At 53.2% G+C, this 259,537-nt stretch overlaps 8 protein-coding genes across 22 annotated transcripts; 1 reads left to right on the plus strand and 7 right to left on the minus strand.

Moving 5' to 3' along the window:
* Nucleotides 1-1,580: 1,580 nt before the first annotated feature.
* COL7A1 (collagen type VII alpha 1 chain) lies at nucleotides 1,581-32,243 on the minus strand. Its single transcript, XM_064455660.1, has 120 exons — nucleotides 32,168-32,243; nucleotides 31,114-31,204; nucleotides 30,825-31,005; nucleotides 30,587-30,746; nucleotides 30,396-30,489; nucleotides 30,152-30,310; nucleotides 29,786-29,949; nucleotides 29,558-29,687; nucleotides 29,343-29,465; nucleotides 28,574-28,723; nucleotides 27,739-27,858; nucleotides 27,470-27,616; nucleotides 27,157-27,273; nucleotides 26,932-27,081; nucleotides 26,598-26,726; nucleotides 26,364-26,510; nucleotides 26,077-26,202; nucleotides 25,862-26,005; nucleotides 25,654-25,779; nucleotides 25,434-25,580; nucleotides 25,227-25,355; nucleotides 25,000-25,146; nucleotides 24,701-24,823; nucleotides 24,464-24,610; nucleotides 24,246-24,382; nucleotides 24,039-24,165; nucleotides 23,816-23,959; nucleotides 23,575-23,735; nucleotides 23,428-23,469; nucleotides 23,268-23,294; nucleotides 23,111-23,155; nucleotides 22,831-22,923; nucleotides 22,485-22,556; nucleotides 22,149-22,184; nucleotides 22,020-22,073; nucleotides 21,727-21,795; nucleotides 21,522-21,635; nucleotides 21,230-21,256; nucleotides 21,030-21,083; nucleotides 20,880-20,942; nucleotides 20,691-20,750; nucleotides 20,505-20,540; nucleotides 20,333-20,377; nucleotides 20,084-20,119; nucleotides 19,918-19,962; nucleotides 19,761-19,796; nucleotides 19,654-19,680; nucleotides 19,352-19,552; nucleotides 19,252-19,317; nucleotides 19,084-19,143; nucleotides 18,882-18,917; nucleotides 18,608-18,688; nucleotides 18,428-18,463; nucleotides 18,312-18,356; nucleotides 18,142-18,213; nucleotides 17,922-17,966; nucleotides 17,772-17,798; nucleotides 17,647-17,688; nucleotides 16,928-17,008; nucleotides 16,722-16,757; nucleotides 16,586-16,621; nucleotides 16,420-16,500; nucleotides 16,180-16,215; nucleotides 15,880-15,951; nucleotides 15,631-15,675; nucleotides 15,381-15,416; nucleotides 15,211-15,246; nucleotides 14,996-15,100; nucleotides 14,833-14,868; nucleotides 14,667-14,702; nucleotides 14,455-14,502; nucleotides 14,299-14,334; nucleotides 13,994-14,125; nucleotides 13,612-13,821; nucleotides 13,491-13,526; nucleotides 13,296-13,340; nucleotides 13,054-13,125; nucleotides 12,859-12,903; nucleotides 12,633-12,695; nucleotides 12,499-12,543; nucleotides 12,179-12,214; nucleotides 11,858-11,893; nucleotides 11,630-11,674; nucleotides 11,358-11,390; nucleotides 11,156-11,218; nucleotides 11,022-11,057; nucleotides 10,834-10,914; nucleotides 10,667-10,735; nucleotides 10,512-10,547; nucleotides 10,334-10,375; nucleotides 10,145-10,189; nucleotides 9,951-9,995; nucleotides 9,802-9,837; nucleotides 9,634-9,693; nucleotides 9,369-9,494; nucleotides 9,162-9,233; nucleotides 8,886-8,921; nucleotides 8,574-8,633; nucleotides 8,341-8,385; nucleotides 8,219-8,254; nucleotides 8,057-8,092; nucleotides 7,912-7,968; nucleotides 7,438-7,509; nucleotides 7,109-7,180; nucleotides 6,986-7,021; nucleotides 6,823-6,903; nucleotides 6,680-6,733; nucleotides 6,422-6,475; nucleotides 6,283-6,345; nucleotides 6,132-6,194; nucleotides 5,729-5,845; nucleotides 5,451-5,528; nucleotides 5,317-5,370; nucleotides 5,059-5,107; nucleotides 4,931-4,978; nucleotides 4,406-4,495; nucleotides 3,963-4,046; nucleotides 3,525-3,644; nucleotides 2,683-2,862; nucleotides 1,581-2,540 (listed from the first exon to the last, which is right to left on the minus strand). Exons 2-120 carry the CDS (start codon nucleotides 31,193-31,195, stop codon nucleotides 2,491-2,493), a joined length of 9,267 nt encoding a protein of 3,088 aa, XP_064311730.1. The 5' UTR covers nucleotides 31,196-31,204; nucleotides 32,168-32,243; the 3' UTR covers nucleotides 1,581-2,490.
* A 13,842-nt stretch (nucleotides 32,244-46,085) lies between these two features.
* Nucleotides 46,086-55,289, minus strand: LOC104047500 (cytochrome b-c1 complex subunit 1, mitochondrial). The gene is made up of 13 exons (XM_064453785.1): nucleotides 55,116-55,289; nucleotides 54,570-54,710; nucleotides 54,001-54,087; nucleotides 52,875-53,004; nucleotides 51,870-52,068; nucleotides 51,194-51,273; nucleotides 50,934-51,049; nucleotides 50,379-50,522; nucleotides 49,479-49,639; nucleotides 48,367-48,452; nucleotides 47,773-47,861; nucleotides 47,158-47,233; nucleotides 46,086-46,325 (listed from the first exon to the last, which is right to left on the minus strand). Exons 1-13 carry the CDS (start codon nucleotides 55,263-55,265, stop codon nucleotides 46,261-46,263), a joined length of 1,524 nt encoding a protein of 507 aa, XP_064309855.1. The 5' UTR covers nucleotides 55,266-55,289; the 3' UTR covers nucleotides 46,086-46,260.
* Nucleotides 55,290-55,345: 56 nt separating this feature from the next.
* On the minus strand, nucleotides 55,346-62,057 carry SLC26A6 (solute carrier family 26 member 6). The gene is made up of 21 exons (XM_064455661.1): nucleotides 62,042-62,057; nucleotides 61,665-61,747; nucleotides 61,116-61,273; nucleotides 60,672-60,811; nucleotides 60,464-60,574; nucleotides 60,009-60,184; nucleotides 59,747-59,911; nucleotides 59,471-59,623; nucleotides 59,206-59,288; nucleotides 58,963-59,110; nucleotides 58,742-58,855; nucleotides 58,561-58,638; nucleotides 58,319-58,414; nucleotides 58,086-58,192; nucleotides 57,931-58,000; nucleotides 57,670-57,762; nucleotides 57,463-57,567; nucleotides 56,713-56,898; nucleotides 56,532-56,586; nucleotides 56,120-56,241; nucleotides 55,346-56,038 (listed from the first exon to the last, which is right to left on the minus strand). The coding sequence occupies exons 1-21, from the start codon at nucleotides 62,055-62,057 to the stop codon at nucleotides 56,015-56,017; spliced, it is 2,283 nt and encodes a 760-aa protein (XP_064311731.1). The 3' UTR covers nucleotides 55,346-56,014.
* A 2,251-nt stretch (nucleotides 62,058-64,308) lies between these two features.
* On the minus strand, nucleotides 64,309-99,314 carry CELSR3 (cadherin EGF LAG seven-pass G-type receptor 3). 7 transcript variants are annotated; one of them, XM_064453788.1, is made up of 36 exons: nucleotides 96,055-99,312; nucleotides 87,393-88,025; nucleotides 85,573-85,795; nucleotides 85,009-85,124; nucleotides 84,085-84,173; nucleotides 83,509-83,666; nucleotides 83,131-83,294; nucleotides 82,548-82,673; nucleotides 82,209-82,378; nucleotides 81,786-81,971; nucleotides 81,506-81,616; nucleotides 81,078-81,246; nucleotides 80,677-80,818; nucleotides 80,366-80,486; nucleotides 79,872-80,055; nucleotides 79,677-79,778; nucleotides 79,030-79,044; nucleotides 77,304-77,398; nucleotides 76,308-76,517; nucleotides 75,633-75,816; nucleotides 74,979-75,128; nucleotides 74,607-74,784; nucleotides 74,144-74,311; nucleotides 73,692-73,818; nucleotides 73,309-73,515; nucleotides 73,028-73,130; nucleotides 72,373-72,485; nucleotides 71,989-72,068; nucleotides 71,215-71,341; nucleotides 70,446-70,559; nucleotides 70,140-70,276; nucleotides 69,939-70,045; nucleotides 68,933-69,106; nucleotides 68,585-68,785; nucleotides 67,324-68,404; nucleotides 64,309-66,661 (listed from the first exon to the last, which is right to left on the minus strand). In XM_064453788.1, the coding sequence occupies exons 1-36, from the start codon at nucleotides 99,170-99,172 to the stop codon at nucleotides 66,634-66,636; spliced, it is 9,411 nt and encodes a 3,136-aa protein (XP_064309858.1). In that variant the 5' UTR covers nucleotides 99,173-99,312; the 3' UTR covers nucleotides 64,309-66,633. The 7 variants fall into 7 exon arrangements, 6 of the variants coding, with proteins under 6 accessions (XP_064309858.1, XP_064309856.1, XP_064309860.1 ...); XM_064453786.1 differs by having other exon boundaries at nucleotides 73,028-73,202; nucleotides 96,055-99,311; XM_064453790.1 differs by lacking the exon at nucleotides 73,309-73,515.
* A 4,917-nt stretch (nucleotides 99,315-104,231) lies between these two features.
* NCKIPSD (NCK interacting protein with SH3 domain) lies at nucleotides 104,232-158,473 on the minus strand. 2 transcript variants are annotated; one of them, XM_064453793.1, is made up of 14 exons: nucleotides 158,224-158,357; nucleotides 156,858-156,915; nucleotides 136,132-136,244; nucleotides 135,163-135,364; nucleotides 130,712-130,799; nucleotides 127,949-128,577; nucleotides 120,066-120,236; nucleotides 118,791-118,877; nucleotides 116,982-117,120; nucleotides 111,534-111,614; nucleotides 110,137-110,265; nucleotides 108,166-108,258; nucleotides 106,505-106,677; nucleotides 104,232-105,934 (listed from the first exon to the last, which is right to left on the minus strand). In XM_064453793.1, the coding sequence occupies exons 3-14, from the start codon at nucleotides 136,176-136,178 to the stop codon at nucleotides 105,731-105,733; spliced, it is 2,043 nt and encodes a 680-aa protein (XP_064309863.1). In that variant the 5' UTR covers nucleotides 136,179-136,244; nucleotides 156,858-156,915; nucleotides 158,224-158,357; the 3' UTR covers nucleotides 104,232-105,730. The 2 variants fall into 2 exon arrangements, with proteins under 2 accessions (XP_064309863.1, XP_064309862.1); XM_064453792.1 differs by lacking the exon at nucleotides 156,858-156,915 and having other exon boundaries at nucleotides 158,224-158,473.
* Nucleotides 158,474-168,289: 9,816 nt separating this feature from the next.
* On the minus strand, nucleotides 168,290-192,522 carry IP6K2 (inositol hexakisphosphate kinase 2). Of its 6 annotated transcripts, none has more exons than XM_064453794.1 (6): nucleotides 192,433-192,522; nucleotides 175,711-176,009; nucleotides 173,366-173,588; nucleotides 172,416-172,591; nucleotides 170,909-171,084; nucleotides 168,290-169,073 (listed from the first exon to the last, which is right to left on the minus strand). In XM_064453794.1, exons 2-6 carry the CDS (start codon nucleotides 175,910-175,912, stop codon nucleotides 168,576-168,578), a joined length of 1,275 nt encoding a protein of 424 aa, XP_064309864.1. In that variant the 5' UTR covers nucleotides 175,913-176,009; nucleotides 192,433-192,522; the 3' UTR covers nucleotides 168,290-168,575. The 6 variants fall into 6 exon arrangements, with proteins under 6 accessions (XP_064309864.1, XP_064309867.1, XP_064309865.1 ...); XM_064453797.1 differs by lacking the exon at nucleotides 192,433-192,522 and adding an exon at nucleotides 192,284-192,419; XM_064453795.1 differs by lacking the exon at nucleotides 192,433-192,522 and adding an exon at nucleotides 192,279-192,419.
* A 28,603-nt stretch (nucleotides 192,523-221,125) lies between these two features.
* On the minus strand, nucleotides 221,126-236,875 carry ABHD6 (abhydrolase domain containing 6, acylglycerol lipase). Of its 3 annotated transcripts, none has more exons than XM_064453803.1 (10): nucleotides 236,663-236,875; nucleotides 232,909-232,979; nucleotides 231,190-231,336; nucleotides 227,569-227,725; nucleotides 227,042-227,155; nucleotides 226,685-226,817; nucleotides 225,263-225,420; nucleotides 224,380-224,434; nucleotides 223,804-223,904; nucleotides 221,126-223,036 (listed from the first exon to the last, which is right to left on the minus strand). In XM_064453803.1, the coding sequence occupies exons 3-10, from the start codon at nucleotides 231,306-231,308 to the stop codon at nucleotides 222,860-222,862; spliced, it is 1,014 nt and encodes a 337-aa protein (XP_064309873.1). In that variant the 5' UTR covers nucleotides 231,309-231,336; nucleotides 232,909-232,979; nucleotides 236,663-236,875; the 3' UTR covers nucleotides 221,126-222,859. The 3 variants fall into 3 exon arrangements, with proteins under 3 accessions (XP_064309873.1, XP_064309871.1, XP_064309872.1); XM_064453801.1 differs by having other exon boundaries at nucleotides 231,190-231,333; nucleotides 232,910-232,979; nucleotides 236,663-236,874; XM_064453802.1 differs by lacking the exon at nucleotides 236,663-236,875 and having other exon boundaries at nucleotides 231,190-231,333; nucleotides 232,910-233,120.
* A 7,264-nt stretch (nucleotides 236,876-244,139) lies between these two features.
* Nucleotides 244,140-250,042, plus strand: DNASE1L3 (deoxyribonuclease 1L3). The gene is made up of 8 exons (XM_009502766.2): nucleotides 244,140-244,364; nucleotides 246,082-246,170; nucleotides 246,769-246,861; nucleotides 247,163-247,275; nucleotides 247,794-247,906; nucleotides 248,269-248,426; nucleotides 249,340-249,436; nucleotides 249,701-250,042. Exons 1-8 carry the CDS (start codon nucleotides 244,233-244,235, stop codon nucleotides 249,827-249,829), a joined length of 924 nt encoding a protein of 307 aa, XP_009501061.2. The 5' UTR covers nucleotides 244,140-244,232; the 3' UTR covers nucleotides 249,830-250,042.
* The last annotated feature ends 9,495 nt before the right edge of the window (nucleotides 250,043-259,537 follow it).

Here is a 259,537-nt window from a genome sequence, read left to right on the forward strand (position 1 = left end):
GAAACCTTTTGGAAAGCACCAGACCGGGCAGCCAGAGGTAGTTTAACAAGCTGGGAAGAGAGTAATGAAAAGCATCCAACCCCCTGCAACCCATTTCCCAGCTAACTCCCCCTAAGAAAGCATCACCGAAGAGCGCAGCCTCACCATTTCCAGCAGGTCCTTGTTCCCCTGATGTTCAGGCAATGCTCCTGGAGTGCAGGGATTGCAAGCTGGGGGTTTGTCCTGCGCCCCACTGAGCCCTGGCTCTTATCCTGCCCCCAGCTCCACCTCCACTCCATGGAGGGGGTGACAGTGACACACGGTGGGGGGACACACACAATGTTATTAATACATTTTGCCTAATAGCAGATGAAATCATCCCAGGCTGTGGGCGGGTGTTTGCCCCCTCAGCTCCATCCGCTGTGTGGAGGGGATTCCGGGAACCCAGGGCAGCTCAGGCATAATTATTTCATATCTGACTCTCAAGATGGTTTTTATCCATCTAATTGAGCCTTCCTGCTCCTGTCAGCCTTGGTTAATCACTTCAGGAAGGGAAAAACGCACATGCATATCACTGCTGGCCGGCATCCGTGGCACTGACAGTGAGTGCCAGCCTCCCTGGCATTGTGCCGCACAAGGCTCCCGATCATCTCCTGGTGCCAGTTTGGCACTGCTGTCCTGATGGATTCCCTGGCCCTGGCCAGCTGGGAGACATTGCTGGAGACACGTCACCTCCCTGCTGTGCCAACCCCAGATCACTGCTTGAGCCACTGGTTTGCAGCCAGCTGCACCAGTCCAACTGGGACACCACTGTTTTGCAGCTTACCTTCACCCAGTCCGAATGGGATGGCACTGGTTTCCATCCCACCTGCACCAGTCCAGCCTGGCTCAGCCTCTCCCTCAGCTGCCTGCAGTGGGGAGTAGCCTATAGGCGTTGCTGTGGGGCGAGCCCCATGCAGAAGGGTTTTGCCCCAGAGTTCCCCACTTAGTGGCTGTGGAAGCACCCAGGGGCTCTCAGGCTGGGCAGGCATCTGCATTAGATGAGTTGGTGGGTGCTCAGCCCAGAGGGCTAGCCAGGGCGAGGAGCCAGGGCACTGGGGACTGGGGCTTAGACTGCTGGGGGTCTCACCCACCCCTGCAGTCACAGGGTGACCCCATCCTGTACCAGCTGCCTCACAGCCTCCCTGGCAGGGTCAGGGAGAGAAAATAATGCTGGCTCTGTTCCTCCTCCTGGGGACAGCCAGGAACTTGCCCCCCGGCTTGTCAGAGCAGCCAAAATTAGCTGCTGGTGGTGATTCACCCAGCGCATCATGCAGCACCACAGCCTCACGTGCTGACATGTCATGGCCTGGCCAGGGGGTCACAGCCTGGCTTGCGTCAGCCAGGCACGTGCCAGGCATGTTGATGGGGCACTGGGCTCCCTGGCGGGGTGAAGACCCCCAGCCAGTGCTGCCAGCAAGAAGCAGCTGGGAAGGGCATCCCAGCTGCGGTGGGCAGAGGACACATGTGGCTCAAGAACCGGCCCCAAACCCCACGGGCATCTCCAGTGGCGCACCAAGAAGCATGGCATCTCCCTGTGAGTGCAGCTTTTAATAGCACAGCACACACACCCCCCCCCCCACATTGGTACACATATACATTCGCTGTATACAGATATACCCAGAGAGCAGCGGTACATACGGGCGCTACAAAGCCCGCCCACCAGCCCACAGCCCCCTGCAAACCCCGGGAGCCCACATTGCTTTCATGAAACCTTTGAGAGCAAGCGAGGTGAGCAGGAACCTCCTCTAACATAGCACCATCCTCAGGGTTTCCCCAGCAGGCCGGGGAGTGGAGACAAGCACCCCCTGGATTAAAGACAGACATGCTGTTGGCAGGCGTGTGAGCCTGCAGCCCCCCACAGGTCTTTGCCAAACCATTGCAGCTGCAGAAGTGGAACTGAGTCCTGTTTGAGGCTGAGGTGAAATTTATTGAGATGGAGCTGGTTGCAGGGTGGGTGTTGAGGGATGCCATGCAGGAAGGCACCACCTAGCCCAGGGATGCAGGCAGCCTCCCCTGGCAGAGAGCAGGGAGTTGAGGGGGGATTTGGGAGACTCATGGGAGGGGCAGGGAAGGAGATTAAAGTGTTAGATGAGGGGAGCCCAACCACGCCAAGTCCCAGCTCTGCTCCTGGGGGAGGGGACATGGGGCCAAGCACCATGCCATCAGCAGCAAATAAGTTAAAAATAAAACTGGCAACAGCCCAGAAAACTTGTGGGTGGGAAAGGGGGTTAAGAGCCTTGCAGGGGGGATGGTTTCCCATTTGATACAAATTTCACCTTAACAGGTAGTAGAAGTAATATGAAAGGAAAAACCTGTGAGCAGCAATAAGACACGTTAGAAATAGCACCAAGTTCCTGCTAGAGGCTGGTGGACATGCCGCCCCTGCCACCATGGGCAGCCCAGCCCTGGCTGGGGCGGCAGCTGGGCCCCACCACCAGGCAGCCCTGCCTGCCAAGCCATTGCCCACGCCTATGCCTTCAGATGCTCTCCCACCTTGTCACTGGCAATGCTGCGGGCATCTGCAGAGAGAAGTGAGAAGGTGTCAAAGCCGAGGTGGGGACCAGCATCATTCCCTGGCCCAGCATCAGCCCAGCCCACAGCACCTGGTAGGGATGCTGTTAGACACGCTGGTGCCAGTGGCCAGGCCCATGCCATGCCTACCTGCCCCTGGGTGCTGCCCGCAGTGCAGCTCGCACTCCTCCTTGCTGTTGAAGCGGTTGCGGTTGCCTCGGCAGCCGCTGTAGATGAAGGGCCGGCACTCGGTGACTCTTTGGTTATAGTACCACCGCAGCGTGTAGCGCTGGCAGTCACCCTCATCCAGCAACAGGCTGCAGGGCTTGGCTGCAGGCGGCAAACAGCAATAGTGAGGGCAGGCAGGAGCTGGCAGCCCAACAGCAGTGGAGGCAGCTGGACCCACTTGGCAGAGGAAAAAAAACCCCAGGAGGGGAAGGCAGGGAATGGTTCCTGGATGAGTGCAGCAGGGTTTGGCTAGAGGGGACATCATCATGCCCTGCCCAAGTGCTGGGAGTGAGGGCAGGAGACGCTGCTCTGGGCAAGCCCTCTCCCAGGGGCAGCTCCCAGCAAAGGCTGGAGATAGAGCTGGGAGGAAGGTGGCATAGGGACACGATGGCCAAAGCATCCTTGGAAGTGTACTGGAAGGACCCTCTGCATGCTGCTGCTGCTACCAGGGCTTCCCTGCTCTCCTGGGGACTTTAGGTCCCACCAGCCCAGCAAACTACCTTTCACTGCTGGGTGACAGCTTCGTTGAGAGGGGTGGAGCACAAGGTCTGAACAGTGTGTGCGGCACAGTGCTGCGATGGGAAACGCACACCCTGCCTGGGTGCCAGCAAGAGGGCTGCAAATTCCAAATTCCCCCAGCCAGAGGGCATGGGGATCTGCTGCAAGGCAGGATGTGGAGGCATCACCCCAGCAAAGCCTGGGCAGTCCCATGGTCATCCCCAGTGGCTTCACCCTTGGTGCCAGGCAGGTGCAGGGAAGCTCACCGCTCATCACGGGCTGCTCCAAGCTGTCCATCTCTGGGACCTCGTCGTAGTCCTCCTCCTCCCCATACAGGCTCTCATACTCAAGGTCATCGGTGTCAAGCATGATCTGTGTATCCTGCCCTGGGAGACAGCGCTGGGCATGAGCCTTCACCTCCTGCTTCATCCTGCTCCCCCAGCCATAGCCCTGGCGCTGCACACGCCTGCATGCGCACAGCACACACCTGTGCATGCCTGCACACACATACACGCATGCACACACACTCCTTGCTGCCCTCTATTTTCCCTGCTCTTTAATTAAAGCCCCCTAGGACTGGCAGCATTGCCACTGACAGATTATCCCTCAGTGCCTATGAGCAGAAGGCAGGGACATGACTGGTCACACACATGGAGCAGGGTAAAAAGGGGGATGGGAACTAAAAGCACAGGGATGACACTCACTCTCCTCTTCCTCAGCGTGTGACAACTTGAGCACAGGGACTGGGTGAGTGCTGCCAGCTGGGAATGGCTGGGTGGGGAATCGCCCTGCAAGGGGGAAGGACACCGTGCAGGCATCAGGATGGAGGTGGAGGCATCCAGGGCACTTCCCCCCTGGCTCCCAGGGGGAAACCACCCCTTGCACGTGCAGAGAAGCCCAGCGCTGCCCCAGCACTGCTGCAACATGCCAGGGTACACAGCCCGGAATGGGGTGCCTGAGGACACCTCTTCTCTGCACCGCAGACCAGGGCTGCCAGGAATTTCCGGCAGAAGGACAGGCAGGAGAAGCTGCTGCCCAGTGAGACAGCGCCTGCTGGGAGCCCAGTAGGATTGGGATGACTATGGGCACGGGGAGGCACATATGCCCTTGGGGCCAGATCTTGTAGGTCCTCTGAGCTCTCCATCACCTCTTTGGCCGTGCTCCCTCTCCTGGCGGATGCTTCTTCCTCCTCCCTGGGCAGTGTGGAGGCTGCTCCTGGCCTGAGTCCCCCAGCCTCCTTGGAAAGAAAGCACCCCACCTCATCCCAGCCCACCCCTTGCCCCCCCATTCCTCCAACCCACTCCTGCAACCCACCCTCCTATCCAGCAGTCCTGGCCCCTGCAAGCCCACCTGCCCCAGCTCTAGCACCCAAGCATGGATGGGGCGCAGTCACCATGGTCCCTTCTCAATCGGGCACACCCTGGCAGTGCCCAGACCCCATTGGCACTATCCCGAACTGGCTGCCCCAGGAATCCCTGCTGCACCATCACTTCTGCCCTGCATCATCACTTCTCCCTGTGCACAGTCCTGTACTGATGCTGGGCCCAACTGAGGGGGTCCTGGAGGGTCCCAGCTGCCTCCAGAGCACCCAAAACTGGCAGCACACCTGGGTGCCGGGACCCCTTCGGTGCCACACACATAGGGCAGGGGGCTAGGAAGGGAGAGTCACAACCTGAGTGCTCACGTGAATCCAGGTGCTGTGGAAAGTGGCCACCGCAGGCTATGGGAGAGATGGGGCATGGGGTCAGGGGCAGTGGGGGCCAGACCCCTGACCCCAGGGCAGTGGTGGGGGATGCTCACCACAGTGCTGGTTCATCTCCTGCCTGACGAAGGCACGGATCTCCTCCTCCTGCCGGGCACATGGAGGAGCAAAGGACCCACATCGCAATGGAGGATGGTGCAGTTAGAGAGGAGGAAAAACCCTTTCTCCAGGCCCCAGCAGAGCTCGGTGGTGGGGGAAGCCTCTCCATCAGTGGCAGCAGGACAGATCTGGCACCCCTTCCCACCCCAGTGACCTGAGCACTGCGAGCCTATACCAGTTCCCTTCTGGCTCCTTACCGTCATGCCTGGCTCTCCCTTCTCCCCACGGAGCCCCTGGATGCCGGGACTGCCCTAGGGACAAGCAGAAGCAAGGTGGGAGGCTGGCCCTGGCTGGGGCTCACCCAGGCAGGGCCAGGGACCCGCTCACCCACCTGCTCTCCTCTCTCACCAGGGATACCAGGCACGCCGCGGGCCCCCTGTACTGACTGTCCAGGGGGGCCTCTCTCCCCCTGCAAAGGACAAATGCTCGTGATCTGGCTAGCGGCTCTGGAGCCTCTCTGCTCCCTCCAGCACCATGAATGTGCTGCTTTCCCTGACAGAGCTGGGAGAGGGCTCCTGATGCCACCAATCCCTTGCCCACTCCAGGGACGGGGTCCTCCACTACTCACGCCACCCAGAGTGGGACTGACCACCAGTGGTGGGGACTCACCTTCTGGCCCTGTATGCCCTCGGGACCTCGTGCGCCAACGTTTCCTGGAGGTCCGGGGGGGCCAGGAGCACCGTCACTACCCCGGGGACCGGGGCCACCGATAATGCCCGGGGCACCCTGCGGGACAGCAGAGGGTGAGGCCAGGGGTGTCGGAACCCCCCAGCCCCAGATCAGGTGCCGTGGGCATCTTCCAACCCTGCAGGTGAGCATCCCCAAAGCACTGGCACCAGAGCCTTCTTGTAAAGAATGGGGATTTATTGTCATGTATAGTTTAGTGACATAATTTAGAGCAGCTCCAGATGGCTCTTCTGGGAGCATCAGGCTATGATAAGCTTCTGATCAAGGCCAGCTCCTGGTAAATGCAATGTGGTGCAAGGCATACTGTCCCTTCCAGCCCACTCACCCGGTCTCCTTTCTCCCCCTGGTCTCCTTTGGCTCCCTGCTGCCCATCGAATCCCCGGTCACCCTGTGAAGAGGAAGGAACGGGCAGCGGGGTCAGGCAGACAGGGAGTTGAAGTGCCAGCACAGCTTTTCCCAGCACCACCCTGACCTACCTTGGGTCCCATGAGCCCCTCCTTCCCAGGGGTGCCCGGTGGCCCCGACAGACCCAGCTCTCCCTGGGGGACAAAGCAGATGTCTGTCAGCCACCAGCTGCGCATTCCTGTTCCACCTTGGTGTCAGCAGAGTGCTTACCGGCTCGCCTTTCCTCCCTGGCAGCCCTGAGCGCCCTGGGATCCCTGGCTCTCCCTACAGCAGGCAGGAGAGAGGCAGGGCAGTCAGTCCTGTGCCCCTCAGTGCACACCCCAGAGCTGCAGGCAGAGGAGGGAACCCCGTGCCCCTGCTGCAGGGCTGAGGTCTGGCCTCAGCCATCTCCCTGCTCCCCCCAGCTGGCAGAGGTGATCCAAAGGGCAACATCCAGGCCTCTGTGGCACCCCATGGGCACCCACTCACCTTCTCACCCTTGTCCCCATCAATGCCACAGGCACCTTTCATGCCCCGGTCACCCTGCAAGGATGAGGAAGGGAGTCAGAGCCACACTGAGCTGGCACGGGTCCCGGCCAGGAGAACACCAGCAGGCAGAGGGACTAACCCACCTTGGGACCGCGCATGCCATAGGGTCCCATGTCTCCCTTCTCTCCCCGGGCTCCAGGGATCCCATCACGGCCAGGCTGGCCCTGCAAAAGAGCATACAGAATGATGGGGGTCCACTCCTGCCCCGCAGTGGGGTGGCAGCAGCACTAAGATGTGGCTCCTCACCGGCTCGCCAGGCTCTCCCAACGCTCCAACCTCTCCCTGGGGAAGGCAGAAGCATCAGTCAGGGCAGGTGAGGGGGACAGTGCCTCCAGCACCCCCAGCAGTGGAAGATGCTCAGCTCCTTACCTTCTGCCCACCAGGGCCACGTGCCCCAGGGAAGCCTGTGGAGCCCTTCTCGCCTTGCTCGCCCCTCGCCCCCTGCAAGCAGAAACCCAGATTGACACAGGGCAGGAGGGAGAGCTCTGGCCACTACACAGCCACAGCAAAGCCATGGTGACCTCTGAGGCTGGCTCTGGCAGATCCCCTGGCTGGGGTGCCAAGCACCATGCCAGGATGCCCACAAGCACCAGCATATGGGGCACAGGGATGCCATCATGCCTTGGTCCCTCTATCCATTGCCCATGGTGCCCAACCCAGCAGCCCCCAGCCACACACAAGCGCCTCCAGCCCTGTACCTTCTCTCCAGGCATGCCTTGCTCCCCCTTGTCCCCCTTGTCCCCTTCTGTGCCCTTCAGGCCACGCTCTCCCTGCAAAGAAAGAAACACAGGGATCAGGGGATGGGGAGACACTCAGACACATGGCAGGGTGGGGAGGACAGACCCCACCTGGGGCAGGGACACGGGGGTCTGTAGAGCGGCTGAAGGAGAGGGGACAGTGTGCTCTGCAAGGCAGGGTCTCCTGGAAGCAAGAAACCCCCCAGCTCTTCTGGCAGGCAGAGGCGTGGGGGGGCTATCCTGTGCCATTCAGGAGAGGGGGTGAAGGATCAAACCCGTAGGGCTGGAGCTGCCATGTGCCAGGAGGAGGGCAGGTAGGGCCTTTGGAAGAGGGATGCACAGGAGGGCCCCTGCTCATCAGGACAAGAGGGACAAAGCAAAAGGGGACAGCGAGGATGGGGACAGCAAGGATGGGGACATGGGGACAGCTCTTACCGGCTCCCCCTTGCTGCCCCGCACTCCAGCAGGCCCCTCCACCACAACAGTATCACCCTGGACACCCAAACAAGAGAGACAGGGGTGAGTGGGCAGACTAGCACTGCTGCCCTCCCACCCACTGCCCCTCACCTTGGGGACTCACCTTGTCTCCTTTGAGCCCTGGGGCCCCAACGTCTCCCTGTGAGGAAGACAAGATGGTGACATGGTGCAAGGATGCACGGTGGGAAGCGGGCAGCAGCTCCCTGGTGACCACAAACCCTGGGTGTTCGCCCTGCCTGGCTACCCAGCCCCCAGAGTCCCTTACCTTGTCCCCACGCTCTCCCCGGTTCCCAGGCAAGCCCTGCGGGAGAGAGGGGAGAGGGGAGAGGATAGGGATCGTCAGGGAGGGACCTGGACAGGGGTACAGCTGGGGAGTAGGGTATTTACCGCTGGCCCGCGATCCCCTTCTGGCCCTGGTCGCCCATCTTCACCCTGCAAGAAGAAAGGGTTGTGAGAAGGGGGTCTGGGATAAGGGCACCCCTAGCATCACCCTACCCCAGAGACAGACATGGCGCTGGCTCACCATCCCCTCAGGGATGGCACCATGGGATTTCCCATCCCCAGAGGTGGAGACATGGTGGACTGTGGTGGGGACACAGAGGGCCCATGACATTACTTACCCGTGGCCCTGGGTCTCCACGCTCACCTCTGGCTCCTGGCAGCCCAGCCCCTGGAGCACCCTGCCAGGGGGAAGGCAAGAGCTCATTCCTGTCCTTGCTGCCCACCATTCCTCCCAGCCATGTCATGTCCCCCACCATGCCAGAGGACACCCCACAGTCCCTGCCACCTCCCCAGATGCCTGGCAAAAAGCAGGCTCCCATGTGCCACCATCCAGAGTGGGCTCAGTATCCCCTGGAGGGTGGCTGCAGCAGCGACACCCCATGAGAGGAGCAGATCCCCACCTCATGCTTTAGGGCTGCCCCCCATCCTACCTTGTCACCCTTCAGCCCAGATGCCCCTTGTATGCCCTAAAAGAAAGGAGAGCGGTCAGCAAGCTATGGGAGGAAGGCGATCCCAGGTGCGCTGTGAAGCATGCCTGGGTGGGAGCCACAGCGGATCTTGCCCCTGCACTGGAGCCCCCAGCAACCCCCAGCCCCAGGAGCTCGGAAGGTGCAGGATGGGTCCCCATCATCCTGCCCAAGATGGGGGGGAGCCAAGGCAGAGCCTGCACCCCCAGGAATGCTGTAGCACTGGAGCTCCATACTCACGGCTGGCCCTGGGGGCCCCATGGGTCCTGGTGGTCCGGGTGTGCCATCTCTCCCAGGAAAGCCGATCAAACCCTAGTAGAAAAACACCAGTGAGAGGGCAGAGACTGTGGCTGGGAGGCAATGGGGTTTGCAGGTACCCCACTGACGCTGCCCAGGGGTCCACGGTCACTGGGACCAGTGAGGAGAGGTGCTGGCTGTAGCCTTTACCCTCTCTCCTGGGGGGCCTGGTGGGCCAGGCTGCCCATTGTCCCCTCTCAGGCCTGGCTGTCCCGGCGTCCCAGCGATGCCTGCCACACCTGGGGGTCCTGGTAGTCCTGGCAAGCCGATGTCACCCTGGAGCAGGGAAGAAAAGGATAGGGCTCACGAACACAGACCCTCAGGAGCGTGCTTCTCCCTTGGCCAGCCAAGCCAGAACAGCACCCAGGCATTGGGGATGTGGTGAGAGCCAGGGTGACACGGGGACAGGGGTTACCTTCAAGCCCAGAGGCCCATCCTGTCCTGGCGGCCCCTGCACACCGACACCTGGTGATCCCTGCATGGTGGCAGACAGCGCATGGCACAGTGCCCCTTACTGGCAGGCGCAGGCGTGCCAGTGGCACCGCGACACCTGGAGTGGCCCCTGGCAGCAGGGGACACATACCTTCTCCCCTTTGGCTCCGGTGGACCCCTTGGCTCCCTGTAAAGACACCAAGCCACTAGGAAGGTCTGGGCAGTAGGTGACAAGGGCACAGGTTGCCCCCCACCTCTGATGGCATCCATGCCCCAGCCACCCATGTGCCTCCTACTCACGTCTTCCCCAGGATCCCCTGGCTCCCCGAATCTTCCTGGCTCTCCCTGTCAGGGAGAAACAAGTAAAAAGCAGGGGTGTGTGATGATGTACTGGGGAAGCAGCTGCAGCTGGATCCCTGCACTGTGGCCAGGCAGCCAGGGACCCCAAGGCCCCCCACGGCCCCCTCCCTGCCACCCCTCGGGGCGGCACTCACCTTCTCGCCCTTGGGGCCCGGCAAGCCTCGGTCACCCTTGGAGCCCTGCCAGGGGGAGAGCAGTGTTAGGGGAGGGGGAGGCCTCAGAGCTGGCTCACCCCCCAAAAGGCAGGAGTGGTAGTAGGAGGGATAAGGTTAATGGAGAGGATGGTGTTAATAGGAAGGACAAGGTTAATGGGGCCAACTCACAGGTTCTCCCAGCAGCACGCCCTCCAGCAACGCCGGCTCGCCCTGCAGCAACACACGGGTGCTCAGGCATGCCCACAGTGGGTGCCAGCACCCTGCGGACCCTTGCCCACCCCAGCCCTGGTGGCTTCGGCAGCACACAGGGGTGGGAGTCCCTCCACCTCGCACCCTGGCTCCTTACCTTCTCACCTTTGACACCGGGAGGGCCAGTGATGGCCTGAGGCACAGAGGAGAGAGGAGGCAGGTGAGCAGGGCTGCATGGGGATGCTCCCCCTCATCCCAGCCTAGGAACATCAGGGAAGCTCCCGGCCACCGAGGAGGCAGCTCTGCACTCACCTGCCCTGGGGCTCCAGCATTCCCTGGCTCTCCCTTGGGACCAGCAGGGCCTGAAGGTCCCGGCATGCCCTGGCACAAGGGCACAGCCCTCAGCCTCAGATGTGGACACCCCATGCTGAGCCCCATGGGGCTCCTGCTGGGACCGGATGAGGTGAGCAGCAACGTACCATCTTCCCAGGCATCCCCGCCTCGCCGTCCTTCCCCGGCATGCCGTCCCTGCCTGGCACACCTGGCTTCCCGGTCTCCCCCTGTGGGTGGTAAGAGTGGGGCTGGGGCATAAGGGTCCTACAGCCCCCCAAGTAGCCCTGAGTGCCCATACTGATGGCAGCCAGGCAGTGGAGGAAAACACACTCACCACTTGTCCTGGCAGCCCAGAGGCACCTGGTGGGCCCTGCAAGGGAGACATTAGCAGAACTTAAGCTGTAGCCCAGGCTACAGGGAATGGCCAAGGGACAGGTTGAGGGACTGAGGGGTCCTGCAAATACCTACCCCCGGGCCAGGGGGGCCAGGGGGGCCAGGCAGCCCCATGCTTCCTTGGGGACCAGGCAAGCCCTGCAATTGTAACAGCTGCATCAGAGGGGATGGCACACTGCCCTGGCACAGCCGGGACCTTGGCTGCCCCCATGGGAAGGTGCATGGCAGCTTTGGGCGGGGCCAAATGGGTGCTGATGGGGAAGGCACAAGTGCTCACCCGGATGCTGGAGCCAGGTTCCCCCGGATCACCCTGCAAAGAGAGCACCTGCGTCAGTCCCACCGCACTGACCCACCAGCCACCATGGTCACATCCCCATGCCTGCCATGGGGCTGTTCCCCAGGGCCAGCTGGATCTGGAAGGGGGCCAGCCAGAAATGTCCCTCCTTCCAGCCCAAAATGTCCTGAAATGTGGCCCTCCCTCCAACCCCCAAATCTGTCAAGGCACTGCTTTCCTCTGCCAGGTCAGATATGATGATGCTGATGCCTTACCTTGCTTCCAGGTGGGCCCTGTGTCCCTGGTGGGCCAGCACTACCCTGCAGGGGACAAGGGGACATTAAGTTGGGACAGGGCTTGTTGTTGGCACAGGATGGGGAGAGGGCAGTGGAGCAGCATGGTCCCAGCACTGCCACCCCTCCCTGCTCCCTGGGGGGACACCCACTGTCTGGCATCTCCCTAGCATGACAGTCCCCTGCACATGGCACAGGGTGGCTTCTTACCGGGGGTCCTGGGGGTCCTGGGTCTCCCTGGCTGCCCTGAAGGGAGGAAGAGATGGGGTCACTGCAAGGATAAGTTTTCCCAGTGGGTGCATGGGGTGTTCCCTGGGAGAGGAGACCCTGACAGTGCCAGCAGCTCTGGTAAGCACCCACACCAAGTGAGGACAAGACTGGCCAGCTGCTGGCAAGACGCCTGGGGCCAAGCACCCACCCAGCCAGCAGGGTGGCCCCCACAGCTTCAACCAGCCCCCATGGCCAGGATCACCCTGGCTGCATGTTGAGGCAGGGGGGCACAGTGATATGCGGGGGTACACAGACACCTACCGGGCGTCCCAGCACGCCGGGGAAGCCTGGCAAACCCTGAAAAGAACCATGTCAGTGTCAGCAGGCAAGTGGGAGCCCACCACCCCCAAACAGCCCTGCCTGCCCCCCCCAAATGCTCCCTGTTCATGGTGTGTGGTACCCAGCCAGGGACACTTATCGGGGGTGGGGGAAGCCCACTAAAGCCCCACAGGCCCTATGCAGAAATGGGAAGGAGATGAACGAGACATGAATGCTCCCTCTGGAGCCGGTGGTGGCTGGTGTGGGACCACAGGACCTTCCCCCTGTCCCAGCCCACATCCCCCCACCATGTCCCCACTCACCGGCTTCCCCTCAGGGCCAGCCAGCCCTCTTTCACCCGGGAGACCCTGGAGCAAGAGATGAGGACAGGGTCAGTGCCAGGCAGGGGTCAGCGGTCTGGGGACAGCACCAGGCGGGGGGACAGCGCGGTACTCACTGGGGCACCATCCCTGCCTTTCTCACCGGGCTCCCCTCGCTCGCCCCGCAGGCCACTCTCACCCTGCAGCGGTGACAAGCACAGGGTCGTAGGACAGGCAGTGGCCTTCCCATCCCACCCCAGGGCCTGCTGACACCCAAAGTGGGGTGCTTCCAGCAGTGCTCCCACACAAGGCTTTGCTCCATGGGGCTGCCCCACTGGCAGCGGGAGGCTTGCAACCGCAGACCTTATCTCCTTTGGATCCCCGCTCGCCCTCGGCTCCTGGCTCACCCTGCATTGGGAAGAAGACAGATGCCATCAGCCCCTGCTGCCCCCCTGGGGATGCCTGCCCCACCACCATCCTCAGTCCCAGCCCAGCTCATCGTGTTGTCCCTGGCTCAGTCACCTTGCCTGCCCCACACCTTTCTGCCCAGCCACACACCTTTGCTCCCTTGGGTCCGGCAGGGCCACGCTCGCCTGGGAAGCCCGTCAGGCTGCCCTCCACCACGTCTGCCTGCAGGCAGGGCACAGTCAGGGCTGGCACCCAGGGGAGCCCAGGAAGGTCCCCGCAGGGACACAGCCCTCCCCAAGCCCCTATACCAGGGGACTGGATGTGGCCATCCATCCCTGGAAGTGCATGCTGGCATCCCTTGGGGGTGGTCCCCCAGAGCAGTCATCACCTACCTTGGGCCCCGGGGGCCCTGGGGGGCCAGGCATGCCGTCCCTGCCCTGGGATGGGGAGAAAAATAGGTTGAGCATCAAAGGGATGGCAGAGCATGGGGGAGCAGAGCCATCCTGGTATGGCCACTTCTAGTCCCTACAGGGTATCCCGCTTCTGCCTGGAGAGCCCTCCATCCCCCTGAGAGGTGCACAGCTCACCTGATCACCCCGGTCGCCCTTCTCACCCCGGTCGCCCTGGGAAAATAACACAGTGGCCATCATGGGGCTGTCCCCAAGCCCCTTCCCCAAACCCCAGCCCCATGCCTCCACACACACTGACCTTCTCGCCGGCTCGCCCAGCCTCTCCCAGCTCCCCAGCCCGGCCTGGCACCCCAGGGATGCCCGGCTTGCCAGGCTCCCCTGGCTGCCCAGGCGGCCCCTCAGGACCCCGCTCACCCACAGCACGGCCTGTGGGGCCCTGGGGGCCAGGTGCACCTGGGTCCCCCTTGTCACCTTTGGGTCCTCGCTCACCAGGGAAGCCTAAGGAACCCTGCAAAACATAACACTGTGCTGCCAGAACCAGTTCTGTGCAGGGGCTGTCAGGTCCCCTGAACATCCCAGGGCTGAGCTTGCCATGCGGCCCCCATAGCCAGCCTGGGTAAGGGGGAGCGGGGGAGCAGGGAAGCATGTTTGGGCACAGCATCAAGCCCAGCTCCACTCACTTCTCGGCCTGGAGGACCCCTCTCTCCTGGCTCCCCCTGGCTGCCTTTCTGCCCCCGCAGCCGCTCAGACACTGGCAGAAATGAGTCTGAGCTCCCGTCGTAGGCACCCGTGAGCTCCTTCAGGGATGAAACCTGGGAGGGAGGAAAGAGCCACCAGTTGGGGGGTCAGTGCAACCCAGCCACAGCAGCATCTCACAGCCCCGTCAACCTGTCCCAGGTTGCTTGGATCTCCCACCACCTCCTGTGTCCTTTGTGCTGCTGTGCAGCAGGAACAGCCCACAGCCCAACAGGCAGGGACTACGTACCTTGATGCCAAGCGCTTCCAGGCTACGTTCAATGTTCTGCAAAAAAAAGACAATGAAAACAAAGTGGGTGTTGGTTTGCTCCCTCCACAAGGGCTGTGGAGGGTCCTCTGTCCCCCAGGCCTGGTGTCGCAGCGCAGCAGGCTGGGTTGGACTCACCACTGCAGTCCCGGGGTCTCCGCGTGCTCCAGGTTTGCCAGGTTGCCCCTAGATTTGCAGAGGAAATGCAAAGATGAACAGAAGTGTGGTGGGTGAAATGAGTAGTGCTGATGCTGTCCTCAGTAGGTTTCAGAGTTAACACTGCTGTTGCTGCCTGGGCAGAGGCTGCAGTTGCCACCAGCCTAAGGTGCTTGCAGCTTGTCAGTACTCACCGGCTCTCCTCGCAGTCCAGGTTCCCCTGGGTCCCCCTGAAACACAGCAAAGTCATCAGATGGGGCAGAGCCAGGCTGCCCAGCCGCAACTCCTGTGCCAGGGTCCAGCCCTGCCAGTTCCACCAAGGATTCATGCCCTCTGGCACAGGGGCAGGAGCACACCTACCTTTGGTCCAGCCACCCCACGAAGGCCTGGTGAGCCCTAGAAGACAAAGAGGGGACGCAATGGCACCCAGCACCCACAGACATGGGGCAGTGCCCTGAGGGCGCTCATGGCAGCCCAGACTCCAGGGGCTGGAGGTGGCACCATGGGCTCGAGGACTACGCACCTGGCCAGGGGGGCCAACCTGCCCCGTGACACCAGGGAGGCCGGGGGGGCCGAGGGGGCCTGGCACACCTCTGTCCCCCTGCTCACCCTTGACACCATTGCGGCCCTGCCAAGACAGCAGCGTGACCCCCAGGACCTGGGTGCCCAGGTCTGTACCCAGTGGGTGCATGTACACACTACCCCCATTACCACACTCCTCTGCAGGGAGGTACTCACATCTCTGCCAGGGGGTCCCGTGTCTCCTTTGTCTCCCTAACCAGGAGGGAGAGGAGTTAGAGGGATGCTGCCCCAAAATGATGCTCCTGGACCCGAGCAGGGAGAAGCCACTGGGTGCGTGGTGACTGTGCAGAGAATGCACAGAGACCACCCGGGGCTTGGCTCCTTACCTTCCTCCCATCCTCTCCTGGTGTCCCATCTTCTCCCTGGGGACACAGGCTGCCAGTCAGTGCCCAGCTCAACCGCCCCAGCTACCCCTGGCATGGGCACCACACAGGACAGGGACAGGCACCAGGAGCACAGCTTAGAGTGCAGGGCCCCTTTGCTGCGTGCCCTCCTTGCCTTTATGTTGGACTGGGATCACTGGCCCTCAGGACACCCAGGTGAGCCCCAAAGCCAAGCCCCACTCCCCCTACTCACGTTCTTGCCACTGAGGCCAGGTTTGCCGTTGTCGCCGGGTTTGCCCTGGGAGGAAGCAAAGGCAGTAAGAGATCCCACCCAGAGCTTCTCCTGGCACTGGCAGCTGGGGGTCCCTGGGCCCCACCATGACCCCAGTGCACAGAGGGGAGCTGGGCATGGGGTGAGCCCCAGAAGATGGAGCCAGCCGGGATTGACTGCAGAGGGCATGGAGCAGGATGCATCCTAGGGCAGAGGGTGGCCAGTACTTACAGGGACACCAGGTGGTCCCAGAGGGCCCATGGGGCCAGGCGGTCCCTGCTCCCCACGCAGCCCGGGCAGCCCCTGTGGGGAAAGGAGACAGGGGAGCACAGGACAGCAGGGCACCTGCCTCCCCCAGCCACCTCCGGGAGGAGGGAGCATGGCTGGGACAGTGGCACCTTACCAGGGAGAGGGTATGGTCCCACTGTGCTGCCCCACACCAAGGAGCGCAGGACAGGATGTCAGTCCCTTACAAGCACGATGGCCCCAGTGGGAGCACAACCGAAACCCACTCTCCCCGAAGGTACTTACATCCCGGCCGGGGTCCCCCTGCTTCCCTGGGTCTCCCTGCAGACAAGGAAGAGGTGAGGGCAGGGACATCCCCCGCCCTGCCACAGGCCTCCCATGAGCATCCCCAGCCTGGAGCAGAGGGTGTCTGGGGAGGTGGCTCCTCCTGCCCCATAGCCCCACCATCTGGCAGCCCTCACCCATGATGCCCAGGGGCAGCCATGACCCCCACCCTGGACCATGCTCACCCTGGACCATGCTCACCCGCAGCCCGGCAGGGCCCGGGGGCCCGGGTTTGCCTTCCAGCCCATTGCGGCCATCCAGCCCTGGTGCGCCACGGTCCCCCTGTAAGAGAGCAGGGCAGGAGGATTGAAGCTGTGAGGCAGGATAGGGGTGCTGTGGGGCAGCCTGCAGCCCGCAGCCCCCTCACCTTCTCTCCTGGCAGGCCTCTGTCCCCAGGGTCACCCTGTGGGGTGGGAAGAGGAGTGAGCATTGTCACCCCTGAATGGGAGCCAAGCAGGGCATGGACCCCACACTCAGCCCCTTGTGGGGAAGAGGGCACTCACCCGTGCACCAGGGGGGCCACGGGGGCCCTCCGCACCCTGCAATAGAGACACATGTTCAGCAGTGGGGCATGGGGGAAAGGAGGGGGTTCTGGGTGCTCACCCGCTAGCCCCTGCACACCAGGACCCTCAGTTCTCCTACAGAACGTTGCCCATCTTGCTAGGTGCTTCTGTCCTGCTGCCTCCCACACCAGAGACCCAGCACCTACCCTCTCTCCGGGCAGGCCTGGGGAGCCGATGTCGCCCCGGGCACCCTTTGCGCCATCCTCGCCGGGGTCTCCGGGGTCCCCCTGAGAGGGAAGGGCACCACAGTTAGAGGGTACTGCTCTGCTGCCAGCACAAACACCTGTGCTGAGTATGTGCCAGATCCCGTGTTGAGCATCTCTGCTTAAGCTCCGTGGTTTAAGGGTGGTATAATAGCAAAGGTCTGAAAACATGGGCACGGGCTGAAAAAAGCCAGCCAAGCCGGAGGGGGAAGGTACTGGCCATGGCCAAGGACCAAGGCACCCTCCAGCACCCTGCAGAGCACAGCCCACAGGCAAAACTGCCCCAAGACTGAGCTGGCTTGTAAAAGCAGAGCACTTGGAACACAGGGTACTGCTGTGGGATCTGTGTGGGGGTGGAGAGCCACAAGCACACCAGCTCCTTTGAGGATCTCAGCTCTACAGGGGCGTTTTGCCCCATCATCCTCCTCCCAGCACCACGCAGGAGCATAAGCCCACATGCCTCTGGATTGCATGTGCCCCCTGATGCCCTGTGGCCCTGCATCTCATGCATCTCAGCCACAGTGCACATCAGCTCTACATAGAGGGGGCTGTTTTGGGCAGGGAGGGCTTGGTGCACCAGGACCCCAGCACACAGCCAGAGCCAGGTGGGGAAGGAGCTTGGGGCACCCTGCCATCCGCATCCCAGGGGACCCACTCAATACCTTCTCGCCCTTCTCCACCACTCCGCTGAGCCCCACATCAACCTGTGGGGCAGAGAGGGGCCATTAGAGAGCATGGGGCTGGGCTCTGGCCCATGGACAGGGAAAGGGGTGGGGGCAGAGCTTACAGTTCGTCCTGGGGGTCCAGGAAGCCCCTGAAAGAAGAGCATGGGAAGCAGGTTAAAGGGAGCTGGCCTGGCCCCAGGGAGAACAGCACTGGCTCCGGGGTGGGAGCCAGGTGGGTGGCCTCATGTGCCCCCCACACCAGTGTCACTCACCGGCTCCCCACGGTCACCCTTGCTCCCTGGTGCTCCAGGGCTGCCCTGTGGGAGAGAGAGATGGGGCGAGGGGATGAGGGGATGAGGGGATGGGGGACCAGGGGGTGGTTGGTCCCCTAGGGTGGAGGGTACCCATGGGGTAGGGGTGGGTGCAGGACAGTGGGGTTCGTGGGGCAGTGGGTACCCACGGGGTGGTGGGTGCACATGAACTGGTACTCACGTTCCTGCCTTCAGGACCCGGGTCCCCTGAGTCACCCTTCTCCCCGGGGGGGCCGCGGTAGCCGGGAAGGCCCTGGGTGGGGGCAGAGGGAGGATGTGCATTAATGGGAGCCACCCTGAGGCTGCTGGGCATCTTGCCCACCCTGGGGTGCCTGCCAGCCCTGCACTTACCCGGGGGCCCCTGTCTCCGGGTTTGCCAGGCAGACCTGCTTCGCCCTGTGGGGAGAGGCAGGGTGAGTGGGGATTAGTGGGGAGGGGGACAGTGGTCCCATGGGGTCCTCACTTACCGGGGTACCTTCATCACCCTTCTCTCCACGCTCTCCCTGCAGCACAGGCCAGCGGGCACCAGCCAGGGGGAAAAAAGCACAAGTCACTGGTGGCTCTGTGCTCCCTGCTGGCTCCCCACATCCTCGGGGCGCCAGTGCCCCATGGCCCCCAGGCCTGCCGCCCGCCTCACCCCACGCTACCTCCTTGCCACGCAGCCCAGTTTGCCCCGGTGTGCCTGGTCGGCCTGGCTCACCCTTCTCCCCTGGCTCCCCCAGGTCGCCCTAGGCAGGGTGTAAGGGGGAATGGGTCAGGGAAGCATAGGGGGTGCAGGGGGCTGCCAGGGAGAGAAGGGGCTCAGCACAGCACCCTCCACTCCCCAGAGGGGCATTGTGGCGTGGCATACAGGACAGCCCCTCCAGAGCCCGACGGATGAACACATATATGGAGGGGTGATGCCTCCTGCAGTGACAATACCTTTGGGCCACTCCTGCCTGTGAGGCCAACGGTACCCTGATTGTTGGAGAGGGAGAGCGTGTGTCACCAGGTACCAGGGTGGCCCCGTGCTAGGGGAGGGACCAGGGCCACGAGCCCATGCCAGGGGATGGACCAAGGCCATGAGCTGGTACCCCAGCTCGAAGCCCCGCCAGCTCCAGCCCCAGGGCACACCCAGACTCACCCGCTCGCCTTGATCACCTTTGGGGCCAGCTGGCCCCGGGATGCTCAGGCCAGGGGCACCCTATATATGAAGGAATGCAGCTTGGAGCAATAGCACAGGTGCTGTGAGCCTAGGGGGGCTGTGCCATGCCCCCTGTGCTCCCCACCCCCATCTCCAGGAGATACTCACTCGGGCACCTTTATCTCCTGCATCACCCTTGGGGCCAGGAGGTCCTTCTGGTCCTGGGAAGCCTCTGTCACCCTGAAGCAGACAAAATCAGCCACCCCAAACCACCCTCCTTCCCTCCACTGCAGCTGGGGAGAGCCAGGTCTGGGCACCACCATGGGCATCCCCTCAGGTTGACACCCAGCTGTGTTGTCCCCCCCTCCCCTGCCCTTGGCCATGCCCCAGGTGGTGCCAGCATGGGGCTGGAGAGGCATGGCCGGGGCAGGGTTACCTTCTCTCCTGCAACACTGGCCACACTGGGAGCCTGGGGGAGAAGCAGAGGGGACCATGTTGGGCACTGCCCCATGGCTCCTTGTCCCGGGGCTGCAGCAGCCAGAGGCAGACCTGCTGGGCAGCATCACTTACCGGCTTGCCAGGTGGTCCCGGATCACCCTGCAGAGAGATGGGTGTCATTGCTGGCCCTTTCCCCAGCAGGACCCTGCCATCCTGCTGGGTCCCCACTTTGCCCTCACCTTCTCCCCTCGGGGGCCAGCCAGTCCAGGAGCTCCCTGTGGTGAGAGAAGAGACCTCAGGGGGCTAGCAGAGCCTGCGCACATGCTCTGCAGGCATGGTAGCCCCCGACTCCCAGGATGCCAGGTCCACAGCACTGCAGCCGCTGCCCCAGCTCACCTCTCTGCCTGAAGGCCCTGGTCGCCCCGGGGGTCCAACCTCACCCTGGAGGAGGGAAGGAAGAGGAAGGTGTCAAGGGCATCCTCCCACCCCATGCCAGGGTGGCTGCTCCGGGGCAGGGGCAGGCATCGCCCTGACATGGCCACAGCCACCCCAGCCTACCTACCTTCTCGCCCTCAGGGCCTGGCACACCACGGTCTCCCTGCAGAGTGAAGCAGAGGAAAGTTTCAGGGAGCCTTCCCTCCATCCATGCCACACTGCCCCTGCCCCACATGCTGCCCCAGAGCCCTTTGGGGCCTGGCCCTGAATCCCATACGAGAGCACTGGACTGACAGAAAACCCAGGGCACAGCCACCACGGGGCCACAGGGACACCAGCTGCCAAACGGCATGGTCCCACTCCAGCACCACCTCACCTTCTCGCCCGTCTCTCCCAGCTCGCCCGGTGCCCCACGGTCTCCCTGGTGCAGGAGGAAGACGAAGTCAGGACCCATGGGGGATGGCACGGGTCCTGGCACAGCACCCAGACCCCTTTTGTCCCCACCAAAGGAAAGGCAAGAGCATCCCTTCGTTCCCCACACCACTCACCTTCCTGCCCTGTTCCCCTGGCGGTCCCCGAGGGCCCTGCAAAGGAGCATAGAGAAGATGTCACCTCCAGCATGACAGGGCAAATACCCAGGCTGGCCAGAGCAGGAGTCCTCTGGGGTGCCCTCAGGGCTTGGCTCACCAGCGAGGCCAGCTCCTGCCCACCTTACCTTCTCTTGGCAAACTCACCCGGTCTCCTGGGTCCCCAGGGCGGCCAGGTGGCCCTGGGAAACCTTCTTTGCCATCACCCTGGGGATTAGGAAAGGTGACAGCCATGCCCATGAGATGGGGATGCCCATGAGGGGGGGGATGAGCATCCCCACTAGAAAGTGGTACGGGGTCTGACCCCAGCACAGAGCATCCCCACTGCCCTTTTACCTTCTCTCCTTTCAGGCCGGGGGGCCCAGCAGGTCCCCGGGGCCCAGGGTCCCCAGGCAGGCCCTGCAAGAGAGCACAGCTCAGCCCTGGGGACACACAGTTGTCATGGCCCCACTCCCCTCTGTCACCCCTGCTGGCCTGGGGACTTACCGGGGGGCCGGGCTCCCCTCGAGGTGCTGCCCCATCCACAAGTCCAGGGGGGCCCTGCAGAGACAGGGGTCAGCTCCTGCTTGACAGCCCTAGAGGGCCTGGTCCTTCCCAGCACCCTAGGTGGGCTGCAATGCCCTCAGGCACCCACAGGACCTCTGTCAAGGAGGGTAGAGGAGCCAGGGAAACGTGGAGCCACTCACCCTCTCCCCTCGGTCACCCTTCTCCCCCTGCAAGGGCAGAAAAAAGCAGGTAAGGGCAGGTCTGGACTCTTCCCATGCACCCTCGAATGGAGAGGGGGAACATGCTGGACAGAGCCCATCATCAGTGGTACCAGGGCACATGCAACTCATGCATGTGTATGTGCAGGTGGCACAGCCCATGAGTGGGCAGGAGCATTGCACAAAGGAGCAGCTTCAAGCTGCTAGCTGTCCCTCTGTCCATCTGTCCACACATCCACGCAGCTGTCCCCATGTGGCACCAGGGGGCATGTACCTTCACAAACTCTCCCGGAGGTCCCGGTGGCCCCACGGGTCCAAGTGGACCAGGGGGGCCTGGATCACCAAATGGTCCCTGTGGGCCAGGGCTCCCAGGTGGGCCAGAGCTGCCCTGGAGGACAGAGATGCTCCATTAGCTGGGGCTGCAGCACAGGCTGGGGGTGCTGGTATACCCCGCCCAGCATTGCCACCCCCATACCTACCGGCATGCCTGGCTCCCCTTTCTGGCCTGGAAGCCCCTGTCTTCCATCCAGGCTCACCCTGGGCTCTCCCTGAACAAGGGCAGGGAGGAAAAAAAATTCAGTGTCCCCATGTGCCCAGTTGTGTCCCCCAGTGCAGGATGGGGTCCACAGTGTCACCCTGAGGCTAGGGGCCTGGCAGGGAGAGAGGGAGACCCTGGGGTCACCCAGACACTGAGTGCCAGGAGGTGCCAGGGGAAAAATGTCCCTACTGGTCCCCAAGGACCCCACAGGGCAGCCCTATGCCCATCACCTACCGGCTCGCCTTTCTCCCCCTTCGGGCCAGAAAGTCCCATCAGCCCCCGTGGTCCCTGGGAACAAAAGGTAAGAGTGAGGGGTGGGGGTGGGGAGGGAGCAGGGCTTGAGAGGGATGGGGCCATACTCACGGGATCCCCTCGGGGGCCAGGGATGCCCTGGATGCCCTAGAAAACAAGAACTCAGAAGGTGAATGTGCGTCCCTGCCATCCAGAGGAGTGGGGATAGGATGGGATGGCATGGGGCAGGATGGCATGGAATAGGGGCTCCAGCCAAGGCAGGGATGGATAGTCCCTGCCCAGTACACTCAGCCTGGGACACAGACACTGCAGACAGCAGCAACCCTGCCAGCTATGGAGACCCCTTGGCACAGGGAAAGGGTGGGCAGAGTCTGGCTCAGGGAGGAGGCAGGGCAATGGGAAGAGCCCACGATGCACCAGCAAACCCAGGGGGACACCCCCACTCACCGGTTGGCCAGGGGATCCGGGGTTCCCCGGGCGGCCGGGGCTTCCTGGTGTCCCATCAGCTCCAGGGAATCCCTGCAGGAGAGAGGAGCATCACACCAGTGCCCTGTGCAGCGCTGGTCCTGGCACTGGGTCCCCAGGACAGCCCTATGGCAGAGCCAGGCCTCAGGGTGCCTTTCCCCTGCATGCCAAGTTGGGGTGCGAGGCAGCAGCGTAGGGCTGGACCAGGGCTCCCCAAGGAGATGCCCTCTCCTGTCTGGCTGAGGAGGAGGAGGAGGGACAAGGGGCAGAAAGAGACCCCTGCACGGCTGGGTCCCAGCGCCTGGGTGAGGGAACTGGAGGTACTCACCCTGTCGCCCTTCTTGCCTGGCCGCTCAACGCTCTCTCCTGGCAGACCCGGTAGCCCTGCAGGTCCCGGTGGGCCAGGCGGCCCATGGCGGCCCTGGAGGGACAGCGGAGAGGATGGGCTGGGTGGCAGGTGGTGGCCAAGGCATGTTCCCTTCTCTGTCCCTGCAGTCAGGGCTGGACAGGTTCCTGCCCTAGCACCCACCACTGGCAGGACAAGGGGACCATACCGCTGCCCCCTACCAGGGAGCTGCCCCCAACTCCCCACCTCAGCGGGACATTACCGGCTCACCAGGGGGGCCCGGCTGCCCCATGCGTCCTTGTGGTCCCTGCGGAGACAAAGCCAGTGCTAACCATCCCCTGTGGGCTAGCATCAGTGCAATTTGGAGAGGTACATCCCCCACAGAGCCACCAGCAGTGGGGGAACACCAAAACACTCACTGCCTCGCCACGGTCCCCCTTCTCGCCCTACAAAGGGACAGAGGGAACAGGTTAGGGGCTGTATCCCCATGCTCAGCTCTCCCCTGTACTGCTGCCATCAGCAAGCTCAGGCGTCCTTGAGCCCCGGGGACAGGACAGGGCATGGCACAGGGATGCTCACCCTAGGGCACTGCATGGTGCAGGGCTTCGGCTCCATCTCCGGCTGGCAAAACAAGGGAAGCCCGTGTGAACCCAGGGGTAAGAGAAGCCTCCGGCCCCCATGGGGCTGCTCCCACTCCGCACTCCTTAGGACACCCTGGCCCCTTACCCTGGTGGAGATGATTGTGCAGAGGTCATCGGTGAGCTCCCCCTCTAGCTCTGCCAGGTCGCTGCCACTGCTGTAGATGTACCGCGGGTCCTCGCTGGTGACCACGCGCCGGAGCTGCTCCCGGTCCGCCCCCTCCAAGCCCACTGCCAGGACCTGGACCCCTGAGCCAAGAGCACCCTCAGTGACCTGCAGGATGCGGCCCCCACCCCACGCACCCCTCTGGGACCCGATCTATCCTCACCCCCAGCTTTAATGTCCCTGGCTGCAGCGATGGCATCATCCCCGGAGGGGCCGTCAGCCAGGACCACCAGCACCGCTGGCACACTGGGCCGGCGCCCTGCACCGGGGCTCAGCAGATAAGTCCTGGCAAAGGTGATGGCTGCCCCTGGGGAGGAAGAAGGAGGAGGGGGACAGTCAGTGGGGTCCTACTGGCTGCTGCCCGAGCTCCCAGCACAGCCCCTCACCAATGGCATTGCCGCTGGGCTCCTCGTAGCGCATGGTGCGGATCTGCTCCAGCACGACAGGCAGGTCACTGGAGCGGTTGAGGAGCAGCCAGGGCAAGCTGCGGTAGCTGTACGTGGCCAGAGCCACCTGCAAGAGTGCAGGGGAGTAGTGGGCACTGCTGCCTGCCCACACCCCACAGACCCCTCACCAATGCAGCAGCCCTGTACCTGGGTGCCCTCGGGGCCTAGGCGCCCCAGGGCGGACACAGTGTTGGAAAGGAGGGTGCGGACAGCATCAGCGCTGGAAGAGCTGTCACGGGTGCCATGCACAAGGAAGACGATGTCACCACGGGCATTCCTGCAGACTGCAAGTACAGGGAATAGGTGAAGCTGCTAGCAGAGAGGTGACAAGCCCAGCCCAGCCCCTCAGCACAGCCCTGCCATACCGGTGCGCTCGCTGACAGAGGTCTCGGTGCCTGGTGTGCTCCCCAGGAGCGGGCGGAGTGTGAAGGTGTAGCGCTGGCCCAGGCGCAGCCCAGAGACCTGCTGGGAGCTGGCAGTGCCGGGCAGTGTCCGCCCCGGCTGCCCCCCAGCTGCCGCCCAGGGGACAGAGTCAGGAGGGCCAGCCAGCCCCCACAAGGATGCTGCCCCCCACCCCAGGGCCGCCTGCCCGCTTGCCTCACCTGTGGGGGGGGTCCAGGAGAGGACGTAGCTGGAAGCACCAGGGACAGGGGTCCAGGCGAGCATCACGGAGTCTCTCCGCACCTCCGTCACCCGCAGGCTGGTAACGTGGGCCGAGGCAGCTGCTGAGAAGAAGGAAAGGGTGTCCCAGCCCCATGGGGTAGCCCCCACCCCACTCCTGGCCCCCCACCCATCATCCTCCCCCATCCCAAAGCTGGACAGCCCCATCCCTGGACACCCCTCAGGGCTCCATTGCCACACTGGGGGTCCAATGCCCCCTTGGCCCCACACAGCCCCTTACCAGTGACAGCAGTGATGGTGGCTGGCTCACTCTCTTGACCACCAGCCAGGCTGGTGATGCTGATGTGGTAGCGCTGGCCTGGCTCCAGTCCCCCCAGGTCGTAGGAGCTGGTGGTGGCTGGGAGCTGCCGGCTGTGCTGGGGCCCCCCTGCCCAATGGGAGGGAAGGGTGAGGGGATGGGGTACAGGGGCTGGTGGGGATGCAGGGGTGCTGGCCAGCCACACTCACCCTCAGCCAGGCGCCAGACCAGACGGTACCCAGCACTGCTGGCCACTGGCACCCAGGCCAGGAGCAGGCGGTGCTCTGAAGCCTCCGTCACCTGGAAGGTGCTGACAGGGGGCACTGGGGCTGCCTCCGCTGTTGGGTAGAGAGGCAGCCATTAGGGGCAGGGGTGCCCGGTTCTGCCCTGGCACTGCCCCCCTCCCCAGCACTCACGGGTGGTGACGATGACAGAAACGGGGTTGCCCTCCCGGTTACCGATGAGTGCCGTCACCTTCACAGTGTAGGAGACACCACCCTCCAGGTCAGGGATGTCAAAGGAGCTGGTGTGTCCAGGAACCCGCTGGCTGCTCTCTGAGCCTCCTGCCAAGGACCACGGCATCAGTCCCCCACCCCGCCACTCTCACCGCCCATCCCTGTCCCTGTCCCACAGTACCATCCCTGCGGCTCCACACCACGCGGTAGGCAGTGGCTCCCGGCACGCCAACCCAGGTGACACGGGCGACGTTGCTCCTGGATGCCTGCACCTCCAGCTGTGATACCGTCCCCACCTGCTCAGGTGCTGTGACACCAAGACAGCTAATATCACCTGGGCCCAGGGCAAGCGGCACCAGCTGGTGCAGACAGGCAGGGGGACACCTCACCTATCCGCCCCGTGGCGGTGATGGGGCTGCCTTCACGGCCATCCACAACAGCTGAGACACCAACAGTGTAGATGATGCCGGCACGCAGCCCCTCGATGGTGAAGGTGGTGGGGTCAGCAGGGAGGAAGCGGGATTGCTCCAGACCTAGGAGAAACAGTTGGGCTGGGAAGGGCTCTGGCACCACTGCCACAGCACCCTGCGGTCCCCACACTCACCATCAGTGCCTCGCCAGGTCAGCAGGTAGCTCCCAGCGCCTGGCAGCCCTCGCCAGGTGACGCGCAGCTGGCCGGGGCCGGCCTCCGTCACCCGCAGCTCCGAGATGCTGCCCACCGCCGGGTACTCTGCACCGCCCACAGCACCGCAGTGTCACCTCGGGGTGCCCAGAGGGGCCCCGTGGCTGCCCAGGTGCCCTGAAGGCTTGCAGGGGGATAGAGGACCAACACATGCTGGTGGGGGAACACAGCACCGGGATTCCCAGTGCCAAACCCTGGTGCGTACTTACTGAGGCGGACAGTGAGTGTGGTGGTGCTGCCCTCCCGGCTGCCCACCAGCGCCGAGACACGCACCAGGTAGGCAATGCCCTCCTGGAGGTCACCCAGCTCCAGCTCCGTCTGGCTGCCTGAGACACGCCTTGTCCTCTCTGTGCCATCTGCCAGGAGTGAGATAGCCACAGAACCTCAGTGCTGGCTGGCCAGGGTCCCCTGGGTACCACCTGTGCGCCTGCCTGCAGACTCACCCTGGTTATTGCGCACTACCACTTTGTACTCGGTGGCACCGGGGATGCCGGTCCAGGCCAGCCGCACCCGCCTGCCCGCCTCTTCAATGAGCCGCAGGTCTGACACGGCACCCACGGGCGCCTCCACACCTGCAAGGGGACATGGTGGGGAATGGCTGGAGCCATGCAGCCCAGACAGTATGGCCTCCATCCTAACCCTGGGTTGTGACCAGAGAGCTGGGGGTCTCAAGGCCAAGGGGGTCCCCAGTCTGAGCAATGCCATGCAGGATGTCCCTCCATCCCAATGGCTTGGGAAGGTGGGGGACAATCCAGGGGACCCATGGTGGTCACTCACCTGTCTGGAAGGTGGTGACAGGGGTGGCCACCTCCCCGCCGTCATAGAGTGTGTAGAGGGTGATGCGGTACACAGTGCCTGGGTGCAGCCCTGTCAGCTGGTAGGTATTGGTGCTGCTGGGGAGTGACACTGTCCTAGGGGGCTCCGGTCCTGCAGGGAGGGGAGGGTCACTGCTGGCTGCTGGCACAGGAGGTCTGTGGAGGGGACCAGGTGCCCCAAGCCCACCTGTGGCTCTCTTCCACTCCAGACGATAGCCACGGGCATCATGGGCACCAGTCCAAAGCACCTGGATGGATGTGGGGCCCAGGATGTTGGTCCGCAGTGTCTGCTCTGCACCTGCCTCTGCAAAAGGGACCACATGGGCCAGGCTACCCCGTGCCACTCTGCTGCCAGACACCTACCCCAGCGTGTCCCTGGCCCCTTCACACAGCAGGGTAGAGAGCATCACCATGGTGTGGGGCCCCATCACATAGCAATGGCACTGGGGGTAGAGCCAGAGACCAGCGTCAGGATGTCACCACCTGTACCCACCACCTACCCATCCTCTGCCGCACGGTGGCTGTGGGACCCTCCAACTGCCCGAAGAGCGGGGCCACTGTCACCACGTAGTCAGTGTTGGGCTGCAGCCCCCGCAGCGCATGGGATGTCCTCCCAGCATCCAGGTCCACCCTGTGCCTGTCCTGCCCTGCAAGAGCCGGCACAGCAGTCCCTTGGGGAATCCGGGCAGTGGCTGCCACCAGCCCCATCCTGTCCCTCCTCCCTGGGGCCACCAGCAGAAGGGGAACAAGCTCTGGGATGGACATCTACCTGTGAGGGTTGCCCAGGAGAGCCGGTAGCCAGTGGCACCGCCGACGGGCTGCCAGGCCAGCAGCATGCTCTGCGCCGAGACATTGTGGACAGCCAAGTGCTGCACGCCTGCTGGGCGCCCTGTGGGCAAGAGGTGCCCGTCACATCCCCCATGCGAGGGTGGGGCAGGGGGCAGCAGGAAGCACCTTCACCTGCAAACCCTCCTGCTCTGCAGGGGGGGGAAGCCCCCTTGCCCTTGCTCATGGATGCCAAATCCCACTGGGGTCACTGAGTGCAGCCTGCACCCGGGCGGCTCCTTCAAAGCACCCCAGCTCCAGCGAACTGGAGCTCAAACACCTTCCTCTTAATGCCTTAAATACTTTCTGCAGGTTAAGGCTGCCTGGGGCAGCTGAAGGAATCGGTTTGCCAAAATTTGAGGTTTGTAAAGGTGTTGCCCCAGGGCCTCACCCCCACTCTTGCCCAATGATGCTTTCCACCACCCTCACAGAAACCATGCTTTCCTCCCAAACAGAGTGGTGCTTGAATTTATAAAAAAAGCCCTGAATTTTTTCAGTTGAAGTTTTTACGTCACATGGGGAAAGCTCCAGTGGAAACACTCCCGTATGGCTACAAAGGAGCTGGGAGAGCACACAGTTCTGCATCCCCTCCAGGAGCCCCTTTTGGGGCTCAGAGAATCACCTTGCAGTCATGCTTGCCCACATCCCCATCCTGGCCCCCCAGGAAGCAATGGGCCAGGCAGCCACATCCCCATGGGGCATGGTGACTGGAGGGGCATCCCTGTGCTAGGAACTCATCCTTGTCCCTAGCTGAGCCCAGGGCCGGGTGCAGTGCTTACGTGTCCGGGCAGTGAGGGTGATGGGGATGGCAGGCTGCTGCACGTAGTGGGGTCGGAGCATCACCACATACTCAGTGTCAGGGCGTAGGTTGCTCAGCGTGGCTGACTCTGCACTGGCCCCCAGGGTCTTCTCCTCCCCCTGTGCTGCTCCTAGGGGGGAGGTGGAGGAGTAAGGGTGGGCATGGGGCACGCCATGCACCAGGCCCAGCAGGGAAGGGGTGCCCACAAGCCGGCTCCCTGCCCTGGGGATGCCAGGCAGTGCCAGGCGTGGGGAGTACCGGGAGAGGCTGGGACGGTGGCCAGGGCAGGGGCACCCCCCAGAGCACCCGGGGCCAGGGAGGGGCTGCCAGGTGCGCAGCTCCTGCCCAGAGCATGGCTGGGATGGGGGTCTACCACTTGCCCCCATGCACAGCCACCATGGGGGCACACACATGCCTGCCCTCCCAGCCCCAGGCTGGGGCACACACCGGGCCACTGGCCATTGTGCACACCCAAGCACAGACCCCAAGCCCTGCGCACCGAAGCATCTGGCTGTAGGAACACACATGCTGCCTCCACATCTTTGCATGTATATGTGCCCCACAGCCCGCAAACAAGCACTGGCCGCTGCGGTGAAGGCAGGCATGCACACAGCTGTGGTGCTCTAGGCATGCACCCCATGCCTGCACCCTGCCTTGCAACCCCTTGCCATTCCCTGCCTGGCCCAGGGGGCTGCATAAAGGGAGGACATACAGACAGCACCGCTGCCTCAGAGGGACCATCCCCTCACCTTGCACAGTGTAGCTGAGGCTGTAGCCCTGGGGAGGCTCAGGGCCAGGCTGCCAGGCCAGACGTAGAAAGGTTGGTCCAGTCTCCACTACGCGGAAATCCAGCACAGAGCTGGCACGGCTCTCTGGGGGCACACGGGGACACAGATGAGCCCCCAGCTCCATGTGCCACGAGTACCCAGCACCTGACCACGTCCCCATGGGCATGGACACTCACGGGTGCGTGCTCGGCCAGACACCGACTTGCCAATGTTGTTGGCATACTGAGCGATGACAGTGACCAGGTACTCCGTCCCCATGCGCAGCCCCCGCAGCACAGTGCTCATCTCCCGTGGCCCTAGGCTCACCTGGGCAGTGACAGTGTCACCCCCTTGCCTTCCCCAGGCCACGCAGGGGGCCGCCAGGGACCCCCGGGGACTCCAGGTAGGGAGGTGGGAGCACTGACCTCCTGCCTTTCTGCCACAATTGGCTGCCCCAGCCCAGTCAGTGGCACACGCTGCACCCGGTAGCCAGTCACAGGGCCACTGGCTGCTGTCCAGCGGATCCGCAGCTGGTCAAGGCCCTGCTCCAGGATCTCCAGGTTGGAGGGGCCGGTATGGCTGAGCTCATCTGTGGGGGAACACAGGGGCCATTGGCTCCAGTGTGAGTGGGGTGGCAGGGAGAGTTTGCCAGGACAGCACAGCCATGAGCCCAGCAGGATGAGATGACCAGGAGGGCATTTTGGGGAGGATGGGTGCTAAGGGTGAGTGCATCCTGGTACCCAGCACCACTGGCACCCATTGCCCGCAGGGAGGTGGGTGGGGTCCCATACCCAGCGGGCGGAGGGTGCCCCCAACACTCGTGCACACCCTGCGTGTCATCAGTGGCACCAGCGTCCCCAGCAGCTTGAAGTCTCCAACATAGAAGAAGAAGGCATCAGTGGGCATTGAGGCCACACGGATCAGCTCCTTGCGGTCAGCGTTCTTGATCCCTGACAGGAATGGAAATGATGGGTGAGGGCAGGGACCCTGAATCTGGCAGGAGACCCCCTCACCCGGTGCCAAAGCCTCACTCACCCACAGCAAAGACCTTGATGCCCTGGCTCTTCAGTTTTGATGCCGGCCCCTCAGCATCATCCTGGGACTTGCCATCTGTGATGAGGATGCAGATCTGTGGGGCCAGGCAAGAGCTGTGAGACCCAACCCAAGGCCCATGGACCCACTGCATCCCGCCCTGGGTGACCCCAGGGCCACCGCCCTGCTCTTACCTGGGGGACCCCAGGCCGGAGCTGCGTGGGACCAAAGAAGTTGTCAGCAACGTAACGGAAGCCGGCACCAGTCCGTGTGTTGCCACCCTTGTAGCTCATCTGCTGGATGGCCCTCCGGACACTTGTGCCATCGGTGTGCTGGGAGAAGGGGAACTCCACCCTGGGGGGCAGAGAGGGATGTGTTACCTCCCAGCCCTGCTGCCCCATCACCCCACATGCCCCCTTCCCCAGGGCTCACCGCGGCTCATCGCTGTACTGCGCCACGGCGAAGCGCACCGCCTTCTTGCCCACCACCTGCACGAAGGGCCCTACCAGGTCATCCATGAAGGTGCGGACAGCACGGAAATTGTTCCTGCCGATGCTGGAGGAGCCGTCCACCAGGAAGGCGATGTCAGCCTCCAGCACGTCCTCGCACACAGCTGCGGGGCAGTGACAGTGCTCAGGGCATGGACCAGCACCACAGCATGGTGCTGCTGGGCACCTCTTGCTCCCCCCACCACCGCATGCGTCTGGTGCTCAGCTCCCACCTTGGCTCCTCTTCTGCGCCGTGGCAGCCAGGGGGCCCAGAAACACAGGGAGCATGGTGAGGAGCAGGAGCCAACCGCTCATCGTAGGAGCCTGCAGAAGAGGATGCTGCCACCACTGTCCCACGCCTCTGGGGACAGTAGTGACAGAGCAGCAGGGAGGTTCCGGTACCATGCCATGCAAGGACGCGTGGCAGCCTCGGAAGGGCATGGTGCCAGTACGGCCCTGTGGACCACAGCTGGCACCCCACGGCGCAGGGGAGAGCCCCCACTTTGGGCCCGGGCAGTGAGGCAGCAGGGCTGTGCCCGGCCACGTTAGCACAGGTCCCCCGCGCCAGAAGAGTGACCGGCAGCACCCAGCGCCCACACAGCGCACCGGGTCTGCCGGCTCCCCGAGAAGTGCCGGGTGGGCAGCGGCTGGCCTGTGCCCGGCCCAGGTGGGAGCGGTACCGGGCCTGGGAGGCCACGGTCATATGCTCGCCCAACGCCGGGCAGCACCTGGCTCCACTCAGCCTGGCCGGGCCTGGTCCACGGCGCCGCTGGCTGCCCCGGGGAGCCGTGCCCCCGCCGGCGGGAGGCTGCCAGCCCCGGCTGCGGGGTGTGCGCGGGCTCTGCCTCCACAAGCCCTACCCGCTGCCTGCCTGCCTGCCTGCTCCGCGCCTCGGCACCGGCAGCAGCTCACCCCGGCTGCTCCTGCCCACCGCTCCCCCCGCCAGCAGGGGCTCTCCGCCGTCCCGGGAAGGGCTCCTCTGCGGCAGCTGGGAGCCAGGAGGGGCAAGACCTGGCCGCGAGCACCCACACTCCGCCGCTTCCCACGCACATGGCTGCGGGGGTACCCGGCCTGACACCGCTGTGATGGCCACGCCGGGTCTCAGCCCAAGCACCGCCCGGCTCGGCTGAACCCAGGAGGTGCGAGCCCGGCGGCCGCCCGGCGCGGGTGGGCGGACGAGCGCCCAAGGGTACTCGCGTGGGAATCTCAGTCCTGCCCCGCGGCGCCCCCCGCCTGCAGCAGGACCCCCGCCATAGCCCTCCCGGCCGCATTCACTCACTCACTCACCCACCGCCCCCCGCGGGGCCGCTCCGTGCCGTGCCGTGCCGCTCGGTGCCGAGCCGTGCCTAGCCGAGCCGGGCGCGGGCGGTGCCGGCGCGGAGCGGCCCCCAGCGCTCCCGCCCCTTTATTGAGGGCGGCCCGGAGCGCGGTGCTGGGGCGGGCTGGGGGGGTGGGGGTGCGGGAGCGCCGCGGCCCCCGCCCAGCCCGGCCCCCCAAAATGGGCTTTTCCCACCCGCTCCCCAGGGAGGAAAACGACTTTTCAGCTGCTCCCCCAAAAAGTGCCACACCTGTCCCCCCCCGCCGGTTGCACCCCGAGCAGGGGCTGGAGGCCCCGGGATGGGGGTGAAGCAGGAGTGGGTTGGACCACCGGGAAGAGTTTCAGCCAGGCTTGCCATGGAGACCTCGGTGCAGGGCTGAGCAGGCCTGGTGAGGCTCAAGACAGGTTTCCCTCCAGCATCTCTATCCTCTACGTCCCAAGAACGTGGTGAGCGGCTCTGGGACCTGCCAGACAGGAGCTGGCCGCACACCTCCATCCATCCCAGGGGAGTATGTCCCCAGGGACCTCAGGGCACTGCCTAGCCCTGGGCAGATCTGCAAGGAGCTGCCATGAGGACCCAATCCCCCGGCCCCCTCTGGGTTAGAGTCTGGCTCTAAGCACCAGCTCTGCAAAGGACAGTGATGGTGGAGAAGGGTTGCTCCCCATGCCAGTGCAGCTCCCACGAGGCTGCAGGACAGCCAGGCCTGGGCCAGGACCTTTCATGCACCCACAGCTTGTGGGATAGCACCCATGGCTGAAGTATGGCAACTGCCCTGTAGCTAGCTGTGGGCTTCATCCCACCCTGCTCTGGCCACCATCTCTCAGCAGCCACCAGAGCAGACTGGTGGCAGAGACCTAACCCAAAGCTGGAGGAACCTGCTGGAAAGCCACTGGTGGTGTGACTGCAGTTGGTGGGAGGAGGCGAAAGGGAGAGGATGCCCAGCAAGGTGGGCAGGGACCCCGCACTTCCCTGGCCTCACTCCCTGCCTGCCCAGTGACTAGTGGGACTGTGTCCTGGGGCTCCTCCTAAGACCAGGGTTCACCCCTGACCCTCAGGGTGCCCTTTGCCCCAAGGGCACCCTGTGGGACCACACTGTACCCCATCCTCCCTGCTAGTGCCTGTGTTTACCTGTGGCTGACCCTGGCTCATGGCCCCAACACAAGCCCCATGTCACCTCCCCTCTGTCCCCTTGGTCACCCACATCTCCCTGTCCCCAACACTCCATGTACCTGTGCCCTCCTGGCCACCAGCCCAGGGGCTTCCCTTCAGCTCCTGGTGGGGCAGTGGGCAGGTCCAGGGGCATCTTCCTGTGGACTGCAAGGGGAGTGACAGTGGGGACCCTGGGGCCCAGGGCCACCTCACAGCTGGGGGCCTGGGGCAGGGCCACCTGCCACCAAGCAAAGATGCTCCAGGGCAGGCTGCAGGCAACTTTCCCAGGCACACACTGTTCCCAAGCAGAGGAGGAGCGGCGATGCCCCCACTCTTCTTAAAGGCGCAGCAAGCAGTGCATACCCTCCTCTTTGTTAGCCTTCCTCTTGTTAGGCCCCAGCCTCAGCTCCCAAACCTGGCCAGATGGCTCCAGAGTTCACCGTGGCCACTGGTTTCCCCCTGCCTGCCCCAGCGCTGTGGGTCCAGCTGTGGGCCCAGCATCCCCAGGTCAGGACCATCCCAAAACCCTCCACCCACCAGAGCTTGCTTAATGAAGGCAGGGCGGCCTGTCCCAGTTAGACAAGGGGCTTCGTTAAACAGGGAGCAGAGGGGTCTGCCAAGGGCTCTGTGGCTGGCCCCAGGCCCAGAGCTGGCAGAGCAGCCTCACGGCATGGTGCCGGCAGCAGGGCAAGGGCAGCCAGGGGTTGCCCTGGCTAATGGGGGCAGCGCTGAAGCGAGCATCACCCAGTAGGCACTGCAGGCAGAGGCACCAGGGCAGTGGTGCTTTGCAGCCATGCCAGGGGCTCTGCCTGCCACCTTGTCCACCAGGAACATGGCAGGTACTGGTGTGGGGTGGTCCTCAAACCCCACTGCCCTGTGGGCAGCCCAGCAGCATCTTACTGTCTTGCCAGCAGCATCCCCCTTGCATGGCACTGGAGGGGAGTGTGCAGGGGTGCTGGGTCCCCAAAACCAGAATGCCTCCCCCTCCATGGTGTTTCCCAGCTACCCCTGCATACCAGGCCCAGGAAAGGAATCCGCGGCCCCGGGCGCAGGACAGTGCTGCCTCAGCAGAGGGAGAGCACCAGGTGCGAGTGACTCATGCGGCCGCCCTGCGCCGCTGCACGCCAGTCCCTCCGGAAACATCCTGAAAAGCTGTCGGCCCTTTCCCAAGCCTGATGGGCTGGCAGCCAGGCCACCAGTCCTTATTCCCACAGCCCGGGCTTGGGGTTCCCCATCTCCCAGCTGGCTTGGCCCCAAAGCACATTGACTCCTCTCCACTGACACTGATCGAAGCTTACAAGCCTGACCCTAACCCCTGCCCCTCACCCCTGCCTGCCCTGTGCATGCCACCCGGTCCCCAAATGACAGTCACCAGCTGGCCACACACCGCCAGTGGCACAGCCTCTACTACCCCATAAGTCTCAGATCACAAGAAGCCCCAAAACATCTCCCAGGCCCCACTGGCCTTGGTCCCTGCAGGACATTGTCCTGGGCTGCAGGCACAGGGGGAGCACCAGCTCCAAGCCCCACAGGGGTCACACCACCCCCAGGGGTGGGAGCACCCTGGTTTGAGAGTGGGCACATAGGAAGCACTGGGGCTGAGCCTCTCCCTGCCCTGCGCTTGCCAGGCAAGAGCCTCGCTGCTGCTTTAGTGGGAAACAAGAGGAAAATCACAGCCCCAGGTGAGGTTTCAGCTCTGTGTCGGGCAGCAAGAAAGATGAGTCACATAGCATGGTGAGATGCGGCAGGGTGAGATATGAGCTGGGCTGCAGAGCCAGCTGTGGCCACGGTGCCATGGGTACTGCGCCCCATCCTCTGCCCACCCTCTCCATGTCCTGCAACCGCTGCCTTCGGCGCTGGTCCAGCATGGGCTGGGATTCAGCAGAAGCCTTACAGGATTTTAGTTTCCTGGCCCTATGGTGGTCTGGCAGTGCTCCGCGCTCCAGCACGGCGTGGGCATCTCCATCCGGCAGGGGTGCACAGGCCAGCTCCAGGGCTGCTGGAAGGGAGCTGCCCCCTCCCCAGGCCCTTCTAAATTTGCAGGCTTTCAGGCAGAAGGGAAGAGCGGGGACCTGGTGCCAAGGTAGGTGAGGAAAGGAGGCACTGGATGGAGCCGGAGGGGGAACCTCGCCTGCCACAGGGGCTGGTTGGGACATGCTCCAGGAATGTCTCCCAGCACCAGCCACCGCCAGCTCCCTGCCACGGCACCCAGCTGCCCACCCCAGCATCCCGAGAAAGGGGCCTGGGGACCCCCACCTCTGTCACCAGCCAGCCTGGGGAGAGTGCTAGAGGGCCAACATCATTCTCACAGTGTGGTCTCAGGGACCCTTGTGCCACCCCACGGTGCTCAGCAGCAAGCCCAGGGGCTGCAAAATGGAGCAGGGTGGGTAACTGGTCACCCCTTACCTCCTGCTGACCTGCCCCAAGGGGTTTGGGGTGGGAGACAGCCATACCAGCCATCCAAGCTCCACAAGGGAAATGGACAACAGATCCCCAGCTCCTCCGTGCTGGAGGGGACATCTTGCAGCACCCTCTGTCCTGCTGCTGCCCAAAGCCACATTCCTGCCGGAAAAGGAAGCAAAGTATCACATCAGGGTGAAGCTGTGACAGGCGAGCTGCCCTCTCTGTCCAGTGGCTCTAGGGATGCCCAAAGCAAGTGAGATGCTCCTGGCTACAGGGACCACAGTGGGTGCAGGGACAGCAGCAGGGAGGGTCTGGTGGGTGAAGTATGATGGAGGCAAGTGGTCCCACTGCAGCCAGGCTTGGGGTTGGGCTGAGCCCGCTGTGCCCCCCCCAGGGCTTCTCATGGGGCAAGCACATGTCCCAGCTCCCCCACAGCTGCTGCAGAGGGATGGGAAGTTTTTTCTGTCTGTAAACTGTTGTGTCTGGAGACTGCTGCTGGCACGGCCACACACCAGCATCTCACAAAGCTGTGCTGGACTGTGGCCAGGCTCTGCCATCCACATAGACAGGGCTCAGGGAGGGAATGGTGACACTGCACAGATGTGACCCTCCCCATTGGCTGAGTCAGGCAGGAGAAGACAGCCCTGGTCAGCCTGACTGCAGAGGCCGGGCTAGCTCTCAGGGACAACGAGGGAGAGGAAAGCCAGGCACTGCCAAGGCTCTGCTGAGGGCCGGTGGTGCTTTGCAAGGGCACAGGTCCAGCATGCCGGAAAGTGAGGGTGATGGTGGGGATGATGGCAGCTGGATGAGGAGCCAGCAGCACTGCAAGGGACTTGAAAGTCCCTAGTTAACAAGTTATCTTCATCAGCTGCATCCTGCAGCTGGGCTTTCAGTCATGCTGGGGATGCCCAGAGAGGCTGCAGGGTGTCTGGGGCTGGGTGTCTGGGACCTGGGGGAGGCAGGAGGAAGCAGGGTGCAGGCAGGGGCTGAAGCGTCCCTGGAGATGATGTGTCCCATGCTTCACATGACCACCCACACAGCCTGGCTCATCCCACAGGAATCCAGCTTCTCAACTCATTGAGGCTGGAGCTGCTCCCCTCCACTCCTAGACCCACGGCCCCCACCTGTGGCCAGGACCAGGGTCTGTAAAATAAGACTGGATTGCCCCTGCAGATGGGGATACAGGAGAGGGTGGAAATGCAGGGACCAGGTGCAGCAAAGCTCCCCCAGAACCTCTGCGTGAGGCCAGTGCTGCTCTTTGCCATGCTGGCAGCTCCATGGGGTGCACATGCCCTAGCGATGCCCCAGCCAGCCAAGCACACACTTCTACGGAAGGGAAACTCCTCCCTCTTCATAGGGGCAGACAAATTGCCTACCTCAGGGGCATGGCGGATTAAGACACTCAGGGCCCAGCCCTTGCTGGGGGGTATGCAGGCACCCGCAGACAGCACCCAGGTAACAGCCATGCTCGGGCTGCAAGAAGGGGGACCCAGGAACTCATCGTGGTGACAGCAGGGGCTGGCAGAGCAGAGGGAGCAGTTTCCCCTCTGAGAAAATGAATGGAAGCCGGGGGAGAGCCGCCAGCCTGCGGCACCCGCACTCAGGGCACGTGTGGGCTGGGTCTACAGTGCTCAGAGCATGACTCTACATGCCAGGCGGCTGAGCCAGCCCATGCCCGCCTGCACCCGCTGACATGCAGACGCCTGCCTGCCCAACCCTGTGCAGCTGCGGGGGTCCCTGGGGACCAGCACTGCTGGCAGTGCAACACCTTTGGCCTGGTGGCAGGATGCAGAGGTGAAAGGTGGCATTCCTGCAACCATTCCCTGGGAGAGCAGTTCACAGCAAGATCAGGTCACCAGTGCTTCCTTGCAGCACCGGGGGAGGTGAGGAAATTGTCTTACCTGCAAACACCAAGGTGCTACATCTCTGGCTGCCTTTAGCCCTCACCAGCATCCCTCTGGGAAGGTGTTGCAGGCAGATGTGGCAGCTCAGCCCCGACTGGGTGCTGGGGGTGCTGTCACCCAAGCAGGGGCTGCTCCTGGCTTCACATGGTACCTGCCGCTCTGCACCAAAGCTGGCTCTGAGGGGCAGGGCAGGAGGGACACTGCAGCTTCAGGGGGCCAGAGAGGCATGCAGGAGCCCAACACTGCTCCCGGGACCTGTCAGGAATAATCACCAGCATCACAGGCAGGATGGTACCACTGCTCTCTACTTCAAATCAGACTGACCTGGGGAGCAGTTGAGCAGGGGCATCTGCAGGAGCCCAGGACACAGAACCCAGCTCCGCAGAGCCAGGGCGCTTGCCAGGAGCACAGCAGCCCTTGCCACATACGGGGGCAATCTGCTCACCTGCTCCCAAACCCTGCAGCACCTCAACACCCCATCAGAGGGAGACAAGCACCTCAAAGCTGTGGCTGCCCCATCCCTCCACCCTCAGCCCCAGAGCTGGGAGTACCCAGTGCAGGGGCAGATTGGCAAGGCACTGCCACCTTCCCCATACACAGGAGCTGCCCTGCTGCCCAACACCAAAGCTTTTCCCCCTCCCAGGGCTGGGAAACAGCAGCTGCCTGGCTCCCAGCATGGTACCCAGGGCCATGAGACCAGCGGCGGGCTAACCCGGCTATGGACACTGCAGGAGCAGCAGCAGCATGGCAGGGGTCGTCACAGGGAGGACCGCAGTGGCAGGGGCACACAGCAATCACACGCCAGGCAGGGAGGTGGAATGGCAGGCAGGCAGTGTGCAGGCCTGGGAAGCTGCTCCTCGCAGGGGGGGTTCACATGGCTTGATGGGGCTGGGAGTATTTGTTCCTCCCTCCAACGGCAACAGCAGATGCCTCCGTGGCTGCAGCAGGTCAGGGCAGCTATATTCCCAGGGGAGGAGTGTTGCCAAGAAGAATAGCTGTGAGTCGGAGAAGCCGGTCTTCAGGGGCCCCTATCCCAGTCCTGGAGGATGGGAGTTAGGACACACTGGACTGCTGTCCTAGGACTGTGCTGCTGCACAAGGGCTCGCAGTGGATGGTCATTGTCTTCCCAAGAGATGGAAGTAAAGTCACTAATAGCTTGTGCACAAGCCCTCCTGCTGCCAAGCCACGGGCAGAGGCACAGCCAGCACTGGCAAAGCACACAAGCGACTGGCAATAGGGACCCACTCTGGAGCTGCGCAAGAGGGAGTTTGCCCACCTCAGCTTTCCTGCAGCTCCTGTGCCAGGAAAAGGCCCCTCCTTGCTAACTCCCCTTTCAGCCGATCCTGCTCTGACTTCCCCACTTTTGCGTCTGGGATGCAGCTCTGGCAGCTGGGAGGACAGGGTGGTTGCTCAATCCTTCCTTTCTGCCTCTATTTAAGTGTTTCACAATCTGCACCAACACCCCCTAAAAACTACCTGCGGCTTAATATAAATTTCTGGCAGGGCTCATGAAAGAGCACCCATCCCACTCTTCATGGGGCTTGGCCGCTCCTTGTGCAAGGGGTGCCTGACAGAGCCGTGGGGAGCATCGCCCACAGCTCAAGGGCTGGTGGCAGACGTGCGGGGTGGCACTGCAGCCCAGCAGGCAGCCGCTGGCACATGCTCTGCCAGGGAGGGGACTGCACAGCTTGCACCGAGGAGTGGCAGGGGGCCCTGCCCAGGACAAGCAGGGGTGCAGGAAGGGGTACATACCGCTGGAGAGCCGGGGCCATGCTGCATCCTCTGGGGAAGGGCCTTTTGCAAGTCTTGGGTACTGGTAAAGGCATGCAGAAGGCACATGCTCCTTTACTTGAAGGATGTCATCGTGCCTTCCCCTACCAGGGGTATGCCGGCTAACAGCACTGGATTTCCAGCAGCTGTAGGATACTGCCCTGAGTGTTTCATGCAGCAGCCACTGCCTGTGGGAAGGATGATAAAGGTTTGGCCATCAGTCTGCCTGGCTAGTGAGGAAGACCAGGGTAGGAGCCCAGCACCCAGGGGACCAAGGATGCAGGAGGGGCCAGGAGCACCCCTATCTGTGGAGCAGCAGCCAGGGTGCAGGGGGATTTGAGCAGTTCACGAGACCTGACTTGTCTTCACAGCTCTCCCCCACGAGGCTGTGCCATTGCTCCCTTCAGCTCTTTGGCTGTGTGCCTGACTCCAGAAGAAAAGAATAAAAATGATGAAGCACCCACCCTGCCCCATCGGGTGAATTGCTGTCTGTCACCATGGGAACTCCTCCCTCCCCAGACCCCCCCCCCCCCCCCCAAGGATGACTTAATATCTCCATCAAGCAGGAGGGCTACGTCACCAGGATGGCACGGGGTGGGTGGCCACATACATCTCACACCAGGACTTCTGCAGCTGCCGTGGCAGACACAGGGCAGGATGCTGCAGAGCTCCAGGGGGAAGGATGAGCAGCCCAGGTGAGGGTCCTGCAGAGGATGGGGGTATAGTCTGCACCCACACACTGTAGCCCCAGAGGAACAACGATAGCAGAGGACTCTCAGAGCTCCAGCTCCTTGCAGAAAACACGTCTGCAGCATCTCTGTACCCACCATCAATGCCACAGAGGTGGGAGGAGCGCAGGATCCTGGTCTCTGGCCTCCCCCTACCTTCGGGAGTCACCAGCCTTGGACCGTGGGGACCTCATTCCTCTCCATCTTCCTCAGCAGGCACGGTCACCTGTGAGTCACCCCATGTGTGCGAGGCAGAAACAGGAGATATGTTCCCATATTGTAGGGGCTCCAGCCAAGTGCTGCACAGCTGTAACAGCTGTAAACAAAGCAGGGGAAGCCAGAGAGGCACGGCAGGGAGCAGCTGGGGGCAGTGGAGACCTCCAACCTTGCAGCAGACAGGCAGGGAGGGAAGGGCTGGAAATAAATGCAGAACCACCACGTGGAACCCAGACGCCTAGGGCTCAAGCATGTTCACCTGCTGCCTCTTCCTGGAAGCCCCTTGGCACGCCAGGGCATCCTCTGCATCAGGTGAGTGGAGGCTGGAACTTGCCATGGACATACTGCCTGGTGCTCTGGTCCCTAGAGCCGCTGCTCTCCAAGCCTCCTATGAGAGGCCCCAGCCACACTCACCGTGTCCATGGGCAATTATTGCTTCACAGACCCCAATCTGGAAATCACATTCTCCAAGCTTCATCAGTAGCACCAAGTCTGTTTCTCAGCTGCTACAAACACTACTCAAGAATGATGCAGTATCAAAGGAGAGGTCATGGCTTTGGTCTATGTGAATCTGTACAATGCTAAACTGTACCTGGTGAAGCTCAGAATAGTTTGCTGAAGCTGAATACATACCAAATCCTAAATCTCAAAGCAACACAACTTTAATACATAGATTAAACATTAAAATAAGGACGAAAAAAAATCCCCCAGAGTCAGCTCACTCTTCCGTAAATATAACAAATAAGAGATAAGCAGTATGTTCTGATTGCAGCTTTGTCCAAGTTACACACAAAGTAGAAACGAGTGGACAGTACTGCGGCTATTTTACAGAACACTTTGCACACCTGAGTGACCATGTGCCGAGGGCAGTGCATGCAGAGCAGTTTTGTTCTGTATACCGCACTGAGTGTCAGTACCCATATTGACAGCAGGGCAATACAACACCCAGAAAAAGCTAGATGTGCAATGCCCCACTGCAGGCTCTGGGCAAAACTAGGAAGAGCACTCAGATATTCAGGCTCCTGTTTCAATATCTTAAATACATAATTAGCCTCGCTCAAATCAGGTCCTATGGCATTTGATCCAGCCTCATTCGCTGTCCTCATGCTGTCTGTGCTACGCAGTTCTCACACCAAGGCAGTGTACAGAGACTTTAATCCCAGAGTGTGTCTGAGGCTCAGCAGTGGATGGTGGGGCACTGAGTGGGAGCAGTGTCTCCAGAGCACCTGGGTGGTGATCCAGCACAGGTGCTACTTCCATTGACACGTCTTTGTACAAAAAAATCCCTCCTGCTCTCCCAGACCAGAGCTGGGACCTCCCCAGACTGCCACCCCCAGCAGCCTAGTGCTGGGCCAGCAGCTCCATTTTCCATAGCTGGGTGGGTGAAGAACCTGGGCAGATCTTCCTCCAAGCACCATGCTTCTAGTAGCTTTTCTGGGCTTCCCCAGCAATAGGCTCAATGGAAAGCAAGGCCAAACCTTGGCAGCCCCATGCTTAAACTTCAGAGGCCTAACGAAAGAAAATGTGTAAGGAGAAACAACTGGAAAGAAGAGATACGCATGGAGAAGTGAGAACCACTGATCCTCTTTGGATGGTGCATGGGGTAAAGCAGCTTTTAATGAGGGTGTTCAGGGCTCAGATTTGCCCCCTTCCAGACACGCTATTGAAGAAAGAGCTGAAACAAAGATGACAAGCCCTGCTGCCATGCCCTGCTCAGCCTTGTGTCTCAGGGCAGCCCGGATGGCTGTACCTGGCAGTCAGGCCTGGATGGGCCCTTTGTCCATTGCTTTTCCATGCAATGAATACAGTAAAGCTTTAGATGAGCCATTTCCTTTTCCAAATAGGAAATACGAGTTCTGGATAGGCATCCGGATACTGCTGCTCACCATTCCTCTCTCCTGGTGTACAAAGTCCCCATGGTGAGGGGCAAGGTGAAGTGCAGGAGGCCTGGGCAGGGCAAGCGTGAGTCTGCCAGGCATCAGGTATCACCCTCGCCCTAGCAATCCTGCAGCCCTGCTGGGTGACACTTCAAACGGAGAATGCAGCTCTCCTCTGAGCAAACCACACTATGTAGGGGCTGGCCAGGGAAAAGATCCCCAGTTGTGGCCACACTGATGCCTCGGTCAATCCCTGCACCAAGGGGTCTAAGCAGTGCAAGGCTCCAGCAACATTAGACACCAGCAGAGCTGCATTTCTCCTGCCCTGTCTTCTAAACCCTGCTCACCTATTGCTCCCACTGCCTTTTTTCACCAGCCTTGGCAGGAGAGCTGGTAGAGAAGCATGCCCAGAGGGCTGCAGGCTCTCCTCCCAAAAGCTCTCTGGCACTGAAGAACAGCACAGCTCCAAGCCTCTCATTTCTCTGAAAGCCTCTCTGCAGCTCCCCGCTTCCCTGAGGACAAGCTTGGCTCAGCACCTATGATTAGTATCAACTGTACTTTCCAGGGGGGTTAATTAGTTCAGGTGAGGCAACTACTGACAGTTGGCTGCTGTGGCCTCTCTCTTGGCAAGCACCCGAACCCCAAACAAGCAGCTCACATATCAAAGGGGCTGCCAGCTCCACAAGCAGATCCACCCTGCACATCTGTTCTGGCCCCACAGCCCCATGCTGGGGGTACCAACAGCTTTTCCTGCTAGAGAGCAGGGAAACCTGAAGCACAGGTCACTAGCAATCACTCCCTGTTTTCACTGCTAGACTTTTACATATCCGGAACAGCTCTGTATGGTAGAAGAGTCAGTGAAGCGCTGTGCAGGTGGCATTACAGAGCATTGCATAGAGTGCACACAACGATGCACAGTATCCTCTCTTCCAGTCAAGAGACAGAGGGCCAAGGTGTCAGGGAAGGAAAGCGGTTGCCTAGACGTAGGTGGAAGTTGTGAGCTTCAAAGGAACTCTACTGGGAGAGGATAAGACAGCACCGTGTGGGAGGGGAGGGAGCAAAGGCCAATTCATGCAGGCTAAATTTATCAGCACAGTCTAATGGAATCCCAAGTAACCTTCCAAGTGAAGTAGCAAAATAAAACACTTCGGCCATTGAAAACTAGACTGGTCAAAGAGCCCCGCTGAACAATCCTGCATTGTCCAGGGAGCCAGGAAACAGATTTATTAGGTCACCCAGGCCATCTCCAGTTTCAGTGAAATTGCCCTGTTGTAGGGATTGTTCCAACTCCCTCCTCTGGCTCTGTCACTGCCACTGTCCTTCACTGGGCAGCAGAAACTGCAGGAAGGGGAGGGGTCAGGTCCAAAGAAAGACCTCACCTTTTCAAGGTTCAGGAAAAGCACTGAGGTAGGACACTTCCATTGTGCCAGACATTTCCCAGTTTAGATTCCCTTGGTCTGAGGCTGATCCCATGGAGGAATAGAAACATACCCCTACGGCTCAAACAACAAGAGGCCTGCCAACAAGATTAGAGCTTTGGTTTGGATATGGCTGCCAAATGCCTGACAACTCTGCACTAATTCCAGGTTACGCTTCCCAAGCCCCTCACTAAGGCTCAGAGTATGGGTGGGTCTTGCCAAGAAATAATGCTCTCGACTCCTAAATGGGTTTCCCCTCCCCACCTTTTAGATCCCCAGTCTGGCTGCTTGGTGTTTACCAAGGAAAAACGGTACCACAAATCTCTTAATCATTAGAGCTGGTGAGACGCCGTGTTTCTGGAAGCACGGACTGCCACAGCACCCAAACACAGCAGGCACAACAAGGCAGAGTGCCATTGTAACTGCAGCCAGAAGATGCCATCATCTTGGGCACGGCTCAGCCTCGACTCCTAGCTGCTATCAGGCACCTAACAGCACTTTACCCAATGCCACTCACCAGGGCACAGCTCCTACTCCAGACCAGCCCAGATACTCAGATTTCTACATGGATAAAAGCCTCTACAAGATACCTTCTGACACTGTATAAGCCAGCCACCCTTCTAGAGCTGCAGCCTCTTGGTCAGGAAGGAGTGGGCATCAGTCCTCCCTGAAGTGCTGGGCGCATGCTGCTCAGCACAGCCAGCCTGCTGCTTTTGCAGAGAACCAGCAATTTGGAGAGCAGCAGTTGCAAGGTTTGAATCTGTTCCTAATACAAAGTAGTGCAGGAGGGCCTGGGGAATTACTCATGGAAAACAACCGTTTCCAAGCAGAGGCAGACACCTCCAGAGAGGAAAACTTGTACATCCTTGCTCTAGCATTTCCTATATCTCCCTTTCCTTGTACTCCTCACCAACTGCAAAACACCCTGGAAGCTCACCTGGGGAGGGAAAATATATAGCAATGTAAGACAAAAGAGTCTGAGTGCAGTCACAAAACCAAGACAATCATTTACCGGTTTCCCCAGGCTTGAGGCGTAAGTGAGCTTGTTCAGTTTTTCAGCCCTCAGCACACTTGTAACGAGCCAGAGCTTGCAATAAGTTAAACCCAAATTGCATCAAGAACACTTAACAGTTTCAAACTTGCCTAGTATACACAATGAGTTCAGACACACTGACTCTCTCATCAAGAATCCAGATTCAGCACAAATGATTTAGAACACTGGATTAGTCTCAAATGTAATGACTAATTCTTAGAAACTTTTACACTATTTTTAAATCCCACTTGTCAGGGCACCACCTGGAAATTAAATGAGAATCCCAGAGAGATTTATCCCAAAGACAAAAATTAAACATGAGTACCTCACAGCTTCCAAGGGTACCTGTGACAGGCTAGTGCCACCTGGTGGGAACCTTTCCTCCATTCCCCTTGCTCAGTTTCATCCTTTACTGTTCCATGTTCCAGCTTCCCAGAGACAAGACTTGGGAGCAACAACCAGATTAATAGCAGAAAAAGCAGAAAGGGCCGGGTAGGTCTTTTAACTATTCAGACCTAGAGATTATCTTCCAGGTACAGGCCAGGTCACAGCTTCTCAGCTATTGCATAGCTGAGGCTGACTAGATAGACAGAGGCCCATCTGCAAGAGAGATGCGTAGACTAACACCAACATACTCCACAACAATCTCTGCTTGTTACTGAGCTGGTTTACAGATAACCAGGAAGCTTAAGATGAAAGGTAATATATCTGGAAAGATGTTTGTCTAGCAACAGCTCCAGCTCCTCACACCTAACTCTGTTAGAGACAACCGCCTCAATCGTACCAAGGCAGCATCGGGCAAGGCCAGGCCAATCACCGTCACCAGCTTCAGCAGGTGGTGGGAACTCAGCCAAGCAGTTTTATCTATACTTGATTAGAGAGAGGGGTTGCACAGACTGCATCTACCACAGAGGCAGTTACTCCTATGAGAGGGTCACAAACAGCCAGGCCAGAAACACCAACACCACACCCAAGGGACAGGACCAATGAGGACCAATTTCCCATAAATACATTTTGATCTTCTTGATGAGCAGGAGAGCCCAGAGGTCCCCTCAGACAAGGGCCCTTTGTTCTTAGGTCTGCACAAGCAGCAATGCTACAGCCCGAGATTGACCATGCTACTGCCCACACAAAAGGGCACAGTGGAAGTAGCTAGAGCTACCCTGGCAGCCTCATACCAGTGGAAAGTCTTCCTTCCACCAGCCTGAAGACAAGACCTCTGAACCAGGACACTGCCAGCTCAGGACAGAGGCGGCACAGGCTGCAGACATACACACAGACAAGATTCTAGCATGAGCCCTGTCAAATCAAGATTGATAGGTCCAATATCTCACCAATTTGCCAATATTAACGATGTCTACATACATGACCCAGCAAGAGACAGTTGATTCCCAGCAGAACCAACTCCATATAGGACATTTATTTTTACTTTTATACATTGAACACTGAGAAGACAGCCATTTTGATGGGAGTCATTTTGCCCCTGGTGCACAAGACTTTCTGAGCCAGAGGGAACCTGTCACAGTCCAAAGCTTCACTATTTCCAACCTGCAGGGACATGTCCTAGAAACGGATCCAGTACATGGCACTGCGTATACGGTTGTAATCCAGAAGTTGTTCGATGGGACCTGAGTGAACAGAACAAAAGTTAGTCACTGGAGACACAGTTAAAATCCCTGCACAGTTTCCCATGGTCTTAAAGCAGATGGTGGCAGAGCAGACTGCTCACAATCCAGAGCAGTTATGCACAAAACTAGACAACTACAGCTCAAACCTGCAGACACCACATCCTGAGAGAGAAACTTGTTTCCTCAAAATAAGTTTTCTTGCACTGCTCCACAATGCTCAGTACAGCTCTACATACAGATATGAAATACAGGGAGCTACCAAGTCACAGAGATTTTGGCTAGTTCATTCCAACTTCCTGTTCAAAAACTCTTTCCCTTTCCAAGCTTCTCTGCTTTGAAGGGCAGAGGAAACAGCTGCATGGAGGAGGGGAATCCACAACACACAAGAAGGAGGCAGCAGAGCAGATCTGAGCTGCTCAGGCAGGTTTGCCCTTGGCCAGACAGACATGCCAGAGCAGCACAAGAGAATCGGGTCCCTTCACTTCCCTTGCATAAACCACCATGACCCCAGGGCAAGGATACCTGGCAGATGCCGCTGGGCCCGCACCCAGCTATGGGACTCCCAAACTTAGTCACAGCTCCACAGCAAGTAGAGAGGTGGAAGAACAGCCAGCAGCTCGCTGCCACTGCATCTCCATCACCTGCAGGTTTGCTCTCCTGGCAAATGTGCCTTAGCACATCTAATGTGCAGAGGTAGGATACCAGCAAAGAACCAGAGTGGTTAGGAGGCCAGAACAGCCACGCACAAAGTGCCTGCAGCTCACTTCCACTCAGCTCTTGACCCCTTTCTGGTTTTTGAGCTACCAGGTACTTATTGCCACATACTACTTACCAACTGCTGCAATTGCCGGGCATTTGTCATAAATGTATTTACTGCAGACCTCTCTCACCATTCTTGCATCAACAGCCTAATAAATATCAAACAAGCAATTAATGACCCTTCTAGCAGACCTGCATTTCTCAGAGTTGGAAGTCACTGTTGCCATTACATATCAGGATCATTAAAAAGATAGTCAGATCCTTGGGGACCATCTGCACCAACTGTACAGCTCTTGTCTGCAGGGATAGCTAATGTTCTACACGGCGCATTTTTGTGAGGGTACAGAAGACATGACAGTCAAAAATCTGAAGCCCTCCAAGGGGTATGGTGGCTGCAGAATTACACAAACTAGATGCTGGCCACCTCTAGGAAAACTGTTAAAGGAATTTCAAGTTGAGCTGTTAATGCAGGCATATGCCCTCTTTCCGGGATGGACTGAACCCAGCCACAGGGACACACAGCCTGTGCCAGAGATTCTGACACTTATATGAGTGTTGTGTGCTGACCACCTGTACTCCAGACAGCTTGACTAAGGGATTAGTAAGTCTCATGTTACTGCAGCAAACTAAGGCCAGAAAATGCTGACAACCACCACGTTTGGTTACCCCAACCAAAACAGATACCTACAGCGATCCTGGCATCCCATTCCTCCAGAGGGATACGGCGTCCATAGTTTAAGAGATGGCTTCCAATATTCTCACACACTGGTGTAGTACCTAGATGTTGAAGATATCGCATGGTCAGCGCAGCAGAAAGCCTTCCAGAATTGCATAGCCTGATTATCAGTAAAAGCAGACAGAAGCAACTCTAGACATTAAAGCAGCTTCTAATGAAGTACCAGTTGCAGCTACCACCCTAAGCAGCTCTGGCAGGAGTTAAGCAATATAAAAAAAGATTGCTTCATCAGTCTCCAAAGTGTTACAGCTGAAGCAGACCAGTTTGAGGGTCTCAGCTCTAACTTCTCCAAGCAACATGTTATTCACCCTCAGCAACAGAATGACTAGAAGTTTACAGAGTCACAGCTAGCCTGGAGCAGAGCAGGCTGGGGTCAGCTGCTTTGACAACATGGCAGAAGGAATGCAGAGCAGAAGAAAGGAAGTTTTGCCCAGTGCCTGCCAGCAGTACTGCAGTGTCTAACAGAGCTCTCACTCCCTGGAGAGACATAAGCTACGGTAACCCTCTGAAAGCTGCACAGTGGTCAATCCATAAACCAGAACATACCATCCAGTTGCGCCACCATGGCATTTCGGAGATAGTTCTTGGCTCTCTTCACCTCTGACTCTGTGGTACTAGTGCACAGACGCATCCTGGAGAGGAGATGGAAAGACCACTAAAGCTCTTAAAGATGTTTGTCTGCTCAGACAGAAGTGATTTCCGCCCTTTTCCAAGCCTCTGCAGAAATAATCTATTATCAACATTACTTGTCTTGCAGGCTTGAGATTCATTCTTCATCGCTGCATAGTAGCTAAGAACTGGGGAGCACTGAACAGCAGGAGGCAAGAGAAAGAGCTCAAGCTTACAGGCAGGGTATATCAGCCCACAGGTTACACACTGTTACACTCACAAAGGTCTAAGCAGCCCTGGTGCCAGCTCTAGCTTGCCCATCAGGCACAGTAGCAAACAGTCTGTGGTATGCTATCACAAGAGAAGGCAGGCATGTCAGCTATTCCCACACATGGCAAGCTGCTATGGAAACTGATGCTAAAAGAGCAAGACAGTTCTACAGAGTCTGTTTGGACTCCAGCTGCTAAATCCCTTCCTCCCCTGCCAACTGCAACATCTCTAGGGCAAGGACTAACTCCGTCTGCTCCATACACAGCACAGCTTGGCTCTGAATCTCAGATGCAGCCTTGAACCATTACTGGGATATACAGGTATACAGTAAGATGGAAGGACGGAAGGCCTCCAAACACTGGCATGACTCTAGCAGCAGGGCATTTATCAGCGACAACACAACAGGCAGGAACTCTGCCTGCTTTGCTCAAGTTTAACAAGACTTGAGATATGGAGATAAGTCTCTTGGGCACCTGGGAAAGCCTTGTCTCTAAGGAATGATCTCACTTGTATATAAAAAAAACCCAAAGCCTCAGTGCTAATACTTGGAAGCACAAACAAAAGACCCAAAGAACCCTAAGGGATTAAAATAGCTCCTCAAAAACCACATCCGAGGACATTTACAGAAACCACTTACAGAATCTCTTAACCAGAATGCAAGTTACAGAGAATTCACACAGGGACACAGCTCTCTGAAGACCTATTACACTGCCCACCAGCTCAGTGTCCCATGAGAGGCTCAGATCTTAAACAGGAACTTTTGCCAAAGTTGTACTTACCACTCCCGCTGAGCACAATACAGCATATCATCTATAGACAGAGGATCAGAAACAAAATGGAAACCAAACAGGCCGGTATCAGAGTAAGAAGTGTTGAACGTCTGGAAACTGTGGCAGAGATTATACTCGACAGCAAGCGTAGCCAGCCTGCTGGACTGATTCTGTAAATAAGGAGATACCATCAGCCATTTCAGTCTTACAGCTTCCTCACAGCTCAAATTCTTTCCAACTGAGCTGTTTTCACAAAGACCACAGACAAGACAGCACGGAACACTGCTGAATGAGAGCTTAATTTAGGCCCTTCATGTGGTCAACAGATGAGATTCACTGGTGGAAAAGCCACAGACAATGGCCTAAGAGTCCATCCAGAAAAACCATTTCCTTTCCCAGCTGCACATGAGGAGCTGGTATGCATACCACCACACGAGTAGGAGAATATGGGAAGTGCGAGGTCTCCCAGTAGCAGGGGGTTAGCACAGTTATACAGGCCAGATTTCAGACGAGAATGGATGTTTAAAATCCCAATGTTACAAGTTCCACCTGCTTTGCAGTTTTAAGACAAGCTTGCATCAGGAAACTGTAGACTGCTCTGTCCTGCTTCCATCACCACCCCACTTAGTGGTTAGTTCAGGACGGTAGGAATAAACTGCTGAAAATTCATCAGCTAAACCTCTTTCAAAGTTAGCAGAGAAGGCTCAGTTCATCTCCCAGCATCACCTCTGAAGAAGTGTCCTGGAATAGAAGTGTAACCAAGGCTATTCTACTTTCCAGACTCCTGACCACTTTGCAGTTGGAAGCTAAACACAACAGCCTTCCATAAAGCACAATCACCCAAGGTCTCCATAGCATTTCATATTATAAGGCTCCAGACTCTCCCTATCACACTCACAAGCCTCTTACCTTACCACCTCCAAACGTGCGGTCGTAGCGTCCAATGATAGCATTAGCCACATTGAGGACAACGTTATCTGGATCAGCCCATCCTGGCCCCTCCACAGCAAGAGCAATATGGGCAACAGGCAGAGCATCATCTCTGGCACGGATCTAGAAAACCATCAGGGAGCAGGGGAGAACGGCATAAGCGCTGTGGCTTTGTCTGCAGCCTGCTGCAATGCCAGGTTGACAAACTAGAGGACTTTGTATTACCCCAGCAAAATGAAACAGTCTCAGGCACTACTGCACAGAAACCAGACGTTCCGGTATGAGTTTTCCAGCAGATGATGTAAGCAACAGCTTCACTTTCCCAATACATTTAGGTCCTATCTAAAACCCAACATGTTGTGGCAATAAGCCCTGAGAACAGAACATGGGGGCACTACCAAGATGCTGCATCATCAATTTCTCTGAGCTACATGAACAGATTTTTTTCTCTCTCAGAAGCAGCTGTAACTGAGTTCACATTCATTCAACAGTGGCAACAGCTGCTTGTTTTGCCTGGGACCAGAACAACTTTACCTCACTCCCTGTGAAGCGACAGGGCGGGACAACAGGCACAGCATCCTCTTTGTATGTAAAAGGAACTCCACTGAAGTGTTGCCTAGCTACATCTACCAGCTCTTTGTGGGAAAAGCCTGGCAACAGGAAAGAGAGATTTGTAGTCTCAAACACCTTGATTTAACAAAATAATCTGATATTACATTAGAGATGTGTGATGGGTTTGATTGCCAGCCTGAGAACAGCCAGGCTTCCCAGAGTCACGAGGATCTAGAACTTACCTCCAGCAGCTGCCAGGACCATACGAGGTGCCTTGAAGTGAGTATCAACATATGAAATGAGATCTGCTCGAGTCAGATGCCTAGAAAGAACACAGAGACCGAGTACATCAGCATCTCTGATTTGGAGGGATGAGAGGCTTAGGAGAAGCAAGTTCACAGTGCAGAGACAGCAGTGACATTGTTCTCTTAGCTGTAGGGTAACAACAGTTTCTAGAAGCAAAATTGCACTGTCTGCGCTTTCCCTGTGCTCTAAATCCAGAGCACAGAGAACCAAAAACAGTGGCCAAGATGGAGAGTTACAGACTCCAATACAGACTAGAGAGTACTGACCCTGGTCACCAAGCTACACCTGTTAGGGTACTGGTGAATGCTCAAGGCCGCTGCTTTACTGATCACCCCTAGCTCTTATTTCTCTAACAAGTATGGGAGAACTTTCAACTTGGCCCTACCAATCTCACATCTTGTGTGAGGGGGATTCTAGAGAAAAATGTGTGCAGCATTGTTTTCACTAGCACCAATGGGGAAAACAGTCAAAACACAATGAGGCGGCCACGGGCACAGATCATGTGCATATATAGACTGTTTCCTTGTGCAGTCACCACTACTGAGAAGCAGCAGTCGTGCACCCCAAGGACTGAGCCCACGGGCTGTGTACCACATTCAGCCTGTTACTCACTTGATGTTCTCTGTGGTCCCCTCGACAGTGCGGGCCAGTGCAGTCCCCTGGAACGCAGTGGCATGAAGGTAATCAAAGGTAACATCCGTCAAGTTGCTGTCGATTTCCTTCAACTCCTGAAGGATGACGCCACGCTCCTTCTCAATCTGAGACTCCTCTAGGGCACAGTTCTGCACAATGTCAGCCAGAAGCTCTACAACTACAACACATTTCCAATGTTAGCAGTCCTGCTGCCTGACTGCTACCCAGTGTAGCTGAAAAGAGAAAAGACACACAGGCAGCAGAGGCACTGCAAGAGGAGTGAGCAACAAACCATGCTGGGGGGGTGATGCAACATGAGAGATGAGTATGACCCACTCCCACAGCATCAGAGAGGGACAAACAACACTGTTTTTACTCGAAGCCTCCAAGTCAGCTTGCCAAGCATCACTGCCAGCAGAAAGCAGGCAACAACTGCAGGTGCTGAAGCATGTCATAAGCAGAGTACTGTTGCAGAAACATGCTGAAAACTTACAGAGAGCTTGCAACATCTACAGCATAGCTCACATCTACAGTAGGGCCCATAGCTCTGACTCAGGTCACTGCCTCTGGACAAAATGGACCCAAAGAGGAGTCTGCACATGGTAGTACAAAGCACAAGCAACACCTGCAAGAGCTACGCTGAGCACTCCTGACACAGCAGCTGTCACTGACTTCAGTTTCTCAGCTCCAAAGACAACAACAGACTACTGAATCCCCCGTCTCCCTCCTGGCAATATAGTGCAGCCTGACATAACAAGCATTTTGCAAAATTGGTTTTAGGAACATGGGAACTTGCAGCCTTGAAGTACCATATCATGGCACTGTTCTCTTCAACTACCAACTAGAACCTCCAATTTACCACACAGCTATAACTTCATTCCCTGGTCTGTTGTTAGAAATGTCGCTAGCGGGAGAGAAACACAAGCACATGCGCTTGCTTCATCCTTAACCTCCAAATCAGACTTTGCCCACTGGTCATCCTACCTTTGGGCATGTCCTTCGACAAGGCTTTTATGTAATAGGCAGTCTGCTCCCGCGAGGTGTACCCATTCAAGTGAGCGCCCATACTCTCCACTTCCTTCTCAAAGGCAGCGCAAGGACGCTTCTTTGTGCCCTGAAGAAAACAGATAAACACAACTACTAAATGAACACACTTCCCTCTTGGGCAGAGCTAAAGCAAGGAAAACAGCAATAAAGACCTAAACCAATAAAACCTGTGGTGATTCATAAAAGCCAAGAGCAAGTGCAGAAAGCAACAGATTTAAAACTTGGCTTATTTACTCTAGTTAAAGGATGGTTGAGGTGTATTTTGAAAGGTCAATAAAACCTAGCAGAGAAGGAGAAGACCTACACTAAGAGACAACAGTGGCTGCAGATCACATCAGTGGAAGTAAACAAAGAACAAGTCTAAACCAAAAATAAGCAGGCTTCTAGCTATCCAAGCAGCAATATTCAGAAGCAGCCAGAATAGGAGCAGAAAACTACTTCTAATACAGAGCTCATCTCTTAAGGAGCAAGCCAGATGCTGCAGTTGCATGTGATACCATAGGCTGAACTGGAGTCAGCAAGTCCCAAGCTTAGATGCCTCCTGCCCTAGGGCTGTTCAGCAGACACATTATTATTAAAGAGCTTTAGCCTCTAAACTTTGCTAGTCCACTAAGAAAACCGAAGAAAAATAAATGGCTACAGGAAATGCTGCTTTGAGCTCTGCCTGCTAACCTGAAGAAACATGCTTCATAACATGGTCCGATACGTGCGCTATGCAGTGGCCAGGATGGTCAAGAATTGCAACCACAGCATCAGAGACTCAGTCTCACTTGTTACTTACAACTTCTTTTTCCTCTAAGACAGGAAATACCAACTAGTAAATAAGAGTTGCCTTAATTTGTGCATGATTGCAATCTGCCACATATTAAAACAAAGATCACCATATAGGCTAGGCGCCTTTTGAAGTTTATTTTTATACTATGTGCAGTCTCTGGGACTCAGATGACCTGACTTGCACCGTCTTTTAACAGCTACAGCTTCTGAAGCAAAAACACAACATGTAAGTGAACATTTAGAATAGCTCTCCATGCAGTCCTGTGCCAAACTTCGCATACTTCCTTACCTTAAAGGCCAGATGTTCCAGGAAGTAACCAGCACCGTTGTTGTTCTCATTTTCGTGGCGGCTCCCCACCCCAATCCACACACCCACCTAACAGCAAAAGCATCAAGTACACATATTAGAAAAGAAAACAAACTGCATGCTCAAGCCTCATGCCACAAATATAACAGCTGGGACAAGAAGTCTCCTTCACAGACATTGCACTAGTAGCACCAACATAAGAACAAGCACCATCAGCTGTTTCCCATACGCATTTTGGCTTTTTATCCAGCAGCTTTGCAAAAGCCTTTGCTAGTTTTGCCAGAGATATAACTACTACCGGCTACTTACTGCTTACGCAAAAGCTGTAAGGCTGAGAACACTCACAGAGCACAAAAGCTTGACTACAGACTTATACAAAGCCAGGTTAGGCCTTCTACTGCTACATGAATCCCACTGGTTAACAAGGAGAAGCAGTAGGGTCGCTGCCAAAATATTTGGTTCAAATAGGGGTTTGTCACTTCTAGAAGACCAGCTACAGACTAGGCACGGCTGACTGTTTCAAGTATGCTCTTAGGCTATCTTAAACATACCGTACATGTAGGCTGATTGGACTCCTCTGAAGCTACACGGAGACCATTGTCCAGAGTGGTGACTTGGGTCTCAGGGATATTGTGGAGTGTCTGGGCATAGGTGGCAGCACCTCGGTTCCTTGTCAAAGTCAATAAAGCTGCCTAAATAAAAAATAAATAAATCACCCCTAACTAGCAGCTCGCCCCTGCAGGGCAGACCACAGGCTGCTGAAAAACCCCAGCGAGGAGCTCCGCGAACCGGTGCGACCCGGCACCGGGCCGTAGGAGAGCAGACAGCGGTACCCGGCAAGCCCCACGAAGGGACGCAGGCCGCCGCTGGCCCCCGCCGGGCCCCACCCCACCCAACCCCACCCCGCTCTAGTGGCGGGGGCTTCCCACGGCGACCGCCACCCGCCCGCACCGGCCGCGGCGTCCCCGTGACCTTCCCGGCCGGCCGGCGGTGTGGGCCTGGCAGCCCTGCTACAACCGCAGGGCCTCCCGCTCCCCTGGCCGGCTTCCCCCCGGCCCACCTCGGCGCCTCCCCCGCCGCCGGCCGCAGTAACTCACGGAGGGGCGAGGGCCCCGCAGCAGGGCCCGCCCAACTACACTCCCCGCCCGGCACACAGAAGAAGCCGCCATCTTGTCCTGCCGCCGCCGCCGACCGAGCTGCAGCGCACCTGCGCAGGAAGGCGGGGCTTGTGGGCGGTGGAGGCGCATGCGCACGAAGCCTGGCGGCGTCGGCGAGTCGGAGATGCGCATGCGCACAAAGAGGGGGCGAGGGCGGAGGGAGAGCATGCGCAAAGAGATGTGCGCGTAGCGGCGCCCCCTGGTGGCGGGAGGGCGCGGCGGCGACAGGCCCCGCGGACGGGAGGGTCCCGAGGTGGGGGGTGGGGTCGGAACCTCAGCCGTACCGAGCCCTAGGCCGCGGCCCCGAGGGGAAAAGTGGCGGAAAGAGGCCGGAGGGAGCGGGGTGGCGGGCCAGCCTGCCGGCAGGGCGGGCCAGGCCGGGGCAGTGCCTACCGGTGCCAGGGTGCAGCTGGGCGGCCTGGCCTGGGGTTACCTTTATTGAGGAAAGTGCATTAAAACGAAGCCTGAGAAACGCTACACGGTTTTATCCGCGACGCCAACCCGCCGCCGGGAGGTGGCCCCCCTCGGCTGGGTCCGGAGGGTCCTTCCACCACACCGCAACCAGGGCCCAGCCCATTGCTGGGGCTGAGCAGGGGCTCCTGGGCGGCACCTTGGCGTGACGTCCCTGTGCCGGAGCGGGGCGTGGGGCCCTCGGCCGGCGGCGGCTTCAATGCAGTGGGAGGTCACAGGCGGGGCAGGGCCCCAGCTGCCGGAGTCCAGAGGGGCCGGTGAGGGTACAAGGTCTGCGGGCGCCGGGGTGGGTGGGTTGGTGCCGTTGGGGCAGCAAAGCTTCACCTCGGCTGCCCAGCTCTCTGGGGAGACATCGTCCTCTCACAGGGCTACATTCTGGTGCTGAGGTCCACCTAAGGGAGACAGGCAGGGAGGGGTTTGCTTGGCTGCCTCCCCTCCATCACGGTGACAGGGATGGCAAGGCTGGTGCTTACTGAGGCTTGGTGCTGCTCTGCACCAATGTGGACCACGGCATCATGCACCGAGGGGAAGAAGGAGTGCTTGGTGATGGCCGAGCTGAAGAAGTTGCTCCGCTCCAGCTGGGCCAGGACAGGCACTGTGTGGAAGGAGAAACATCTGAAGCTATGGTACCCAGTGGAGCCCAGCACCCCCCACCCAGAGCAGCCTCCCCTGCACTGCAGGGGCACTGGGGCCATCACCAGGGTTCCAGCTGCCTCACTGGGGGCTGTGGGGCTCAGGCTGGATCCCTGGGACAACCTGCAGCACCTGTCCCCTGGGTAAACCCTGGGGATGGGGACACCATGGAGGGAACACCAGGCCAGCAGCTCTGTCCCGAAGGGGTAGGCATGCAGAGCAGGGGATGATGGCTCTGCAGAGCCTCCTCACCTGGGCAGCCAGCAACAAAGACGTCCACTTCTATCTCATGGAAATCCCTGAAGATCTGCAAATGGCAGGAAACATGTTTTGCCAGGGAACACGGACAGGGAGTGGCCATCATGCCACCTCACAGGGCACCTGGGACACCCTTGGTGAGGCAGCCATCCCACCTGCTCCCCCAGCCCCTTACGTTCTTCAGGATCTTGATGGAGACAGTGTCCATGAAGCTGACAGGGCTGAAGTCCAAGACGACAGCATGGAAGCTGGGCTGGGGCAGCCCTAGGGTGCGCAGGGTGGGCTTGGGGGGTGTGCTGCCCTCGGCCCCGCTCAGCTCGATCACTGCCACACCTGGGCCATTAAGCCTGTCCTCTGCATCCTGGGGGAGGGAAGGAGACCAGGCCTCACTGCACAGATGCTGGTGGCACACACACACACCCCCGACCTGGCAGCATACCACCCCCGGGCTTGCCCTGCCCTGTGGTGCAGTGGGGCCTGGTGAGGCTTTTTGGCCTGTGTTAGGGCATGGGCAGTGGGTGGCCTCGGGAGTTGGTGCCTCGCTTGCACCTCCACCCACTTTTGGACTCTGTCTGTGTGTGCCTGGGACCCATCCCTTTCCGCAGGGACCCTCTCCAGAGCTGGGCTCATTAGCTGGCGCCAGGTCAGCCTTTGCTCTTGCTCTTAATTCTGATTAACTTGACAAATGGCTAATGACTCACTGGCTCCACCACCTAATCATTAACGACCTGGCTTTCCCCACCGACCTTGGGTGTGACGCCATGGCCCAGATCTGCCCCAGTACCTCTTTTCACCCAGTGGCCCCAGACTGAGCAGGCGGCCCTACGGGCCACCAAGCCTAGCGAATGCACAGACAGGAAGGCCACAGCCAGGCAGGGAGGCGGTGCACATGGCACCAGAGGGGTGCCCTGTGCCAGGGAATCACCTTTTTCCTCTTTGCATTCTCCTTCTCCGCTTTCTTCTGCTGTTTCTTCAGCTTCTTGAGGGCCTTCTTCTTCTTCTCGATGAGGCGGTCCACGTTGATGCCGCTCTGCAAGGCAATGCAGCCCTGTGTCCCTGCACACCCCACGGCCACTCTGGTGCCAGCAGGTGGGAGGCATGGGGAGCACCAGGGGGCTGGTGGTTCTCCTACCTTCTTCTTCAGGGCCTCAGCATACAGCTCCACGTTGGCAAAATACAGGGTGGAGGAGGAGCGGAAGATCTTCACCCCGGGGACCTCCTGTGCCTGGGGGCAGATGGGGAGGGTGCTACCCCAGGGATGGAGCCCACTGCTCCCCTCCCCTCCTTCTCCCTAAATGCCCCCCACTCCTTTCCCCAGCAAACAGCCCTGGGGCTGCTTTGAACTGCCCCCCACATTGCAGGTGGCTCTTCTCCCACTCCCTGGTGTTGTTACCATCTGGTATTCAGCCACATCCCTGTAGATATCGGTGTCAGAGATGCGCCCCAGGATAGAGTAGTGGGGGCTGTGGGGAGAAGAGCAAGGAGCTGAGGTCACCACGGGCTTCTGCCCTCAGGACATGGCACCGGCCCCAGCCCTGGGGTACTCACAGCTGGGTGCGGAAGATGACAGTGAGCAGCCCGAAGGCCACTGACACCCCCAGGCCAATGTCCAAGTTCAGCAAGAGGGTGGCCACAAATGTCACAATCCAGACCATCTGGAAGGGGGGAGGAATGGTCAGCTGTGGCATAGCCCCCCGCACTGGCACCTGCAAACCTCAGGGAGGGTGGAGAAACCCTCTCCAGGAACAAGAGCAAAGCCCTGGGGCCAGTCAGCACCTTACCAGATCCACCCGGTTAGATTTCCAGAGCGTGCGGATGTCACTGAACTGCTTGAACATGCCCTTGAGGTTGATGATGATGATGGCAGCCAAGATGGCCTAGGAGAGAAGTCCCTGCAACTATGAGTATGCTGAGGGCAGGTTGGGGAGGGAGAGTGGCCTTGGCTGTTCCCCTGCCACACCACCTTGCCATGGGGCAGGCACAGGGGTGGGATGTGACGCAGTGTATGTGGGACCAGATGTACCTTGGGCAGGTCACGGAAGAGCTCTCCAATCTTCACGATGGTCACCAGGATGACCAGGGATGCAATGACACCAGCTACCTGCAGGGAAGAGCAGGCAGTGACAGGTGAGTCCCCCACCACTTGCTGTGCTCCTTGCCCCTGGTCCAGCCCCATGGAGGGAGGCAATGCTGCCCAGACCCACCTGGCTGTTGCCCCCGGTGCTCTCCTGCACCAGGCTCCGTGACATGGAGCAGCTGATGGCAAAACACTGGAAGAAGCCCCCCAGGAAGTTGCAGAAGCCCAGTGCGATCAGCTCCTGCAGGGACAGAGCAGTGTTGGGGGAACACCATGCCTTCCCCCAGCTGCAAGAAGTACAAGCTTGGTTTTCACCCAAGGAAAGGGCCCTGCACATCAGAGCATCACCTGGTTGCTGTCCACTTTGTAGCCGTGCTTAAGGGCAAAGATCTTGCCCAGAGAGATGCAGATGGCGTAGCCCACCACAGCAATGGCGAAGGCATTGCCCACCACCTGTCCAAAGTAGCTGAAGTTAGGGACCACAGGCGGCTTCAACCTACAGCCAAGACAGGGAGATGGGGCTCAAAAGGGGGGTCCTGTGTGCAGCGTGGTGCCCTGGCACAGTCACTCTCACTGCCCAGCCCTGCTCACCCACTGGGGATGTTGCCCACCACAGAGATGCCAAACTTGGTCTTCAGGTTCACGCCATAGGAGATGCCGGTGGAGATGATGATCTGGGGGAGGATGGCTGGAGTGAGGCAGGGTCTTCCTGCACAGGGACCGTGGTGGAGGAGGAAGAGACGCATGCCCTGGAGCTGCACTTGCCAAGGCACCCCATACTACCCCTTCCCACCCTGGAGGGGATAGGGTCACCCATGGCTGCATCTCCACAGGGAACTGGGGCAGGTCTGGGTACCGTGATAAGCTCTATGGGGATGGGCATGGGCAGCTTGGCGGCGAACTTGTGGTTGAGCTCTTTCACGATGAAGATGGCCACCATGGCAATGATGGCTGTCACCAGAGTGCCCACGTTGGTCTCTGGCAGCTTCTGGCAGATCTCAATGAAGGTCTACAGGACAGGAGGAAACAGGCTCAGGAAAGCAGATGACTCTCCAGCAGGTTTATGGGGGCCTCTGTGTGCCCCACAGGTGAGTGCCCGGCGGTCCCAGGGCAGCAGCAAACTCCCACTCACCATGAACATTGAGAGTGGCCCTGAGTGCTCACCCAGGGAGACCCCAAAGACGTTCTTGAGCTGGGAGACGAGGACATGCACAGAGGCAGCAGTCGTGTAGCCACGCACCAGCGGGTCTGAGAGGTAGGTCACCACGAAGCCAAACTGCAGGAGGCCCAGGACCACCTGGAAGGAGAGGTAGCAGGAGGAGTTCCCCGCTGCTCGCAGCCATGGGGCAGCATAGCCCCCTGCTCCCTGCCAGGCTGGGCTGGGGCCCCCTTACCTGGAAGATGCCTGTCAGGACAGTGATGGCGGCCACCAGCTCCACCCTGGCAGCATCGCGCCGTTCCTCATTGACCATCGTGACATTGGTGCCATTGACGGCCTCTAGGAAGTTCTCACTGGGCACCAGGGACTCTGTCACACTCCCAATCATGACAGAGATGACGGCAAAGGGGCCTGGGGACAGGCAGGGTGTGGGCAGGGAGCCCAAGGTCAGCACCAGGACCTTTTTGAAGTCCACAGGAACCTGTCTCCCTGGGCCAGGCTCAAAGTGCACCCACTGTGCTTTCGCTCGCTCTGGTATGGCCAACCACCTTCTTGGTGGGGCAAATTAAAGGCAAGAAAGGTTCCCCCAGCTGTTGATGTGGCAATGCTGTGCCATGGATGAAGGCTTGCCCCCTTCTTCCTCGCTCCCTCCCCACCATACCCTTGGGAGCACATGGTCCCTCAGCTTACCCACGGAGTTGTGCCTGGACGTCCCGAAGAAGAAGTAGAGGAAGACAGGGTAAAAGGAGGAATAGAGACCGGTGACAGGTGGCAGCCCGGCCAGCAGTGCATAGGCGAGGCCTGGACATGGGGAACAGGGAGAAACATCACGGTTGGCCGAGCCCCAGCCCCCTTGCCTGTGGGGAGCAACCGGCTGCCTGGGCATGGCATCGCTTACCCTGGGGCAGGTGCATGATGCCCACACTGAAGCCTGAGGTGATGTCCCCCAGGAGCCACTCCTTGACCGGGTAGCGAGGCAGCCAGCGCAGGAAGGGCAGGAATTGGAAGAGCAGGGACTTGGCAGTGGAGGTTGAGCATCTGGTGGGGAAGGAGCAGGAACTGGGCTGAGCACAAGTGCAGGGGCTTGGGGACATCAGCAGGGATGGACGGGGCCCCATGGGAAGCAGTGGGTCCCGTGGGACTCCCAGCTCCATCCACTGGAGCCAGGTATCCATCCAGGCAGGAGGACAGAGTGGGAACATGGGTGTTTGGGCTTGGGGGAACCAACCGTGTCTACCGCAGGGGCTGGGACAGCCAGAGCCAGGCTGCCCATGGCAGTGGGGCTGAGGCACATGGTGCCTGGCAGGGTCCAGACACACCCCTCCAGCTGTCACGGTCCTACCTGGTCTTGTGGAGATAGCTGCGCAGTGAGGGCTTGGTGGGAAGTTTCCGCTGTGCCACCTCCTCCAGGTCAGCCTCGCTCAGCACCTCGCGGGGTACGCGGTGGCTCAGTGCCATCTCTGCTGCTATGGCCGCCCAGCCCTCCCACGTGCCAGCCCACTGCAGGTAGATAAGGGACAGCTAAGGCGTGTTGCCATGGCTGGGGGTACCCAGCACCCTACCTACCCTGCAGCCCCTCCTGCAGTCCTGCTTGCCCCGTGGAGCCATCCCATCCCAGCCAGGAGTGCAGGATCAGCCCCAAGGCCAAGGGCGAGCCAAGTTTTGAGAATCCTGAAGCAGTGGCAGAGCTCGCAGTGGAGAGCGGCAGGCGGCCAGCGTGTGGGCAGGGAGGGAGCCAAGGCCTCCGCAATTAGCACTGCCTGCTCCTGTCCCACACCAGCCCCATCTGCCCCACCAGGTGCATAGCTGGAGGCTGCCCCTGGGGAGCTCCCCCTCCGCCTGTCCATGCAGAACCCCCCCTTGGTACCAACCACCTTTCTCCTTCACGTACCGCGGTGCAGCCAGGGCAATGGGCTAGCACAGCCACCGAGCAAAGCCCCAGCCACCCCACAGCCCTGTCCGCAGACTTTGTCCCTTTACACATGAGGGGAGCAGGAATGTCAAGCCCTGACGAGCATCACAGGCTTGCCATCTCTCTGCCTGTGCCCTCTCTGGTCCCGTGCGCTGCAGAGTGGGCTGAGCCCACGAGCAGGGAGGAGCAGGGCTGTGATGGGGATCTCTCCCTTTCTAGGGCTGGGACAGTGGGACCAAGGTGTCTCCATATGGATCTGCAGTCTGATCTTGCTCAGGACTCAAGCTGAGAGGTGCCACCATCCCACGAGGCTCACCCAGCTAGTGGACCCAGCTAGTCCTGAGGTGCTCACTCACTTGCGACCAGACCCATGAACCGCTCATGGGGTGCCTGTTTTACCCCCAGCCCTCATACCTGTTGTGCCCAAGTTGGTCGGGTGCTGCCAGCTGGGCGCACGCTCTGCTCCCTCTTAATATCTGCCTGTGATCTTTGAGACACCAGTCCCTGCCTCCTGCCGTCCCGATGAGCTACCTGCTTCCCAGCCCCACTGCTGTGTTGCACCCGCCATGCTCCCCCAGTACCCTGTTGTGCCGGGTGCCCTAGCTATGGCAGGCCCAGGGCTGTCACTGCTGCTTCTTGGGCCATCCCATCCTGGGGACTGTCCTGGCCAGCCTCAGCCACCGGCCCACAGCCGTGCCTGGGGTGCCGCTGTGCCCCAGTGCCCATGCCAGGCATAGGGGAGGGGTCTTCTTACCACTGGGCACATCCTGGTGTCAACCTTCTGCCAAGGGCTGCTAGTGCTCACCTCCCTGGGGCACTGCTTGGCATCCTGCCATCACCCTCCTGTGCCCCCACACCCACAGGTGTCCCCCTGCTTTCCCCCATCCCGGAGAAGGAGCTGTGCCTGGGGCAAGGTGGGTTACCTGCAACCTTCAGCTGTGGCATCCAGGGTATTTTCCATGGGCTCCGACCCCTGCTTACCTGCTAGATATGGGTGTGCTGTGCCGTGTGGACTGCCCTGCTCTAACCCAGCGCACAGACCCAGCCGTTATCTTGTTCCAAAGGTCCCCAGCGGGCACTGGAGCCCTGCTGAACCTATCACACCTTCCTGGGCTCCACCATGGTCTGGTACCACCATTGGGTTTGGAGCATTTCTGAGTCATGTTTGGCCCAAGCCCACACGGACACAGCAGTGGAAATGCAGGCACCCATGGGCTGGGCTGACTTGTGCCAGGGTGCAGGGAAAAGCCAGTGGGCAAGGCAGGGCAGGGCAGGTGCCAGGGAGCCCTAGGTACCCTGTGTGGTGGGATGGGGCTGGTGTGTGACATGAGTGGCGACACCCAGGACCATGCTCTCTGGTGTTGGAGAGACTCATTCCCATCCTGGCTGGCTGGCTGGGGGACAGCCTGTGGCCACCCTGGCTCTCCCCGGGGTTGGGCCAACCTGGGTCCCATAGCAACCACACACGGACTCCTCATCTGCCTTCCAGCTGTGGGGCTGAGCCTGCTCCCCTCAATCTCCACTACATCCCCAGCCCCGCACTGTCCCACCTCCATGCCCATCAGCCCCACCATGGCCAGGTAGCGGCACGCCAATGCCGGCACATGCACCCATACACATGTGACTCCCCATTGTTTATCCACTTACCTGGCACTGAAGCGGAGGCCGTCACAGGGCTCCTGCTTGGTAGCAGCTGATAGCATGGGTGCCATTTACTGCCTCCTTATCACTGCTCCCGGCCCCCACCCTGCACTGCTGCTTCCTGCACTGCTGCTTCCTGCACCCCAGCCTCCAACGCCCCCCACCCACAACCCGGCTCAGCTGCTCTGCCTGTGGGTCCCCCTCAGCCACCCCAGCCTCCCAGCAGCCCTCCCCCTCACCCACAGGCCAGCCTTAGGAAGGTCTGCAGGACAGGACTGCAGCTCCCAGCACCACCAAAGCGGGACTCCCCAGGGGCCACCATGAGCCCAGCCCCGTGGTGCTCAGGGGCCGACCTGGGCTGGGTCAAGCTCAGGCCAGCACTAAGGAGGGAGCCCGTGAGCGACCAAGGCTCCACACTCATCGATGGCGACCCTTGCTCAGGGTGCCCTGGATCAATATTGCCCTTTGCTCACCTGCTCTTTCCCCTCCAACAGCAAGAAAGGGAGGGACGGAGGGCACTAGAATCACACTGGGCCTTTCCTCCTCCTCCTGCTTCCCTCTCCTTCCCTGCAGCCCGGATTGGCCCCACTGAGGCCATGTTGCCTTTGGACAGTGGATGTTCTCCCCTTGGCCTTGCCCAGGCTGCTGGCCAGGGATGCTGGCTGCTGCCAGGCATGGGCTCCACAGCTAACCACAGCCACTGCAGACCTGCCAGCCGGGGCCAGGGCCACTGGGCACCACCACAGCTGACCCCACCTCTGAGTAAACTGGCCTGGACATAGTCAAGTTCACGCAACTGGCAGCACCTGAAGTCTCTGTCACCTGGTCACCTCACCCCAGGCCACAGCAACTCCCCTTCAGGCCAGGAGCTGGCTGTAAGCTCCTGCCCAAGCCCCCTCCCAGCATCACCTGAAGCCCAGGCACCGCACCTGCAGCCCCAGCCATGGATCCCAAGCACAGGGAGAGACGGCAGAGAGACCAGTACCATTTTATAGATTTTTATTTCCAAATCCAGCGCTTCCATGATACACTTTTACACAGCCGGGTGGGGAGGTGTGGGCATCTCCCTGCTCCCTGCTCACAGAATCAGGAGATGGAGAGAGGGGAAAAAAAAACCCAACCAAACCCCGCAAAGAAACAAACCCAAACCCAAATCCAAGGGGGATGCTCCCCAGAGCCCAGGCCACAGCACTACAATCAGGGACCAAACCACAGACTGACTCCTGCTTCTTGACCAGCTCAGCTCTGCGGGGACAGCCACTGGCTCCGCTGCTCTCTTCTTTTTTGGCACTTGTCACTTGCTCTCTGTTTGGCACCGACACAAAGCACCCACTTATGCCCAACCTGGCAGAAAAGTGGGCCCTACGGCATGGCAGGGACATGACATGGATACCCACCAGGGTGCCAAGGGGGTCATATGGCACTGGCTGAAGCACAGCCCAGGGCGCCGGTGCCACACAGCTGAAGAGGAACATGTAAACGAGTTTTTGTTCGCGAAGGCGGGCAGCATGGAGGGGCCCAGCTGTTCCCAACACGTGGGGCCAGCAGGCCTTCCCTCTGTGCACTCGTCCAAAATGGCATGTAAACATTTCAGCAAGCCCTTCCCTCCCCATCCCTGGGAGAAGGGTGGCAGTGAGCCTGCCTCGTCGGGGTTGTGCTGGGGTCAGGCAGCCCTGCCTGAACCATGGCACCCTCATCACCCAACCCCTCTGTCCCCTCCACGTCCTCCCCGCTGACTCAGGGACATAGCCAAGAGGCCTTGGTCTCCCCAGAGGCCTGGAGGACAGCAGCACAAGTCCCCTCCTGTAAACACGTCAGGCTGGGCTGCAGTATGAAGCTACAGCAGTGTGGTAGTAAGGCAGTAAGGAGCATGCTGTCAGGCAGCCCCGAGAGCACCACGGGGGCAGCCAAGCAGAGGCACTGCGCTTGGCAGGTGAAAGGGAACATGCCGGCCCCCCGAGCCGGCTGCCCCTGGCCCAAGGCTGGGATAGGCACAGAGGAATGTCACCTCACAGCAGAGCCACCGGGAGTCCCAGGCCAGGCCCCCGGCCAAGCAGAGAAACCATCAGGGTAGCCTGAATTTCCAGAGAGGGCAAAGTGCTATTTATATATGTCTCCCAAACTCCAGACTACTCTGAGCTGGGGTCCTCTGCCAGCCAGAGAGCACAGGGACATGTGTGTACGTACACAGAGCCTGCAGGGAACCAGCTAGATAGAAATTTTGTGGGCAATACTGGACCATGAGCCTGGAGCCACATCATGTTCCTGCAGATGCTAATACTCCACAGAGCAAGCACTGACTCTGGGAACAGCCTGGCCTGCTGCTGAGCAGGGCTAGGGTCATCCAGCTCCTTGCATGGACCCACAAACCAAAAGAGGTTTGCTCTATAACACACAGGTTAAAGAGCACAACATACAGTGGGTAAAAACATAGTGCTCATTTGCTGAGCAGAGGAAACCAGCACTTATAGGAGTGGGACCATCCTGGTACAGGATGGGACTGAACAGCAAAGCTTGTTTCCTCCCCAGTGGGTTCCTAGTGCCGAATTTGCCACCCTGTTCGCTTGTGCTCTCGCTAGCGCCCAGTCCCGGCTCACGGATGGAGGCAGGAGGATGGCAGAGACACATGTGGAGCTGCACAGTGGGTGGGTGAGAGGGGCAGTGGGGCCAGCTGCCCTGCAATGGGGATGGGACGGAGCAGTGCTGGCAAAGCCATGAGGGCTGCCTGGCACTGTCCCTCCAGCCTACTGGAATCATGGTTCCTGGTACACCCAGGGAAGCTGGCAAAGGGTTGTTGGTGAGACAAATGCTCCAGCTCCTGGGAACAGACCATCCGTAAAAATAACTATAGAAATTTCTCTTCTCTCTGATTACAAAGATACAAAAAGCTAGAAAACCCTCCCCTGCCCTCACATCCTGGGCTCCATTTCCATCCCCCTGCCCCTGCCCCTGCCCACACACACGCACACACACCCTCCCTGCCTACAAACGGGTTGCAGAGGAAGAGCTCGGCCCCAGGAAATTGGAGAAGCCACCCTCGCCCGAGCAGGCTCCTGCCGTACCTGTCACACCAGGCAGGCAATGGGGAGCATGGCGGCAGCCAAGAGCCCGGAGGCTCCCCGCAGTTGGTGGTGCAGGCTGCCGGCCCCTCAGCCCGGAGGGCAGGGGAAGGCAGGGTCAGTTTTGGGCCTCTGACCATCATCAGTTCTGGCCCCTGCCCCCTGGGGACACCAAACCTCAGCTGGCAGCGCCTGGCTAGGCGAAGGGCCCTGCTTCTTCTGTCTCTCTTGTCGACAGCTTTGGCCCCTCAGGAATGGCCCTCATTTCTCATTATTCTTCAGGGAGGAAAGAAAAACAGTGTTAAGCTGTAGTATCTCTCCTGGGCTCCAGCTGCCTCCCCCCAGCTATGCCAGATGGGGACAGGGCAGAAACACGCTCCTGTGTCAAGGAAGGAACAACTGTCTCCAAGTCCCTGAGTTCAGGGAAGAGGGAAGGAGGAATGGGATGGGAGCAGTACCAGCAGGGAGCAGAGCTGGAGGGGAAGAAATGAGAGACCGGGACAGGGTCCCTGGCGAGAAATGTGGCTGGCCCCCCTCCTCTCCAGCCAGCCTGGCCCTCACACATATCCGCTTGCTGGGACTTACAGCTGGCACTGAGCAAGGGGACCAGCCATGAGGTCAGCCTAGCCTGACAAAGCATTTTCCCTGAGCCCCCACAGGCCACAAGTGTGGGCCATCACTTCTGGCAGAGCAAGCAGACTCAGATACACTGATGTTTCTGCTTGTGCTGCACTGCAAGTGCCTGGAGCTGCCACATCTGAGGGTTCTCCCTGCGCAGTCGCTATTCAGGACCAGGAGACACCTGCCACTCACCCCAGGGGCTCACTCTTAGACAGCCCTCTCCCCCCAAACCGAAACACCTTTGGGAAGAAGCCAGGCAGGTGGACAATATGCAAGACCAGCTGAACAAGGCCTAGCTGAGGAAGGGACACACTTACTCTGAGTCTGGTGACAGCTCCGAAATGCTGTGGGAGGTGGCAGAACGAGGTGTCGAGGGGCACATTGCGGAGGGCATCGAGGAGGTCTGCACAGCAGAGGGGGTGGTGGTGGTTTGAGGGCCTGAAGGTGTGCTGGAAGTTTGCACCGAGGACAGGACGGAGGAGTTAAAAGAAGCAAGGATGGAAGAAAGGATATCTAACTGTTCAGTGGAAGGATGTCGGCTGGGAACGGCCTCCAGGTTCTCCCTAGAAGGCTGCCTCCTTGACAACGGCTCTAGGCTTTCCCCAGACAGCTGCCTCCTACTGAGACTCCCCAGGTTGTCCTGTGAGGGATGCCTGCTAGGCACTGTGTCCAGAGGCTCTCTGGAATTAGATCTTCTGGAGAGAAAGTCCAGCTGCTCCCTTGAAGTTTGTCTAGCTGATGCTAGCTGGTCCCTGGAAGGCTGTCTTCTAGAAAGCAAATTCAATTGTTCTCGAGAAGTATCTCGACTTGGCAACGTGTCTATTCGGTCTCTGGACACTTGCCTACTTGACAATGTATTTAGCCACTCTCTAGAGACCTCTCTCACTGGCCCACAGTCTAGCTGCTCTCTTGACCCAAATCTGCAGGGTAAAGTGTCAAGATGGTCTCTGGAGCCCTGCCTCCGGGGTAGCGTGTTCCCATGATCTCTCTGACTGGGCCTAGCAGCCAGTAGATCCAAGTTTTCCCTAGACCCATGTCTGCTTGGGATACTTTCCAGGTGTTCAATAGACCCATGCCTACTGGGGATAGCATCCAGCTCCTCCCTAGACCCATGCTGGCTGGGCACAGCTTCCAAGCACTCTCCTGAGTTGTGTCTGCTCAGCTGCTCCCGGGACATCTGTCTCCTCATCAGCATGTCAAGCTGCTCCCGTGATGAGTACCGGCTGGCTGGCTGTGACAGACTGCCTGCCCCAGAGTAAATCCTGCCATAGGAGGCAGCAGGGACAGCCCTGTGACCCAATGTGGAGGTCTTGTACCACGTCAGCTCGTTGGTCATCCTACCAACGGATGGCAAACCTTGGAGAGTCGGAGGGTACTGAAGGCGGTTCTTCAAAATCCCTGCACCAGACAGAAAGAGAAGTCAAACCTTTGCATAACAGTGAGAAGAGCACGAAAGCTGGGGGCAAAAAGCCGTACATCCCTAAGGACACTACAAGATGGATCTGATGCTGAGCCTTCAGGGCCATGCCAACCTGAGACAGGCCAGGCCACCCTTGCCTGCTTGCTCCAGGCCATTACCTTTTCTTTGCCGTTGGGTCTGGGTGAGGGAGTTCTCGTCCCCGCTGGTCAAGGCCAGGTCTGGCTGATTATTGTTGGCCGCATCCTTGTTGATGTCAAATCCCAGCTTCCGCTCAGAGCCCCACTTCTGCAGGGAGCAGGGGTGAACCTCGCACTCACCCAGAGCCGGCCAGTAGGACATGAGGTCATTGCCATCCACATCTAGTGAAGGACACAGCAAAACAGGCCCCAGGGAAGAGGGAGAAAGTATTTCTGTGAGCAGCAATTGAAGCCATCACAAGGCACAGCCTGGCCCTGAGCTCAGGACCTGAGCTCACCCTTTCCCCTGACAGAGCCCCTGGGACTTGCCTTTGGGAGTGGTGTTGGCGGGGTTAGTGAGGAGACGCTCACTGTGTGCTGCCCGCTTGAACTGGCGCTGGAATCGGCCCCGCAGGCGCACGTTCTCCTCACTCTCTGAGGATGGGATGGAGAGGCTGCGCTCTTCATCCAGAGACAGATCACTGTCTGAGTCCGAGTCCTGGTCTGCAGGGAAGCAGCGTGTGTTGGGGAGACATTTGGAATGAAGGTGGGCGAGGCTTTTCAGCCCAAATGGGGAAGGACAGACTCATGCCTGTGAGCCTCTGCTAGTTAAATGACCAAATCACCACATAACAGAGGCAGGGAGGGACCCAGAAGTCTCTGCTCTGACCCCTGCCCAGGGCAGGGCCAGCCAGGCTCTGACTGTATCTGGGAAGGCAAAACGACCCCAGGGCTGACTGCCCTCATGAGGACAACAGCCTGCCTTACCCCTGATTGCCCTTCCCTTGGCAGCAGCCTGCACCTGCTCCACCTGCCCTTTCATCAGGTGCTCATGAGAGGAGCCTGGCTCCATCTCGCTACACCTCCCTGTAAGGTAGTTGCAAATAGCTGTAAGATCCCCTTTGTCTCCTCTTCCTCCAGGCTGAGCAAACCCACTTCCCTCAGCCTCTGCTCTCCTGTCCCACACCCCAGGCCCGGCCAGGAGGATGGCACCCACCAGTCTCACCCCAGTGGGTCAGTGCCTGTGCTGTACTGGGGAGCCCAGTGTCCCCATAGACCCTGTGACAGCCTATCCCTCCCGCTTTGCCTCCTCTGTTTCTAGCTCCTTGAAGAATGGCTATGCCCTTTGCTCTCTGCCCAGGAGGAGGCTGTGCTACACGACACAGCTGCTGCCTCTCCTTCATATCCACAGCATGTTTGGGAGTCACAGCTGAACACGGGGTGGAGGATGTAGCTGTACAGCCAGAGCCTGCACCATGAAGGATTTCCTTAAGTCAGGAGTTAATTCAGGACATGCTTGGTCAGCCTCAAACCCAGGCACCAGGCTGAGCCTTACCTCCCCCAGCATCACGGTGGAACATGGCCACATCGATGTCCGTGGGGCCGGCGTGAGCCAGCAGGCTGTGATCCAGGGCCGAGCCCTGACGCACAGTCACATTGTCTCTGAAAGACAGGAGGCCCAAATGGTCACGGTGGCAGGAGCCCTTGGCTCTGCCTGGGTGCTCCCAGCATGCCAGAGCCTCACACTGCTACCTACCTGAGGTAAGCCCGCTGGCTGGAGTGGGTGCGGGCAGAGCGCACGCTGCTCACTGATGAGATGGTGGAGGCCCCCAGGGTGATGCGGATGAGCCCACTCTCCTCAAACAATGCTGTGTTGTTATAGGCATTGGGGCCCTGTGAGGTGGGGAGAGAGGCATGTGCCCTGGTAAGGAAGGGCCACGGCAGCCCAGGGGATGGCCTTCCCACCCGCACCTGCCATCCCCCCACCTGATGTCCCCATCAGCTCCTGTCTCAGACAGGCAGCCTGTCCCCAGACCCCTGGGCTGCTCCTGCTCTCGCCCACCTGTGTGCTCCTCGTGGCCTCCTCGCTCTGCCCCTTCTTTCCAAGGCAGGCCAGCTTCCAGGCTTCCCGTACCTCCTCATTCAGCACGCAGAACAAGACCAGCACAGCCAGGCCCTGCAGGGAGAGATGGCATGAGAAACAGCCCCTTGCTGCTGGCCAACCTGCTCGCCCACAGCACTGGATCCTGGCCACTCCCTGGCTCACCAGAGCCCAGCGTGTTGGCCCTGGTTGCCACCAGGACAAGGATTTTCCAGTGACCCCCTTGACACTGATCAGTGTTAACCCTCATGGTGGCCACAGGTGTGGGAGGAAAGGGTGGGGTGTCCCCCTGGCTGGCAGCAACCAACGAGGGGCTGGAAGGGTCCCCAGCAGCAACACCAGCCATTGTGGTGGAAGGAGGTCTGCAGGGTGCTGCTGTGGGTCACATTTGGGGTGTCTGACACCTCTGCTGCAGGCCACTGTCTTGCTCTGCGGAGAGCAGGGGCACCCCTTCCCTCCAAAGATGGTCCTCACTGCCCCTTGGATGTCAACGCTGAACCAAGCACCTTGCAGCTACCTCCTGCTCCATGTCACCACTCACCACGGGCACAGCAGCGAGGACTGGCAGGAGCCACTTGCTGCCGCAGCAGTGACAAGGAAGGGACAAGGCACCCAGCGGGACGCTAGGGACTCAGCGTGGGGTGCCCACTCTCCACAGATGGCTGTGGGGACCGCAGGGACACTCTCCTGGGCTGACCTGTGCCCTCCCTGGCAGAGGCCGGGCAGTTACCTGGAGGCTGCAGAGGACAGTGTAGAGGTAGTGGAAAGCCAGGACACTGTTGTTGACAGCCAAGAGGCCAAAAAGCCAGGTAGTGCTAATAACTAGAAGCAGAACAAAGGAGCTCCGTAACGTCATGCTGGAGAGAGAGAGACAGACAGACAGGCACACAGACACACACCGAGAGGTTAGTGCGTGTTGTTAATCTACAGTCTAGTGCTCACAGACAGAGATCCAGAGGGGAAAGCGCACTCCGGCCCAGCCCTCCCTGCTGTGCCCAGCACTGCAGGCTCATCTCTGTGCAGCAGTTCAGCTCCTCCCAACTCCCGGGCCTTCCCTTCTGGATCACACATGGCAAACACAGGGCCCCAGATGACACAGGTCATTTGGAGCCACAGAGAGCTGAGCCAAGCTCCAGGGCTGGCCCAGGAGGGAGCAGGGAAAGCTCTCAGAACAAGCATGTAGGAGAATAAAAAGCAGGTGCTGAGAGTTGACAAGGGCAGAGTGTTTAATCCAAGCAGACACAAGGGGTGGCTGTGAAGCCAGGTGGTGAAGGAGGACAGGCTGGTGAGACAGTATGGAGATGGGGTTGTAGGAACAAGAGGAAAGGACAAAATTTAGGAAGGGTTAATGTGGCCAGCAGGTGTGGGAGAGGAGAGCGGCTGCAAGGCTGATGCTGATGCACAGAGGGACACTGCAATGGTGGAAGAGAGAGGATGATCACTGAAAATGCTAAAAAACATGAGCCACAGAAGCTCTGCTGGGAGTCTGGCCACTAATACTCACAGAACCGATTTCTTCTTGGTCTCCTTTTGGCCTGGGGTACAGGACATCTTGGCCACAAGCAGGAACATGACCCCATTCATCTGAAAGTGTTGGCACTGATTAGAAATTGTGCCAAGGGCTGGCTCTGACCTGACATCCCCAGCACAGAGCGTGGGCAGACTCCAGGTCTGCCAGGCCCATGTGAACTTCCCCTCCTTTCCCCTTCATGCCTGAGCCATGGCCTCCCCCAGGTTTGGCTGGAGCAAGGAAGGACAGAGAGAGGGCTTCTAGCCGAAGAATACAGAGAAGGGGACAGGCAGTGGACAGCTGAGGAAGGGGCAAGTGCCCATGGTGCGGAGAAGGGAGGCAGGAGAAGGCTGTGGGTGAAACAGGACAGGGTTTTACCACAATGACGACAGTAATGGGGCCTGCAAAGCTCCAGACCAGCTTATCATGAATGGAAATCCAGCAGAAGTCAGGGTTCCCATAGCCGTCGGGATCCAGGCCAACAGCCAGCCCTGCGGGAGGAAGAAAGAGGTCAGGCCCCAAACCCAGCAGCCTGGAACTTGCCCAAGCCATGTTGATCCCATCCCAGCACCAAAGGCCGTGACAGGGCTCTCTTGCTGCTCCTTGCCTTGTGCATAGACTTCCCTGCCACAGGGGGAAGAACCAGGACTGCAAGCCCCAGCATCAGGGCCTTTCCTTTTCTCCAGGCAACCCTGACACAGCCCAGCCCAGCAGTCAATCACTGCCAGCAACAGACCACCCAAGAATACAGGCTTGGGAAACCAGGAGACCTTAACCACAAGCCCTGGGACAGCAGTGCCCATCGAACAAGACGAGGGCTGAGGAATTACTTCTCCCCAGGAGGCAAGATGACAGCCCTTGATACATGGTCCCCAGCTGACCACCACAGCACTGCTTGCTGCCAGCACTGCTGGCCATGGCAAGCCAACCCACTGCTCTCCCCACTGGGTAAGTGAGCTGGGCAGCACCAAGGGATCAGGAGGCTGCTGAGACCTGGTGCTTTTGGCATGGCTGTAGGACAAGCAGCTCTTACCGGTGATGATGGCAGGCACTCCCCAGCCGATGGCATAGTAGAAACGCATGGCCCCGAAGTTGACATTGCGGGCTTCGGTCTGCATGCGGTAGATGTGGAGGCCCTGGATGAAGAGCCAGGCAAAGGTGGAGAGGAAGAAGCAGTGGAGGAGGATGGCAATCACAGTGCAAAGAAACTGGGGAGACAAAAGCCACTCAGAGATGGTCCCACTGTGCCAAAGCTAGCTGCATCATCCACACCTTCCTCCCACCCCCATGGTGTGTTTGTTCAAGCCCACAGACCTGGTTCTCGGTGCGGTTGATGCCCAGCAGAAAGAGAAGCTCAGAGAAGAAGAGGGTGACTGATATGTTAGAGTGGATGCTACGTGTGTTGGACTTGAGTCCTTTGAGGCAGGTCAGGAAGGAGAAGGTCAGCAGCAGAGCCACCAAGGAGAGAGATACCAAGGAATAGGTGACAATTGCCAATGTCTCCAGGTCACCTTCCAGTTGCTGCAGCAGCAGAGAACCAAAGGCAAAGGGTGGTATTAGGGGAGATGTGGGAAGCCTGCTGAGCTCTCCAACTCTACTTGTGTCCCACAGGGAATTTTCTGCATGTGCCTACTTATTCTCCGACCCAGTGGCTAACAGCCCCCACCACTGCCCACAGCCCCACAGGCTGAGGTTACCTCTCGGTGCGAGCTGTCCATCAGAACCCCAAAGGTGCCAAACTGGGAGCACTGGCAGTGGACGTGTGTGGTGTTTCGGTACACAAGCTCACAGTCCCTGGCTGTCCAGAAGCCAGAGGGGTTGGTCCTGCAGTCACCAAAAAGGAGAGTGCACATAGCACAGAACACAGATGAGTGTGGTGTGTGGAGAAGGAACTGCAGAGAGGGGATTGGCAAGGCTTTTCTAGCAGCAGATACAACTGCACTCCTACAGCTGAAGCACTGGAGCTAGAGCCCGGCCGAGACCCTGCCGTGCCCTCCCAGCAGGAGCAAACCCCTTGTGAGTAGGCAGAAACCCCCATGTCCCAGTGCTGCCCAGGCATGCAGCCTGTCATGGCCAGGGAGATTTGGAGAACAAGGAGGTGCCTGGGGAAAGCAGTTCAAAGTGAGTGGCCTAGCTGTGCTTGACTCACGGGTTGGAGTGGTTCCACTGGACGCACAGAGGTTTGCTCCTGTTGGCTGTCTCCAGCAGGTGAAATTCCAGCACGAGAGGGGTGTCCAGGGGCCCCCGCAGGAAGGTGTGATTGCTGAACACAGACACGCTCACGATGGGGGAGTTCATCACAGGATTCTTGGGGAGCCTGCAAGGAGCAACAGAGCTCTACCATCACCATGCCTGGCAGCTGCAGCCCTCTGGGGACTTCCCAGACATCCTGCACTGACATCTCAGAAGGAACAGCTCTGCCATGGGGTCAGGAAACATGGGGCAGAGAAATGCAAAGGTGGGGAACAGGCAGAGCACCGCAGGACCGTCTGTCTGGGAAACAAACCCTAGGCACTGCAGACAGACTCAGTAACTGGTGGAGGGGGTAGAGCAGAGTCCATCCAGTCTCTCTCCACTGGTGCTTCTGGTGGGCAAAGGGGAGGAGGACGTACCTGATGCTGCGGCGATCCACCTGGTAGCGTGCAGGCAGCAGCGCCCCCAGGGTGCGGTACATGATGAGGATGATCACAGTGAGAGCGGGCTCGGGCTCTGGCAGCGCCTGCTTCGGGGAGTTCTCCATAGTGTAGTTCCTTTCGCTCCCAGCCAGTGTGGGCACCACCGTGGGGGCAGCTGAGGCACACAAGAGGATGGTGAGAACACACACGTGCTGTTCTGAAGGCAGTTTGTGAGCCCACCTTTGGCATGTGGTGAAGTCAAAAGCTCTGAGCTCTCAAGGGTCAGTTTTGGTCCTCTGACTCAGCATGGACACATCTTCCCTTCCATGCCCTCCCAGGCTGTCTCCCAAGTGATGCTCACATGCTCACCTTCAGCTTTTGGAGGGCTCAGCACTGACAGTGGGAGCACAATATGGGTGTGGGGGTCCCAGACAGGCTGGCCCCGGAAGAGACTGCTGTGGTAGCGAGGGTAGCGCCGGCGGATATGGGAGTGGTTCTCCATGCGATCAATGCTCAGCACTGCAGAGGAACAAGGGAGTGAAAGTGAGCTCTAGGATGGCCACTGGGAGAGCAACCATGCTCCAGGGCACCTCAGGTTTGAAGTCACTGGCAAAGGGACTGTGCAAGCCACAGGCTGGGTTGTGGATATGTCCCGCGTTTGGGCATGACATGAGATCCCAGCACCCACAGTGCTCCCTCCCAGCTCAGATCCTCGCTCTGCCGTAAGGCAGGCTGCATTTGCCATTGAGGCCAGCAGCTTTTTCACTAGAGACTGGGAGGTAACTGGGAGTGGGCAGCATGCTCCTGGCTCTGCTGGCTCTCGGTGGTGTGCCATCTACTCCAGGCAGGAATGGGATCAGGACGTCTCTCACAAACACCTCCCCGTGTTTGAGAGAGCCACCAAGAGGGTTATCAGCACCCTCGCTGAGGTGAAGTGAGACGAGGCAAAGTGGACAGGGTGTGATGGAGGAGTGGCTCTTCACCACCACAGCCAGGCCCCTCTACCAGCCAGCTCCTACTCACTGATGTTGGGGGTGACGACACCGACAGGATTGAGGTAGGTGAGTTTCATGTTGCTGGCCAGTGTCCCCGAGTAGTCCCGCAGCTGCTCCATGAGGCTGGCGCTGCCGTGCTCATTGTGTGGCAGCATGGCCCAGTGCTCCTGGTTCTCAGGCGCCAGCACAGAGCTGCCTGCATGCAGCAGGTTCTGCATGGGAGAGACATGGGGGCAGGGGATGAAGGAAGCACTGCATTTGAGCCTCATCCTGACCACCACCAGGCTGCAGCACTGTGCTCTCTGCCCAGTTGCTGCACAAGGGCTTGGGGAAGAGAGGTACTTTCCGCTACGAAGGGCCCCCATCCTCAATGCTCATCAGCCAGTGTCCTGCAGAGACATCTTCCCTGCACCCCTGCCATGAGGGACTTGCAAGCAGCAATAAGACCTCCCTTTGCCTTTCCTTTCCCAGGCTGAGCAAACCCAGCTCTCTGCCTCTCCTCATCCACCCTGAGCTCCAGCCCTGACCACACTGGTGGCCTTCACGGTTTCTGCTCCAGTGGGTCAATGTTTGTGGCACTAGGGAGCCTAGTGCTCCTGACTCGTTCTCACAACATCCTTGATCCCCTCAGAGACCCAGACTCAGAGTGGCTGATAAAGAGAAGCAGCATCAGAAGCCACCCTGATCTGGGAGAAGGACTCGCCTCATTGAAGTGGGCATCCTGCGTGGCTGTCAGGCCAAAGCCACGCTGTCGGCTCTCAAAGGCCATGAGCCGGGATAGCAGGCGGAAAGTGATGTGCACATCATTGCCAAAGTAGTGGTCCATGTGGTCTGTCACAGCCCGGAGCCGGTGGGCCAGCTTCTTGGCTTCAATTGTGTTGAGCTCAGTCTCGTTCCTCTCCAAGCCCTCGAGCTGCCAGTGGAGAGAAAGGAGGGGATTAAACAATTAAGCAGTTCCTCCCTGGGTAACTGGGATGCTGCAGGCTCTGCTTGGCCCAGATATCAAGGTTGGACTAGATGATCCCTGAGGTCCCTTCCAACCTGTGATTCTGTGTGATTCTGTGATTATTTTTGAAACCATGGCACAAGCCAGGGACACTCACAGTGGTAGTCACTAGAACAGGGAGCACCTCTGGCAGACAAACAGCCTTCAGCAACAGATCAGGGCTTGCACTACCCAGCTAACCCAGTACCATACATGACAAAGGCTAAGGAGATGAAAGAACGGGGCAAGCATCTAGCAATACTTTCCTGGAAACTCTTCTGGCTTTGGTTACAGCTCAGCCTTGGCAAAATGCAATTGTTTAATAAATTTGCCTGGATACTTCAAAGGGATTTGTCACTGAAGGGTCTGGGGGCTACAGATGTCCCATGGGGCAGACATCCCACCAGCTTCAAATGGTTCATCCTTGCTCAGGGTTATTTGTTTTCCTCTTAAATACCGGGGTAGGACACAGGTCATTTCTGATGGGGACACTCAAGAGATGAGGTGAAATCAAAGCCAACTCCAGCTCAGTCTAATGTGCCCACAGGATGGGTTTGGAGGCAGGAGATGGGAAGGGAAAGGTGCTGAGCACTGTGGCAAGGCCCGCTCCTACTCTAGGTGCCCAGGGACAGCTGAGGTCTTTGAAACCTGGCTGTGAGCCCTTGCTTGTATGGCTTCTGCTCTGTCAGGGCTGCAGAACTGAGAGGGGATTACCAGCATGGAGAGCTCCTTGAAGGCAGGTGAAGTGCAGTTGAAGAGATCTGGCTCCAGCCAGCCCTTCTCCTCATCACAGTGTCTGATGGCTGCACCTAAAACCAGGAGGAAGAGCATGTCTGAAATTCAGCACAGGATACATAGTCCCCCCAGCAGGGACCCTCTGCCCCAGCTATCCGTAAAAAGCAGGACTGGCAAGTGATGGGGAGGGCCTGTAACACCCCAGGGCCGTTGTCCTGCTTTGCACCAGTGCAACCCATTCCATCCTTGGTCTACATCACCTTGGCAAGCTGCTGCCATCCCCTCCCTCCAGGAGCTGGGTTCCTATGTGTGCGTCTGGGCTGCATCACACCAGGTGCCATCACCAGAATTGTAGTGACTCAGCAAAGCTCAGGCTGGAGAAGCCCCTCATTCCTGGTGAGGACATGTCCGTGTCCTCAGGACATATCTGATCTCAAATTACTGAAGCCCATGCAGATCTAGGCATCCCCTAGCTGACAGCCTGCAATGCCTGCTAAGGTCCTGCCTCTCTCTACTGGGCAAAGTCACCCCAGGAGGACAACACCCCTGCTGTGGGGCTGGCAAACCCACCCCAAAGACAAGCCCCTGCAGCCGAGTGGGATGAGGAGTGGGATGGAGAAGGACCCATCCAGCAGTGTGGGTTCAGTATGCAGCACAAGACCCCAGTCCCTGGCTGGGGCCCAAGCACCACTGCACAGCAATGGAGATACCAGCCTGAATGGGATCAGCTATTAACCACCACAAAAAGAGCAGCTAAAGCCGACATGGAGAGCAGTGTCCTGGTCTGAGAGTGTCACTGTGCACACTTCGAGCAAAAGGAACCCAGGCGACCCTGGTGTACCTGGCAGGACTGTGGACCAGGCCCTCCTGGGGAAGGCACCAGGGCACAGGAGCCCACCCAGGCGCCCATGGCTGGGAAAGGGCAGCAGTGTGGCCGGGGCAGGGAGACGGAGCCTGGAGCAGACTCCAGCTGCTGCTCACAAAAGCCCCAGCAACTAGTGTGGCACTCCAGCTCCAGCTCCCTGCTGTCCTCCCCAACCACCTTTCCCCCAGCTGCAGAAGCACAGGGACCAGTGCCATTGCAGCTGGGAGCAGGGAGAACAAGGAAACCCTCCACACTGCTGGCTTTCCACTAGCAGAGAACAGAGATTGGCTCAGCTGCAGACCTGGGCAGGATCTGGCCCCCAGATTCCTCTGCCTCCCCCTGCCAACTGGGCAGAGGGAACAGGACCTTGTGCTGAGCATGCCCATCAGTTTCTACCCCCATGCTACTGTCCCCTGCTCAAACAGCTCCCCCTTCCTCCACCCCACGCCATTCCTCCATGGCCTCCATGGCCTCCCTACCTATTGCTCATCACTAGCTCCTTCCCCTCCCAGCCTAAGCAAGTAGGTACCAGCGTGGGAGAGCCAGCATCCATCCCAGCCAGGGAGCAGAGCACAGACCTGCCCAGAGCCAAAGCTGCAGGCTCAGGACAGCAGATGGCAGGGGCTGCATGCAGCTGCAGCTGATTTTGTGCTGATTAGGGCACTGGGAGCAGGGAAGTGGCATGGTGAGGCCAGGCAAAGCATTGGGAAGACACTCAGCAGCTCCAGAAGCAGCAGGTAAAGCGCAGGGGTGTGCAGGGTGCCAGGCAGGGAGCAGGGAGGGAAAGCCATGTGGCACAGCCTTTACAGCACAAGGGGAAGGAGATGGGAGCAACCTTACCTGCACCCCTCAAGCCTGAGCACGGAGGGCAAGAGAACCAGGGAGAGAAGTGACAACAGTTAGGAGCTGAACCTGCCTCCTCCTGGGGTGAATGGCTGGAGAAGGACAGGGTTTGTATTGTCCCCTGGGGTTCACACTGCCCTACAGTCCCAGACACCCTGCTCACACCTTTGCCATTACTGAGGACAGCCTCCTCCAGCTCGGGACATGACTCCTATCCCAGGCACTCACTTAATGGCATGCTATGCCCTGCTCACCGTGCAGCACACACCAAGGATGGCACCAGCAGAGCCACAGCAAGCTGCTACAGATGCCAAGCTGCTGTGCCAGACCTGACCTCAGCCTCAAGCCTGCTGAAACCAAAAAGCAGCAGGAAGAAGGTGGGGACCAAGGCCAAGGGAAGAGTACAGCCCCAGAGCTGGGTGATGGGCCTAGACCCTACAGCCTGTTCCCAGTCCTGTGGCCAGCCCCCTCTGCTCTCCCCTAGGCTGTGGCATTTCCTCCTCCAACTTCATTCACCCAGCCCTCAAGCCCAGCTAAACAGGACTGGGACAGCATGAGAACAGAGTGATATTGCTGGGGCTGCTACAGCCCCTGGCAGGACAGCCAGGCTGGCCTCTCCCCTCCCCATCGCATCCCCCACTCACCTAAGGAGCCTTTGGGACACAGCACTGCAGCTGACAAGCCAAACTTGGTCTGGGGCCACCACACACCTGCCTTCAGGCTTTTGGGGCAGCCATCATAGAGCACTGTGGAGACATGCACCCCGAGGGGTCGGTCACAGGGAGAGGCCACAGATGCCAAGCCCCATGGCACGAGCTCCCCGCCGTGCCCACACTCACCCTTGCAGCCACTGGGCGTCACCTCAGCAAAAGGGCTGTCACAGCTATTGCACTGGCGCCCAATGACCCCGGGCCGGCAGTGGCACCGGCCTGTCTCCTTGTCGCAAGAGCGTGAGGTGGAGCCCACAGGGTAACAGTCACAAGGCAGGCAGGTGTCGCTGCCTTTGGGGTGGTAGTGGAAGTCCTGCGGGGAGACAGGGACAGCCATCAGACAGCCCATCAGGACAGCAGCTGAGGCTGGCACCCGGGGAACCACTGGAGCCATGGCCGAGAAGGGCCAGGATCTCCTGATTTTCAAGCACCCCCATCATCACCGTGTTGGGGCAGGAGGGCCACACAGAAGAGCTGAGCAGGGGTCCATCCCAGAGGTGGGCACACAAAGCAGGGCCTGGGCAGCTGCCAGGTCTTTGGAGGGGACAAGGAACAGCATCAAGGATGAGCAGGGATCCAGGCAAGCCACGGGCGACGTCCCCATGGGCACAGCTGCCCCTCACCTTGCAGTGGCACTGCCCGTTGGTTTTATTGCAGTCGGGATCAAAGCCCTTGTTCACATCACAGTTACAGGGCCCGCAGGTGGGGTTCCCCCACCAACCCTTCGGACACTGCTGGTCCATCCTAGGGAGAGAAATCCTCCACTGTTACAACAACCAAATCCCCCAGGCCTTCTCCTCCCACCAGCCCAGCTGCTCAGCAGCTCCAAGGAGGCAGGTGGCACCGAGAGGTCCCTGGTCACATAGCTGGAATGAGAGGGCAGCACAGAGCCAGGCACGGAGGCCATGGCCCTGTCCTGTGCTCTGTATCTCACCTGTGCTCACAGTACTGCCCGAAAAAGTTCCCTCCGCACTCACACTCATAGCCCAGGGGTGAGCCTGGCTTGCGGCGACACGCTGACTTGTTCTTGCAAGGATTGAGGCGACATACATCCACGCAGTCCCCTCCATAGTAACCTGAGGCATGGACAGAGAGCACTGTGTAAAGCACCTTCCCCCTGAGAGGAGCCAGAGCATCAAGGAGTGGATTCAGGGGGCTCAGGAGGGATTTTGTTCCTCACAAAAACGAATGAGTCTGGTGGGGATTTCTGGGCCCAGGACTTGCCCAAGGGATGGGCAGGAGAGCAGTCACAGGCCAGGAGAGCAGTCACAGGGGGAAGGGAGAAGACAGAGAGAAATGGAGAGCAAAGGGGTGGCAGGGCGCTGCAGGCCCTACCTGGCTGGCAGATGCAGGAGTAGCTCTGCCACTCGTCCTTGCAGATGCTGTTGGCCGGGCAGGGGCTGGAATCGCAGAGGCTTGGCACACTGCAGCCAGCCTCCACCCGCAGGGCATGGCTGGGCTTGGGCAGTGCAGTCCCAGTGATGCTGTCACCCAGTCGCACACCCTGCAACGCAGGTGACAAATTCACAGTGAAGGCAGGAGACACATGCCAGGCTCCAGCCCTACTGTCCTCCACAAACACCCAGGGGCAGCCATCTCTGCTCATCAATTTATGGCTGCTCCATGGCACCCTGGAGTGCTGAATGCTCAGAGGGAGAGTGTCACCAGCAGGATGGATGCTGGGAGCAGCTGCCTGGCCTGTGTTTCCACCCCTCCATGTAACAGACCCGCTGGAAAGGGAAGGCTCAGAGCAATAGACTCACCTGTATGCAGCCCCTCAGCCCATTCTGCACCTCGCCAGATCCCAGGACTCCCCCCACGTGCAGGTGTTTCACCTTCAGGCCATGCAGTTCATTTCCAACAACCACTGTATCCTGTAGAAGGACAGGGAGTAACACGGGGCAACTGGCATCATTCCTGCCCCAGCCCTGTCCCTCTCCTGCCCTAGCCCTCTCTGAGGGTGCAGAGACCCAGCCCAGCCCATGTATGCCAAGCATCTCCCACAGTTTCTGTCCTGCTGCCGGGGTCTCAAGCAGCACTTACCTGGTAGAGCCCAAAGTCCAGGGTGAGGGTGATGACATAGCGTGAGTCTCGCCCATTGCGGACATCCCGCAGCTCCAGCTGGAGGTCATGCCATCTCCCATCACTGAGCCGCAGCTGGTCCAAGAGGAGGCTGGTGCTGCGGCCAGACCCCCTGCTCACCATGAAGGAGAGCAGGCCCCCAGCCAGCTGCAGAGAGGGAGCCAGCAACAGCAGCAGTGAGCCAAGGCCTTGCCAACCCTGGTTGCCTCCAGCCTACCCTCCTATGAGCATGAGGAGGGAAACCCAGCCCTGCTAAACACCTCTCCCTGCAACCACTCTCTGCCCAGGCTAGGGTCAACATGGAGAGCAGGATCTTCCTGCTCTCCTGGGGCGGATGGCAGTAGAGGCTGGGGCACAGTGCTGAGGCTGAGGCTATAGCCCTACCTGGCAGAGCAGGGTGGTATATTGGCCGGCATGGGCCTGCAGAAGCACCCCATCTGGCTGGCGCGTCCGAAATGCCAGCCCCAGGTACCATGGCACTGAGATCTTCACATCTGTCTTGAAGTCCCAGGTCAGGACACTGTTGCCCTGAAAATAGTGGGCATGGTGCATGGCTGGAAAGGAAAGTGGAGGTGAGAAGGGAAGGGCACTACATAGGGAGCACTAGATGCAGGGACAACAGAGTTCATCTCACACCGACCCCTTACCCTGCTTCGACAGCAAACCCAGCACAGTCTTGCCCATACCCACCCTGCCCACACCCAGCAGCGCCCTCTCACTCACGGTGGCGGCAGTCTTTGCCCCCAAAGCCAACAGGACAGAGGCAGGAGTAGGTCCCCCAGCTGACAGAGCAGGTGCCACCGTTCTTGCAGGGGTTGGAGTCACAGAATGTGTGCTTGGCATGACAGCCTGGAGGTATCAAAGTCACCCACATAAGCCTTGACCTGCTTACCGCCTCCCTCCAGCCCATATAGGGAGACACCGCTGCACCCCAGCCTGGCTGCCGAGGGGCAAGCCTAGATGCTCAGCCTCTCAGCACAGATCCTGCCTGCTCAGGAGTAAGGATCAAGGCTGTCGCTGCTCCTTATGCCACAAGAAAGACACTGTGGAGCTTGACTTACCACCTAGCATCTCCCAGACAGGCCAGCTCTGCAGGCTCTGCACTTGGGATCAGGGGATGTTCCCAGAACATTAGCTGGGATGGGGACTGGGTCATTTAGAGGGATCTGGAGGCCCCCTTCCCCAACGGGAGGCTGTTCAGCTTCAGCTGTGCTGCCACGCCACTGTTACAGCCCGGCAGTGCTACTGTGTGAGCAGGAGGGGCAGTTCCCAGGGCAGGGTCTGGCAAGAGCAGAGGCACCAGTACCTGCAGCAGTTCCATTGTTGGCAATGTAGGAGGCCAGGTCAATGCGTTTGCTGTCAATATACAGGTCTCTCATGCATCCCACAAAGTCCCGGTGTGTGAGGGGGAAGTTTTCTGGCAGGTTGGGTACCCCTCCAAGGAGCAAGGGACCTGTGAGGTCCAGGGACCTGCAAAGACAGAAGCCCATGGCTTTAAGAGCCACAGCAACCTTAGGCCAGACAGCTGGCTCCCCAGCACACGGGCTGGGAAGCAGAAATCCCCAGGGACAGGCACACACAGCCAAGGCCCCTGGAACTACAGCGGTCTCAGATGTGAAGGGCTGACTCTGCAGGGGACCCAGATGCCCTGCTCCTCTCCCCACACAGTCCTTGAGGAACTCACTTCTTTGAGCTGGTCTGCACACCCTCTGCCGCGCAGGAGTAGTTCCCAATTTCACTGCCAAACTGCAGGGCTACTGAGGCATCACATTCGTCCACTGTCAAGATGGCCACCTTATCCTTGGAAGGGCCCTGCACCACCCCCAGGGCGCTGACCTTGGGCTGAAACCAAACGCAGGGCATTAGTAGCACACGTGCCCCCAGAGCCAGGCACCCAACAGCTTGCACGACAGCAAGGAAAGGGCCTGGGCACAGCCCACGCTGTGCTGCTGGAGCATGAGCGAAGCAGGAGGGACATCGCCAGCCAAGCCCAGCAAGCAGCACCAGAGATGGATACAGGTGAGGACACTGCACGGAGCACATTTCTACTGCCTCCAAGTGTGGCCTGAGGGTCGATCTCCCCCTGCACCTGGCTGTCAGCATCACTGCACCCATTCCCAAGAGCTGAAAACCACCTCTACCTTCTCTCCACAGCCTCCCTCATGGGGCAGAGCTGGAGAACAGGAAAGCCGGAGCAGCTTGCTCATGCCTCATGGGGAGGGAGACCCACGTGCATGGGGGAGAGTTGGGGCGCACATACCTTGTTGTAGTAGCGGAGCTGCAGTGTGTGCCACTGGCCATCACTCACGCCCCCCGGCAGGTACGGGCTCACCACTGTGCTGGATTCTCCTGCAGAAATAGGGATGACAGCATGCTGAGGGAAGCCAGACAGCCCTTGGATGCACCTGCAACCAAGCCCTCCGCACTGCTGACAGCCCCACACGGATGGAGAAGGGCTTCAGAGAGACAAGCTTGACACACCAGCTCCTGCGGCAGGAGCAGGGTGGGGGAATCACAGCCCAGGGACCAGCAGCCAGCACCCTGGAAGAGCTCCTCTGTCCAGGCTGACTGCTGGCGTGCTCTGGCACCAAGTGGCCAGCCCCTTTCCAGCCACTCTCTGGCAGGCCTTGCCCTGAGGAGACCAGTGCAGCCAGAGCAGCAGCAGGATGGCCACCAAGCACTGCTTGCAGGGGAGAGGGGAGAACCGCTGGACACATGACATGAGGGAAGGCCCAGTGGTTAACATGAGTGCCCAGTTCCCCTGGCAGCTGATCCTGGCACCCCCCAGGGCAGGCAGGATGGGCACAGCAATGGCACAAGACAGCAGGGATGAGACCGACAGGATAGTGAACATCCTCCCAGGAGGCTCCTCTTCTCCCAACTGGCTCATGGCAAGGCAGTAGATGAAGCTCCTGATGATATAATGGGGCAGAAAGGCAGGGCAGACCTCAAAAGGGTTTCTGCTCACAACCCCTCTGCTGCAGTTGCACTTCTAAGCCTAGGGAGGGTCCTGAAACACACACCCATCCTCTGTGCCATCCACTGACGCTCACCAACACCTCTCTCAACCCTGTCTCCCTTAGCGTGGGCTCCATCCAGGGCAGCACCCTGCTCTCCCTGCTCAGCGCAGGCCTTCTCGCAGCTCCCACGTCACAAATCCCACGACAGACAGGGCCAAGCCTACCTGTAGAGTATTTGAGCTGGACCTGCCCCTGGATGATCTCCACAGCCAGGAAGTCATGCCTCTCATTCAGGCGCCCATTGTAGAGCAGGAGGCCGCTGGGCTCCACGGTGCTGAACCTGGGGCAAGGGAGGAAGTGGGAGGGCAGGGTGTGTGCAAGAAGCACGTGGAGATCCCTGCTCTCTCATGGAACACAACAGCATCCCGGCACAGGGACACGGTGAGACATGGCCCTGACCCTGGTTGCAAGCCCAGGTAGGAATGGATTGGGAGCTTGATCCAGCGGATGCTTTGGGAGCATGGGAGGGCCTGGCATGGAGGCAGAGAACTGGCAACAGGGAAGGGCAGAGGCATTGGAGGAAGGGATGAGCTGATGCCAGGAGAGACATGCCAGTGCAGATGCAGAGCCCTTTGGCTAAAGGCAGCAGGGCAACCCCCTGGTGAGGTAAAGCCAGTAACACAGGGATCTGGAGAGCACCAGTGAGTCCCTGGACAGCTCCAGGGTGCACAAGAGCCACCAGAACGGGGACCGGGTACAGTGTCCATTGGAGGAGGGAGAGGACTCACGAGAGGGCGAGGGTGAGGTGGAAGCGCTGGCGCAGGCCCCGGAACATGACGAAGGATCGCGGTGGGAAGGAGCGCGTGGACACCTCGCAGAAGGGCATCTCGAAGCCACCTGCTGGGCACTGGCAGCGAAAGCCCCCGTCGGCACCATTGGTGCAGGTGCCGCCGTTGCGGCACACGCCAGGCATGCAGCGCCCTGCACGGCTGTCTACTTCACAGTTCTCACCTGGGGAGGAGTGAGACAGGAGGCTTGGGACACATCCTAGTTGGGGGCACGCACACAACAGCCACCCATCCACTCTTCGCCCCAGAGGTGCAGAGCTCAACCCAGATTTGGGGCAAGGTGGCAGCTGGGGGCAGGTGAAGGATGTGACAACCCAGGTGTCACCCAGGTGTTCCCCAGAATAGCCAGCAAGCTAGCTACCACTGCCAGCCCTGCAGCCCGAGCCCCTGGACTGGATGGGATGTCAGCTCCGGCTGAAGGAGCAAGTCTGGACCCGGGATAGCATGGGAATGGGATGGGAGGAGACTGGCCACAGCTGGGCTGCATGGTTCTAAGGATGAAGAGGCAAGGACAAGCCAGGAAAGTCCTGGTGATGCTGAGTCTCCTTGAGCGCTGTCACTGCACAAGCCTGGGACAGGCATCACAGTCCCGGCTCCGGGATGTGGGGACAGCGTAGCACCACTGAGCTCCCCCGCCAATGGCTGTCTCACCCACAGCACCAGAAGCCTCCTAACCCTGCAGGCAGGCTCTGAAGTAGGAGCAAAAGCCAAGTGGAAACCAGGCAGATGAGGGAGACCAAATACCCTTGCACCTTGCTGGCATTGCTAACAGGGATGCCCCAAGCCAGCTCAGCAGTGCAGCGCAGGGGATCTGGCCAGCCACTTTTCCTGTGCTATCCCCACAGCACACAGGGAACTGATCAGCTGCAATTCTACGCTCCGGGCCCTGCTCCCATTACTTGCTCTGTGGCACACAAGGAGGATGAGGAGACAGCATGAAGTGAGAGGGAAAAGAGCTCATTAACCCTTCTGCTAATGGTTGTTCATGCTTCAAATGCTGGGGCTTAATTACAATGGACTCTGCTTATCTCACCAGAAGCCACAGACAGGAGAGTGGCTCCAAGGCAGCCATCTGCTGTCATGCTCCCTCCTGGTGGGGAGGGCAAAGCAGGGTCTCCCTCCCCAGTAGCCACAGGCCACCTTCCCTCACCCCCAAAATGCCCGTGTCTGAGCATAGGACTCCACAGCCTGTTGAGGACTTGGGGCAACCAGACACTGGCCAGCCTAGGGACTCCCCCCATGGGTAGGATCAGATCTGCCTGGATTGGATCCTGCCAGCAGGGCAGCTAGGCCCAGCCTCCCCTTCCATTTTCAGTGGGCAGCAGCTCACCCACCACGTGTGGGCTCTACACCTCTGCTAGACCAGCTGAAGACTGGCACGGGTTGAAACCAGCATCTCCAATGGCCCCACAGCCCATCACCCTACTGGCATGGGGCAGGGCCAAGGAGCCTCCTGTGCCCCAGCCTGGCATGGTCCAATGTGGTCTTCCTGCTCAATGAAAAAGGCTGGGAGGTGACAGCCAGGGCCCCCATAAGCCCTCCATGCCACCTCCCTAGAATACAGATTTCTATGGCAACCTCAGCCCTGTGTATCCAGCACCATGGAAACACGGAGAGCCAGGAACAGAGCTGGACCTCTGGAGGCAAAGAGGGGCTCCGCCACCCACTGCCCTGCCAGGAAAAGAACGCTACCATGGTGACAGCAAGGCCAAGGGACCCACTCATCCATCCCCCTGCAGCCCCCAGCTCTGGGCACTCACCACTGAAGTGCTGGCGGCAAATGCACGTATATCCCCCCTCCTTACGGGTGCAGATCCCACCATTCAGGCAGGGGTTGGAGTAGCAGAGGTTGATCTCCGTTTCACAGTAGTCCCCAGTGAAGCCCTGTGGGCAGCGGCACCGCAAGCCAGTGATGGGGTGGATGGGTCGAAAGAGGGTGGAGGGGGAGGCGATGAAGGGGGCCGAGCTGTCGAACTTGAGGACAGAGATGCACTTCATGTAGTTCTGGCAGGGCTCCCGCAGGCAGACATTGTCATCGAAGGGCAGCACCTCTAGCATGGAGGCACCTGTCAGCGCCATGCGCTTCATGTACAGCTGCTCCTGCAGCTCCTCTGAGCTGAAGTAGCGCCCGCCCCGCGGTGCCAGGGCTGAGAAGCTGACATTGAGCACCATGCCACCCACATCCGTGTCGTTCTGGATGTTGAAGATGAAGATGTCCTCCTTGGGTGTCGCGAGCACTGTGGCCACCCCTTCCAGGAAGGTGGACAGCAGTGGGGAGAGGAAGCGCTCCTGCCACATGTTCTCCAGCCGCACCGTGATGCTGTTAGCCAACATGTCCTCCGTGATGATGATCACCCGCAGGACACACTGGGCTGTCACACTGTGAATCCCATCTGTGGGAGGGAACAGGGACACACTGTAGGTCTTTGCCTGCTGCTTGGAGGGTCTCCTCCCTCCCACCCCAGGGCAGAGTCCTGCTCCTCAGTGCAGACCCCAGAAGGCCAGAGTCCTTGGCTAAAAAATCTTGGAGCCACAGCGCCAGGGGCTAGCAGGGTGCCACTTCAGCTAGAGGGGCAGCAGTTGGCATGGCTGCACTTTCTCCCTCCCTTCAGGCTCTCCACTGAGATAACTCTCAGGTTTCCCCCCTGTTCTGGATCTCTGCAGCAAACTGAGCTCTCAGGAACAAAGATGCTAGTGAGATTTGGGCAGAATTAAGTCCCATCAGGAGACTGACCAAACACAGGAGCCAATGCCAGGGCCTGGGGTGTTTTGCTTCCCCACTGCACCCTGTCTGCCTCCCCCATGCTGCCTTTCCCTGCACTCTCCTCCTGCCGTTTCCTTCCTCTCTCCTCCAGGGTCTCCAAGGCTTTTGTGCTGGTCTCCCTGCTTTCCCCTTCTCACCATCTGCTCCACATCCCTTCCTCCCTCAGCCCATCTCCGGTTTGTTTAATTCTCTTTAATCTTTATTTTTCTTGGAAACAAACTCTCTCCCCTTGGGACCCTGCACCCCACAAGCAATCTCCCAGGCACAAATGCAAGAGCGTGAACGCACACTTGGAGCGTGCCAGTATGCTCACCTGCTCTCTCCCAGGACCTGGTGTTAGCAGCATCTCAACCCCATGTTAGATAAGCTCACGTGCCGCTAGCAGCTCAGGCTGCAGGGATGCAGGCAATGCAGCACCAGCCCAGACAGGCAATGGCATAGCACCATAGCACCCACCCCAGCAGCTATGCAACTTGGGGCCCCCTACCTCACCTCAGCTCCCAGAAACCCAACAAATCCCTCTACCTTGGAAGGTCATACCCTGCTGCAAATTAGGAAATACTGGCCGAGATGGGAGCTGGACAGACAGATGTGACCACATTCCTAAGTCTTCCAGGAAAACCTGCTACAAGCACAGGCAGGCACAAAGCAACCCTCCAAGTGAGATGCAGACTGTAGTTACCCCAGCTGGGGACCTGCCAGACAGAAAGCTCCATACCCTGCTCAGATAAAACTCCCACTGGTCCATTCCAGAGCACAAGCACCCCAGCCCATTCTCCAGCCTCTCCACTTTACACTGCTCAAATGCAACCTGCCTGGCCCTTTGCTGGGCCTGTCACTCTTCCCCCTCTCTGCCCAGGCAGAAGTTTGTGCAGTGGTTCAGTTATTAACTCTCCTTTCCATGTGACCCCAGACAGTGGCTTTGCCAGGAGAAATCCCACAAAGCAGCCTGCCAAGGTCCCCCTCACTCAGGCCATCCCATGCACCTGTGCTAGCAGCTTTGGCTGGGGCACCCAGGAAAGGGAGAAGCCTGCCTGCTGCTCCAGGACACCTCATCTCTCCCCAGACCCCCTTCTCTGGGCCCTCCACCCCATGCAGGCAGAGCCAGCCTTCAGGATCACGAGGCAAGGACGTGCCTACATCTGTGGCCCCAGGAATGCTTGATGAGGCTCATCAAGAGCCTCACTGCTCATGGTGAAATGGGGCAATCCATCCTCCAGGCCATTGCCAGCACCCCATTCCTAATGCCCTATGGGTGTCTGCAGCACATGGCTGTTGCCTACAGTTCCCATTTCCCACCACACATCCACCAGACAGCCTCAAACCCCTCAGTGTTTCCTTGGAAACCCAGCTCTCCGTCATCATCCTGAGACATTTACATCAGTACATCTCAGTGGAGACGACTATCCTTGGGCTGTAACATCCCACACACATGACTGACGAGTGGCAAATGCAAGCTGCCCCCTTCCTCTAGGGATGGTGGGTTCAGCCACCCATGCAACCCCAAAGGCATGGCCACCTGAACGATGAGCGAGGGGTTTTCTGGGACATTCCCCTTTCCCTGTCTGCCACACTGACCCCTGGCAGGTAAACCAGCTCCACAGAGACAGCCTTGTGCATCCTCTCCTGGGCATCTGCCTCCAGTTTAAATGCTGTCATGGGAGAGGGGCTTGTGAAAGGCAGGCAGGAGAGTTGAGCTCATTTCAGGAGGAAGAGCAGCTCAGGCAAAGATCTCCCAGCACCGCTGAGGGCAGGCCCCCCTCTGCCTCGCCCCAGCCCTCATCTGATCCCCAGCACATGCTGGTGTGGTGCCCGGTGCCGGGCTGCTCATGCTCTGCCCCTTCACCTCGCAGCCAGAAAGCTGAAGGACGAGCCCTCAGTGGCTCTGGCTGTTCGCAGCCCCAGGGACAGCCATGCAGGTTACAACCAAGCACACTGGTGTGACCACCCCATTAGCAGGACACTGCACCAAAGGTGCCATGGTTCCATCTTGCCTGTGGTGGCCCTGGAGGGAGCACAGTGCCTTACCAGTGTGAACACAGGAGAGCTGCTTGGTCGCTCACATGCTGCAATCTCTGTCCCTCTCTCAGCCCAGGTGCAACACCACCTTGTGTTGTGCAGAGCAGGGAGGGGACCCGCAATCTTCAGGGTGACCCCATCCTCAGCAGTGCGAAGGCACAGCACAGCCCCATGCCACCACATCTCCTGTGCCCACCCTTCGAAGTGGGACATAACGCTGTGGCAACATCTCCTGTGCACAGATGTAACCCAGGCCCAAATAAGCACCACTACCAGGGCGTGTAGGACAGGTTGACAGACCAGGCTGTCACCCCCATGCAGCCCTGGTCAGACCATGCCGAGACCACACATGAAATGAGCCTGGCAGACTCAGCCAGACCCTGCTCAGCAATGCTCCATCTCCTGCAACTGAATGCAATGTGGCAGGAGTAGCAGCAGGTTTCCTGGCACCCTGGTAGCCAGAGCCCCGCTGAGGGCCAGAGGGTATAAACACCAGCCCCACATCCCCTGCCCATGCCCCAGCTCCAAGCCTCACGTGCAAAGCTACCTTTACTGTCCCTCTCCCCATGGCTGCCGTGCTGCAAAGCCATTTGATTTCCTCAGCCCCCTTTGAAGTTTGCAGTGCAGGAGGATTTAAAGATTGAAATGTCTCCCTTTTTTCCGCTGTCTCTTCAGAAGGTGAAAGCTTTCTGGCGACCCTGCAAATTTCCACGCAAGCACCAGCCTGCGCTGGGGTTGGTGCTCTGGAGATAAGGCTCGCATCAGGCTGGGGGAGCAGCAGTGACAGTACAGTCACCCAGGAGCTAATCTCCTGGAGGAAGGGGGTTGCTCTTTGAAATCAAACTGCTCCTGCCCCATATGGAAGCAAGGTGAGAAACCACTCCAGTGTGACAACCTGCTGGCTCTGACATGGGGGCAGCATGAGCAGTGGTTACCAAACAGCTCTGTCCAGCACCTGGCTGGATGTGCCAGGGGATTTAGACCTGCCTGGGCTCAGCGCAAGGAACTGGCATCATCACCTGTGTCCCCCAAGGCACCTCTCTCTGCAAGAGGCTCACAGGCTGCCGAGAGCACTCAGCCCTGGGGAGGCAGGAGTGAGGGGAAAGCCACAAGCATGGCTCAGCCGTGCTTCACGTAAGATGCTCCCAAAGCCACCAGCAGTCAGGCATCCCTCCCCGAGGGGCTGCCTGGTGAGGCAGCACCCTGGAAAGCCACTGCTTTGACACCAGCTCCCTTCTCAGTGGGAATAAAGCAGGATGGCCCCAGCCCATTGCTGCACTGTGTCCCCGCTCCCTCTCCTCTCCCTTTGTCCCCTCCTTGCAGTTTGCCTCTCTGGCCAAGGCAAGCATGAGCTCAGTTCAAGCCCAGCTGCCCCCACTCCCCTCTCTCTGGCTCATGGTTCACCCAGAAGCAGCCGTGAGGCCTGGGTGACAGCTCTCACTCTCCCCAAGGGCTGTTCAGTGCCCAGCAATAGGCAGGCAGACGTCTGCCTGATTTATGGCTGTTATTAGGCCTTGGTTGATGTGATGCTGAGTCCTGGGGCAGGCCGGAGGCCAGCAATACCTCCCAGGAGCAAGGAAGCTGTAGCCGGGGAAGAATGTGGGCTGCAGGATGCCGGACACCTTTGGCATTGCCCAGCCCACAGCAGGAAAACCCAAGTGCCCCTTTCGTGGCTCCCAGCAGCAATGCGGAGCCAGTCCTGGTCCCACAGCCCTCCTTGGTAAGCTCCCCCATAACACACTGACCCACCCCAACACCACACGCAGGACTGCCTTCCCCCTCAGCTCCGTGCAAGGGGAAGCAGATGGTTAAGAGAATGACCCACTGCAAATGGGGGGAAAAAAACCAGCTACCAAAAGAAAGCCCAAAGCTGGCTGAAAGCACTGACCCCCCTGGGAAGCATTTTAATCACGAATGCTCAGCCTTTCTGATTAAATCCTGTGGCTGAGGGCTGGTGCCTGGTGAATATTCATGCAGCAGAGCAAGGGGCCCTGGAAACATGCCTACAGGGAAAGGAGCAGGAATAAGGGACTCCAGAGGCTCTAACCCCCATGCTGGACAGCACATTCCTACAGGGAAAGGTGCAGGAAGAAGGGACTCCAGGGGCTCTAACCCCCGTGCTGGACAGCAGCGGGTCATCACATTTGCACTTCCAAGAGTGACAATTACCAGCTTCAAAAGCAGCAAAGCTACAAAAAAAGAGCTCCAGCCGGGGGAGTGGGCTGGGCAGCAGACTCCCCTGGGGGCTGCGCTGTCAGCCTGGGAATGACAGGCCTGCGCTGGAAACCTCTTGGTGGGGAGCAGGGCTGCTGACTGCTGCCCAACGGTCTCCTAGGTTTGCCAGGGCAAGAGCCCATCTCTCCTGTCCCCCCATGCTGCCACATGCTCTCCAGAACCCATGGGATCACTCCAGCCCACCATGCGGCACAAGGCATGGGCTTCAGCCAACATCCCCACCTCAAGAGCCTCAGAGTTGCTAGCAGAGGGTTCCTCTTCCCCTACAGCAAACATTTTGGCTTTCAACCTCCCAGGGAGCTCCAGGGATGGGAAAGAAGGCAGCTCAGCTCAGTCTCCCTGACCCAGGAGGGGATGCACCCCTCTTCCTCAGTTGGGAGGACCAGGAACTCAGAAATAGGCTCCGGTGCACCACCACCTGTCCTCTTCTGAGCAGCAGAGCCAGTGTCTGAAAGAGCAAAAGCCACTGCTCTGACTGCAACACCCTGAGCAGCCACCACAGAGGCGGAGAGGTTGGTCTGGGGACAGACAGGAATAGCTTTCACATTTGCAGCTGAGGAGCTGTATAACACCTCCATATGGAGAAGCCAGGAAAGGAGGAGACAGGTATGGGTAAAGTGAACATTCCTCACCACTTCTGAAGGGCGTTGGCAGACCTCTTAAGATTCTGATGATACTGACATGTTAAGAGATCTCAGAAGTAGATCAGACTCCACTCACCCAGCACAGAGTATGTATGTTACTCTCCTAGTAACTCTAAAGACAGGTATTAAAATATAATAACCAAGAAGACTCCAAAACTGCTCCCTAACCAGAAAGAGAAATCCTTAAGTCTCCCACCCTAACTTTGTGGTCAGCACCTCCAGTTGTGATGGATCTAACAGGGGAGGAAGTTCCTGTGCAAGGGCTCCTCAGGAGAGAAGAGGCATGTAAGTTGTGAAAGGCCAGGGCAGCCCTGGGACCCTTACCTGGCTTGGAAAGATGGGTCTGATGTGTTCAGACATAGGAGTCAGGACAAATGTGCTCTAGGGGGGGTCTTCCCTGCCAGGCTGGGATTTTAGGTGAGACACCTTGGACAGATGGGTCCCCTCACCAGGACAAGCTCCCGGGCTGCAGGCCAAGGGGAGCTGTGCATAAAGAGCTCGAGGGGAACAGGGGCAACACAGCAGCCACAACTGAGTTCAGCTGAGCCGCTACTCTTCCCACCAGCCCAGCAGCCTGGGCCCAGTGAAACCAGTCTGGAATGGTTTAAAGCCAACATGACGTCAGTCTCCTACAATGCTCCCATCTCACACTGTGCTGCTGGCCACAGACACAGCCCCACCACCCCACTGTCTTGTACCCGCAGTGGCCAAGAGCCGTTTTTAGCAGCCATAGGTGCCCGCACATCTGCGAAATGCTGGGGTCAGTCTTGAGGCTGTCAGTCCCCCTGGAAAGGCACTGGTTTGCGATGGCCCAAGTCTTCCCCGCCTCCTACAAGGAGCTGAGCTGAGAACACACACAGCTCACAGGCAGGCAGAAGGTTCCCTTGCCCTGTGATTTAGGGGGATCCAGCCTCCCTCAAAGGGACCATAAAGCTCACAGACAGGCAGGGAAGCTGCTCCCTCCTTGGATGCTGACCCTCGGGCTATCCACCTAGGTGCTATTGTTGCCCTTCTGCAGAAGGAAGGTGCTCTGGCGCAGCACTGCACCCAGGCAAACAATGCAGCCGGGTCTGAATGTCCTGGCCGCCAGCCCTGCAAACCCATCCACCCACCCTCCCCCTGAACACAGCGACAGCATGGGGCCGACAGGACTGCCAGCTGGGCGGGGGGCTTCAAACAATAAAGAAGGAAAAACCAAACCAGACCTCCACCTCTGTAGCTAATATCAAAGCCAACAAAAGGCCTGTTTTCCAGTGTCTTGCCTCCCTCCCTGGTACAGCTCTTCCCCTTCCATCTTCTCCCCTCCTTTGCGAGTGCACCTCTCCCAGTCTCCCTTCCCGCTGGAAGATGACGACACTCTAATTGCAAAGGCCCCCTCGCCGCGAGGCGGATTGACAACACAGGACTTTGGGACGTGATTGTCTCCTGCCTTTGTGCAGGGTTAAGTGTGCAAAGAGGCAGGGCTTGCATAAACACACTCGGGCAGAAGCTGGAAAGGTCAAAAACAGTCCCCCATCTCCAGCAATGGGCATGTGTGTGCCTGCATCCGCTCTCAGCCAGCCCTGCAGTTATAAAGAGGCCCGGTTCACCGATGGGCTGGTGCTGGCCATGCAGGATTGCCTTGAATAGGTCTCCTCTAAAAGCTCTCACTCCATCTTTTGAAAGAAATCCTCCCCTCACTGAATAAACCAGATAGAGAGAGGGAGAGGCAGCTGGTAGCCAAGGGTCAGGGAGCATCATGATTTAACATATGGCTCCCCAGGCACTCTTGGTAATTTGGCACTTGGCCCCTCCAAAAAGGGCTCTTGCCCTCCCTCCCCCAGAGCTGCTCCTTGGTTCAGCAATGGACGGATGCCTCCATTTCAGATCACGCATCCACAAGCAAAGAAAGGCTGATGGTGAAGGCAAAGCTCAGGCAGTGGGGAGCTCTAGGTCCAAACCCTGCTTGCTCATAGACAAGCCCCTAGGCCCATCTTTGCCCTACCCTTAGCTTGGCCGGAGGGGAGCCCAACACTCTCCAAAGCCAACCCAGCAGCTACCACTAGCATCTGCATTTGGATACTCCGGCAACACACACGATGAGAGAGTTTTAAGCACCGAGCTCTGAGGTTTGTCACAGCTGTCCCTTGCAACACTAAGTTGGCTGCAGAAAGGTGGTACCAGGTTTTAGAACCTGCACCAGAAAGCACAAGTGTTTGAAGGTGCTACAGACAGAATCCAGACTGAACCGTTTGCTACCAGCAGATGGGTATTTTTAAGAGGGCTCCCTCCATGCTGAGTTGAATCCCTCCCTCCCTCCTGAGCACAGCCGGGCAAGTGCTTGGTCCCAGCAGGGAGAAGAGGCACCCAGGCTTGGGAGCAAAGTGGCATGCCAGCCCCTGCGCTGTCAGCTTGGCCACCCTGGGAACCAGCTGCTTGTCCGGCCAGCACCCTATGCTGCACATCTCAGCCTCGCTGGTGACAGCACCTCCAAAGGTATCTTGCTAGCAGCTACAAGCGATCCTTACAGCTGAGTAACGATGCTTTGTTCTTGCAGACCACCTCTGGCCTCGGCCCCCTTACAGAGCACTTCCCTGCAGCATGCCCCCACTGCCACCTTCCCAGTCCCTCCAGTATTCCCGGATTGGAAGGGACTCCCAATCCAAATCTTGCTGCCAGTCCCCAACCTGCCCCCCCAACACAGAACGCGCTCCCCGAGGGGGACCACGCAGAGTCCCCCAAAGGTACTGCACTAAAGGTTTAACAATTTTCACAACCTACCTGTGACAGTCACCAGCATGGAGGCCACGAGTGGACGGTTGTTGTCAAGTTTACGGCTCAGCCTCAGCTCCCCGCTCGATTGATTTACAATCAACAAGTGCAGTTCATTTCCCCGCTCAAAGGTGTAGAAGAGGCGGTCAGACACATCTGGGTCATAAGCTGGGACCTTCCCTATGACCCCTGAGGGAAAAGTGTTGGACTTATTGGACACGTAGTTATTGAACAGGATCTGGAAGTTCTTGAGAACAGGGCTGTTGTCATTCTGGTCAATGAGTTTGATGTGGACCGTGGCTCTGCTGACCAGAGGGGCAGAGGTGGCCTGCACTACAATCACATACTCGGGTTTCGTCTCATAATCCAGGTCTATCAGGGCTGTAAGCTCCCCAGAAAAGATGTCCATCTGGAATATCTCGGGGATGTTGCCTTCCACAATTTGGTACATGATCTGGGCATTGGGTCCCTCATCTGGGTCGACAGCTGTGATTTGGGCCACGACAGAGCCTACGATGCTGTTCTCCTTTACCAAGACCTCAAACTCTTCAGCGGGAAAGACAGGGGCATTGTCATTCACATCCTGAATGGTAACCTGGATATGAACAGGAGTTCGCTGAGGAGGGATGCCCCTGTCCACAGCGTACGCAGTCAGCTCATAGACAGGAACGTTCTCACGGTCCAGCCTGCGGACAGTGCGAATGATCCCTGAGGTGGGCTCTATAGTGAAGTCTCCATCCCCATCCTCCCCGTTCTGGAAGGTGTACTGCACTCGCCCGTTGGTGTGGGCATCCCGGTCAGTGGCAGAGATCTGGAGCACACTGGTGAAGGGAGGTGCATCCTCAGAGATCGTGCCCTGGTAATGAGGGCTGACAAACTGTGGAGCATTGTCATTAACATCATTCACCATGATTTCAACATAGGTAGTGTCCGCTTTCTGGGGGATCCCATTGTCCTTGGCAGTGATAGCCAACGTGTAGGTGACCTGGTCCTCATAGTCCAGTTCTGCCTGGAGAGTGATGGCCCCAGAGTCTGGATCGATGCGAAACTGAGGGACGTTGTCTTCTAGGTAGTATGTGATCCGGGCGTTTTCCCCCACATCATCATCTGTGGCACTGATCACCACCACAGTGCTGCCCACAGGACGGTCCTCATTGATGCTCACAGAGTAGTGGGCACTCTGGAACACGGGCCGGTGTGTGTTGGCATCAGTGATGTTGATGTGAACGTGGCAGTTGTCACGCAGGGTGCGGTCGGAGGCTGTCACGGTGAGCACATAGCGCCTCTCCTGCTTGTAGTCCAGCGGCAGAGACAGAGTGATGAGCCCCACCCCACCTTGCGAGCTGATGGAAAAGCGGTTCCGTGTGTTGCCTCCTGTGATCTGGTAGGTGATGGCACTGTTCACATCCCGGTCAATTGCCGTGACACTGAGGACACTGGTCCCCACGGCTGCGTCCTCATTCAGGCGGATGAAATACTCTTTCTGGGTGAACTCAGGACGGTTGTCGTTGACATCCATGACAGTAATGGTGACACTGGCAGAAGCAGATAAAGACGGAGAGCCATGGTCCCGAGCCTCTACCCCAAAAAAATAGTGCTCGACTGACTCCCGGTCCAAGGGCCCGCTGACTGTGATCCACCCTGTGGCACTGTTCACCACGAAGGGTGTGTCAGCTGAGACCCCCATCAGTTTGTACTCCAGGCGTGAGTTCTCACCATAGTCTGCGTCTACGGCCTGGATGTGGATGACGGAGTGGCCGAGGGGAGCATTCTCCAGGACAGAGATTTGGAATGGGGTGCTGACAAAGATGGGGGCATGGTCATTGATGTCCACCACCTGGATGCTGGCCATGCCGGTGTTGTTAGAGAGAGGAGGGCGCCCTGCATCCTGAGCCCGGATCCTCAGGGCATACTCCCGCTCCACCTCAAAATCCAGCGGGGCCACCACCTGTATCTCCCCAGTGACACTGTCAATGGAGAACTGGCCCCGGCTGTTCCCACTGATGATATTGTAGTGAACCAGTGCGTTGTTGTCCTTGTCAAGGTCCGTGGCGGTGACACGCAGGATCTCAGTATGAGGCCGTATGTCCTCCCTCACCTGGACGATGTAGCGCTTCTCACTGAACTGAGGAGTGTTGTCGTTCTCGTCAAGGACCGTGATGTAGACCTTGACCGTGGCAGAGCGGGGACCTGGCTCCCTCCCCTGGTCGTTGGCCTCCACCACCAAGGAGTACCTCTCCATCTTCTCCCTGTCTACCGGCCCGCTGGTGGTGATAAGGCCAGAGCGGGGGTCGATCTCAAAGACAGCGTGGGCGGCCCGCTCATTGACGAAGCGGTAGCGGATGTTGGCGTTGGGCGGGGAGTCAACATCGGTGGCCCGCAGCTGTAGGATGGGGTACCCCTCCTCCACGTTCTCCCGGATGGTCTCCCGGTACTCGCCCTGCTCGAAGACAGGGTCATGGTCGTTGCGGTCGGCCACAGCGATGGCCACCATGGTGGTGGCAGAGAGCCGGGGTGCTCCGTGGTCGGTGGCCGTCACGCGGAAGTAGTGCAGCTCCATGCTCTCGCGGTCGAGGGCCTGCGTGGTAGTGATGAGCCCAGCCCGTGGGTCAATGCTGAAGAGCTCCCGCGAGCGGCTGTTCATCAGGGCATCCATGGAGTACACCAGGCGCCCCGCCTCGCCCCCGTCGGGGTCCTGGGCCGCCACCGCCACGACCGCTGTCCCCGCCGGCTGGTTCTCCGCCACCTCCGCCTGGTAGTTGTACTGGGGGAACAGCGGGTGGCGGTTGGGGGCTGCGCGCCGACCCCGCCGCTCGGGGGATGGAGACGGGAAGGGGAGCGGGTGCGGCGGCAGGGCGGCGCGGGGTGGGCAGCGCGACGGGGACCGGCGGCGCGGCACGGCGCGCAGCTCCGGGGGCGTCGCCGCCGCCCAGCACGGCACGGCGGCGGGGCAGCCCCCGCGGGCCGGCGGCCCCCAGCCCGCCGGCGGCGGCGCGGCGGCCCCCAGCCCGGGGGGGAACAAAGGGAGCAGCAGCAGCGGCAGCAGCAGCGGAGGCGGCCCCCGGTGGTGGCAGCAGCGGCGGCGGCAGCGACGGCTCGGGGCGGCCACCGGCTCCTCCGCCGCCATGGTGCCTCGGCGGCCGCCGCCCGGCCCCGGCGCACGGCGGCTGAGCTCGGCGCCGCCCCCCGCCTAGCGGCGGCGATGGCCGCCCCCCGCTCCGCGCCGCGCCGCCGCTGCTGCTGCAGCCGGGAGTGGCGGCGGCGGTGGCTCCTCCCGCAGCCCCAACATGGCTCCCGCCGCCCCGCCCCGCCCCCGCCGCTCGCCCCCGCCCGCCCCGCCGCCGCCATCTTGTGGGAGGGCGGGCACCCTGCGGCCGCCCCGCTCCTCTGCCCCGCTGTGGTGGTGCCGCCTCCCCGGGCTGCGGGGGCCGCCGGCCGGGCCCTGCGCGCAGCCCCGGTGAGAGGGGTGGCGGGCACCATGTGAGGGCCATACCCGTCCACGTGTGAGGAACTTGCCAATCCCCGTGTATTGGGATGTGTCCCCTTGAGAGGGACAGGCCTGTCCCCATGTGAGGGGTATGTCCCCTCGTGTGAGGGACGATCCCGTCCCCGCGTGAGAGTCGGGTCCCCTCTTACGAGGGACCGACGGGTCAGCCGTGCCAGGCACTGTGTGGGGGTTGCCCTGGTGCCAGGCGTGCCCACCCTCACGTGAGATGTGCTGGCCGTTGTGCAGAGTGCATTGTGCCGGCCCTTACGGAAGGCACACCAAGCCATTGCACAAGGCACAGGTGCTGCCAGGCAGGGCGTGCCAGCCCCCATCCAAGGGGCAGCGGGCAAGATGCCTGCTGGCACAAACCCACCTCCTCCAGGCAGCTCATGACCCCCCTCCGTGGCCGCCCTTCCAGGGACACAGAGCCTAGCGGTGCCAGCTCTGGTGATGGCTGCTGGTGGTATAGCCCAGCCTCCCCTTGCCCCGGCGCGCCGTGGCGCAGGTTGGTGCTTGTCCGCTGGGATGTGATGAGGGGCTGCATTCTACCCAGCCCCTAGTCCTGCCTGGTGCTGCAGGGACACGGGTCCATGCCTCAGGCAGAGGTCCCACAGCCTCTGGACACCAGGTCCTCAGCACACACCTCTGCTTATGCCCGCCGACACCCGTACGGTGGCACCACTGGCGTGCCAGGTGGCAAGCAGAATCTTTGTGCCACCGCTAGCAACCCCAGGGCCAGGCTGCTTCTCCAAGGCACCAACAAGAGACTGTGGGGTTAGCCACCCTGCTGCTAGCAGAAAGTGAGAGGCAGGAGAGCACCAGCGTTTTGGCAAGAGGCACTGCTAATGCTTTGCAGCCCTAACGACTCCCTCTGCCTGCTTGTATCCATCTGCAAGCGGCACCAAGTATGACAACTTCAGCAATGGTTATTTTACTGCGTGCATGAGATAGGGCTTCCCATTGTCCCGCAGCACAGGGCGGTTGCTCCCCAGGCAGTGCCCAGGCACCTGCAGCAGCATCACAGCCTCTGCCACTCGTCTGTGCCACCTATGGGCACCCAAGTGCATGACAGGGATTTAGCTGACCTGCTCCTGTGCAGACCTGATGCAGACCTCAGCTGCCCCCACGCACCAGCTGAGGCATCAACACTGGGGAGAAAGTTGCAGGTTTTTCTTCCAGCACCCATGAAAACCCCCCAATTTTCCAAGGAAAATTTAGTTTGGAGACCTTGCATTGGGATGGTTCATTAGTGTATCAGCCTTGCAACTTAGCTGTTGGTTTGATCTCAATCAACTAATATCACAGCCTAATCCACTGAAGCTTGTAATAGGCTTAGGAATAACAGGGGTTTACGTTCTCATTAGTGTTCAGTGCACCACGGCAGGGTAAACATCCTTGCCTGCGTCCTGTTGAAGAAGAGGGGAGTTGGAGGCATGGCACCTGGGCCGTGTGCTAGGGAAGGATGAGCTGTGTTGGGGAGGGGAATAGAGTAAATTTGGGAGATGAGGGAATTTAGGATGAGGTAGGGAAAGGCAGGGACTACACAGGACACACAGTGCCTCCGTGCACATCCCCCACCTCCAAGGGGGCTGTAAGAGCCCCACATGCTGCTGTGCTGGAGGGGCTGCAGTTCAGGGTGGGTGGGCTGGAGAGCAGGGCAACCCCTGTGCCAATGCTGCCAGCACCCTTTGCGCAGCCCCTGCATAGCTCCCCAAAACATGCACGAGTTAACAGTGGGATGGATTCACACCAGAGATGGGGCTCCTCCACTCACTCAGCCCTTGCTCCCAGCACCGCAGGAGCCACATGCACTCTCCAACACTCCTGGGGAGCCAAACATGCTCCCACCCCGTGGGAAACCTAAAGAGGCTGTGCAAGGTCCTGTGGTCCCTTGGCAGAAATTTGAGTGGCTGCTTTGGACAGCATAGGCCATCTGCGCAGCAAGGAGGAGGTCAGAGGAGATGCACTGACCCCTTGGCACAGCAGGTCTGAGGACCTCAAGGGGGTCCATCCAGCACTGCCGTGGTGGTGACCTCTGCACCAGCTGTGGATGGAGCCATGGCATCCCACATGCTGCTGCTACAGCACTGAATCCTAGCATCACCGGCGCTTTGCCTCTGCCCAGTGCCCTGTATTCCTGTGCTCCCCCACCAACCACGACCACCACCATCTCACTCGGCTTCAGTTCCACTGGTGGTGACAGACGATCTCCTATCAATCGTCGTTAGTGTAAATGAAGGGGTAGGGAGAACTGCTGCCTACTGATTTAGGGTTTAACTGCAAGCAAGCTCCCACTCCCATGGAAACTAAGCAAACACGAAGTCCAAGCACAGTGTGTGCAAATGCAGACAACAGTTCCCCAAACCACCTTGCACCATCCTCATGGCCAGCGCTTCCCTTCCACCACCATCACCTGTGCAGGAGCTGAGGCCTGGTCACCACCTGCACAGCGGCAGGGTGCGCAGAGCAGGCAGGGCTCATCCTTGCCTCAGTACCCAGGCTGAGCACACATCTCAGCACCACCATGGGAAATACCAAGCAGGTCCTAAAGTGCAGCTCAGCACATGCTGGAGACAAGTTCCCATGTGCTTACACAATGCTGAGGGCTGACACAAGCCCTGGTGGGTGTGGATTTCTAAGCCTCTGGAGAAACTGGTGTGTTAATTTACAAATTCTGTAGGATTCCTGATCAATAATTTGCTATGATTAACTCCTCAGCCACCACAAAATGTCTCTGGCTCGGCCGGTCCAGCACCAGCACCGATGGGGCTGTGGCCATGCCAGCTGTGCCTGCAGGGATTTATGTTCTCCCTGTCCAGGCCCTTGTGCACCCACCTGAGCCCTCCTGGCACCATTAGCCTAACACCAACTAGCCAAGTGACCCCAGCCCCACGCACAGCTCACCCAAGAAACCATCTAATAACAGGCAGAGCAGCACCTGCATGTGAAAGGAATGCGCTGGCTTTGCACGAGCCCCGGCCGCTGGCTGGATTATATATCGCACCTCCTCAAACTGGGGATTTGCCATCAAGAAGCCCAATCACGAGAGGTGATGCTTTTAAAAAATTACAGAGACTTTCAAGTTTATTTGTTCTAATTATGCATCTGACAGCTCAGAGGAGGAAGAGAAAATCATCAGGGTACTACTGCCACAAAATAGTTGTAATTGAATCATTCCAGACAATAAAGCAGAGGCACAGGTCACAGGCAGCACATCCCTCCCCCTGCACCAGCCCCCCCAACACCCCAACTGCTGCACCGCAATAAAAACACACCAATACAGGGAGATACCACTCTAATAGAGGCCCATTACAGCTAACGGCAATGCAAGCGCGTTATCTGTGCCTGTCACCCGTGTGCAGAGCGGGAACCGCTGAGCGGGCTTGGGGATAATGAGGTTACATGCTGTGATTTGATTCCCTGCGATGTGCGAAGGCTGTTCCTGGGCAGCAAGTGCAGCTCTCCCCTGTGATCCCCCACAGCAGGCCGCCCCCCAGCTCTTCCCGCCGTGCCAGCATGGGGGTGATGCTCACTGTGTAGCTGGTACATGGGGTGAGCAACCCCAGAGACACCAATGGCTTCAGGGTGCTGAAGGGAACCACCAGCTCAGCCTGTTCAGTCTCAGTCCAGGCAGAGCTCTGCCATCCCCCTGTGGCAGGCAGGATACTGTCACAAAAGGCTTTGCCTGGGTTGCGCTCCTGTCTAGCAGAGCCTAGCACAGCTAAGCCTGGGCTGTGCCACTGAGAACAAATGCCAGAGGAAGATCCCACTGCTGCAGTAGAGCACAAGCTGAAAACAAGCCCAAGCAGCACACAGAGGCAAACTGAGATTGGCTCCAGGGATATGTAACCATATGCTGCCCAGAGCAAGGGGCACAGGAGAGCCACTGCAAGGTGGGCACCTGCGAGCACTGGCAGCCCTCATGTATCATGATTTCCCCAAGGTATGCAGCTTGACACACCACAGGGCCATGAGGAGGGGCCCTGGGAGTCAGTGGCCAAAGCAGCAAGAGCATTTCTGCAGACAGCTGTGTTTAATGCAGCCCCCAGGTTGGGCGGGGGGGGGGGTGCAGGGGAGGGGAGCAGAGCCTGCACTTGGCATTTACACCCCTGGTCTGGGCCAGGGCTGTAGCCCACCACCTGGCTGGCTGACCCTCAGCACACAGCCAGGAGCAGAGACTGACTTGCCTGCTGCCAACTCGATTTACCGAGTACCCGCTGCCCTCCCACCACATGCACCCTCCACCATCCAAGGCAACCCCCAAAGCAGCAGGCATGGCGCTGAGGTTTGGGAACAGACATCCGCAGCCAAAGTGTGATTCATTAGCACTCGATACAGACCGTTAAACCCTTGCCATGGGGCTTGCTGCCTCGGCAGCTCTGCTGGGAGCCAGCTGAGGCTGCGCATCTCTTGCAGGAAGCAAACTGCTCTGCCAAACCCTTAATCTGCAGCAGGGATGCTGGGCAGGCCCATGGGGCGATGGCTGTGCCCCTTGCAGGGGCTGCTGGCCTCCACCACTCCTCCTCTGCCAGCAGTGTGGTAGGAAAACACAATGCAATAAGCTGAGTGTGCAAAAACTGCTGCATTGATCCCATTTGGGGGTGAGCTTTGCCTCCATGGGCTGCAGGCACCTGAGCTGCACCCACCCCTTTGGTCCCCCCACAACAGGACAGGGCAGGCAGGGCTATGTTCACAGAAGTCCAGTTTAAGACATTTTTATTCTTCTGCATGTTACACTTAGTGTTTAAGAAAATACAGGATCCCTTTTGACATTCATACATTTTTACAGGGGAAATATAGGTTTCTCTGAGGGTGGTTATCAAGCTTTGGGTGTTCCCAGGCTGACTTCAGGGGGTCCTTGTCCCCCTTGGCTGCCAGGCCAACCCCCTCTGTTCCTAAGCATCACTGCCCCAGTACCCAGAGTCCAGGCCTGCAGAGCGGAGTTTGTGTCATCGCCTCAAGCTACAAAAAACACCCCCAAAACCCCCCCAAACAAAAAAAAAACAACACAAAACCAGTGCTCAGTATTTCCAGTTCCACTTTCCAATAGCTCCTACACTGGATACTGCAAAGGAAGAGCTGAGGACAGGGAGTGACCAGACTGCGCACAAGAATATTTGAGACCCACATTAGTGTGTGTGACTATCTGTAACAGGGAAACAGGTTAATCCCATTTGCTAGAAACCTAGAGGAAAAATAAATAAGGGTTCCCCACACTCGTGCATAGTCACAAAAGCTACTGGACACCAGACTCACACTGCCTCCGAGCACTGCCACGTGGAGAGGGTGGGCAGCGAGACAGAGCTACTATGAAGCTCAAGGTAAGAAATCCACACGCTTCACAAACAGGGCGTGTCTGCCCACACACAGCCCCTCAGGTTCAGGCCCCCCAGGGCAACACTGCAAGAGAGATGGCAAGCAGCAGCTTTCGCTTGGCAGGACCCGTCTTTGCGCTGTGTCCAGGGCCAAAGGCTTCCTAAGGGTAGCATCACCCACATGGTCATTACTTCTAGGCTGCCACAGTGCAAGAAATTCAGATTTAAACATCACTATAGAAAGCAGACTGAAAAAAAGGTCTTATCACAACAGCTGCTTATGACCCCAGGTGAGCTGCTACCGAGAGGCAAAGCTGAGGGCCAGGAGGGAGTGAAAGGCTCACTAGACAAGGCGTTAAGACAGCGAGCGAGCTACCTCCCCTTAGCAGGGCTGGATCACATTGGCACTAGCAGCAGAAAACAAAACAGATGTTACGAAAGCTTCTTCCAAGCACCAGCAGATTCTACTTGGTCACTGCGGGGAGAGATATGCACATGGAAAAGAAGTGATACTCTAAGGCAAAGGCCTTTCGCTTTGGGACCTCGGGACACCAGCACAGCTAAACACCCCCGACACCCGCTAAGTCCCTTGCAAGCTCTCTGCCCTTCCCACTGCCTAAATACCTCCCACCTGAGTCTTGCAGGCAAACCACACACCAGCACCCACCCCACTCTGACCTTTCCCGAGCACCAGGCCCTGGGGGCACCCCCTGCCCTTCCTGCTGCTGGCATCTCTGAAGGGCCAGTGAATGCTGTCCCAACCTTAGGCCTCGCATAGAGGGATATAAGGTATGAGCTGTACTGGAAGGGAATAGGAAGAAAGTGTCAACAAGAGACATCGTAGATCCAAGCGGTTCAAACTCCAGTCCAAGCCAAAGGGTGGTTAGCTAGTACTGGGAGAAATTTCTGGGAACTCCTTATAAATCTCCAGGATGATCAGTTTGTCCATCTGGCACTGCTGGCCCTCCTCCTCCTCCCCCAGGATGCGCTGCAAGATGCCCTGCAGGTCGGAGAGGCGGTGCTGGTGCTGCAGATAGGGTGTGGAGCGGATGATGGCGTGCATCAGAGATAGATACTCCATCCTCAGCTGCCAAGTGGGAGAGGAGACAAAACACAGAGCACAATGAAAGATTTAAAGTGAGATAAACAAGCATGCCAGCCTCCATTACAGCAGGAGCCCAGGAACAGCTGCTGCTGCACCACCAGCCAGAGAGCAACTCCAGAGGCACCTGCTTTTCCTTAAGGCTCATTAGTAGCTATGAAAACTGTACTTTTCCCTCAGCAACCCAGGGCTGCTTTTCACCTGCTCTCAAACATGCACACATCCCCTGCCTCTTGCAAAACCAAATCAGAGATTCCTCCTACTTCTACTACTCACAGAGGGTCCCTGTTCCCAAAGGTCCCTCAACAAAAGAGTGCAGACCACCAGAAGGCTGGCAGATTTTTTTTCAAAATACACCTTTCTACTGCTGTGTGCCAGGCAGGATAAATCCCTCCCCTTCTTCCTCAGCCCCCAGTGTTGACTTGAGCACTCAGAAATGTCACGCTCACCCCAGGACTCTACTCTTGCCTGCACCAGCAAGCCCAACAGAGGGCATGGGGAACCACTGTTGCTTTGGGACTGTGCTCCCCAGTGCCTATGGGTTACTGTGAGCACCTTATCTCCTGGGGAGAGATCAGCAATCTGCCGCACCAGGATGTCTATCAGGACCATCATGTCTGTGTGGTAGAAGATGCTGGCTGTATCCTTGCTGGCAAAGATGTCCTGCAGAAACTTCAGCACTGAGTGCGGCGGTTGAGGCTGATGCTTGAAGATACAAACTGGATCATCTGGGGGAGGCAAAGAGACTGTGCTAAGCCACATGCTCCCTGTTGCTCACCTCCTCCATCTTCAGTGCACATCCCTTCATTAGACCCTACAGGCTTTGGAGAGGAGGCTGCCCATGGCCTTGGCCAGCTGTTCCCTGCTTGTGGCTAGCTTTATGTGTTGGCAGACCTTAGTGCCTTGCACAAAGCTGCGTAATCAGGATGGCAGCTCTGTGGGGTACCAAGCAGAGACCAAACTCATTAGCATTAGCATTAATCATTGTTTATGTTTCACCTTCTACCCCAGGTGAGATCTCATTAGCATCCCCTTTTCACTCAACAGCTACCACTCATTTTCTGCCTCTTTTAGTAAGTCTGGTCCAATGACCCCTCTGAAAAGCCCACTACAGCCTGTACCAGAAATGCACTTTCACCACAGAGACCAGCCAGAGCCATCCCAGAAGCAAGAAAAGAAACACCTTCAAGTTTAAACGAGCCATCACATCCTGTTCTCTTCCAAAATATGTCCCTGCAGTCTCCAAGAGGGGCCCTGGGACACTGCAGCACCCCCAACCAGCAGTTGACAGGAAGGCAGGCAAAAGAGAAGCATCTTCATTAGATGTTTCTTCCCCCAGCCCCTTGCAGTAAGGTGATCCCTGCTGGGAATCTGGCAGAGAAAGGGCTAAACAAAGGCTTTGGGAGGAGGCCAGACAGAAGAGCACTGAGATGCCGGCTGCCCTCAAGCTGATATAGTGTGGAGACAGTGATTTGCAACCCCAAAGAGAACTAAAGCTAGAGTAAGATGAGCTATTTACCAGCAAATCAACAAAGTGAATCTCAGGCAGCAAAGCCCCTGTGCTCCAGAAGGTATTAGAAAGCACAATAGTGGCGTGCAGCACAGGCAGAAATACCTGGCACAGCTCTTCCTGCTGAGATCTCCGGCTTTCTAGCAATCTGCTTTGCAAAAGCTCTACACACACAGTGTATTTCACTCTATGCCTGGCGCAGACACAAAGCTAACCCCCTGCCGGCAATTCTGAAGTGGGAAATTCCACTTTAAGCAGCATTTCAGAAGGCAAAACCTCCCTCCGGATCTTTCCCCTGGGGCAGATGATCACCAGTATGGGGTGAGGTTTGTGTGCCAGTGCTGTTGGAGCCCTGCCTGTCCAAGGACAGAGCGGCCCAAGACCACCTTTCCTCCCAGACAAGAGCTTGCCTACATTGCAGTCGGCCACACCATGAGATGGGGCTGACCTGACCCAGAAGTACGAGGGGACCAGCTTGCACGGAAATTCCAACCCAGAAGCCCCTTGTCTCTTCCTATTCTTTGTGCAGCTCCATCCTCAGCAATGCAGCCTGTCACCCTCACAAACGCACCAGGAAGAGGCACATCCTGCCTGAGCAGACAGCTCCTCAGCTACCTGTATCCCTGACATATCCCACCCCTTAATTCCCAGAGTCACCATTAGCTGCACCCCCTGCCAGGCATGTAGTAGTGGTGCAAACACTCACCTCCCCTGTTCAGCAGCAGCAGCAGCTTTTCTGTGAAAGTCTTGACATTTGAGTGCTTGCTTATTGTAGTCATGATCACACTGTGTTCTGGAACTAAGGAAGAAACCTGTTCAGAATATCCCTTTGTTTCCCAAAGACCACGGTAATGAAAAAAAAAAAAAGAGGGCTCCTATTTTGCAGCAGTGCTCTGGGGGGTTTGGGGGAACTATAGTCTATCTGGGCTATGAAAAGTTGCAGCCCTATAGAGTGGGAAGGCAGAAAGAGGGAAGGTGAAAAATCTGGAAACAACGCATGAAACACTTGAGACATCATGCTTTCTACGTGCATCTGATTCATATGTGGCACCCGGTCCAGCCAGTCAAATGCTGTGAAACACCTTACAAAAGCTTTATGGTGTGAAATATTACCTCTGCTCACAACCCTCTGAAGCCAATGGCTCCACTCTCTAGTATCTTCTTACTTCGTACCAGCAGTGTCCTCCTGGCATTTATTACCTTCTCATAAGTAGGGACAGCCAGGTCCCAGGGGTATGCCAGAAGGGGAAAAAGTTGTTCCTAGCACTCAGCACAGGGCTGTGCAAAGGCAGGTGCTGAAGACTTCTAGGAAGTGTCCCCTTCCTGCTTTGGGGTGATTTCTTGTAATTAAAATATGTTCATCCTAGCAGACTTTATGCACGTGAGTGTGTGCGCTCAGAAGCATCCGGTCAGCACAGTGCGGCTATTTCTATGGCATAGGATTGGCAACCCTATAATATTTCACAGGCTGGGAAGTGCTTTACGATCCTTCACATTGAAATGCATCAATAATATGCTTTTAGGAGTTTTTGAACTAACACTGCATCACTGAACTGTGCAATAGATGAATTTTGCAGAGGAATAAAAATTAAATCCACTAATAAGCAACCTGAACATCATTTAACATGTTCTTAGCACCAGAGAACAAGTCACTGCTCTTGGCTGCACCCCAGGTGGGCAATAATCCCCCAGAAACACACTGCCTGTCATGCATTATTGCCTAATTACTACAGCCGGGAAGTATTTGGGTAACTGTGAGAAGGGGTAATGAATGAAAGCAGCAGAGACCACACTTAATCAGTCTCTGTGCAATCAACTTTCAAATGAAATTAGAAACTTTCACATAAATTTTAATGAAGCGCTACTCAAAGTAACAGGTAAATTACTGGACACCTCCTCACTGCTTTATCCTCCCCTCTCTCCATGAGGTCAAGGATAAAGCCATGAAGCAGAACAGGAGGAAGTATTAACTAAAGACAATTGGAGCAACATGAGATTTTGGGTTAAGGAGTGGCCTCTTAGCAGGACCTGGAACTACTCTCCAATCTTCCAGCAACAGGCTTCAAAACTCACAGGCAGTGAGAGGGCAAATGTCCTTCTCTAGGGACCAGATGCATTATCTCTTCTCATGGAGCTCAGCAGGGGAGAACAGAGAACAAGGGCACTCAGGAGAGAGCACAGCTCAGGCTAACATTGAAGAGCCTGGCCCCAACACACAGGCGTTGAATGAGCTTCAAGTGGTGCAGCTGGGTAAGCAGAAGGTTTGTCAAGGCCTACAGAAGGCAGAGGACTTTTCTTATGGACTGGTACCAGGAAATGCCCACTAAAGCATTTTCTCTCCCAAATAATTTGTGACTATGAGTTAACCCCACTCATGTTCTGCAAGTGCAGCCCAGCAACTGCTTTGATCCAGGCAGTGTGGAAGTAGAAAGAAATTTGCTGGGCTTGACAGAGCTGCTGTGCCCCAGAGGGTCAGTTGGTTGGACATGGGCTCTCAGACTTTTTCCTCTAGGCTTTTGCACAGTAATTAAACACAGTGTATTGCCAGAGGCCAGGGGAGCTGGAGAGGTTATCACAGCACCATGAAGTTCCAGGGAGATTCTGCCTCCCCATTCTTCACATACTCACTGCTCCAGACCACTGAAATCCTGCCAAGGCAGAGCAGCACCAAACCAACCTGGAATGTGGAGATTGAAGGCCAGAAGAACATTGACAAATAAGTCAGGCAACTGGTCAGTTGTGTCAGAGGGCAGTCCATCCTCAATCACATCCAGCAGGAACTGCACAAACTGAGAGTTGAGATGTTCTGCGCAAGGAGAAAGGGGGGCATTTACAGCACAGTGAAAATAAGCCGAGCAACAAGGGACCACACAAGCCACTTCTCCATGCTTTTATGCTTAAAAACCATTAGTGGAGTGCCAGTGTCAGCCTCCAGGGAATTAACAATCCTGCAAGCGGGCTAGACAGACCACTGAAGTGTCTGTGCGAGAGACAAGTGGCTCAGAACTATCCACAGTGTAGGGGAACACTGAAGGTTGGTGTCCCCCTGGCAATTTTTTTTGGAGTAAATAAAACACCAAACCCTGCTCTAGCTGTTGTTCCAGTGTCACTGCTGCCAATGAAGGCTTCAGGTGGGAAGATATTTGTATTCTTGACCGCTGGTTTAATCCATTTATTTAAAAAAGTAACCATCCAGATCATTAGTAATAACCAATTTTTCAATTTGGCTATTAGGAAAGCTCAGGAGCTCATGCAAATAAGTCCACCTGCAGGAAATAATTGCCAGGGTTACACAAGGAGAGAAAAGGAGGTGTGGAGGCTCATTCCACAGCCTCTACTCCACTGGTTTAAATCTTGTGTGTATTTGCCAGGGCGTTAAGGTGAAGCTGCTGAGAAGATGCTTATAATAATCTCTACTGCATTTCTAGGAAAAGTGAGCCCAGAGTTTCCCAAATACAGGAACACAACATGGCCAGGGAAGAAGCAGGCAGGCAATGCTTTCTGGCTGAAGGTTGGAATGAGAGGACAAAGGATAACACAGGCAGGTCTGGCACATTTGCACTTCCCTATTGACTGCAATACCTTCTCCACCTTCCCCAAGAGCTTAAAAACACAGGGCTGCACCATCCCTTTAGAAGTGAGACCAGGAAAAGGCCACATTATGCAGCTGACAGCTTTAGTGGTTGTTCATGCAGTTATCTGGGCTCTCAGCCTTATCAGCAGACAGAACGTCTGAGGCAAGTAAGAGGTGCATGCTTCCACACAGGGCAGAGGTAAAACAAAGTGCTGCTTAGTCACAGTGATGGCCAAATCCACCTCTTCTGCAGCATGGCATCAGTCCTCCACTGCTCTAACTCAGATACATGCTGCTGTCTGGAAACCTGGCATCTCAACTCAGTGTTTCAGCAGCCAGGCTCTGTTGATAAAGAGCAGACTTTACTCTTGCCCTGCTCCTGCTGGGCTTTCCCCTGTCCCCACCTTGGCCACCAGGAAAGGCCCTTTCCTGTGCCTGCCAGGGAAGTCACACCATCATGTCTGCTGTCCTACCAAGCCATAAGCATAAGCTGCTCTTACCATAGTGATGATACGGCAGGGGCTCCCCCATGGAGAATATCATTGCCAGCACCAGTGCAGAGTAGCACATCTTTTGATGATCTGCAAGATAGAAGTCCTGCCATTAGTTCTTCTGAGGATGCAAAACACTATTGCCCAGCTGCAGCTAGGAAGTCACACATTTAATACAGACATTTACCACTGATTAGACTGCTTCTCGTTCCTGTATTTACTGAGCTATAAAGGGTGTTTTTCCCCCTGTTTAAGCATACCACACCGCTTCTGCACCATGCATTTCCAAAGCAATTTAAAAATAATGACAAGAATTCTCAATTTTTTTCCCTTCCACTTAAGAGAATCTGGGCAAACTTGATCTGAATAATTAAAAGCCTCCCCTGCACAGTCCCAGGACACATCCCATAGTTATGTAATTACTGAACCCAGAAAAAGCATCCATCTGGCCACCTTGAAATACTGCCTGTTCCAACCAACACCACCCCCGGACAGTTTTGCTGGTTGTTACTGTCTCTGCACTGCTCTATTTTCACTACCTCAGCTCTGCCTGGAAGTATAAGAGGTCTCTGAGGAGACCAGATCACTGCTCATGACTCAGGCTGTGCATCTGCCCACCTCCCAGGCCACACGTCTCCAGCATTAATACACCCCACAGCCTGCTAGTCCAACAAAATTTTTGCTGGCAGCAGCTATACATGAATACTCCATAGAACCACAGCCAGTGCCTTTCTTGAATTCTAATTAATGGATACACCCCAGTAGATATTTGCAGAAGGAAAAAAGTAATGGAATAGGATCTACAACATAATAAAATGTAGCCTCAGCCCAGTTCAGCAAGTCTGAAGACAACAGGAAAAGGAGTATTATTTTTATAAAGTAGATTACCACACATACTGGCTAAATAAAGTTCAGGTACATCTGCTGGAAAGAGCCTGGGGCACTTGTTACAAGAAAACTGAGGTTACATTTATAGAAAACTGACCAACACTCATTAGAGGAGAAAGTCCCTTTCAACATATGTGGCTACTCCCAACAGCACTGCTTCCCTGGACAATACATGCTGGTTCTAGTTCCCCCTCCAATCCTTTAAGGTGTTTCACTTCTCTATGCACAAATTGATCCATCTCTAAGCACCTGCACCCTGCAGTTTGTTTTCACTGCACAGGCTGATGCCTCTGCTGTCACCACATACTCCTGGACTTGGCCAAAGAACTTGCAACACTTGGCAGCTCTCAGATTTACTGTTAGCATAGGAGGGAAAATGCTAGAGAATCATTGCAGCCTCATGGCCCTGGAAAGTCAGCTCTTTGAGCAAAGCCTCTATATATAAAGAACATGCAGACTTTGTCAGAACTCCAAAAAATTCCTGAGTTTTCAAACAGCAAAAAACTTAGAGTAAAAATAGATCATTTGGGGCTTAACCAGAGATACCAGAGTTTGTAGAAGAACACTTAGACCATGTGGCAGCAAAGGAAAGCTGGAAACTGCTGTTTACTCTTGGTAAACAAAGAGTGAGGATATACAGTGACTTAAATATAATTTACACTTATATAAGAAGCTCTCAGCTATAAGATGTCAGTGATGCCAAAGCTCACTGTAACAGAAAAAGGATCTGACAAACTGTTCACCACACAGTTTCTTCATTCTTTCCTCCACAGCTTCAGGAGTTGGGTGTCAGAGGCAGGGTACTGCAGTAGGTAGACAAAGGGACCTACTGTTCCGATGTTCCCAGTAAGGCGTTTGTGAACAAGACTTTTCTCTCATCACATCAGGAACAATGAAATAATGGTCTGAGAACCAGAAGCCAGTGAGAAACATATGGTTGTAGCAAATATAGAGGAAGAGATTAGAGATGGGAGGGAGGAAGGTAGTTATACACATCCTTGGTGCATCTGCCATAAACTAATGTCCATTCATCTTGGTTGACAGAAGACTCCACCACTAGGAGGCAAATCTGACAAGATTTGCCTAAGGATGCCATATCAAAGGATGCTGAAACCAGTCAAAAAGCTGAACTTGGGGAAAATCCAGATTAACTCAGTGCACTCGCTCAGCACAGACTCTAGAAGTTTTTGGAGTGTGCCGGCTGCAGCCAGACCCATCCAAGACTCACCATACTGAAGAACAGAGTAATTGCCAGTCAAAGCACAGCATTTTTTCCTTCCAGAGCAGCACCAGCGGCTGCAAGAAAGTAAATAGCATTAATACAATTCTCCTGAAGCAGAGAGACTCTGTTGACAACAGGCTGATAAGCATCGCTCAAGTGGCCGTGAAGGGCAGGAGAGAGGTGGCTGTTTGGTCACCAGCCTGCATTTCCAAAGCCTGCTGAGGTACTGGTAAGACAGTTGCTATTATGTATGAAAGGTATTTCACAGAGGCCTTCAAAGACCTTGCTACCAACCTCTAAACACAGCAATGCAAAATCTGGGCACTGGGAGCAGACACAACTGTCTACAACTCAAGTAAAAAGGGCCTCACAGCTGACTTGCATGTACACTGAGCTGCAACAAGGGAGAAAGTCATGATTATGGAGTGGATTATCCCTGTCTGTTTTCTTTGGAATTGTTCTGGCTAATTCTGCCTCACTGTGGCTTATTATAAGCTCTTCTAACACTGATAGATGTGCAAGCCAGCCACAGCAGAGGGAAGTGGCTGACCAGAAGCAATAAGACCCAAGCATCTGGCAGAGGAACTGGCCAGCAGCCAACATGCCTACATCAGCCCCAGGGTAAAGTGCCTTCTCATCAAAGGCACCCAGGATCCACACACAGAGCTTCCGCTTTGGCTGCTCTTCAATATCAAGCCAGGAGGGATCCTACAGAGTTGCTGCAGCCAGTTCAACACTCCCCAGTTGCTTAGTGCTGGCACCAATTGCTCTGGCCCCTGCCATCCACAGAAGGGATTAGCTATTCCATGGTATGTCACGGATCAGCTGCTATTCCCCAGTTTCTAGTACTAAAATAAGCTCAAGTCATTCTAGGATTCAAGGTCGTGTTTTCACTCAAGGTACCACTTGCCAGCAGGACATGGAGCAGTAAGCACCAGAATGGCAGGAAGGAACTACTAATGCCCTAAAACACCTCTGAAGGACAGACATGTTTGGGTCAAGGATGGTTACTTCTCTGCAGCCCCGCTGCAAAGGCCGGAGGGACTGGATGCTGCTCAGACGACATTTGCGCAAGCCCCTGCCATAAGCTTAGCACAAGGCAGGTGGCCTGCGATCAGGACATGGATTTGGAAGGCTCCTGTAACAAAAAGCAATCCATCAGCAACAGAAGAGCAGCTCTTCACCCTTCAACTGCACTGTCTATGTATTACAGCAAGGAGGGGAAAAAAGCCCTTCACCTGGAGACGAAAGGAAGGGAGGGGACATTGCAGAGCTGCAAGTTGGCCATTCAGAGGAGGTAGCAGAGCCAGTTTTCACCCACTTCCACTGCAATGCTTTTCAGGACCCCAAAGCAGAGCTGGCACTTGCTGGCAGATAGGTCTGCTTCAACCAGTAGAGCTACATAGAGATCAGCAAAGGTGTGCTGAAGTCACCTAAGCCAGAGCTCGATGCCCCACCACAAGCAAGAGGCCAAATTAGCTGTGCTATCTGGGACAATGCAGCCCCTGGGAAAATGCCCTGGACAGTAACACTGCAACAGGCAGGGAGTGACAAGGCGCTCCACGAGAGCTCAGGACCAGCTCACCCTGCCTGCACAAAGACAGCTCAGGGAACAGAGCAGGAGACTGAAGCCCGTTTGAGTGGGGTGCAGAAAACACTCACCAGAATACAATCTTTGTGAATTAGTGATGGATGTATGATAAAGTTTATTTTTGGCAGCACAAAATCAGGAGTAATGTTGTCACAGAAGCACAGTCATAGTTCCATAACCAAGTATTATTTGCTTCTTGGGCAGTAAAACCTCAGCCTAGAGAAGAGGCTTCTCATGCATAGCCAGATGAAACACCAACAGCATAAGTTAATTGCATGGAATTGATAAGCAGTGGTAGCACAAAAAGAAAGCATAGCCAACACGGGCGTAACGATCTCATTCCCTCTCCGCACCACCAGTGCTTTGCCCTGTCCTGAGCTCAAGCATTATTTTTCAGGTACTCCTGAAATTTTGAAATGCCCACACTTCAAAGCATCTAAGCAAAGACAAGCACAAAGGCTTTTGTAACAGAGAGAGGTTTGATTTCACCTCTCTCACCCCTTTCCAGACACCACATTAGCCCCATTAGTCCTGTCCACCACACAGGTTGGCATAGTCTGTGGTGGGATGCTGGGGACAGGGACAACTATTATGTACATCCAAGGTTGTTGTCTTGGACATTTACTTGGCTCACATGAAATGGATGTGATGGCCCCTGTTCTGCACAGACTTCTCAATCCCTACTCAATCTCATCACCAAATTAAGCTTCTCCACAGCTCCATGACACTCACAGCAAACCAACAGGCTACAGACTGCAATCAGGGAAGCAAGGCTCTAAATACTGGGATTTGATCCACATGGTCACCCAACAGCTATTTTAATTGTTGGCTAGGGATTAGCACAAAACAATGGATTTTGAATATCACTTTAAGAGAAAGTGTAGCATATGCCACTACCAGTGCTGGCGGCCTACAGGCTGACTTCAAAATGGGAAGCAAAGCTGTGACTGCCCAGGGCAAGGCAGGCATAGGCAGCTGGAAGGTAATGTCAGGGGAGCGTTAATACATATTCACCTTTGTTCTTGGGTTCTTCCTCCTAGCAGCCAGGAGGAGATGCTGAATTAAAGGACACTGGGCTAAGCATGAGCTCCAGGGGACAGCTTTTGAGCATAAGGAGCTCAATGGGCAGGAAGTATATTCCTGTTAATAGCAGGGACAGGTCATCCTAACAAAAGAGGACAGGGGCGTGAGGTAGAAGAAATGTGAGAGCAAAGCCTGGATATGGAAAGCAAAGAGCTGGGGAAAGCAGGGCTGTGGCACTATCCTGCAGAGGACGAGCACTGCAACTTTGTTAACAGCACTGTACCTTGGTACAGTGGTGGAGAGAAGGTCCTTTCCTTTAACCAGCACACATCTCATTTACGAGCAAACACTGCAAAGATCTGGTGTAAAGTACCAAGAAAAACTGCCTATAAGAGGTTGCAGAGATCTTGAGATCTGCAGGTATCTTCTGTCACATCATGAAACAATCTGGAACAGTTCAAAATGTGCTTTAAGACATCTACAAGCAGCAATGCAGATCACTAATGGCATGTTCAAGAGCTAGAGGGCCTTGCATTGTTGGACCGAAACATCCCCTCCCATGCATTCTTCACTTACAGCTGTAATAACCTGAATAATTTTAAAAAGAGCACCCTTCTCCCCAGAGCACTGGGCACATAGAACAGTCAGGCAATAAGGGGCCACCAGTGCTGCTGTAAATCATCTAACGGAGAAACACACCCCTGGGGACCTGGGTCCAGCAGCTCTGGCTCACCTTGTGTGTGAGTCTGCATGTCCCGGGCCAGCTCCATTGGCAGCACAGAGTTTACAAGTGTTGAAATGACTGCAGCATCCAAGTTGCACATGGCTCCAAAGCACTTCAACAGCAGCAGCCGTAATGGCACCCTGTGTTCCTACAAAAACAATTTAATAGATGATGTCCCAGATGAGGGCTTGATCTAAGGCAGAGACATAACTGGCTAGAAGTTCCTGCTGTTGGGAAGCTATAGACCCTCCCAGGATGACAGTGAGCCCAGAAGCTCTAATAGCTTTTAACAACAGCGTAAGAGTCCTTTTACAATAACTTCACAACTGCTAACTACAGTCTGTTAGCACATACAGTCAGATGGCAGGCAGCAGCCAGAGCTCAGGTCTGAAATGCCCTGCTTAATATGACACAAATCAACGACATATACCCATCCCCAGCAAATAAGGATTTAATTTGCTGGGTAGCCAGGATTCTTTGAGCACACTGAGGTTTTGCAAACACTGCTCTGAAGGATGTTTCCTGACAACACAATATTTGCAAACCCTCTTCAGCATGTGATGGTTAACGAACAGGATGGGATCAGCTCCTCCACTGTGAAGCTGTTGGGTTTGTGCTGGGAGCAGAGGGTATAACCAGAAAGTTTTGGGACATGCAGGGATTCCAGCAAAGATGCTCAACCTGCAGCTCCCACGCAGGAGCTCTGGTGCTGGGGTAACCTTCATACTTTAGCCTCAGCCAACAACCCCAGAGTTCAAAGAACAGGAATGAACCAAGCCCTGACACGGGGCATGACCAGCCAGGACAGGAGACCCAACTGCTGTTCCCCTGGATAGGCTTCCTTAAAATGCTGGTCAGAGAAGAGCAGGCAGTGAAAGCCAGCAGGCTACATTAAGCCTGCCTTCCCACTGCTCTCAAATATGCTACAGTACCCTGATGCTGAGCTCTGGGTTCAGACACACAAGTGCCAGATGAAAACTAAATGCCACAAGGCTTGATGTGCTGTAACTGGGGACTTAGGGACAAGATGGGAACAAGTTTCCAACCCCTGCAGAGCCCTATTAACAGGAAGTTCCAAGGAAGGAGAGGGGAAAAGCACCACTGCATAGGCATTGAAGGCAAAACTTCCATTTCACAGAATCACAGAATAGTAGGGGTTGGAAGGGACCTCTGGAGATCATCTCGTCCAACCCCCCTGCTTGAGCAGGTACACCTAGAGCAGGAGCACACGACTGCATCCAGGCAGAATATATCCAGAGAGACACCACAACCACTCTGGGCAGCCTGTTCCACTGCTCTGTCACCCCCACAGTAAAGTAGTTTTTCCTCATATTCATGTGGAACTTCCTGTGTTCCCATTTCTTCCTCTGAATACTGATTTTCTTCCTCAGTCCCAGGGCTTCTACTCACAACCTACTTTCCTAAGCAAAGCTATTTACTAATGCACAGGAGAGCATCAATTAAAAGAGGAGCAGTCACAGCCTGTCAGCTTTCCCAAGGCATCCTCAGAAATCCTTCCTCTAGACATTAGCGATGCCAATTCTGTCCCTCAATGGAGCTAATAAAAGCCGCAAGCTTTACCCTTCACAGCACTAGCTACCGCTTCGAAGACTATAGCATCCTCTGCTCTTCCATACAGCTTGCATGCATAGCACTGACATTAGACAGCATGCAAAAGGGATGTGCTTCAATGCCATCTAGTTCACAGAACTGCCCTATCCAGTGGGAACGTCTTACATATATTCATCATAGCAATCCTGCTCTTTTATGCCTTCATGGAAACCTCAAAGAGAGATTTGATGTATTCCGCCACCTTACCATCTGATAATACGCCACAAGGGACAGGACGGATTCAAACTCATTCTTCTTGCACATTTTCTTGCAAACTTCAGGGTCTGCATCTGTCTGGAAGCAGGAATGAACAGGTCAGCCCAGTGGCACATCAATGCAGGAAGATGCCTGCTGCAGGGACCTCAAGGAAGGCCAGCTACTTTCAGAACTCAGTAGCCCCAGCCCAAACATCTCAAAGAAACTGAAGGCAGAGCACAAAGACAGCTCAAGAACTGCTACCCTTCAGATTCTGCATCAAAGTGAATTCTGGAGAAACATCTCTGCCATACAGCATATCTTGGCTGAAAACATCTAAACAACCCATGACTTGAGCAGCAGCTAGATGAATGCACCATGCAGATGCACACAGCCTCTCCAGCGCCGTTCCCACCCTGAGAAATATTGTACATCTCCTCCTACACCTTAACTACAAGGGAATGGTTGCACAAAATCCCCCCTGCCTTGCCCTGCAGGCCCACAGTGAGGTGGCAGGCCATATGTTGAGTGACAAAGACACTGGCATTTATAAGGCAAAAAAATATCTGTTCCGCTCTTGTAAGAGCTGGAGAGGAATATGAAGCAGGTGCCAGAGCAAACCCCACACCAGCACTCATAACACAGACCATGTCACTGTGCTGAGTGGCAGCTTCCATACCATCACGCTCCCTGTACACGTATAGGATTTATGTGCTAGTGACAGCACTGGGACAGTATTTCCCACTGCTGCTCACTATGTGGATGTACCCCTCCTATATGCACAGATGTGGTGAGATACTTTATACTTGCTCACATAAATAGCTTTGAAGCTCACTTTTAAGAAAACCATACTTTTCTCTGCATTTAATGGCCCTCACCCCACAGGTACTTCCCAGCCACAGAGTATGTTTTAAATGGAAGACATTTTATACAGGCCTAGGAGTGCAACAACATGGCAAACTTCTAGGTTTGCTGCAGGATGACAGTTTTTAGTTTTGGAGGTCAGGGTTTATATTCTCCTGTGATAGGTAAATACTACAGCTACCATGAAGAACATTTCTAGAATTCTTTTCAGAACAGCTTTGTAGGGTGGAGTGGAAGGCAGTTCAAGAGCATTGCAGACCCCACACAGGAAGGCAGGGCTTCACACCAATGGTAAGGGATGCACAAGAAACATATGTCCTCCAAAACAGCAGAACTGATGGCAACACGGGTGAAGGTGGTCAGAAAAAAAAGGAACTTCACTGGTACTGTTTTTTCTGCCTATAAAGAGAGAAGTTTACTCACCAGGATGCGAAGCAGCTCCTCCAGGTAGCAGCAGATGACATTTTCATCCTCGTAGAGTGCCCAGCTGCGCTGCTGAGCATCATCCTTGTGCCTGGCCAGATCTGCGAAGATCACCTCCAGCCGCTGCTCATCGTGGCAGATCTGTCCTGAGGGCAGCCCCGCACTCAGATTCTGCACAACAGCAAACCACTGGTTAGTGGATCCTGACAGCTAGCTGTTGTTTGGGTGCCTGTTTCCTTTGTATGTACTGGCAGTTGATCTCATTCAGTCAAGAGCTGGCAGCAAAAAGACAGCAAGTTTAAGACATATGTATTATTTCAGCTTTCATACTTTTGGGGCCTCTACCCACCTCCTTTCCTTGCACAGCTAATGCAATGAATGAATCAAAAGAGGTGCCAGAACTGGTGCATGGTCAGAAAGTCTTTAAACCCAAGCTGCCACCATCCTGCTGGAGCATCAGCTGTTTTCTGAGGATGTCAAAGAATCCAAGAAACCTCACTCAAACAAAGCTACACCCCTTTTTTGTTACTGCTTTTAGTAACCTAAGAATGATCCAGGCAAACCAACATTCCTGAAGCCATGGGAATTTGTACCCGAGTCTCTCCTAGATCACATAACTGTAACTGCTTAGTGTATATGCACACCACAAACTTCCCCACTTCCCTTCGCAGCAAACCAGAGGGTGTTTGCACAACACCACTGGCTATCTGCCTGCCCTGGGGAGGGCAAACGTTACGGTGAGGCGAATGACCATTTCCTGCAAGTGAGGAACTGAAGGCAAGAAGTCGACTCAGATGACCACAGCCCTCTACGCACGGCAACACACTTAAAGGAGAATCCAAAGTGCTTGGCCAGAGTACTATGCTCAGTGCCAGCTAAAGCCTCATTCACCCTTCCCACAGGGCAGCCAAACATGCACATCTTTCACTGAAGCAGTCCAGTGTGCCAAGAGCATGGGGCAGCCCAACCTCAGTGAGCCCAAAGGTACTCTATTACCTCCCCACAGAACAAGTAAAACACTGGCTTCCTTCTGGGTGGGGGCATCAGGCAGGCATTCAGAAGCCCTTCAGAGGGCACACTGTAGAGACTGAAAATCATCCTGAGAATGATGAAAACCAAATGAGCCCAGCATGGTCCAGGACCACGGACAGGCAGCAGCTGAGCCCAGCTCCAGGCTCACCCCCAGTAACATAAGATGTGACCCCATCCCAAAACCACCACACCACACAACTGCCTCAGAGAAGAAGTTCCCTTCACTGTCCCCTTCTTCCAGTCTGAAATGGACAGTTCTTCCTTTAATCCTTGACTTGGGAGTAAACGCTTGCATGGTACTCTACATACCAATTGCTCAATACTAGGTCTGCCATCTTCTGCAGCAAGGATGGGAAACAATTCAACTTTGGCTGCTTTGGTTCTGCTTTCTTCCAAACAGAGTGCAAACACTGTTCACAGCAGCTCTGAAGCTAGTAGGTATGATGCAGACTAACTTAGCAAGTCTTATTGCACATACTCCTTTCTCAAATTGCCATCATCTGCATCCCACCACTTCCACCTCATACATAACCCTTGTTAAGAAGGCTTCACTCTTCAGTTGTCTTTCCTACACTTTTCCTCGCCTTCAAGAGAGGAGAGTAGTCAGGCAGCAGTTAACCTGCTCCAATAGCTACTGTGGTCTGTGATTTAGGATAACCCTCTAGGACCTAAGTATATCACATGAACTACCTTGTTTCCTGAGATCAAGGCAGGAGGACAGACCAGCACATGGAACCACACTTATTACAGGTGACGAGCCCAGGCACCATTAAGAGCGCTAAGGACCAATTCGCAGAAGAACTTAAGTTTTATACACAAGGGTTTGGCAGCAGTGACAACAAGCAACAGGAGATCAGCAAGGTGGAAGAAGAGAGCTGAGAAATTTAAACAGGGAAAACCCACTCACTGAGACCAAGCCCGTAACAGTTTTTTGGATGTTGCCTTGCAGTGCACAGTTACAAGTCGTGATCATTCAGTGTGAAAAGGCCTTTATCACTACCAGCCACAACATCCTGCTACGGCACAGTGTATTCTCCTCCTGGAATCCTAGGGAAGACTTAGTTCTGTCCTGGACTTCCAGCAGGCCAGCTGTGTGGCCAGGGGCAGTATGCCTGTAAGCAGACCTTTGCATTACAAGCAGAGCAGAATGATTTTGTACGGAGACACAAGCCCAACTTTTGTGTCATTAGCAATGCACCCAGTCAGACACCCACAACACCAGCACATGAAGCTGCCGAGTGCAGGAGCAGCACCCTCCCTGCCCATCCTCTACCCTCCCATCCTCTACCCTCCCCCCCTTTCTTGGAAAACCACTGCAGGTTTACCAGTAACGTCTCACCTGCTTTATTAGAGACAGAACTGTTAGCAATTTGCTTCAGGGTATTTGCGGTGTGAACTAATTAGGATTTCAACTCAGTGCTTCAATTATATAATAAAAAAGGTATCCTTGTTGTCGCTACTCATTACATAATCCAAAGATTGTGTCACACAGGTTACGAAGGAGTGTGCTGGTTTAACTCAAGCCTCTGTATGCTCCTAAAATTTTGGGAAGCTGTCAATGGCCAAGCAGAAAACCAGGTAACCAGCTGTGAGAGAGGATGGCAGCTTTCACGAGCTGAGCACAAATGCAGGAGAATCTCCCGCTGAATGGTGATTTATCACGTTAGTGAAGAGATTCACTTGGTCTCACCATCTCCTCCCCTCTTTAGGAGGGCCTACAACACTACAGCATCACCTGTCTGTCCTCATGTGTCCCAGCTGCTTGGGAGAGGGTTCTCCACTTACGTACCTCACATCCTCCTGACCAGAGCAGTGCAGGGCTGGTCCTACCTCAGTCCACTGCTAGGACATCTTTTTGGATGAGCATTTTAATGTGTACTCGTTTTAATGATCTCTGTATTCAGCCTCTTATCACTAATCTGCTTCCTCCAGTCCTTCATATGCAAGCCTTAGGACTCCACTGAGCATCAAGCTCCTAATGGACTTGGATGAGATCAATCCATTAACAAGCTCTTCAGTCCAACCCATGTAACTACACTGCCCACTGCCTCAATGCACTCTCAGCACCATTCTCAGCCCTCCCACAACCCGGGTCAGGTCTCTGCTTATTAAACACCTTGGGCAGCTACTTCTACCTGCAACCTCACCATATGGTCATTTCCACGAATCTTCTGGAGAGCCCATAAGCAGAAGGATGTTTCAGTATTTCTAGAAATGGCACTTTGCATTATCTTGCTGCTTCAAATAGTTCCTTCCCCCCAGCCCAGCAGAACTGCTGCAGGGATTTTGTTCCTCCTGAGCAGCCCAAAAACATTTTGGGAACCTCTCACACTGATAGTGCTTAGAGGTTGTCCTGTCTGCCATGCAAACCCAGCTGCCGTCCTGCCAAACTCTTCTATTTCTTCCTTGCCCCCTTCCCATGCCTCCCTCCCCACGACTATACCAGCATTGCGGCAGATCACCAGTGCCATGGGTATACACATCTACCAGCAGCCTCCCTCTAGATGAGCCCATATCCTCTTTCAGTAAACCATATAGCAGGTTTTTACACACATTTCAGGGGGAATTCCCCCCTCCTCTGGGGCAGCACACAGTTCCCACTGCAGCACCATCTATAAAAAACAAGTGGCTAATGCTGCTCTCCCACACAGACTTCAAGGCACCTTGGCAGCCGCTAAACCAGATTAAACATGGTGCAAGAGAGATGCCTTACTTCAGCTGAACCAAGCTCCCCAGGGACACAGCCATATCACAGGGCAGGTCAGATCTGCAGGGAGGCAATGCCTGCCGTGCACAGACCTGTGGGGTGTCACAGGGAGAGAAGAGCACTTAGCTTTCAACCACCATGTTAGCTATGCTTCAGTAAGGTCTCTGCAGCCTTCTCCTTCCAGGTGTCCCAGCCATCTGCAGCCCAATGCATGTTTGCTTCACAGATGTACTCAGCAGTGGCTCTCTGGATCAGTGTGGCCCATTTACAGCTGCACTGAGATGGCTGTGCATGAAGACTCTGGCACAGACCTTCATAAAGGTTCCTCAAGCAATTAGCGAGCAAAGGACTTGCCTAAGCAGTAATTGATTCCTCCCTGCCTCTGGATTCACATTTGCAATATTTCACTAAGGAGGAGACCTATGTAGGCATGCTAACAGCCCGGTCAAAGAAGTCAGCCTTGAAAGCACTTACCCTGCTGACCTTCCCATTGTCCCAGGTGAGCAGAGAGACAAAACTCCCACAGGGAAAAGCCAAGCCCCAGAGAAGAATTTGTCTCTTGTCAAAAGCAGAGCTGAATCAATTAATGAATGGGAACTGCATGTGAGAGGCAGCCTGTGTGGATTCAGGGGAAGCAGAGGGAGACTGGCTACGTTAGCCACAAGGTTTGTCAGCGCGCATTGCAGCCTGTCGGTGGCAATGACAGGCAGCCACCAGGCAGTGGTGATGGGCAGCTGGGAGCAGGTCACAGCCCAGCACTACAGGGGGAAACCCCTTCCAGAAATACATTACCTCCCACACCAATTTCCTAACTTGTTCCTTTGTCTCCAATACATCCAAGAACAGTTCGACCCCACCCAGCAGCCTGGGCTGATCTGTAAGACTGAACTGGATTAGACCTCCGTCATCAGCTTTCAAGTTAAATTTAAAGGCAACCAACCAGAGATGTGTCTGAATCACAACTGGAACACAGCAATGCTAATTTAATAAAAAGCAGATAAGATATTTCTAAGCGCTCCCTCTCAAGCTAGCTAGGTAGCTAGCTTGTGTATTAGGCAATTTTTCTTGCCTCAGTTTAATAAATGCTCAAACTGACCTTCCTAGACAAGACATTTTTGGTGCTACCCCCTCCCCTCAGACAGGTGATAATTCAGAGCTGAAGGCAATCACATATCACCAATATGTACTAATATAGACGTCCGAAAACTAGGCAGCATCTATATTATCTTTAGTTATCTCCAAGTTTCAAATGAGTTTCCACGAAAGCCAGCTCTAGTTATACGGTCATTGCAGCAATGCCTTTGAAAAGAGGTTTTGTTTCCCTTTGTGCATCTTGCCCAGTCACCATGCCCCTTACCAGGAACTGGCTCAAGGACAAGAAGAGGGGCCATTTCCAAGGCCAGGCCAAATCCTGACATGGGGAAACCAACTCAGCACCTTTGCTCCTACAGCTCAGGCTTGCCCAAGTACTACAGTACCCCTGAAGCTTCCTTCCTAAAGTGTGAGCACCTCAGCACCCTCCTTGTCTTTGCTATTCCCCCAGCGCAGCCTTAAGTTACCTCTCTAAAAGCAGAAGCATGATGCTGTCCCAGCAGAAGCATCTTCTGTTCTCTTGAAAACATGTGCCTAGGCAGACTCCACACTGGAGCAGCAGCAAGGTAAATAAGAGGGAAGTGACAACGCAAGTCAACCTTCAGAAGGCACTGGGAATAGGAGCGAGGTAATGGATTCTGGAATTGATTTTGTAAACTGGTGATCTGACTTCAAATTAAGACTGTAATAGGAATAGAAAGGATATAACTAAAGAACATGATACAAAAGATTGAAACATATATCTACTATGACCAGACCAAAGCTTTTAAATCAAAGCTGATCTCTCACTCTGTTTTAGGGGGTGGAAGAAATACCTTGAAAAATGTGCATAAGAAAAACTGACCATGTATTTGCATGGATTGGGGTATAGAGGGATTTCAGAAGTTATAAATTAAAGAAGAAAAAGCCCTTGACCTAGAATTGGCAACTCAGCAACAATTCCACACAGAAACCCCTGAGACTGTGCAACAACTTGGTATAATGAGCAACACAAAGTCAACAATAATAATTTGTACCATTAAACTACGCCCGTGAAGCTATGGCAGTACAGCCACCCTACAACTATACGTGACTGCCCTTTTAACTGTTAGAGCCGGTTGTCTACACCAGGTGAACAACCTCATCTGGGACCAGGCACCCACATATTAGCAGAGCTACATAGTCTGTGTGGGACATTCAGGAAAAATGCACACCACAATCACAAAACCTACACCTGAGCACTGTGCAAGTCCAGTCTCTCCTGGAGAACAGTCCAACCCAGCCTCTCCTTCTGAAAGCAGTAACACTCAAGATAGGTAACGATGAGGTATTATGAGACAGGACAGGACCTTTGTGTGTGTCTCCATACTGTACCGGGCATTTTTAAGTGCCATGAATGTCCTAGAGGACAGATACCTTATCCACTACAGGTCGATCCATACTTACCCCTGCACCAGCATCAGAATTTCTTCCCATCTTTTTCACACTGGTCTGCAGCAATGGCCATAAAATTGAGGTTTTCAAATCCCTTCTGCAGAAACCTGGCACTAAATGACTTCTGTGGAATTAAGCTTATTGTTTCCTGAGAACAGGTATTAAAGATAAAAATAATATTCTAATCTCATCCAAGGTCCAAGCAACAGAAAACTGCACTTCTTAGGGTGCAAGTCAGAGACAGAACATTTGCTTGAAACAGCTAAATTTTTCTTGCTGATTCTAGATTGCATGTTGGCACAGTATTGTTACTGAAGGAGGAAGCAATTAACTGTTGAATTATGGCCACAAACTGAGAGTTGATGATTGCTATAGGACCTTCTATTCAGCACAGACAGGTAACCAGATTACGATTTGATCTAAAATTTGAATGCTGTTCGTTTTCCATATTCAAATGCTTCTAAACAGTTCATTATAATCTTGCCATAAGCAATGGAACTCCAATCTTAGATGATTATATGAAAAGTACTCCTCGGGGCTGTATTCAGCAAATGGGAGCTGAAATAGCTGAAATGTTATTATCCCTCTAAAGCAGGGGACTGCCCAGGTGTACTTCACCATTTCAATGACTGCTGCAAGAAGCATCCTTTTACTTCCCTCCTTGTGTATCTGCAGCAGAGGAAGGAAGAATATACAATTGTTTTGGCATAAGTTTGTTTTTTTAAAGCAGGGCTGAGGCATGTGTTATGGAATAATAGAGGTTTGCATCCAAGGAAAGTTAGTTTTCATCACTTTGATGAAAGACCAGGCCAGACATATAGAAGTTTTGGGTGCTCCATCATCAAAAGAGACAAGAATCCATGCATATTTATAGTATGCATAGACATGCTGAACCTACACAAAGGACATGCAGAACTGTAGGAGAAAACAAGTTTACACAATGCATTATTTTATAAAGGGTCTCTATAAAGAAGTACTTACTATGAAGGCTTCATTTTCCTCAGCTTCTATTTGTCATGTTCATAACTGAAAACACCTCTTTAAAAAGTCACTATTAATTTCTTTCTCTGATTCTGTGCTGCCACAATGGTTTTCTGTGAGCCTTCACAATCAGTGGTCAACAATGTCAGAGATTACTCAGCATGCCTCAAGTCCTGCTGCATCCATTCCCACCACTGCTTTGTCGCCAGTGCTGTCCCTGGGACCTGGAAGGCTGTCACCTCCCACTTGATGTGCTCCTGTGGTTCAATTCACTGACATCCATCTCACCATCCTCTCCCCAAACCGCAGTCTTATCTGAGACACTCACCCCTCCACCACAGCCTACCAGTGATTCCCAGCACCAAGGGCCCTCTCAGCTAGTTTTGCCTCTCACCCCCAGCTCCAAACTCAAGGTTATGCCGTATATCTGCAGCTCACTCAGGAAATAATCTCACCTGTTTTCCACTTTCCTGCTATCCAGTTCTTGGACCTGGTTCAAACCCCTGGTTCCCTTGGCTAGACATTTACCCCATCTAGCATCTCTCCCCTGCACTTCTCATCCCAAATGTTAGCAGTTCTCACTGAGCTTGTAACACTGGCTGCCTGATGCTAGGAGGTGGTTTGCACCAGCCCCCCAGCCCAGCCCCACACACATTACCTTACTTTCCACCACGGAGATGAGAATCTGCTCCATGATGCTGCTAGTTGCTGGAATGGATGTCTGGATGTGGCCGATGACAATGCCGATAGCCACACGGGACAGCTCGTAGCTGAGGTGGGTGTTTCTGCGCACCAGCTCGATCAGTTCGGCACCTATTGTCTTGGGCACAGATGCCGCCAGACCACTGGGTTCTGGTGGCACCGGCTCTACTACAGCCGCCTTCTTATCCTCCAGGCAGAGGGAGTTGAAGGCATCTAGGCTTGCAGGGGGTGGCGGGGCAGCTTTCTTCACCTGAGAAGTCTTCTCCCCATCCACAGTGTGGGACCTCTGGGGCCCCCCTTCAGCTGGTGGTGCTGGGGCAGCCCTCTTGGTCTGGGGAGATTTGCTGGCCCCATCCTTTGGGGAAGACCCATAACGGGAGTGCGTCAAAGAGCTGGCATCCAAATTACGTGTTATCGTGGTGTGGACACTCCGGCTCGGGACAGGGGGTGGGGTGTTGGCAGGACTGGAGGTGGCCGTTGGGAGAGCAGCCTCTGACACAGAAGAAGCAGTGTACAAGGTATCCAGGGATGTCGTGCTTATAGAGGAGGTGCTAGAAGCTGACCCAGGGATAATTTCAATAGCATCTGAAAGGGAGCAATTAAAAATGCCTTAGCAACAGCATCAAAGGAAAAAAGAAAAAAAAACCACCAAATTGCTACAGTGCAGTCCATTAAAAGGCTCATTGTGCATGCGACCAGAGCAGTTTAACTCCTCTTCCTGCCTCACTTATCTCAAAGCAAAATTGTACCAGTTCTCTCTGGAGCATTCCCACACAATCACCTCTTTAGAAAGGGGAAAACTACTCTATTGAGATGAATACCCTTCAAAGGGCTTAGTGTTTTATGCAGGGGAAGGAAGGGAGGGAGGGAGAGGACTAAGGGACAGAAGTGTCTTTTCCCCCTGGCTTAGTGAGGGCCTTTGTCTGCATTCAGGTTCTAAACCCTCACTTTTGAATGATGGTATCCACGAATTGCAAGACACTGAAGGTTTCACACACCAGCCCACGCCTCCCTCCTGCACGAACCTCACCAACTGCACACCATGGTTAGCCCCAACGGTGAAGGAAACATTTGGCTGACAACACCTCTAGTCTCTCTCTTTCAGCACCCTCCCACATTTGCTCACGAGTCCCACAGCCCTGATAGTATCCACTGCTTTCAGAAGCCTCCACGTTATCTGCCCTACTGTATTTCTCCCCTGCCTCTAGTTTTGACTAGCTCTAGCAGTGGTAGCTGTCCCACCTTCCAAGGAAAAAATCCACTACAAGCAGAGAGATGTTAAGATTTTTCTCTCCTTTAATTTGGTCTAATATATTTTTGGTAAACCTTATCCATTCATTTCTAGGGGGGAAAAATGTATGCAAGTCCCTCCCTGACTATGAAAACAGTTACTTGGGCAAACACTGGGCTACCTTTGTCTAGAGCTTCATAACAGCAGCTGATGTTGGTGCTAGAAGAGAAGGAGCACACCCCACAGGGAGCCCAACTCTCAGGGAAGGCAGTTTCTCCCACACCAAAGGAAGGACCAGTGGGACAAATATGTGAAATGCCTTTGCTGCACCTCTGCAGGCAACTCCAACCCCTCCTGTCCCAGTGGTTCTGGGAGCCCTATGCTACTCCATTCACCACTCCATCCCAAGACAAGCACAAGCTAGGCAGAAAAACAGGGTCCTTCCCTCCCACAGGTGTTCAGCATTCCTCTTTTTTCGTCCTCCTCAGAGTAGCATTCACAAAATCACAGCTCCCACCATGCTTCATTAAATCAAGATAAGGAATTGAAGGAAACTGACCTTTGTGAATTCCCACTACCACAGTGAAAAACAGCTTAATACCATCAAGTACACTGGTGCCAGCCCCAAGTTTCAATTAACTACCTGCAAATCAACGCTCTGCCCTGCTCCTCACAAGGAGACATGAGTGGGCTTGAGACAGGCTGTGTGTCACTAATAGCATGAACGTCACAGCACAGGAGAGCACTTAGGCAAGCTGACAGCAACTCAGCAGGATAACCACTGCCTCGACCAGCCCAACCACAATGAAGATTGAGAAGCTCCTGCCTTGACCCCATAGTCCTGCTCTATCCTGAAGTGCTCACAACCAGCAGCTCCCTTGCCTGTGGGTGGCATATACACGGCTGTGCCCCTGGTATTATTTCTGCTCCTGACAGACACCAGCTCCAATTTTATGGAAATCTCATCTGTGCACTGTACAACTAACAGGGAGCCAAAAGCAGACTTGGACCTGTCCTAGAAGTGCTACCAGTAACTACTCCTCATGAACTACTGCATTCTGCACTGCCAGAGAAAACTACCTCCTTTTTGCTGGTAGACTGCCACGGTGTCTGTGGGAGTAAATGACCCACAAGGATCTTAAACCAAGGTTGTGTGCTGGCCAGATTAGCCACATAAGCAGGCAGAGACTTTGCTCCTGGGAGCCCACCACACTTCCCAGTGCCACAGGCACCAGAGGACCAGAAGGATGCTGTAGCTGGCATCCATCCACAGGTGCCAGGCTGCCCAGACCCTCCTGGATCAGACAGGACACAACAGAGCACTGGCCACTAGCTCATGATTGTTAGCATTAAAACCTATAGGAATTTAAGATATAAGTATATAGGAGGATGCCCTTCTAAGCACAAACCAAAAGTGCCTGGGCACCATGACTTATATTGCCCCATGTCTGTTTCATGCCTGAGATCTAGAGAGTAGTTTGTCCTTACTTTTAATGGGAGCAGTAATCTGCGTGTTCTTGCGTTTCTCTGGAGGTGGTGGGGTGATAGGAGCAGCACGCCGGGGCTGTGGTGGGATCTATAAGGAAAGATTTCAGAGCAATCAAAGGACATTGACAATAAAGACATTCTCTGTTATGAAACCTTCTTTCTCACGTGCACGTGCATATTTGTCCTTAAATCTTTCTCATCATTCAGGAAAGTTCTCTCAGGAGGACAGATATTAATAGGCAGCTTCCTAGAAGAACAAAGCAGGACTCAAGCTTCATCCCCTCCCTGTAACAGGAAAAGCAGCCCTTGTTTAATTTCTGTGTTCAGCAGCACACAGCACACATGTCATGTAGACCTGTCAAGCATTTACTCTTCCTTTATTCCAGATGTGATCCCACACACTCACCGTGACTCCATATTACTCTCAATAGCTCCACAGAGGCTGCAAACAGAGCGCGTATATAGACACTCTTCTGGAGAGATCCATTACGCCAGCTACAAATACCCTTGCAGAAAGACAAAGCCAAGGACTGGAAACATGTAAATGCCTTTTCCATGCTTTCAGAGCTATTTCTGCTCATGCAGGGAGGGAGAAAATAGTGCCAGACCCTCTGTGCAATCCTACACTACCTATCGCATGACCTGCTGGGAAAAGCTTTTGCCAGGGAGTTGCATCAACTCTCAACATCTGGGATCTCTCCTGCAACTCTCCTCCACTAAGAGCACTGAGCCAGTGGTGTACGAACTACAGACCCAGATTCCAGCACTCATTTTCCTGTCAGATCCAGACACCGCAATCACAGACATCACTTTCACCCAGAATTATGCTAGTGCGGTGTAATGTCAGGGTTAACCTCTGATCAGTAGGATGCTGCTGAACGCCAAGCTAGGTGGGAGCACGTTGCATCAATACTCTCATCCTCACATCCTAGTGGCTCAGGGCCGCTTAGACACTTTTAGGTGTCTCTTAGGTCTTCTGCAGTTCACAGCCTGCTGCCTGAAACGCACCTCTTTTTATGGGATACTGCCATCTCTGCCTATGGCAAAACCGCCCAAGGCAGCACAGGAAGGGAAAGGAGGTGATGGCCTGAGTGTCTCGGGTAGCCCAGGTTGAAGGCAGCTGTAAATCTACCTGCCATAGTGACACCCAGACCATCACACAGTGCTAATTCCCCAGGTTTCTTTAGCCCTGGAAGAGAAGTTTTTTGTCACCTGTCAGTGCTGAACAGCCCTATAATGCCACACAGGGCACAAAGCACTGCCAATCCCCACAGCAGAAAACTGAGACAGGCCCCTGAAAGGTCTCTATTTTAAATAGCTCAGAACAAGGAGAATGAAAAATGTACTTTTTTCCCCTGAATCCAGGAAGGACAGAAACTTCCTCTGGAATGTGAGCAAAGATATTCCTGGAAATAAGACACCTTCAGGACCCACCTCAAATGTTCAAGACTCGATGCCACAAGCTGACAATATGGTGCTCACTGCCCATGTCTGGAGGCCACCAGACAAATGAAGACGCAGCAGTTTGCACAGCTTACAGAGACTTTTAAAAAGGGATCTCTCGGTCCCTTTCTCCCACCCAACACCTAATACCTCCAACCTTTTACTATGTCACACAACATGTTGCTTCTTTACAAGTGCTTTTAGCTGGTGGATTAGTACAAGATACTGCTGCAGACTCACAGGCTGAGCTCTTCTGCTCTTGTCAATCCATCCCACATTGTTCTCTGGCTAAAATGCTATATGATACTTGCATACAGCTTCAAAAATTATCTATGCCGGTCCAAAAAGAGACTGCACAGCTGAGAGGCCGAACAGGAGGGGTCTCTGCATCACATTGCTGGAAAGCCGGTCCCAAATCTAGAAAGCTCATCTGTGCTAAAAACAGTCCTCTCTGCAGTGATGGAGCTAACAGCACGAGTCAGAGCTGCTTGGCACAGCACAGTCATGATTACTAAAGCAGAGGGATTTAGCAGACAGGCAGGCTCAGAGCAGCAGCATGACATTATTTGGAGACAGCTAGGGCTGGGTCATTCTGGAGTATTTCCATAGCTTCATTAGCCCTTCCAAATCTACCGTGCAAGTTTAACACAGCTATTACAGATTAGTGCTTAAATTAATAGGCGTACAGCTAATGTTAGCTCAGAGCCCTGCCAGCCTCATTTAGACATGAAGCATCAGATTAATTTCCCCATGCTGGTGCCTGCCTGAGGGGTGAACTGCCACATGGTCAGTTGTGAGGGGTAACCGATGGCCATCCCCTCCCTCCGCCCCATCTTCCAGCCACTGCGTGGGTCCGAGTAGAGGATGTACGACATCGAAATCCCCAAGGGTAGGGGAGGAAAGGAGAGAAAACATCTGTCCAGCTGCCATGGGGAAGGTGACAGTGCAAGAGCCCTTGTAGTTCAGATTCCTCCTGTCCAGAGAGGAGGAGGGACACTACCGTGGGTCCACAGAGAATCACCTACACATGCTTTGAAAGCCTCCCTTTCCCCAGGCCTCTACAAAGGGGCTGTGAACTTCCTCAAATCCACAGATTTTAGTGGGCTTCCTCTCCGTTTCCATTTTGCTGGGACTGCTAGCAGAGGCTCTGCTCCCTGCACTACTTGAGACAAGACTGAGTCACAACACTCCCATCCCATTCCCAGCCAGGCAAGCAGAGACCACCAGCACTCCTTCACCTCCTGGGAATAATGCTAGTACAGTAGGAATTTTTAAACCAAACAAAAAAAAGCAAAACACCAAAAAAACCAAACCAACAATCCTGCACCCACCACCTCCTCTTGGCAAACTCTGCCAAGCCAGACATACTGGTCTGCAGCAAAGGCTTTTGGAGACAAGCATCACAAACCCACTGAGCATACGCAAATGCAGCAGACCATGACTAAAATTCTCTGACAGACCAACTTCCTCCCTTGGTAGCTGGTATGTAACTGCCCCAGCTTCCCAACTTATGCTAACTATGGAAGAGTTGAAGAGAGGCCTAGCACAGGTGCCATCACCAAGTACTTCAGCCAGTTCAGCCCTGGAAACAAAGCCACTGACAAGAAATTTGCACCTCAAATTTTGCTTAAGTTTTCACATGTAAACATTGAATGCACCCCAAAATCCCAAGCAGTCAAAAGCACATCCCCAAGGCCTCTGCTTCTCCAGAGTTAGTGAGAAAGTTCAGATTTCAGCAGATCTCCTGCTAGGCAGCTGCATAACCAGTGGAAGAAAGTAATGCTGCTTCCTCCATTTCATATTTTCAAAGCACACAGGAAACCCCTCAACTGAGCTGTTAAAAATCTCAGGGAGACCTTTCAGCCCTATCGACTGCATCCTCAGTGCCACCCAGGCAGAAACAGTTCTTTGTCAGCCAAGGAATCTGTCTTGCTTCTTTTTGGCAAGTGACCAAACCACAGACCAGATAAAGATAGGGAATCTGCATGGAGAATGGGCCGTAAGGTGCTCCATTTGCTTGGCCCGTAATGCACAGACTTAAATGGAGCTGCTTTGGCTGCTCAGAAGAGAAAACAAATACAAAGGAGAAAAATGGGGTTTGTAAGAATTGCTGTGTTCTGCACGAACCAGAGCTACCTTTCATCTCTGCAGAGTCATGATTCTTCAAGTGTAAAACAAGCCTCATCTGCTAGGAATGACAGTGTATCAGTACCTTATAAACACTGCCTCGACACTCTTATCCCAGATAGAAGAAGAAAAACTACAGTGCACATGTTCATCTGTAGGAGGAAAAAAAAAATCTGTGCTCATCCTTGCTTGGCACCTTTTAGCCCTAACATCCAGCTATACCTACACAGTGTAATCAGCCACATCATTCATCCCCAACAACTGCTGCATCCGTCCTGGGCTGCTACTTTGAAGCCTTGCTGGCACCGCACAGTAACCCTGGAACTGTACGCCACCAAGATAAAAAAAATCTGCTCTGAATCATATTTCCTGCCATTTACCTTTAATTCATCATGACAAGCAACAATCAGACAAAGCAGGATCTTTGGCTTTTTTTATGTTTTGAGTAGTAAAAATAGGCAGCCACAGCAGATAAAATGCTCAAGGACCCAAGATCTTGTCGTGCAGATTTAACAAGAGGGAGACAAAGCAGTACTGTGTACTCAGAGGGAGCTCTGCTCACATCAAGACTGTTTTTCAAAGTATTCTCTGGGGAGCTTGCAACTCTTAAAAAGAGACAGTCACAAATATACAGCGGATCTCACACATCACCATAAAACCACAGACCCTCAAGGATCCCAAAAAGCATCACAAATATAGATGGCAGAGGGACTGTTCCAGACTTCTTACATAGAGACAGCATCAGTTTACATTGCAGTAATCCCAGGTAAGCAGCACAAACACTTGATTTGTGATTTCAGCTGCAAAAGCATTTTATTGAACAGGACAAGCAACGTCATACCACCAAAGGAGGAACCTAGAAAGTGTCTGGCTGCTGTTACCTGATAGAGACCTTCGTCCTCCTCCTCAAACTCAGTGTTTGGAAGACTGTGATGTCGCTCGTATCCTGTCCGGCACACCCCATTGGGCTGCCGTGCCACATCCAAATGGTGATCACTGGAGGACTGCGTCATAACCATCCCCTGAGGGGTGGGAGAGTGACCTTTGCGGGACACAGTCTCCTTCCGGTGATGGATCAGTTTTCTGAAACAGAATGATGACATCAGGAACAAAGCTAAAGGAAGGGAGTGACTATGCTGCAACATCTAAATGATATTTTAAATGATTTATTGCATTTGGGCTATATATACCAGAATGGGTTACATTACTCTGAACACCAACTCATTTTCATGTTTCATTAACAAATAAGGAAGCACTTTTGGGGGAGGAAGGAAGAGGCTTTGCAAGAGCCCATGATTTATTCATCAGTTTGCTGGAGAAAATGCCTCTTCTTTGGGGGAGAGTCACTTATTGCACTGCAAGCCTCAGAAATTGCCTGCACTTTAGTATCACTGTTCAGCTGAGAATAAACCAGCATGCCTCAGCACAGAGTGTGAGGTGTCAGAGAAAACCAAAAATTCTCTCATAAGCAATTATTTGAGAACATATTAAGGACCTTGTGTCACATGCCAACAACCTCTACAGTTCCTGGATGGTAGAGAGCAGAAAATGCATCCAGAAAGGTTTTGGATTTCTCTTCCAGGTCTACAGTGCAGCTGAGAGCTTTCCCTTTACATGCATGCGGGTAGAGGGGGAAACCAAAGCACCGCTTTGCTGGACAGAGTTGATTGGAGGAGCAGCATCAGCTACCAGCTCGAACGCTGGGAAGCTCTCTGAGTGCATCAGCATTTTGCAGCACAGAGACTCAAATCAACGACAATCAGCTTGAACCCCAATAATAGAAAAGACACAAGCATCACACACTGACAATCCTCCATCCACCATCTCTCCCAGACACCCATCATACTTACTGGAGGACATCTCTCTGCTCCAGGTTGTACTTTCCCCCGTTCTTCATTGCCGCATTGTGCACAGCCTCAATGGCACGGTCAATAGACTGGAGAACCACATCTTGCTCCAGCACCTGAGAAACAACATCCCATACATTACTGCGCTGCTTCAGCTGCGGTTCTTTTGCACCAGAGCTTACGAAAGGAGAGACTGCAGTACCTAAAACCCACAGAGCAGGTGCAGCACAAGCCAAACATGTGAACAGCTCCCAGACCCAGAACCCTACCTGAGCACCATCTCACTTTTCCCTCCTTCCTCCAAATGAAACATTTGAAGCTGTGCTTCAACTCTAGTCTGCCCATTCAAGATTTACAGTTGGAAAAGAAAGTTATAGTTATAAGGAAAGTCCAGCGATTGCTACAAGACCAGGGACAGAGCTTCAGAACCATGCAGCACCCCTGAATATTCAGACCACTGCAGGGAGCTTTCAAGATCCCACTGCAACACCCAGCTTATCCCAAGCTCAATTCTTTCTGTTCTTGCTGTCCCGCTGCCATAGAGCAAACACACAGCTGTGAATGTGACAGACCTAGTCAAAATCTGGTGGCCTTCAGAGCCTATTGGCTCTGGATTTGCCTTTTTGCTCGCTTTTTCCTTGATGGTTTTTATACTTGTTTTGCAACTTGAAGTGTCTTTTCCAAATCTCCACCCAAACTGTCATAGCAACATTTATTCCTCCTGCCAGCCAGTTTAGCACTCATTACTGCAGCTGAAATAAACAGCAGCCTTGAAGCAAGAAATACCAAAGACATTTCCCAGGCTTACACAAGAGGGTGGGAGAGCTGTGGCAAAGGGGCACGGAAAGGTAAAGCAGGTTTCCACACTTGGGACATTCTCCAAGGCTTTTTTTTTTTAATCAATGGTTGACATGCTTTCAGAAGAAAAGACCGTTACAAGACTAAGGCTGAAAGCAAAGGACATGCCACCAAGCCTTTGCCCTGGATCCAGCAGACCCACAGGCCTCCTGTAAGCTGCACCATCCATTCTGTACCACCACTGGCAGCCTCAGCCTGTGCATGCAGGGGAGGAGCAGGAGAGGAGGGAATGTTTGGACTCCAGCTCTCATTGCAGCTGTTTGAACACTAAAGCCCCCTTCATCTTCGCTTGCTTTGCACCCCTCCCTGCATCAGAGCAACCATTTGAGCAACTAAGGAGCGGCTGGAATCTCATCAAGGATGCACCTTAATTGGCCTTAGGGGGCTGAAAAGCAGCAGAAGGCAAGCCCTCCCCACCAGGTCTGATAGTGCCTGCCTCCCTAGGACTGGCATGCAGTTTTCTGATAACATGCTATGTATTATTTATATCCTAATTACTAAACCAAATGTGAATTAACAGCAACTGCAGACTGTGGAGAAAAAAATCCAAACAAACCCAACCTCCAAACAAGGTGGGAATGAGAGGCCCCCTCTGTGAAACTCAGCTTTGAAAAAGAAAGATTTAGGAGGGTTTTTTAAATTGTTTTCCCAAGAGAGATAGGGAGGAAAGCAACTGGGGAAAACTTTGAAAATAAAAACAGGTATGTTACTTTAATGAATTCGGTAGACATATTTTATCAGATCAAGGACAAACCCAATGTTCAGAACCCAACTTTGGGATGCCTCCAAGCAGCCCCATATGGCCTAGGAAGCATTTTACCACCTCTAACTACAGATCTAAGTAAAGAAATGGAGCAAAGCTCATTTGAACACCTTTAAAGGAGCATTGAAAGGAAAGGCAAATTACTTCAGAGAATGCATCTCATTTTCTGAGAAAATAAGAGAAAGTTACATCAAGCTGCACACTTTCTCTGTGAAAGGGGAGCAGCGCAGAAGTCTCCAGTGCTGCCGTCCCCAGGGGAGTGCCCGTGCCACTCCAAGTGCCAGAGACCCCTGCCTTCCACACAGCCTGCCTGCCCTCCTGCCGCTCCCATCCAAAAAATTCCACATAGCTCCTTCTACAGCTTCTAAACACCCTGCCCAGCACACTCCCCTATCCCCCACTTGTTGTTCCTCCACATCCACCACCATCCCCTCCAAAGCCACCCCCTCCATGAGATGCACCCTTTCATGCTGCCTTCTCTCATTCTCCCCAGCCCGTCAGGCTTTCACCCATGTGTGTTTCCACCTTTCTCAGTCTGATCCTCCCAGGGAAGATCACAGTACACAGCACTGAATCCTACTGAATGGCTCAGCATCTCTGCCCTCTCCCAGAGGGCCTGTCGTCGTCATCCATAGTCCACAGGCTGGAGCTGACACTTGCTGTGCAATGCCATTTGTTATGGAGAGGACGCTTCTTTTCTGATATTGCACAGTACTTTCACATTAATGCAGCAGTGCTGTGACAACCTGCTTTTAGCTGCTGTACTCTTTCCTTTGTTTCTGCTCCCCAACCCTCTATTAACAGGGCCCTGTCAAAAGGGCTGGAATAAAAAAGCATTAACTTGCCACTTGCACTTTATGACACTGATGCTGCTGCTCGTAAATCACCTCCTTCTCCCTTGCTCAGCAGAGCTGGGCAGGGGGCAGGAGCTTCAGCACCGGGGCCACCTTGCATTCAGGGTTTGTAGGACACCCAGCATTGGGGATCCCTTGCGCTATAGTCATAAACTTAACACACAAATCAGTATCCTGGATAAACCATGGGATTAGAAGGAATCTGCACACTTCTTGGATTAACCTAAATGGCACTGCTTTGTTTGAAGAGGAGGGACAAAAAAAAAAGCACATTACAGTTAAAAGGAGCATGAGTTGCCCAGGGGCAAAAGTCAGGTTTGCCAGTGCCTCGCCTACAATCTCCTTCTCCCTAGGACTCAAGGGATGGCCTGCTCACAGCAATTCAGGATAATGCACGTGCTTTGCCATTCTCCCTATGCAGTTTAGGGAGACCAGTTACTCCGCAGCGCTGGCAGGGGATTCCTGCCTGCACCCAGCACTCACTCCAAAGGATGATCGCAGCTGGGATGCGGGCAGGGATCCTGAGCAGTACGGCCAGGCAGCACACGCCCACACCTTCTTACAAACTCGCAGACAATCCTCGCCACACAGGGCTCTACAGCCTGCAAAAGAGAGGTCAAAAACCAGCACCAAGGTAACAGAGCAGAGCCTTTGAGCTCAGGCAGGAGATATTGGTGCTCAGAAGTCTGCTCTTGCCCCCTCAGGGCCTTGCACTACAATCTAGCCTCTGCCCCCTCCCACGCTCCAGGATACAGAGATGAAACTCTGCTCATCATGAGCTAAGCTAAAGCTCACCCAGAAGCAGGGGAGCGCATGAAAAGGGCACCACTGTGCAGTGTGCTGTCAGAGGAGACATGCCAAGTAAAGCCCAGGAATTCAGATGGATTTACTGAAGCTGTGCTAGCAACGGCACAGGTGGGGGCTGGCAGAGCTCCAAGCAACCACTGCAGCACGCCAGCTGTTAAATACATCCTTCACCAGGTACCAGCTCACCAGCAGCACAGCCAGGCCAGCAGCTCCCAAAATGCAGAGAAGGTGGCAAGGATAGGGCGATGATGGTGGTGGACGGTACCAGCTGTGCGTGCCCACCCTTATGGGGTGACGGCAGGGATCTCCTTGGTTGGCATGAGGTGGCACAACTACCAGGCTGCGGCCAAGAGGCATTAATAGGACACCACCTTCTGCCCGACATACCGTGATAATAGAGGGGTATTTTGGTGAGGTATTGATGCACATTCACATGTCATCTCACCCCAGAAAGGAGTGGCTGCCACCCCCTCTATCAGATATTTCTGGTTTAATCAAATAAAAGACTGCAGCAGAGAAATGCTGGACTCTATAAACAGTCTGTCATGACCAGCCTGGCTGTACCAAGAGCCAGGGAAGAGCAGAGCAGTGACCCCTGACGATCATGGGCTAGACTGGCTGATGGGGCGCCATATCAGAGAACTGAGGGCACCATCAGCACCCTGCAGGCGAGCTGCCCTGCAGGAACAAGTTACAGCTCAATTAGAGTAATGAATATCAGCCAGCAGAATCTCTTCCTTCATAGCCCAGTGTAGGAGAATCACAGAAGCATCAATAAATCATTACTTCCTCTCTCCTTGCTAACACCACAAGCAAACAAAGGGTTTCCCAGAGCTCACTGCCAATTTCCTCCTGCCCCCATCTGCAGGAGGGGGCTCCCCACAGAGGATGAGGGACAGAGCCAGACCTCAGCACTGCCCTGGGGTGCTCTATATGTCCCCCCTCCCGAGGCAGGCAGGGAAGGAAGCCTTTCCCAGGGCCAAAGGTAGGCTTTTAAGAAGCATCTTTCCAGGATGTCTCATAGGTACCTAAGTGCGGCCAACACAAAGCACAGCTGTGCACAGGCAGGAATGCATTTACCCCCGCAGATCACATTGCTCTCATCTTCACTGCCCTAAGAGCAGTCTCCCCAAAGACGGCACACGTGCCCAGGACACATTGCACACCTCTGCTTCCCCACGGTTGGGCTGATGAGACCCAAACATTTCAGAAAACACTACCAGTGTCCTGGCTGCACAGGCAGCACAGCCTGCTCTCCTGCTCTGCTGGGGCTATCAAAAATGTCACCCCGCTCCCTCTCCATGTCAAGTCCTTCCACACATACCGCTGGTGTTGTTTAAATGCACTCACACAGAAGAACTTGCTCAACAGTCTAGAATAATCATACCTTTCAGAAAAGCATTTTCTAGACAAACAGGCTGACAGCTGAATCAGAACAGACAGGCTGAGCCACCCTGCGTGTTCAAGACTCCCACATTTATGAAAGTGGCCCATTAACGTATGGGAGGCTTTTCTTTACCTCCGCAGGGGGCTGATCCAAGAAAACATGGTATTTTTTTCCTCCTGCCTCCCCAGTTTTTAGTGATCAAGGGCGTTTGCTCTTCTGCATGTGCAGGAATCAGTGCCCTCATTCCAGCAGCTGCTTTTGCAGCCATAGGGGTTTCCAGGCATGGCTGCTGATTTTCACCCTCATGTCATTGCTCCAGCTCTCACAACTTGACAACAAAGGACAGACAAAGTTTTGTCTCCAGTGACAGCTCAGTCTTCACACAGCTGCACTGACACGGACCACTGCTGAAATTACGATATTTATCCCGCTGGTGTACACAGGCACAGGCTGGTTCTTTGTTAACTCAAATCAGAGACAAACGCCACCTCTTAGGTCACATGCCATTTGTCCCCAGTCACTGCCAGACTGTCTGCACACTGTATTCCTTCCAGATATAAATGATTGCTGCAGCAATTTACAAAAATCAACTAGCCTTCGTCCACAGCAGAGTGATGTACCAGATATGGGTACCCCATTCCGAACCACACAGCTCAAACAAATGGGCTGAATTTTAGTTTTTGCATTGCTATGGGAAATTCAGCTCCTTTCTTTTCCCCTTTTTACAGCCCCAATTAGAAATTTTTAGTCCCCAGGCTGTTGGCTAAGAGATATGCATTAATTTATTCTTGTTGGCATGAAGATATTATGCCTTGTGGCACTTAAAAATGCAAGTGAAACAATGGGCAACTGTCCTGGTTACCAAGCAAATAAGATGATAAAAGCTCCAAACAAACCTGCAACATCTGACTCGCTAGCAAGCAAACAAAGACATGGCTGAGCTCTCCTGACAAAGAGGCAGCCCAGAAACAGATCTGGAATTCCTGCTGATACACTATAGTGGGTTTCTAACAGATCGGTCGTCTTCTGCTGTGCACTGACAGCAGCCACTCGAGCGGACAGCCCGCACAAATGAGAAATGGAGAGAAAGAATAGCCAGGGAGAGGGCTTAAGTTGTGCAAATCATGCTGAAGCAAAAGGTAGAGCTCCTGGCAAAAGTCTAGGGACAGTCTAGGGACAGGCACAGGGGGCATTTGGAATAAACAAACCCCTGAAGGTAGCAGAGGGATGCACAGCAACCAAACTTCAACCGATTTCTCTCCTGGGAGCAGGCAGCTTCAGAGCCAGACAGAGGGGGGAGAGACACGCTGTGGAACAATGAAACACATGTAACCCAGCACTGCACACTTGTACTTCCCAAGGTGGGAATGTTTCTTCCTTGGGTCTCTCCAGCCATGCTCAGACCCTGTTTACAGGCCACGATAATCAGAATCGGCCACCAATTCCTTCCCCTTGCAATTCTGCGCCCTCCAGTAACCAGAACACATCTCTTAAGCCAACACACGCTAAGAGGATAAAAGCAGAGACAGAAGTTTTTAAAATAAAGCAGTCAACACATACTTGTATATCTTGCCATTCTCTGCTGCCTTAATTCTTACTGCTCTCAGTGCTTCAGGGGACTTCTCTGTCTCAGCCCACCCCAGGTGAGCAGCCACCAGACATCATAGTCTCTTTAGGGCTACCTGTTTAGCATCCTTTTGGCACAGAATTGTCAAGCCAATTCAATATCAGACACGATCAACATTGCATCTGTGTAGGGGAAACTTATGTTTCTACTTCTATACATGTATATATATGTTATACACACACATATTAGAGCTACAATCTACACTGAAAAACAACTGCAGATAGCCTCTACTTTGATGAAAGCTCAGGATTATAAACCAGGATATATCAAGGTGGAAGGAAAGACGCTGCAGTGAAGTGCTAGCAGTTATTCTAGGACTTTTGACATATTAGCATTAAAAGTTAAAAAAAAAGAGCCCAACAGAAGGGGTCATGCCAGTCTTTGCAGTCTTCATTTTGGTAGCCAAAAAACCCGCTACAGATGCCCTTTGCTCACTGAGATTCACTACAGCTCCTGGATCCCTTGCATGCAATTAGCACAGGTGCATAAGAAAGCGCCTATATTAAATATGATCAAAAATACAACTAATTTCTAACTTCCCAGAGCACTGCGCAGCCTACAAGCTGCTAGTCTCAGCCCATCTTTGTTTTGAACTGGCACAGACATGGATGTAGGCTGAAGATCTGTGCAAGAACAGGTACATACCTGTTAACTGAGAAGGACTTTCCTCCTGCATGCCACAGACTGGCACCTATTTAACAGCACGCAGTTACGTGTTTGAGAAAGGTAATAACTCATGATTCATCTTGCAAGGGAATTTATGATTTATCAGCTTTTTTTTCCAAAATCCTCCCTCTCCTGTGACCAACCTTCTGGCAAGGGACAGAAGGCAGCAAACTAAACTATGATCCTCTTTGGGCATAATTACCCAAAATGACAGACAAATTGTAAAGTGTCTCTTATTGACTTAACAGGAAAGGGGAGACTGGAAAAGAAAAATCAACCCACTGTCTCAGCCCCAGTAAACACGGGAAAGCAGTCCTGGCAGTTGGCGCAGGCATACAACCCAGGAACTCAGGCCAGGCATGAAGGAGAAGGGGCAAGGAGAGTGGGCAGCTCACCATTCAAGGGAGTGCAGAACCTGTGGGTTTGGGCATGAACGATTTGAGTCTGCCACGCAGAGTACAAGTACAACTTTCTGGTATCCACTGTATGAACAGCCATATGTACTTTTATTAAAGTCACTAATGAGGGAAAAGAGCTTACATCCTCACGGACAAACACAGGAAAGTCATCAGCTAGTTTTATTCCTAGACAGATGTAAGTTGCACAAAATTGTAAACCAGACACAAATCCCCAGGATCTTTTTAGCAGCACCAGGATCAGAGCTGCCAGGCCCGACACAGCCGGTGCTCCTTCCTACAAAGCTGTCACTGCAAAGATAAAAACCTGCCTTGCATTACCATGAGCAAACCTGAGTCAGGCCTTGGAAAGTTCTCCCCAAATAAAGATTATTCCAGTGGGAAGGATCAAAGGCAGCTTGCTTGCTGCAGGATCAGTTAACAATCTGGCTAGAAAATAATTTTCCTGTGTCCTGGACTCTTCATGTGGAGTAAACACTGCCTCTTCTGCCATAAAGGGATGAAACTCCCCCTGCACACCCCAAAATAAAAAGAAAGCCAGCAGGGCAGGATCAGAAACCACACTAACTCATACAGAACACCCAGTGCTTTCCTCTGTAATGAGCATTTATCTTTTTCAAGTTACTTGCACATCCTACCTGAAACGCAGCTTACCACAGTGATGTGATCAGATCATACCTGCGACCTACTCTGGAATAAAATGACCCCCAAACCACCATATGGAAAAACCTTGAGTATTTGTTACCAGGAGTAGAATTGCTCCAAGCAATTGCAGAGTAACAGCAACCAGAAAAGCTGGGTTTATGTCATCCCTCTGCTCAAAGAGAGCAGCTCCACATTCCCACAGAGCAAAGCTGCTTCCAAGGTGAGGGGATCACTTAAACAGTCCATTTACCACCATCCCTTCACACAATTCCCAAGTACTTCAGGCAGACTGATATCCTTGAGGACTTCTCCTGCTAATGGTGTTTCAGGCCAGGGACCCAAGAGAGCAAGCACACTTAAAGTTTCTCCAAAGTAGGCACCAAAAAAACCCCCTCATTTCACAGAACAGTAGGGGTTAGAAGGGACCTCTGGAGATCACCTTGTCCAATCCCCCTGCTTGAGCAGGTACTCCTAGAGTGGGGACACAGGAATGTGTCCAGGCGGGTTTTGAATGTTTACAGGGAAGGGACTCCACAACCTCTCTGGGCAGCCTGTTCCACTGCTCTGTCACCCTCACAGTAAAGAAGTTTTTCCTCATATTGAGGTGGAACTTCCTGTGTTCCAACCTGTGCCCGTTGCCCCTTGTCCTGTTGTTGGGCACCACTGAAAAGATTCCAGTCCCATCCTCTTGACACCACCCTTCAGATCTATATAATGTTCCCGTAATACAGATTTCATCAGCAATTTCTCTTCTGTCCACAGCCCCCCAGGTCACAGGCACAGCTATTTGAAATACTAGTACTAGGAAAGCCCAGGATATCCAACCAGCTCCTCCCCAACATTTTCAGGCTGTATAGCTCCAGCTATAACCAGCTCCCACTACTGCAGCGGAAACACAGCTCCCCTGTGCTGAGCAGGTACTTTCCAAAATGGGAATCCCAAACAAGTCTTCTACTTAGGTAGAAGAGCACACCCAGACCCCCCAGCTGCCAGCAGCCTTCATGACTTTAACCTGGGTACAAAATACTCTTCTTTAAGCAGTTTAAACAAGAAGTATGACAGCTGGGCTCCCAGTAAAAGATAACCCTCCAATGGTCATTTGCTTTCAGGTAGGGCACTGTAAAGCTAAGGCAAGAAGGAACACCTCCTTCTGAAAGAGGTAAGGCATCTCCCTCACTCCACTACCATGGATTTTGGTAGCTATATATTTCAACATATTCAGAGCAGCGCTATCAAACCAGGGATGCTATTCATTGTGTGCCGGCTAATTATAGCAAAGTAATTTAAAGACTGTCAAGGGTGCAGGTGCAGGGCAGCAAGGGTATCAGAGGGGCTGAAATACTCCACACAGACTGCGCTGTCAAGAGGTAGATCATGCTAATTGGCCATAGACAAAATACCAAAGTATGCCAATGTGCTTGTTAGCCCAGAGCTGTTCCTGCAAGCACATTTATTCCTGGTAAAGTGGATGTTTCTGCTGAAGCAATCAGCACCCAGACACTCGCCAAATCCAGGGAGCCAATGCAATCAAGCTTTATTGGGACAATGATAACACTAATGCTAACTCATGCCCCAAAATAAACTAAGATACCACTGACATCTATAGCAGTATCATACAACTACAACTGTTACATGCATGATCGTAAAGACAGCACAAGTTAAAAAAAGTGAACTAAAGACCCTGCAGCCTCCTGAGTTGCTTTTTGACTGGCAGAAGGTGGGAGGGGACAGCACATGGAGTTTTTCTGCTGCAAAACTTACACAGACTGCCAGTTTCCATTGACCTAAAAAGTACCTTGAGAACTGCAAGTTTAGCTACGTTTATCAGAGGAATGAGGCTAACTTGCTGTTATCTCCAGATTCAGTTCAAGAACAAATTCTGGGGTTTGTCTACTGGGCTTTTTTACCTTAAAAAAAGATTAAGGGTTGAACTGGATTTGCTGACATTTCACCTATAAGGAAGTAAGAGGTGAGTCATGAAGAAAAGTAATTCATTAGTGTCCCACAATATCTGCAGGGGAAAAATAGCCTATTGCTCTAGCTGCAAGTTATAAACCCATCTCCTTTCACAGCTTCAAGTGGCACAGGCTCCCCAGAAAACAAAGAAATGGGAACAGGAGGGGAATGTCCTCTTAGGACATTGTGCTACAGGCAGCAGAACAGCCATAATCCCATTTTCCTCACTTCCCAAGGCAGCAAACAAAACCTACATTTGTTGGACTGTTCACTTTTCACGTACAAAACTTTCACCCAGCTCTCATGCCTTATTACTGTATTGATTTCTTGCCTCCACTCTTCACATGCCACATTCACCTGTGTCAGCATCCACCTTGCTTAGCAGCATCAGCAAGAGCTAATTTGCTGTATTTCAGGAAATCTTCCTAGCCCAGTGGGACAAATCCCGCAGGAAAGGAGACTACCAGGACTCAAATCACCTCCACTCAACCCAGCAGGTAGTCCCTCCAGTGCACAAGGCCACCACAAGGCAGAGAAGGTGGTGGAAGCTGCCTGACAGCAAGCAAGGGGCTGCAGTAACTCTCAAGCTGTGTGGTTTGCACAACCTGTGTGTGTGCTGTCTCTCCCCTCCGCTTTCACCCCCCTTTAAACTTCTCCAGGTCAAGGCTGATCACCCTTCACCACTCATAACTCCCTACAGCCCAGCTATGAGAGGTTTGGGTGGTCCTCCACATCTGAAGAGTCACACGAGATCAAACATTGCCAATAGTGGTCTTGTTGGGAGAACTTCTTTGCTCAGCCATTAATAGTGTATTAATAGCATTTAAAAGCTTTTAAAGTGACCAGAGCTTGATATCCTTTTGAGATCTTGAGCTTCTGAATGGCAGCTCAAGAATACAGCCAGTTCACATGTATTCATGCACGTAGGAGTCTCAGATGCCGGACCATATCACTGGGCAATGCTTCTATGGGAGCCTGAGACCACAGACAAGATGATGCTTCCCAAAACTGGATGCTGAAGGGGTTTCTTTCCATCAGTGATGTAAAGAATTACAGTGTATAGGCCCCTTGATAATAACCACACAATTATTGCAATGCTGCTGCTATCCCTTGTCATCAAGCTAATGAAAAAACAAATTAAAGGAAACCCATTTTTCAGTTTAAGTCAAAAAAGGTGACTCCAAGGTGGACAAAAACATCATTACTTAGAGGCCAGCACTTCAAGGGACATTGTTTTTTTGTGTCAAATGGAAGAAGTCTTCAGCTACACACGCTTTGATTCAGCCAGGCTCAGGAAAATCCCTAAGCTTCTGCATTAAGTAGGTAACGAATTTTTGTGATCATCATTCTTACTTGAGGTACTGGATTTTCACACAATTATTCTTTTTACATGCTGAAAAACATGGGCTTCCCTGACACTTGAGTTTCTTCCCACATACTCCTCACAGACAGCCAAGCCTGGGAACAGAGGGAAAGGGACCACAGACCTGCCTTCTGGCATGTCATTCAGGTGTGATTTATGACCTGGACACAGCACACTTGATGTTCAAACCATGGTTCCCCCTACATCCCCCTGCAAACACATATCCTTTCCTCAGGAAGAGAGGAAAAAAGGGTATCTTCAAGCAGCCTGGAGAACTACACAATTCACCGGGTTTACCCAAAAAGGAATTGTCACCACATCAGACTGAGAGGCCATGGAGGTTTGGATTTGTCTGCTTGATGGGGAGCTTCAACTTGATTTCTTTAGGCAGCCATCTGGTTTTTACAGGAGCTGCCATGGTTCTCCGTACAACCATTGCAGCACACAGACACTGCACTGAACTCAACTGACAGAGAGCCCTCTACCCTGACAACCTGTCCACCACCATTTCCATATTCCACATGCAAGTGGATGAAAGCCACCTGCACGGTCCATCAAGGCTTTCTTTCCACCTCCAAAGAAGGAGGATGCAACTCAGAGGCTGAGCTGTCGCTGGCCGGACAGGCAGAGGACCTCAAGGGCAGCAGAGCTGGAGGAGGTGGCAAGAACAGTGGGAAATAAACCGACCACATTAGCAGCTGTGGATGTATCACCCCATGCACAAACCCCATGGATGAGAATTCAAGACCTTTTCATCAAGACATCATCCCCACTTCCAGGTGCTCCCCTCCTCCTTGTGGGCAAGTGTCTATTTTTGCAGCTCTTGCCTCACCTTCTCCCTCATCCCTTTGTTTTTATTCAATATACAAGAAGGTTTGGAGCTGGGGCCTGCCCTCAGTTTTCCATACTACAAGGTACTGTCCCCACTTGTACTAGAAAAAAAGGAAATAATTAATAGCTATTACTTAGAAGAGGTCTCATCTGAACCTCGAACCAATGATTTAGCAAGAAGCAATCCACAGCCTGGAATTATCTAGCATGCATAGTCCAACAGGTTGTTTTGTTTTTTTTTTTAATTGAACCTCTTGAGTAGCTGAACAAACTAAAATATCAGCCTCTGCTAGCATGTCAGATCACAGGCACAAAAACACTGTCTTGCAGACCACCTTCACACACAGTCCAGCCTCGGCAGTCTGAGCAGAAAATGGGGACGAAGCAGTGTAGATGGGACCCATCAGGAGGACAGCACATATAGACACCTATTCAAAACCACATCTCGCCAGCATGAAAGGCAGTATAAGCTGGAAGAATGGGCTCACTGTGCTCACAACTGGGTGACACTGCCCCTTCGGCTGTACCAGACGGACGGGAGGAAGGACACCAGCTTCACAACTCTGTCATTAAGTAAGCAGCTTCCAAGGAGGAAGGGAGTGACAACTTCTAACAACTTCAAGAGGCAACAAATAATAAGGAAAAACAAACCCGTGAACTTCCCAAACGACACCACCTAATTCTAAAAAGCCCACACTACCAAAATTTTACTTCTTCTTGCTTAAGCTTTGTTAAAAGAAAACAAGTGTCAGTACTTTGTCCCCTTGCAAGGGAAGCAAACAGCTCTGCCAAGTCAGCTCTGCACCACAGGGCATGAACACAGAAGAGCTGGAATGAAGCTAATGCTCCTCTCCTGCTGCGGTGGGTCGTCTTTGGTACAACTCTATTTCTCTGTTAGTGTCAACTGTGGCACTGGGGATGGGGGTGAAGGGGAGTGGAGAGAAACAGATGCAGTCATGGATCATGTCCTCTGTTCCACTTCTCAAAAAAAGTTTTGAAGCTTTTTTTAAAAATCAAAGGTTTTGGCATGTGATAAAAATCAAGACAAATTAGGCCTGACAAGTAAAGGTCAAAACTTTATTTGGCTGGGAAAGCAAAGTGATGCTCCTCCAGAAGCAGGACCAGGACCCACCACAATTCCCACTGCAACTCAAGACCAGAGGCAACAAGGGTGGTCAGGGTCCACAAAAACAATTTCCAGTGGACCTAAACAGACTATCATTTCAAATTATAACTTTTCCTCTAAATACAACAAGGATTTTGCAGCTCCAGATGCCAGCTCACAGAGAAAGCACCAACTGGGGTCCTCCCATAGGGCCAGCTCTCTGCCAGAGCGCAGGGACCAAACTGGTTCTTGTGCCCCATTAGCAGGAGCACTCAGAAGTGGCCCCAGCAGCAAGGTCAATTATTTCTCCTGGGCCTTGTGACACAGCTTTGTCATGTCCATGCACCAGGCCAGTCCTGGAAATGGTACCTCCTTCCCTGTCAGAGGCTAGTGACCATCAACACAACAGTCTGCACACATAGCCTCAGTAAAGGCAGCCACAGCAAAGCCTGAGTAGCAGCATATCACCAGACCCGTCCGACCAGCATCCCTCCCCAGTGGCACTGCAGCAGTCTCCACCACGTTTACTCATCACCAAACACCGGCTAGTGCAGGCAGTGAGCAGCACAGGCAGCTCTGTCCCATCCTCCTCGGCAAGGCACCAGGCAGCACATCATTAGAAAGAGATCAGATCTGAAAAACCCGGGCAGGTCTGCGAGACCCTGTGAACCAGGGCTGATCTCCCAGGCCAACAGCAGACACTTCCAACCCTCACAGCCCTTGCAAATCCACATACAAATGTGCCTCTTCAGTAAAATAAATTGAACCAACTTCTTGGCCATGGCAGTAACAGAAAGTCTCAATTTAAGGTTTTCTCTCTGGAACAAATGCAATGCACGTGCATTTTAATTTAAACATCTCTGCACACAGAGCTCTATTAATACCGTGGTTTGTAAAATTTTGGTTATAGCATTGACCATCAAGGATGTCAGCATCTGTGAAGTCTAATTTTCTTGCAGACTATCTAGTGCTATAGTTGCACACTAAGACCGCTTGCACTTCCATCCTTATAAACCCCTCTTGGAATTGATCCTTTTGCCAGTGCCCAGACTGACAGCTCATATGCTGAATACATAATCCTGGCTGGGAATGACAAAGTTTAAAGCCTTCATGAAGGAGTGAAGCTGGGATGCTCTTAAAAATTCTGTTTTTATGTACATCTGGGCTATACAATTAAGGGAAGAATAAGAGGAGGCTGCCTCTGTTCCAGAATCAGAACTCTCCTAACAATGACCTCAACAGACAGGTTCAACTGTTTTCCATGTTTCAGCCACTGATGGATGTAAATAACCATTTTACAATATGGGATTTGGCTTTCCCTACAGGCATTAATAAGCCCCAGAACTTGCAAGGGTCTTCTCAGGTCAGCCAGTGACCATAATATAGTCTGGTTTTGCCAAAGCCTTTCCCAGTGTACAGCCTGCTCAAAGCACAGAGGTTACTCTTTTCTTGCAAGCAGAGTCCTTTACGTAATTTTCCCATCATCACTAACACCAGCACATTTTTCTCCAAGGACAAGCAATTCAAATTCCTTCTCTCTGCTCTTCAGTGTATTGCTCCCTCTGTACTTCACACAGAGCAACAATAACAAAAAAAAATTTCTATGAACCTTCTGGTTTATTGGTTTCAATACAAATCTCCCCTGCTGGCTTCCCCCTCCCCCCCCCCCCCCACTAAGAGTTCATCTGATGGAATGCTGGAAATCCTGGAAGGAAACAAAAGAGTGGGATCATGAGATGAGATGCGCAAACACAAGCACAGAGCAGGTGCAACTCAGCAAGCCCAGACACATTCAAACTTCATGCTCAAAGACATCTGCCAATCCCCGTTGGCTCAGAAAGAGCAGCCGAGGCTGAGCTGTTGGTGCCCTGCTCAAGGTGAAGACAGCATAAGACTGATCTTCTGAAGCATCACAAGACAACAGTGGCTGAAGGTGGGACACCTTTCAGCAGACCTGTTGTGTAGTACATACCACTGCTGAGTGGTCATCAACAACTTTCCCATGGGCTGACAGCAGTGTTGATCAGCTTAAGTTTGCATCCACTAAATTTCAACATTAATGAGAAAGTCAGCTGAGCCACAACCCTCTTATGTGGCCTCTTGACCATATCCCCACTTACAGGCAGGGGAGCAAGGTCCAGCGAAGAAAGCCGCTTGCATGGGGTCCCATAGCTGGTGGCAGATTTGAACAGAATTCCCTTACGTCAATTATGGAAGTACGTTGCTCAATAAATATTCACAATTCAGTCACTACTACACTTCTGGCAAATGGGGCAAGAGGAAAGGTGTCTGCCTTTGCTGTCCTCCACGGTCAGCACCTCGCTATCCATATTGAATGAATGCTCCTAGTCCAAAACTGGCAGTTCTTCCCTTTGAAGTGAGAAGTTGATCATCTTCCAGATGTAAGCCAGGTAAGGAAGTCTAGCCACCTTCTCCTGATGAAGAGCATTCAAAACCCATACAGCAGGCAGCCCAAGTGTCACAAATTTGATTGGTAAAATGCAGGACAACAGCACTGTGTAACACAGTGAAATGCTCACAGCCAGACAAGCACCAGGTACAGGGGCGCAAACGACCTTGCAGACACTGCAACCCCACAAGGAAGCTAGAAACCAGACTGTGTCTATCATCTCCAGGCAAGTGCCTCTCCAAAGCCATAGAAGAAAGTAGCACAGTTGTTCTTTCCAGTCTGCTCCCTCACCTTGCCCTTCCTCCAAGGCAAACAGAGCCACAGCCACAGCCACATCACTCAAGAGTGGTCATGGGCTCTCAGACATCTCCCTACTGCTTGCTCACTTCTGACCAAAACAGCCTTTATGTTGTTCAACCCTCAAACTGGCTTAACACTTCCAGCCCAAAGCAAATCCACTGGGACCACCCAAGCACACACCAGTGCCACCCCACCCACGCTCAGCCATTACACAGCTGCAGGAGCAATAGGCACAGACTGCCAACAATGCTCATACATGGGCGACCAGGTCACAAAAGCAAATTTTATCTGATATCAAAAAGCCTAATTATTTTTAATCAGAGTAAAAGTGAGAAGAACATGACTTCATAGCCAAGCAAAAACAGAGGCTAAAGATCATTAGCATATTTCTACTTTAATCATTCTGAACTGTGAAAGACTGCAGAACTTCTGGCTAAAATGTCAAGTCTTTAGCCACAGTAATTAGAAATGGTCATAATTCCCCTGTATGTGTAATTTAGTCTCAAGACTAAAAACTTCATCACAAAGCATTAGCAGCTCTGACATGATAGCATCTCTTATTGCAAGAACGCAATGAAAAATGCTTCATTCTTTCAGTTTCTTGCATGTGTCAAGAAACGCAACCTCAGCTGCAAAGTGCTAACAGCTGCTTATAGACTAAAAAGAAAAGTTTTATTTTTGGACAAAGTGCTTGTTCAGGATCTGTGCGAGTATTGTGATTAAGCTCTTACACCCATTGTAAGCACCGTCAAATCTGCAGATAGCATATAACTATGCAGGCTCTAGCACAGGACATGGTCTGTACGACAGCCTGCACCACTGTCACCTTCTGTTTGGGAGCAACAAGAGGAACTCTGCCAGGGGTCAGGACAACAGAGTTTAAAGCTGGACTTGATGGAGGGAGAAACTCTTACAGCAAAGCATAATCGCCAAAGTTCAGTTTCCAGCAACTGGGGATTTGCTATCAGAACACCTGATCATTTGATTGACACCATACAACCAACTTCATGCTCCACAACCATCATCGTCTCCACACTAGCGTGGAAGGTTTGTCAGTACCTGAGCTACAACAGCTTGCTCGCTGCTTCCCCAGCAGTCCTACACTGGCACCAGCCTCAGCACGTGCTGCTCTGTCACTGAACCAACACATTTGCTATTCTGGCAGAAAAGAAACCAGATTAGAAGCAAAGAGTTTTCCAGCAAGCCAGTGAACTTAATTGAGAGCAGGGCCAAGGAGCAGAGGCAGCATGGGGAAAGGCTAGACAGTGGCGGCGGGTATCGGATGTGGGCTCAGGCTCAAGGAACAGCCACAGCTATTAGACCCATGCTTTGAGCCCTGGCATGCCCCCATCTGCACTCCTACGCTACCCCACTCTGCACAACACACTCCAATCTTGAACCCGTGTCGATGCTACAAAACAAACCAGGACGAAGGGGTTTCAAAATTACTCCTTTGCAGAAACCTCTCTTCTCTTTGTGGCTTGGGAGGTGAAGCAGGAGAATTTGACGTTGTTGCTAGGCTGCACAAAGTAGTCTCTTATTTTTACCACATGCCTGTTTATTCTTGTAGAAAAAGATACAGTAAATAGCAATCTAAGGCATCCTCAAAATGCTTGTTATACTCTCAGCTGGGTCCATTTTCTCACCAGACAGTCCAAAGCTTCTTGGCCATCAGCATAAGCACCTTCACACCCAGACAGTCCCCTTCTTGCTCCTCCAGAGACACATGAAAGTGTGACCAACCAGAAAAGGCCTCAGTTGACCAGAGAATTTAAACCCACATCGCAAACAATTTTTCAGTTATTAAAAAAAAAGTTAATTAATTTTGAAAAGGCTATTAATAGTCATTTCAAAGCTATTTCCTAACAGCTTATTACAGCTGAGCAGCTGATTTGCAGCAGCCAGCATAAGCATCCCCCTGCAACTTAGCACTTATTTTTGCACCCCTGATATTTACCAATCCAGCATTTTATGGCTGCCATTCCCCTCCTTGGTGTGTAATATTAAACTTGATGTGGAATACAGCCTGGGTCAACACAGACAAGAGACAAGCCAAGACCAATCATGGTGCCTGGTGCTCCTGTACAAGGGTCCCACAGCCAGCAGCAGACCACTGGGGCCAGCCACTGCCCTGCTCCCTGCCCCACCGGGAGCAGAGCAAATAAGTCTTCCTCGCAGGCCAAGTGTCACCCGTAGTTTGGCATCCTCAAGCACAGCAGTTCACTTTGCACTCCTTGTGCTGCTGTGGTACAGCATGAAGCCTCCAGCCAAACCTGGAATAACTCCAGACTCCTGTTACAAAATTACACATACCCTCATAACGATAGCAACATACAAGCTATTTAATCCAAAGGAAGGACCCTTATTATTTGCTAGACTCAGCATTTGTCCCTTCCTCACACTGAGCAAGCCTCCTGCTCCTAAGGATGCTTTCTAAATTGAACCTTTTACAGCTCCATATAAAGCTTTGAAAAGCCTGCCTTCTGCAGTGACTGACTCCAGAGGACACCCTAAGCTCCAACTTAACCTCCACATTTTTCTGCCACTCATACATCCCTTAAGCATCAGAGCACACAGCTGGAGACAAAAGACCAACCTTGTGATGACGGGCACCTTCCCATTCAATCAGAAGCCACAGCACTAATGCTGACAGCTTTGCTGCAGCAGTATTTGCTTGGCATTAGATATTAGCAGTTGTCTCTTGCACTGTCAATAGCTGGAGGCAATTATCCTACATACTGTTACCAGCCGGCACAGCACTGGGCACACATTTCCACTTGTCTCAGCAGCAGCAGCACCTGTCAGCCCCCAAGTTCGTTACGGCCTTGCTCACTACCGCCATGCCTGCCAGCATCACCACTCAAGACCTCCACCATGGGCGTGCAGAGCCAGGGTTCAGCTGTGTGCAAGGCTGGCCATTCGGCAAGCAGCTCGCTCTGCTTGCAGTTCACAAGCTGCCCCCAGTTCAGGAGCACGTGGCCCAATCCTTCCCTCTCACTGCTGGCTTCACTATCTATCCCCTGAACGGCACTTGACTTGAAATGACTCTTAATCACCCACAACAGAGCTAAAAGGGAAGTACAGAAGAGTAAAATCAGCAGGAATATCAGCTGAAGTTGGGCATTTCTCACTGGCCCAAATTAACTTCACATCATCTGAACCTTCTGGTGCCCTGGCTTAGCCCTAACTTGCTTCTTAGAGGCATTATGTGTTTCTAAGAAGGATTTGTTGGTTGGGGTTTTTTTTTCCCCTCCCTACAGCTAACCTCTTTTAATAGCAACACTGAGCCACAAGGATTTCAATACAAAATTCTGCCGCATTTGTGATGAAAAGACATCAGCAAAGAATAAGCTTTAAATAATAAATGGGAATTATTTTTTTGACTAGAGAAGCCAAGGCATGAATTTCCTGCATCTATGAAAGGTGAGCAAAAAAAAAGGTTAAAATCAAGAGGAGCTCAGAAGAAAGGTAATGTTCCTAATAGCGGACAGCAGCAGCAACAGCAGCCCGAGCATCTCCTACGAGCATCCTCTCAGCAGCCTGCTGCGGGCAGCTTTTGGGAGATTTCTTGCTGTTGGCTGCAACTGTTGTGCAACCTATTGCTCACCTGGAACCTGACTGCACTGCTAACCAAGCCAAGGCTTACTTTTACAATGGTGACTCCTGTTGGCTACTCTCTCTCCCTGCTAAGCACACTAACACTAATCATTAGATGTGTTTTTCTCCCTGTTGTGATTGGGGCAGCATGAATTGTCTCCTAAATCACTGTCACTAATTAGTCTCAGTGCCCTTATTAAATCGAAACTGGGTGACAAATTGTTTGCACCCTCATCCCAGACATTCAGCAAACAGTCTCAAGCAAGCCTTCAGTGAGCAGATGCCTTCTCCCATGAATAAAAGCAGGTTGTGACTTCAAATCAGCTCTTTGGATCTGGCAGGATGCAACAGCAGAAAGTCAGTCACAGGCACAGAGCACTACTGCAACTGCAGAGCAGCAAATTATATCCTGCTGCCTCATGCATCATCAGGCAAGTTCCGGTGCTGGAAACTTAATGGCAAAAAAAAAAAAGGAGCAGATGCAGGGAAGGCTCTTCTGTTTCCTGCTACCCAGTCTAAGGGTATTTGGGAAAGTTATATCTGAACCAGATGAGAGTGCTCACAAAGTCACCAGCAATACTGCTTTAATATTAGTGCATTTCTAATAGACTGTCAGGAGTCAGCCTGGCAGGCTGCAAGCTTTCTTAAGGCTGTAGCAAAATATAGTCTGAAAAATGAATGTAAAGTCAGCAAAGAAATGCTTTTCCTGGAAGATTTTGAAACTGGTATGAACGAGGTTGAGAGATGCAGGAAGGCTGCTCCAGAAAGCAGCCTGGGAGAAGGCCCCCACACCCACGGCAGTGAGAAGACGTCATGCCACACAAGCAAATGAAGCAGGGGGCTGCAGAGAAAAAAACTCATGAGCAGCAGCCTGGAGCTATACCACCATGGGGTTTTAAAATCTAGTAGTTTAATAAGGTCTTTGCTCTATAACTAGCTTAAGGGCTTATTGTTACACAAAATGTCCCCTCCTGTCTGGCCATTCTGCTGGACTGCAGAAATGCCCCAGCCTCACAGGGAGGCCAGCTCCCAAACCAAGCAGCCGGCAGAGAGACCTGGCGTTGCCCTAACACACATACAGGCTCCCCAGGTAACACTCATCTCACTGAAGTGTTCTGCAAAGCACACACCCACGCTTACTTACATGCTGAGTTACTGCTAATCAGAAATTCAATGGCATCTGAAGGAGTGTCAGCAGCACACTGAAATAAAGGAGTTTGTCACCATTTTCAGCCAGACGTTAAAAGGCCCATTTGTAACATTCACGTGCATTTGTGTGCAGTTACCCATTCACTGATACAAAGAGTTTTCAGCATGTGATTCCCACAGCTATCCCGAGGCCCAGAAGTGTAAAAACCCCATGAATTAACCTTATTTGAAAGGCCTATTTTAATTTCAGAAGCCATATTGTCCCTCAGAAACCTCCGCTCAACAGCCCCCTGCACTGTACAAGCCATAAGCAACCTCTCTCCCATGACACCTGCATGGGCACAGGGCTCCTACCTGAAGCTGTGGTACCCGAAGGGTACCCTTCCTCCTCTGACCCCCGCTAGGGCCACAGCAGCCCACTTGGACTTTCCGTAACTACCAGTATCGCTGACTCAGCTGTAATTACTGTCATCACAGACACAGGCAGCTGCCATGTCTTCTACTGGCCCCCAGGACAGTACAGGTCTGCTACTAGTGTCATGGTGTGTTGGTAGCAGGCAGATGACGATCACCCCCTCACTGCCCTTGTGGTGTCAGGGTGCTGCACAAGTAGACTCCCCTGCAGCTGAGCAGCTAGCACAGAGACAGCCCCATGAGTGCTCCTTACTTACCCCAACTGGGGCTCCTAGTTGGCAGACACCAGGGTTATCAAGTCATCACGTACACTCCTGAGAGGAGGATGCCCCTCACCATCTCTCCAGGGCATCACTTACATGTTTTTCTGTCTTGCTGTCACAATTCTGTGGCAGCACACCCAGCCCTTCAATTCCTAACCTGCAAGTCAGTGCCCAGGGGACCCTTACCTAGACCATCTCCTCCACATGAAACTGCTGAGCTTTCATTTTGCCCCTGACCCACAGGGCTGGCTCTCCCCAGACCTCACTCTCCAGACCCGACATCCACAGAAGATGTCTCCGGCTTCCCTTTGAACTCTCAGTGCTCTCCCCCGGCAGGAATACGGAGCCCCAAAAGGCTCCTGTGTGCCGAAGCCCACGGCGGTGGGCACCCACCTCTGCAAGACACCGCACCCCGCTCCTCCCAGCCTAGGCCAGCAGCTCCCAGGAGCGCCAGAGAGGGGACGGCGAGCAGCCGCGGCAGCTCCGGACTGCCCAGCTGCTGCTCCGCCGCCCACCCCAGCACAAACCCGGGTCGGAGCCGGTCTCCAGCAGGAAAGCCCCGCTGCCTCACCGCTGCCTGCAGCCCCCGCCCCGGCGGCGCACCCGAGGGCCGGCAGAGCCGCCGACCCGGACGGCCCGCTCCCCGACGGCGCTAGGCCCCGCGGCCCGCCCGGCCCGGCCCACCTGCAGCCGCTGAAGGTAGGAGGCCGGCGCGTAGCCCGTCTCGCCGGAGCCAGCGCGGGTGACGAGCCACCAGTGCTGGTTGCTGCGCTCCAGCAGCAGGAACGTCTCCCCGGCGGCGAAGGGCAGCGAGTTGGGCTCGGCCGAGCGGAAGCTGTACAGGGCCCGGTACATGGCGGCGGTACCGGCACCCCCAACCGCCGCGGCCCGGCTCGGCCCGGCCCGGCACCGACCCGCCCCAGGACGTCACGGCCGCGCCACGCCCCCGCAGAGACCCGCCCAGCACAGCACCGCCCCCTAGCGGCGCGGCGGCCCCGCCCCCTGCCCCGCCTCGCTCAGTGCGCCCCGCCCGCCCCGCCGCGCCGCCCGAGAGCGGGAGCGCGAGCGCCGCGCGGCAGGGGGCAGCAGCGGTTCGCGCAGCGGAGGCGCCGCCGGGGCCCGACACAGGCCAGACCCGCCCGCCCCGGCCAGGTCCGTCGGTGTCCCCGTGTCCGTGCTCCGTCACGGCTCTGCCTGGGCCGCTGCCGGGGCGGCTCCCACCTCCCGCCCGCCCGTCCGTTGCACCGGCCCGTCCGACCGCCCCCCTCCAGGCCGAACGTCCTCCCTTGCCACAAGCGCATCGCTCCCCCTCCCCTCCCTCCTCCGTCCCCGCCGCACCCAGCCGGGTGCGCCCCAGAAGGCCCCTCCTCTGGGGATCCCACGCCTCAGCAGTCGGTGCCATTAAATCCCCGAAGTCCCCGCGGGCCGGCGAGCCCCCACCCAAGCTCTGCTCCTGGCACACAGGGGGGCTTCACCCACGGGGAGGTCCCCGGGGGCGGTCCCTTCGCCCTGCGGAGAGCGGCCGTGCCCCCGACCCCCAGCCTGGAAATAGGGCGCAGCCAGAGCAGGGGCCTGGCCCCAAACCGTGCCCCGTGGCGGACACGGTGACCTGGCGCGTGGCCAGGGGGATGCGAGTGCGCTGCCTGTCGGGCCAGGGGCCCTCGGAGGGGACACAGCTGCCCCCGGTCCTGTGCACCTCTATGACTTGTTGCCCCATTCCAGGAGAACAACTCTCTGGACCACCACCCCGAGCAGCCCAAGGACCCTGCTCCCCCCGCAAGACATGAGCAGCTCTCACCAGGCCCCCGCTGCCCTTGCCGGGGGTCCAAGCCCCTCCTGCTACCCTGGGGAGGTGGGTGGCAGCCCTGCAGCCCTCCCTCTTCCCTAGCCAGGGCTTTCTCTGTGCTGCCCTAAGGACAGGAGGAATTTTCCACCTGGCAAAGCCAGCATCGAGAGCCCAGCACAGGGCTGATGGCAGCAAGACAGGAGGGCTCGCGTTATGACATCCCAGCAGGACTGGTGCACATGTTCTTGCAGCCAAGTCCACCACAGAGATGCCCTGCTCTGCCCTTGCCCTCCCCTGCATCCCGCTGAGATGTGGGGATGAAGGGATGCAGAGGTGGAATCAGCCCACAGACACATCCCCCCACACACCCCCACACCCACACCTCCCCCCCCCCATATTCTAGCAACAGGGGAGATGAATTCATCCAGAAAACACCAACAATCAAAACCAGGCAGTGGTTATACAATAAAAGCCAGGCTTGCAGCTCCCACGATCCCCTGCCTGCTCTCAGCACAGCCCCACCACAACCCAGTTTTCCCAGTACTGCTGGCTGAGGTAATTCTGGCTGAGCCTGGTTACAGCCGTGAGGATGGAGGATGGACAAGGAGTGAGTGGCTGCCTAGGCCCCCCTGCTGCCAGCAGCATACTGGGAATTGCTGCGGTGAGCTGAAACTGGGCACATTCAGGTTGAAAAGGTGACAGGGGGCTCTGAATGGGAACTGTGCGATGCAGCCGGGCTGAATCCTTCAGGGAGCCTTACGGGGTCTGGCCTTCATTCCTGGTCATGGTCCTTTCCATATGCTTGGTGGGGGCATGGTCTGATGGTGGACAAGGAGTGGGCAGCTGGGAAGCAACACTTCAGGAGGGCAAACCTTACCACTTGTGGGGTTTTTACTCTTGGTATTACCCAGACCCTGTGGGGCTGGGATCCACCCTGCCTGCCCATCCCCTGCCCGCGGCACCACAGCCCATTCTGGTTTCGGCTGCAGTGTTTGCCCTGTGTCAGGCTCCACTCTCAGGCACATCCCCGCTCCAGGTGAGTGAGCCCTGGCCGCTCCCTGGCACAAGCCCAGCTCCTGTTTGCACTGGGATAACAGCGCTTTATTTCCATGAAGTCACCAGCACAGGCTGTGCTGGGAGGCAAAGGCAGCTGAGGGGGATGAAGGCACCCACCTCTCACACACACGGTGGCAGCACCCTGGCGTCTCCCTCTGCTCAGCACAACATGCCAGCTCTGCCAGCCAGCAGCCAGGAAGGGGCCTGGATTTCCTCTGCAAGGGCTCGTGCAAACCCTCCTGCAGCCGGGTACAGTGCACTGGGGGCAAAGAGCCTCTGAGGGCACTGGGAGGCCAGGACAGATTCCTGCTGCTGAGGAATCGGCTCCAAATTTCAAGTGTGGGGCAATTCATCTTAGACAGGGAGGAGCAATGAGCAAGGATCCCACTGCATCATTTGCAGGTCACTTTTAAAGCCAAACTTGAGACCTCAGATAATAACACTTGCATCCCTTGCCCTCAGAGCCATGGGGACAAGGCTCACCATAAGTACCTGAAGGGCTCAGCACGTGCAGGGCAGCCTCTGCCGAAGCACTAGCAGCCCCCACGCACCCACTTTCCTCGGGGGCCATGGAGGGGAAGTGTTGCACAACAGCACTCATATGATTGAAACACAAACTTGCCAGCTCCACGTACACTTATACAATTCTCACCGCCTGGTCGTCAACACATTGCAAAACAGCAGCGGGATCAATCGTTCTACTTTTAGGTATACAAATATTATTGTACTCTCGCCAGCCCTCTCTGGGCTAAAAGTCATATGGGGTGGGAGATGCTGTGGGCCCATGGGTCCGGGAACAGCAATGCCAGTGTGCCCCACAGGGACTGGGGGTGTTTGTGAGTGGGATGGGGAGGCACTGGGATGTGTCTTGGGCATACCTCTATTTCCTGATGTCCTGGCAGCTCTCCCTCCTGGAAAACTTCATTAAAAGGCTGTAGTATGGGACCCCCACCACCACCCAGATACCTTGAGACACCCCCCCTGCCAGCATTTGGCCCCAGCCACCCTGCCAAGGGAAGCGGGGCCACCTGGGGAGGGGACAGTGCCCTGCCAGTATTACAGGCAGGAGGGGCAGCCCTGCCTAGCTCTTCCAATCTCAGGACAAAACTGGCAGGGTGGGACAGCCCCAGCCCCTCTGCAGGCAGTGCCACGTGCCCTTGCCTGTTCCAGGGATGCTGCCAGCAGCTCCTGCGACTCTGCTGGAAGCTGGTCTGGCCACCTCCTCTCAGGAAGGAGATTTGCAGGTGGGAGAGCTGCCAAAGCTGCCATGGACCAGAGGTAGCCATGCCGGGGAGCAGGAGGGTGAGCTACACGAGGCCTGGGACTGCACTGTGTTCACTTACCCACAGCCAGGCCAACCCGTACTGTGGCACATGTTGCAGCTGGGCACTGCACAGGGTTGGTCGGCTGTTCGATGGCGGCTGGCAGTCAGGATGCATGCATGTCTCTGCCCCCAAGCGAGACAGGGAGCTGGGCACACACACAGGAGGCAGGGACAGGTTTGGGGAGCTCTGCACCCCGCGCCATGTACACGGCCCCGAGCAAGCTGGGGTGGCTGGCGGCTGGGAATGCAGCCCCATATCCAGCCTGCGCAGTGCACAGACTGGCACCGCTTTCAGGGGATCTCACCCCTACAGCTACTTCTGCTCCCTTACGGGAGGAGCCCCAAAAGCAGTGCTGCCTGCCAGCAGTGGGGACGGGTGCTCTGCCGGGCAGGGGCAAACCTCACTGCTGCATCTCACTGGGACATGGCATTCTGTGCTCAGCCCAAAAACACCAGCGAGGGGCTGTTCTGCCAGCAGCTGTTTCTCTGCAGAGCCCAAAGCATGAAGGAGCTGAAGCTGTTCAGGCAGTGGTGGCTGGCTCTGGGACCTGCTCCACTCTGCCTGCTTGAAGGGCTGGGGCTTCTGCAGGGCTTCTTGCGCAACCCATCGCACAAAGCCCATAGCGGGGCTGGCGGGGGCCCAGGCCCCTCCTGGCCGGGAGGAAGGAGCAGCCAGTCACTGCCAACAGCTGCGTTTCCTGGAAACGAAGAAGACAGAAGGTCAGGCGAGTTGAGGGATGGCAGTGGGGGGGCCTGGGGATGCTGTGGGAAGGATTGAGGCTGCAGGTTGCATGACAAACAACACAGCCCAGCCTGCGCTGCAGCTCCAGTTTGGGAAAACAAGCTCCTCAGCTTTGCGCAGTGGTGCCCTGTTCTTCGTTAAGCTCTCCACTCACATCCTGATCTGGCGAGTCCCTTGCCAGCTCGTACGCTCTGCCTGCTGGTATGGCCAGCAGCCACAGGACAGCACCTACCCAGCTCTCCCCTGCTGGGGCAGCTCTGCAGGCTGCAACACCACGTTGTGGGAATTCCCGTTTCAGGGTAATACCGCTTTTTCTGCCATCAGCTCAGCAGCCAAGCACCTTGCCTGTGGTGCAAAACCTGGGTGCAGGCAGAAGGCATTTGCATGGTGAAAGAAGAGAGGGGGAGACCTGGGGTGAAGCGCTTGGCAGCGAGATCATAGGGTGCATCGCAAGGTGCAGCACTGTGACCTGGGCTCCCAGCACTGTCCTTCCTGCTGCAAGGGCAAAGGAGACAAGCTCTTGGATTCATACCTCTAACTAAGCCAATGCTGCATTGCCCAACATCACCCTTCTCACATCCTTTCCCTGTTGCACATGTGTCAGGTGGGGAAGAGCTGCAAAGCAAGGGGCTGCCTGGGATGCAGCATCAGATCCTGGCCCTGCAGGCTGGAGGAGCTCCCATGCTCCCCTTTCAAAGAGAGAGCACAGAATCCCAGGTTGGAAGGGACCTCAGGGATCATCTAGTCCAACCTCTCTAGGAAGAGCACAGACTAGACAAGATGGTCCAGCACCTTGTCTAGCCGAATCTTAAAAGTGTCCAATGTGGCCGAGTCAACCACTTCCCTGGGGAAAATGGAAAGATGGAAAAGACCCTGCAGGGCCAGCACAGCCTGTCACATTCAGCCAGTGGGGACATTGCTATGGTGCAAATCCCAGAAATAAAAGATGACAGACCCCATGGCCCCATCTGGAGCTGGCAGCCCGGCATGGCGAACATCAGCCTGCGTTGTGTGAGGCTGCCTGCCAGCATCGCCCTTTCCTGTCCACACTGTCCATTGGGAAAGGAGGACCAGGGACAGTGTCCCTGCTTGCATCCCTCGCCTGAGGGGGAACCCTGGGCAGGGGGTGGCTGTGGCAGGTGAGGGATGCCAGGATGGGAATCCCCACTGGAGGAGTGAGATGTTCAGCGTGGCGGGGGCTGGCACCAGGCACCCCACTGGGGTTTGCCCTGCTCTCATGCAGGCGGCTGAGTTGCAGGCTGTGAGCGAAGGCCAGGCGGCTGCAGGAGGCCCCTTAGCCAACCCTCATTTCCATACAATTCAGGGAAGGCGGCTTCGCCCCTCCAGCAGCTCCCAGCTGGGGACAAAAGCTGTTCCAAGTCCCCTCTGCCCTGCCCTTTGTGGCTCCAGGCTGGGCCACTGCTGCAGCTGGCCAAGTGGAAGTTGGGACCCTCAGCGCCCTGCGCCAGGGATGGACCCATGCACAGGATGGACGGACACCCACCTCCAGCCCTACTATGGCATCACCATAGAAACAGCTTAAAACCAGTTTTATTAGTGTCCAGTTACACAAACTTGTTAGAAACAGCGAAGGCATGGCTGCTCAGCCACACACAGCACCTGCCATCCCCGAGGCAGTGGGCGCCACAGAGTTGTGAGGGCACAGGGTGCCTCTGCCCCCACGCACTGGCTGTCACCATGTCCCCAGCAAGGCTTGGGACAGTGGGACATGCCCGGTGTCTTGCTGAGGCCAGAAGATTTTGCAGCCTGGGGCCATGGGGAGCACACCACTCTCCCTTGTGCAGGGGTCACAGCGATGTGCCACTACCCTGCGGGGATGCTGCTGCCCAGCCACAAGGAAATATTTTGCTTTCACTCAACAAAAGCCATTTGTGTGTCCCTCTCCACTGGCAGGAACCCAACTCAGGGGAAGAAATCCAGCAGCTACTCAAGAGGCAGCAGCACAGGATGGGGACAAGTGTGCTCTCCTCTGGGAGGACCATGGGCCTTTTCTTGCTCCTGCCCTGCCCAGCCCCAGTGCCAGGACAGCCACCTGCCAAAACACCCTGGCCACTGGGGCAAGCCCCAGCTGGTCCCAGGCTCCTTCCCCACGCCAGCCCCAATGCCATGCACAGGGCCAGTGCTGGCAGAACCTCCTCTCACCTCCCCAGGAGCACAAGCCTGCACCCTGGCCACCTCGCAGGCTCTGCCCTGGGCAGCACGATGGCAGGTCCACAGACCCCCACTCAGCCCTCTGCCCTGGTTCCCAGCACCTTGCCATCAAAACGGAGCTCAATTCACCGGAGAAGCTGGCACCAGACACAGGAATGCATTTCATCTCTGGCCAGCTGACCTGTGGCGATTCCCGGCAGCCGCCCCAGTTTGGGGCTAGAAATGACCTATTTACATAAGGTGATCTCCCTGCGAGGGCAGAGCATCGGCAGGGGAGGCTGCAGAGAAGCAGGGCTGGGGGCTCCTGGGCCCACCAGGCTGGACCACACGCTGCCACTCATCCAGCCTCTGCACAGCCCCCAGTGCAGGGCCAGGCCCAGCACATTGCAGCCACCTTGGGCGGTGGCCTTGCTGGGGCCAGGCTGGCAGGAAAAGGTGGGTCCTCTCTGAGTATCAGGAAGCAGTGGCCAGGGAGGAGACCAGACATGGGGGAGCCATGAGGAAGGGAGACGTGCTCAGCATCATCCTCCAAGGAGCAGAGGCTGCAGCAGCTGCAGAGCGGGGTGCCTCTGCCAGGGCACAGGCTGCCCCAGCTCCCTGTCCCCCCAACCTGGCTGCAGGGATGCCCTTTGGAGGTGCCTCTGCCAGGGCTTAGTGTGTCCCAGGACAGACTGGCAAGAGCCAGCTCAGGTGCGCCTTCCCAGGGCTCCTGGTGGCACAGCCAGTACCAGTGGGGAGCTTACTGCACAGGGAGGAACAGAGACATGGGGAGCCGTGCTCAGGGCATGCACAGCAAGGGCAGGATTCATCCCCAGAGGGGAAAGCACTTTCCCCAGAGGCAGAAGCACCAGCTCCAGCAGCACACACACCCCAGAGCCTGCAGAAGGTTTTGTCCCATCCTCGCTGCTGCTGCTGCCCAGGCTGCTTTGCCACCGCCCTGCTGCCAGCCCCGTCCAGGAGGGACGTCTCCAGAGCATCTGCCTCCAAGGTCAGCCTAGCACTGCCTGCCAGCAGTGGCCCTGTGCTGGCGGAGGAAAACCAGGAACAGAAAAGCCCTCCAGTCTCTTCCCCAGCCCAGCTGCTGCTCTGCCATTATCCAGCCACTCCCTCCTTCACCATGCCCCATGAGGCAGGCAACCCCCTGGCCCCATGGCAGCTACACACCCCCCAAGACCTATAACCTGCTCATCCCAGCCTTGTTTTCCAAGAAGCCTAGGCGCAGGGGTGATGGGCATCTGTTCGCAGGCAGGGGGCCCACGGGAGCCCAGCTCCCACCCCAGTGTGTCCCAGGCTGGCAGTTACACAATTGCCTTTCCAGAAACACAAGGAATTGCTTGGAGGGATTTGTGCAGAACAGCATGGAAAGAAAACAAACCTGCTCTTGAACTTTGCAAGATAGTATGTCATTCAGAGTGACTTGGCATCTGGGTCGCCCCCTCTTTAACCCTTAAGGACAGAGTCTGGGCCAGGATGCCTGCAGTTCACATCAGATAAGGGAAATTTTTTCCTCCTGACACTTTGCTCTTGCACATTTTAAAACAACTAAACAAAAAAAAGGTCACCTCTGTCCTGCTTCCCCTCTCCCACTGCTGCAGGCCCAGGAAGCTCCCAACCACCTTGTTGCTTTGCAGCCCTGGCACAGCCCCCAGTAATCCTCAGACAATATTGGCAAAAAGTATTTCAGCAGCACAGGCCAGGGCCCACAGGGGCAAGGTCACCACTTCCACCTGGGGCTTTATTATTATTACATATGCACCCCTACTTGCTCTGGGTCTGACTGCCGACACCATACTGGTCTAAGATCAGGTCTAGACCCAAGGTTACACCGCTAGCAGTGGACCTTCCTGAGAGGGCAGCTCCCTGCCTGTACCCAGGGCCCAGCAAAACAAAGAGGACTTGTCTGCAGGCAACTTGCATCAGAGCATATGCGATTGTTCTCATCGGATTTTATTAATTCCCTCCAGAGTTCCTATGTAACGCAAGTACATTAGAGGACTTTATCCCTGCTAATTTCAGACTACAAAGTCAAACCATGCATCAGATGAATCTGCAAAGGCAGGCTCATTTATATGCAGCACCAGTGACAGGCAAGCATCATGCCTGCTAAGAGGCTCGTCATTAGCTTGTTAGCAGAGGGCATCATAGCCTAAGCAGGAGAACTGAAAAGGAAACATCACGTTTCAGCCACAACCACTCTCTGTGTTCCGGGCACTCTGACTCACACCTACGGCACATCAGGGACAGCAGGCAGGAGGGTGTCACCGATCACTGCCCAAAGCATTTTGCAATCGAAAGTGCCAAGAATAAACAGCCCCATCCTCTGTCGGAAGGCCTTTTAGAGCCACTGCCAGGAGCAGCTCAGGGACATCTCATGGGGCCCTCATCAACTGCACCCAGCACCGGAGACTCAAGAAGCAGCAACAAATGGCAAGTTAAGGATGGACAAACCTGCTTCGTGGGGAAATCCCCCATGTGCAGGCATAAAATAGTGAGGTGACTGTAAGATGTAAAAACACCTGTTCAACATTGACCTCACTTTGTGCCTGAACACTATGGAACAAACAAAAAAAGCAACCAAACACTAATATAAGAGCAAAGGTAAAAAACCTCTTCAAAAAGTACAAAAGAGCACAGGACAGCCATCAGGGAGACTTTGATCAGGAGAACTTGATAGCAACAGCTGGGGAATATGAAACCAAAGCTGCAGGGCTACATAGCCAGCTGAAGAGGGTGACCTTCCACCAGCAGACCTGCAGCCTTCCTGGTACACCCCACCTCTCCTCCACGTGCCTGCAGGATGATCCCAGCATCACACACCCCCCCACCCGACTCTTCATTTCTACATAAACTTGCTGCTTTATCCTGGGCAACTGTTAGGAGCAACATTCCCACACTTCCCTCAGCACTTCCACGCCCACTGTTCTTCTGCACTGTCACAATGACTTACAAACTTCTCAAGGGGAAAAATAATTTATCTGAAAATGGTTACATAAACAAATGTTCCTCTTAAAACAAGAGCCAGCGGTTTGGAGTTACTCTGCTATTTTTATTTCAGTTACTCACTGTCCTCTCACTTTCTGACACTTCCTTCCCATCTATTTGTCCGAAGATAGATTTTAAGCTGCTTAGGATATCTTTCAGGCTCTGCAGCTCTCCCCTAGTCACTGTCACTGCCATTGCAGCTAATCCTGTAGTTTTACACATGTTTTGACTCAGCTTAGATTTAAAAAAATGTCATAGCTCTCTAGAAATGGGTTACACAGCATGAGATCTATTTACAAGACCCTGAAACAGGATGTAGGTTGTTGGAGATTAAGAGACAAGTTCTCACTTAAAGTCACACCATCATTCTGGTTGGAAGGGACCTCCAGCAGTCTCTCAGCCAACCTTCTGCCATTTGGCCTTTCTGAGCCATCTTTTCCCCAGTCTATGTAGGCCCTGTTGCCTCAGCCTCCCCTCAAAGGGCAGATGCTCCAGCCCCTGGCCAGCCTGGTGGCTCTGTTGGACTTCCTCATCACTCTTGACGGGAGGCCCAAGACAGATGTGCTATGCCACACGCCATTTCCAAACACAGGTAAGCCTTGCTGTTTATATGCTGCTTTTGCACTACACCCCCAGAAAGATCTCCGAGCTTCTCTTGCTCAGTCACGAGCAACCACAGAAGCATAACTTAAAATGAACAAAAAGAATTTTATTGGAACGTATACACACAGGGGTAACAGAGGTATCTGAGTAATCAAATACGGAATGTTTAAGAAAGTTAAAATAAATAAGAATACCAAGTTTGCCAGTGCTAGGTCCAGCACCAATGTAAGTAAATGCCCTCTGAACAAGTGTGACTCTGCCGGGACCATCCCTGCAGAGCCTGTAAAGATTCCTACCACCAGAAAGTGGCCAATAATTTTGGAATACAAAGAGTCACAATAGTGCTTTCTACTGATGTGCATTCACACTGTTTATTCACTACTTTCGTCTCTTATTTCTTTAATAATATCTATTAAATTCTGAAGTCCAAAAACGTAACCCGTGTCTTGGCCCTCATGCACCACGCTATCTTCTCCATAGTACTTGCAGGTCGTGTGGGCAAAGTCTATCATACGGACATCAACAGTACTAGCCGTCAGTTTGTAGGCATATGCTCCTGCTGACTCATCTGAAGACTCCTCTGAAAGGTCCTCTAAGTCCTCTGGGTCTGAGTCAACAGCAACTTCCTGCCTTTCCTTTCCATCATAAATGATCAGCAAGGAACTTGAATAGAAGCGGTAAGACTCCTGTTTCTCTAGGACAGACTTGAGTTCAGCCAGTTTTTTAATAACAGATTCAAAGAGTTCCCTGCGCAGGTATTTGCCATTATGAAAGAACTGGTAAAGTGCTTCTTTAAATCCTTGGACTGAGAGTTTTCTTCCATGGTATTTGTTCATGAACATGAGCTGGCCAGTGCCTGCCTGGTAGACCTGCACATACAAATACACAGAAGACAAGAGAAAAGGCATAGTTAAAATTGCTGGTAATACTGACGCAAAGCCTTGAAGGGGAAAGGGGGAAAAACCCAAAACAAACCCAAAACAACAGGCTGCAGAAAGCTTTTACAAGATGACATACTACTCTTAGAATTGCTCTCACATGGTTACCATAACAGATCTAGCAGTGCCTATGGAACTCGGAGGCAGGGAAGAAATGGAAAATTCCTTCAGTTTAGATTTGAGCTTTTCCACCAGGAATGTAAGAATGCAGAGTTTAAGTGAGATGAGGAAATCTGCGGCCAAGATCTCCAACGTCAAGCTACAGTTTGTACTGCAACCACTCATTCAGCCCGTTACCTGCCTCTGCTCACAAGCATACCAGTCAATTCCCACAATGCTGAGCTCTAAGTGACAGCAAAGGCTCCTATATAATGCCACATAATCCTCTGTATTTAAAGAAGTCAGAGGTTATCCTGCAGGAAGATTGCTTCCTATAGGAGAGTAGTCTACACACCACACAGCTCAATAATGCCTGAACATCTAGGTGAAATAAGGATTGCAGGTGCCTCCAAAGTTCCTTGTTTTTCAGCACAGGTCTATACTAGAAAGTGAACAATAAGCAGGCCCCGCTCAAATCCCAGCACACTGTAGTTCAAAATGTAGCTCCCACACTTCCATTTCTGCCTTGTGTTTTTCAAGGTTAAACAGTGAGATGAACACCAAACATGCCAATAGTCATGCTGTGGAATAAGTCCTAGCAAACAGTGCTAGCATTCCTGGAATAATACTGGATGGCAGGAGAAAGGCTTCAGAAAAGCCTCAAATACAAACAAGTTGTTTCTGTTCTGTCACTCTAGGAATACAGAAACAGGTAAACAAAAACCTCAGGTGAAAGTCCATGCAACTCTATCTCCTTATTTGACCACAAGTCTTACCACATTTACCAAGCCACTTCTTGTCTGTACTTCGCAACAAGTCTACTTTAAGCAGTGGAAGATCTGTGGCTTTTCAAAGTCAACAAGACAGAACTGATTGCTTCTTAATACTCTGGCAATTTTCCACATGCTTTATTCAAAATCAATGTACTGGCAGACCCTCCTTTCAATGGTTTCCTACACTATCCTGAAATGTTAAATCAAATAAGTAATTTTACTACACACTTTTGAATTGCTGCTATTGTGCAGGAGACTTTGTGCTCAGAGACCACTCTCACTGATGTGGAACATGCATGGCAGGTTACTCCTGAAGATGCTGCCACCTCCAACTGGTAAGTGATACTCAAAAACCTCATTCCCCTCAGTGAAGGAAACTAAGCTGGTGAAGGGTCTGAAGCACAAGTCGTATGAGGAACGGCTGAGGGAACTGGGTTTGTTTAGTCTGGAGAAGAGGAGGCTGTGGGGAGACCTTATCACTCTCTACAGCTGCCTGAAAGGAGGTTGTAGCAAGGCAGGTGTCAATCTCTTCTCCCAAGTAACAAGCAATAGGGCAAGAAGAAATGGCCTCAAGTTGCACCAGGAGGTTTACATTGGATATTAGGAAAGTTTCTTCACCAAAAGGGTTGTCAAGTACTGGAACAGGCTGCCCAGGGAAGTGGTTGAGTCACCATCTCTGAAGGTATTTAAAAAACATGTAGATGTGGCACTCAGGGACATGTTTTAGTGGTGGAGTTGCAGCGCTACATTAGTAGTTGGACTTGATCTTAGAGGTCTTTTCCAACCTAAACAACTCTATGACCTCAAGGACAGCATCACGTGGGATGACTATCTAATCCAAAAACCCCACTAACAGAAATGCGTCTGTTGCCCTACTCATAATTTTCTTCTCACCTGCATGCCACAAACACGGACCCCAATAACAGCTGATGTACTCTGCTGACACTTGCGAATCTGATTAGCCTTCTTCTCTTCTGATGCATCATCTCCGTGCTGTCGGGTTCCCATCTTAAGGTCCAACACACATGGTACTTCATATCGAGACGTTAGGTTTTCCAGCAGAATGAATTCTGATTAGTTAAGGAACAACCCTCACAATGAGGAATACAGGTTTTTAAACCATTATCACAGGTTTAATAGCCATAGTCTTAACTTTAAGCATACCCAAAACATGCCTGGTATATAGCAGCCTATCAAAAATTAGTTACGTAAACTTGACATATAGCAGAGGAGGTGTCTAGTTCCAGTTTTACTGGTTTCTAGAGAGCACAGGTGAATTTCCACATGGGGGGGGGGGGGGGGGGGGGAACTGGGGTCCTACAGAAACACACTGTGGCATCTGAGGCACAGACTTGGAATTATGAATTATTTCCTGTCTAGCAAGAGACATTTTCTTATGGGAAATAGAGGTTTTGTGTGCTTCATTTGCCAAAAGTGAAGCATTTTCACACCACTAACAGAGAACTTAAAAAGCATTTCAGAACATCTGTACCATACTACAACAGTAATACTGGAGTAATACTGCTCCAGAGATACCACACACTTAGATAATTTAATAATCCTCTACAGTGAAGTGGTGAGGATACCAGCCATGAAATGCTTGCTATTGTTTTGAACAATTTTATTAGTCAGATATGTTCTAGTAATCCAATCACTAAAAAGACCTCACACATGAGGAATTTGTTTACCCAAGTATATAGATATTAATATTTTTGCAGGATGTATTGGTTGCATCCAAGCCTGCATACAGCAAGGTCTTTTTTTCCACAGAATGCACAGGGTGGAGATGTTTGCCTACAGTTCCAGAGCTCAAAACCAGTGTGCTTCAGCATTCAGAGATTTGGTCGCTGTTTTTGTGTTTCTCACACTCCAATCCTACACGAGTTTACATTCAGCTTTTCTTTATCAAAAAGGCTCACTGAATACAGACTACTAGAAGTCAACAAATCCAGCTATTGGAATCGTCTCTGTATTTAAGGCAACATTAAGAAGTTGCTGAAGAGCAAAAGATGACACTAGTTTAAGATCACTAATACCAGAACAGTAACAAAAAGCAACAGAACTCTTCTCCTTTGAAAGCTTACATTAGCAGATTGTTTTTGTGGAAGATCCCAAACACAGTATGCTGTAAAACCTTTCCACTACCCCACCCCACCCCCCTCCCAGCTTGTAGATTGGAATTAAGTTATCTGAATTTCCTAGCCTAGCTACTTTATTACATGCTGGAAAGCCTGTGCTCTGGAAATTGCTGGCAAGCCCTTCAAAGTCACCAAATAAGTCATGGCTTCAGGAGACTCGATTGCAGTTAAGCCTGCACTGTACTTCTATCTGGCATATTTAAGAAATAAAAAGCAGAACCCTATTCATTCCACTGTTAGGAGTTAATGTCAGGAAAGGATACTATATTGATTCCGGTGTTTTGCATTTTCCTTCATCCGCTGTAACTGCTGCTGGTGACATTTCATGCTCCAAGGATTATGGTGTTTAAACTGTGAACTGACATTTCCTTTTTTCTCTACAGTACAATACAAGACTTCAGATTTCTTCAGCCACTCAAATTCTTCCTCCAGTTTGTGACTAGAAAACAAAAAAGCAATAAATTACAGGTCAAGTAGAAAAATAAGCACTTTAAAGGGGTTGTCAGTGGATTTAACTTTACAAACTATTTTGCTCATCTTCACTAACAGCTAGCATAAGCTTTATTTTGCTTTCTGTACAACTGTACAAGTTGCCCATCAGTAATATTTCAACTTTTATAAAGCCACTTCCACATTAATATAAATTAGCATATAGCCAAATACGTTACAAAATGTGCAGTAATTCTATTTTTATATTCTTTACCTATGTGAATTACTTCCATAGACGTAATGCAAGAAGTAGCAAGGAAGATTTATCCTTTGCTAACATCATTGGTTTTAGCACATCACAGCTCAGTTTACAGCAGGCACAAATAACACAGATGAACAAGGGGAAAAATGTCAATAACAGGCATAAAGCAGGACTCCTACAGAAATATACCATATTTTTGTTTTGTTTTTATACAACTATTGTGCTTTTGCAGGTGGATTTTTTTCTTTTTTTGTGGAAGTGACAAAAATAACATTGGGAACCCTTTTTCAATTGAACACAGCAAAAAAATGCTGAAAAGAATCAAACACACTCACTACTGGGGTGAGGACATATTCATTTCGCTACTGAACCTGCCTGCCCTGAAGAGGGAAACAAAAAAACAAGGAAATGAAAGTTCAGAATTCCAGTGAATTCGCTGGAATTCTGGAGACCAGATCCTGGTCTGACAGCAAAATCTGTTATGTTTCAATGCTCTGATTCCAGTTCCCCTATCAAACTTACCTTTTCATTTTTTCCTCTTTCCTGTGCTGTCGGACCCATTCCTTAGATATCTTTTCGTTTTCTAACAACATTGTCTTTTTGTTAGTCCATCGCAATAGTTTACTTTTGGGTTCACAGTCAGAATTATCTAAGTTTTCTAAGTTATCGTGGTCCCCATTTAATGGATATGCTATTAGACATAAGTTTCCATCTTCATCCTCTTCAAAGCTCACTGACACCACACCTGAAGAGAGAAAGGACACACAGTTATGAATTGCTGAAGTGACAAGCAAGCCTTTTAGAATACATGATTTTACACTAAGAATATAGCAACTTTTGGTTTTTTCTCTTACCCTCGTCCTTAGTTTCTATCTTGCCACAGGCCAAACCTCATCTGCCAACCTAACAAATATCAAAAGATCTAGACAAAAATGACACCTCACAAAAGACAATTTATCATATTGACAAAACAACGATACAAAAATGTTATTTTCTCTGATGCAGTCAAGAAATAATCAAATAATAACAGGAGACAATTTCAATTAATAGAAGTTTTTATTAGTTTAGGAAACCTGACTGGTCTGACCCTAAGCGAGATGTAAAACATTTGTTACCATCTTGCAGTCAAGAATGACCTGCACAAAAAATCCCCCACACCAAAAGCTTTAAGTTTTGCATGACAGCAAAGCAAAAAGCACTTATTGAAACAAGATTTGGTTATTAGATCCCCAGGGAAAAGAAAAGATTTGCAAGTAGAGCAAAACAAGGAAAATGTCACATTACAATAGAACTAGTCCAAAATCTTCCACTTAATCACCATGTTTAATTATACATTTTCTTCTCCTTTTCAGAATATATTTTATTGATACTGGGTATGCAGCAATCTTGTGAAATAAGTAACAAAAATGCAATACAAAACAAATACGTTTGTTGTACAGAAGCATGGTGAACCTTGAAAGCACTTTCTCATCCTCCCCTCAATAGTCTCTAGAGCACTGCATTGCATTTTAAGAGTCTTAGTGGAACGCTTTAACACAGATGCGCTCAGTGCTACATTAGCAAGTTTCAGCAGTTACTGAAGCCGTAACAATTGTCTGAAATGTTTTTTAATCTTATTTTTCAGTCCTCTCTCTTTATGCTCATATCAATCAGTTTGCACAGTTCTTGCAGCTCATCACTAGGCCAGAGGGGAGAGGTCTCGGCGAGAGATTGGCACTTCTGAGCTGGGCAGTTGGCTCCGAGACCTACAGTAGCTGGGGCAGGGAGCACAGAAGCTCTGACTGACAGTCTTGCTGCCACAAAGGAAAGAACAACAGGAAAAAAGGGGGGAGCCAGCTAGCAAATGGCCTTTGGCTTTATCCTGGAAAAAAATAACAGAAGATGGACCAAGTGAGGCCCTTACCCCTATATCCCTCCCCACAAATCCATATACACTAGTACAATTGTTCTATTACATTGAGAAGTATCATTCAAAGATCACATTTTCTTCCAGTCCAACAGAACTTCAGTTAGAAATGTCAAAAAATCTTTGTAAGCATGCAGGGAGCATAACTTTGCAACATCTCCTCTCAAGTCTTCCGCCAGTTTCACAAACAGTATGCAAAACTTCATCACCCTTATGGTTGTTAAAAATCAATGAGCTTTTAAAAAGCAACTCCATCTAAAAAAGTGCTTCAGACATATTTATTAATCACCAGGCACCAGTTGACAGAATAGTCAAGAGAGAAGTGTTTCTGTTAACTAGCACAATGCTTAGGAGAACTGGAATTTCCACTCCTACATAACACCTGACTCAGCCTCATCACAGCTACTTAATCCTTGCCTACCTAAACGCCATGAATTTTTATTTCCTTAATGGCAGAAGCAACACTGCAAATATTCAACAAGACACCTTGCTGACATGTATTTACTGTGATCAAAATGAGAGTCAGGGGAGAAGTCCAAAAACAAGAGACCACAACTAAGCTTACACAAAACACTGTCAACCAATCTCACCAAATCCCTGTAAGCAAACATTAAACAAGTGGCACAAAAAAAAAATCGAAACAAATTCACAGAAAAAGCAGCAGAGAATTACTGAAAACATTCACAAGCTGTTAGCTACTTACCTGTGCCTAAGGGAGATATATGGGCTATCACCAGCAGAGCTGCTCTACTCTAATGCTGTTAGTCAGCCCAAACACCAACTTGGCAAGCATTTCCACCCTGCATCTCCACAGCCTGCCTCAGACAACATCAAAATACATGAAAAGAAAACCATAAAATCTCTTCCACACAGAAGAGATTTCAGAGATAACAGAGAGCACAGCACACTTGTATTTACAGAAAGAAAAAGCCCAACGCCATCCTATGGTTTGGTAACTTACCCTCATATTGCGGAGTGAATTTACGCATTTCAGTTGGAAGAGTCTCATAGAACTGGTGCTCCCTCTGAATAAGGGGTTTACAGATGGTCTTGTCATTAAACCGGAGGACACAGGAGTGTCCTCCAACCTGGTGGACAAAAGGCTCGAGCAGGACTCCCTTGGAATAGTGCTCCACTTCCATAGCTCCAAATGCTGGGCTCATCCTTGTAGCACATTAGACAGAAGGCGGCAGCAGTAGTGAAGGCAGTTCAGAGCCAGAAGCCTCCGACACCTGAAGTTGTTTATGCCGATTCAAAAGTCTGTGGAAACAAAGACAAGAGAGCGCCGGGCCTTCAGTGCAGGGTGAGGGAGGCCGAGAGCTGCCGCCGCTAGCGGAGCCGAGCCGAGGAGAGCCGAGCGCGCCGCAGCAGCCGCCGCTGGCCGTCGGGAGGCGGCCGACTGCGGGCCACCCCGGGGCGCAGCCAGGCAGGCACGCCGCAGCCCCGCCCCATAGCGCGCCTCAACCAATGGGAGCCACAGCAGGGCGGGGCGCTGGCCCCGCCCGGCTCGTCCGCGCATGCGCACTGCGGCGCTGGTCAGAGGGCGAGCGGCGGCTCAAACTCCCGGCTTTTCTTTTCAGTAAAAGCCACCGGCGGTCAGTCCTGGCGAGTCCTATGTCAAGCTACGCCTAACGCCCTCCAGCGTCCGTTCACAGAGCCAGGCGCACCAGTGTTCCCAACGACGCCCGCGCTAGCGGTGAGCAGCGCCGGGCCCGGGCCGGCCGGAGAAATGGGTAATTACAGCAGCTCACAATTCCTCCCCTCTGGACAGTGACAGCAATCGCGGAGACCTGCCCCGGTCCAGGCAGCACGCTTGTTTCACCGGTTTATTCACAACATGTCAGATATTTAAAATGTTACACAGACGCTAACTTTATAGATGAAACACATGCTGCAAATAAGCCATTTTCCAATAACACATTTTTGCATGAAGACAGCAGAAGGCAGGGAATTTTGTGCCCCCTGCGTCCAAAGGACTGCAACCCTGTGAATACACACCGCTCAGTACGGCCAGCCTTCAGTTTTACACAGCTTGCACTTCAATAGGCAATTAAAGGAGCAAAGCTAAAAACCAAAACATGGCTGTCTTGGTCTCTACTTTCCAGTAAATTTTTAAGTCGAGTTGCTCTAATTTTATACCTGAGCTTTAATGATTAACTTTTTGAAGCTAAAAACAACCTCGTACTTATTTTGTCTGAAGATCATTACACGAATAATAATGCACTTAATTCAAAGAGACTACAAAGTGTTCTAGGTCACAGGTCTATTTTTATTTGTCCTCCTTAGACATTTAACAGCTTTACATTAACTGGAAAAGCAGAGACCTCCGGGTTAAAGCTGGGGCACTACAGAACTACAGACACCTACAGCTTGCCCTGTACTTAAGGGCATTAACTGAAACAACTAAACTACTAAACAGATCGATCAATCGAACTCCAGCTCCTGGAATGTTTACCTGTGCCTAAGGATAACAGGTCAATAGTTTTACTCGCTACACACCAGTTAGCTCCTCCCCCTTTCTTGCAAGAGCCATATTTGACAAAAAGTTACCAGCTTTTTTTTTTTAAGCAAGTATTTAATACACAAAACGAAGCTTGGGCCACCTCTGCAAGAGTATGTAAAATTTAATCTGGAATAGTATTTCCCAGAAACAATACTCTCTTCTGATACTCTAGTTATGTTTTAAGATTGGAGCAAAATCAGTAATCTTTCCATCTTTATTTGTACTACTTTTAATTTCCTAGTATTTTTTTAATAATGCAGCTACTGCACCCCCAAAGAAGTTTCTCATCTACCTCAACATCAACAACTTGACAGCTTAGAGACACACAGGTAAAAACCTCTCAGTTCCATCCTGGACACAAGCCATTTCCAAAAACTTATTTAACTACAATCAAGCTGAGCCACACTGCGGTGCCCAGACAGTGCGGAAAGCCTCGAACCCCGGTCTGACCTCACACACCAGGCAGTCCCACCCACCTCGGCAGCTGCCGCAGTCAGAAGGTGGCACTGCCGGTGCTCTGGAGGCACGGGTTTGCTCGATGCCTCTCCGCAGTACCACTCACTCCACGCAGGGCCACAGTGCTCCTCACCTTAGACACGACTACAAGTTGGCTTACCAGCAGACATGTAACGAACTTCAAGCTCTCACCAAACGCATGCTCAGCGAGCCACATCAGTTCCTGAGTACAGCTGTGACAGAGTTGCTTTCATTTTCTATTGGAGAAATTTTAAGCATCAGTTTGCATTTGTATAATGCACCAATGATTTTACAAGTCTCTGGAGTTTTCATCAAAATTTCCTATAGCCAACAATGCTTCCAGTCCTCTGGAATTTCCCAGGGAAAGCCAGAAGAGTGCCAGCTTTCACTGGGAGGCTCGGTTATGCATGTACAAGATCCTGTGGTGACAGAGCTTTACACCATCCAGTCTGTTCTGGTTTAGTGTTTTGCTCTGCATTTCCTTATCTTTATGGTTCTGAACATCTGCTTCTTCTAAGGTCAAATGTCGTAATCATAAATTTGTTTAGGTGCTTCTTGTCTTGAAGCCTGACTCCCCCAAAGCAACAAGTTTTAGTCATAACAGTTCTAACACTATCACACTCTTAATAGCATCACAGTACCTCAGCATTACAAGAGCCACTCCTTCCAAGACAACATTACCATTCTGACAGGGCTGTCTTTCTAATTGCCCCTGATGCAGAGACACTGATTGGCAGCTGCAGCAATTCAAACTGAGAAAGTACCCTGCAACATCCCTTAGCCTCAAACACCTGAGTTAGTCCTAGTCCTACTGCATTAGAGTTGCACCAGGAGTTAAGCCTTGTCAATATTTATGCTATAGAAATTACTCCTTAGCAAAAAGCACCTCCACCACAGACAATGCACAACATCTTGTTTACCCAACACATCTTCAGGGAGCTCATTAAGAGCAGCTCAACTTGTTTGCTTTCATGTATACCCAAGTGGTCTGGACAATACTTGCATGGTGCACCGCATTCACTTGGCAATGGAATTGCCAAGCACAGAATTGGACAGGACTACTCATGCTACTTCACTGTTTCCTGAAAAAGAAAGATCTGGCAGCACATCACACAGTGTAACATCCTATTCACAGGGCAACAAAGCAAGCTTTTTATAGTTCTGATATTACAAAAATATCAGTTATGAAATATTTAGCGAGTGTTGGCTTTTTTAAGAGAGTAGTGTTAGAAACATCTATACATAGTCAAACACAGTATACCCAGTCTGTATGACCACAAGGCAAATGTGAATCTACCAGAGATAAAGGGTGAAACTCACAAGTAAAGATGAGTTTACTGTACCCACATTAGTACGCTCTCCTTCTGTTTTTATCTTCCAGAACTACAGTGCAGATCCCACATGTTCTGCTTCTACTCTGAGATTTCTGTAGTATGTTCCCCTGCTGGGAAAGCTGTATTAATACAGCTATGCAGTATAAGACTGTGCAGGAAGACTGCTGAGCAGAGTGTCAGCAAGGGTCCCTTTGCTGTAAAGCCTTTAGCCAAGAGCCTTATTTGTGCAAAATAATTTACTGCCTTCTTACAAACCTATAATGCACATATGACTTGAACTGAGCATCAGCGCTCAAGGCGGCAGCAGCAAGCCTGCACAATCTTCTCAATAATTTAATCTTATGTATCCAGAGGTTTTAGTTTGCACTTTGAACAACTACTGTATTTTATCCTTTCAAGACAAGCAGCACTGTTTACCTAATAAACTAAATTTGTTTTCAGCCAATGAAGCTGTTCTCACTTGCAAAAAAACTGAGCAAGATCTTAAGGTTTTTTTCTGCTGCATGCTTTAACATTACTGCTACACACAATCAGGATTTGTCATTTTGGCACTACTTAATATTGCAGAACCTTGCCACTTCAATTAACAACAGGACCTGGAGCACAATTGTAATGCCCATCAGAAATGCTTTGCACCTTACCTCCATAAACAACCTCACAAGTATGTCAAATTGGTTCCACTTCCTTAGAAATAAAAACTTAAGCTAAGACCAACAGCTTCAAGTGCATTGATGTTGACCAGCATAAACACAATACAGTTCTTCACTGCCTTTCTTCTGATTCTACACCCAGCTTGTTTTCAGTGCTCTTTGGGCACAGAACAGTTGGTTTTCAGCAGTTTTCCCAGATACCAAACACAAGCTCATCGTATCCTGCCCTTTCCCTCCCACATGCTTTTAAGTGCCTTTAGTTAAGATCTTTTGTTCAAAGGACACATCAGGAAAAAAAAGCAGATGTACTATTCCTTCACATGTCAAGCATTTTAAGAGAAAAATCTGACAGAACTTGAAGGGAGCAAATAAAAACTTGTCTAGACACAGTAACAATAGCTTAAGCCATGTCATTCTGACAGTAAGCAGCAAAAGATGCTTAAGACCCAACCCTGTAAAACAGAAGTGACATGAACAGACATCTTATTCACATGTGACAACGACCATCAAAACAATACCGCAATGAACTCTTGTTTTCAGACTTTTTAATATTAATCTCAGGTGACAGCGTTCTTTGGAAGGTATTCCATGTCACTACATAATCTTGAGTTAGTCCCATGCGTAACTGCATTAACAAACACATCCTCTGGAGGGCAGAACTCTCAGCTAAGCAGCAGCTCCTTCCTTCATAACGATCTCAAAAACAGCACTTCTTCCCAAAACTTTGCAATAGCAGAACTAACGATGCAGATCCACCCGCCTAAGCTATCTGTTCTGGGTTCTCTCAAGTCCAGACTTCTTACTTTGCATGGTCAATATCTGCAGCTCCAAATAGCCATAAATCAGCTTTACAGTGACAGAAATAACATAGCAAAGCTTGCTGCCTGTCCTTTTCTCACTTCTCTGGGTAGTGCGAAGGGGAAGCTGACAGGGTAGCTACCTGCAGAGCAGAGCTGCTGCAGGACGCTATAACCCTGCTGAACCAAACCTAAGCCCCTTCCCAAGGAAACAGAAGACTAGCACAGCCACACAACAGGAGAAAAAAGTATCAGTGACCCAGAGGCCAAACAGAAAGCTGCTTCAATCCAGAAAATCCTCAGGAAGACATGAATACTAGCTAAGAAAGGACACACGAACATCCAAATATCAATGTGGAAAGTGTATGGTATGTTTGCAAGAGCCCACCACCACCTGTTGTGTGCACAAAACTGAAAAGGTACCTCAAGGTCTGAGTTGTTAAGGCATTACAATGGTCAAAGAGAACAACCCTTCGCAACCAAAGCGGAATAAACACACTTAAGAACCTACAGGAATTTTACAAGTCCTAATGTGACTAAACTACACACTCAGTTTTAAGTATTATGTTTCTTTACAAATAGCAAGGTACATTGCTTGAATCAACACAAAATACAAAGCAGATGATGCAACATCAGAATACCAAAAATATTAGATATGTTAAACATGCTCAGGCTCAAAGTTCTTGCACAACTTGTGATTCATTTTGATGAGAACCATGTATCCTCTATACATAACATTATTTTATTAGCAAATTTGCCCAGTCTAACATCGGTAAGGGAATGCTTCTAACATTCACTTTAGTTGCTGCTTGGCTCATGATTTGAGGTTACTGTGGTATGTTCTGCTCCAGAAGTTCTTAAGACTAGAACAGAAATACTCAAATTCTCTAGTGTCCTGTCAGCTGCCTTAGAACAGTATCAGAAATACAAAATTACATTTTAAAGGTGAACTGCGTATCGATTAGGAAGCAAGCCCTGTACAACAGACGTTTTCATTCTTAATGGAAAAAAGACCTGTGTTCATTCATCACAACTGTTTTAATAGATTCCTAACTTTAAGGACGCATTGTACCTGTAAATAGAATGCAAGTCCCACGCTAGGGTACTTTTGAAGCCTTCTGTATCGTCAATAGTAACAATATACCTAAGTTTAAGCAATAAAAGCTATGGTTTCTACCTTTTTTCTCTCATTACGGTAGAAATGCAGAGCCTGCATAATAATGTACTCATATGAATAGTACGGTTTTGGAAAAAGCCTTAAGCGCTGCTTTAAATCTGCATGATTATCAGGAATAGCATGGCCAACAGGAGTAGGGAAGTGATCATGCCCCTATACTTGGCACTGGTGAGGCTGCACCTCAAATACTGCGTTCAGTTTTGGGCCCCTCACGACAAGGACATTGAGGTGCTAGAGCATGTCCAGAGAACGGCAACAAAGCTGGTGAAGGGTCTGCAGAGCAATTCTTATGAAGAGCGGCTGAGGGAATTGGGATTGTTTAGTCTGGAGAAGAGGAGGCTGAAGGGAGACATTATCACTCTACAACCATGTGAAAGGAGGTTGTAGCGAGGTGGGTGTCAGTCTCCTCTCCCAAGTTACTAGTGTTAGGACAAGAGAAAGTGGCCTCAAGCTGTGTCAGGGGAGGTTTAGATTGGATATTAGGAAAAATTTCTTTACTGGAATAGTGGTCAGGTATTGGAACAGGCTGCCCAGAGGGGTGGTAGAGTCACCATCCCTGGAGGTGTTCAAGAAGTGTGTAGACATGGCACTTAGGGACATGGTTCAGGGGGCCTGGGGATGTTGGTTTGACAGTTGGACTTGATGATCTTAGAGGTCTTTTCCAACCTTAATGATTCTATGATTACAGGAAACAAACACTTATTGCAGTGACTAGTTTTAAGGAAAAAGGTTATCTTCAGTACAAGAGTGCATTCACAAAAGAACTCTCCCCTAAACTATGAGTAATGCAAATTCATTACAGCAAACTTAATAGCTTTCAATATTGTAGGGGGAAGAGGGGCAGTGCCACAGCACCAAGTTGGGGGGAGATATCACACAGGTGACCATATTACCTTTTAGCCATCTCATTTTCTGTTTTCCCTAAAGGCAAGAACAAAATATGACACAAGGCAGTGACAGGCTGTAGGTCTTTGGAGCGTTCACTGACAAATCTGGCTAATGTTTGGAAATACGCAGACCGATACAGTATTTTGGAAAACTACTCCATTGAGCTTACTTTAAAAGAAAGACTAGACTGGGAAAAACCCTTCTTTTTCATTAAGTATAACTTTAAACCAAGTGGTTGTGATGGCAAAAAAAAAACCCACACAAAAGAGGATGCTGAGCTTCACATTTCCACACAAGTCAAGGTTATTTAAGCTCTTCTGCAGCAAATCAATGTAACAATCATTAAGTTATCTCCACATGACTTGTACTTGGCAATGAGTAAGCATGAGGTTTTTAAAAAATACTCGGCAGGAACACTTACAAATCCAAGAGTAAAATACCAACTCCCCCACACCTACGTATTGAGATTATATGTGCACTCCCTTTCCAAGCAGAAATACTTTTTCTATAGCCTTCACTGGCAAGTTATGAGGGTGATGGGAGTCAGGCACTGTAGTAATGAGTCTATCAAAGAAAAGCAAGAAAAGCGCAAATTTTTCTTGCTGAACGTAGGGTGATTGGGCTAGACTAATAAAAGAAACCACCTGCTTGCTAGAACTGCTGATACAGAGTAGTTCTTTTTAATCTGTCTTTATTAAATGGCTGGTAACTGCAACAACATGTTGCTATAGCTTGGAAAAAAACTTCTCCAGATAAGAAAAAATCCTCAGATTTACTTAATCACACAAAACAGACTGAATCTAGGAACTCAGAATTATACATGAACTCATGCACAAAGTTTCTACAAAACATATTTGCAAAACCCTTTGGGAACATGACATAACCAACTGGATAGCAGTCAGTAGAAAGCTAATCATATTTTTAACATTAGACTGTGACCAAAGGATTCCCACCAAAAAAGAATATATGCTTATTATCAGGTGGAAAGTATCTGTTCATCAGTTCAATAAATTAAAGTAGGAGCCCTTGTCCTTTTCCATACCAATTAGAGGAACTCCTTGCATCAAAAGTTGTACGTTATTTTTCCTGCTGTATTATTGGAGGAATTTAACAATAAAATTGAGTAACACCCACCAGCATTAAAGAAAATTCTGTGCTCTATGCCAGAGCTCCTCTATCACTGGCACATCACAAGCCAAACACAGCTTAAATAGTATTTAGGGTTTGGGTTTTTTTAAAAAAGTTTCAACATTTTTGTAAACATTTAACAATTTAACATATCTTCAAAACCACTAAATAATTCAAAAAACCTCTAGGCAGTTTAAAACTACAGTGCAGTAAAAGACCCGGAAATGCCCAAGGTTCTCTTGAGGACCTCAGGTCAGGTATGTCACACCTGAAAGTATTACTCTTCTAGACCTTTTGTCCCCTCCACTAAAAACAGAGGGAGGACAGTCCAACATCAGCTACAATGGCAAAGGACTGCCAAATGCTATGTTCAAGATCTTGTTCTGCTGTGAACTCAAGAGTGTGAGCCAGCACCCTTTGTACAGATCACTTATTGTAAAGAGGGAATCAGGCCTTCCTAGTAGGAGTTCTCTATAATACAGAAATGAAAGATTATGCACTCAGATGCTGACAGTTGTATAGAAATGTGTACTTTAAGCACAATTTTTTTTTAAAGTAGCAACATTTTATACTACCACCTTTTACTCTCTAAACATGGAGTTCTAGTTTTGTCTTCCTTTAAAAATAACCCAAACATAGCAGTAGCTACTATGAGAAAAACAGTGCTACACAGGTGTAAGACATGCATTTACACCTGTAAATTTAACATCAGCTGCAGAGCCACCTCTGGTAGCAAACATTAGACAGACTTTTGAATACAACTTTAACAGATGAAACTCAGAATTATGGAACGTTCATATATTTAAGCATAACTATTACGGGACTAAACTACAAACAAAGGAGTCTGAAGTGGCATAACATTCTCTTATTGTTCTTCAAGCACAATAATTATCCCTATCTTCCTTAAATCAGCTCTACATTACTAGGAGAAACCCAGTTCCCCAATCCTTTTGCCTTGGGGAAAGCAAGGCAGTAACTGAGGTGGTCTCCAAGAGCTTCTAGCTTTTTCTTAACAGAAGCACTCACAGAAACCCCTCAGCTGCAATTTCTTAACAGCAATGGGGAGGTTATGTGCTTAGTATAACTAATATTTCAACATCCCCAAAAGCAACAGTTTTCAGCTTTCCCTACACCACCTGTAATCTGTAAACTTAACTACATACACAAAGCTCTAGAGAAATGCCAGAGTTTCACCTCTCAAGACAAGCTATTTTATCTCCATAGAACTAAAATAAAGCCAAGTTACAGGTTACTAAGCATATTCAGCCAGAAAAAGCATGCAATTCTGACCCATGCAGTTTTTCCAGGGATTTGTAATTTAAGAACAAGCCTCTTTTCCAAGTAAAAATGCCATGGAAACTACGAAACCTGAACCACCAAAACTAAGCTACTTAAACTTCGTATTAAGAAATGAATCCATCCTAAAACAGTATTCTAGCACCAGCAGCTAAAAACACCAATTGCTTTAAAAAGACAATACTGCTTTTTGTCATGGAGAAGCCAAAATAGCATTCAGCCTTTAATCTTCTGAAAACATGATAGCAAGAGCTAACTTGTGTGGATTACACACATGAAAGTGTTATTCAAGATACCAACAACTCCAGAAATTCTAGCATTAAGATTAAAATAAATCCAAGGCTATGCCCTTCTCATTACCCTGAATTTAGCAATATTTCTAGCCACTCAGTAAAAGAACATTGTGACTGGCCCTTGAGTTGTGACCAACTTGCCACATATGAGAAGTTGCTCGAGAGGACAACCGTCAAGTCCTGTTCAAAGGTCACATGCACTTAACTACACAATGATTTTCTCTGTCTGTATTCCCTTCAGAAATCCCAATCCCTAATACTTTTTAAACCACAAGCACTAGCAGCCTGCAGGATAAAAGTGTTAAATTTAAGCTTAGATGCCCAAATCCTACAATCCAGCCTAACTCCTTGAGCAAAAATTTCCAGAGGAGCACAAAACAAAGATTATCTATAAATTATTACAGGAAGAATGGTGCACAAAACACACAGTTACATATTTCATGCATTCCATTTACGTTATGTTCAACTACACTACCAATATACTTAAAATGAAGCTTAATCCCTTTTTGTATAAACTGGTCAAAAAGTAGCCCAGAAGGAGACACTCATCAGACCCGAAATGCCCATCCACATTTTTACCTATAATTCTTCAAGTGTAGGTCAAAGACTTCAGATGATCGTGACAGATGGGAGTTTTTGCTCCACAGAATGGTAGGAGCTGGAAGGGACCCCTGGAGATCATCTTGTCCAGCCCCACTGCTTGAGCACGCATACCTAGAACAGGGTGCACAGGACCACTCCAGAACAGCTCAAGTTCATGAGACACATTTAACATATCTTTTAAAACAGTATTTATGTTTCAAAACATTTCAAACTACTGAAAACACATATCAAATCAGGTAACAAAATGCAGACTTGGATCTTAAGGGAAGAGTTGATATGACTCAGTGACCTCTGCATGCTCTCTCCCTAAAAAGAGTTATGAAAATAACTGGGTCTTAAGACCTTGAATGTATAGCTACTTCCAGGATGACTGAGCAATTATAGAAGTTCAAGCCCCCAAAATACACAAGAACAATTTCACTGTGCTTCTTGCTAAACTGCAGCAGATTGACCGTGAGCAAGTAAGGACAGGAGAGGAGTCTTGCAAGACAGACACTGATACGGCACAACAAAACCAAGAGGAAAGTCATTCAATATTTCCCCGGTAAATGTAACTCGTTTCAAGCATAGTTTCTCCCTAGTAAAAGGGACAAGGACCTTTTGTACAAGCACACCTGCACAGTACTTCAAAAACGCTTTTAAAAAGATTTACGTGATTCATCTTTCAGTGATCTCATAGTACACCATCTGCAGCCAATTACAGGCTCACCATAATAATCACTGTAAAATAATTAATCCATTTTAATCTCATACAATTTACATATTCAAAAAGCAGTAAAAAACTACTTGGAAGAAATCTTCTCAATTTCAGTAATCTATAAAAGGGAACTTTCACAGGAGCTTGGCTGTATTGCTCTCATCCCCTGCCAGGCTGAAATATATTTCATGATGCAAAAGAGCCAGTTTTATTAGCCCAGCCAATGGGACAACTATAGTGAGTCTTACTCCCTTAAACACATCTGTTGCTTTACAGGCAATTTTTATAGCAGCCAGTGACTCTACAGCACAAGCAAGCATGGTTTGCACAACTGTCTTCAAAGAGAAACCATCACTAACCAAAAAGGGAAGACTCAGATAGGATGATTGCCAAAAAAACCATTTTCTCTTAAAAAATCTGCAATAGAGCACTGCCATCCACACTGTGCTCACGTTCCAATTCTGTATTTCTAAAAAACAGCATATTGTCAGGAAAAAAGTCAAGAAGTCAAGCTTAGAAAGACATTTTTTGGAAGAAAACTGTGCATAGTGATGTTAAATCATTATATGCACTTTAGAACAGAAAATCACCATTCAGCATTTACGTTTAAATGTGAGAAAGGTTTTGTTTCAACAGAACTCGGAGACAGTCCTCCTCTCACCATGTAACTCACTGCATCCCATCACCATTTACTTCACTTATCCCTCATCCTTGAAACTACTTGTTTCCATTAATTCTGAAATGATTCTCCAAAAACATTTTGTTCCGTCCCCATCTAGAACTATACCCTCAACTTTAATATTCAGATGTGTCTTCAGAAAACTGACTGGTTATATTAAGCCAGATGCAATTTTTTCCTAAGTTAGCTTGAACGGATTCCCAGTTACAATGCTAGTTATTTCAGTATGAGCATACCCACCCATCAATTTAACCTCCTATCTTCAGTTAAATTTAATGCATCTTCTAAAAGAGCTAACACCTCAGAGACATCAAGATTATGTCTATCATGTCAGTAGTTTCACTCTTCACCTTTCTAACATGGAACTTCATTAATCTAATTGATGTCACTAACAAAAGAAAAATCAACTGCCATCACATTCTCCCCATATATCCAAAACATTCTTCTGGAAAAAAGATATGAACAAGAGCAAATGTTAAAAGGAAGAGGTCATCTTCCATAAGCATAAAATTAGGCAGCACCCACAATTCCTGATAAGGTTTCAAGCACTGCAGAAAATTTCTGCACCACAGCACTGCACAGCAATTTGGGTATGCTCAAAGCCTTCTGTGCTTCAAGAAAATAAAATCAACTTTTTTGCTGTGCTTATTCTAATACAGATTCTGGCATAAACCCCCCAAACTCCTGCTTTTTCTAAGTGTGGATTTCTGAGGAAAAATAGCCTAAATGATTTTATCTTCTTCCTTGAGCTTGTTCACTGTAAGTCTAAACAACCTGAGGCATCATTAACCAGCTCTTTTTTTTTTTTTCAGTTCCTTCCAACTTTTTGGATGTCAACACAGCAGGCCAGAAGACAGGGATGAAGAGAGGCAGTACAGCTGAAAGGCTACTGCATGAACTCAGTACTTACCCATTCTGTTTGGTCTATTAACTGACTGATGAGCACATATAGAGCTCCAGACCAACACCACCTGTGCAGTCTCTTGCCCAACCATTCATCATGGCACATGCACAGCTTGTCCTCTTAAGCAAGACTCTCAGTGGCCAATACCATTTTATGAGCAAGCCTTTTCTTTTTGCAGTAGAACAATGCAAAACTGGGCACTAACAGGTTCCAACTGTCTCCAGTAGACACTCTTCCATATGCACCAGCAACCCAGACACAGGGTCAAAGACTGCACGTGAAATGTCTGATAACCAGTAGAGTGAAAGAGTACTTTCTGTACCTATTACAAAGATTATCATTAACCTATTCTAAAACAGCCTATCATTCTGAGACACAGCCAGGATTTCAAAGACATAGTGTCACACAGTCAAGAAGCTGCAAAAGCTTTCAGTGATGATTTCAAGCTCCTGAAAACCTTATTAATCAACCAACCAATGTTAGACCTTCATTTGAACAGTTTTGCTTCTATTATGTCTACAGTATGTCAGACTTTGCAGGAAGAGAAATTTCTAGCTATTTACAGCACATGATATTGTGTCATACAGCTTTTTGCAAAAAGGGGGGGAAGAAAATTATTTTGAAACAAAGTAGTTATTATGAAAGGCCCAAAAATAACATCATAATGAGGTATTTCTAACAAAAGCTATAGAAATGCACATCTGCAGTTATACTTTAAAATGCAGCCTCTTAGTATGTGAAATCTATCCCTATATTGTTTCAAAGATACAGTAACCCTGTGCAAGACAGTAAGCCAGATAAAAGAATTAGCGAGAGAGGAAAAATCCTCTCCCCGCAATGGAAAATTTTCATCTCTTCAAGCGAGGCACAGAGATGCTCAGCCGGACCTACGTTGCCTGGAGACCAATCGCAGCTTCTTGCCAACAGGGACGAGCTAAGCATCAGCAAATTCAAAAACTGATAAGTGGATTAACTGAATGAGAGGCAGCAAGTTTTTCCACACACCACTGTAAAAACCTGGACACTTTCAGATAATGGTTCTAACCCATGCTCACTAGACATACAAGGATTGTTATGAATATAAAATATCAGCCTAATAAAGCTTCAAACTCCACAGCTTAACTCTTACCCCCACACTTCTGGGTACAGCTAGCGCAGCAGAATGCATTCATGTCAAAATTTTAAGCTGCAACTCAGTTTCTGCCCTTCCAATATTTTGATGCAGTATCTGAACTTTTGGAATACATTCCTACCCATTAAACAAGTTCTGTGTTCAAGCATTGGTGCAGAAATATTAAGGAAACCAATGAACTACATCAAAAAGGAAGAAGCTACACCTCGGCTTAGCATTATGAACCACAACAAATCATGCTTCACTTAAAAACCCTGCCTTTGCCCCAGCCTTTCCCCCTCAAATCACAGCTGCCCAGGCAGGGCAGCATCAGAAGTGTTATCGAGGAGACACTTGTTTTGCCTATTCTGGATCTGGAACTGCAGCACTCCTGACCTCCCAGAGAAACACCTCAGCCGTCTCCCCATTTCCAAACACCAACAGATGAGAATCATCTAAAGTAAATGACATTTAATACCAGTTACTCCAGAATTCCCCCAGACCTTATATAATTCAATTCACTAAAATTATTCAGAGAATAAAGAATCAAACCTTTTTAAGAATGACTATTTAATTTATCCTCTTAGATGCAATTCCTTGTGGAATTTCTGTTGCTAGTAAAGTAGGTTTTTCATCATCAACCTGACAGCATGTACTTCCCTGCTTCCACCTATTCCTAAACCAAAAAAGCAGACATTTGTGTCCCTCGCACCACAGCTGACAGACTGAGGCACCCTTAGTTATGACAAGGTTTACACCCTTCCCCTACCCTTTAAAAGAAAAAAGCATCCCCACAATATCCTTCCACACTCCCCAGCTGATCAGAGAACAATGGAAGTACCACCATACCAGTGACCTGGCTAGAAGCCCACCCAATGACAGGCAGCTAGGAGTTTCTTTCTCTAATGTCTGTCCTCATCCTGTGTTTTCAAAACTGCATTGCTGACAAATCTGAAGTCTTCCTTGCAAGCAACTGGTAGGGAAAGAATTTTTGAGAGCACAAAGCCCAGCATTCATATGACTGACCACTATCCAGTTTTCCAGCTCCTTCCCAAGTTACCGTACCACATGGTTATGATTGGTCTGATCTACCTTTCCTCAAGAAGAAACAGCAACATAAAGCTTACATTACTTGTATGACCAAAGTACCAAAAACAAGATAACAGATTATTACTTCAGAAAGGTATAAACAGTAAAGACAGAAAAGGTAGCAAAATGTTTTTTTCAGTTAAAGGAATTAAAATAAATTTATTCAAAGCTACCTGGCCAAGTTTAAGGTCTGAAGTTTTTACAAAGATGTACATATGAATGGCTGTAACCCCTCCTTGAAATCCCTCCTGCAACCCTTAACCAGGATACACTTGTGAGCATTTCAGGTTATTCTTCTTTGAAGAAATATTCCTGAATTCTGGCAGTTAAATCATTGGGTTCTTCCTCATTCCTCATTATTATAATTTTTTCTTGATTAAAGTATAACAAGCTGGAAGATGCTAAACAGGCCAAATGTAAACAAATTAATCAGTCCATTTTTCAAATATGCATATTTGCGTGTGGATACACATGTATATAAACCCAATTTCTATTCCTTAATGTTATCTTAAGTCCTGAAAACATGCAAATTAATTTCAACTTAATTTTCAACTTAAAAACTTTGTAAAATATAAAATTATCTTTCTTATATAAGCAGTTATGAGCAAAGATACCAATTCTTATACTTTCAAAAGCCAAAATAACCCTGACCTTAATTGTCAAGTGTCAAATTTGAACTGCTCTACCCTCACTTCACTATTACAAGTTGAATAACAATAATACACCACCTGACCGAAAAGGTAAGACAAACTCACATTAGCTTTAATGTTCCAGAACTAAACAGTAAAGCAAAATTCTAATTACAACATATGACAACCGAAATGCCCCCTTAGACGCTCATGAGTCCAAAAAACCACATGGGCACTGGATGTGTTTCTAACACACCTGGATATGTGGGACACACAAGGCACTACATCAATTAAAAAAAAATTTTTAAAAAGTCTAGAAGTAGAAAGCAATTAAATTCTGGCATATATCAGGAAAGGTATCAGCGTTAAACATGCATAATTCTCACGGTGAAATTAAGGCCAAGGACATATCAATATCAGGGTGTAACTACAAACAGGCTGTTATTCTATCAACAACGATAACATTTATTTTCTTAATCAGTATGCCGATTTCCAAAGCCTTAACCGTAAGCGTTTCTGTTTAAAAGCCTGAGGGCCCCAAACCACGTTAACAAGGTATTATAAATCTGTGATGTTCGGAACAGCTCGTAGCAAGACATCACCCTGCGTTTCCGCTTTACACAGAAAAAGGGTATGCGTGAGCCGCACGGCCAATTATGCAAGACCTCCCGAAGCACCCTTTTTTTCATTTTGTAATACTACCAAGCGTATGAAACAGTCGTCAAACCTGCAGCACATCCATCACCCAGGCACAACAGAAAACCAATGTCTTATGATTCACACAGATGAGAACTGCTGAGTAACAGCAAGGGGCGACAACCAGCTCCGGGGTCACCAGCCACGTTAAGCCCGCCTAACTGCGGCCCCCCCACGCTGAGCCGGGGCAAAGAGGTGCCCCCCCACCGTCGCCCTGCACAGCCTCGGGGGCGGGGGCGGTATGCGAGGCGAGGCGGGACGCGCGATGCGGTGTGCTAGAGGCGACCCTCCGGTAACGCTGCTGTCGCTTTCCCCCAACACACAACCCCCCCTCGCACAAACCCGCACCCCCGTGGGCGGTACCAGGCCAGAGCGCTGATCCCTCAGCCCCGGGGGGAAAACAGGGCAGTGCCCTCCACCCCCGCCGCCGCCCCCCCACACGCCCGAACCTGCCGCCGAACATCCCCAGCGGGCAGCCGGCTGCCCCCGCCTCCACCGGCCCGGACACTGACCTCCCGAGACGGGCGGGGCTGGGGCCTGTGGAGGGAGGGAGGGAGGAAGGAAGGGCCCCGCCGCACCTCACCAGCCAGCGGCAGTCCCCGACGACCCCCTCAGAACCGGCCGCACCGGGGGATTTGGGTCGGGGAGGGGCGGCGGCGGGTTTACGGAGAGCCCACGGCGCCGAGCGACCCGCCCGGCAGGCGCGGAGGAGCGGCGGGACGCGCCCGTTACCTGATGTCAGGCCAGCACCAGCGGCTTCGCCTCTTTTGTTCCTCAGACATCAAAATGGCGGCGCGGCGCGGGGCCGGCCCTCGCCCTCCCCCACCCCAGCATGCCCCGCCCCCCGCCCGCTCTCTATTGGCTCAGCCAGCTTTGCCGCGCACTGATTGGGCAGCCGCCAGCGCCGCTGTTGCTAGGGCAGCCGGCGCGGGTGGCGGGGTCCGGGCTCCGGCAGCGCTGGGACCCGCGGGGCTTCCCCGTCACTGTCCCCGGCCCTGCTGCACGCCCCTTCCCACGGAAGCCGTGGGGAGGGTGGGGATGGCCGGCCTGCTTGGTAGAGCCCGGGCCTGGGAAGCAAGACCGCGGGGAGAAGCAGCCCCTCCGTGGCTCCCAGCCTCCGCACGGGACCTGCCTCACTTTTGCGAGGCAAACACCGGACATGGCCTCCGCCTTGGCGGGGCGAACCGGAGCTGGCCCCGCCGTGCCTTGTCCCCGAGCTCCGAGCCCCCACCCGAGCACCCTCAGCCCGGTACCAGCCCCGTGCAGGGCGGGTTTCCTCTTCCTGCGTCCTTAACGATTTTCGGAGTTGCACCTCCTTGACTTGCAGGCCACGGGCAGCCACAGATGGGGCTCGCGTTAACTTTGCCTCAGTGCCTGGTTGAAAACGGTTTATCTCTCTTCGTGTGTGGTGTGTGCTGTTGGTTTGGACGTGACTGGGGCCTGGTACCAGCGGCCCTTTCTCCCCTTGCCCTGCTGAGGAGGCAGAGGAAGAGCATCTGTCGAGCCGTTGAAGCAGAGGGAGGCTCACAGGGCCGTATGCATGAGCTCAACTGTTAGTTCTGCGTTTCGGTTTCTATACCACCAAAAATCTCATTCAAGCATACACAGCCAAAAGTCGCAGAGGCTCCCCCTACTCAGCCTTACCCTGAATGACTTTTCAGAGCCTTGTGGCCTAATGTTTTAAATGCCATCGCAGTTGTTTGGGGGGGGGGGGGGCGGTTGCAAGCCCATGAATGTGCCTGCAACAACAGAGCTGCTATCATTGTAAGGAAAAAAGACTGAATAATGAGATTATTGCCGTTTAAATTACTAAGCAACAGTCTCTCTGACAATGAACTTAGTAACTGCTCTGCCACCTATTTAATCACACTAATGAGACACAACAGCTCCACTTAGATACAAATTACTCTGCATTTAATTTAAATAAAGCTCAGAGACCTAAAAGCCACACAAGCCACCACAATTATGCTGTACAACACACCCAGCAAAAGGCATCCTTTGTTTCTAGAAGGGACACGGCCTTTCGGCCCATGGGCTGCATGCACAGAGCATCTCACTCATACTTCCCACATCTGCTCCCCGACTGCCTGCCCCTACGTGGGCCCAGGCCCTGTCTGGCTCAGCAGCAGCTCCTTGGTTTGGAGAGGTGAGGATCAGTTCACCAAAGAGATTCAGAGGGCGAGAGATGTCTGATTTCTCCTTGTTCTAAACTACAAGCGCATGTGCGGTCTTGTGTAAGAAACAATTATACCCCTTGGTTCTCACTGCTTAAAATATGTCTCTCTTGTCCGTCAGGCTGACTGTCAAAGCCAAGCAGGGCTGGCGCCATCATGATTATCTTAATTTCAAAATCTGTTTTTATATTTGTCTCACCATTTAAAACTGGTGACTTTCCTTGGATATTTAAAGATTTTGTTTTAAATACATGCCACTTTGGGCTGAAGCTAGTCATGAGACAGCAGGTCTGTAATTTACTCAAGAGACTGGCAGTTATGGCTGGATATTATTGACACATGCTACTAGTTTTAATTTTCATTTGCAAGGCCAGACCTGGTCCAGCACGTCTGATTTATGCTCCCCAGACACACGGAGAGGGGAGCTGAGGTGCCACCCCATGGGACCCCTCCCTAGTGGGTGGCTGCACAATCCCTCCAGAGGCTGGGAATACTCCCACATACTCATGGCAGCATTAGGTTTCCTCAAGCCTTGCTCCTCAATGCACTTCTTTCCGTTCCTCTTAATTAGCAGGGGAGCAATTCCAGGCTATGCATGTCACTCAGCTATCTCCTACCACCCCCGCGATCAGCTTCCCTGATACAGTTCATGCCTGTAATAAGACATCAACATCAAGCTGGGCTTGGCAAGCTTTTCATTCCCCCACTGCCCTTGCCCAGACACTGCTTACAGTCACTTCCTAAACTTCCAGCCCCCCTATCCCATTGGCTCTAGGATGAACCTCCAGCTAACAGTACTCCCAGACATGCAAGCAAAGCAGATCCTTTGGCTGCCTGATACTCCAGGTGACCCCGCACCACTTCTTGAGAACATTTCACCCTGAGCAATGGTATGAGGCTGCTGAATATAAGATGCTTAGCTCTAGGAGGCACTGCAATAGAAATGCTCCTCTACCTTCCTCCCACTCCTCGCCAAGACAAAAGAGATGCAGCATTTAACCTGGTGAGCATCTGCTCATGCAGGCAGTCAGAAAGGTGCCTGTTTCCCCCACTGCCAAAATAATTCACAAAATAAATAGGCAATAAACATGCTGCTTCCACAACCACTTTCATCTCCCTTGTGTGCACTGTGTATGCATGTATATATATACATATATACACGCACATTTTTAAAGAGCTGGTGAAAAGTACCAGATTGACAATTCAAAGGAACAAACACTTCCCATTATTTACAGAACTGGTACAATACAGGAAGCAGCAGACCAAACTTCTCCCTCTTGGGCTGTGTCAAATCCATGATCCAGAGGAAACACTCTTGGACATAAAGTTCATGTATATTCATTTTTTTTGTCTCTGCTGCTAAGGATCTAGGAATTGTTCCTTTTACAGGGAGCAGAGGACTGTTACGACGTTCCCTAGTTCAATATTATTGTTGCCATGATGAGGGTTGTAAAATTTCATTTATATGAAAACTGAGACCATGAATCAAAAAATGTAAACCCCCAGAAATTCAGGCCCCTCTTAGCAAATCAGCCCAGTTCCAATCCAATACAATTTTCTAACTGCATAGTCCTCACCCAGAACCTTAAACCTGTGCTCTGTCTACATGGTGTGGTCTGTGCCGTTTTTACCGTGCCCGTGGTAGTTCAAATTAATGCACATGGTTCTAGTTATTATTTACTTACAAAACATTTCATCAGACAATGTGTCTGATTGAGGTCTCAAAAAGCCAGGCCACTAAAGGAGGACAGCACTTAATTTAATGAAGTAGCAGGGAAATGTTATGCTTTAAAGATGTCTTGTATGGAAATAGATTCCATGCTCTATCCTCAGCCCTCTCAGGGTCAAAAATAATAATCATGAGAACAGAGCTGGAAGAAGAAGGATAACGATGGGGTTTTTTGTGCAGGGCAGCAGCAAAGCCAGCTGCCTGAGCCCCAGCAGTTCAGCCACCCGCCGGGCAGGCCTGTCCCTTGCCAGGCACTTTCTATTACTCCTGACCAATTACAAACTGATGGATGAGTCACAGAAGAAAAACACAACTGGACTTTGTTTAACTGGAATAGAAGGTCAGCTCTGGGATTTCTCAAGAGCTGCAGAGATGGAGAGCTGACAGCTGCTGCTCAATGAGCCAGGGTGGGAGGGATCACAGGTGAAGGATCTGTGCTTTCCTGCAAAAGGCTGTGATTAATGGAAAGGTTTCTCTTCACCCCAAGTTCCTTTTAACTGATCTGACTAGACCCAGGAACCACAAGCAAAAACATCTGTAACTTATGGTTTAAGGTTTAATTTGTTGGCTATGCTTCAGGCAAGCGGGGAGCATACATGATCCATAGTGCACTGAAAATGGGGATGGCAGCAGTGCCCAGCCAGGCAGGCTGCTTACCTGCCAGGAAAGGGCTGAAGGCCATGGCCCAGCCCACCCGCTCTTGTTGGGTTTCTGCAGAAGCCCTGGACTGACTATGTGTGCCTGCATCCTGCTGCAGCCTGCTCCACTGCCCGGGGAAGATGCAGGAGAGAAATCAGAGCAGAGGGTAGCAACAAAGCGCTGCCTCTGAGCCAGTGATGCATGCAAACCACTCCCTGGCCTATCCTGGGGAGATCTTCAGCCTCTTCAGAGAGCAAGGACTCTTGCCAGACCCACTCCTGGGGATCCTGGATGAACCCCCAGCCCCAGAAAGCCTGCCTTGTGCACTCAGCCATACTGAACCCAGGAGACAGTGTCCGTGGGCTGCTAATGGAGCTCCAGCTTGGGCTCCCAATAACAAACACGGGTTACTGGTGTGTCCCCTCACTTCCCTCCCTTCATCAGTCCTGCCTGCTGAGGCTGTAACTCTCCAGCAGGACTCTCTCCTGCCTAGTGAACTGCTGCCATGGCAGAATTCATGTGTTACTGTAGGATAAAACAATCACTTGCCAGAAAACACACAAAAAGAACAATACATAGATAGCAAGTGCCCAAAGGTTAGGAGAGGCTAGAGCGTTTTTTCCACACAATCTTTTCTAAGTTTTCCTGCAAGGCAAAGCCTTTAAGTACACGGGCAGGACCTCGTGCTGATAACACTGGTGGTACACAGCTGTGGCTGCTCCAGCCACAGGAATCACCCACATGTGGTCTTCCAGCTCTTCTGGGAGAGTGTGCTGGGAATCTGTCAGGCTGGTGGGGTGTGTGTTTGCAGCAGCTCACAGCCCTGCTGCAGACTCTGCAGTCAGAGTAAAAACCCAGATCCACAGATTTGGGTCAGCCCCTTGCTCCTGCCTTCTGTGTCAGTGCTGCCATGCTCTGTGGACCACCATCTCAGATGCAGCTGAAGCCAGAAAGAGCCGGCAGTTTCGGTTTTCTCTTGTGCTTGTAGGGTGCGGCAGCTCTGTCCCCCAGTGCCTGCCCTCCTGCAGCTTTGCTGTCTGATTCTCCTTTTTCTAAGCCTCCCTCAGACATTCCTTGGTGAACAAATCCCCCCGCTCTCTTCCCCATCCCACAAGGCCAGGCAGCGGCACAAGGGCCATTCCAGCAGGCTGGAATAATTATCTCTATTTGTGTTATTATTTGTGGAATAATTATGTTTATCATAGTGGTGCTTAGGGCCAGACTCCTGTGTCTGGGATTGCGCTTTCCACTCCAGGCTTTGCCCAGAGACCCTCAGTCTTTGTTGGTGCACCCAGACCTCAGTATGAAGCAGCTCGTGTTCTCACCCCCTCTGCCCTCTATATGGTCACAATTTCATGGCTTTGCCTTCAGCAAAACAACCCCGACTCCCCAGCATGCAAAGAGGAGCACGACTCGGAGCTGAAACTCCTCCAGGGAACATTCTGGGAACTTCCCAAGCGGAGTGACACTGTGGTTTGGCTGGTGTCCCGTGGTCGCACACCCCACCACACCTACCCACCTGGCACTGCTGAAATGCCACCAGTGCTGGTCAGCACAGTGCAGCAGTGCAGACTATTTAGGGCAGGGAAAAGCCAGTTCAGATATAAATATCAACCAAAATAAGTTGGCTTGTTTTTCAGCTGCTTTAAATCTGCCACCACCAGCCTTCAATTTCCATTTTTGCTTCTGTGGCCTCTTTGCACAGCCTGGTTTTGCGCAGAGATACACCCCAAATCCTGCTCCCGCTGCATTTCTGTGGAATCAGGGTCTGTCCCAGCAGGCCCTTTCAGAGGTGCGTGCAGGCAAGAGGTCAGAAGCTTTAGCTCGGCAGCTGCAAACATCCCTCACTGAGTCCCCCCAGGTGAAGAACCAATTACAGAAAACTTCTCATCCCCGTTCAGCCAATTTAATGCTTGCAAGATTTTGCACCAGTAAGTCAAACAGGAGGAAGAAATGCTGGTAAAAATAGCAATTGGGAGGGGACTGTCTGTATTTCACACATCACAGGGCGCCTTTTGTGCAGGAAGGAAGGGGCTCATGACACCTCACTCACCGTCATCCATCTTGCCACAGATGGTCCAGGTGCTGTCTATGATAGCTGCTTCCTTGCAGAAGTCAAGCATGACTTCATCTAGGATGGCACAGAATCAGCAACAGCTCCATTCCCTGCTCACCAAGCCTGCAGCAACAGAGTAACCGCAGTATCATGCTGCAGATGCTCCAGCGCTAACCCCCTGCCACAGGAACCAAAGCCTCCTCCCCATCCCTTTCCAGTCTGTCCCTGGAGGCAGCCACCCCATCGCTCTCCTGGTTTCTCTCCCATGGAGGAGCCTGAATGTGATTTTCCTCCTGTTCCTTCCCCTTGCCTGCTCTTCCTGGCAGCTTTCCTCTGAGCAGCCACCTTATTCCAGCCATCAGGGAGGAATGCTGTAGGAGTCAGAACACACCCCCATGTATCTTTTAGCTTTACAAACGAGCCTTTTCATCCCACTTTGAAGGGGGAAAATCTACTATGTTCTCCTAAATGAGGAGGTCCAGCTCACCTCAGAATAAATCCTCTTTAGGAGCAAAATCCTTCCCTCAATAGAGTTGTCCCCACTGAGGAGCTGACAGTGCTCATGGCAGAGCCCATGGTGCTGTGGGGCAGGCTGGCAGCGGCTGCAAGTTCTAGGGCTAGAAGCCACCTTGGAGCTATGGCCATGCAGGGAAGCTCAGCCTCGTGTGATGGGCACCAAGGAGGAACAGGCTTGGCTACTGCAGATTTCCTAGTTATTTCATGGTGAACTTCCCAAACAGATTGCTCCACTTGACAGCAGACCTGTCGTCTGCCAAAAAATGCTGTAATGTGCGTGTTCGTGGCTGGGACCTGCACCCTCCTGCCCCTTGCTGCAGGCTCTCCATCCTGCCCGCCACCTAGCTATAGTCTTCCCCACCAGCTCTCTGTTGTTAAGGGTGCAAACCAGAAGACCCACACAAGACCTGGGAAGAATGGGGATGAGTGGTGCTTTCTCCCAGCTGGGATGAACACTCTCCATCAGGTCTTCAGGGCCCAGAGAGCCGGCAGCAGCCAGCACTTCTGGCCCATCGGCCCTGGAGCACCAGTGCTCTGGGCAATGCCAAGAGGACAGAATGAATCAGCATTGATTGGGAATGTCATTTCTTGTGAAATATATCCCATATATCCCTTCTCTGCGGTTGATCCTGCTGCTTCAGGGACTCTTCCTCTGGCTATTTTTAGTGCTGTGTTACATCACTGCCAGCTTCTGCTGCTTTGAAACAGGCACTGGCTGTGAACATCTAGGCACCAGCAACTGTGAGCTGCAGGGCTGTTAAGGACAGGAACTTTATCACTCAGCCAGCAGACAACCAGGCTGCACTTGCGAGCTGCTGGATGGAGCATGGTTTGGGAGAGCAAAGAAGGAGCATTCAATCATGCTGGTGCCCAACTAGGAGGAGGAGGGCCGGACTATGAGAGCCCCCGCTTTCCCTGGGACCAGGGGATGCTTTCCGGCAGCACTGCCATTGCCTGGCTGTGTGATTCCAAGCAAGTTAATTAATCCTCTGTGCTTCTCCTCTTTCCAAGGAGAGGGTTTATGCTGACCTACTTCTTACAGGAAAATTTGTAAAGGGCTTCAATGTCCATGACGAGCAAGGGGCACCGAAAGCACTTATTATGCTGGCTGTTCCCAGTACCCAGATCACTGCAGAGCCAAAACAGCAGCAAGCAAAAGCAAAACGCCACAGCTCTGGAGCAAGTAACAGAGTGAGCTGCTCCTGGAGGGAAGTCACAATTTCTAGCCTTGCCACCGGCTCTTGCTTTTGGGCAAGAGTGACTCGTGCTGGCTGGCCACGTGGAAGGGCAGCCCAGGCCATGAGATGGCACAAGCAGCCATGTGGCAAAGAGGAGGTTTCATCTTGCACCTGCTTGCAAAGATGCTGTGCATCAGCCATGGGGGTCCCCGCAGCCCCTGGGTGGAGAGCTGACAGTAGCTAGCCTGGGGCAAGCAGTGCAGCCCCAGGGCAGTGAGGAGAGGCAGGGGATATCCGCAGGGAGCCCTCAGCATGCCTTCGAGGCTGCAAATGCTTTGCGTGCCTCCCCAGGCAGTCTGACACTGTCACTGCATACCAGCACCTCCGGGCTGCCCAAGCCATGGTCTTTTTTTAATCTCTCTCCTCCCCACCTCTCCATCTCCAAGCCTCCCCTGGTAGCTGGGGCTACAGAAACCTGTGCAGGAAAGATTAGCAGAAATGAGGAAATAGGGGGACCTGAGTTGGCCGAACGCTCTTCCCCAGCAGCAACCCGGTCCCCACAGCCACCCCCTGCCCTCCCCCTGCATCCCAGCTGGCCAAAATCCCTCTCCCAGAAGACTCTGCCCAGAACAAGAGCCGGAGTTCCTAAGGAGGAAATTCTGAGTTAAATTCCTTCCTCCCAAGTCATTTGCAGAAGGGAACAGCATGTGCTCCCAGCACAGAGATGACGTCTTGCTGGCCTCCTGCCGCTCCTTGGCTGCCTGTCACCATGGGGCCAAGGCTCTCCGAGCAAGGCAGCATGAGGGTTTGGCTGATGCAGAAGGACTGGAGAGTGTATTCGTGGTACCTCTGCCTGGGGAAGGGCAGGTAGGGGTGCATTGCTGGCAGCATGGGGTGAACGCCTCGCCAGAAAAGCCCTGCATCCCCTGGAGGGAAGAGGATGCAGAAGGTCACCAGAGAGCTGCAGAGATCCCCTCCATCCCCCAAGGGAAAAGGAGTAACAGACTTATGCTACAGATTATACATGAGCCCAGTGTAAGGCAGTTATTAGTGAGGGATCAATAACCAAACCCAGGATTAAGTAGAAGGACCAAAGCCTCATCCGGTGCAAATGGCTGCAGCTGCATGGAGCCATTAGCCCCATAGTAATTCATCCTCAATTCCTCAGCAGGAATAATGAAATAGTTAAAGAAGCCCAAGGAAGCTGTTCATTTTGTATTCACATTGAGCTGCTTAAAAAGTAAACACAGCATAAGGCCAGGCCCTGCCAGCAGCTGTCACTGACCTCAAAATCAAAGATGTTATGGGCTGGTCCAAAGTAGAGCAGGATTGCAAGCAAAGCAGCCACAACAACCTTGCTAGAGATGGGAGGAACGTGAGCTGTGGCTGGCATGGAGCAAAGGCTGCTCTCCGCCTTCCTAGGCCAAATTTATCAGCAGGGTCACAGAGGTGGTGAGGTTATCTGAAAAAAAATCCCTAACAATTTTCTCTCATCTCAGAGATGAGGCAACCACTGCCCTGATCTGGGCAATCTGTGTAGGGATTATTAAACTAAACTGTATCTGGGCCAAGGTTAATGAAAAAGCCTGCAAAATCCTCCCAGCCACAGCATTTTGGTTCCCTCATCACAGGTGGCTTGGCACTGTGCTGGTGGGGAGGCACGAGGCTGGTGGCATGCACACATGCTGTGAGCCACGGTGAGCCAGCCGGGGCTTGCACTGGGTCTCTCACCCTTGCAAAGGCAACAAGGGGCTCACTTCATGCTTGCATATGAAGCCCAAGGAGCACCTTTGCTGACAGCTGGCAGGTATTATTGTCATCTGTTACCACCATTGCCCCATGGGGACACGCTTTGTGCTGCTCAGTGAGGGCTGCAGCCCACTCAGAGCAGCTCCAGTCCTGCTTGCCTCCTTTGGGGCAGAGCTCATGCCACCCTACCGGGGCTGGTGCCACGTGGGAGAGCCACAACTGATAGGTATCGCAGGCAGAGCTGTACTGTGCCTGTGTGATGTGCCGGTACCCAAGAGAGTTTTCCTTACCTGCCTGCAAAGCCCCAAGTCCCATGTCTCTACTTGGGTGGCTTCAAGGCAGCCTTGCCGCTGTGGCCTGCTCCAGGGAAGATGGGAAAGGTGCTCAGGCTCTTTCCCCCTTTCTTTTAGGCAGACAGAAGTTCTTCAAAGTGTGGGTTTGTGGTTCTTTTGTTTTCCTGCCTTTCTTATCACCAAGGGCTATGGAAATGGAGAACTAGGGGCATCACAGCATGAGCTCACAAGTTCCTGCCCTGATGGACTGCTAATTGCTGAAGCAGTTCCCAGCATCTCAGTCCTGATGTTAAAACCGTGATGTCTCTGGCCATCAATGCAAAGAAAAACTAGAAATCACAGCATGGCAGTAATCAGGGCAATTAGGTTTCTGCTTCCACTGGCTTGAGGCTGCCCAGATCCTGCTGCCTAAATCTGCTGGGAAACGCAGCTTCTCCGGTCCCAGTCACTTTCCCGGGGCTCTCACGAGGGTGCTTCCCTTCCAGTGCCAGCTCCTTAATAAACACTACTTTTTCCCATCATATTTCCCTCATGCTGGCCAGTGATGCCAGCCCTGCTGGCAAATGATGAATTGCATATTCACTGAATCATACAAATTCATCAAAAATCACCCTGGATCCATGGAGACAGGCTTCTCAAAGTGTTGGATGAGGTTGAGGGCAGAGCTGCAGCAGTGGCCCATGGTCTGGAGATGCAGCATCATGCAAAAGACTTGTCATCAGCCATCTGTCCTTGTCCTGCATGGCAGGGCCAGGAGGAGCTGCTGCAAATGAGGGAAGCAGAGCCCATACCCCATCTTTTGTCTCTGCAACATCCACTCTTCAATAAGGCATAATTAACTGTTTACTTAAGAACAAGGGTAATTAACCACCCGAATGGTTACCAAGGCATGCAAGATTCACAATAGTCCCTATTACAAGCAGATCCACTAAATGGAGATCATTGTTATTCCTGGCCTTAAAAGCCTGGCAATGAACCCCAGCACCTTCACCCACTGCACACTGGGACTGAAAACATGCGGGGAACTGGTGTCCCTCAAGGGCAGCAGTGGAGGGTGAGGCCAGCTGGGTCCACGCTCTCTGTGGCAGGATGGAGCATGCTGGACCTGCCCACAGCCTGTGACCTCCTGGAGTAGGGCAAAGCTGCCAGCTTGCAAATATTTCTGTGCGACGTAAGAATTGGTGTGCAAGGTTTCCCGGCCCACCAGATCACAGTGCTAATTTGAATGCTGTAAATATTTGACTTTCATTTGCAATTTAACTTTGCCTGCCTTCATCTGAGAGTAATTTCCAAGTAAATGGCTGACCTCACTGCGCCTTGGGGATGTAAGCCATGTCACCAGCCCCCAAATGCCAAACTTTGCAAAGACTGCTACTCCAGCAGACATCCCCGAGTACTGCTGGGCTTATGGCTGGGGTCAGCTCAATCCTTGATTTTCAATGTCCACAACTTCCCAGGAGTGGATTTCGATAGACGAGGAGGCTGTTGAAGGGCAGTCATCAACCCTGTTAACTCTGTCATCCCAGCATGGCTGCAAGCTCTGCTGTCACCTTCATCCCACTCCCCATCTTGCAGCCACACTGGGGATATTTGTGTCACTGGGCCACACTTGTGGGATGCCGGTCGTGTCATTGACCTGCATTTTGGGAGGGACCCATTTGGCGGATGCAGCAGCCACCTGTGTTTACCCGCTCCCATCTCATGCTGGCACACACACGATTACAGCTTTTGGTTTCAGCTTCCCATCTATTTATATCAAATGCCTTTGAGTGATGTGCCACCGCTGCTCGGGAGCATTGCTTTGTGGCCCAGCCTGCCTGGCATCTTCTCTTCAGAAATGATTGCGGGGTGACTTGATCACAGCCTGAGAGCACCTACACAGGCAGTAAAGCTCCTGTGATGGCCTCTGTGCCATCTATGGCACACTTACAGGGCAGAAGCCGCACTCAGGAAATACGTTGGCACCTGCTGAGATGCTATCAAAGCACAGGATGCCAAGTGGCTGCATTGTCCCCATCCCCAGAGACAGAGACCTGCCGCGCTGCCCAGCTGCTCATGGCTACTGCAGAGCAAGGTTACAGCCTGGATGGTTCTCCTCTGCAGCCCCACGAGAGCAGAAGCCACTCAGCAGGGCCCTGGCACTTGGCAGCAGGATTTTGGGGTCAGCACTTGGAGGACTGAAGAGATGCGGGTGAGCAGCAGAAAGGGATACAGCAATAAGATTCAGTCAGAGGCACCTGCAGAGATATTGCCATCAAAAATAAAAGAAGGAGGTAGCCCCAGACATGTCCATCTGCCCACTCCCATCCCCACAGCCATAACAAAGCGTTATGCACCCCTGCTGGGAGGCTATCTGTTTATGTCATGCCTGGGTGAGAAACAGTAATAGCTGGGAACATGTAATCAGAAGCAAACCCTATTTATAGCCCCATATAATAAGCTTCATCTGAGAGAAGATGAAAGGGAAGAGAGAAGATGAAAGGGAAGATGAGTCAACAGGGTAAACAGGGCTAAACTTTCCCACTAGCGGGGCAGTTGGTTCATGTAAAGAGAGATATTACCAGGAGAGCTCTCCCCAGCAGCATCACTCTTCCAGTTGATAAAGGCTGAGAGCCACGTCCTACCCAGGACACATGCATCTTCTGTGAAGGCAGCCCTCGGTGCACCCCCGGGGAGAGAGGCTGGGGCTGGCAGCCAGGCAGGGGTTGGGCAGACCCAACTACTGAATTATGCCCTTTAGCTTCACCCTGCTCATCAGCTCCAGGCTTTCTTCCTCCTGGTGGTGGGGAGAGGCTGGGTGCCTCAGCAGCCCCTCACTGGCACTGCCTCGGCTGCCTTGTGCGCTCCATGCCATTAGCAATGGTCCCATGGAGTTTCTCCGCATCCACACCCATCCAGCAAAGGCTCACACTGGGAGAGGGGATGTCTCTGCCCCAAATGCAGCATAACTAAGCTTAGCTCCAGAGAAAAGCAACCCAGATCTCAGCTCATGAACTAGCCCACGTGCTCTGGTGTGGGGAAGATTAACCACCAGCAAGGGTCCCCACGGTCACAGCCCTGGGACCGCCAGGTCCCCTCCCTGGCTCTGCAGGCAGGCAGCCCCTGCCCAGCCCAACAGCTCAGGCAGCCAGTGGCTCATGCAGGGCTATTTTTAGCCTCCTCACTCAGCCTTTCATTTTACAGCCACCCACGGGAAACATTTCCATTTTATCATGAAAACAACTCTGCTGCAAAAATAAATTATAAGGAAATCAAAGCACTAAAATAAAGGGGGAAAAGAAAGGCGTCGTTACACCAGGGAGAGCAGAGGGGTGGCCCTCTTCCTCCCAGCGGGTCAGATGCAAAGCAGCCTCCTAAAGCTCTTTCAGAACAAAATAACAATGCAGCAAATGAGAAAAGAAAATCAAAATAGAAGAGGAGAGCTGCAGCGATGAGCGGACGTGCCAGCAGCAATGCAGTGAGTCCTCACAGGGCAGCTGACTGTCCTCCATCCAGGCTGGAGTGGGCCTTCCCCAGCCACTTCTGCTGGGATTTCATTGGGGTGCATCCCAGGGAAAGCCTGGCTACACACCACCCCTGCTTCATGTATGGGCTCTGGGTCCCAACACGTAATGAGACTGTAGGACCGCCCTCAGAGTCCTCAGAGTCCCCCAGCCCCAGCCCATGGCTCCCTGCACCTTCCCAGGTCATGAGGAAGCTGCTCTTAACCTGATCCATCTCAGTACCTTTGCTAACCCATGGCATTGGGAGCACAATGTTACTGGGCTGTAAAAATGGCCATGGGCTTGCTGGGAACAGGGGTGGGCCGTGGCCAGTGCTGCCATCCCGCTGCTGCGCCAGCCGGCAGCATGCACTCCCTCCCTCGCCCGGCAAAACTGGTAACACCCTGAGTGTGGGATAATGCTGAGGTCACCCTTGTCACTTCCGTGTGATTCCCCATGCCTCAGACCTGGATCCTGGGGGATGTCTTGGAGACCATCTGTGTTCATTCCCCATCCCCGAGACCTGAGAAGAAGCTTCTGCACCACAAACAGTCATACCAACACATGTCTATGCCTGAACGATGGCTTTGAAGAACACAGCCTTTTAATGAGGGCAGGCAGGGCAGGGGACAAGCCGGGAGCCTGACCTCCGTTTGACATTACAGCAGGTGAAACCCAAACCTCGACCAACAGTGTCTATTACCTAATTAATAGATTATAATATGCCCAAGGAAATTAACTTTTCCCAGGCCAGCACAAGGGCTCTTGCAGGGGGGAGGAGGCAACTGCCTGTGTCACCACTCCAGTATTCATTTGTGCACACAGCCCTGCTAGGCAGGAGCAATTTCTGGGTTTGACTGTGCCAGTTTCAGCGATGCAAAGCCTTCAGCCCTCTGCAGAAACCACATGGGGAGATATCCAGAGAGAAGCAAGGCACAGGGTAACCCTTTTCCGCTGCCTGGGCTCCCACAGTGGCCACCACCACCCTCGCAGTGCCCAGGGCACAGCTGGGGAATAGCAAAATTGGCTGTCATTTGCCAGTGTGCTGGGGAGAAACCACAGAGAGGTCACCCCCTGGGCTGGTGACGCACAGAGCAAAACCCAAAGCCTCTTCCCTCTGGCTGAGCACGCCTCATGACTCCTCCTGGCATGGGGTCCTGTGCATCGGGAGCTGAGCAGCTTGCAGGGACCATTTAATTGTGGTTGGCGAGGCATCCCCTGTGCTGACGCCACAGGAGGCAGCGGTGCCCTGCACGGGGGGGTGACCCCAATGATTGTGCCATCACCTCCCCGCTGTGCAGCTCAGCAGGGACAGAGCTGTGCTTGCTTCCCCTGGGGACTGACTTGAGTTGAACACTTAATGATTTTCCAGGAAAAAGCCCTACACTCATGTTCCCCCTCCACAGCCGTCCAACGCTGGAGCATGCTGATGGCTTTTCTAAGAGACTCACCCGCCCCTGGGTCCTGCTGTCCCTGGAGTCAGGCAGGGCTGAGCCACACCACCCCAGCAGCAGCTCTGGGTTACACCAGCTCCTGCTCCAGCAGCCACCCCAGAGCATCCCCATGGGATGCATCCCTGTCACTCACGCCTGCCAGGCAGCTCTGGTCCCCAGGCGTACGCCCTCACACCACGCACCCAGGGGTTTCCTCTCGGGGTCTGCAGGAGCAGTCATTACCCCACCTGCTGCCATCAGCTCTTTGACAGCCGTGGAGCCAGGTTAGCCACTACAAGCCCAGTCATTATCGGCTGCAGTAACTGACATGGACAAAAGTGGAAGCATGTCCTCCCCGGGATGCCCACAGCTTTGCCATCCCTGCAGGGATCTGCTCTGACCCCCTCTGCCAGCTGACACAGGCGTGTGACATGGCTTGCGCCAAGGATGTGCCCAGGGCAGGTGGCCATACTGCTCAGGCTGCCTGGCATGGAGAGAGGCTGCACCACAATCTGGTCCACCCCGCATCCCCGGGGCTCTTGGGTGCTCTGGACCCAGTGAGGAGCAGCAGGGCTCCTTATGGCTGAGCACCCAGCACAGCTGTGTGCTACCATGGGTCTCCCCTGATCACCAGCAGCAGTTATGCCACGACCCAGCTTTCAAGAGGGTTTCCAAGAGCATAGCCAGCATCCTCCTTTTTCTTTTTTTTTTCTTTTTTTTTTTTTTTTTTAAGAGTTACCAATTTACCTGATGGGAAGGGAGTGTTGAATTACCCAGGTTCCCTCCCTCCCTGCGTCAGGGCTAGCTCCCCACAAATTCCATACTCCTGTTAGCAATTAACTACACTTGGTGGAAGGTCTCCCCTCAGCCCAATTTTTCAATTAAAGAAATACCCTTGGGAGAAAAACCCATGTGTCACATCACAACAATGACATCAGCCTACATTTGCCCTAGGTGAGAAAGTTGGGGTGACACGGGCAGCCATCGAAGCGGCATGTGTGGTTCAGCCTTGCAAAATGTCTTGGTGCATGGTAAGATGGGTGAGGCAATGCTGCGGCTCAGCTGGCACGCCCGCACGGCTCTCCCAGAGCCCTCCCCTTCAGGATCATGCCAAAGAGAAACTGCCTTTGGTTTAGTCTCCTTGCACTAAACACGCTTGCTATGCAGTTATTTTAAGAAGCTGGCATGGGCAGACGCACGCAGGCTTTCTTTGGAGCACTGACCTGAGCCAGCCACCCCAGGATCCAGCCAGCCGCATCATCACCAGAGGTGCAGATTTCAGGGGTGTGGGTGGCTTTGTTTGCTTTGGATTTTGCACATGCACTGGTTTTCCTTGGTGTTCACTTCTGCAGCTCCTGCTGGGCATGTTACCACGGGGCCCAGCTCAGCCAGCTGCCCCCTGCAGTCTGACCTGCCCGGCATTGCATTCCCCTTTGCTCCAATTTCAGATAATTTCAGGCTTTGCTGGCTAAAAATACTGACAAGCAATTAACCCCTTTCTGCAAGATGGGACTTTCACCCCTCCATGGAGAGCAGGTGGGGAGGTGAAGCCAAACTGTGCCCAGTTACAAAACCCAGGCAGGTGAGGAGGTGGCCAGCAAGGCAGTGTGTTTCTGCTTCAAAAAACAGGGCTGAAGGCTGTCCCTCCCCAGGGACATATATCACCTGTTGCTCAAAACCCCGGCAAAGCCCTTCTACCAGCTGAAACCCATCCCTGCACAGCTGAGGCTCAGCTCCACCATTAATTTAGAAAATTTTGGAGGAAAACAATTCCCACTGCTGCAGACATGGGGTTTCTGTGGCCCCACCACCTGGTACCTCAGTGCCCCACCATCACAGGTTATTTACTCCTGCTTACTGCCAGTGCTGTGGGTGGGACCATGCCCATATCCCAGGAGGGTGCAGATGAGAGCAGGTTGCTGTTATTAAGTGCCTGGCACTATGGGCAACTTTTTAATTGCATTTGGCTCCAGGAAAGCTGCAGTGGGGCCAGAGCTGAGCAGGGCTGAGCTTGGTGCCCTCCCTAATGGAGAATATCCCTGCATGGGAGCAGCCCAGAAACCTGCTGGCTGGTCATCCATCCCTGTCCTGCCCCAGCAGAAACTGTGGACATCCTACCCCCTCTGATGCACTGTGGAGGGCTTCCTTCAGTGTTTTGCAGCACTGGGGAGTCCCTTGTCATGGGGTTGACACTGGGGGTGTTTCCCAGGTCTCCCCTGGAGCATATGGAAACCCACTGGAACAGGTTGTCCTTGCAGCCAGGACAGTCCGTGCTGTTCCCATGGCAGGTACAGAATTCACACACATGCACACACACTCCTCCCTGCTGCCCAAACAAACACATCACTGTGCTCATAGTAGCAGCTGGTTTTCTTTTTCAGGTCCCTACAGTCACACCTCTGCACATGGCAGGTGCTAGCAGTGCAGTGACGCACTGTCAGCCTTTCGGTAGCTGTGTGGTGACGCTTGGCATCAATCAGAGGCAGCAATTGCTGCCACCTCACCCAGCAGCACAGGGATCTGGACCCACCTCTGCTTCAGCTTGCCCACCTGCTCTGTATCACCCAGCAGCATTTCCCAGCTTGGGGCTTCCCCTGGCTGCCCCAGGCATACAGAGGAGCTGCAGCAGAAACACGAAGGGGATGTACCACAGCACCAGCGCCTGCACCCCTCCCCACGGCATGTCCACTGCCAGGCTGGGGGTGCCACCACCTCGCACCCTCCTGCAGCCTTTGCAGGGGGGTTCCCAGGGTGCACTGACCTCCAAACCACCACTGGCAAAGGCAGTGATGCACATTTCCAGTGGCAGTGTCCATGTTGGGGACACCAACAGCCATTGGGGGGGTCTCATGAGAGGCATGGTGATAGGAGGTGACACTTACCTCTGGCAATCCTGGCCACACACATGAGCTCCTGGGGGTTTTTGTGTTCATGCGATGGCCTGTTTGGGTCTCCAGCCTGAGTCCCAGGCAGAGCAGGCTCACACACACATATATATACACATACACAATACACCTATATATACATATACATATATATATAAAACACTTGTATACAAACACAAGCAGATGCCCCTATGCAAGCACCCCAGCCCTGCCGTGCCCTGCCCACCCAGGGCTGCAGGCTGGCCATGGCTGCCAGCACAGGGCTCAGCACAGGGTGACGTTATTTTTTATTGCCCAATGCTGGAGTGCAGGGTGTGCCTCCCTCCTGCTGCCCTGGACTTCACCCCACCTTCCCTGCCCTTCCCCAGCTCCTCCAGATCGAGCTGACTGGCATCCATGGCTCTATTTTAGCATGAGAGACCAGTTGTTTCCCTGTTACAGGTTCATGTTTTTATTTAACTCCCTTTCAGCTTCCCAAATTAGCATGGACAGGCCCCTGCTCTGTTTGCCTTGGAAGAGGATGTGTTGCCACAAATTATTTTTGATTCAAGTAAACAAAGCCTCTACCTCTCTTATTTTTTCCCTGCTGCTCTTTGATGTCACTGCTAATTTCAGTGCATGGAGAAGCGAGTGCAAGGGCACTGGCCGGGCCCCAGCACAGGGCGCTGGGGACGCTTTGGGCTCCCTGTCCTGCCCAGGCACTGCTGCAAAGCCAGCACAGCTCCAGCCCCATTGCAAAAGACTGCTTGCACCCGAGCCCCAAAACAGTCCCAGGCTGGGGGCTCACCCCAACAGCAGCACCTAGAGCACCAGTTTCCAAACCCACTAGCAGGTGGCATGGTGGCTGGTGTGGTGCTAGGCTGCCCCAAGTCCCTCCTGCCAACTGCTGCCTGTGCCTGCTGATGCCAGGACTAGGGCCAGGTTCACTCCCCAGCACACTGCAGATATCTGAATCATTTCCCCCACCCAGCATGCCACCACAAGAGTTTCCCAGTCTGGAGCAGCTGGGGAGAGCCACAGGCAGGCAGGCAGCTGCCAGCACCAGCAGGCATCCTCCAGCCAGGCCAGAGGAAACCACACTGGGACCAGTGTGAAATGTGCCGGCTTGACGTTGCTCCCCAGTGATGGGGACGAGGACAGGTGGCCACGTTGTGAGGGCACAGCAGCTCATTCCCAGCACATGCACGCAGTTGCAAAAGCAGGGGATTTGTCCCAGTTCGTCTGTTCCCAGTAGCTGAGCCAAGGGATTAACAGGTGCAGTAATTCCTCTTTAGCCTGCGGGGGGCAGCACAGGTTCCCATTCCCACTTCCCAGCTGGTTGCTCACCCTCTTCACTGACCCACCCAGCCTCTGCTGTCCCCTCAGAGGAAGGGTTTCTTTTGCTGCCTTCATCCCAAAGCATCCTCTTCGTTTGCAACTGGGAGGAAGCACACCTCCCTGTGGGGGCTGGCACAGGGCAGCAGGCAAACCTGGGGTGGAAATATTAAATCAGGGGGTGGTGGCAGACTGCTCTTGGCCATCGCAGGGCACCGCAGAGGCTGCAGCAAGGTCTGGGTGACGTGGTATGGCATGCCAGCACAGGGTGAGACCACTGACAGGATGAGACTGGGTAGGACCCAAGCAGTGGCCCCTCAGGGCAGGGTCCTGCAGCCGTAACAGTGTCAGGGGATTTCTAGGTGATGGGTTGTGCGAGGCCCCATGTCAGTGGGGGTGCATCAGGGCAGTGTTTATTCAGCGCTCATCCCAGACTATTTTTCGGACTCATTTTGCAACAGGACAGAACCTCCTTGCCTATCAGCATGTGGTTACCTTGGGGGCACAGCCCTTCCCAGCACAGTGAATGCCTCAGCCCCACAGCAGTGTCAAAGCAGCGACTTTGCAGCCTGGTACAGAAACGACCCTGCAGCGGGACAAGTCCCCTTGGGGGACGGTGACCCCACCGAGCCCCCGTTCCTTGCAACCCACCCTCTCAGCTTCTGTGGACAGACCTTCTCCAGACATCAATCCACCTGGACACACACATGGTTATTTATAGCTGGGGCTGATGTTGATTTAGATCAAGTGGGTGATAGCACCATTTTTTTTAGGTTCATCTCTCAGGCTGTGAAGGGAAATAGACTTTGCTGGCTGAGGCAGGCTCTGCCCCACCCATCGGGGCACAGCTGGGCGCTGGGAGGAGTGATTCTTGTAGTGGGGACAAAGGAGGCATGCACCTTGGATGCACTGAGGGGACAGCAGATGCAGTAGGACAAGCCCTGACAGGCTGGTCCCCATTGTGCCACCTTGCCTGCCCAGTGGGTCTGCTCCTGCCACCCTTGTTGGGAGAGCAGTGGCACAGGGAGCCCACAGCTCCAGATTCTCAGGTCTTAAAAAAAAAGGGAACCCACCCTGGCTGTGATCCCTGAGCCTCTCCATTCCTCCTGTCAGGGTGGGCATCCACAGGGACCCTGTCCCTCCTGGCACAGCTGTGCCCTCACCAGCACACGGCACGACCATCATGCATCCTTCTGCGGGAAGGATGTTTCAGACCATGAGCTCCAGCTTGGCGACATCCAACTGCCAAAACATTTGCTTTAATTATAAAGTCCTGAGTGCTTGTATTTGCTGTATCAAGCAGCATCTAAAAATATCAAAAAACACTAACTTGCCCCGTAATGAGACATTTAGCAGAGGGAGCCACCACAGAAACCAAACAAACAGTGCTGGGAGGCTTTTCCCATCAGGAAAGCTCATGGAGCCATCATGTGCTCCTCCAAAATGCTCCAGTGAAACCGTGGCTTTGGAGGGAGGGGAGATGGCTTCCTCACAGCTGCATTTCCCCTCCGCTTCAGCTCCCTGTGTGAACCCCAGGAAGATGGGGGTCCCAGCAGGACAGAGTCCCTCTGAGAGGTGTGAGGATGCCCCAGGCCAGGCCAGGTGTGCCTGGACTAATCCCACAGGTGCCCAGCACCTGTAATGCCATAGTATCTTGTATTTTTCTTTTAGATGTTATATTTTCTGATTATGCAAAGATGATGATGTGGTTTGGCCATATCTAAAACGATTCCAGCTACAGCCACCTCAGACGAGCGACTTGTCCTGTACAGTACTGGTCCCACAGACAAGATGGAGTAAAGCAGCAAGCTGTTGCAAATAAAGTTTAAAAAGGGAATTTCTGGGCAGTTTTAACACTAAGTGGTGCTGGTCAGCCCAGCCTACAACAGCCAAATTGCTTTGCAAGTGGTTGGACAGAGTTTAATGGCCAAAATTTGGCTGCACTGAAGACAGCGCTGGCAGGGCTGCAGTGGGGTGGTGGTCCAGTGCCAGTTCTCGGGTGCCCTCAGCTCCTGCACACCTGTAGCCACAGGCGGCTGGCACGGGACTCATAATTACCTTGGGGAAGATTACTGAGGGCATGGGGATTGTTAAGGATGGGCTCCTGCTGGTGACAAACTGTGGGGGCAATAACTCCAGTCGTAGTAACGGTCCTGGAAAGTGACCCCCACCCCCTGATGATTAAGTCTTAGACAAACCACTCCTGATTTCCCCAAAGAAGCTATGTAAACCTCATTGCTCCTGGTATCTGGGAGGGGAACAGGGAAGCTCATCTCCTACCACCCACCAACCTTCGTCCCTCCAGCCATTAGGGGCTGGGATGCCGGCCATGGCCCTGGCACAGGGAGAGGTGCAAGTAAGATGGGAACCAGCTTTGGCCATGACCACACTGTGGAGCAGCGCCAGTGTCACATCTCATCTGCACTGGCTGGGACATGAGGGCATGTCCCAGGAGAGCTTCTGGGTGTGGTTCAGCATTTGATTTACAGCAGCTCTTACCAAGAAAGTTTTCTGTGCTCTTTGTAATGGGGAAAAAGCAGCTGGGACCTTACAAAGATTTCTGCCACTCTTCCAGTCCCTCCCAGCACCACCAGCCAGAGGCTGGTGCTTCCCAGTGCCACCTGCATCCTCACACTTGTCTCCCTAAGGTCTTGCCCTCCCTGGAGCAGGGTGATGCTCCCATCCCAGGGATTGGCTGACACCACTGTGGTGGCTTTGCCCCTTCCCCAGGGACCCCTCAGTTTCTTAGAGCAAAGTGAACAACTCCAGCTGAATCCACCGGTGCGGCCAACAACCTTCTAGGTTATAGGAGTGCCCCACAACCCTGGTGCTGACACATGTGGTTTTAAATATGTGGTGTTGCCTGTGCAGCTCAGAACAGGCAGGAGGGTGCTGCCTGGGCATGCTGCCTGCCAGCCCTCAGTGGCCTTTCACATGCCAGCCTCCTGCAGTCAGCACGGCGAGATGTCAGTCTCTCTCTGCCTGTGCCTGGCATGGGATCACACCCAGGAAAGCTGGAGCTGGCCCCGAGCTGCTCATTTGGCAGGCACTTCGCTCCATCAATTAAAGGCAAACCCACGGAGAACAGCAACCCAGGGCTGCAGTGATGTCAAGTGACAAACGTTCGGTTTCAGCTTGCCCAGTGCAAGGGCACGGTCACCCAGCTCCTGGGGGCTGCGGGGATGAACTAAAATAATAGTCTGAAAAAGCAGGGGGATTTTTTGCAGGTGGCTGTTCACTGCCTCATGTGACCCACTGCCTTTCACTGCAACCCTGGACACGTGTCATGAGCTGACTGCCTTTCACTGGTAGATCATTGGCATGGCGGGAGGGCTGGAAGCAGTGAGAGGAAAGCAATCCTTCCCCACAGCACCCACCCAAAAGTGAGAGGCCAAGGAGAGCACCCACCCCATACCACAGACCTTGCTGCCAGCCATGCGTGGGCTGCTCTCAGCTGCTGGTGTTTATGCCACCAGGTCTGGGTGCCCAACACACGGAGATGGGGAGAGGGCTGCCTTGCTGTCCAAAGAGCACCCCACCCTGGGGATGGCACATGTGCCAACAGCACCACAAGCAACAGTGCTTCATCCTGCTACGGCCAGGATGCCCGTGGCACTGGGCTCCCGTCAGTGTTAGTGTATCTCTTGCTCGTTTTCCTAAATGCTGCCTGTGCCCCAACACCCTCAGACCATGGACAGCATGTGTCAGCTGTGCACCTCATGCTCTGGCCCCCGCCCTGCTTTTTGCAACATTTCCCTGCCTTTCCTCCCCATGCATGGTGGGTGGCTTCGCCCCAGGAAGCCCGATGCCTGGGGCTGCTAGCTCTCCTGGCCCCCATGCATGCCTGGGCATGGGCAGCCTGGGTGCCCTGCACCCCCATGCCTGCTCTGGGAACCGCAACAGAAACACAGCAAGGTCAGGGGTACGTGCAGCCAAAATGCCTGAAATCAAGTAAATCGGTCTTGCTAGAAGGTGCTGGTTAGAGTATACAGCTCTGTGTCTTACTCCTGGCCCCAGCTGCACCCCAGGTTCAACCAGGAGAGGACCAAGCTGGAACTGGGGAGCAGGAAGTGGCAGTTTTTGGAGCCGAGAGGAGCCCACATCTCAGCCCTGCCCAGTCAGGAGCCCAAAGCCCCATGAGCAGAGCTCACCCAGGGCCCTGCACACCAGTGGGATGAGCTCAGCCATCTCTTCCCCCCAGCACAAGGTCAGGGATGGAGATGTCAGTACCCAAAGGCCAGGGCCCCCTGCGTGGGCAGGGGATGGATCAGTGGGCTTGTACCCCAGGCTGAACTATTATATAAGGGCAGGAACATGTGCGGGCTGCCAGGCGAAACTGTAAATAACATTTGTGCCAGAATCCCAGCCCCAGAGCCAGCGAGACAGGGGAACCATGCACCAGGGAAGTCGGGGCTGGGTGGGCGAGGGCTGCTGGAGGGCACAGTGGGGTAGGCATGGGGAGCCCCTGGGGTGGAAAGCGATGCTTCAGGGAAGACTAGCCAAGGTTTGTGCCCCCTCTCAGTCTGTGCTATTTAAATCCCTCACTTGTGAAAGACAGGACTGAAACAAGCAAACAAATATTATCTGGAAACACAAAAGCCCTGACAAATCTTCCAAAAATTCTCTACGTGGGCTGCACAGTGATTGCACAACAGGAAGAGGCTGTTGATCCCATTTGCTCTGTGCTTGCGCCACGCTAGCCTCCACCAGAGCTGCCTCCTAAGGCTTCACATGTAGCTAAACCCAACGTCAGGCAGCAAGACAGATGATATTTCCAGGTAGCCTGTGGCCAGGTGTCTCCCACTAACCAAATCCAGGTTAGTAGCTCTCAGACACTGCAGGAGGATTTGCAGGAGCCCTCTTGGCTGCGGCACTCTGGTTGCACAGCTGGGAAACACTGTCAGGTGAGTGGGTGCTGAATAGAGATGTGGAGGGGAGAGGATGCTGCTGAACAGGCTCTCCTGAGCTGTGCAGGATGGAAGGCCTGACGTTACTTCTCCAGGGGTACAAGGTGCTTGATCCCACATGCATCACCCCATTTCCTCCAGCCTCCCCAAGGAATGTGGTGGACGCACCAACACTGTCCTGGCAGTGGCGCAATGCCCAGTTTTCTCCTTTTGTATCCCTCACATCATTCCCTCTCTGTGCCAGAGCTCAGAAACAGTCTTTGTCTGTTGGTGACAGCATCCCCAGGAGCATGGGGGGGTTGCTTTCAGTTACAGCAGGCCAAATCAAGGGTCTTGCAAAACAAGTTAATGATTTAACCCCTTTCAGGGGTGACTTGCCCTTAAACTTCAAAGTCTGGACATCTTATGGAAGGAGAGAATTTGACCTCGAGAGCACCCTGCTCCAAACACAACAGAGGAACACTGAGCTTTGTCCCTGGATGGGTGACACACGGGTTGGGGACACATAGTGCACCCAGCTCCTGGGCAGAGAGCAGCTAGACCCTGCCCAGGCATCAGCCCAAAGCAAGGAGCAGGACCCCAGTGGGATGCCGGGCTGTGATGGGTGCAGGCTGGGTGGGGGGCAGGCAGCATCAGGGCTCCCCTCTGCTCCCCGCAGGGTGCCGCAGCATCTCCCCGTGCTGGTCACTTGCTGCCACCTGGTGCCACCTCACCACAAGTGCTGTAGTCCTGGGGACCTGAAAGTGGGGATGCTGTGGGTGTCGAAGACTGGGACCCCACGGGCACAAAAAACCAGTAGGGTCCCCATCCTCGACACCCGTGGCCCCAAGCAGCCCCACTTGTCCTCCAAAGGACAGCCTTCACCTGGTTCTCCAACAGGCCAGCGACCTCTCTCCCGCCTATAGGGTCAAAGCCAGGACTCTAAATATTTCCCAACTTCCCAGATACCACCAAGGCTTATTTCCCCTAACGTAGAGGGCTGTTCCAGTCATTGGACCTGGAGGTGGCCCCCATGGTGTCCCAGAACAGCTTGGGAAAGGGGATGCAAAGCACCTAGAAACCAGCAGGGTGGTAGATAATGAAAATTATTCACGTTACTCCAAATCAAATTTCTTTTGCAATAGGGTAACAGGCCTCTGGGGCAAAGAGAGCAGTAGGTACTCTATTTCTTTAGTTGGGTTTTTGGCAAGTGAGATGGGTCATTTCCAATGAAATAAGGAATTTTGAGGTTAACCAAACCTGCAAGGTGGCTGCAAAACATGTGGCAAAACTGTTCTCACTCATTACCAGCTGTTCCCTGTGGCAGTGGAAGGAGATACGGTGTTTTCTGCAACTTCATCAGTAGCTCACTAATTGATCTGGAAGATGGGGATAGGGTGCTTAATTAATACATAGCTGAGACCACCCCAAGGGGATGCACTGCAGAGCCGGGGTACAATACAGATGAATTCAGCAAACAGACAAAAAAAGGGGGAAATGAAATTAGAGTGTAATTCTGGAAAGATTAATGCAGGATTCTGCTCTTAGGTATGGATAATCAGTGCAAAGGCAGGCCAGAAGGCAAGATTGCAGGAAAGGGTGAATCACAGCCTGAGCAACATCATTTGGGGGGTTGTTGTTATTGTTACTATTTATTTATTTAAAACCAAGCTGACTGGGATGTTTGCTCTTAACACACTCATGAAGCAAGATACTCAGTGTTCGAAGCCAGCAAAGCCTGAGCCCAGAGCTTGTGCCCAGCTGCCTGCATTACCCCTCCAGGTACAGGAGGAGCAGCTGGCAGAGCTTGCAGGGTTTTATTTGGACACAGCAAGTCTGTGAACATGAAAGAGGGTGCTTCAGGGAGTTACAAACACGCTGCCAGCACCTGATGGAGACATGAGAAGTAATAAGCTTTAACTTCAGCAGAGGTTCAGGCTACTCATTAGGATGCCCTGTGAGCCTGGCAGCTCCTGGGAGCTCTGGTGGGATGTCCAAGACCAATGGGGCTATTGAGGGCTGATGCAGTTGATCTAGGGGTGGCCTGCATGATCACTCAAGGTTTCTTCCAGCCCTACATTACTACTACCCCACGTAAGAGCTGTGGAGCTGCACAGGCTGCTCCTACAGGGCACAGGCACAGACTCTGACCTAGTGCCTGAGCTCTCTTGGGCTTCCCCAACACTTGGATTACAAAGGCAGAGGCCAAGGCAAACCTCTGTGAAGCCTCCTCTGCAGCTGCATTTGCCTGTACCTTGCAAAGACATTGTGTTATCCACCTGAGGAATGCAGGCTGCCTACACCAAGACAAGTCAGAGGTCAAGCCAGGGGAATGCCCTGCAGACCCACTGGAGCACAAATCCCTGTGCCCTTACCAGAAACCTGCCACTTCCCCATGGAGGTGAGCTCACCAAGCTCCCATCCAGCTTTTCCCAGAATGCAAGAAAAAAAACCAAATAAAATCAGCAGAGCAACACAGCAAGGCTGTGCATGGGTCCTGCGCTCCAGAGTGAAATAGGGGTTTCTGAGGAAGAGCAAGGTTCAGAAAGCAGCATGATCCCCCCATCTCTGCCAGGCACCCAGCTTCAGGCAACAGCCCTTGCCAGAGCACCCTGTTCAAAGGTATTTGCTGGGCATTTAAAAAAAAAAAAAAAAAAAAGGGCAGTGACCCTATTGAGATAGCCGAAGGCAAAGTTTTTCCTGTAAGAATAGGAAAATGAAGGCTCGCTGTCTCTCATGCTGCGGGCAGGAGGCAGCAGGCAGCGCTGTCCGGCAGGGAATGACAGGGAGAAGCCACCGAGTGCTAGTAGCCCGGCAAGAATTCAGTGAATAATCCCCAAACTGCCCCCGAGAGGCTGGTGTTCAGAAAAGGGCCTCCCAGCAGCAACAACAACCGAAATCAAAAGCACCCACCAGATCCATCCTGTATGTTTTCCTTGCATTCACTGTAAGTCTCAGCTGGAGGGCCCAGGCAGGGCACCCTCACAACATCACAGGGCAGCCGCAGGCATAACGGGGAGCGCACGCCTCTGCTGTGCCCCAGCGTGCAAGGACATGGGTGGGGAGGCTGCAGTGCCCCCTCCCACAGTGGGTGAGAGGGGCTGTGCCCCAGGATGCTCCCACCCAGCCATCCGTGGGAAAAACACGGTTTGTGTCCAAGAAGATTGTGAAACACGTTGAGTCAAGGTGAGGTTTAACCGGGTGACAGGCTGCTGGGGAAGGGGACACTCAAACCCAACCACAGTGCCAGACACTGTGACTATTGCTTCGCTTGTCAGAGGATGCTCTGCAGGGCTGCCCCACAAGGCAGTAGATACTGTTATTCTCCTTTGCTGGGAAAAAGGGAGAAAGATGCTTCCCCACTGCAGACAAGCATCTGGCTGCAGCTGTGTGGAGCAGGACCCAGCTCAGGTTTTCCTGGCTGGCTATGTTTCACGGGCACTACATTTTCTCCTTCAGCAGCAGCTGGGCACATACCGAGTGTGCAGGAGCAGCTACCACCAGCTCTGTCCCTCCTGCTCCCACCAACACCCCAGGAGCCGGGCAGCGGGCACCTCCACAGCCCTGGATGCTCTGCAGCAAAACAGCTTGCTGGGAGGCATCATTAAGTTTATCAGCAAGCCAGCCCTGCTGTGTTTTGCAACCTTATTTTAGGATACAATGAATCACCCATGGCAAGACCCATAACAATCAAAGGCTGACTCCTTAGCTTTTATAGAAGCCTCTGCTGCCCTGTGCCTTGCTTCCCAGACCAGCCCCAGGACAGACCTTGTTTATTCACATAATTAAAAGGAGGGCAATAATTAAACACCAGGCAACAAAGCAAAAGGCAAACTCCCTCTGTCCTGCCACACCAGGATGCTCAGGCTATGTGCAGGTTCCCAGTGCCCAGGCTCACTGTGACTGAGATCCACTGGTTTCCCCATGGTTTCCCCAGCCCTGACCATAGGACAGACAAACCTGCCAGGAGTTTGCCAGGAGCAGCAGGAGCCTCTGCCCCTTCCTGAGCCCCACGTGCAGCCCAGGGACGCAGCCTTACCTGGGAAGCAGCTGGGTCTCACAGGAAGGTCGGTGCCAAGGGGGCAGTAGCTGAAAATGCAGGAGCAGCCCTTGCCCTGCAGCCAGGACCATAGGGCTGCGGTATGGGGCTTTTCTGGTCCCCACCCGGAAATGAGGGTAAGTGGGAATAGCAGCCAGCGGTATCAAGTGTGCTTTCAGTTGTTTTTCCAGGTGCAGGCAGCTTCCCTCCCTGCCTCTCCTCAGTGGGCTCAGCAGCTGCTACAGGGCTGGCTTGGGCACAGGCACAGACAGAGCATGCAGCAGCCAGCTCTAGCTGCCCTGAATCACGCAGCTGGGGCAAGCAGGGCCTACACCCAGACCCCTCCTCCCAAATAGACGTGGGATTTTTATTACCAAACTGTGAGAGGTTGCAACGTGTGATGCAGACACCCTGAACCACCCCAGCCCCTGCCCAGAGGCCCCCTGTGCTGCAGTAATCAGTAGGTTTCCTGCAGCCACCATCACCTCGACCTGTGCATTACAGCGCAGCCAGGGTGCGGCAGCAGGGCCTGGGCAGGGGGACAAGGTGCCAGGAGGATGCTCCCTAGCCTTCCCTGCAGCTCCTCTGTCACACAAAGCAGCTGCCTGGGGAAAGCAGAAATGCAAATACCTTTTGCCTAGATATTGATGTAACGCTATTCCCAGCACACTGTATGAATTCAGTAAGACTTGTAATTGCAGCTGAAATTGGTATTTAACACACTTCCAAGATTTTTAAAAGGAATCTTTGTGCTTAAAACATAACTCCCCTGCCCCTTGAGGTTTTATTTTTCTTCTTGAGTGTTTAGGGCCACCTCTCTTAATAAAAGGAAAAAAAGCAAAACTCCTGTTGTCTTTGAAGAGATGAGACTTAAGCCTTCCCAGTCTTCACCATATCTCTTGACATTATTAAGTATTCCTTGAGGCAAAACCTGCATCTCCCAGAAACGTAGGGAGGAAAGAAGAAGCAGAGCAAGTACCCTGTACCATGCACCATTCCACCCCATGGCCCCCTTCCTCTCCAAAGGAAAAAATAGTCATTGCATGGCAGACTCCTTAAATCACTATATTTTTAATAGCCATATAAATCCTTTGCATACAGCAATCTGTGGCGTATGAGAAACCATATGGATACCCAACAACTTCTTCTGCATTTTACCACATTAAACAATCAGCAATTTTTTTTAATCAACTCCTGTAGTAGAAACAATAACCAAGCCATTAACAGCAAATCTCTAATTTTCTAAAAGAACAATATTTCTTCTCTTAAAAAGAGCAGAGAAGCCGATGGGGAGTTTCAGATATATGTACAGATTGGGGTACCTTGGAAAGATGGCAAGAAGATGGCTGTCAGCCCCTCAAGCATGTGTACCGAGTCTGCAGGGGGGCTCTAGCAGCACCCGGTGTCAGCCCCTGAGGAGGGCTGGGGGTCACCGAGGGGTGATGGCTGCCTGCTGCTTTGCCTTCAAGAGGACCATGCACCACCTTGCCCTCCAGCAGTCATGGGTCCCGCTGAGACCAGGACCAGCCCTCTCCCCCAGGACATATGTCAAGGGGCCGTACCTGGGGAGGTGCAGGATCCATCCCCATACATCACCTTGCAGGCTGCAAAGCGTAGCTTGTCTGCGTTGCCTGTTCTATCTATAATTTCACTCAGTCAGGAGTTATAAAACATCGAGAGGACGCACAAGCACACTGTACGTTTCCACACCACCACCCAGTGCCTCACAGGTGAGCTGTCCCCCTCCTTGCTGCCCAGCGAGCTCAGGAGCCCACACCCCCACGCTATTTGCATATGTAGCCCACTCACACCCCTCACACCTGGTTTCAGTGACATTGGCATTCGCAGAATTCACGGAATTCATTAAGAAAATTGTTATTTACATCAACAAGTTCAGCAGCACAACGTGATAGAAGAGCTGAGACAAGAGTTTGCCCGAGTTTGCTGACTTGCACCCTGCCCATGGGCTTATTGCTGACTCAGGCTCAGGGACCGAATCGCTCCACGCAGTTTCTGTCCCTCCAGTTTGCACAATGGCGGCGAAGCTGCTGTCTGCACCCCGAGTTTTCACTTGCTATGTTCCCTCTCAGGGGGAACCGTTCCCTGGGCGAGGCAGGCTGCACACGGGCGCCATACCCTGGGCAATGTTAAGGCATTACATATACACAGGAGCAGTTCGGGAATTTAAAAAAACCCACTCAAAGTGTAAACATTTTTGCACATACAGTCATTGGACTTCTACCTATGAAGTTTTCTGTTGTTTTCTGCATAAATCACAAGTTAAGGAGCTACACAAAGAGCACTCGAGCAGACACCTGGAGCACTGGGGTTCTCTTACAGCACGGCAGCATGCAACGCGGCGGACTCTAAGTAGTAGAAATATTTGAAGTCTCAGTCCAGGATGCTTCCTCTTTTCTACGTTTCTCATATAGTTTAGGTAAATGTCAGTAACAACTACGTGCTGGTAACTCAGGTAAGGTGGGTGGCTGCATAAGGAGCTTCAGCACACTGCATGGCTAGCACTTGATAATTTCAGCTTGTTCCTACTTTATTTCTAAGTAGAAAAGGGAGAAATTCTGCTTCCGCTCCTGTATCTATGGAGGTTGCTCAATGACCCCTAGGTCGCTGTGCTGGCGGTGCTATAGGTTTAGGTATCAGTGAGTCTGCCTTCCTCAGGGACTTTGGCACATTCACCCCAATTCGTACAAGATCCCTGAGAACTTATCAAAGCTGCAGTACTTTACAATTTAAAAGACCTGGCGTGGGTGCTTGGCTCCCCGCCATGCTCATGCCTGCTTCTTGTTGTTGTCCATGCTGTGCAGCAGCGCCAGGAATTCCAGGATGAGGTTGGCCGTCTTGCGGGGCCGTTCCACCACCACGGAGTGCCCGCAGTTCTCCAGGATGTACATGTGGCAGTCCGGGATAGCGCTCGCTAAAACACTGGCACCAGAAACATCCAGGACCTGGACAGCAGGAGAAAAAATAGTCACTCCCACGGGCAGAGCTAGATTTTGCTGACCACCATAGAAACCCTGTTGGAGCTGCCTTTGCAAGTCCAAGTGAGATGCTGAGCAGGGATGTGGACATGGTCCTTGTGATGGCAGCCCCATCCCACGGAACCCATGCCTGGGTACAGGGCCGGGAGGCTGCACAGTGCCTATCTCAGCATGTGGCAGGGAACTCTCTTGGATGCATTTTGGCTGCCAGCTCAGTGCAAATGGGTCATTGCTAACAAATGCTTGCACCTTTGCATTTGCACAGCCCTTTGCATGCCTGCAGCTTGCCTCCTCACCCCCCTGCCCTGGCTCCTCCCTCTGTAACCACCCCTACACAGAAACGTGGAACAAGAGACAGGAGCCCCGTACCTTTGCCTCACCGCCTGCCCACAGACAGCATATTTCTCCCCAGTTGCCAGGAGCTGCAACTCTTTGCTGGCACTTTATTCCTCTTCCCAGCCCCTGCCTGCTGCTATGCTGGCACCTGCCTCCCTCCCTCCGCAGCCCTGGCTCTGCCCTCTCCTCCCTCAGGCCCTATGATGGCTGGCAGCTTTCCACCCATCACCCCACTCTGTCCACTCTGTCCAAACCCACAGGGGATGGGGACGCATATGTGCCAGCTCACTGCAGAGCAGCGCACAGCTTGGCAGCACAGCCTGCACCATGCCCCGGTGGGTGGACAGGGGCAGAGATGGAGGCATGGTCCCATGGGGGAGGCAGAGAGGGCTGTGTACCTGGTCCTGCTTTCCCCAGATGACTTGTGTCGGTGCTTTGATCTTGTTCATGTTCTCGTGGAGAGAGTGCCTGGACTTTTCATCCGCAATTTCTAAAAACACTAGTGGGGGCAAGAGGAGAGTCAGTCCTACCTGAGACAGATGCTTTGCCTTCCCTTCTTGCAGGGGTCCCTGCGAGCCAGCCCTGCCACCATCCCCTTGGTGGGAAACCCCAGGTAGGGGTGATGGGGTGAGCCATGACAGGCTGTCCTTACACTGCCACCAAGCCCTGCTATGGAGGGATCCTCTTCCAAGCTCATCTCATAGGTACTAGAACTAATCAAGCCAGCTGGGAGAGTAAGGGCAAAGCAGCAATCCCATCGCTCCTGGGGGTGGCAGTGGGTTGCTACCAGCGGCCAAGGATCATCCCCAAATCTGTTAACCACATTGCCCCCTCCCACCTCCCACCCTCAGCAAGGCAGCAGGGGATGCTGGGGCCACACAGCATTCAGGGGACCCAGGGGCCAGGGACAGCCTAACTCCATGCCCCAGGGGTCCGGCTGGAAAACTTGGCTGGAGGGGCTGCCATGCACTTACATTTCCGGTAAAAATCATTGTGTGGGATGCGAACATCAACGAGGCCCTGGAGGATCTGCAGGGAGAGCAGAGGAGAGCTGCTGCGGGGGGACCCATGGCCTGCACAGGGCTGAGCACACCTGAGAGAGCCCCGTGTGCAGCATGGGAACGTGCTCCAACATGCCCTGCATAGCCTGGCCCTGGCACAAGCTCCTTCCTAAGCATGCCTGGCTGTTGCAACCATGCTTAAGTAACAAGTATTTCAGCAACAAGTATTTTTGTCTTTTGATGCAAGCACGAATTTCTCCCCCAGGCCAGCTGTCCACGCCAGCAGGCTGCCTCAGCCATGACTGTGCTTCTCTTTCTTCTTTTATTCTTTTGCCAACAAAAAAAGAGGTCTTGGCATTCATTACCTTACATTTTTTTCTTACTCTCCAATCTACTCATCCCAGACTTCCTAAGGAAAACCAGCTTAAGCCAAGTTCCTCTCGCCTGACAATGAGGTGATTAACATTTCCATAGCTTATGCTTAAAAAGCAACAAACAATCCCCCCTCCAGGCCAGACAGCAACAGCCTTAGTTGGTTATTTAATGCTTCCTGCCAGCCATATTTACTAAAAAACCCTTCGACATCCTAGCCCACTGCCAAAGACCTCTGCGGGAGAGGGAAGTTCAGGAGGCATTGCCAGAGGGAGCTGGGAAAAGTGCATTTGAAGGGAAAGTGCTGGAAAGGTGCTGGGAGCAGGCCGGGGGTGTCCTGTCTGGGTGATGAGGGGATGGCAGCACTGGCTCTGCTCCCGGCATTGCCTCAGCTGTCACTACATAGGCTGCTCAGGGAGAAGCAAACCTGCCCCCCTCCCAAGACCCCCTTGCCCGGCTGCTGCAGCCAACCCAGGCTCCTCACCTGCTGCGGCACCTTGAAGCGAACATAGGAGCAAAGCTTCAGCATATCTGCCATCTCCTCAGGAGTCGAGGGAATTAAAGGGATCCTGTCGATGCAGTCTGACTCTTGTAGCTCCCGGAGCTGCTTAATGAACTTGCTGTCAGTGGTACTAGGCAAGCCTGGGTTGAATGAGAAGTGGGGCACAAGCTAAAACCTGGACGAGACCTCAACAGTCCCAGTGACAGAGAACCACTGTATGGACTTCCATCATCCCTGCCTCTAGCCTTCTGCTTGCTCAATCATTAAAAAAATCCCTTAAAATAGAGCGGGGAAATAAAATCTGTACATACAGCAACCTTAATATGCACCCAGAGATACCCCAACCCCCTCCTGCTCCGGGGCTTGACACCACTGAGCCCCGTGGGCTGATGCAACATGAGGTGTATTCCCTGTAGACAGGCATGAATACTTTGGCAAAAGCTGTAGTGTTTATTTTCATGTGGACAGCAAATGCAAATACTAATGCCTGTGCCCAGCCTGCCACAGAAAAGGGTCAGACAGAAAATTTCAGAAGCCCCATCCATATGCACCACTGCAGGGAAAAATCCCCCAGCAGCTTAACCCCAAACTTCTCTGCAGAGAGGTTTCACATCCAGAAACCAACACCTCTCCCAGAGAGGAGGGGGAACCTTGCCACCCCCAGAGCCTGGTAGCTAAGTAACATTCACTTTGCTTCATTACTTATTTCTTATCTGGGAGCTGCTTTCCTTCCGTAGGAAGGGGAAGGAGCTGATATAACACCCGGTATGCAGCAAAGCCTTCCCTGGAAGAGAAACTCCCTGCCAAACGCCTGTGCCTCCTGCTCCATGTCATGCCCAGGCTCCACAAAGCCCCCTGGCCAAGGGGACGGTGGGGATGGAGGGGTGCTGTGTGGGCACAGGGACACCCCACTGACCTGTACCTGGCCCCAAAGTGTCTTCCTGCTTGGAACACCCAAACATGGGAGCACCTAAATGTGGGAAGATGGAGCTCTCCAGCCTCCAAAGACCAAGCCCTCCAGCACTCAGGGGCTTTCAAGTGGCCAGAGTAGGGAAGATTTTCCCATTGCCGCCTGGGTTGCCCCTCCAGAACTGAGAGGCTATGGATGTGCCACATAAAACAGCTGCCCCTCCAAGGGCAAACACGTTTTCTTCCAGAGCAGGACTTATCCCATTTGCCCTAGTTCCAGCTCTAAACACAGCACAATGCAGCAAACTCCAAAACCCTGGAGAAGAGCAGTCAAGACAAGGCTGTGATTTCCTCCCATGCCCTGCCAGAGTTTTTCAGACTGTACATACAAATTTTTTCAAAATGCTTTGCACTAAAAGCCTATTTTGCTGCTGTGGGCTTTTGCACCAACTCCTGCTTGCCCTCTCCTCATGTCGCCTCCCCTGCATTGCCCACCTGCAGGACAGATAAGGGTCAGGCTGCAAATGTCTTCTGGGTACTGAGCAGCATAGACGCCGGCAACATTTCCCCCCATGGAAGTGCCAACCAGATGAAAGGGCCTTCTGTTCAGCTTGATGCACTCCACAAACTGGCAGGGGAGCAGAAGGGATGTTATTAGGGGAGAGGAGGAAATGACATGGGTCAATAGAGAAATTCAACTCAAAAGCTTGAGGTCAGTCACTCTGGCTGGCTGGGAAGGGAGGGAGCACAGCTGCACAAGGCAGGGCTCATAGGGCTTAGCATCCCTCATGTCCCCACTTCCCTCACATCCCTGCATCCCTCTGCAGAGGCAATGCGACGCTGGGTTGTTACCTGGTGTATTCTCTTAGCTTGCCCGCTAATGGAGTAATCATCCAAGGCTGAGCGGGTTGTGCCCTCGTGCCCAGGCATGTCAACACACACCAAGTGCAGGTTCTTTGGCAGGAACTGCAGAAACAAACCAGGGGTGGTTATGGTGCAGGGGAACATCTGCAAAGCCCAGGGGTGGAAACTGGTGACCATGGGTGGAAGCAAGGCAGTCGCTCTCCTCCTAGCAGCCCTTGGCTATGCGTGCACCAGAATTAGTCAGCTAATATACCAAGGATGACATGATGAGAAACCACGGCCAAGACTTGCTTCCCATGGAGGAGGCAGGTACGTACTGCTCTTCCCCTGCAGCTCTGCATGTCATAGGGATGAAAGGCATCCAACAAGCAATGAGCACAGAGCTAAGGAGGGTATTTCTAGCATGTTACAGCAGTCCGCATCCAATGCATGCAACTGTTGGGTCCCCACACTGCCCTCAAGCCCAGGACCATTGATTCTCACTAAGTAGCGGTATGATAGAAATGGAGTCCCACCTTGACTATAGACAGCCACATGTCTTTGTGGGCTGAGAACCCATGCAACATCAGGATGGATGGTCGGTATCCAGGTCTCCCTCTATAGGAATAACAAAACTGATAGTCATCATAGTTTGCGTATCTAACCTGCATACCCAAGGCTCGGCGCCAGTACCTGGAAAAAGGAGAAAACAACAGCAGTGAGCGAGGTAAGAGCTCCCTGTGACAATATAAGCCAGGTGACAGGTCCAAACTCAGCTGAAATTTGCTGGTTTGCTAAGGCCAGTTAGGTTGGGCTCACACCAGTGCTGTCACGGCCCTAACTGGGACTAATTCTGAGCATCTGGTCCCTGGACCAAACCTTGTGCTTACATGTGATCCCTTACATGTGTAGTACTGGCAGCTGGATATTCATGGCTGCACTGCAGATGGCTTGTGGAGACATTATGTTAACAACCTCAAAAACGACCAACTAATTTGGCAATGGAAATGGGCCAAAATAACAACTCTAAAACTGAAAACAGCCAAATGTTGGTATGAGAAGCTCAAGAGAGGAAGGTGGAACACGTGGCAAGGCAGTGTGCAGGAAGGGCGGGCCAAGGGAGGCACATGTTCCAGGTGGGTAAGGTGGATCTGTCACAGGTTTATTTAGTCACAGCCTCACAGCCCTGCAGCCATGGGACAACATCAGCCCATAGACAAACATACCGATCCCAGCCAAAACAACCGTGTCACCAGGAGCACCACAGAAACCTGGTTCCTGTATGCCAACTAGATGATCTTTAAAAATGCTTTTACGCACACGCAAAGGACTGGAGGGAACCATCCTTACACAGGGTCAAACACCTCAGAAGATACTGGGCTAACCCAAGGAAACCTGGGTTATTCCTTTGAAAGCAAAAAGACAGACAGCTCCTGCCAGTGTACACTTGCAGCTTGCTCAAAGAGGATGCAGTGAAACTGCCAGCCAGGGGGAACGTGGGCAGAGATTATCGGTGACACTTTGCACACATGATGTGTACGTGCAGCCTAAGACAGAGGAGCAGGCATGCTTTGTCTGCATTTCCCCTATGCTCAGACGTAACTCTTGTCAGGACAACTACTGGGCTACACCTGATGGCCAAGATACTGGCAAATACTTTTATATGCGACATCAGAATTTATTTGAGACATAAGAGCAAGGTCACCAACGCTGCTGGGCTGTCCTAGCTCCCTGCCCTCTCAAAGCTTATGCATAGTGCAATCCTCTTTTAGCATAATCCCTTTTTGGAGGGAGTTAGTGGGATTTAAGCAGCATCTCGGCTCTGTACTGGTCCTACAAGGAGGGGTGAATTTCTCCCTGAATAAGTGTCTTAAGAGTCCTCGCCTCAAAGGCACTGGTGTAAACTACCGATGGGGAAGATGATAACATTTTTAGAAACTGATCCTGATGGATCAATTCAGCAGAAGGCAAAATAATCTGTGCAAAGCTGAACTGATCCCTCGGAAGTTGTTAACATCCTTAGTGGCAGCAGCTAAACGGATTAACCCCTGGTGGCAGAGCAGGCAGGCTCTGCAGCCAGGGTCAGCGGAGCAGCCCTGGACGTCAGGCCTGGCAGGGAGGCGCATTAGCAGCAGGGGAGGGAGTGAGGCCATCAGAGACGGGGACCCTGCATGACCCTTGGCCGCGCCAGCTGAGGACACAGAGCAGCAGCAAGGAGGGAGAGGGGGTCAGTGAGTGGTGGGAGAAGCATCCCTGGGGACCTCCCATGGACCTCCCAGGAGTGGTGCCACAAAGCTGGAGCTGCATGGGGCTGAAAGGTGGGGCAGCATGGCATGCTGCCTACCCCCTTTCCTGCCTCTGCTGATGGGGAAACAACAATTTCACCCCAAAAAATCCAACCTGGAAGAAGCAAATAGGAAAGGAAGAGTAAGAGGCAAACCTGCTCTTCTCACCCACTGTCCCTAAAAAACGAGGTGCCCATGAAACACATACCATCCCAGTCACTCCTGAAAGATGCCAATGCTACCAGAAACACTGGAAGAGAGAGAGAGATGGGGGCACTTGCCCTTCAAAAGAAAACAGCCCTGCTGATCTCTGCTCACACGCTCCCTCCCTAATCCAGACCTACCCACAGTGCATTTGCACTCAGCCCCTAATCTGCAACCCCGAAGGACAAGGAGGCAGGCTCTTCTCTACCTCCCACTCAACCCAGCTCTTCAAAGCTCCCCAGCATCAGCCCCTTTCGCCTCCTTTGCCATTTCCTGCCACCCCTACCTGCATCCATCTGAAGGCTTCACCCCAATCACACTCACTCTTCTCTGGCATGGCAGCGTTTCTCCACTGATCCTCCTATGAACCTGAGCCTATCAGGGTCCTCCCTGGCTTCCACCAGCCTCTCATATATTCAAAGGAAAAAAAAAATCCCTTTGACTGAGAAACTTGGTACTGTCTGGACCTGGCCCTGGGCACCAGCCCTAACATCCCCAGGGCAGGAGAGGCTGTCATACTGCCTGCTGTCCTTTGCAGAGCAACATTTGTCCTTGCATGTCCCCACGCGATGTACAACAGGAATAAATTCTCTCCCATGCTGATCCTGTTGCTGGAGTTTTATCCTATCCTCCTTCTCCTCTGTCAGCCCCCAGATGCCATGATTAAAAGGTTGCTAATAAATGCACTGTTAGAAAAACAGGCTTCATCATGCTGCTGCATCTGAGTGCTGGGGTGAGTTAACATCCTTCTCTCACATGAGGTCACTTTGATTTGGAAACACCCCATGAGCAAAACTGCAGGAGTCACCATCTGCCAGTGGCATGTGAGGGCAGCCTGCCGCACTGCCTGCTGCTGCCCACGCTGGGTGATCAGACACTGCCCTGGCTTCTGAAGGGAACATTATTCCAACCTTCCTCTGCAACAAACCCAGGCAGAAAAGCCACCAGCATGCTTATCACTGATTTCCAGGGACAGACAATGACTGACGGATGTAGTGCCTGCCTGCTGTTAATCAGAAAGGATGAGATGCAAGGGGGTAAGGAAAAGCATCATTCCATCTTCTCTGATGCTCCAGCCTAGAAGAGAGGGAGAGAATGAGAAAAGCCTCAGCCCTAACTACTAGGGAGAGAAGTGTCCCTGCCTGCTGAGCAGGCTGTTAACCAGGAGGGAGTGCGTGAGCCCAGGGAGCCATGGCAGAGCTGGGGACACCCATGCCAATGGCTGCATTGACAAGGCAGGAGGTGTCCAGCCTGCTGGGGCTGCCAGGCTGGGGGACAGGTAGCAACAGCGATGCTTTTCCCAGCTGCAATCCCATCCTTAGGGGAAACAATCCAGAAAGGTTTGGAGATGTCGTGCAGCCCCGCTGAGGCAGCCCCAACAGACATAAGCCTGGTTTTTCCTCAGCAGCAAAAAAGCAATAAGAAAATGACATTTTCTTCTCCCAGAGAGGCTTAAAGCTACACACAGCCAGTATGCCCCTGGAAAACCGCACCTTACCAGCTCCTATTGCCATCATGGGCAGGAACACCCACCTCTGTCTGCACTGCCTTGCTGCCCACCAGCATTTTGTGCACCTGTGTGTGTGTGCGAGGGTGCAGGGGCCTGCTCGGACCAGCAGTAATTCCACCCCTGCACTAAAATGAGATCAGCTGGGCTGATGAACTCACCAGTAGTAGATGCGGATGAGCGCTGAGGGCCAGAGGAGGAAGGAGGCCACGAAGGCCAGGATGGGGATGGCCAGGGTGCCACCAGCAATGACAAACATGTTCAGCACATCCAGGTCCATGCTGCTCTTCACTGCCCGGCCTCACCTGCCCGCAGTTAGGGAAGGTCCAGAGGTTAAACACCAGAGACACTGAAAAGTTGATGCTAAATGAGATCAGCTTTAAAACTTGATTATTTCTTCTGGCTCCTCAATGGATCTAATTATTGTGATGCTCTCCTCTCAGGAGAGCATATCTCAAATGGGCAATGAGTCTCCTAACAGGCACAGACCGCATCTGGGGTGATGGGATACCACATGGCCCTTGGCACTTTGCACAAGGGCAAAACACTGCCCCCCCCATCCCCGCCCCACCCCAATGGGTGTAGGCAGCCTTTCCTCCCTGATGGGTGCAGGCAGGGCTGCCTTAACACAGGCTCCACATTGCTTTTTGGAGGCAGGCATGCAGCTCTGGCTCCCCTCCCCCTGCCCAATCCCAAATCCCCAGCACACAACCACTGACCTAGAATTGATGGCTTGAGCCCGGCTCTCATTACTGCTCCACACAGGCACCAACTAATCAAGGGAGCAGAGCCTATTAATGGGCTTGGGAACTGAAGGAAACAACCTGGCAGGGTGCTCTGGCAACCAGCCCTTATCTGAGACAAATTCATCCCTGTGCCCATGTCCTTGCTCCTGCCCCATGGGCATTTTGCACTGGCTGTCGATCACAGGTTCCATTCCAGCTCCCAAGCACCCTTCACACAAACCTCAGGGGTAGCAGGTGGAGGACACAGGGTGCAAGGGCAAACTGTCACACAATGCTGTGCTCATCCCTGAACTCACCCCACCTCAGACGGCTGGGATATGTTTTTCTCATTAAGAGATTAAACCCTGTCGCACACACATCTCTAATTCCTGCTGCTAACCAACTCATGTCTCACCCTTTCCTTGGTGCTAGCTCTTTTGTCACACATTTCTAAAACGAGATGTTTCCAGTGCCTGCTTTCCCACCAGCCATCCCCCCATCATCACCACCACATTTTGTGCCTGGACAGGCAGATTTATTCCTGTTTCCTGCAAGACTCACAGCGGTATGTGGTATGTTGTATGTTATGCCATGAAGCAGGAACTGAATCTCTGCAGTCACATCCTCTCCCCCTCCAACAACATCACACAGAATCACATCAAACCCACGCATTACACACGACCAAGAAAAACAGTTTACAGAACCTCTGAAGCAACAGCCAGGTTTGCCCTCTTGCTCTAGGGAAAACAAGAATAACTGAAATTTGAGAAATACTGTAAATATTTCCACCAGGCGCTTCCTTAACAACACTAAACCTCATTTCCTTCTTCAACCCGCAAGAACACACCATTATTCGTTTAATTAAGATTTTGTAGAAAGATCTTTGATCTCTGCGTGACTTGGTTATAAATAAACACTTTGTGCAACAGCTAAACCTTGTACCTGAGAGCAGGTCTGCACGGGAGCCCACCTGAGATCAGTTGCTGCCTTTTGCTATGTCACTAAAACAGGGAAGAAATTAAGCACAGAACATCACCATCATCCCCATCGGTGACCCGTAACAAGAGAAGGTTGCAGCTAGGGGAAAGCACAGGAAACACGCAGGCTGCTCTTGGAAACTAAAACAAGGAGAAAGCCTTTAAAAAGCCCAGCTTACTTTGCAGAGATCTCCTCGTCCTCTCGGCACAGGTCCTGCTCTCTGTGGGTAGTGGTGGTGTCTGAAAACGCTGTTGGAAGAGGTAAAAAAAAAGCTTAAAATCGTACTCCAGCTTTTTTCCTCCTTTCAGACTTGGTAGCTGGGTGAGACGGCAAGTTTGGATTATTTAAGCCACTGGCTTCCCTTCAAGATGCCACATCTTCACCTTCTGACTAACCTTTCCCCTATTTATGTAAATATGGTCTTTTGTGCAATAAAGCCAAACGAGGGCACTTGTTCCAAGCAGGAACAAAGTGCAAGCTGCCATCAGAGATGAAGCAAAAGCTGGCATGGCGCAGCGGGGAGAGCCGTTGCCAGCAGCCCCCACCGCAACAGGGCTGTGCGGCACCCAGCGAAACGGGGCTCATGGTTGTGCTTTCGGTGATTACAGCTATTAGAACAAAGCCAGCTAAGCTGCTTCCCATCCCCTTCCTCTTCGTCTTAAATGTAATTTTCCAAGTGGTCTCAGTTCTCTCCCAAGTGTTCCCTCTGCGAGTCAGGCTGAAGCGTAGCACAGCTGCAGGAAATTATTGGAGAGGCAGGAAAATGCTGGCCTAAACTTGCCTGCAGCTTCTGGCCGCGGAAATTCAAGCTGGAGGCACAGCAGCAACACCAGAACTCCCCACATGAGTGCCCAGGTCTGCACTGAGCCAGAAAATCCCTGAGAGATCCCCTCCTGCCACAGCTGTAGGGCTGGGAGTGTCAGCCCCATCATGCTGGAGCATTTCGTCAGGGTCATGCAGCTGCTGCTCACCACGTGAACCCAGCACCCAATGCTGGCCACGCGCACCCAGCAAGCCCTGCTCAGAGCCCCCGCCAGCCATGGGTGCCTGGGCGGGGGGTGATGCTCGGGGAGCCTTGCTGCACAGCCAAGCCTCCTCCTGTGTAGGCAGAGCATCACCACCAATTTCTATGATTATCCCTGATGGAGGCAGTGGGAAAGGAAACACCAGCAGGCCCAGCTGCACAGTCAGGGGCAGCCACCATCAATCACCCTGGCCCCCCAGCACCCCCATAAAGCCACCCTTGCACCCAGTAGCACTGCAGGGACACAGGCTCCCCAAAGCCACATAGGAACACCTGTGGTGCCAACCCCCTGCGATGGTGCTTTTCCCAGGGGACATGCACCCTCCCTGCCCCACCAGCACCAGGGATGGGAGCAGGCAGCATTGCCCCAGACCCTGGCACAGTCCTTTGTTACCCACTAGAGAGACATCATGGGCTTAAAAATAAAAACAAGCCCTGTGGTAACAGCTGTAAGGCTTCAGACCACAGAACATCCATCACTTTGAGCACCCTGTGATCAAGAGCCACAGCCAACAGCCCCAAGAATTGCTACTACCTTCTTGGAAGGGTCTCCAGGTACCTCAAAAATCAAATTGTAAACATCAATTAGGCAACTCTGATAAATGCTGTGTGATCACGGCAGTGATAAGGCTGAGTGGGCTGCACAGCTGGCAGGGCATAGGATGCCAAACCAGGAGCACCAGTTCCCATGATGGCAGCCAAGCCTCAGGCACTAACAACCATGGCCCCTGTGTCCCAACTCAGAGGAGCCCCCCAGACCAGCTGCCTGAGGTAATGGCATGGATGAAGCAAAGGCAGATGCTAAGGGGAGGCTTCATGTCTCCACTTGCCTCCTACTTCCTTCCCTGCACCAAATTCAAGCAGGTACCTCACCACCTGCAAACAGGGGGGCCAAGAGGCAGGAGGGGGCTGCAGGTTGCTACAGAGCACAGCATGTTGATGACAGTCTCCAGGGCCACCAGACAAAGGGATAATAAATTACTGTGTGCAAAGGCTGAATTTGCGTTGTTATTTTTTCTCTTTCAGGCTCATTGGGTCATGCCAGGGAGGCTGGAGAAGACCCAACAGTGCAACTCAGGTGTATATATTGATTTTTTCCAAGCCCCATGTAAGATGCAGCAGCGGACCCCAGTGCATGGGATCAGAAAAATGCATTTAGCTTAAAAAAAAAAAAAAAAAAAAAAGCAATCCCAGAAATGTGAAAGCAGCAGGGTTTGTTACTCAGGGGGACCTGGAGGCTTTTCACCAGGATCAGCATCTCTCACAGAACAGGTCTCAGAGTCAACCTCTCTGACAAGGCAAGAGCTGGCAAGGGGTAGCTGGGGGAGCATGTTGGGGGACTGCAGCACAAAAGCCTTGACAAGGCAGAGGGACTCAGCTGGGAAGGGAAGAGCAGCAGCTAATGTGCTGGGCAGCCCCACGCAAGGCCAGGGAGGGTTTTCACAATGCAGGAATCACACACGTGTGCTCACTGACCAGACGTGCCAAAATTCAAACACAAAGGTCAGGCTGTGCTCATCAGGACTGGGCTGCAAAAGTAGGGCTGCTGCCTGTACTTGGCGTTTTGCTTACCTCTCCCTGCTCCCAGAGCAACTCAAGTCTTACTGACAATAGATTTAAAAACTCCGAATAGCTGAAAGCTAAGCAGCACATATAGGCATACTTGAATATATTTTTTGAAGAACTTGAAAAGAAGAAACATCAACCAATTTTAAGATCCATCTGCAGAAACAGGGGGCTTTGATGGGCCTCAGCAGCTGAGATGGGGCCCTCGGAAACCCTGACTCACACCGCTAACCGTGTAAGAAAAAAACCCCCAAACATGCAAGCAAGCCACTTCCGTTTGAAACTGCCTCCCCCTTGGCATCCTCAACAGCCAGGAAAATAATATTGACCGTAAACAGTGACATAGCTAATATTACAGTTCCACAGTGGTATATTTTACAGCATGATCTTTTAGATGCAAGTGACGGTGAAGTTATAATTTTAGATTTATTAATATTTGAAAGATCTCTGTCCATCAGCCAGACAGCTCTCCTGGTCTTAATCCAGCCTCTGGAGGGCTGGGAGTAGGAAATGCACCCTTTCACCTTCATTTATTTATAGAAGGCAGAAATGAGCTCATTATTTCTGCAGCGCCATTTCACAAAACGTGCATTTCTGACCCATTTGTATCTATGCAACACAGCTCATAAACGTGAGCCGGAGAGTCCGGGCTGGCACGCAGCCCCACTGCTGCGCCCCAGCCTGGGAACACGCAGGGACGAGTTGTCAGTGTCACTGCCAACCAGCCTGCGGACAAGGCGGCTGAAAAGCACGACCAGAGCAGGCTGTGCTGCCAGCCAGCCGTTGGTTTAGAAATTCATAACGTGCCTTTCCTCCTTCCGGATCCCATCGCCATTGCCATCGCCATCCTCGTCCCGCTGCACGCACATGCGGCGGAGGACGCACGACACATCTGATGTCACGAGTGCGCCCGGACTCAGCCCTCTCCGGGAGCGGAGGAGGGGTGGGGGATAGGAAAGAGGTGAGGAGAGATGGAGTAGGGGTACCGGGGGTCACCTCCAGGTCCCCTCTCCCAGCACACAGTCCCTCCCCCCAAGCATCGTCCTCCAGCAAAATGACGGCATCCTCTAAGGAGCAGCCGCTGAGATGCAACGCCGCTCTCCTCCCCTTTGTGCCCCGATTTCTGAAAATTTTTTTTGGGGGGAGGGGCGATTTTAAGGCAAATTAATTACATCTTATAAATATATATGTATATTAAATTATTTCTTGCATTTTGGCTTTGCCTCTGATCTCCTGCCCACTCCCCTCCCCAACCCCAGCGGTGCCGGGCTGAACTCCCAGGTCCTCCCCGGTCCTGGCATCGCTACCCTCAGCCCCGTATCCCCCCTGCACGCCTCTCACCGTGCCGATCCGAGCCGGGCCGGGCCGCAATGGCAGCGCTGAGCGGCGAAACACGGCGGCTCCGTTGCTCCCACCGTCCGTCCCTCCGTCCCTCCGTCCCTCCCTCCGCGCCGGTGCCGGGGCGGCGAGGCGGGGATGCAGCGCGGCTGTGCGCGGTGCCGTGCGGGGGGCTGCGGAAGGGGGGATGGAGAGGGGATACAACTGGGTTGCAAGAGGGTTGAAAGGGGGGAGGTGCTAAGGGGGGATGCGGAGGGGGACATAATGGGACTTCCATGAGGAGACAAGGAGGGGTACAACGGTGGGGGGGGGGGGATGCAACTGGAGTGCAAGGGGGGTGTAACGGGTATAACTGCAGGACATAATGGGGTTTCCACGGGGTTGCAAGGTGGACGCAGTGGCACTGCAATGGGGGTGTGCAAGGGGGATGCAAAGAGGCTGCAATGGGGATACGACAAAGGAGCAAGGAGGCTGCAATGAGGTAGGTACAAAGGGAGCGTGAAGGAGATAAAACAGAGTGGGAGGGGGCTGCAATAGGGGTACAAGGGAGATACAACAGGGTTGCAAAAGGAATGCAAGGCAGCTGTTTAGGGATACAGTGGGGATGCTTAGGGGGATGCGATAGCCCTCCAATTGGGGGTGCAAGAGGCAACGCAACGTGGCTGCAACAGGGATGCAGTGCAGCAGTTCAAGAGGCCATGCAACAGGGAGTGCGAGGGGAGGAATATGACAGGGTGCAAGGGGGTACCGTGGGGAATGCAATGCAACTGCAACAGGGATACAACAGGGGTATAAGGGGGTATGTGAAGGAGGCACAGCAGGGACACGAGAAGGATGCAACGAGGCTACAGAAGTTGTACAATGGAGTTGCCATGGGGATGCAACAGGGATAAAAACTGGAATGTGGTATGGCTGCAACAGGGTTACAACAAGGATGGATACAACGGGGGGGGGGGGGGGAAATGGGGTGTGGTACAATTGCCACAGACATACAAAGGGGAATGCAGCACTGCATCCCGAACAGAGACCTGACGGCCCCCTCAGCTGGGGGTGGGGGAGGTCTGTCCCGTTCCCAGGTCCTGGGATGGGGCTGTGATCAGGGAGCACAGAGCTCTGCCACTTTTCCTGTGGAAAGGGCACAAAGGTTGAAATCAGAGCATCCCGCTAATTCTTTTACGCCTGAAGTAGGAATTTTAAGCCTGCCATTTAGGTTACAAGGCTGTTACCTTCCCTCTCTTCCCAACAGATTTTTTTGCTCTCAAGAGCTACATTTCAACCTTAATTTAAAATTTGCTCTGATTTTTCTTAAAACTTCCACCCAAATCCTTTTGCTATAAGCAAATTTACTTCCATTCCCCCTGGATTACATATCAACTTGGTATGCACCTTTAAGATATGCCAAAAATATAAGTAAACTTAACTAAATTGGAAATTAGATCAGCTCCTGAGTAAATGCAAGCAAATTGGGTCAAATCCTCACTGCAGTGGTGCTTTGATAAAGGATGTCCCTTTGGTCTGGCGGTCTGGGAGAGCTGAGAGAACTGGCATAAAGGGCTTTCCAGGTCAGAGTTTACTACAATAACTAAAAGCTTTTGATAACATGAGCTGTCAGAAGAGATTTATAACTAAAATTGAGGGTTTTAGGTGGCTGGGTGAAGATGAGGCACAGCTTTGTGCAGCTTTTTTGGGGTTTTGTTTGGAGAGCGTACCAGTCAAGCTAGGCTGAGCAAAGATGAGCTTCTGCTAAGGTGACGTAAGCAGACATGGGCAGTATTTCACAAGCCTTTAAATGTTGTTTGCAGTCATATTTGTTTGTTCAACTTTCTCATGCATAGCCCCAAACTCCCACGGGACATGTGCAGGACAGCACTGACTCATACCAGGGATGGATTACCCATCAGCTGGTTATTCCAGGCCACCTTGTGAGGACACCTCTGGAAATAGTCATAGCAAATTATGGATCTTAAAATACAGAAGCCGAAGCAGACACCTGCAGTGGTTTTATGTCAAAACCTGGCATGAGCTAACCAGGGAACCCACGCTCATAATCTCAGCATGCAGCCATGGAGAAGGGTCATCAGGTGGTGACCTGATGGGTCACCTGTGGTGGTGATGGGGAAAGGAGGGATCTTCAGGGCTCTCCTGAGCCAGCAACTGCCAGGACGAGGCCACAGCTTCAACAGATCACAGCCCCAGCAAGACAGTTGGCAGCACCGTGATGAATTTTCTGGGTGGAGGCCAAGGCTGCGCCTCTGCCCTAGTACTGCAGAGGAGACCTTGGGCTCTCCGGTGGGGGAGCACAGGGCACAACTGGGCTCCCTGTCCCTGCAGAGAGCAGATAAGCCCTGGGCTTGAGGGGAAGCCCCAGCAGCTCCCTGGGTACCTCCTTGAGGACCCTGCAGAGCCAATTTTGGGGTGGCTATAGTGTGGCAAGCTCAAATTAAAGGCCAGCACCTGCACTGACCTGCCCCATGTGTTTTGTTTCTCCTCCCAGCCCACAGACACAGCTCATTACACAGCTGTGGCAGCTGGCAAGGACCGAGTCACCCCCACCTTCTGAGGCTGCTGGCATTTTGGAGCCCAGTGCCAGCTATCGTGACCGTCAGCTGAAAATGTCTCATTCCTAATGCCAGCCTCAAGAGCTGGGCTTCCCACTGGCACAGGAGAACAGCTTTGATGCTGCGAGCAGGGCAGATGATGACTTATGATCCAGCTAGAAACAAAATGTCTTTCTAAATCAGAGTAGCCACAGGGGAAAAAAAAATCATCAGAATTACCTGTTCTACGTCCCCAGTAATGAGATGGCAACACTTTCACATAAACTGTCTTGTTTTTCATAGGAAGGTGGAAGGTCTGGTTGGATTCAGGCCAGAGTAGCTGTGGAGAATTGAAGCTTCTACCTCACCAAGCTGAGGAGCATTGTTGCTCTGCCAGATGAAAGGCTTCCATGTTATTTTCTGCTGCTGAGTGATGAATGAATGCCCAGAGAGCACGGCAGGATTGTTTGCAACCATAACAAGTGATGGCACGCTGCTTTGGTGAAGTGAATCATCTTCCCAAGGTGACTCATCCTCATCTATTTCCACTCATATGGAGTGTTGGCCCTGTGGCACGATGCTGTGAGCAATCACCAGGGAACCATGGGCATGGGAGAGCACCAGGGCAGGCGGGTGCCCCACGAACTTGGCATGGCCCCACAGCCCAGCCATGGGACCTGCTGTTGAGGAACACCTCGCTGTGCCCGGAGCAGAGGGCAACTTTAATGACATACTTCTGCCAAAATTCAACCCGAGGGCAGGGATAAGATTTCAGCTCACCCCAGTTTGTAAAGAGCAGCTCTCAGTGAGGGGTAAATAACACCTCTGGGCACTGTGCTGGGCAGCCACCCTGTCACACTTCAGCGGCTTCCCTGCACAACCTGGGACAAATGCAGGAACACATGCTCCTGACTTTTAAAGTGTTATAAAGCAAGACCTACTTGCCTGTTAACAGCTTTAAATAATACTTTCTTAACTCTACTCAATGTTAATACACATATTACACACATTTTAATTACAACTTTGACTGCTAACAATAAGGGTGCAATTATTGTCACAAAAACCTCTTTATTTTGTGGCTGCAATATCTTTATGGGGGCATAACTTCAAGGCCTTTTCTAATCATCATGCATCAAAGCCTTTATTTTGGATTACTGCGTGCTCTCCTACATCTCAGCTAAATCGCCTTGTTCAAGAAACTGAAAACATGATGAGGCATTTTCCCTTGAACTGCTTTAGTGGGCAGGCTTTCACGCTTTAAACGACTACCTGAACAACACTGACATATTAAGTTGAAAAAAACCCCTATCAAAGTCCTGTACGAGCAAAGGAATTAAGCCCTGACTGTAATTTATTAAGTAGAACATGTACCTTCCAGAATTATAAAAGATTAAGTATCAAAGATTGACCCTATTGATTCAAAACATATCATGTATCTTGCACACCACATATTTTTACCCTCAAGTATACTGAACTTCCAGAGGGTCACATCAGGACACCTGCCACCATTAGATTGACACTGAAGCCACTCCCAAATGACTATATTCAGTCTGCAGCGCAGTTGTGAAGTTTAGAGATACAAAATGGCCCAAGTGCTTTAGTACTTATTAACTTGAAATTCCAGGAGACTGCAATAAAATACTCTGACCGATGGTTGTGATAAGGTCACCGAGAGCCCAACAGTCATTTCATTTACCCAAAGGAACCTACTTTTACAGTGACGGTGACTTTGGGGCTGGCCCTTCCTGCTTCTCCCACAGACCTCCCCTCGCTTCAGCGGATGTTGACAGAGCTGCAATTTGGGTAACAATGATAAATATTAAGAAACACCCTACACCTTAAAGCCTGGCACATGGGAAGAGGAGAGTGTGGGCCTCTTGTCCAGAAAACAGAGCCGTGGTGGTACCTGGGGAGAACCAGCCTGGAGGTGCCAGTCCCCGCACCACCCTCCGCCCATGCTGCCAGTGCTTACCCAGAGCCACACGGTCCCCTTTGGGGGAACAGGCTTATGGGAGTGCTGAACGGGGCAGCAGGGACACCCTGACAGGCAGGGGCTCAGGCAGACTGGGCCAGCCCCTGCGCCCTTTGTAAAAGACGCACAGCAGAGCTGGTGTCCCCAGCAGTGCTAAACACCTAACCAGCACACAGACACCACATTTTGCCCACAGGAGGTGAAACAAAGCTTCAGTGTTACTTTCAGGTGCCAAGCAAAACCCCAAGGCAATCTCATGTCCCACAAGTGCTCCCCCCTCATGAAGCACCCCATGAGTCACACTGCCCTTCAAGCCCAGAATAGGCTTCGTCTGTCAGAGCAGAAGGGGATGCGGGCTTGCCCACAGTGTCTCCCTGCAATGCTCCCAGAGAAGCACAGGAAACATCAGAGATCCTCTCAGTCCACCTCTGCCAGCAAAAACAAAGCTGTGGGTGCCCCTGCTGTGAGGCAGCCAGGGCTGCGGCCAAAAGGAAGCAGCTGCGCCTGAGGAGAGAGGAGGAACCCCCACATTGCTGCCAGACCCTTGTGCCCCCGCTGTCCCATGGGGGCCCTAAGCAGGCATACGATATGGGGACACATCCCACCCCATCCATTCCCCAGCACCTTCTTGGGAGTGGAAAGATGACAGAGGGCTGAATCACTGCTCCAGAGGTAGCAATGCAGCAGCCATAGCCCACATGCTGTCAGCAAAGCTTGGCTGAAGGACCCTCAGGAGGAGCAGGCAGGGCCTAGGCAGCACCTACTCACTGCTCTAAGCTCTTGTGCAAGTTGGCTTAGGTTTGCACACAGGCTCATCTGCCTGCCTCTTCTCCCCTGAGAGTAGGGAGAGGCTGAGGAGGGTTTATTCAGGAATGTCCTGTAGGTGTTGCTCAGCTGGGAGGTGGGGGTCTGTCACCCAGCATCCTCCAGTGTAAGGGCAAAAACCCAACCCAGCTTGGCTTCACCGGCAGCTTCAGCCCTGTTGTGCAAGACCAGGACAGCCCTGAACTGGCAGGGTTCACGAACGCCCATCAGTGGGTTTTATGGCCTGATAAGGAGCAAAGAGTACATGCACAGAAAGTGCAGTAAACAGAGCGATAAAGCAGTGCAGGAAGGAGCATGATCTCCCTGCATCCCCCCTGCAGGTCACCTCACTGCTGCCTGTCTCTGTGGAGGATGGCTCTGCCTGTCCTGCTGATAACATCTGGGGTGGAGGGGAAAGGGGAGACTGGTAAGCAAGCAGTCTTGGGGACAAACATGGCGACGATGGTGCGTCCCTGTGGTTCAGGGTTAAAGCCCTCATAGGCAACACAACAAACATTTGCTTTTTGATGCCAGGGTAGCCAAAGTGAGCCTGGTTTTGGGGGAAGGTCCAGGTTTTGATGACTCTGACCCTGAGGCTGCAGCTGCCTTCGCAAGCCCTTGGCTCACACTACAGTTTTAGCAAGGTCAGGCAGGAGATTTACAATCCCTAAAGCTTTATTAGTTTCCTCCAGAGCCTGTCCTGCCCAAGATTGGCTCATTAGAGACCCATCAGAGAGAAAGCACTGTACAATCTGTTATTTTGGAGGGTCGCATGCCTGCTCCCCAAGTACCTGCGTTCATTAGCAAGCTCCAGGGCAGCATAGCAGCATGCCACTTGCTAGCAGCAATTACTACAAATCCCTGTCTACCCAAAATGGATTTGTGGTGACTGTTCCTTCACTCACAGCATGCACCCTGGAGAGCCCCAGCTGCCTCCCCAGCAAGACTGGGATCCCACTGCAGTCTGCTGTACTGTATTTCTGGGAGTCCTCCATATGCAGTGTTTTGTGCCAGCTCCATCTGACCCTGTTTAACTGATTTAGACAGGGTCAGGAGCCCTGCACTGGTGCTTCTGGATCTGGATCTGCATGGGTGGCTGTGCAGGCAGGGCAGCAGTGTGCAAGCAACCTTCGTGGCTGCTCTCAGGAAAAGGCGAGAGGATGTGAAAGTACCCTGTAAGCACAGGGAAAAAAATCCAAGACACTTGACGACATCATTTAGCCTGACTTCTTGTTACGCCTCCCACCATTATACCCGACCAGGGGCCAACAAATGCATCTCTGGCTGAGGGCTGGCACACAATGGAGGAGGAAGGGAGGGCAGGGGGATGGTTTCCCTGCAAAAGCTGCCCCAGCTGCAGCATCCTCACACCAGTGTCATCTTGGCCAAACTTGCGTGTCCCCTTCCACCATGCGGCACGAATCAGACCTTGGGCCACTAGACCAAGACTGGTGTGCTGGGGACACTTGGCCAGGAGTTGGGGGGCAGTGCTGCAGGCATCATATACCATCCCTAAGGCTGCACTGTGGCAGCTGAGCCAGCGGGCCCTGTTAACTGTGGGCAGATGAATGCGGCCATACCACAGCAACTGTCCTGCAGCAGGGCACATCACAACTCTGGGCAAAGGCAGAAGTGAGTAAAAGCACATGGCCTGGAGCACTGGACGGTTTATCACTTTCTCATGGCATGACTTTCCAACTAAGGCAAAAGCAGAACAAAACATGAATGTGGTCAAAACATCCATGTCCAGGGTGTCACACCACCATTGCCTTTCACTGGGGTTTCTTGTGCCCACCACCAGTGCTGTCCAGAAACCTGTCTCCCCACCATTGCTTTCCATCCACCTCCTGGCCCTGCAGACCTCTCATCTGGGGTGGCCCAGGGAGCCTAGTTCTGGCCCAGCACTGTCTGGGATGGTCCTGGCTGGTGCCCAGGCACGGCAGACATCCCACAGTGGGTGACTCCCTTTGGAGAGGGGTGCTGGGGTCTGGCAGAGCAGTTGTTCCTCCAGGATAGAGAGGTCAGCTCGGAAGAGCTGGTTTTCTCCCGAGGCAGAAGTTGAAAGCCTCCATGCTGCTTCGTGCTGGGAGATGGAAGTGAGGGAAAGGAGGAAATGGTGATTCCTGTTCACATTCGTGATCGACACAGCTGACTGCTCAGTTTGACCTCCCAACTGGCCGCAGGGGGACGGATGCACAAACACACATATATATATTTATAGCCACACTCGCAGCGACTCATTTTGTTCAAGTCCCTGAAGATGTTGCTCTTCATCTTGCTTTCTCTCTTCAATTACAACCCAGCTCTGAGCCTTAAAATATGCTCCTTCAACGTGAGGTCTTTTGGAGAAACAAAAATAGCCAGACCCGAAGTCGTCGATGCTGTGGTAAAGGTAGGTTTGTTTGCCTGGATGAGACAGACATTGAGCTGTCTGAGGATTTCTTAGCTACATAATCTAACACTTTATTTATTTTTCACAGTTGAATTTCATGTTAAAAAAAAAGAGTTAATAATTTAAATAATTTCATACTCTTAAAGTAAAAAATCAGCCTGTGGTAGAGCAGGGTGTTTGCTGTTATTTTAGCCTGCATGGGAATATAACAGAAAAAACATTTGCTGTTTTCTTTCTTTTGGAAATGAAGTTAAGACAAGAGAAAAAACCTCTGTGTACAGTAAAAGTAATTTTCACTTTGAATCCACAGAGCTTTGTTTTGTGATACATTATTTACCTTTGTTATGTGCTAATTATTCTGAAATATTCTTGTCTAATTAAATGTATTCTCCGGACAGCAGAGAGTGTCATATTAGAGGGTGGTACAAAATTGAAAAGCCTGATTGCTAATTTATGTAAATAAACCCTCACCATCAAGCTTCCTCTGCATAAGCTGAATATAACTCAGCTTTTTAAAAGAACCATGTTTTGGACTTAAAGATTTTGCCAGTCCCCTCCAAGACACCACAGTACCAGAGGATGCAGTGCTTGATGTTAGAGGGGTGGCTGCATGTGCCAAACAGCAGCAGTGAGGAACGCCACTGTTTAGTTGGGCTTTAATTCTTTCATTGCAAACAGCTGGAGGAGAGGGATTTGCATTTCTGGATCATTCTTCCTATACTGTCAGCACTATGGGCAATATATACTAAATTACAGGCAATATATTAATTTCTTACAAATTTTGGGGGGCAAAATGAGGGTTTTTTTCCACAAATATCACCCACAGAGTTTGAAGAGCAACAGAACTGGGGGCAGAAGGAAGCTCCCTGAGCATGCTGGGCTGCAGGCTGAGCTGGGCTTTTCCTCAGGGAATCCCAGTGCTGGCCGTGGGTGCTGAGCCAGGCTAGGGCAGCCTTCCCCAGCTCCCCAGCACCCTGCAGCTCCTCTGCAGTGCCACAGCCCATGGGCACGGGGACCCTGTTTTCAGACCGGGAGTCACTTTGGGCTCTATGGGCTATTTCAGAGGGGTCTGCAACAGACAACTGGGACAGGTGAATGCTGACAGCGCATGAAGCTTTCAGAAGGCACAGTATAGCGATAGGGCCTTAGGAGTATATACACCAGAAAAAGGATGGAAACTGTTGCAGTGGGTTGATGATAGACACAAACAGGTTCTCCTCAGTGCCCCCTAACTTCTCCTGCCACATCCACCTGGGCATCCAGTGAGTTGGGATGCTTGTGCACAGCACCAGTCCAAAGCAGAGAAGAAAATGTACATTGCAAGGGGCATGGAAGAGAAAAGCATGAGTGGCTTGGGGTGGGGGGGTGCCAAGGGCAGCACCCCAGCAGGGGCAGGCAGAGAGCAGACTCGCAGCAGCAGCTCTCGCTGTCCCTTCCACTCCACACTTCCTCTTCAGGGGCAGGCACAAAAGTTTTTCAACAAACCCCAAACTGCTCTGCTCTCAAGTTCCCTCTCCCAGCTCCCAGGCAGGCATGAGGCAGCTCTGAAAGCAGAAGGGCTTTGTTCTGGCTGCTGCCTCCTTCCCACGAGCCCAGGCTGGGCACCACTTCTTCCACAAAGGACTGTCCCTGCACCAGTAACCACTTCTTTCTAAGTTCTTTCTAACCTTTTGAAACCCCCCATGTGCAAACTTGTTTCTGCTCCTTCCCCTTGCAGGTCATTTCTCGCTGTGACATCATGTTGCTGATGGAAATAAAGGAGAACAAGAACCAAGTTTGTCCTCTCCTGGTGGAGAAGCTCACCAGGTAGGGTGGCCGTGGGCAAGCAGGCAAATACTGTGAATGATGCTGGGCAAGAGCCCGTGCTCACCTCAGCGCTGCTTTACCAGCACAGAAGCTCAGGGTCTGGGTTCTGTCCCAGCTGTCGAGGAAGGACCAGGCTCTGGCAGCCTCGCTGAAGGCCAGGAGCAAAGCCAGATGCAGACCACTGTAGGACACATATTTTCAAATCAAAATAAAAAAGTTAGGTTCAATTTGTTAAAGATTAATTCTCAAAGGAAAACAGAAGGGAGGGAAAGGCCCTTGCTTGGCTAGCTCTGGGCTGCCTTTCTGCAGGGTTAGGAATTGCTTTAGATCTGGAATGGCTTGCCTGGACTGACAGTCCAGATGAAAGAGCAGCATATGCTTGGCTGGGCATGAGACCCAGCTGAAAGAGAGGCAGAGGCTGCAATAAGCAGGGAGCTTAGGTTCAGATCATAGGTCCTGAGAAGGGTTTGTTGTCTCTACAATCCACCTCTGAGGTCAGGCAGGCAACATCCTGTACCTTTAGGCACAGGCAAAACTACCTCTTTCCCAGGCCCTTGTGAATGCAGAAATAAACTCATGAACAGCACTTCCATTCCAGTCAGCTGAAGGGGCTGAAGGAGGGATACAGCTGTGTGGTCAGCAAGAGACTGGGAAGGAAGAGCTACAAGGAGCAGTATGCCTTCATCTACAGGTGAGCAAGCTCCACTTGCCAATGAGCTGGCCCCTTACTCTGCCCTCCCACATCACAGCCCTGTAGAGACAGGCTGGACACGGTGATGATAACTTTGCTCTGAGGGAGCCAGAGAGGTGCAAGCTGTGCAGGTGGGACAGGTTGTGCCTGGGTGTGGGGATCATCCCAGGCACAGCCACCAGCCTAGCTGTATCTGTCCCAGACCATGGCCTGGGGTCCAGGTCAGAGCATGGCATCAGTGTTAGACACATCCCGGTGAGCCATGAGCATGACATCCCTTATCCTCTTTATTCTGCTGCAGGCATCATCTGGTATCAGTGAAACAAACCTACCAGTACCCTGACACCCAGCCTGGGGATGAGGATGCCTTCTCCAGAGAGCCCTTTGCCGTCTGGTTCCAGTCTCCAAAAACCAGTGAGAAATTTCAGAAACAAGTTTTTTTCCCACTGGTGAGGCTTACACAGCAAGACAGTGCCGGCTGGACCTGAGCATGTGGTGGGGGCAGGTGAAAGGAGCCGCATCCTAACCCCACGCTGCATTTCCTTAGAAAAGCAGCATTTGCTTTTGTGGCATCACCTGCAGCTCAGTGTGTGCCACAGCCCTGTGGCTGGCAGCCCCAGGAAATCCTCTGCTACCGCCATGGGCAGTGGTTTAGTGGATGCACTCCATGCTGCTGGCACAGGCCTGGGAGCAGCTACTGCAGTGGCTGTCAGAGCAGGGTTTGCCTTGCCCTGACACAGCACCTCACCTCATCGCAGCTCAGCGTTGTCTGGGCAGCTGATGGGGAACACTCTGCAATTACACAGCAAACTAGAAGAGAAGCTGTTTCTTCTTCAGAAAAACCTTCTTGCTTCCATGCCAATCTCTGTTTCTTTGTGATTCAGTCTGCTTAACCATTACATTCTCTCCTGTTCTTTTGCCCTGATTTTAAGCTGTCAGAGAGTTTGCTATAATCCCACTGCACACCACACCGGAGACAGCAGTACGGGAGATTGATGAGCTCTATGATGTGTATTTAGACATAAAACAACGCTGGAAAACCGAGGTTAGTTGCCACATCTACATTACTAATAGCAGCTTTGGTACTGAGTCACCTAGCACGCTATTCATTATTCACAGCCTGATAACCCTAAAAGTGTTGATAACAAGCCCCAGATTTTAAGTATTTCTTTGACGTATTTTCACTGAGTTCTCTACATTTTAATTGGTAAACCTGGTCTCCCAATAAAACTGCTGTTTTATCAACATGGCTTGGTGGTGCACCCAGCAGAAAGGAGAGGTCAATAAGTGCTCCCTGTTTGAGCTGTATGGGCTATTGGAAGCATCCGTTCACCCTAGAAGTCCTTGCTGGTCTTCTTTTGAAGAGCTATCCTCATAATTACTTTTGAAAACCCTCCTACCTTCCAGAACTTCATCTTCATGGGGGACTTTAATGCTGGATGTAGCTATGTTCCCCAAAAGCAGTGGAAGAACATCCGGCTGAGGACTTACTCTGAATTCATCTGGCTAATCGGTGACAAAAATGACACGACAGTGAAGGAAAGCACAAGCTGTCCATATGACAGGTAACGGGTTCACTGTCAAACCATTCCCTGTTTACGAGGGAGGAAAAAAAAAGATACGGAAAGGTGCCAGTAACTGTCAGGTAAAGCAAATGTGCACGAGGCCTTCGAAGATAAAACAGTGTCCGGGGGAAACGAGATCTGAATACTTCTAATCAGGAGCACAAAGCACTTTGCAGGCTTGTTGGCAAGCAGTTTTGCAGAAAGGGTAAGATTTCATGCAGGAACCAGCCATTGCTGTGGCTTAGGTGGAGACAAATGACATGTAATTACACAGCACTTCTCATCTGCAGAGCCCTGCAGATAACCAGGCGAAAGGCGCTGCTGCCTCCTCCGTGCTGGCTTTGCACCATGGTTTTTGCTCTTGCATTTGTAACTTGGATTACGAATTCGTAATGCAAAATCCAGTTCTGTTCAGGAGGTGGGATGCATCGCCTTCCCCAGGCATGTGGCAGGTCCTGCTACCTGCAGCTCCCTTTAGCAGGGACAATAAATACATCAGCTCATCAGAGCCCAGAGGAAGTCAAGACTCAAACCTTTTGCAGAATGAGCTTCTGGATCAAAGCAGGACTTCACTGACATGCCAGTCTTTGGTGTCCTACAATTTTTGTATCCAAAGTACAGTTTTGAACTTTGCAGCACTGTTGGGGTGGATTTAGATACAAATCATTTAATGTTGGCTTCCAAGGCCAACACACACTAAGGTATTTAGGTGTCTCACTCCCAAGGAAAGCAATCAGCCAAACCCAGCATAAAGCATGTATTGGCACCTCTAAGTAGGCAGCCCACAGGAAAGGACAAACCATACATAGCTGTGACTTCATCAAGGCCAACTCTCTGGCCACTGGCTTGGTGTGGCATAGCTACTGCTGGTTGGGCGCCCTATAACAGCACCCCATTCCCTTGCTTCTTGCAGGATTGTGGTCAGCGGGCAGAATCTCAACCATGCCGTCATGCCACACTCTGTCAACATCTTTGATTTCCAGAAGGACTTTCAGATGACAGAGGAGCAGGTAGGCACAGCATGGCTTCTGCAGCAGTGGGGCAAGGGCTAACACAGGAGTGCAAAGCTAATGGTATCCAGGCAGTTTTGAACATGGTCTTGTCCATAAAACCGTTGCATCCTCCTAAAGTACTGCAATGCTCACATTTCACCCCCCCACACCCACTACTGCACATCTACCTCCCCGCTGCCCCAGTGAAACCCCCTGGGACAGGGTTTGGAAAGAGCAGAGTGGGTGGCCAGCTCACAATCTCTCTGTGCTGTTGTCTTGCAGGCACTGGGGGTGAGCGACCACTTCCCTGTAGAGTTTGAGTTAAAAACAAGAGGCGGCTTCTTCAACTGGCTGAAATCACAGTTTTCAAAGAAGAGGAGATCAAGAAAGAGCCGCCGCTCGAGCTCATGAGAGTGCTGAGTCCTCTCACATGGCATGGAAATACATGGATGCTAATGGATCTTGTAGAAGACTAATGTAGACACACTCACAGCAAGTGCAATTCTTAGTGGAAAAAAGCCCCAAGTATTTTGTTAAATTTCAAATATTTTGGGTAAGAAGGTAAATTAAAACTTCAGATTATTTTTCTTATTATATGCAAAAATAAATCAGGTAGAAGCAGCACACTAGACTTGTGTACTGATCCCAAATGTAAAAAGCTACTGCAAGGATAAAATACTTTTGTCTGCTTACCTGTAAGGGCTGAAGGGCAGTGATCTCCATGCATTCATGCAGGCTCTGGAGCGCTGCCATTCCTCTGCAGGGGCAGAGGCATTAAAAAGGTCTTTATGCATCACATGTGTGTGGATGCTTCAGAGCTGCGACTAGCGGAACACAGGTCTGCACCTGGTGATTTGCAATGTAAAATGTTGCTGAACTTACAGTATTTGCTTAGTCTGGGTTTGAAACTGCTCACAGCATCAAGGGCTTGGGAAAGACAGAAAGAAAAGAGAGTGACAAGCAGTGAGAACCCCTTTTCTGCATCAACCCAAGCCATGGAGGAGCAGGAACAGAATGCTGGTGGTTCTCACCTGTCTACCTGCCAGGTGCCATTACCCTGCCTGCAAACTGCAGGTGAGAAGTCCTGCAAATCCCAGGTGACAGTGCTGCCAACAGAGAGTGTGAGCAAAACTTAAATTAAAATCAGGTTTCAGCATCCTGGCATGGAAAGGAGCTGCATTCCCACCCCCACCCCCCCCCAAAAAACCAACAACCAAAAAACCACAAACAAACCAAAAAAACCCAAAACCCTCCATGGCAGCCTAAAGTTCTCTGATGAACCAGACTTTAATGATGATTATTTAACATAGTGGTGCAGCAATCTGTTTTCTCAGCTCAGCCCACAGGCTGTATTTAGTGCAAACCAAATCATGTCACACAGGTGGCATCTAAGAAATGGGAATAATCCAACTGTTAGTGGAGGCAAATATTCATCTCCCTTCACCCACACCCCCGGTTTGTCTGCGGGTGGGGCACGGAAGACTAGCAAATCAGTTATGCTTTTATGGGAGGAAAGCAGTCTGGCCTTTGCAAAACTCACTGTCTGGGGAGGAACAATTTGAGGAAAGAAACTAAATTGAGAGGAGATTATCCCAAGGGGGAGGCATGCAGGGCAGACAACATCCCCCCACCCTCATCTTTCAATAGCAATTAATCTTGAAATGATAGAGCTTATGAAATGCTTTCTTGGTTATACTCCAGTCAAGGCAAAAGGAGAGCCTAATTTAGAACAAATACTTACATTGGGATTTCCACAGAAAAGCCAGACAGCAACAATGGCCCATGTGAAGACTGAAATCAGTTTAAGTCTGTGGCCTCACATCTTAGTCCTACATAAGTCCCTATTATCTTTTGGCTTTCAGAAAGAAGCAGCGTACAAAGGAATAAATCACACTCCAGGAAAGCAATAATAGATAAATTCAATCATGAAAAATATGTTAATATGAATAAGTTTTACTGAAAAAGCTTTGTCCTTATTTATGACATTAAATATAATCCTTTACCCAGCATCTGAAGATAAGAGAATAGCCAGAGAGTAGTGGCTGCAGCCCCAGGCATGAGGTTAGCAGCTGTTGGGCTGGCAATGCTGTTGCAGAGAGGATGAGCATTTGACCAGCAGAGAGACATCTTAATGCAAAATGATGCTCCTCTGTGGAGAGCTGGGACACACTTTTGTGAGACTCAAAGCAGACAGACAGCATCTGCGCTCTGTTCGTGACATCTGATAGGGGCTGGGAGGTGTCCAAAGCTCGTACAGTCAGCACAGTCAGTCTCTATAGACATTCCTGTATATATCCCATACATTCATTAGACAATATTGAAAATAAATCCTAAAATGTTTAATAGGTCGTGTCTTCTCTAGATTTTACTCACTGTGGGATCATTATCCAGGTGTCCCAATTGCAAAGGGGTTTTTAAATTTTTCCAGCCTACTGGAGCCTCAATGTATTCTGCAGCCAAATCAAAGTTTCTCTTCAGAACAATGAGGCTTCTGGACCTTTATTTATGATCAAATGGGAGTTTTACACTGGGAATCCAAAAATGCCCTGGAGAGACTTAGTCTCATGCAAACCAGGTCTCAGATCATGGCTGGGAAAGAAACAAAGAGGCTCTTCAGAAGCTGAAAACTCTGTTTCCTCCACAGCAGCCCTGGCCAGGTAAGCAGATAGGGTCCAGCTGAACCAAAAGTGCTAAGACTCCCTCTTCCCTCAGGTTTGGGTCATTGGAAAGCCCTTCTCCAATGCAGGATGCTGGAAGCATCCTTGCTTCCCAAAGACCTGAGGTCTCCACTGCCTCACAGAGACCCCCCTCCCCAACCCCACAGGAGGGCCCTGCTGCCTTGCACTGGGGATGGAGCCAGGGCTGCCTCTTGCCTTGCAGAAACCCACATGAGTATGGTTTTTCGTGCCCTGGGGGTGTGAGTCCCTTGGCAGGGAAACCCTCAGGAACCCACAGCAGCAGCCCGAGGCAGGACTGCCATTTCTCCATAACTTCAATCATCTCCACTGTCTTGTCCATCTGCACCTTGGACTCATCTGAACAGGGCTTGTGCCCTCTTCCTGGCCTTGGCACTGCTCCCCACTAACCCCTGAGGGCCTCAACACCTCTCTGCCTGTGCCACACAGTGAGAGACACTTTGGCCCTGGGCAAGGTTCTACATATGTCCTTTTGCCTCCTTTTAGGTACTGGCAGCAATGAGGACCCAGGAGAGCTGGTACAAAACTCCACAGGGACCTGCCTGGCTTGTTCATTTGGGGTCTGTATATCCCCAAACACAGGGCAATGCAGCATGTACTGTGACTGAACATGCAGCACTAGAGGAACATTAAGAAATTACATATAAACCACCCACCATCAGACAAGCATGCCGGGTTATGCAGTTTAACAAACTGCACAGAAGGACAGGGGTCAGCAGGACTGGGGACTGTCCCCTCTCTGCATCAAAGCAAGTGTTCCCAGCTCTGAAGCCTTTTGGCATGGCAGCCCAGCCCCTCTTATTTGGGTTTACATCCACATCTGCTTTTCTTTTCTGAAAGTTTAACTGTGCACAAATACACACAAACATGAGAAATTCAAGCCCGAACATCCTCCAAAGCTCCCACTGCTCCCCCACCACATGGGTGACGAATGAACAGAAACAGGTGCCAAAGGCGCTACTGATGTGGTTTGGGCTGGGACCCATATGCGTCCTGTATCTGGACATACAAATGTACAGACGTACAGCCACATACAGACGTGCAGCGGGCAACTGAGCAGCAGCCTCGAGAAAGGCTTTGTTGTGCTATCGCACAGTGGGGCCAGTAGCACTGATACCAATATCAAAGGCAGAAAAAAAAATCAAAAAGCCTACTGGTTCAGGACTGCCAAACCCAGCAGGTGGTCCAAGTCTGGCTGCTTCATGGCTCCCTCAGCATCGGGTGAGACTGTGGGGAGCAGCTCTGTGCCCCAGGCTGGACTTGGCCACTCTCTGATGGAGCATCCACCACTGAAAAGGACGGAGACCAGAGCAGGGTCTCCTTGAGCTGTGCTCATATAGCTCCCATGGGGAGCTAGTTTTCAGTCTCCCTGTAGCACAGTGCTCAGTGGTCCCTGGTGGGGCTTTTCTCTGCCAAGCAAGCCAAGGAGATGGAGAGCAGAAGGTGCAGACAGCAGCCATCTTTTCCTTGCCTTTATTCAAAAACGAAAACAAATGGAAAATTAACTTTTTTTTTTTCTCTGCCTATGGGTATTTCCACAACCTCTGTCAGCCCCTTGGCCAGGATAAGGCAGGTTTCTGCGTTCTGCAAGGGCATCTCGCCACCCCGCGTTGTGGAGCCATGCATGCATTAAATATTATTAGGGCACCCTCTGGTGGCACCACTATAAAACCCAGCATCTGGCAGGGGTCCCGCTGTATTTAGACCCAGACTCCGCAGCGCAGCCAGCAAACCCAGCTGTGGCAAGGAAAGAGTTCACCCTTAGCCGGAGCTCATAGATCTGCATCCCTGTATGTGCCTCTATATACAGACCTTTTCTATTCGCTGTCGAGAGCTGGCCCGCAGCTGACCCCAAAGTGTCCCTGTCTCACTGGGTCTGTAAGTGAGCTTTGCAACAAAGGGGTAGCACATTTTTGGCTCCAGGCCTTTTTAATCATTGCCCACAGTTATTTAACTAGGAAACATACTGCAATGACTTTTACAAGACTGCCCTGCTGGCAGGCAGCAGCTCCCAGGACCAGGTGCTGGCAGGTTACGGGGCACATCCAGCCGGGGGACTCCGTGGTGTCCTTTGCCATACCTGCACCAAGAGCATCAGGGTTTAGTCCAGCAGCAATCACAGCCTTTCCAGCCTGCCTGGCCCCTGGGGATGTCTTTCAGTGAGTCCACTTCTGCCCTTCGGTGGTTTGTACCTGGTTTTGTGAGCAATGCAAGACCGCTCTGGCACCAGCACCACCGCCCCCTCTCCGCCACGCCTGCCTGCGGGAAATGCCACTGACCCCCTTCTCCAGTGCTGGGGAAACTGTGATTTGGACTGGGGGCCCTTTCTGCAACCCCAGGGGCTGGGTTTAGCCCATGTTCCTCTCCAACTTCCCAAGGGTTATGTGACACAACTTCTTCACTATCACCTGGTATAAAACTATGAACATCCTTTCTCTGCAGTCTAGTTTTTTTAGCTGGTGTGAAAACCAAAGTTAAATACTTCATGTGTCATTTTAAATATAGTGCCTCAGCTGTTGGTGTTTGCAGGGTATTTTTCTGCTAGTTGGAAAACAGATTTATAGGAATTAATTTCCATATTGGCAAAGGAGCCAGAAACCTTCCCTGAAAAGCTCTGCAAATGCTGGGATTTGAGTCATGACTGCTTTCTGTGCATCTCAGGTGGGAGGGGTCCTGATCCCAGCCATTTTCAGTGAAGCCAGATGCAAAATACTCCCCTCCGAAATACCCTAGCAGGAAATCACTGTCAGAAATACATACACACACCCCCCAGCAAGGCCAGCTCCTCCACAGGCCTTGAAGGATTCACAGTCTTCCAGCTAAGCATGAATGTAAATATTTGCAGTACCAAAGTCCTGCAGAAAGGTAGTTCATCACAGGGACCAAACCTCTGGGTCCTGCTAAATCATATTTTGCCTATCACATTTTTTCAAAACCACATATATTCATTTGTGTTATATAAAGAATGCACTTTAAATCCTGGTCAAATTAATAGTGACATGAGCTATAAATCCAGCCTGGTTTAGTGACAATGTTTTTTCTAAGTGTGCAATATAAATTCACAGATATGAAATTAACTCTGAAAGTCTGAGAAATTCTGAAAAGCCATTTAAAAGCATTTTCCCAGGAGGCCCTGGGGAAACAGCCCTGCACAAGAGGGAGCGCTGGAAGTGAGGCTATTTTGATAACCTTCTGCAAGAGGGACCTGCTGAATATTAATGATTACTGCAGGCTGTGGAGAAAAAAAGTTGCTGTAGCCCATTCTGCTGCTTCCTCTGCAGCTCAGACGGAACGTGAAGATGTGGCACCTCACAGTGGGGTGGGGATGGGAATATCTCTAAGTTATTGTAACACAGGGAAAAATATTTTTTGAAAATAAACAGCTGCTTACAGGATTTGGAGAGTTTGATGTTGAAAGGTGCAGGTACCAGGCAGGTTTGGTCCTGGCCCACAGCCATATAGCAGGCTTAGGTGCTCCGGTGGCATGTCCCACACCGCCCCTGCCAGCAGCAAAAGTTCAGGCACTCCTTTCTGCTACTCTGGATGTGGACAGATGTATATTAAGCAAAATATATGAAAAATATAAGAAAAATAAATATAAGAAAAATAAGATCCTCCAAGCCAGCTGGCACAGAGCACAGAATGAACACCTGGGGATGCTGACAGCAGCTTTGCAAGACCCCGTCCCCTGTGTGCCAGCAGGTCCAGAGCTGTCCCTCCTGAGCTGGCAGAGGCTAAACTGGGCAACCAGTTTTGTTTGGCCCAAGGGAGAGAGAGCAGCACAGCCAGCTGTCATGATAACAAATGCTTCGGAAAGAGTTTTTCTTCAAACAAATAAAAAACAGTGTAAAAAAGCATTGTTCCATTCCCTGAATTAACAGTTTCAAGCAACTCCATCCCAGTTTCTGTCAAGTGATGCCTGTTGGTACGTAGTCACTTTGGACAGGCTTTTAAATGTGATTAATACATAATTTGTTTCTTTTTTTTTTTTAAGAAATGTGTATTGCCTGTACTGCAAGTACATTTCAACATGGAGTAAAAAAAATTGAAAATAAAATCAAATCAGTTTAAAACAAATACATTTAGAAGCTAAAGCTTAGTACAGAAAAAAGCAGGTTCTGCATCGGAAACGTCATAGTTTCACTGTCTGCAGACAAATAGAGGGAAAATTATATAATTACAGGGTTTGCATAATCTGGCCAAAACCAGAGTCCTGCTAAGCAACAGCCCCACCACCTGCATTGCTAATACACTCAGTAAACATCAGAGCTGCTCCATGCTGCTTGGTGGGTGAAGGGAAATCCAACGTCCTCTGCACAGTCCCAGGCCTAGCATGGACTGGAGACTTACTGCTGCAGTAACACCTCCAGAAAAATTAAGTATACTGGACTATCTTTAATATATTAAAGATATATATACTATAATATATATTAAAATAATCCAAATACTAATTTAAAATTTGAAATAAAGATTTAACAACTTAAAATTAATAAAACACTTTAAAGACATGTATCTCTAATAAATTAATCACACTGACACGGGCAAAGACGTACCCTGTCAGCCCCCGCTCTGCTTGTGCACCCTGCGCTCAGCCCTGCCAGTCACCAGATGCCCCAGCTGCCACGGGTTCACCCACACGCCTCAGCACATGTATCACAGGGGATGTGATTTAGCCCATTAATAAAGCAAAGCACTTGGCGCTACATCCTAAACAGTATCATCCAGTGTTTATTGCATTGCAAGAAGAATATAGCAGGTGTCAAATGGCATGAGAGCTATTATACTGGCATACAAGTGCTGAAGGGGAAGACCAGACCATTCCAGGCTGTGGACAGATCACCTTCCCCCCTGCCCAAGGCAAGGACCAGAGCCAGAACACTGCGTTAGGGCTTTTGAAAGGAGCTGTACTTTATTTCAAAAAGGCTGAAGCAACTTTGAAAAGTTAATCCACACACTGCTAGGGTTATGCTGGGGCAAGAAGTCATGCCTTGGCACTACAAATGTGCATTTAATTTTACTTATATGTGCAATTGCTTAGAAGTCAAGGAGTCCACTCAAAAGACCAAAATAAAGCACGTATGGCCACCTACGGAATAGAGGGCCATCTGGTAACTAGAAAAACATGAAATGCAAGAGAAACCCTGTTGCTACAGCCACTGCTACAGAGGGATCTGTGAAAGAGGGGTGGGGAGAACAAGAAGGGGTGAAGAGATGCCCCCTTCACTGTGCATGCAGCCCCTAAGCCTGGAGGCAGCCCCAGAAGCACAGCACAATATATTTAAAGAGTCAGGAGACTTTAGTGCGTTTCTAAAGACAAAGCTTCAGAGCTGGTGGGCTGCAGCCTGGGATTAGCCAGCGGCTGGAAGCGCCCATGCCCAGGGTTCTCCCCCACTGTGGTGCACGGGCAGGCACTGGAGCCCTGCAAAAAGCAGCTTTGTGCTCAAGAACGAGACACCCACAGCAAACCAGGGCCTTTACTGCTGTCAGCAAATGCCTGATAGAGCCAGGCCTGCAACAAACTGCCTCCCCCATCTAACACAAGACCTCTTGCATCTTTTGTATCAGGCATAATAGAACAAAGGGTGTCCATTCACGCTTGTGAGCGGTGCAGAAAGCAAGGGCCAGTCTGTCAGCAGGTTTAAGTACACCATGTGTGCATGGAGGGCCCATCAACCACCTCGCCTCACTTCAGGGGTGGCCTCCAAGGCACTGCTCAGAAGAGAAGTGGTGGATGCACTCCTGGTGGCATTTCTGTACTAGAGCTGCACAAGACCAAATGCAAGTCTCAAGTTTTGTGCAATGCCCAAGCATATGAGATATTTTTATTGCCATGCTGGCTCCAGTGATGGCCATCAGAAACAGATGGGGGCAAGGCCAGGGGCACCCAGAGGAGTCTGAAGAGTGAACTCCAGCAGCTCCCCAAAGCAAATGAGAGAAAGCCAACCGGCAGCAAATGCAGGCAAGACCCCAGGGTATGGCAGGAATAAGTACAGCACAAGGACAGGAACTGCTACATGATGGAGTGAAGAACAGGCTGGGCATGCAGGTTGTGAGGAGCTCCAGCTCCAGGATATGATCTCCAAAAACCCCTCCCAGCCCACTGAAATGAATTAATGCTTCTGACATTAAAAAACCACCAATACAGACAGGGGGATGGGATGCTCTTGAGACTTACCATCTCTGGGCTGGTGTGCTGCAGCGACTTACCTTCCACCACCCACCAAAACGCCTGGTGAACCTTCTGGAGGGGCAGTGGGCCCTGGCAGGTTCTTTTACATGGTGGTGCCCTGACGTATTACAGGCTGCTCTGGGTCACTGGCCACCAGCAGGCAAGGCTCCAGCTGGCTACCAAAGGCACTGCCAGATCTATCTGAGTGCTTGCAGGACAGCTTGGGCCAGGTGAGGAGGGATGGGGGAGCTCCCAGTGGGGGACATAGGTACCAGGTGGCCAAATCCTACTGCAAACCATCACCAAGGAGAGAGCTCATAAACAAAGGGAAAGAACTTAAGTTCAACCAAACTGGCAGGAAATAAAACCAAAAAAGCATAGTCCAATTCCACAGCTAGAGGCAAAAATCCATGCCAGTCCTTCACAAATAATGAAGAAAATGCATCTCACACCATCACAAGTCTACCCAGCAAGAGGCACTGGGACACCAGTAAGCTGGTACACTGACAGCCCAGCCCCACAGCTGCCTGCTGAAGTGGGCGCTGCAAATGGAAACCTTTGTCAGGGTGCCAAAGACCAAAAGCAGAGCATAGTCCTCCCAAAAGTACTGTTTTATGCTCAATACAGAAGTCAGTTCTCAGCTGTCAGAGCTAGTGGAGTTGGCTGGGCATTGTTGCCAAAGATTGATGCAGCCAAAAGCTGCACCAAAAGCTCTTCTAATCAACACCACCAGGTGCTTGCTGTCCTTAGCAAGTTAATTTTTGCATTCACCCCACAGCCCTCAGCACCCAGGCAGGGCAGAACTGCTCGCTTGAACTAGAGCTCACCTTTTGCTGGAGGTAACCTCAGACAAGGTAACAATCAGGGTCCACTAACTTCACAGACAGCTCCCATTAATTTCAGCTGGCATGATTAGACCAAAGAAGTCAAGCAGTAGGAGGTAAGAGAAGGCCAGACAAGAGAAGGTTTACTGGGCAACAGGAGTTACACAGGCACGAGGCTCTCGAGTTCACTCAACCCAACAGCTGTATCCAGGGTTCTTTTGGTTTTGTTTAAAAACATTAAATAGGAGGCTCAAACTGACATAGCACAAAGCTATTTAAACACAGTTAACTATAAAAAGGAAATAATCTGATAAACCTGGTGCAGGAAAGTCCTTGGCAGCCACTGCGTCTCAGGTTCCATCGGGAGCTGTGCTTGGGAAAACATCTGCTGGTTTCCATGGCTGGCCAGCCCTAGGTGCAGCACAGTGCT

This window comes from Phalacrocorax carbo, chromosome 6 (genome assembly GCF_963921805.1).
Source record: "Phalacrocorax carbo chromosome 6, bPhaCar2.1, whole genome shotgun sequence".
NCBI lineage: Eukaryota > Metazoa > Chordata > Aves > Suliformes > Phalacrocoracidae > Phalacrocorax > Phalacrocorax carbo.

Bases quoted from the DNA above. Each gene is read 5' to 3' on its own strand.
- COL7A1 (XM_064455660.1), bottom strand. From the start codon at position 31,195: ATGAGCGGTTGGCTCCTGCTCCTCACCATGCTCCCTGTGTTTCTGGGC. The intron at 20,751-20,879 runs GTAAAAGGGCAG...CCTAATCCCCAG, and splicing joins CCGGCCTGAAAGGAGAGAAG to GGTGATGGCAAAGAAGGTTT. The intron at 10,736-10,833 runs GTACGTTGCTGC...CCCTTGTGCCAG, and splicing joins CGGGGATGCCTGGGAAGATG to GGCATGCCGGGACCTTCAGG.
- LOC104047500 (XM_064453785.1), bottom strand. From the start codon at position 55,265: ATGCGCCTCCACCGCCCACAAGCCCCGCCTTCCTGCGCAGGTGCGCTG. The intron at 54,711-55,115 runs GTGAGTTACTGC...TTTTTTATTTAG, and splicing joins TGCGGGGCCCTCGCCCCTCC to GCAGCTTTATTGACTTTGAC. The intron at 46,326-47,157 runs GTAAGTAGTATG...CTGTTCACTCAG, and splicing joins CCCGGCAATTGCAGCAGTTG to GTCCCATCGAACAACTTCTG.
- SLC26A6 (XM_064455661.1), bottom strand. The intron at 61,274-61,664 runs GTACGTGAAGGA...ATCTACCTGCAG, and splicing joins ATTGCCCTGGCTGCACCGCG to TGGGCTGGCACGTGGGAGGG. The intron at 57,763-57,930 runs GTAACAACACCA...ATCTGCCCCCAG, and splicing joins ATGTGGCTGAATACCAGATG to GCACAGGAGGTCCCCGGGGT.
- CELSR3 (XM_064453786.1), bottom strand. From the start codon at position 99,172: ATGGCGGCGGAGGAGCCGGTGGCCGCCCCGAGCCGTCGCTGCCGCCGC. The intron at 80,819-81,077 runs GTAGGGCCTGCA...TCCATGCCTCAG, and splicing joins CTCCTGCATCTGCCAGCCAG to GTTACTATGGAGGGGACTGC. The intron at 68,405-68,584 runs GTAATGGCCTGG...TGTCTGGTGCAG, and splicing joins GACCCAACGGCAAAGAAAAG to GGATTTTGAAGAACCGCCTT.
- NCKIPSD (XM_064453792.1), bottom strand. From the start codon at position 158,394: ATGTACCGGGCCCTGTACAGCTTCCGCTCGGCCGAGCCCAACTCGCTG. The intron at 135,365-136,131 runs GTAAGTATGATG...ATTCTGTTTCAG, and splicing joins GAGCAGAGAGATGTCCTCCA to AAAACTGATCCATCACCGGA. The intron at 108,259-110,136 runs GTTGGTTTGGTG...TTTCTTCCTTAG, and splicing joins CTTCAATCTCCACATTCCAG to TTCCAGAACACAGTGTGATC.
- IP6K2 (XM_064453794.1), bottom strand. From the start codon at position 175,912: ATGAGCCCAGCATTTGGAGCTATGGAAGTGGAGCACTATTCCAAGGGA. The intron at 173,589-175,710 runs GTAAGTTACCAA...TTCTCTCTTCAG, and splicing joins ATTCACTCCGCAATATGAGG to GTGTGGTGTCAGTGAGCTTT. The intron at 169,074-170,908 runs GTGAGAAGAAAA...TTGTATGTGCAG, and splicing joins TCCGTGTTTGTGGCATGCAG to GTCTACCAGGCAGGCACTGG.
- ABHD6 (XM_064453803.1), bottom strand. From the start codon at position 231,308: ATGGACCTGGATGTGCTGAACATGTTTGTCATTGCTGGTGGCACCCTG. The intron at 226,818-227,041 runs GTAACAACCCAG...CTCCCCTGCCAG, and splicing joins AAGCTAAGAGAATACACCAG to TTTGTGGAGTGCATCAAGCT. The intron at 225,421-226,684 runs GTGGGCAATGCA...CATTCAACCCAG, and splicing joins GACCCTTATCTGTCCTGCAG to GCTTGCCTAGTACCACTGAC.
- DNASE1L3 (XM_009502766.2), top strand. From the start codon at position 244,233: ATGTTGCTCTTCATCTTGCTTTCTCTCTTCAATTACAACCCAGCTCTG. The intron at 244,365-246,081 runs GTAGGTTTGTTT...TTCCCCTTGCAG, and splicing joins TCGTCGATGCTGTGGTAAAG to GTCATTTCTCGCTGTGACAT. The intron at 246,862-247,162 runs GTGAGCAAGCTC...ATTCTGCTGCAG, and splicing joins CAGTATGCCTTCATCTACAG to GCATCATCTGGTATCAGTGA.